Source organism: Pinus tabuliformis, chromosome 3_2, assembly GCF_031772625.1.
Source record: "Pinus tabuliformis cultivar Carrire ecotype Pingquan chromosome 3_2, CPIR1, whole genome shotgun sequence".
Lineage (NCBI taxonomy): Eukaryota > Viridiplantae > Streptophyta > Pinopsida > Pinales > Pinaceae > Pinus > Pinus tabuliformis.
The window spans coordinates 1,178,652,550-1,178,940,907 of NC_142302.1; the positions used below are offsets into that span (position 1 = coordinate 1,178,652,550).

General features: G+C 40.7%; 1 protein-coding gene across 1 annotated transcript; it reads right to left on the reverse strand.

Moving 5' to 3' along the window:
* Nucleotides 1-54,316: 54,316 nt before the first annotated feature.
* CB5LP (cytochrome B5-like protein) lies at nt 54,317-162,250 on the reverse strand. Its single transcript, XM_089419016.1, has 5 exons — nt 162,067-162,250; nt 161,922-161,968; nt 55,224-55,301; nt 54,918-55,009; nt 54,317-54,808 (listed from the first exon to the last, which is right to left on the reverse strand). Exons 1-5 carry the CDS (start codon nt 162,143-162,145, stop codon nt 54,742-54,744), a joined length of 363 nt encoding a protein of 120 aa, XP_089275142.1. The 5' UTR covers nt 162,146-162,250; the 3' UTR covers nt 54,317-54,741.
* Nucleotides 162,251-288,358: the final 126,108 nt, after the last annotated feature.

Here is a 288,358-nt window from a genome sequence, read left to right on the forward strand (position 1 = left end):
ATGGTAGCAAGTCGCTCTTGAACATGACACTTTGTCCTCCGTATCACATCGGGTTGGGTTGTTTCATTCACTGGTCTCATCACCATGGTCCTCGCCACGCCATCCACATTTGGGGTAATGCTACCAATCCATCACATCAGTGTCGTTATATGTTCAAGAGATGTTGTTCTGCAAAGAGTCAACCGTGTCCCATCCACTGCCATACATTGTCCTTCATCCATTTCATGACCGCCACCCTGAATCATACATCATAGTTTGTTCTCACCTCATCACAATCACTAGCTCCGTTCCGTGTCACTGATGTGGGATTCATTAAGGCCCTCCTTTGACGGATCGCTCCTTGTCGACATCAGCTCATTATCCAAGGAGTTGATCTAGGAACAACCCCTTCAGTACTTTGAAGCTTGCATGCCTCAATGGCAAGTTTCTCACTTCCGGCGACAGGTATACATCAATGACCTTCGACCCGAAGATTTTGCATGGTGGTCGACGCCAAGTCCTTTATTCCCAACATGTGAATTGTACTGCCGTACCTTGAGGGTCATCATCCTTATCGGTGATTCCTCTCGCGCTTGTTAACGGTTTACATCATTGACCGGTAATCAAGCGATGTCTTTCCATGTTCGACTTCAAGAAATTCTCACATGGATCGACTTGTACATCGAGTGAAGATCGGAAGAGATTGAAGACCCCGGATCTAGTTTCATCCATCCGGGCTGCGATATATATTCAGGATATAAAGACATTTGATATGTACATCATTGCAGCAGATGATCATCCTTCTCAAAGGATGATAATTTCAGCAGAGAATTATCAGTCTATCATCAGACGATCGTCTGTGCTATGTACCAAAATGAATTTATAAAGCTGAGCATGGGAATGCCCGCCTCAGCTAGATCATGAAAAAGTATGAAAAATAATGTATTGTATTGTATCTTATTACAGGACACTTCTCAGCAGATTGAATGAACTTCGAATCCTCCTAATAAAGCATTTCACCCGATAAACGACCTCATACTTTAGGGGGCATCTGTTATAGACAATTTTGTGCCTTGCAGCATCAGGCATGAATTGTCAATAATCCAAGGGATCCAAAGTCCCTAAACATGATGTTCCTGCCCCTAGAGGAACAAGGTCAGCAAACCAACAGCTCTCAGATCAGTTCTCCACCTGAAAACACTCAAAAACAAGCAATCATGAAATCAAAGCAGGTGCTCCACTAGGCTTCTGCGCTGAAACTCAACTCCTCCATGGTGTACCTGCGTTGCAAAGCAGGTAGAACAAAGGCCACCTGCGTTGAGCGAGATGGGACAAGTGGCACACTGAGTCATTGCTCTGGAATCTTCCAAAAATGACACTTGGATCAGGGATTTCGCCTTGTGATGAGTCAGAGGCTCTGTTTCTCCAAGTGGAAGCAAGGTTCTCCAAGTGGACTCAAGAACTGAAGATCAACTGAAGAGAGAGAGGACACAAGGCAGCTACACACCAGTTGCAAGCTGACTCATCCTTTCTCAATTCATCTATATATTGAGCTCTCTCCTATGAGCTCAGGAGGCTGGAATTTTTGTGCAAAGTAATGATATGCTGTTGGTTTCACTATAGAACTATTGGGTGATTGCTTGAAGGAGGTGAAGAGGAGAAATTCTTTCTGCTGGGAGGTGTTGCTGGATTGGGGCCTTCAATGGTTGTAACACTCTCAGAACTTTATTTCTTCCATTAATAAAAGCTATTGAGGTTCTTCTATATGCACTTGTTTCAATGATGTATTGTGATAATTGTATATTTGATTTATGCTAATCCTTGAATCAGTTATGATTGCATGCTTTTTGTAGATTCCTTCTTTGTTATTTTGCAGGATCTCATTGTAGCTGGGCCAGCAAAAGAGTAAGGAGCTGGGAGCAAGCAGCAAAGAGAAGAGTTTGGATTCGACATTAAGCGCAAGGCAACGGTTAGTGCATTTCTTCATTCCCTCTTGATTTCATAAAGAAGTAAACCTTAAGTAGTTTTCTTTACAGTTGTTGCTGAGGTACTATCACCCTTAAGGTGGGATAGGGTCATCCGAATCGGATACTTTTCCCTACAACAGGAAGGCCTCTGTTATGTAATTCTGTGATCTTTGTAATAAATTCATTTATGTCTGTCTGCATCTCCTGACACCTTTTGTCCAATGTCTGTGCATAATTCCTCAGGGTAAGCACCCTTTTTATTAGTAAAATGGTATCAGTCCTATTTATGATACCCATTCCTGCTAGCTGAAGGCCAGTGCGATTGTTGAGCACTTGTATCATTCTGTTGGCTATTTCAGGCATACTCCCTAGGGATGCCCAGGCTCTTTGACTTTCTGCTTTTGCCCTGCCTAGGAGATCCATTTGCTCATGGATAGTTTCGATGGACTGCCATTGGTCTGTAATGGATTGCCCAATGTTGGCCCACAGAATCTTCTTGACTTCACTTATAACTTTGTCCAGAGTAAGCTCTTTTTCTAACTCCTTTATTCTTTTTTCAAGAGCCCTTACCTCTCTTGTTCTTTCAGCTATGCTCTGCTTTGATTTATCATATTTTTCTTCAATCGCAGCCAATTTTTCTTTAGTCTCATTCAGTTCAGCCATCTGTACTTCTAGTGCTTCAAGCTCCTTCATCATATTCTGCATGCTGAGGCTGGGCACCTGTTCTGATGTTGTTGTTGGTGCTGTCACTTCTGTAGCTGGTGCTGAGCCTGAAGGGCCTGCCTCTGATGTTTGTCCGGTGGGAGGACCTGCTGCAGTAGTTGCAAGTGGCACATCTTCAGTGGCTGTAGATGTCTGTGCTGGCTGAGTTGGTACTTCACCTTGTTTTGCTTTTAATGCTACCTCCAATGCACCCTCTGTTTCCATCAATCTCTTATATAAAGTCAAGAGTAAAGCAACCACATCCTGATCCTTCTTTTGTTCTGCAACCTCTCCAGTCTGAGGGTGAAGGGTAGCTGGTAGCTTGATATGCTTTCTCAGAGCCGCTATGTCTTCATCTCTTTTCTTCAATAGTGCCTACACACCCTTAGGGTCCTTTGGATCATGTCCCAGCACTATAATAATTTCTTCCAAGGACTTGATTCTGTTGTCCTTGGCTTGAGATGATGCCTTTTCTAATTCTAGCTGAGCAGTAGTATTGTGTAGAGAATTTTGCAATCGGTGTGCTAATAGAGTTTTATCAGCCAATGTGGAATAGAGCATCTCCCATGTTTGCCTGTGTAGCTCGATCTGGTCCATGGGGTGGATGTCTTTGGCAAAAATCTCCAAATTGGTTATGATATAGTCAGCAGCTGATTGAGGTTGCTGCATAGTAGGCCTAAAATGACTGAGAGTCATTTTTTGTTCTTGAATATCATAAGCCGACATTAGCCTCTACTGATTAGTTGGTGCCATCTTTAAGAGTTGATTGTAGATCTGGTATCTGAGAGGCTCATTTCTTTTCTTGATGTCTATGAACTGCTTCTTGATACTAGAGTCTGCCTTGGACCGCTGCCTTGAAGAACTTACCTCTGCCCCATGTTGCATCTCTTGTTCTTGCTGCAAGGAGCTGGCCGATGTTTCAATGCTAGGAGGGAGCATAGTATCGGTTGGTCTTTCAGGCATTTCCTCCTCAGAGAAGGGATTTAGCCTTTGCCTTTTCTCACCTTGCTGATCTGTTGAAGTGGTAGGAGGAGTCTCCTCTTGCCTATCTCTTTTCCTCATTCTTTCCTCATTAGCTGGTGTTTGTAAAACTGTAGACTCAACTGTTACCTCCTGCCTTGGAGGGATTTGCTCTTGTGTTTGCTGCTTTGTGGAGGCAGGTGCCTTAGCCATGCCTTCTTGCTGCTCTACTTGCTGCTCCAAATTAGGAGGTGACTCCTCTTGTTGTACTGCTTTGCCTTTAGCCATGTTTTCTGCTTGATCAGTTGCTTTGGCAGACTGCTGGGGAACAGTGGACGACGAGGCAGTTTTTCCAAGATGCCGAGGGGCTGGAGACCAAACCTGTTCAAAATATTCCAAGTCAACTACTTTTTCTAATTTCTTAATGGCTTTTTCTGCTAATTCTTCTTCAGAATAATCCTCCACTAATGTGCCTTCTTTCCACTCTAGTTGGTTAGCATATTTTTCAATTTGTGGAATGCTAAAGTGATCATAGGTAGCAAGCCTATACTTGATTCTTCTAAGGCTTATGAAATGATTAGGGTCATATGGTGCCCAATAGAAGCTTGTCTTGAGATGGAGGCTTTTTAGAATGTTGTATGCCTCTTCCCAAGCTTCTAATTCCCTCTTGTTAAAGATAAATGGACCCAGTTGGTGCTTAATTTTCAGCTGTGCTTTCTTATTTCTGCTGTGAAAGTGGATCATGTCTGCATTGCCAAACTGCCAGAAGTATTCTAATGCAAAAAGTCTCATGGGAACGTACTTTGGCAGTATGTATGGGGCTAGCTCACAGCCATATATTCTGATCACTGTGTGGTCTTGGTAGAAGTACCAATCTCCAATGCTATAGTTCTTTGAAAGCAGGAGGATCTTCTGCATGTCATCGGTGAGTCTAGGAGGAGGGGAACTCTGCAGCAGGGACAAGGCTGGATGAATGAACAGATCAATGAACTCACAGTAGTTGTATGGAGAGTAAAAGATATGGTGACAGACTGGTGTCCAGTACATCACTGACCTCCTGTTTCCCTTTGCATCTAACTTCCTGAGGAAAATAGGAAAGCTATCCGGCTGATTGTACAATAACAGATGATATATATAGGAGGCGTATTTGAATACCCTCTCTCTCTCCATATTCATGAACTGTTCGTGAATCTTGTCGGCTATAAATGTAGCATAGTCATACTGGACAGCAGGGGGTTGTCCTGGAGTGAACATGGATAGCATTACCAGGATTGTTTCATCCACAAACTCACTGGTTTTGAATCCTAAGATGGAGGATATCATGTTTACTAGCAGTCTCCCTATGTCATTGAACCAGACATGTAGATAAGGGGGAGGCTGCCGGGGCTGGAAATCTGGGAGCATGAACAATTGGCCAATTCTTGTAATTTGTGAGTTGGACAGCTTGGCACCTTGCTCCAGCAAAAGTTGCATAGAAAGAGGAGTCAGTGGCCTTGCAGATTGAAACTGTAGCATTTGGTTGATGGCTTCAGGAGTGATATGGAATAATACAGAGCCTGAAGGACTCAGAACAGCCCTTTGATTGGGGTCATAACTTGTGCAGCATTGGTGAATCAAATCAGGGAAATCATTCACCTGAGGGAGATAATAGATTGGTAAGTGGGACTTCCAGATTCCCAAGATGTCAGTACCATCTCTGTGTTTTTTCTTTAGCTCACAAACGGTTTCTATGTGATATTTGTTACATAGTTCAACCGTTTCCTTCATTTGATAATCTCTGTCAGCAAGGGCCAACCATTCTAGGTCTTTATGTGGGGCATTCAGAGGTGCAATATTCAATGCCACAGGGGTCTCCATTGTTTAGCTGTTACTTGGAGTTGAATTGTACTTGACTTTTGAACAAAGGTAACACAGAGCAGTGAATTTCGATGGATAAGGTAATTTGCAGAGAGAAAAGGGCTAATATGGGTGAAACAGAGGTAAAATGCTGCTTAGAGAGGTAAAATTGTGTAGCTGTGGTTCTTCCGCAAGGCGAGAAACGCTCGCTATGGGGTCTGAGTTTAGCAAGAAAGCAATGAGTGCGGGAATTGGATGGATTGAGGCCCAGGAATTGCCCTTTGAATGACCTTGGTTTACATTTACAGTCGCAGGGGAATTCGGTGGTTATTTGAGCTTTTAACAGTAGGTGATTGAAAATCAGGTGTGCAGAGGTAATGGTAAATACCTGATTTTTTTGCGGCTTGGGGGTTGCTGATAACTGCAAATCCTCGGCGACAGCAGCTCGGGGATGAATTTCTTGAGGTTGGCGAAGGACGACGTAAACGGCATGCAAGTTACACAGTGCGCGTTTAGTGAAAAATGGGAAAAAATATGATTTTTGCGCGATAATATGGAAAAATTGGTTTTTGGCGCCTTTTTGATGGATGACGTCAGCATGACGTCATTGGTCCGGTCGGGTACGGAGGAATGACGTGTCAACTGGTGATTGGGTCGACGTGGACGAGCGACGTGGCGGACAGGTCGGAACAATGGCGGAATGGAAGCTGACGTAATGCTGATGCGGCAATGACGTGGAGCGGAAAGGGAGAGCGGTAAGCGGTATTGTCGGACCGCTCTTGGTACGGGCCCGGTTTGTGTCGGAGGCCGCCCGATCCAACAAGAAATTGACACGCGCCTCAGGCCCTACGTCATCCTCTGACACTTTTCGGGCGGTAAAGGACGGCGATCGGGGGAGGTCCGAAATTGCTGAGGACCGTCGGATGGGAGGGCCCGGATCCGACGGATGACGGGACGCGAAGATGACAGAGAGATACGGTGGGGCCCGTCCAATAAACAATTATTATTTCTGGAAAATTGTGCCGGGATAAAACTTTGGATAAATGAAATTGTAGGTTTTCTGAGGTTTTCGGGGATAAATGGTAAACGATATATCCATTTATAAGGTGCGCTTAGGGTTATTAAATCAACCGGGTGTTGATTCAATTCCCAAAAATAAAGTATGAACAGATATTCCATGGGACTCCGACTTCATCACACTTCCAAACTTTGGGATATATGGCTAGATTGCCCAAGGGGGGGAAATATATATATTTCTGGGATTTTTTGCACAATAATGCTATAATAATAGGGAATGGGAGAACTTAGGGAGCTATATAGTAAGTTTAGAAGTTAATATGAATTTGAGATGTGGAAGAGAAACAGAGAGCTAAGTTTAAGGAGTAAACTTAGATTTAGAAGCAGATGAGGGTGAGGAATGATTTTACACAAGAAATGTGGCTTCTTTTCGGAGAAGAAGGTCACAATTTGTCATGAATTTTTCAAAGGAGAAATGCAAGGAGGACTATTTAGGGAGATCCTAAAGTCCTCAAGGGGATGTTAGAAAGAGAGTCTCTGGGGAAAACAGGGGAAGTTAGACATGCTTCCATATTTTATCATCAAACTGCTGCATGGATACCTCTGCAAGTGCTAATATGTGCCTTCTTGATCAAGGTCAAAACTGAATAGAATCAGGCTTCTGCAACTTCTGGCTACCTACCCAGCTTAGTACCTAGCATTTTTTGTTACTTCAGGGAGGGTGCACTTAGACTTGCAAACCCTCAATTGATCTTTCTTTTTCTTTTCAAATGATTTGCTATCTAAAACTACCCTTATCACTTCCAAGGGCCCAGATTAAGCAGTTGGGCGCCTTTATTCTCTACCTAACTACTAATCTGCCAAGCTTGAACTGTTTGGACAGATTTTCTTTCTCTAGTCTAGAACAGGCAATTTAAAACATGGCATGGCCCAGCTTGAACTGTTGGGCCATCCATTAAGATAGCAGTGGCATTTTGGTTGGCCACTTTCCTGGTCTTTCTTTGGGGTTCATTTCAATTATTTTTTCTGACCAATTCATTTTCTTGCCTTTTGATTATTCTTTTAAGGCATACCCTCTTTTCATTTTTTAACTGTCTGTTTCCTTCACAAAAAATGGAACCTTTGTGTCATCAAAGATGACATTTTTGGCATTTCCACTGTCAATCATGAAAAATGAAACCCTATTGGTATAGGAGGCTAACACCAAGCGTCAATTAAGAAAATATTGATTCATTATCACACTAACACTAAAACATATGAAGTATGTAACATCCTATTCTATATCTTATTCTATAGCATATCAACACAATGTAAAAACCCTAAATCTAATGCATTGGACAAGAAAGCAAATATGCAAAAAAATAAATAAATAACATTACAAATATAACTTAGACTAGCTACTAGGTATAGAAAGAAATAATGGAATAATGACTTACCTTGAGTAGGACCTACTCTAGGTTCAACCTATGCCTAAATCCACAAAGTTACCAGAGCAAAGATACAATTGAATTCTACGCATCAAACTTGGAGCACTACAATTATATTCGTAAGAGAGACCAGGCTTATAGCATAAGTTTACATTATGATGTCTTGCATGAACAAGGTAACTATCATTGCAAATTTTATTACATATTTATATCTTGTGAGGGAACCTACTTGTTCCATAAATAGAATGGCAAGTTCCTTGAAATACGAAATTATTTCTAACACAAAGAGCTAAAAAAAAACTAGTCATGTCTATGATTGGATTGAAACCAAATCAATCATACTCAGATGTCTCTTTGGATGGTTCTCAAGTTAACCTATGGCATTAAATCCTTCTAGTTCCTCCAACGTGATAGGGAGAAACTTGTGACGATAGCTTTATCCATGTGATTGAAGTTAAACCTAAATAGATCCTAATCACTTGTTTGCATACACTTTGTGGAGTATCAAGTGCGCCGCTGCTTAACTAGAGAACAAACCTCTAAGATGCTTATGCCCCTGTCTTCATGGAATCTTGGATCATGGAAAATCCCTTTCCATACTTCATGAGAAACATTTAATGGGAGTGAATCCCCTTCCATACTCCATAAACAACCTTTGATCAGAGCCTACTATTAAGTTTTTGCATTTCAATATTCACCACACAGGAAATGGGTGTAATGACCTCAAAGTAACAAGTGCCTTTGTGGAAATAAAGATTAGTAATGAGACCATGGAATCATAACTAGGCACATAAATATACACAATGATACAACTATCCATAAAACACATTTCAATTACAACCATAAAAAGAAAATGAGAGAAATCAATGGAAATTATATACATCAGCAAAATTATGACAAGTGGAAATGATCAAGGGAAACATGGTTTATATATTAGGAAAAAAAGGGAAATATTTATCTATAAAAACATAGTCAAAATGTAGACTCATCAATGGTGAACCATTCACATTTCATAGAATATTATTTTCCAAACTTCTTCAAATGAGATTCTCCATATTAAAAAATTTCATAAACAATGATGTAGGATCATCACCATGTCATTTTTTTCCAATGGGAAAAAAACCCATAATTTTATTAAACTTTATACAAGAAACAAAAATAAGCCTCTCAGCTTATGAAAAGAAAAAAAAAATTAAGAAATTAAGAAATTTACCTGAGAACTAAGAAATTTACATGAGAACTTTAAAAAAAAAAAAAAAAACTAAGAAATTTACTTGAGAACTTGCAAAGTTAAGTGTGAGAATAATCACTTAAATTCTCTTTCATGCCTTTTGTTTTCAGGAACTTCTACCAACCCCCTAGGTTGGGATCTAATGGAACCATTTCCAATTCACTTTTTGTTGTCTTCAGTGTGAGTTTTTTGTCTGAATATGAGCACTCAAAAACATCATCTCTCTTGGTACCCCCCATCCCATTTTCTTTGTGTGCCTCATTTTTCTTTTGTTCTGGTGCATGGATCTCTTCTAATTTGGTGACATTCTACATAAGGGTTGCATTGTAATTTTGGACCGAAGCATCCCCTTCTTCTTTGTTTGGCGGGTTCTCCATGGTTTTGTCTTCTTATTCTTCTAAGAGGTAGGGATCAGAAGGTTACCATCCTTTTGTTTTATGAGCCTGCCCCTTTTTCTTTTTTGGGATCTTTTTTGCCTTTGGGCATGTGTTCTATAATTGTACTATTTGGTAACAAATTGTGAATTTGAATGCTGTATTTTCATAGTCCAAAAATTGGGTCTACTAAACGTTTTTATTTTTTGGCTGAATGCAATCAAGAAGACCTTTATTGAGGTTTATTTCTGCACAAATTCTAGTGAAGGTAAATAGACATTTTTTCATTCTTTCGAGGTCCATCTTTTTTCATGTTCCTAGGGTGTTTTTGATTTCCTCCAGAACCTTGTGGTGCTAGAAAGGAAGGGGGATCTTTGTTACCCTCACCCATACAGGGATTGTTAAGACCACCATTTTTGTTGCATCAAAGTTCAAGAACCAAGGGGTGATGAAGAGCCCAACACTTCCCCAAAACTAGAGCCCATCATTCAAAAATTTCTCTAGATCTTCTTGTGTATTGAATTAAACAATGAAGAAACCCTTGGATCATAGGTAAATATCACAATTGGATCATAGGTAAAACCCACTAGTGTAAAGCATCAGATTTAGGCTAGAAGTCATTGAACCTGCAGACCATAACCCTAGATTGGAGAGCAGAAAAAAGGTGGTTTACCTCTAATACATTAACCTCCATGGCAAGTGATTTCATTTTTTTAACAATGTAAGGTCCAAATATGAACTAAGGTGAATTTTATGGATTGGATCCCTTCCCTTGTGTTGCTTCTTTATAGGAATCAGAGCCTCTGGAGTTCCTAGATCTCGAAGCACCTCCACATAGCCTAAGGTTTAGGATGATGGTAGAGTTTCTTGAGATGTGGTAATCCTTCAGTTGGGATGGATCCTGAAGAAATTTTCCTTCAAAAATAAGGCTTTGTGTAGTTGTAGGAATGCCCAACCTATTCTTTATGTGTTTCTTTATTTTTTTCACCAGGTCCAAAGCCATGACCCAGAAAACGAGAGGATTCACATTTAGATTCTTGATGAAGATCTGGAATTTCCCTTGTTCTAGGTCATCCTTTCTTCCTTCCTTCCCTAATAGAAGAGAATGGGGGGGTTCTCCTTGCAGATTTGTGCCATGCAAGACAATGGATGATATCTTCTTTGTAGCCTTGACGAGACTAAAAAAATAAACCACCACTTCCTTCTAGGCGTCATAGGTTACTCCCTCAAGAAAAACCTTGCAAGTGGGCTCACTGTTTGCATGGATTTGGTATTCAATGCAGTTCATGGTACACCAGTAGGAATTTCCATGATCTGTAAATTGTTGTGGATATTCCTATGGACAATTCTTCACAACATAACTAATAAAATTATATTTAAAATCTGAAATTCTACACTATTATATTTTTATTTCCTTTTATATTTCTAGATTTGTAGATTATTGTTAATAGTGTATGCATGTGAACTAAAATTATGCAGAAAATAGATAACAATGAAATAAAATATCTCACACACACACACATATTTGACAAAATAAATGACCTAGGAAACCCTTTCGGGAGAAAAACCTAGCTAGAAGGTGAGGTGGATATGCTCTCTTTCTCTACATAGAAAATGTCTACAAGTACAAAGAAGTATGGCTTTTGCATGTTGATACTATTGTGCACAAATCCTCTCGGTGTGCTCTATCTCCTATCCCTCTATGTTGTTTTTTCTCAACTATGGAACAAATGCACTCGAAAGAATGGAATCTATTTTCCTCCTAGTGGCCCGATTATAACACGGCCAGGTAGCCAACTAGTGGTTAGTTTTGATTGCCTCAACTCCTAACCAAAGTTACAATATAGACTCTTCTAGAGTCTTTTACATCATAATAATGTGGCTAGCCCCTTTTCCATGAATTATGGGGGCTAAAGTAGCATCCTCTCGAATTATGGTGGTGAAAACAGGAAGATCAACTTCTAAGTGACCTAAATTTCGCATACATACTTTGATTAACATTATTCTTGTGTCGTTGGAAAGGTCTTTGTGTGTGGAATAGGAAAGAAAGGTGTTGAGCGAAAGAGACAAAGTTTTACCCCCCCAAAAACATCGTTTGATGCCTAAAAATGCTCCTGGAAGGTTTCAGACCCTAATTTGCCAAAGTAGTTTTCACTGGTAAAAATGGTCCTAAGGGTTTATTCCTCCACTTTTTCCACTTTCAAAGCATCGATATGGATGACAAAAAATATAATGATCCAATCTAGATCATTCCATCCTTCAATATCGCAAGATTGTTCACGAATTTGAGAGATCCACACAATATTTTCATTCCTCATTGAAACATGACAAGCTTTGCTTCCCTTGAAAAAAAATCTCTATGCTTGTAGTTGTGGCCTCCTTCAGCTTGGAGCGTCATGCCTCTATAGTTTCCCTTGCAGATACCACAACTCCTCCATATGTCAGTGCATCCTCATTGCCCATCAGGTGGTGACCGGCTACACTCCTTAGCAACCCTAGATCCTCAAAAACCCTAACTCCTAGCTACATCCCTCTTCATTTTTAGCTCTTGGGGATCATCATCATGTCATTACATTAAATAATTGAGAAATTTCTATACTTTAAAATGAAACTAGTGAAAATTATTGAATCTCATGTATGTAGGAATACGTAATGGTATTCCAAAGACTTAAAAAGATAAGTATAGAGCATAAATGAAACACAAAGTTATAAAATATGAAGATAATAAGGCACACCACCTTGCATTACCATTTCACTTAATGAATTGTAAATTAATGTTGCACCCAGATTCAAGTCTTAGAATTGCTAGTATTTAGTTAAGGTTTCCCTCATTCATCAATATTGTTTGCATTTACACACAAGGATAAATTTCCATAGACAATCAAAATTAATATCAATAATTAAAATTGCTAAGCATTTTACATAACATAAAATGAAACCAATGCTATAATAATGACATATAAATGAAACATTCTATTTAAAATGTAAATGTCAATCAACACTTTAGAATTTAACTCCACACTCAGGAACATATATGAGCCAAAGTTGTGAAGACTCACGTGACATCATTTAATTTTGAAAAGAAACATATCCAATGCAAGCATGGTGTATTAATTAATACAGGGAATGTTACATGTTCAGAACATGTCGATTCATCTTAAATGCCAACCAAAAACATATAATTGACTTTAGATTTATTAAACACTCAAACTTCTCATTGTAAGTTAGATTTTCTTGGAAAGATTTAAAGTGCAATTGAAACCAAAAATTGACAAACCCAAACACTAATCTGAATCTAGATTGAACCCTTTGCAAAATCAAAATAGGAATAACTTCAGTCGAACAAAACGGAAATTTGGCGAAACAGAACAATCATATTAACCAATGTTTTAGTGAAATGTAATAGTGATTGCTATGTTTGTTCATGAAAATCGTTTCATACTTCAAGATTTAATCAAGTTAGAGGTAACATTCAAAAATTCGCATAAAGGATAATGCTTTGGCAAGAATGTGCGGATTAGGAATAGAAAGTGAAGAAAGTTAAGACCTTGCTGCATGTTTCATATTGCAATCCACCATTATATTTTCTAATCCTTTTCAAAGTGAGTTTATCAAATTTTTAGTGCTTTAAGGAGTGTTAAGCACTTTAAACTTGAAATTAATGTAAATATTCACAAAATTTATAAACCCTACATGGATCCATGTAGCCTAAAAATATATATTTGAAGATAAAGAATTTAAATCCAACATAGGAAGAGCAAGTTCACTTGAAATATTTAAACTTGGGAAATTTAATTTGCTAAAAGGAAAATAATAAGGTTGGTTGAAAAGAGAGTTGAAGTTTGGCCTACCATTGTGACATGGAGTCTTTTTATTTCCCTGTAAAATGCTTCCCTACAAATGTGTTGAGGTTTCCTCGAAAAAAAACTCAACAACTTCTAAAGAGGGTTAAATCTCATTTGGAATAAATAACCTAAATTAAGAAAAAGTTTATCTATACAATCATGAGGTACTGAGACAAAATCTAAAATGATATTTCTCTCAAATACAACCATAAATATATCAAAAAAGCTTAAAATGTCAAAATATGAAAAAACAAATCTTACCCTTTGGGCGTCTCCACCATTTTCCAATCATTTTACTACGTCAAAACACCAATTGAAGTAATTTCACAAAGGAAAGAGAAAAAGACTAGAGGAAAAGTGATAAGAAAGCTTCTTCTTTATTTTGTGGTAATAAAAATGAGCTAGAGCCACATTTTTTATAAGAGAAGAGGCATTCTAAAACCATCATACAAATACAATGTGCTTGATACAACCATGTGCTAAAAGCAATTGGTTTTGTAGCCAATTCCTAGCTTCCCCTTATTGATCCAAGTGGATATTGGTGGCCACCCACCAAGCCCACTTAGACCCCCACCATTGTTTCTTTCAGCGTTTCAGTTTCCTTAATTGTAGCATAGTTTACTATTTTAGCAGTTTTTTGGGTCCTAAACTTCCGGAGCCGTTTTGAGGCCCTAAACGACGTTTTTTTGGGAAAACTGGGAGCAACATGGCTCCATGCACTGATGATGCTCTTACCAAAGTTGTATTTCTCAGAAATATCTTTCTAACGAGATATTGTGCGCGTCAAACGAAGATCGTATGCCAAAGTTATGACCCTGGGAAGTTGATGTACCAATTTACCCAAACGGGGCCCACAATTTGGCGATTCATCTTCTAGGGTTAGGTTTTTGGATGTTTAGGGTTTTCCATTGTTTCTCAACAATAAATAGGCCTTCGAGCCTCATTATAACACAATTCAAACGCATGTAGCCGCCACATCTCTTCTAAGAGATAAGCTACCATCGCCCTAGCTAGTTTATTTCCATTTCTATTTGTAAGCATATTTTCGGTATTTTACAGTAATGAAATGAAGTATTATTTCTGATGCATCTTTATATGTATGGTTATATCTGTAATTTGTTGCATTCCCATTTAAACCCGAATTAGTGGTATCAGAGCGGTCTGCTCTTTCTTTGTCTTTCTTTGCATGTCCCCAACGAGGTCGGGATATAAGGAGTTAGGGCTTGAACTGGTCGAACCTTTGCAAGACCAGCCTCGCAAATCCCGATGGCCTCCCATGGTGAATGAAAAGAAAGATGAGGGGGCAGGAGATCCTATCAAAATCTTGCTCGAAGAGGCCCTCGAGCAACAAAGGAACGTGATGATGGAAAAATTTGCCCAGATCCTTCAGCGGCTACCCAGGGGCAACACATCTACTTCCAGCAACTACTCTGGAAGCGCCACACCCTTTAAGGTACAAGTTAACTTTGACATTCCCATATTTGAGGGTCAGATAAATGCAGACGCCGTAGATAAATGGTTAAATTTGCTAGAAGGGTATTTTTCTGTTCATGATTTTTCCGGCCAGGAAAAGATTACTTTCGCTCTTCTCAAAGCCACCCCCCACATCAAGGACTGGTGGGAAACCTATTGCCAGCAGCAGGATGAAAGTGCGGCCTCACTGTTTTCAGCCGCACCCACTTGGAATTCATTCCAGACTGCCATCAAGGAGCAGTACTACCATGTCGGAAGCTATGAGGATCAATACATAAAGTGGACCACGCTGCGGCAGGGAAGGGACCAAGACGTGCTGGAGTTTACCAATATTTTCCATACCCTTCGCACAAAGTTGGGTATCAAGGATTCGGAGCAGCATTTGGTACTCAAATACCACAACTACCTGCACAGGTACATCCAGGAAGAAATAGAATTCTTGAACATCTCCTTGCTCGGCACGACATACCGATATGCCGTCAAGATTGAGCAAAAGTTTAAACAGAAGAAGCAAGACTTTGGATCTGCGAATCCGAAGCAAGGGAAAGGTGCCCCCAAACCGCAAAACAAGGGACAAAGCCAAGGCGCGGCGGCCCAAGACAACCTGCTAGAGCTGTAACCAAAGAATGGCACCGCAAAGCCGAAAAAGGACACGGAAAGTGGTGTGAGTTCCATAAGAGCTCCACTCACAACACAAGTGAGTGTCAGGCCAAGCAGTCACTAGTGGCCAAGCTAAAGCTTTTAGAATCAAATGCATGTTCCGACTCTAAGTCAGAACCTGACAAGGGGAATGACAAAGGGAAGCAAATTATCGATGCGGAGCCCAATGCCACTGTTGCCAACACAAAGATCCAGAAGGAGGAACCTGAAGATCCAGAGGAGGAGGAGCGTCTCTTCCACTCCCAGATGTGGGTAAAGGGCTCCCCGCTACAGTTCATTGTCGACAGCGGGAGCCAAAAGAACCTCATTTCGGCAGAGGTCATGAAGCGACTGGGCTTACCAACCACAGCACATCCACAACCATACACCATTAGGTGGCTTCACCAAGGACGGGATCTTTGCATGAGCCAGTAGTGTCGCCTTCCATACAACATCAAGCCCTTCACGGATGAGGTATTGTGTGACATTGATCCCCTTGATGTTTGTGATGTATTATTAGGACAACCATACTTGTGGAAGTGACATGTTGTGTATGAATCAGGGCCCCATGCTGTTATTGTTACTTTGGGAAATAAGTTGTACAGGATACCGGAGGTAGCACCACCTACCGCCATCTCTTTGGTTACTACAAAAAAATGCAATAAGCTCATTTCCAAAACCAGGAAATTTGTTTTCCTGATGATACACCCTCAAGGAAAGAAGAAGACGGTGGCCATGACCTCCAAATAAGGCCCCTCCGTGCGACAACTACAGATGGACAAGGTCATGGAGGAGTACGAGGACATCTTTACCTCCCCTGCAGGGGTTCCTTTACACTACCAGGTCAAGCACAACATCGATCTGACCCCATGTGCGTCGCTGCCGAATGGACCAATCTTTTGGCACTCCATTCTAGAGAACGATGAAATCAAGAGGCAGATTCAAGAGTTGCTGCAAAAAGGTCACATCGCCCTGTGGGATCCCGATCATGTTGGTACAGAAGAAGGATGGGACATGGATACTCTGTATTGACTATCGGGCACTGAACAAGATCAATGTCCGTAATAGGTATCCGATCCCACGAATTGATGACCTCCTGGACCAACTAAAGGGGGCAAAATGTTTCAGCAAGATCGATTTGAAGTCAGGATATCACCAGGTACCAATCGAACCCTCTGATGTGTGGAAGACTGCCTTCAAAGCCAAGGAGGGCCTTTTCGAATGGTTGGTTATGCCTTTCGGATTGATGAATGCTCCTGCAACCTTCATGAAGCTAATGGATGACATCTTGCGGCCATTCACCAACTCATTGGTAGTGGTATACTTGTATGGAATCCTGATCTTCAGCCAGAGTTGGGAAGAGCACCTCCTCCACATCCCACAGGTTCTCCAAACACTGCGGCAACACAAGTTATGTGCCAATTTGGAAAAATGCACTTTTGGCATGACCCAGGTTCAGTCTCTAGGATACATTATTGATGAACGGGGGGTGCATGTGGATCTAGCCAAGATCCAAGTCATTCGGGATTGGCCATCTCCAACCACTCTGACAGAGCTCCACAGCTTTCTAGGTCTTGCCAACTTCTACCGCAGGTTCGTGTTGGGATTTTCTCATATCACTTGGCCCTTGAGTCAAGTCACCAAGGGAGGAGCGAAAGCAAAATTATTTTGGTCTGAATCTCAATAGAAGGCATTCATAGAGTTGAAAGATTACCTCTGCTCAGCACCAGTGCTCACATTACCAGACTTGCAACAACCATTTGAGGTCGAGACAGATGCCTCTAACTATGCTATTGGGGCAGTCCTTACTCAACACGGGCATCCAATGGCATATCATAGTGAGACACTTTCAGACACAGTCTGGAAGTATCCCACTTATGAAAAATAGATGTATTCCATTGTGCAGGCCTTCCAACAATGGAAGAATTACATTTTGGGGACAGAAACGGTCATCCACACAAACCACCGACCCCTGCAATTCATATAGACCTAAGGGAAATTCCATAATGATCGCCATTAGAAGTGGTCCACATACCTGCAACAGTTCCATTTGAATATCAATTATAAGAAGAGCAGCACCAATAATGTTGCAGATTCCCTTAGCCAACCACCTATCATGGCGTTAACCACCGTTCTCAACTCTTGTGGGCACGAGACTTCTGATTGGATACTTCTCTACAAAAGTGACCTAGAATTCAGCCACACATACCAGACACTCTTGGAGGGTCAACATGTTCCATATTTTCACCTCCAGGATGCCCTATTATGCCACCTGGGTCACCTTTGTGTTCCTTCAAGCGAGCGTGCCAAGATGATTTGGGAAGCACACTACAGTCGAGCTGTTGGGCATATCGGGGTCGAGAAAATGGTGGCAGTACTGCAGAAGTATTTCTATTGGATGAATCTTTGACGAGATGTCGGGAAGTACATTAGATCATGCACTGCCTGCGCCATTGCCAAACTGACCATCAAGAAGCAAGGCCTCTATACCCCGTTGCCTACCCCTAGTCAACCTTGGGAATCCATCTCCATGGATTACATGTCGGGCCTTCCTTCTACTAAGCATGGAAACGACTGTGTTTTTGTGGTCGTCGACAGGTTCTCAAAGATGGCCATTATGGCAACCTGCAAGAAGAATATCACAACAAAAGCCACTACTAAACTCTTCTTTGAACGAGTGTGGGTACACTTTGGGATCCCACAGTCTATCATCTCAGATTGGGACAACAGGTTCCTCAGTACATTTTGGTCCAGTCTCTGGTCGATGCTGGACACCAAACTCACTAAGTCCACATCCTTCCATCCTCAAACTGATGGCCAGACAAAGGTTTTCAACAGGATGATCGTACACATTCTGCACATGTACAACTCAAAGCATCCACGCACATGGGATGAGACCCTCCCCTATGTTCAGCACAACTACAACCGAGCTCTCCTTAGCTCGACTGGCCATAGCCCTTTTAAGGTGGGCTTGGGATTCCAACCACTTTGTCCCATTCATGTGGCCATGCCATTTGCAACTACTCACGCAGATTCGGCTCATGTCTAGTCCAAAACAGATAAGGAAAATAGCTTCAATAAGCACATCCAACATATTCGCCAGCAGGTCCACGACATTCTAGAGAAATCAAATGCCAAGTACAAGCAGCGACATGATCAATATCGGGTGCCACACAAGTTTCAGGTGGGCAACAAAGTCTGGTTGCATTTGCAAAAGGAATGCCTTACCGGAGCATATCGGAAACTCAGACCGCTCCGATATGGTCCTTACACCATTACCAAGGCTGTGGGAGACAATGCATTTGAGCTCAGCATTCCCCCATTCCTTGGCCTGCACCCAGTGTTCAATGTGGACCACCTTCGTCCATACTTTCCACCATTACTAGACACATCCGACATTACAGAACAGCTCACACCCACAGAGTTAAATCCAGATTGCATGGAACAAGCTGAAACTGATCAGATCATGGACACACAGATCAAGCACACCCGCCAGCGTAATAACCAACTGTATCGAGTTGTCAAAGCAGGCCAACTCCTTCACCAGGGCAAGTGGCTCACCAGGGACCAAGTTCAGCAGAAGTTTCCTCATCTCATGGAGGAACTCAACGCAATGGGGACCATTGCTTCCTAAGGGGGGAGGAATGATCCAGGTGGATATTGGTGGCCACCCTCCAAGTCCACTTGGACCCCCACCATTGTTTCTTTTAGCTTTTCAGTTTTCTTAATTCTAGCACAGTTTACTATTTTTAGCAGTTTTTTGGGTCCTCAACTTCCGGAGCCGTTTTGAGGCCCTAAACGACGTTTTTTGGGAAAATTGGGAGCAGCATCAGTCCATGACATGAGTCCATGGATTGATATTCCTCTTCCCAAAGTTGTAGTTCTCGGATAGATCTTTCTAACGAGATATTGTGTGCATCAAACGGAGATCGTATGCCAAAGTTATAACCTCGAGAAGTTGATGTACCAATTTACCCAAACGGGGCCCACAGTTTGGCGTTTCATCTTCTAGGGTTAGGTTTTTGGATGTTTAGGGTTTTCCATTGTTTCTCAACAATAAATAGGCCTTCGAGCCTCATTGTAACACAGTTCATAGGCATGTATCCGCCACATCTCTTCTCATAGATAAGCTACCATTGCCCTATCTAGTTTATTTCCATTTCTGTTTGTAAGCATATTTTCGGTATTTTACAGTAATGAAATGAAGTATTTTTATTTTTATTTTGGCTATGGTTCACAAACACCTTGGTCAACAGGTGGTCGCTACGTCCATGGAAAAATCTGGGTTGATCGACCCCGAAGGGAATCTAGCCCCGCGGCCCACTAGCAAGGCCCAACCCCAAGGGCTTCGGGCAAAATAGACCCTGTGACCAACTTAGCTAACCATTGGGGCTTAAATGAAATGAAGTATTATTTCTATTGCATCTTTATATGTATGGTTATATCTGTAATTTGTTGCGTTCCTATTTAAATTCGGATCACTTATCCACATGTGTGAGAAGTGCTTTACTAGAAGATCCACTAGAGGTAGTTTGATTTGGTCAAACATGTGGAGCACTCCACTTGGTGGTCAATAAAATCCAGTAGATGAGGGTCAAAGGGGGTCAAACCACCAAAACCCTCATCAATACATCAAGATTCATTCACACATAGGAAATGAGAGGAATAATTGCACCCCCTTTCTAAAAGGTTCTAGATCTAATGGTGTTGACTTGGTCAAACAAGTAATATAAAACCCTCTAGAAATCTCTAGAAACATTTGAAAAAATAGAAGGTGGTGTCTAATCGTGTTCATACATATGCATGTGACACGCTAGTTCAATAATACATCAAATAAAGGCCCGCAAGTGTAAAATGGGCTTAAAAAGAAGGGGTATACCCATCAAATATACTAGATAGTAATAGTACAATCTAGCAAATATCCATATAATGTTATAGGCTAATGTGGACAAGAAGATGACATGGCACCCTTGTTGCCATGGATCCTAAGGCAATGTGCATGGATCTTGAGGCACAATGCATGAACTCCAATGTATAGCACCCCAACCTATCATGATGAATCAAAACTCTAGGAAATTGTCAAGCACTAAAACATAGATAATCTAATTTAACATATATGACCTAAGCTAATCTTACCAAATTACCTAAGAAAACCATATTAGTAAAACTTTATCCCTTTTACATGTTCCTTTAAAGTAGGACATAATTTATTTCCGAAGTTTGACAGTTAGGAATAAGTAAGGGTGATGTAATTTTGGAAGGGAGCTAGGGAAAACTTATGAAATAACCTTAAAAGTTATGAAATGATGTGGTGGGTCTATCTCTGGTCCAACTAATCTTCTTTTACTATGAATCATCAATTTTATTTGCTGCGAACCTTTAGGAAGGAAACATTTAATTCAAATTTTCTATTTTGGCACTTTTTTACCCACTTTTTATTATTTTCCTTAATTTTTAGTCATGTTTTCTTTTATATGAGTTTAAATCTAGGACTTTAAAGGGTGTCCCTTTTATTGTAGTATGTCTTTCTTTTTCTTGGTTTTTCTTTACGTTTTACTTCTCAATGTTGATGTTTCTAGCTCAAGCAAGTACTTCAGCACATGCCCAAGTGTCTAGGCATAAAGAAGTCACCTAATGGACCCTTGAACCTTAGTAATTATTTTAGTAATTCAAGTAATTCTTTTATAAGATAAAAGTGAGCTAATCTAATTTAATGCAAAGGTTATTTGCATTAGTGAATTATATGAATCTTTGTTGGTGAAGTTGTCATTGATGGCAAAGGGTGTTGAAGGAACCTTCTTGTATTGGTCATTTGTGAAGCAATTGAATGAATCATAGGGGGTATGCTCAATTTAGTTTAAGTGTCCAATAACTAACTTTTGCCACTAATGTTGTTGAGTATGTTTCTAAGTATGATTGACAAGTTATGATGTAAATGCTTGAAGATGTTGATGTATTGCTACTAGTGTGTCTTGAGAGATATGCTTGTCAGAGTATTGGAGTGTTTGGTTGCTACTAAGATTGTTGGTGTATTTTTAGTAAGAGATGAACAAAGTATACTAGTGTGCCTGAAAGAAATAGCAAGAAAAAATCAGAATGAAACAGAATATATGCATTTTGACAATGAGAAGATCGTGTATATATGGGTATTGTCTTTAAGAAAAATGTGTATTCGCCTTGTAATTTGCAAAAGGAAATTAATGTCATTTTGGCTTATGCAATCATTACAGTTGGTTGATGTTACTCTTTTAAATAATATTTGTTGGACCATTAATTTTGTTTAGACATTCAAAATCTAAAAAATGTGAAACGAATAGGTGGAATATAAAGAGAAAGCCTTTCATTTCATATTATTGCATTGGAATACAAACAGTCAGCAAAGTTTTTATGTAAAATATGTGCCTTTGGATGGAAATTAGCTAGAGAGATGATTCATTTTCTGAGAGACCTAGCTCGTGAATTACCCAGAAAAGAGAGAGAGAGAAAGAAGAGAAAATGTGAAGCAGAATTGAGGAGATAAATATTTGTAAAGGAGGCAGAAACAGAGTACATAATAGAGATAAAGAGATGGATGTATTCATAATTAAAAACCAGGTAAGCGAGCATATTCAAACTTTTATGCATCAGGGGATTGGTGTCTCCTTTCAGGTAGTAGCCTAAAAAATAATCGGCTGGAGCCTATAGGTGGGAATGGGTGCTTTTGGTAAGTTGTAGCTTGTAGAAGAAAATTGAAGTTGAAGCCTCTTGTAGGTAGAATCCTAGAAAAACTGATGTAAGAAATGAGAGTGGGTGTTTCCAGCAAGTTGTAGCTTACAAAATAAAAGAGAGGTTGAAGCCTCCTCTAGGTGGGTGCCTAGAAAAGGATGATGTAAAAAGGGAGTGGGTGATTGCATTTACATCACAACAACAAAATTCATGGTTTTTCTTTTATGGGTTTCCACTTATATCTAGTGTCTATATGTGCTGCTCTTATGTGGTGTTTCTTATGTTGTAGTTTAATTTTATTCACATGTTAAATATGTTATTTATATGATGTATTGGGGTTTGTTTAATAGTTCAGATAACTATTGAAAAGAAAAGTAAATTTTGTAAATTGATGACCATGAATGCACTATATTGATTCACCCTCCTTCTCATTATAGTCAAGTTTCCAACAATCTAAACCATTGATCTCAAGTGAGGTGAGATCTTATCTCAACCATCAATCACTTCAGAGATTTGGGTTGTCGATTCAATCATAAATCAAGCTCATAAAAAAACTAGGCCAAGGGAGAAAGCACAACACAATTGTGCAAGGCATTGAGAGAGACATCTCAGTGGTGCGTGGAGAAGGATTTCTACTTAAGCGTGTTGAATCCAAGGAAGTGCTAGGGTGCGATGAGGAGATCCATATTATCCAAGGCTAGGGTTTGATCAATTAGATCGGATCTAGATTTGTTGTATTTAATTTCTTCAATTTGGGTCATTTTTCTAGTATGATAACCCAAGTAAGTCCTTATTAGTAAAATAAAGAATTGTGATTGGGTAGAAAATTGTGTGTATGTCTATGTGATATTGGTTAATTTAATGTTCTTCCACTAAATAATTTGAGTTTATGTTAAGAACTTAGCCATTATTTTTTCAAATAGGCATAGATATTCAATGGATTAATTTCCAGGTGTTGGGTTCAGAATTTAACATGGTATTAGAGAGAAAGCTTTGAGAAAACTAATATTTGAATCTTCAAGTCCCAAGTTTGTACAGACTTCAAGAGGCTTGGTTGAGCAAGTGAGCATATAAGGCGCAAATTTGAATTACAAGCTTAACAAAATCGGCCATAGGTTGGTCGAAGGTAAAATATTTTGTTCTTTGGCTTAAGAATAATAAAATAAAAGAAAAAAGGATTTTTTTGGGGCAGCCAATAGGTTAAAGCTTGTCAACAAGTCAAGCCACTAGGGCAGGGACACCAGTTGTTGCACACCCTCCCTGCCACAATCGGAAACCATGTGGTCCATGCCACATAAGATGTATGTGTTGATAGTGTTGGACCCGTCAACATTCAGGGGATCTCCTCAATATGAATTCCCAATTAGACCTCACATTGTTTGGTGTAGGAGTCCCAGCCGGTACTATAGCCTGGTTGTCGATGCAGTGGATGCTAATGATATGCCTTCGCTGCAATTACGCATAGCGTGATGTATAGTGACTTTGGAGAACAAGTGTGTGACCCTGCAGAGAGTAAAGTGTGATGCATGAAGGTTCTGACACACGGAAAGGAAAATAACTGAGCCCCTTAAAATTTTGTACTAGTACGCAACCTGAAAAGAACACGCGATCATAATGACATCACAAGATAATATGTGAAATAGTTCATAAGTCAATAGTGATGAATTAATACAACAACACGCATTCAACAAGATTCATACCAATTCAAATGAAATAGTTCATAAGCATAAGTGTAAGTTAAATAACATACATTGCAAACATAACAAGAATAGTCCTACTACATTTACAACATATGCATGAAAATGTGTTGGCTCTGAGCTTTTATTAAGTGAAATTTCCAATCATACATACACCATTGATGGACCACTAGCCCCAATAGTGGAACGTGAAGTCAACATCACCTGCTCCTCCAAAGAAACATACTTCCTCTATGCTACGGAGAAGCCAAGGCTCTCACAAAACTCCCAAGCTCCCGACTCTAAGCCTAAGCCTAGCCAAAATCTTGGCTCCCAAAAGCCCTTTACATGAGTTATGAGGTTCTATTTATAACAAGAGGGGGTGACTCTTCAACTCCCCTTTGTGACTTTTGGACTACCCTCATGACTCTTCAACTTATTTACAAAATAACTCATTACATTACATCATGACTCTTCACATTCCAATATTGACACTTGGAATTCCACTTACAAATTAATTACAAATAATATTACAATTTATACTCATACCCATATAAGACAAAATATGGTAGAGCCAACTAGACAGCCTAACAAGACAAAACACTATCATGCTTGATTTTGGGAGAACTCAAGCTCGATAACTTTCAATTGATGTTTTTCGGTCACATAGCGGTGCCAAGCTTGGTACTATACGATGACATCCCCAAGTTGTGTGATGGTGTCTGGCTGGAAGCGGACTTTAGCCTCCATGGAATACGAGTACAATGTTTTGGAACCAGTTTCTACTTCCTTCTTAAACATGATCAACATTTCCCACACTTGGACAGGGCCACCAATGTAGTTGTGCATGTTCTGTCTATTCACCTCTAAGTCCTCCTTGGTGGAAATTTGTCTCAGCTACTCCAATTATTCCTCTATCTCCTTTCATACCTGGTTCCTAGGTTTAGCTTCAGTGAGTGATCCAACTGATGGGATCTTGTGGGTCTTCACCAAGAAATCTAGACTGTTGTATATCCATGCATACGAGGCTTGAATGTTACCAATGAATGAGGTGAATTGTTTGTTGTTATGGATCAACATTCACACTCTTTCTTTCTCCAACTCTACTTATGGCTTCATTTTCTTAACCAAGTCAAGTGATTCCCCTTTGTATCACATTGTACATTCAGGCACGGCAATGATTGCAGCTTGCACATTTCTGAGACTTTTGACAAAGTCTTTACACTGTTGTTGCAAGCCATGCAAACGGACAATTGCCTTATGCACGGTAACAAGCTCCTCATAGAGATCTCGTATGGTTTCTCCAAGTGTCGATACTTCACTAAGTATCACTTCCCTCATTTTCTCCATGTGGACTTGTGCAGAAGTTGCATTCTAATTTGTTGTGCGGAACTGTTCAACCTCTTTCCTAGCAACCTGCAAGTTCTTTGGCAATTTCTTATTTCCGACCATCAAACACTAAGTATTCGACTTTTCTGCACCTATGAAGGCCAAGTTAGTTGAGGCAATGGCTTCAAGATCTCTCCTGGTGTCGGCCACAATTACCCTTTCTCTCATAAAAGTAGGAGAATCATGCAATATCATCATTAAAATGATTCTTACGCGCTTGTACAATCTTCTTCTGGAGTCCATCATATGATAAATTTTACGTGTCCATAATCAGATCATTTCCAAGAGGAACAACTTCCCCTTCCTCACCTAGAGCTGACTCTATTTTTGGAGGTGGTGGAGACTGAATAGTGACCTATTATGTGCTAGGAATCAGGTCAAAATCTTGACTCTGCAGCTCTGGTTTCCCATCTATGTCATCGATCTCTATCAATCGTTCAATCTACTGAGCAAGATCCTAATCCTACATCTGTCTTCCCTCCTCCTCTGTTGGTTGTCAGTTATGTTCTTTCTCTTCAACTTGTTTCTGCATTGTTTCTTCTACTATTGCACTCTGCATTTCTTCTTCTTCCTGCTTCTACTTCTCTTCTTATTCTTGCTTCTACTTTTCTTCCTCCAATCTTCTCTGCTTTTCCCTCTTCCTCCATTCTTCTCTTTGCATCTTCTATTTCCTCTTTTCCTATGCTACTTTCATAAGATTTGGATCCGCTTTCATCTTGCAGCTTCATTCTCACCCTCGACTATAAGAAACCTTTCTCTTCCCCTTATCTTGTGCGGGGTTTCTCTCTTCCGTTGACGTTGCTTCCAGAGTAGCTTCCTTCTATGGAGTCACCTATGAAGTTCCTGCAAAACTGACCAGCTTGCAGGTCTTGGAGGCATTATAGCAATTCTTCCATGGATCCTCCTCCTGCCAATGAAATTTCCTGTTGAACCACTGAAAGTGAATTATCGCACGGTGTTCCTTGCAAATACCACAAGGATCGTATGGATTAAAGTATCGATTACTGAATGCAAACTTCTATATCACCTTTCCTTCGATATCTGTGACTTTTAGGTTCTTTATCTTATATAATCCAATTTTCATAGGAAGAGTTGGCCAAGGTGCTTTCTTATTCATGTGCAAAGTTGTTGAAAACCCTGTAGTGAGAAGATATGACACTTCTTGCATGACAAGTTTGTCGGTGGCATACCTTGGCAAAAGATGTGGCAAATTCTCTCCACCAAACACTCTAAGGAAGGTGCCATCTGGTGAGGCAAACCAATATGTGATCTCTGATATGGCCTCCATTGTCATAGGTGACATGCGAGGTGGTTCTTCTGTTGGAAATTGCATAAAGAAACGATCCCCGTGCATTTTGCGACATGGATTAACTACCTCTCGTGGATCCTTATCTATGGAAATGCGATCATTGACTAACACCTGTGATTTTTGGTCTAATGGCAATCATTATTCCCAACAAGTGGTATCAGAGCATAGGTCACGAGTTCAATACACACCCAGCTCGCTTTGTGGGGGAGATTGTTGAACATTGGATAAACCAACGCCCCCCAGTGTGTTTCGCGACATGGAATAACCGCTTCTCATGGATCCTTATCTCTGGCGATGCGATCATTGACTAACACTCGTGGGTTTTGGTCTAATGATTCCCAACATCTTCCTCAAATATCATCTTGTATAACGGAATAAGGAAGTTATCAATTAGCCTCTCCATAACTCCTCGATGGCTGCAATCTGAGAGCATCTTGCAGTGGATGTACACTGCAAGGTTACGAGGTTTCCAAGCCCATTTCATGTCAGTGAATGTGCTATGTGCACAGATTGCATCCAGTAAATATGCAGACATATAGAATCTCACTTTCCCACCCTTGGGAGGATTCAGGGTGTTACCTACATGGATCTTTAATTGTCGAGCCAACAAGTCTGACCAGTTGAGCAGCTTCCCTTCGTTCATAACCTGGTTCAGAAATATTTCCCACCCTTCCAGAAAGGTCTTTGTGCTCTACTGACCGTAGATTCTGTAAGCTAAGATGATCAGTAGCTGATAGACCCTCCGAAGAGACCTTGTCTTATATGTGTTAGTGGGTGTATGTTGAAACTTTGATGGCTCCTTCACCTAGAACTTAACATCTTGCATGCCCAAATATTTGTTAGTGGCATAGAAGAGTGAATCCATGAGTGTTTCTGGCTCAGGAAAACGGTACATACGTCGGTAATTTGTTGCCAGTAAAGTAGCAAGCCTCTTGTTAGGTTCCTATACCAATAGGTTTCATTTTTCATGATTGACAGTGGAAGTGCCAAATATGTTCATCTTTTCATGCTGCAAAGGTTCCATATTTTGTAAAAAGGCATTAGTGGAAAGTTAAAAAATGTGAAGAGGGTATGCCCTAAAAGAATTATCAAAGGGAAAAAAGAGTAAATTGGTTAGAAAAAATGATAAAAATGAACCCCAAAGAATGACCAGGAAAGTGGCTAGCCAAGATGCCACTTCTAGCTTGATGGATGGCCCAACAGTTCAATCTGGACCATGCCATGTTTAAATTGATGTTGTAGAATAGAGAAACAATATCTGTCCAAACAGTTCAAGCTTGGCATATCACTAGCTAGGTAGAGAAATTAAGGAGCCCAACTGCTTAATCTGGGCCCTTGGAAGAGATAAGGGTAGATTTAGATAGGAGGGCAGTCAAAAGAAAAAAGGATAATCAGGGTCTGCAAGTCTAAGTGCACCCATTCAAAAGGAAGAAAAGATGTTAGGTGTATTAGGCTGGGTAGGTAGTTTGAGGTTGCAGAAGTAAGGTTTGGATCACCTGATGTGTTATCAATCAGATCTTATCTCATCAATGAAAGAAACGTCAAAGCAGTTGTCTAATGGCAGAACTATGGAAGCATGTCTAACTCCCCTCACTCCCCCTAAAAGTTTCTCACTAACACCCCCTTGAGGACTTTGGGATCTGCCCAACCAGTCCTACTTGCACTTCATTCTTGAGAAAATCAAGTCAAGTTTTGGCTTTCCTCAATGAAGAGAAGCCACATTTCTTGTGTAAAAGTCATTTCTCCATATTCCATTCATCCCTATGTCTAAGTTTCAGTTCATAAACATAGCCTCTGCCCTACTCCTTCACCTCACAAACCCATATTAACTTCTGATTCTATTGTATAGCTCCCTAACTACTTTCCCATCCCTATTGCTACAAAAAACTATATAAAATTCCAAAAAATATTAAATATCCCACCCTATGGCATTATAGCCATATAATACAGTCTTGGGAAATAATAGTCCATCTGGGACTACTATTAACCCTTCCACGTTCTAACCTGGAGTTAACTTAACATTTGGTTAAGTTAATAACCTCTTTCCCCACCCCTTTACCATAAACTTTGCCATTCTACCCTTTCGCGCTCATTGTTTAAAAGTCTTGGTTTAAATGTTTATTTAAACATTAAACACTACCGGCGCACATAACCCACAAAACCCACATTTCCAAAGTTTTTGACCCTCCCCGGCGCGTGATTATTTTAAATATATTGGGCGGGTCCCGTCCCTAACCCCCTATCACCTTGCCTTTACCGTCATCCGTCCGATCTGATAAGCGATGAATCAACGGTGGGCGGTCGTTTTGAGCCCCCGATCCGCCGGAGGTTAACGTCCGGGGGATGGGCGGTTTCCCTGCCGTACCCCCGCCACGTGTCGGCCTCCCGGCGTGTTCGGAGGCCCCTCCCCCAATACCGCCTATGTTCAAAGGTGGTGCGGGGAAAACCGGATACCACCCTCCATCCCCTGACGTCAGCAACCACGTCATCTGTGACGTCACCACCGCGTCCCCGCCGCTGCTCCATGTCATTGCCACTTCGTCCGCCCGCGTCCACACCTTGCCACCGTGTCACCGCCACGTCGGCGCCCGTGTCAGATGCCACGTCACCCTGCCGTACCCGGGACCCGCCGATGACGTCATGCTGACGTCATCGCAGAAAAGCGCCAAAAGCGCTAAAAGTCCAATTTTTTATAAAAAAACGTATGTTTCGACCGTTTTAACTCATTGTTATTGGTCGTGTTGGAGAGCTACGCACCCTATTTTGTGCCATTTTACCTCCAGAATTCGAATTCAAACAATTGAGCCGCCGCCACCTACAGATTCGACGCCATTGCTCGCCATTGAACCGGCTCAATTCCCCTCGGCAACTTTAACCAGGTATTTGCCAAATTTCACCCATCAGCCCTGTTTTTCACCGTTTTCTCCTTTTTAGCTGCTTGAATACCTGCAAGTACCCAAATTAAAGACACCTCATGCACCTAAATGCTGCTTAAAATCCATTTGATAAACCCCCAGCTAAAAAGAACCCGGTGAACCCGCGCCCACCTGCAATTTCACCATCAAAAAACGGTTTTTAAGTTTGTATTGCCGGCAAATTTTCGTGTTTACCGTGCATTCACCCCTTTTGCCAAATCCTCTGCAAAAAACTTCACTCCTTCGGCTAAAATAATCCCCTTTCCCCTCTGCATTTTTCCCACAGTCCCTTAATCCACAGAATTCATTCAAGAGAAGAGAAACCTATCTATACTCTGCAGAAATTTACCTCTTTCATCATAATTTCAGACAGTCAAGACTACTGCTTCACTTAACTCAGTTTCAAACTCATTTGCAAAATCTCAAAAGCAGTTATCCTCAGTCTGTTACTGTCCTACACCTCATTTCCAATATAAGCTCAGAAAGTCTCAAAATGGCCACTCCAACAGCTCTAAGTATCACTCCTATGAACCCACCAAACAGAGAGCTTGAAGCCATGCCTCTTGCTGATAAGGATTACCTCATTCAAGATTTAGTTGGGGACAGAAATCACTTGCAGACCTTCTGCCAGTTGAGAAACAGCTTTCTAAACAACTGTGACATGTATGGCATATGGGAATCTAATTTGCCTGTTTACTTTCTTCCCTCTGTTAATATTTTTCCTGAGATCATCCGCCTATGTGCTGAGAACTATGAGCCAACTCAGAGAGCTGTTAAGTCTCCATCTGGGAGCATACTTTTTTATATTACTCCTGACTCCATCAACCAGATGCTTAACTTCAAACAGACTCAGCTATTGTTCCCTTTCTCTATGAACTACTTGCTTGATGCAGGCTCCAAACTCTCCAGCTCTGAAATTGCAAAAATTACCAAGACATTCATGAGGGCAGACTGCTAGCCTACAAGGCCACCTCCTTTCCTATATGTCCATTTCAATGAGGTGGGCAAACTGCTAGTTGATATGATCTCTTATGTGTTGGGTTTTAAAACAAGTGAGCACATTGATGAAACAGTGTTGGTGTTATTATCTGCATACAGTCCAGGACAGCCCCCTGCTTACAAGTATAATTATGCCAAGTTCATAGCCAACAAAATACATGACCAGCTAGTAAAACTGGATAGGGAGGGAGTCTTTAAATATTCATCATATATCTATCATTTGTTCATGTATTACTAGTCTGAATGCTTCCAATGCCCCATCAAGAAGTTGGATTCTAAGGGTGAAAGGAGGTCTGTCATCTTTTGGTCATCAGTTTTCCATGAGGTTCAAAACTCTCCATTTTCCTACTGTGAGTTCATTGACCAATTTGTATATCCAGTCTCTTGTCTCCTAATGAGATCCCCTCCTCCTAGATTGTCATATGACATACAAAAGACCTTGCAGCTGTCCAAGAGTTACAAAATAGGTGATTGGTATCTCTATCAAAATCACACTGTCATTAGAATCTATGGCTGTGAGCTATGTCCTTACAGGCTCCCAAGATATGTGCCAATGATACTGTTTGCCTTGGAGTATTATAGGCAACTCATCAATTCTGATCTCACTCATTTTCATAGTGCCAAAAAGAAAGCTCACCTGAAATTCAAAGACCATCTAGGCCCCTTCATTATGAACAAGAAAGAGGGTTGGCAAGATGCTGATCAAATATTGAGGTACAAATATAAGTTAAAGAGGAGCTTCTGGTGGGTCCCTTATGACCCGGAGGGTTTTATCAGTGCCAGAAGAGTTAAATACAGGTTGCTGGCCTATGACCATTGTAAAGTTCCACAAATTGACAATATGCCAACCAAGATGAGTGGTTGCAAGGCACATTAGTTGAGGAATTGACCCAAGAGGAAATAATGGAGAAAATGTCAAGGATTTAGAAAAAACTCTTGACTTGGATTCTTTGCAGCAGGTAACATTCAAGTTGCCACATCAAATTGGAGAAGGCACATCTGCTGCTGTAGCCACACAAGCCGCCCAGGGACCATCTACATCAGCAACAGGTACAGCAAAAGGGAAAGAGGTAATGGATGCAGAGCAAGAAGTGATCGCAGAGCAGCCTGCTACTTCAATGGAACAATCTCAAGGACAGGCTCCTCCACAGCAAACAGAGGCACCACAAGTGCCTGCTTTACAGACTCCTGCCCATGAGGAAAGAGGCAGAAAACGAGACCGAGAAGACTCCACACCTGCTAGTGGGTCTACACAACAGCCTGAAGCTAAAAGGCAAAGAGTTGATCCTCCATTTGAGGAGGAAGTCAGTGAGGAAATCCTTGGAAGTCCAAGGAGAGACAGAGAAGGGAGTCAACAAACACCTACAAGCTCTTTCCAACAAGAGCAAGACAGACAGCATGGCATGGAGGTGTCTTCCTCTACACAGCAAAGTAAGAGGCCAGCTAGCATCAAAGCCACCTTTAAAGAAATTAAGGCTCAAAATGAACTATTAAGAGTACAATTGTATGACCAATTTCTTAAGGCAACACCTGCCAAGCAAGAAAGGTTGATGGCAGCATATGACATCAAAGAAGAAAAGATGATTCTCAGCCACTTCAAGCCCAAGGTTCAGCAGCCTCAGACAACTGCAGACTATGTCAAGACAAATTTAGAGGTCCTGGCCAAGGACATTCACCCCATGGATCAAATAGAGTTACATAAGAAAACAGGGGAAATGGTCTATGCCACACTGGCAGACAAGGCCACACTGGCCCATGAATTGAAGGAATCTTTGAAGAACACAAATACTCAACTTGATTTGGAAAGAATGTCCTCCACAGCCAAAGACAACAGAATTAAAACATTGGAGGACATTATTGTGGACCTGGGGCATGATCCTAAGAATCCCAAAGCTATCAAGGCCCTAATGAAGAAAAAGGAGGATGATATTGCTGCTCTGAAAAAGCAAATGAGGCTCTCCTCGACTATGCACCCACAAACAGCAGAACTTGTGCAAGAGAAAGAAGCTGAGGATACAATGGACCTACTGATGCAAATGAACCAGAGAATAATTCAAATGGAGGGAGAGTTGGAGAGAGCACTACAAGGCAAGCAGGGAGAGTCGACCTCCCAGCCACCTCAAACGGTTCCAACTGTTGCTGCTATTCCACCTACACAAGCAGCAGTAACCCCTCCTATTATTCCAGCAACTACAACAGCTACAGATGCTACAGCAATGACAACAACAGCTCCTGAATCAAGCATGAGCATGGATGAATTGACAAAAGCTGTCAAGGAGCTAGAGCTTCAAGCAACAAAGATAAAAGAGGCCAAAGAAAGGTTGGCCGATCTAGAAGGAAAATATGATAAATCCAAGGTGACAGTAGCTGAACAGACAAGGGAAATTAAGGCCCTGAAGGACAAAATAAAGGCCTTGGAGAAGGCGTTGAATTTAGAAAAGACTCTAGCTAAAATAAAAAAGATTTTGTGGACCAAAATTGACCACTCTATCACTAGACAATGGAAATCAATCCGAACTGTGCATGAACAGATTGAATTAATAGGCCTAGCCCAAATTGAGAGTCAAAAGGCTAGAGCAGCATTGGGAAATATGCCTGAGCAGGCTAGCAAAATGATTCATTTCCTAAACACTCACACCAAAGAGGAGTTGGCAGCCTTAGACATCAGTAACAGGACAGAAACTGTTCTAACAGCAAAAAAGGTGCTGACCCTTAGAAATTTTGTGCAAAGTTTGGAGAGAAAGTGTCAGGAAATGCAGGCAGAGGTAGATGATTACAAGCTGAGGATGGGAGCATTGCAAGGCAAAGGATTGCCCAGCCTATTGACCAGCGCTGGAAGACTGCTGACCCGTGAGCAGTATGCCACCAGGATGAGTAACTTTATTTCAAATCAGATCACAGCATCCACAAGTACCTCAGAAGAAACAGGACCTCCATCAGGACAGAGCCTTTATGATAAGCTGGAAAATTTATTTTACATTGAGCATGAAATCAATCACTTGTTTGAGGTCCCACCAAATTTTTACAGGTATACAAAGGCAGATGAGACATTAATAAAGATACGAAGACATCAACTGCCTAAAGAAGATTGGTGGCAAGCAATGCTGGAAATTTTGCCAAAGTGATCTCGGTCCTTTCTCCTTTTTTGGTCAACCTCAGGTCATCTACAGGTCAGTAGAGTTGAGTATGAAGACAACAGGCACAGCAGGCGGGAGCAGTGACTCAGTAAAATGTTGGGACAGCAAGCCCGAAAAGGAAAAAAAAACGCAGCCCTAGCCAACTCAGTTGGTCACAAAAGTCAAAATTCTCTGACAAAATGGACAGCTAATACATTAATATTTACTGCAGCATTTACTCTTTCAGCTACTATTCCTCAAGAGTTGGCAAACAAGTTATGAGCTATTAACTCATCAACTAGATACTTTGTATCTTATTTTTTGTATATATACCTCCCCACAGAACGTATTTGGGGTTGGTGATTTTCTCTCTAAGACACTACGCTGTAAATTTTCAGACTCTCTAATACAAATGGCTGGGAAAGTTCATGGTCTCTGCACTGTTTGGATGTGAAAGTGATGATCTGCGTTCTGCTACAGAATTCATGTGTTGTTTAATGGAACAATAAGTTATCCTAAACCACGTTTTGTCTTTCTATGTTTGTTAAATTCACATATATGTTTCATTATCCTAGCAATAGAGAAGAAGAATAGTTGAGGACTTGCTTGAATGCACCCTCTGCTCAATCTCTGTTGTTAACTGTGTTTTCTTCAGAATTAATCATAAATATGAATTCTTAATTGCTCATGTTTGTATTGATTCTTTCATAATGAATGATGTTTAGGAATTCTTAAGTGCTCCTAGATAATATTCCCACATTTTCCCTCTATCAGTATAGTGAAAGATCCTTAGCTGCCTTTCATTCCCTGATTTCATGCCATCATATTCCAGATTTGAAGAATTGTTCCATGGATGCCTGTCTGGCTCTGTAGCATTACCTTTTTCTCAAGAAATACTTTCAGCAGTACACCATCATTGACTCCATTGCCCAATGGTCTAGACTGTTCTGAGACTGCATACCAGTTCTGACTGAAATCATCACCCAACCAAATTCAAAACAAAACCTTGTACATCATAACTAGCCTAAAATACTTCAAAAAGAAAGCTAAAACATAAAGAGAGAGCCCTCTCTAGTTGCAGGTAGGCTAGGACCTGTAGCTAAAAGATTGGTTAGTGGTTACCTCGGCCATATTTCCTTGGGAGCCAGGGAACAACCTGAGTGATAACACCTCTGTCCACTAGCACTACCCAAATTCATGGTTTTCACATCAATATGTGAGACAATCCAGCTGATGACATCTGCACATAGGAAGGTTGGATATATGCATGAAACCCTATGTAGCCCTGGTCTCTGGACATAAATGTATACATGTCATTACTTTAGATATGTTGTGAAGTCCTTTGCTAAAAAAATTCGTTCACTTTCTTCCATGTAAGTTCTGAGTCCTTTTCTACATACATTTGAGTGTCTGAGTATACCAGCAAGTTTACTTGCATTTTCTCAACTGCTTCCCTACTTTCAGTGATATATTTTGAAGCAGCTCTCTTGGTGCCATGGTAACAGTGACTGTTGGAGAGAAGTGCTCAACAATTGTGGTACCTATGGGACAAAAAAGGCACTCATGGCAAGCAAACATTAGCTTTTGCAAATCTACCTTCACAGCAAGATTAGGCAGCAAACTGGTGAACTAGTGAGAAAGATTGTGCATTTTTCTGAGCAAGTGAGGGAGACTGGTTCTAGGAACTACACAGTCCCAGTAGCCAGGGTGCAGCCTAAGGCTTGAGACTGCGCAATGCGCAGTCCATCCCGGGCAATGACTGGGAGAGACTGTGCATTGCGCAGTCTCAGTGGCCAAGGTGGCAGATTGAGCCCTAGAACTGTGAATTCACATTTGGTCCAATCTGTACTATGCATTGCATAGTCTCAGAGGCCAAGCCTCAGCTTGAGCTTTTGAATTGTGCAATGCCTAGCTAGGCAAGGTGAAAACTAGCCAAGGGAAAGAGCAAATACATCTGGTGGAAGTGTGGGAAACAAGAAGATCTGAAACATAATGAAAGTTAAAACATAGATCTGACTAAGTGTGGATGGATCAATGTGAATAAAGTACATAAACTTAACAAATAGAAGAAAAAAAAAATGTGAGGAGAGTCGCCGAAATGACAATCGTTGGTGTACAAAAACAAGAAAAATGATGTGACACTTATGAAATGAAAACAACAAACTAAAAAAACACTTCTACAAGTTAATACAAGTTAAAATGCCATTAACCATGAAGAGAAACAAGCAAACCAACACTCATAGAAGCGAAATGACAAAAAGCAATAGAAAAAGCGGCAAAAGACAACAAAAGAAAAACTCACCTGGAAAAATGACGACAACTCCACCAAAGGTTCCTTGATCTCCTCGAGAATGCTAAATCTCCGGGATCGAATGTACAAATGAGCTCTAGAGGCATCTATTAAATAGATTTGGGTGTAATAAGATTTATGACGCACATGCCTAAAATCAAGGAAAAAGTGACACTTGGAAAGAATTTATAAAAATAAGAACTGCACCACCTTTGGGAAACTAATGATGAATCCCTATTTTCTAGGGATTTCCTTTTCGATTTTTTTATTTTTAGGGAAACTTTCCATGCACACTTCCAAGGAATATTGCGCAATTCTGGGGAACTAGGCAACTTCCTGGCTCAGTGAGTTTCGCATTTTCTGAGCTCAAGGAGTGGATTGCACAGTTTATGAGCTTCGTGTTGGCCTGCCATCCATCACTACACAGTTCTCAAGCTCAAGGCTGATTTCTCTGTCAGGATTGTGTAGTTTTTGCAGGAAAGCCCAGAATTGTTGCAAGATCAAGTCAGAAGGATACTTGTGACTCAAAAATGTTAGTTAAGTATGAAACAAGCAAACACAAGCATAGACAAAAGAATAAGTCTTAATCAAATCATGAATAATTGATGAAAGTCAAAGATAAGCTCATGTAAACAGAAAGGAAGGCTTTGAAATCAAAGCATAGACAAAATTTTGGAGGGTGGTTGTAGTCGCTACACCAATATGACACATGTCAAACTAGTGGAGCTAGCGTATGGGGAATAATTTGGTGCATTTTAGGGTTTTGCTTAGGGGTTTTGTTGGAAGTGATTGAAAACATCATGTTATGTTGTTCGGGCCTGATGTGTGAGCACTCAATTGCCCTAATAGTCACTCGACCAATCTCCTTCTTTGGTTGACCTACAATTACAATTCTTTTGGTTGTTTATGTGTTGTTATGTTGAGTGTTTCCCCATACCCGTGGCACACAGTGGAAATGTATATTTGACTGTATTGGATCCTACATGGGAAATTTCATTCGATTCGGTGGTGGACATGGAGGTTCTACACTCCAATCGGTTTTCATGAGGGTAAGTGGGATTTTTACAAGTTTTATCCATGAAAATTTTCTCAAGTTTTTTTCAGTTTACTCTAGAACTAACTTTAACATCTATCTTTGTTGCAGGTAAGCTTTGTCTTTGTTGTAGGTAAGCTATGGTGAGGTGTCTGGGTTTTGATGAATGTTGCAGTGATGTTTAGGCATTGCAGTGGCTTCATGGTTGGCTCTTTGGTAAGATATCTTATCCTACCAACTACCATTGTCTATGTTTATCAAAACATTCCATCCATCTGCTAGGAATTGTAGTATGTTATTTGGTTGTTTCAAAAACGTGTCTTTTGTTTGTAAAAAAAAATTGGGTATGCAAATTGTGAAGGATTAACATTTTTCACAGGATTCCATTGTGGTGTAATGGTTGCATTTTTATGGTGAATCTCCTTGTTGAGTGGCTTTGAATCTGTAATAATTTGGACTGATACTATGATTAGGAATGTGGCCTACCCACATATGTTATCTAAATCCTTCCTTACCAAGGGTGACTATATAACCCTACAACCCTTGTTGTAATCCCTATCAAAGGAAATTAAATAATTTCTCTTCCAAAGAAGTTGGTCATCCTCGGGAGCGATGATGTAATCTCTGAGAGCCTATGTTTGCTCAACCTATCTCAGAGCCTCTGGATCCCTCTGTCCCAGAGCTTCTGGAGACAAAATTAGCTTAGGGTTTTAAAAAGTATGCACAGTGTTTTTTTAAATTATGCACTGTAATTATGAACTAGTGGTATTTTGAAAAAATGTCTTTTGATAATTTAAATGAGAGTTTTTAGGCCTATGTTTTCTTAACCTATCTGAGAGCTTCCGGACCCTCTGTCTCAGAGACTCTAGAGTCAAAATTAGCTTAGGGTTTTTTAAATTATGCACAATTTTTTGTAAATTATGCACCGGTAATTATGCATTGGTGGGGTTTTCGTAAAATGTCTTTTGAAAATCTGAATGAGGGTTTTTTTAGGCCTATGCTTGCTCGACCTATCTCATAGCTTCTAGAGCCCTCTGTCTCAAAGTTTGGAGACAAAATTAGCTTAGGGATTTTTTAATTACGCATAGTTTTTTGTAAATTATGCATTGGTAGGGTTTTTGTAAAATGTCTTATGAAAATATTAATGAGGGCTTTTTAGGCCTATATTTACTTGACCCATCTCAGAGCTTCTAGATACAAAATTAGCTTATGTTTTTTTTTAAATTGAAAGGAAAATAATTAGCTTAGGTCTCTATCTTAAAGCTTCTAGAGACTTTTCTTTAGATATCAAGATCTTGGAATTGAAATACAAATAATTATTGCTAGTATTGGTGGAATTATTGGTGAAATTATTCGTAGATGATTCCAAAAAATTTAACATTTGTAAATGTCTTAGAGGTACTACTTAAGCCTGACTAGTTGCAAGGTGACATGCATTCGTATGGTCCAACAATTGATTCTTCTAAGAGATGAACCCCGATTTTTTATGGGACTATGCAATATTAAGGGTGTATCTGAGGGTATGTGTTGTCATTGTTTAGAAATGTCAATCTATAGACAAGATCCATTGGGAGGAGCCCTGAAGACCATCACGTAGTTATTCTCTAAAATTAAAATTTTTGGCATTATGATACAGGTGTTGTCCTTGATGGCAACTCACTTAGATCACAGATCATAGTACAACTAGTAAATAGCAAAGAATTAATGATCAGAGAGGTATACGTAGGTGTGATGTGACAAAGAAGCGTATACACGTGGGTTCACCATATACCAAGTCGCGTATACGTACACGCACGTTTACAGAAGGAAAGGTGCGTACATGTTGGGAATCTAAGTTTTGGTCTGTGGTATTTGGTCCATGGTATTTTGGTATTGGTCCATGGTATTTGGTCCGAAGTGTTGACCCCAGGTATTGGGTCCAAGGTATTGGTTCTACGTGGTTTTGGACCATGGTATTGAGAGAGGCCTAAACCTATATAAGGAGAAGATCATTAGGCCAAGAGGAGCAAGTGTGCAAGTGATGAATATCTGATGAAGTGTGAGATCTAGTATGCTGGTTATGGGTTTGTGATGCTTTGCTTGATCTGAACCTAGGAGGCACCTATGCGGTTGATAAAGGTTGATGGACCGGGATCATGAAGACTAAAATGCATTATCATTATATGGTATGATCATGAATAGATCTAAATACTGACGCATGTTTTATCCTTTATATCTTATGTTCTGGGTATATCTGAAGTTGAAAATTGCAGCAAAGGTATAAGTAATTATTTTCAGATCTGTACGCGGGTTCTCTCTAGTGAAAGGGCGTATACACGCTGGTTCGACACAGTCAAGTAGCGTATACATTATGAGATTTGATGTTTGAGGTTGTTGTTGGTTCTAGTGGTTGTTGCAGAGTTCTAGGCTCTACTCTGTGTTCTGGTGACTGTGTTTTGATGACAGGGTTTCAGTGATTCAGTTGTTGGGTGATTCAGAGTTAATGATTGTATTGCAGTGGTGATTGTTTTGTATTTATGGATCTAGTATGAAAATTTATGAAACGTGGTCCCTGGAAGAAAAGAGAAGGTTGTAGCCTTCTGTAGGTCAGCACCTACGTACTAGTACATCAGCTAGTACAAGAGCTAAGGGGGTTGTAGCTCCCTTCCAGGAGAAGCTGGAGAACGAGAGAAGGTTGTAGCCTTTTGTAGGTAGAAGCCTACGTATTGGTATAAGACTGCACCAGTACAGAAATATTGTAAAAAAGAAGTTTCTTATTAAAAGAAGATAGAGACAAATTGCAGCAGATGGTTTTCACCCACATTGGGTTTCCACCTTATATCATGGTGTTCATGTGTGCTTCTTATGTGTGATGATCTGTTCTGTTTTACTGCACCTGTTTACTATTCATATGGTTAATAATGTTCTGATGCACTCATTGAAGATCAACTAACTGAATCATAAGTTTATTGGATATACGCTAGTTGCATTAAACACAGTTGCGTATACACGCGGGTATCCTTAACTAAAGTAGTGTATATGAATCTGATAATGGAAATGAAAAGATTATTGATTTGCTAATACTGATTCACCCCCCCTCTCAATATTATTTCCAACAATTGGTATCAGAGCAGGTCCTTCAAAAGAAGCTTGATCGCTTGAAGGAAGATCCATCAGGATGAGTAATCAAGAAAGAGAGGGATCCATCAGACCACCAATCTTCGATGGGAGCAATTTTGTCTACTGGAAGATAAGAACCACAACATATCTACAATCGCTTGGAACGGATGTTTGGGGAATCGTGGAAGGAGGATATACATATCCATTAGCAATTCCTACAGATACAGTAGATAGAAAGCAATATGAACTCAATGCCAAAGCTATTACTATCTTATTGGGAAGTTTGTCACAATCAGAATTTGTCAAGGTCATGCAGTTCAAATCAGCCAAAGAAATATGGGACAAAATCATTCTAAGCTATGAAGGAGATGATCAGGTAAAATGTGCTAAGCTTCAAACTCTCAGAATACGGTATGAAACTCTTAAGATGCATAGTAATGAAAGCATAGCTAATTACTTCCTGTGTATAGATGAGATTGTCAATTGTATGAGGAATCTGGGTGAAGAAATTAAGGAAGTTGTCTTAGTTGAGAAAGTTTTGAGATCCTTGTCTGCTAAATTTGAATCCAAAGTGTCTGCCATAGAAGAAAAGGAGGATCTGCAGAAAATCACTATGACGCAGCTTCACGGAATCTTAACTGCTTTTGAGATGAGAAAAGGAGGACCATCAGATATGAGAGAAGCCACATTTAAAGTATCAGCAAATGGAAAAGAAAAACTCAGTGAATCAGGATACATTTCAGAAGAAGAATATGAGGTAAATTTTGTCAAGAATCTTGAACGGGGATCTGGAAGGTTCAAAGGTAAGCTACCTTTCAAATGCTTTTCTTGTGGTAGAGTTGGTCACTACGTTGCTAGATGCCCTCATAACAAAGGAAAGATGTCTGAAGAAGGTAATAGAAGTTATTATACTCATGATAAAAGTAATGACTCATCCAATAGTGATGAAGACATTAGAATTCTCATGGCATATGAAAATAAGGACATAGAAACAGAAGAAGTTACCAGATTAAAAGAACAGCTGGAGACAGTAACCAGAGTAAGGGAGCAGCTGCAGGATGTAGTAAAAGATCAGAGCATAACAATTCAGAGACTTGAATCTAAGATCCTCTCTCTAAAAGAAGATCTTAAAGAATCAAAGAAGCAAAATAAAGAAGCTCTTGAAGAACAAGAACATGAAGTGCTTGAATTAAGGCAACAAGTGGAAGAAGGAAGAAAAGTTGAAGAAAACATAAGGAAGCAATATCTGGAAAAGGAAGAACAACATCAGGTTGAGGTAAATATCTTAAAAGGTAAATTAGAAGAAAAGGATAAACTATTACGATTTCAAGACAGTACTAAGATTTTGGATGATATTCTTAGTAGTCAAAGATCCCCTGCTATCAAAACTGGTCTTGGTTTTTATGAAACTGTTGAAGGTGAATCTAGCTCACAAGGTGAGGGAAGGAATTCTAATGCAAAATCTGAAATGATCAACAAGGAGATAAGTGGTCAACCCCAACAGCAACCAAGGAAAGAAAATCTTCAAAGAAAAACTTTTGTTCCTAACTGTGGAAGTGATAAACGGTTATTTCCTCTGATGAGTAATGTTGAATGTTATGAATGTCATAATCTTGGACATGTTGCAGCCAGATGTAGAAGAAGAATGGTTCAAGACCATCACACAGAAAGATCATCATGTTCCAGGTACTTTAAGGGATATTGTTTTGCTTGCAATATGTTTGGTCACAAAGCAATTGATTGCAATAGAAGGAACATGAAACATGTAAGATGTTATGCATGTAACAAGTTTGGACATAAAGTAAGGGAATGCAGGAGCAAAATTCGAACTCCAAAGCAAGAGGATCATACATCATCGCAATTCCAGGTATTGAAGAAGACAGAATTAGAGACAGAAAGATGTGGCATAACTCAGTTAGCTGACATAACAGACACAGGGGAAACTGAAAGTGTAGACCTTCAGTATTCCAATTTGCATACGCAGATATTATGAAGATAAGTCGCGTATATACGCGAGTTAGAGGCTGCAGAGTCGCGTATATGGAGCTCTGAAGAAAAAGCAGCAGAACAGACTCAGGAAATGGTTCGGTCATGGTATATGATGGTTGGCACAGGCTCAGGGGGAGCATATGCTTCGAATAATGCATTGTTGGCATTATGGTTAGAAGTCTTTGGTGATGATGCTTATTGACACATCTTGCTACTGATTGTTGATTGGCCAAGAGAATGGATTGCAGGTTACAGGTTTGGATGCTAGTGATAGATGCTTATGGTGTAGATCATATATGGTGTACGATAGTTGCTGATGACTATCATGGTCTTGTTTAGATTGTTGGTCATTGTTATAAAAGTCATGTATATCATTTGATGTAAAGGTCATGAAAAGACCCAATTTTTTAACCCCACTTTGCATGGGAAGGATGATGTAATAATGTCTATTTCAGTCATGTATAAACATTTGGTATATCCCCACTTGGTTGGGTGGATGAGTTAAAATGGTGTATCCCCACTTGATTGGGAGATTGATGTATGTATGAGTCATTGGTGATAGGAAGGTCATACTCACTTAGTTGAGTTGTAGAGTCGTGTTATTCTCTTGAAAAATATTTTTGCAGACTCGGCATGTGCTCAAGGGGAGCATGGACGGATTGGTACATCTTGGCATGTACAAAGGGGGAGCTCAATCAGAGATTTCAGCATGTACTCAGGGGGAGTATGGACAGCAGAATGTATATCAAGGGAGAGAATATCTTGGTCCGCCCTTTGCCCTTGATGTCAAAGGGGGAGAGTGACTTGGTGTGGTTGTTGCCATCAAGTCCAAAGGGGGAGATTGTTGGCATTATGATACAGGTGTTGTCCTTGATGGAAACTCACTCAGATGACAAATCATAGTACAACTAGTAAATAGCAAAGAATTAATGATCAGAGAGGTATACGCAGGTGTGATGTGACAAAGAAGCGTATACACGCGGGTTCACCATATACCAAGTCGCGTATACGTACACACGCACGTTTACAGAAGGAAAGGCGTGTACATGTTGGGAATCTAAGTTTTGGTCCGTGGTATTTGGTCCATGGTATTTGGTCTGAAGTGTTGACCCCAGGTATTGGGTCCAAGGTATTGGTTCTACGTGGTTTTGGACCATGGTATTGAGAGAGGCCTAAACCTATATAAGGAGAAGATCATTAGGCCAAGAGGAGCAAGTGTGCAAGTGATGAATATCTAATGAAGTGTGAGATCTAGTATGCTGGTTATGGGTTTGTGATGCTTTGCTTGATCTGAACCTAGGAGGCACCTATGCAGTTGATAAAGGTTGATGGACCGGGATCATGAAGACTAAAATGCATTATCATTATATGGTATGATCATGAATAGATCTGAATATTGACGCATGTTTTATCCTTTATATCTTATGTTCTAGGTATATCTAAAGTTGAAAATTGCAGCAAAGGTATAAGTAATTATTTTCATATCTGTACGCGGGTTCTCTCTGGTGAAAGGGCGTATACACGCTGGTTCGACACAGTCAAGTAGTGTATACATTATGAGATTTGATGTTTGAGGTTGCTGTTGGTTCTAGTGGTTGTTGTAGAGTTCTGGGCTCTGCTCTGTGTTATGGTGACTATGTTTTGATGACAGGGTTTCAATGATTCAGTTGTTGGGTGATTCAAAGTTAATGATTGTATTGCAGTGGTGATTGTTTTGTATTTATGGATCCAGTATGAAAATTTATGAAACGTGGTCCCTGGAAGAAAAGAGAAGGTTGTAGCCTTCTGTAGGTCAGCACCTACGTACTAGTACATCAGTTAGTACAAGAGCTAAGGGGGTTGTAGCTCCCTTCTAGGAGAAGCTGGAGAACTAGAGAAGGTTGTAGCCTTTTGCAGGTAGAAGCCTACGTACTAGTATAAGACTGCACCAATACATAAATATTGTAAAAAGAAGTTTCTTATTAAAAGAAGATAAAGACGAATTGCAGCAGGTGGTTTTCACCCACATTGGGTTTCCACCTTATATCATGGTGTTCATGTGTGCTTCTTATGTGTGATGATCTGTTCTGTTTTACTGCACCTGTTTACTGTTCATATGGTTAATAATGTTCTGATGCACTCATTGAAGATCAACTAACTGAATCATAAGTTTACTGGATATACGCTAGTTGCATTAAACACAGTGGCATATACACGCGAGTATCCTTAACTAAAGTAGCGTATATGAATATGATAATGGAAATGAAAATATTATTGATTTGCTAATACTGATTCACCCCGTTCCCCCCCCCCCCCCCCCCCCCTCCTCAGTATTATTTCCAAAAAAAATGTGAATCAAAGTTGGTATCAAGATACAATTTGCATGGAATTCAAGATCAAAACAAGAAATCTAAGAGGCCCTCGCAAATCACTATTAATCTTTATAAATCTTCAAATTTTCCACTTGTTTATAGTTTGATGTGTAATCTTGCTTTGACGTAAATCCAGAATGACACTAGACTGTTGAGATTCTAGAGGAAAAAAATGATCACTTACAATATCCCATTTGTTATGTTCAACCAAGATATGATTCATATGCATTCACCATAGTTGATACAAATTTGGTATTGCAAGGAGACAAGCTTACTCTTTTTTGGGAGAACAGAACATTGCTTGCAAAAGGATTTTCATCATGTCTTCAAAGTGTTTCTAGAAAAAAAAAAAAAAAAAAATTGAACTCAGAGTTGTATTGAGTAAGGCCTTTAAAAGTTGTGAACCACAGGTAGTTGAAAATCCTTTGAGTACCTATCTAAGATCAAATCTACAAATATCAAGGGTGAACCAATGTGGTAGTGCATATTACCATTGTGTGATAGAGATAGCACAAATGTTCTATGCCAATCTTCTGCAACCAAAGTGAACCAATGTTCTCTGCAAATCTTCTCCAACTAAAACAATCACTTTGTAACTTATTATCCATCCTACTTTCTTTTTTTGCTAGTACCTTGTTCACTTACCTTTGTTAGATTTCTAGTCCATGGCCCTTTACAATTGTGTAAACGTCTTATTCTTCTTTCATTTGGTATTCTTAAATGCTTATTACTTCAACTTCAAACTTTTCTTTAGATAGCCAAAACAAAGAAATGGATATTAATATAATCCTAAAAATAATATCAACAATCTTGATATGGATGTGAAAGATAACTACAAAAATATCCCTAGCCCTTTGATGACAGCGTTCTATGGTTCTTTCCTTTTTCATGGAATTTGAATGATTTTTCCTCAACTTGGATTCATAATTTTCTAGCATGGAGTTCCTAACAACCTACCTTTCCTTTGACAATATGTACCATCTCTTTGTCATGTATCAGACACAAGTGTGATCTCATTAGATATTTGTAACTTCCAACTGCTTTATGAACACCAAGATCTCTCAAGATTCAACCATAATTCTTATGATTTTCTTAAGAACCAAATTGAGTATATCTTGAGTGCATGTATGTAGTTTTTAAAGTTATGAGTTGATTTCTCACAACACATTACTAGGTGCTAACATTAGCATTCAACCTGCTCTAACATACAATCAAGGAACTAGAATAGATTTCATATTGTATATTCATTGTGCAGAGTATACGTAGAAGGTTACACCACAGTTCAATTATACAAGAAACATAATTGATCACAGTGAAAGGTCTATAGATTAACTTGATAGAACCAATGCAAATAGACAACTATTGAAAATAATATATTACTTGATACAAAATGATAGTGTATATGTTATTCTTGCATTGTTGCTCTCTCAAAATGGGTGATACTTAAGTTATTCATGGTGATTTACCGAAAATATCTTCTCTTTAGATTATATGTATTATTATGAAGTATTTTATTCACTACATCTGCCTAACATCCATGTTTCTTGCACTGACTTTGATATTCATAATCCAAGGTGCCTTTCTAACATAAATACTTAGAATACAAGTAACACCTTTCTTATTGTAGTTTATATATCTTAAGTAGGAATTTCTCTTAAACAATTATAGCATATGCTTATACTATTATGTTTCAACTTCTAAATTTTTGTTAATGTGGCTTCGTAGATCCAATTTTGATTGGACTAATGTGGCTTTGGGCTAAAATTTAGGACTATTTTTTTGTTAATGTGGTTTTGACATTACAATTACTTTTGATTACAATGTCGCAAACAATATGGAATAACATGACCTAGGAATTAATCCAAAATGATCATGTAACAATCAACAACACTGAAGCAATCCTTAAAAAATCCACATCCTAAAGTAGTTACAGCAAAAAAAATATGACACCCCTATGCTTGATGGCCTCCAAAATCTTCATTGCCCAACCTTGTTGAGTTTCTTGTTGGAGCCAAGTAGGTTGGCCTACCTAATAATGGTTGATTAGGATGTGTTCAATTGTTGCCATATGATTGAGTCCAATTTTCCCCCTGTAACCATGGAGGAATCATAGTACCCATAGCTCACATTGTGATACTAACCCGTGCATTAAGTGGAGGTGTATGATAATCACACATAGGATTGACATATGCACTGGTAGGAATATAGCAAGAGCGAGGGACTTGGATATTTATGAGGTCTTATAATAATATTGTATTATCTGCAATATGGTCCAATGTGTTTGACATCATCCTGGTTTCATTGGCTATGTTTGCATCATTGTCAACCCTATATGTCATCCCTTGTTCTTTTTGAAGCAATTGTTGAGCCTTTCTTGATTCCTTTTCTTGCCTTGTCAATTGTTTTTTATGGTCCTTCTCTTGCCTTACTTTCTCTCTTTCAAGCCTTTCCTCTGCTCGACGTTGTGTTGCAACAATCCTTGTTGCCTTCTTTTCCTTGGTTAAATCCTTCTTTTTATGTTTTAATTCATAAATTTCAAGTTTCTTTTGTTCAGACTCAACTAATAGTTTTATATAGTCTTCTAAGGTAAGTAATTGTGAACTTCGGCCCAAAAGAAGACCATATGTTGCTCATTGTCTTATTTTCATTGGCACTCTCTCTATTGGTAGCTTTAGGAACTAACCAAGTAACTGCTCCTTCCCTGACACTTGTTTCTCCTTGATTGACATTTGCATTTCAATATCCAGGACAATTGATTGAACTATATAGTTTTCTTCATTTGGTTCCTCATTCTATATAGTATCTTCTTCTAGTGATTCATTGTCCACAAAAAAAATGAACAATTTCATTTTTCAATTCTAGTAGTTGTGAAGGCATGTTCATGTGTTCTTCATTGGTTCTTGAGACATTATCTGTGTTCATATTCATCGTGGCTTCTGCGAGCCATGATGGTGGGGTTATTTGGTTTGGCAATATCAATTTTTCATTGTTGTTTCCTAGTGCAATATTAGCATTGTCATTTTCAACCACATTCTCATTGTTAGTTGCATGATCAACAGAGTCATTAAGAATATCACATGTAAAAGTTGCATGTGCTTTAGTTGGTATAACAACCTCCATGTTATTGTCAATTGGTTCATGATTATATTGTGTTTCACTTACATGTTCATCATCATCACCATAGAAGTGTCCTTGAGAGAGGGAAATCATATTATCAGTTGCAATGACATCTTCCTGTTCATCCACTTCTTCTTGGGCATCAACATGTGCTTGGACATTCCCTTCTTCTTGACGATCCACATCAAATTCCTTGTTACAACCAGTTTCATACATAAGAGTCATAATTCAATGGCCAGATTCCAGTCCTCCTAAAGCCAACCTTGATATTTGACGGTGTGAGATCCCTTTTAAAGGCTTTACTTACAAGCTTAGCGAGCTCAAACCTGTTCACCTCAACCCCTAGATTCTTTGCCATCCATGAAACTTGCTCTGACGTGAAATAGTTCTTGAAATTCCCAAACACACTCACATCAAGGAGTTGCAATTTGTGAGTGGTATGAGCAGGCAATGTTAACATGTCAATACCCAAATTGTTAGCCTGCTCAATTTGTTTTCATAGCGATGTGTCTTCCATGGCCATCTAAAACCAATAGGTATTTGTTTTCAGGTGAGAAACCACTTAGTATAGATGTAGCAAAATGACAAAGTCAATTCAAAAAAAGTTATTTAGTCATCGACGCATGAGGATCTGTAGCCATGCATGCACCTAGTTCACAATTTTGTATATAGTTTTTTAATTGAGTTTTACCCTTGAACAGAGAAAATCATGGGATTGAAGCACCAATTGCATTGGCACAACATAGAATAGTTATCCACTCCCTTCTCTTAGGCAAAATATTTGGCACGTTTTGGCTCCCTCTCTTAGCAATTACCTACATGCCACAATTCCTTCCTACATGTAAACCTATATCGTCACAATTCCATATATGGTCTGGAGAATAAGAGTGTTTTTCGTATGCACTAGAAAGAGTGTCATAGAACTTAGACACAATTGCAAAGCGTAGATTTAAAGCTTTGTCTTTGTCAAGACCCTTGGTTGTACACAATACAAGGTCTAGATGCTTTTTGTTTAAACCAAACCACCATGATTTACCGCGAAACCCATTAAGACCCATCTCTTAATGGGTTTGGCCTCCCCTGACAAATCTGAGAAATTGTAGATTTTTGTTATATCAACTCTAGCCCATGTCTCAATTATTGGGCCATCTCCTTACACCATTGAACCACCTCGACCTCCTCCTCTTCAGTCATAACTGTAAGAGGCCCTCTACATTTTATATGAGTGAGCCCATTTATCCAATAATGTATTAATGAGGGAGCAATACCATGCTTTTTTGCACATGCCTGAACTGAATATCCATTAAATTTTGTATCATAAGTTGCAGCTAACATGTCTTCTTTTTTCCATCCTCTTATAGCATTGTTCTTAATTGAACTTGCACCTTGAACTGTGGTTGACGATGGCTATGTGGTTGATGGTGGGACAACATCATTTGTCGTTGCAAGGTCATCATGAACGACATTGTTGGGAGCATCGTTGAAATTCACATGATCTACCCTATCCTCATCTAATGAAGTGCATCGTAGTTGGGCACCCCTAGTCACTCGCTCACTTTTTTTCCTTGTATGAGCATCATAACTAACTTTTGCCATAGTTGCAACTACATGTAGATTTATGACATGCGTTTAGTTAACAATACTATATTATACAAACAAGTTTGCATCTTATATGATAAAGAAAGGTTGAATTTATATTGTCTATAGGGTTATAGTATTTTGGCTCAGATAGGTCCCAGTTCTCAACAATGTCTTCCCATATGCAATTTTTTTTCCAATAGCTGTAAAGGTTGAATTTTTGCTTTCTACATAGTACGTGCTTAGAATTTGTTGACTCAGGCAAGTTCTAGTTCTCACAAATGTCTTCCTATATGCAATTAACAACATGTTAGTTCATTCAGAATTTATAAGAATTAAGTCATTTTCCTCTTGTCATTGGTAGGTATCCTCACGTTTTTCTACAAAAACAAAAAACTCTATAAATGTATTTTTCTTCTGCTCACTCTGCAAATTTTAGATTGTCCTTATTCTGCACACTTGCATATTTTTTCACAAGTGTAGGGTTTACATATCAGTCACACATGAGCACTCACATGTCTGGACTCTGAATCACTTCTTTCAAGGATTCTCTTCATATTCAACCAAGTCTAAGCATGAGTGTAGGCAGGTTGGGGGTGCTTGCAGAGCAATTTTAGTATTTTAGTATTGAACTTCAATATTGTAGTATTATAGTTTCATTATTGCAGTATTAAAGTTCATTATTCTAGTATTAATACTCTAAAACATAAATGAAAAACATCTCTTGGGTGGTTCCCATGCAACTAAATGATTTCTTAAAACTACATGGAAAACGATGCATTCCCACAATCGTAAACCTTGACTCGGCTATAGATAATTTTGACAAAGACAGAGCTTGTAAATTTAATTTGAGTCAAAGCTTGTAAAATATATGTTTGTAAACGTCACATTGAAACTTCAGGGGCTCCATTACATGTTTAAAACACCTATGAGTGCTTCTAAGATAGATCTCCTTTGCTAATATAGAATTAGAGAACTAGAACATGATTATACTAGAAATACAAATAAAAACAATTCTATGCAAAAATAAGTGTTGAAACATGATTATACTATTGATGTGCAAAAATAATATTGTGTTGAAACTTGATGATGTTGTGCACTCTTTCTAATGGTATGTCTCCAAGGTTGATGAATAGTTTGAATGTTTAAAATGCAAATTCAGCAAGGGTTGAGATTCTTTTATAGTTATTTGTTGTTGAATTTGATTGGTAATAAGGATTGACATGGATTGCAATCTCTCAAATTTGAATGTGTGTTATAGATTGATTTAGATGTGATCCAATGGCTAGGAATTTGTTATGGTTGATCATTGTGCTTTGATCTGTTTAATGGGGAATTTACTGGGTTAGGTGTCATTTATTGAATTCACTAAGTTGAATTGTTGAATAATCCAACATTTATGGATAACATCCATCAATTTGGTATATGTGCAGGTATGAATGTGCATTGGGATACTTAGCTCTAATTCAATTTAATGGGGGTTGAAGTGATGGGTACTTTGTACTGGTGGATTAGACAATTTTGGGATAATTTATAGTTTTATTTGTTTTGTATGTCAAAACATACTTAGAGGTAGTTGGGACAAGATGTTTTGTACTCTTAATATTAAAAAGACTATTTATGGACAGTTGTGGGCCTAGTCAACATATGGGCAAGTTTTGGACATAATTTAAAATATATTTGCACTTAATATTATTTATTTTTGTTTAAATATTAGTAATTCTTGTGTCAAGTTTTGGTGGGTGAACCAGTTCTATGACAACTATTGGTCCCTACACAACAATAGACATCTCTCCCCTAGCCACTAGGCTAACATATCAATAGCAAACAGATCGACAACCAACAATAGGGGCCTATTGCAGGGGGTGGTCGTGTGAGTGGATAACTCGAGTAGTAGAAGGGCTAGTCACCAAAGGTCACGACAGCACTTGAATTATTGTAAAAGAGGATTGGAGTTCTTGTCATTCTTATTAATAAAGTTAGTTTTTCATTGTACATCTTGTCTTCTAGTTTTACTAAATGATCTTAACTGACATACTATAACAATTGAAAAGAAACATTGATTCACGCCCCCTCTCAGTATTTCCAACAAGTCAACCCCATACAAGAAAGGTATCTACCAACAGCATAAAGGAGGCAACAGGCCATATGCAAGGGGAATTGGCAGGGCAACCACAGAGATACAACCATGTGCAAGGATCATAGAGGTAGTGGAGTCGAATGGGCACAAGGGCCACCCATTAAGGATACGAGGGTGCATGTGATAGCAGCGTGTTTATGGCGAGTAAACCCACAGTTGACCGACAATCGAGTGATGTTGTATGGTAGTGCAACAGGAAAGTACAGCCAACCAACTTGCAGACAAACCATGAAGGTACAAGTCGATCGTATTCACAGGAGTGTTGGCAGAGAAAATAACCGCTCGACAACTATGGAGAGTAGTGTTAGGTGTGGACATGAGGGATGAGGCTAAAGCCACCACGTAGTACTACAGTTGCCAACAGCCATAGCTTGAGCCCCTGTAGGAGTTTACGGGGTTAGTCGCTTGCATGGTTAGAAGCCCGCAGTCGCATGAGATAAAGATCAATCGCAAGCTCGAATGGTAATTTGAAGCCGCACAATAGAAAAGTGTGGCCACAAAGAAACAAGACCCTTGCAAGGAGAAAGAGGCATGGGGGTATCAATCGAGCCAGGTTACATAGGATAGCGTCAGTTTGAGCCAAAGAACGTGGTTGCAAGGTCGTGAGCAAGTTTGCAATAGGCTAGACGGCAACCATGAGAGGGTGCAGAGTCATTGGATAAGGGATTTGTCACAATAGGCATGAGCCTATAGTGGCCAACGTAGCTAGTAGCTGCCACTAGAGGTCGTACAAAGTGTACGATTTTAACAGGGATGTCACCATGATTGGTGGAGTTCAACCCTCAAGGGGAGAGAGGGAGACCATACCAGTTGAGGGTTTGGCAACAGATTTCGGGGTATCTCAAAGGACTGAGACAGACCCGCAAGGAAGATCTTGGAAGATCTACAAACTAGCATTAGTGTTAGAAGGATTAAACACAGGGGCTACAATCTAGATATGGCAACACACCAAAGGGTTTGAAGAAAACCCATAATGAAGAGGGATGCTCAGAAGCATCTGAAGGCTCCTAGGAGTACCTTTAGGGAGAGCAGGCCTTCAAAGAATATTACAAACTAGGGCGTAAGGAAGGCTTCTAGTTCATAGGGAGCATCCCTGGTAGTGGATGAGGTGTGGGACATTGTTTCAAGATTGGAGGTAGACCTAGTTTCAAGTGGTTCTTCCAGGAGTACCTTCCTCGCCAAGAGGGAGTGTTGATGTTTGTAGTTCATGCAAATACATTTGCACAAGCCTAAGTGTTTGGGCGTGCAAAATTTGTCTAATGGACCCTTGAACCTTAGTAATTGCTTTAGTAATTAACGTAATTCTTTTATAAGAGAAAGTGAGTTAATCTAATCTAATGCAAAGGTTATTTGCATTAATGAATTCGATGAATCTCAACCATTGATCTCAAGTGAGGTGATATCTAATCTTAGTCGTCAGTGACTTTGGAGATTCGGGTTGTGAATTTGGTCATAACTCAAGTTTATAAAAGAAAGGCTAGGCCAATGGAGAAGACACAACATGCAAAGGCACAAAAGATTGAGAAAGGCATCTCAGTGGTGGGTGGAGAAGGACTTCTATTCAAGCGTGCCAGATCCGAGGAAAGTGTTAGGGTGTAGTAAGGAGATCTAGATCAACCAAAGTTAGGGCTTGATCAGCTAGATCAGATCCAGATTTATTGTATGTAGTTTCCTTGCTTTGGGCTATTTTCCTAGTAAGGGAGCCTAAATAGGTTATGATTAATGAAATGAAGAGTTGTGATTAGGCAGATATTTTTGTGTGTCTGTGTGAGATTGGTTAATTTAATGTCCATCTGCGAAATATTTTTTGTTTATGTTAAGAACTCAATTGTGTTTTTATGCAATAGACATAAATCAGCTAAGAATTAATTGTCAGGCGTTGGGTTTTGGCTTTATTTAGCTTAGGTTTGCTTGACTTTTGTCTTTGAATTCTTCATTCATATCTTTTTGGTGACATTTGATAGCCTATCTATCAACAGGGAATGTAATTTTGTCCCTGCTAAAGTGATTTCTGGTCTTCTTTTGACTTTGTTGATGTATTATTGTTTTTTTCTCCTTTAATACATTTTCATATGCTGGGCACATGATCTGCCAGAGAAGCCATAGGGGTGCTCTGTATGCCATGCAACATTTGTTATAGTTTATTATTTATACTATTTGATCTTGTATTTATTAGAGAAAACACTTGAGATAAGAGTTTGAGATTGAAAGCCGATAGGTTTGGTATTGTCTTGGATGTGACACAACTATCTCAGTGTTTCTTATTGTTTAACAAACAAGAAGAGAATGTCTGCAGAACTATCTCATTTGGTACTGGAATGCAGAGTTACACCCTTGCTCGATTATTAGCCACACAGTTCCTTGGTAGTACTCATGCAGTTTCAGCAGCTTGTTCTATTGCACCCATGGCTATCATAAGCACAAGTCTTGCATCCTTTTGGGCCAAAGGAATCAGTATCAAGAGACATACCTAGCAAGTTTGTGTCATGATTAGGCACACGACTCAATGCAAAAAAGAATAACGTGTTCTCTGAAAGAAGAACCGGTGAGGCATATTATACTTCTGCCAACACAGCTTATACCTACCAACACATCTTACTTATACTATAACAGTAATCCAATCAATCTTTGTGAATTAAGCATACTGTATTTGTAATTTTATACTGCATACCTGTTTTTGGTACTCGAAGCCAGACATGAAAAAAAAGAATGCAATTGTGGATTTAATCTTCACTAGTTGGATTTTAAGGGAGTGACTGGCAATTTTTTTTTTCAACCTACACATCTTCACAGCTTGCGTACCTTCAACCCAGAGGCAGATACTTTGATGCTCAAGGCTCTCGTTTTTTACTTAAAAAATACAAAAGTCAGATTTTAGTCATTTGCAATGTACTCCTCTTATATCACTCTTTGCTGTATATCATGAAGAAAATCTATTTTATGTTTTTTTTAGCTCATATATCTGGCAATCATTTTAGTTTCAGAAAACCCTTCAAGCTAAAGGCACAAAACATAAGTTTCATCTAGCAGAAAATGCTACACATTAATAATCTTTTGATAAAAAGGATTCACATTAATGCTCCCAATTGAAATAAAGTTAGCAGTATGTGAAGTGTAGATCTGGAATCATATGTATCGCACTAAAATGGAGAAGAGAGCCTTATAAATGATAAAATATAGCTATATTGAGCAAAATTAATTGCTCGCAAAGTCTTACATATAGCTGTGGTGTTCGAAACATGAATTTTAAGACAACTTGGGGAATTCCCTCAATAAAAATTCCTTCTAAATAAGCCAATTTTCACCTCTCCTAACTGCAGTGTCAATAGATATAAAAACTTTTGTTTGTTGTTTTATCCCAATCAGAAAGTTATGCTGCATATTTCACTTTTCATAAGTGGAAAAGGTTGCCAATCATCCTAGAACTGAATGCTTGTCACTCTTCACCTACAACACAAGCGTTCGAATTTTTACATCAAGCATACAATCTTACTGACTCCATCAGCTTGTTATTTGATTTGATATGACACAAAGGATTTTTCTGTTGATAAAAGCTAAAGATGATGGCAAAAGTTTTTATTTGTATTAGTGCTTCAACTCTCCCAAATAAAATTCATCCACCATATCAAACACCCTTGAAGCATGTTGTGGGCTGCAAAATAAAAGGAAAAAATGCCATCATAAAAGATTAATGAGATTCAGCATTGAACAATTACTTGAGGCTATTCAAATATATGAAGAGCTTTAGGAATTACACTGACCCATAAAAACCTTCAGTAGAGTCATCCCCGGCATGAGCTAGTATTGCATCACCACCTGGATGTTCATCTACATAGGACGTTACATCATATACCTGCATTTTATATATCTCAGCTAAAGAAAAAGCAATACAAGGTACAACAACAATATAGTGAAAAATAATCTACTGAGGACTGTCAAAATTGGGTGAATTTTGAGTGTCCGAAAGCACTTGACTTCAACATTGTTTGACACAGGCATTGTTTACAAAACAGAGCAAATACACACAAATTTTATGCACTATTTAACTTTTAAGGCACATGACGAACCTTGTTCTTTATTACGATCCAACAATCAGTCCTTTTGTTGTGTTGAGCAACTTCAGATTTACCATAAGCCTTCTGAGTCTGCCAATCAAAATATTTGAGATCACAGACAAAAATATGATACATTAAAGAAACCGGCCTCTGTTTATATACCTAATAATTACAGCCGTGCTGAAATGTACAAATTTTTGTTGAAACTTGAAACAAATCCCAAAAATGAGCATGATTATGGCTTTTAGAAATTATCAAGTCTAGATGTTCTTCTGATTAAGTCCCTAATCAAAAAATGTATTGCATAAAGTTCTTTGGTACAGATAAGAAATTAATACAATAAACTAAGTTTCATTGCCTGCAACATTAGTTTCACTGCTGAACTTTTCTTGCAGTTTTTGTTGAAGGAAATGTGACTAGGTTCGGTCTTCATAAATGTACTTTCGATATTTGTATTTATTCAAGAAAAAAAATATTACTTTTATAATATATGCCAATGAGTTTCTTGCTCATTGAAGTAGGTCTAGCACATGTTAAAGTGCTATAGGTAAATCAAAAGGTCAAAAGAATTATGTTAAAGACCTTAAGGGTATGTTACATTGTATAAGTGTCAAGGAAGTCACCTCCAAGCAAAGTCAAGTCCCCTCCTATGCAAAGGCACCATCAAAGAGTCTCCTCCAAGCATGTGACACCACCAAAGAAGCCATCCGAAGCAAGCATAACAAGTCAGCCTGCAGACTGTCCTCAAGTCGGCCTTCTAGTCGGCCTAAAAGGAGGGACAGTCCTCTATATATAGAGGCTGTCCACTCCACTATAACGCACTGAAATATCTCTGAAATCAGCGAAGGGAAGTAGCTGAAAAAGAGAAGGGAAAGCCTAGTCTAAAGGGTCTCCAAGACAAGCGAAGGAAGGAGGAAGAAGGCCGAAGTGAAGAGGACTGTTTCTAGGGCTAGAAACAGTCACACGTGCAAAGAAGAGGAGGGTAAGTCTGCGGGTATGACAGCAGGATCAAACAGTTCATGAATTAGTGTTGGTTGGGTTTGAAACTAGGCCTACAAGGCCTCCCAAGTCAAGCGAAGAAGCCTATCTCTCTAGCGAAGGAAAAGGACCCTAATTCTCTAGGGTACCTCTCACATGTGCGAGAATTAGGGCTGCAGTGCTGTCACACTAAGCCTACCACCATACATCAAGAAGGAACTTGGATGATCAAGAGAAGGAATGAGTATCCTTAGGTGAAGGATATCACTAAGTAAAAGTATCTCTTCTAGAAGATCTACTTACAGTGGAAGGAAGAACGAAGTGTCGGAAGAAGGACGAAGTGCTGGGGAACGAAGTGCCGGAAGGAGGTAGACAAAGTGCTGGGGAAACATAGTGCAAAGAAAAGGAAGGACTTGACTTGTGCTTGGAGGATCTTCTAGTCAAGAGTCTAGGGTTTGGCATTGATCAAGAAAGAAGTTTCAATAAGAGAAAACTTACCGAAGGGTTTTCCTCTCAAGAGAAGAGAGGTTTTGGCCCTGGCAGAGAGCCAACATCTTGTGTTCTTGTTTTATGTTTTGATAGCAGTTTGATGAAGCACGCACACATGCATTAATAAGAGAAGAAGAAGATTAAGCTAACAAAAGACAAATTGTAAAAAGACTTCACAAATTGTTATCTAGTCTCGAAGAATCACTCTACACCTAATTGCCCTAGATTCTTCAACATGGTTTCAGAGCTAATGTGACACATCAAGGAAAGGGCATCTCAAGAACACTCATCAAGGAAAGACATCTACAAAAGTTGAAGCATCAAGCCAAATCTACTCAAAGAGAAGAAGAGCCTTACACAAAGGCACCTACAAGAAGAGCATATCAAAAAGGGACCTACATCATCTACAAGTTACCAAGCAAATCTCTTCATCAAGCAAGTCCACTTGGAGAAGACAACTTGAAGAACATCAAGATCCTAGGAAGGCAAACCATCAAGCCTTCAAGGAGGAAGCAAATCCATTACATCTCAAAACCTATCAAGTATGTGTCCCCTTCTGAATATACATCAATGCCTTTTTGCAAGGAAAGCAACAAATTGGTAGGTACCAATAACTTTCTTGCATGGAAGAAGAGGACTAATTTACTTCTCAAGGAGAATGAACTTCTAGAACATGTCAAAGGGAATATCACTATCCCTGCTAAGGAACAAACTCAAGCCTTAGCCAAGTATAATAAGGATGAGACAAGAGCTCAAAGGATTCTAATAGAATCTATCAAGGACTCTCTCATTCCTTATGTCTCCAAATTTGAAACATCAAAAGAAATTTATGATAAGCAACTAGAGTTATTCTCGGTATCCATAGTCGGAGAAGTGATATCTCTAAGAAATGAATTGTACAAAATGAAGATATCAAAGGAAGGAATAGCTCCCTACTTCATGAACATCTTTGAGATGAGAGATCAACTTCAAGAGCTTGGGGAAGTCACGTCTGACAGAGAAATGACCACTGTAGTAATGTTAAAATTGGCAACTAGGGCCAAACTCCACATGGGTCATCTTATTTATGACAGTTGATATTTTTCTTGGATTCTTCTCTCCGGGAGGTGTAGGATTGATCTAAAGATCATTCGATTCCGACATGTACAAATGAAGATATGAATTTGTTTATATAATGGACAAATTGTCAAGGTCGGCCAGCGAGCAAAACAAGCATTCAAACCCCAAGCTCATCCTCAACATTGCATATAAAAGGAGGAGACCTCAAGTCATTTTATCATCATCTCATCTTCACACATCTCTCTCTCCTCACTTGATTGGGTACGCAAATATGGCAGTTGTCTCTCACACGTGTGAAGGAAGGAGGATCTGTTTGACTAGTTTGACCGAATTTCAGAGGCTGCTTCTTGGGCTACGTTGACCAGCGTTGACCTCCTCTTGACTGCGGATTTGGGTGAGGAACTTCTCCTTGGCAGGCCACAGTATGGGCACTGAAATCGAGGTGATTTGACCTCTCATTTGACCAGCGTTGGCTACCCTAGGGCTGGCTGTAGTTTGACTTTCGTTGACCAGCTTTTGACTGGACTTTTTCGAACTGTTTTGGGTTGTTTGGGCTTGTTGTTGGAGGCCGAAGTTGACTGGGTTTGACCGAGCTGCTTAGAGGAAGAATTATGCCCTGTTTGATTAGTGTTGACTTTTTTGGTTATGGATTTTTTGTTGCTGTCATAAATTATCAGATTCGTAAATTTGTACTATCTCTCTCTCTCTCTGTTGAACTATTGAAGAATATAAGAAGAATTGATCAAGGGTTTCCCCACATTGGGGTCTGTCCCTGACTAGTGCCACATCTTGTGTCCTCTTGTCTTGGCTTGTTGTTGGTACCATCCTATGACCTCCTTTTTCCTCCTAAAACATATCATTTGCCTACTTCTTTCCATCATATATCTCTTAGAACCCTTGGAAATTGATTAGTTAATAGTCCTATAGTTATTAAAATGCATTGAAATTGATTTAGGAGTTTTATGTTAAAGAATTAGGGATTTTTGGTAAAATGGCTACAGGAAGTTCCAACATCCTGTAATTGGTTCATTGTTTGACATGTGGCATGACAGCTGGGCTAGAACGAAGGGTAGGGATGAAAAGTAGAATGTCCAAGCATGGACGAATACCTATCCTACAGCAGAATCGACCCTCCTACATGCGCAGTCAACAGTGGTCAAAGTATAACATGTTGGCGACAAAGGCAGCAACAGCAAAGCATTCTAAATTGATTTAGTTTTGTTCCTTTTTGAAATCAGTTTAGGATAGAAACATTTTAAAAATCTCGACATGATAAAAGCGGCAACAGCCATATCATGAATGTACATTCGTTTTCGAAATGTAAGGGTTGTAAAAACATATGTAAATACAGTCCTGTGTAATCAATGTTTTGGTAATCGTTGTATCGTTTGAAACGGAGTTTGAACTTAATATCAAGAACACAGTTACAGCTACGATCTTTGTCTTGTTGCGTTGATTTGATAATCGGTTGAACACAGTCCAGTATACCTCTGGAATGCGGACGGGCCCTGCGTTAAACTGGTATACTGTTATTTCCTTTTCATTTGCAACTTAGGGTATTACATGACATGCACAGTAATTAGAATTGGTTGTTGATTTCAATCGAATGCGTATGGTTTATGTTTATGAGATCGCTTGAACAGTTCATCACTGGGATCATGAATCGTATCCTGTAAGGGATTCGATCCTCTGTTGTCCTCTAAAGCAATGTTATGAACTCTGCTTTCATTTCAAAGTATGTTTATAATTTCCAGATGTCTTTAGCTTGCATGAATATTAGTGAATGCTGAGTATTTGTTAAACAGGGGTTTCGTGTATGGTGTCTCTGTAAGGAGATTGAAATCTTGGTTTGAAGTGATACACAGTGTTTTAATTTGATAAATGAATTGAGTGACAGTGTGGTAATTAGGTAGATTAACTGAGTGACCTAAGTGTTTGGGTGATAGGTAACATACCTCAGTCTTCCGTAAAGAAGTCCTGTGACCTACCATCATAACCACTTAGCTAATAATCCTTTATGTCTATATACTTTAGACGCATGCCTCTAAGTCTACGCATCCTAGTCGATAATAAATATAGCCTAGTCTAGCACCCTAGATAGGACACTACACTTGTCTTCTACTGTTTATGTTGATGTTCTATCTGCATTTTACTATCATGCTGATGTGATTGCTAAACTGGATATTGATATTGGGCTAATAAAGAAATTGAAGTAAATTGCTCTTAAGCATAGAACATACCATTGTTACTTAAAATTGAGGATTGGGGCAACTTCACATCAAGCATATATGCCAAGAAGGAAGCAACCACACTCAATGAAATGTGGTCTCTATGCAAGACAGAGGAAACCAGACTTAAAGCAAAGGAAGATGTGGGATCAAAGGAGCAAGCATTTGCTACCATGGCCAAGAGAAAGGGAAAATTTGGCAAATTTGGTCCACAAAGAACAAACAACAAAGACATGTCCAAAATCCAATGCTATGGATGCCAAGAATATGGACACTACAAAAGGAATTGTCCTAAGCTTAAGAAGGACAACAACAACAAAAGAAAGAGGGAAGAAGCTCACATGACTCAAGAGGTGAAAGAAGAAGAAAAGAAGCAAAAGAAGGAAGATCCTCCGGATCTCTACTATGACTAAGTCAAACTCTTTACTTCAAGTCTTCTTTCAAGGTTTTGAGTAGGATAGGAGCATGTAGGAATAAAATAAAAATTGCATGGCTAGAAACATCTTCTAGAATCTAGAAGCATGAAGTACATAGAGTTCTAGATACTCATGAAGAAGTAGCATTTATAATGAGAACAAAATGCATGGTTAGAAATATCTTCTAGAATATAGGAGCATGGTAGATATAGCTCAAGATATTCATGTAGAAGGAGCATACCTAGTATAGGACCTCATCCATGATGAAAGAAAAATGATCACGATTAAGAATCTTAGAAGACCTCCATCATCAAAAGAAAAGAAATATTTGCAAGGCAAGGATCTTTAAGATCCTATGATGGAATCTTCAAAAGAAGGTTCATGAACCAAAGAAGATGTCTCATTGGGAATCCCATTCATGGGATTCAAGAAAAGGATGATATGCAGGAAAGCTAAGATGAAGCAAGAAGGGCCACACCAAGGACAACCAAATGAAGCTAAGATGATCAAAGAAGAATCAAGATGAGGTATGTATGCATCAAAGTTTAGTCATGTTATCATATGTATATTATTGAGTCATGGGAATAGTTCTATAACATGATCAAGTATGAAAGAATCTCTTTCACCAAGGACATGCTCGAAGGCATGTACTACAATGCAATGAAGGTCAACAAAAGAATATGCTCACATAAGGAGTATAAGGTTGCTAACTAAGAAGCAAGAAGGAATGTTGACTAGTCCATGAAGCAAGCAATGAAGAAGTGCTCTCAAGGAGAATAAGGTGGTTGACCAATTTATCCAAAGAGAAGCAAATAAAGAAAGAGATAAAGCATGTGAAGAACACCATGATCACCGAGAATCACTATCTAACAAAAATACTTTGAAGATATCTCCCGAAAGAAGGCAGGACAAATCTAACAAAAGAAGGAAGGACCCTTGACACCTATGAAGATCTTGGAGATATGAAAGATGCAGATAATTGATTCTACTGTACAGAGATGCTGTAATGAAGAAGCCATCCAATAAACGAAAAAGCAATGTTGAAGCAATATCAGGATGAAGTCATGATGGGCTACTAGGTCAAAGCATGTAAACAAGTAAGTACGATGAAGCATCCATGAGAAGTGTATTCCGAAGCATGGACAGATGACAAAGGAGTAGCTAGATGACAAGAAAACCTGATGTATGACAAGAAAGCCACTTTCCACGAAGGAAGCAATGACATGACAAACCAGGAAGGAAAGTGATCGATGGATGGTGCCCTACCTAGAAGAAGTTAGAACAAAGACTTCATGACATCACAAAAAGGAAAGAGATCAAGTAGCTGAAGGACCCACGAAGAAGAAGTTGTTGATGAATGAAAGAGTCCCTAGTTAAGAGGGAGCTCTGACAAGTCCCCAATCAAGAAGGAGTTTTGGATCACCCCTGATTACAAAGGAGTGACAATTGTGTTTTTCCATTTCATGGGTCATGCACTAGACCAGGACTAACAGTCGTAAGTCTAGATGAAGGCCATGAATGGAAATGTAGACACAAGATAAACACAACATTCTTGTCTTCACTTGGGAAGAAAGAATGGGAGGATTAGGTAATCATCTGGCATCTGATACTCTTTGAAGATGTGTAGGGCATCCAAGACGAGTAGGCAAGAGGACCGATATTCTTTGAGGGATGGGAACCCAAGATAAGAATAGTCCTAGAAGGTCATACTCAGAGAACACCCGGGTGGGTATGTACCTTGAGAGACAATGATGAAGGTGTATATAAATCATTAGTCTCGCCAACATTGTAGCTCATGATCTCATGAAGAGATGGAGCTGTTAGTCAAGGCCTTGCACTATGACAATGCTAATTGATATGATGCTATAACAGATGGATTACAAATCCGGTTTCTCTTATGTGAATTCTTCAAGATTGAAACATAGCCAAACACCTTGTAATATTGTATGAATACCTCCCTAGTTAATAGGGAGTGTTGAAGGAAATGTAACTAGGTTTGGTTTTCATAAATGTACTTTTGATATTTGTATTTATTCAAGAAAAAAGAAGATTATTTTTATAATATATGTTAATGAGTTTCTTGCTCATTGAAGTCGGTCTAGCACATGTTAAAGTGCTATAGGTAAATCAAAAGGTCAAAAGAATTATGTTAAAGACCTTAAGGGTATGTTACATTGTATAAGTGTCAAGGAAGTCACCTCCAAGCAAAGTCAAGTCCCCTCCTATGCAAAGGCACCATCAAAGAGTCTCCTTCAAGCATATGACACCACCAAAGAAGCCATCCAAAGCAAGACAGCAAGTCGGCCTTCTAGTCGGCCTAAAGGAAGGGACGGTCCTCTATATATAGAGGTTGTCCACTCTATTATAACGCACTGAAATATCTCTTAAATCAGCATAGAGAAGTAGCCGAAAAAGAGAAGGGAACCTAGTCTAAAGGGTCTCCAAGACATGCAAAGAAAGGAGGAATAAGGCCGAAGTGAAGAGGACTGTTTCTAGGGCTAGAAACAGTGACACGTGCGAAGAAGAGGAGGGTAAGTCTACAGATATGACAGCAAGATCAAACAGTTCATGAATTAGTGTTGGTTGGGTTTGAAACTAGGCCTACAAGGCCTCCCAAGTCAAGCGAAGAAGCCTATCTCTCTAGCGAAGGAAAAGGACCCTAATTCTCTAGGGTACCTCTCACACGTGCGAGAATTAGGGCTACATTGTTGTCACACTAAGCCTATCACCATACATCAAGAAAGAACTCAGATGATCAAAGAGAAGGAATGAGTATCCTTAGGTGAAGGATATCACGAAGTAAAAGTATCTCTTCTAGAAGATCTACTTACAGTAGAAGGAAGAACGAAGTGTCGGAAGAAGGACAAAGTGTCGGGTAACGAAGTGCCGAAAGGAGGTAGACAAAGTGTCGAGGAAACATAGTGCAAATAAAAAGGAAGGACTTGACTTGTGCTTGGAGGATATTCTAGTCAAGAGTCTAGGGTTTGGCATTGATCAAGAAAGAAGCTTCAATAAGAGAAAAATTACCGAAGGGTTTTCCTCTCAAGAGAAGAGAGGTTTTGGCCTTGGTAGATGTTGAAGAATCTAGGGAAGGGAGTTAATGAGATTCTTCTTACATGATAACTATTTGTGAGGCATTTTGTCTTTAGATTATTAGCACAATCTTTTGCTTATTATCATTAGTGTGTGTATTTCTTACTTCAACAAATAGCTATCAAAGTAAAGAGTCAAGAGCACAAGATATGGCATTCTACCAGGGCCAAAACCTCTCCCTCTTGGAGAGGAAAAACCACACAAAATTCTTCTTATAGAGATTCCTATTGACGAACACCAAGACCATGACCCTTGACCTATTCAGCTACTCCAAGACCAAGACACCAATCCTCTTCTTTGACACTGCTGAGGTCATCATCATTGCTGTAATACTGAAGCTATCTTTGCTATGCCACTGAGATCTTCATTATTGTTGTCACACTACTGTTCCTTCAATGAAATCTTCAACTAGTTCATGGTTGATGCTTCATTACTGAGATATTCACCTTATCTTCTTCAGAATCATGATTATCATCATTGTCACTATGTAGAGATAATCACTGACTGCATCTGCAAGTATGTTGAGAATATATCTCACAATGACTATGTTTGTATCACGAGAATATATCTGCGTTTGTATGTCGAGTATATATCACTGTGTTTGTATCCCGAGAATATATGACTGCATTTGTATGACTGCGTTTGTATGCCAAGAATATACCTCACAATATCTCTTCATCCACGAGTATGTCAAGAACATATCTCACAGTGACTGCGTTGAATACCATGAAGAGACCGAGACAGTGATGGCGTTAAGACAGGAATGCCAAGACAGTGTTGGCATGGAGACGGTAATGCCGAGACATTATTTGCATAAGGATGTCGAGACAAAGTATTTCCTCCTTCACCGAGACAGAGTGCTGAGATCGTAGTGAGATTATCTTCATGTCAAGAGTATATGTTACTATAATACCCATCGAATATCATCGAGTTCTTCTTCAATCGAAACCCTGTAACCTTGTCTTCATGCGAGATACTTGTACCCACAGTGTCCTCCTAAGTTTCAGAGATGTATCTGAATTTTTTCTTACTTTGATTCTGAGTTCACACGCCTATTCATAGTGGTTTGACCCACCTATTTAAGCCAACATGTCATGATGAATCATTGTGACTTATTCTCTGAGCCGACTTGTCATCTATAGGCCGACTTGGCTGACTTTCACATCGTTTTTGCAGGCAGACTTCTTCGTTGGAGGATGGAGCTTGTCTTGGAGGGCTAATTGATACTAGGTTGACCCATGTAAATTACATAAATGCTCAAGAAGAGCTCTTCAATATAATCTTGACCCTTTGACTTTCCTAGACCTATGGAATGAGCAAGAAACTCATTCATATTAATTATAAAAATAATAATTCTTTTTCTTGACAAGTACAAAGATCAAAATTACATTGACAAATACCGAACCTAGTTACCCTTTTCTTCAACACTCCCTCTTAACTAGGGAGGTATTTACAATGGTACTTGATTATTCTCAATCTGGGGAATTTCTCATAAAGAATCGGATTGGTAATCCCATCTGTATAGCATCATCATTGTCATAGTGCAAGGCCTTGACTAACAACTCCATCTCTCCATGAGACCATGAGCTACAATGCTAGCGAGACCAATGATTTATAGACACCTTCATCATTGTCACTCAAGGTACATACCCACCTGAGTGTTCACTGATTATGACCTTCTGTTACGAATAAAATATATAAATAATATAAATATAAGTAACAAGGATAATTGTAATAATAATTAGTTAATAATAATCAGTAGTTAGGTTGAAGAGGCATGTCTAAATGAGACATGACTCTTCATGAAGAGACACTTGCTTGATATATAAGCAAGCTTCTTGTTCTCATTGTAATAATTCATTCTTAATATTATTCACACATTTAATATAATGTTTGTATCCTCATGGATATCTTGATATTCCAAGTCTTTTGGAGTAATTAATTTATAGAAGGAACTTTGTTTGCTTCATTTGGTATCAGAGCAGTTCGATTCTTTGACTGCTTCACCGCTGCATAGAGCTCGCTCTCTGATCTAGGTCTTTGACCATCGAAAATCGTCAACATCGTTGCCATCAAAGCGTTTCGCTACCAGTGTCTGGAGATTCTCCATACTACTATCAGGCCTTTGACCATTTAAAAGATTCAAAAAAAAATTATATTATATAATTGAAAATAAAAAAGTGGCAACAACCACGAATCTTAACCTAGTGCCACCACCCGAATAATTGTTGTAGCCGCAGTCTGAACAAGTGTTGAGCCACCGGAATCCCACTGTTGCACGACTTAGCTGCAACCAGCGTTCGTTCCTTGACCTTCGACTTGGCCGCTCTTCTGCCATCAGATTATTGACTCCACACGCGATGTCTACCAGTCCCCACTGCGTTCAGCCCCTGTCTGCGGCCCGCATCCTTCACCGCACAGCCATCGGAGCCCCGACCCATTTGCAACCACTTCTCCACGCTAAACTACCACTTCATCCATCGTTCGTTGTTGTAGTAGTTTGCCAACATCGAGCCGCCAACGTTCTCTGTTACCGCCCTTGTCCCCCTCGAACCCATCACCACAGCTCGACAACAGCAGCGAAAAACTTTGTTCATGCCCCTGCTACTGCTCCAGCCTGCGTCCACGCTCACCACCCTCACAACCTGCGTCCACAAACTTGTGCGACATCCCCGTCTACGCTGCCTGGACAACACCTCCGCGTACCTCAAGCTCAGTGCGCCCAACCGCACTCAATTGTCTCTTAAATCGGTCCAAGCCGCAGCCACCACCAGCGTTGAACTCAGCTACAAACCATTGTCTGAAGTCTCTGCAATCGTCTTCATTGCCCGACTGTCTCCAGTTCCCGTAGTCAGTTATACCTGAATCAAACCGCCGCCACTATTCTAATTAAAAGTCGTGACCATCCAAAAAAATTGGTAAGTCGACTACAACATTAGTTTAAAGAAAAAGTCCATGAGAATCTCTTGGTAAGTGGACAGCAACATTATAATTGAAGTGGGAGTAATCAAAATTTGATTTGAGAATAACTAATATTAAAATAGTAAAAAGTGAGCCGTATAAAAATAGTAAAAAGTAAATTTATTAAAAAAAAAAGTTATATAAAAAAAATATATATATAATAAAAAAAAAAATATTATTATTATTAAAAAATAATAATAATAATATATATATATATAGAAAAAAAAATTATTAAAAAGGTGAAAAAAAAAAGAGAAGTAAATTAAAAAAAAAAAAGTGATTTAAAAAAGTATTTAATATTTAAGAAGCAAAAATGGAGACTAGTAATGAAAGGTTTCCTGAAACCTTTGGTAAATGTGTTGATACATTATTTAAAATCAAAGGATCGCTCACAGGAAGAGATATCATAATCTCTATCAGTCTTGCTAAAACAAGTAATTATATTAGTCCTAAATGTGCTAACCAATTGGTGATTCTTGAATCAAATATAGTTGAAACAAATATTTTTGGCACATGTAACAAACAATACGACATAAGCAATCTACACCTAAATATTGGAGATTATACTTTTACCTCACAATTCACCGTGAAAACCTTATGTTTTAACGATAGTGACATTGTTTTGGGATCACCATGGATGGAAACTCTAGGTTCCTTTATTCTAAATACTAAGAAAAAGTTTTTAACATTTTCTTACAAGAAGAAGAAAATAACACTCCAAGATGTTACACTGAAACCTAATTCAGTAATGCCAGAAGATATATCGGATATTTCAAAAGTAATGTCTCAAGAAGGAAAAAAAGTATTACAAAATATGCAAAGTGAAATTGACAAAATCACTGTTGTCAAAAATGAAGAAATTTCTCGATTTAAAAACCATAACGAAAAATTATTGATGCAAATTAAGAAACTTAAGAAGGATAAGAAGTCATTAGGAAACAAGGTACAACAACTTATCGAGAAAGAAGCATCAAGTGTAGGAATTCAAGTTGATGACAAAACAACAAATACCGATCCAGTGAATATGACAACTCAAGAAGACAAATCAGTTGAAGAAACAACACTTAGATGTTGCAGTTCAAACGATGAACATCCCAAGTGAATGTTCCATAACCAACTCAACAACATCTTCGCCAGAAAAAAATATATATATAAAAATTGCCACATGCCCAATAAGGAAAAATCAAACCAAAAAGGTTCCCTATCGGCATACGAATCACGAGGATAGACAAATCAGCCACGCTACGTATATGTACCATTCAGAGCAGAAACAACAAACTGATGTTCCAGAGAATAATCATGTAATATCAATCCAGTCTTATGCTAACAAGTCGTTACAAAATTCCAGTGATCAGAATACTATACAGAAGATTAATCTGGGATGGTCTAATCCCTTCTCAGTTCGACAATTTTGTTTGTCACTAAGAAGATCATATCGACTTGTATCGACGAGGATGACTATTCCGAGAGAGAAAGACGTTCGAAGCCGAAAAAGAGATCAAGCCTTTTTCATTGACAAGCTTTGAGGACAAAGATTTTTGAAGAAAGAGGCAATGTTACGAATAAAATATATAAATAATATAAATATAAGTAACAAGGATAATTGTAATAATAATTAGTTAATAATAATCAGTAGTTAAGTTGAAGAGGCATGTCTAAATGAGACATGACTCTTCATGAAGAGACACTTGCTTAATATATAAGCAAGCCTCTCGTTCTCATTGTGATAATTCATTCTTATTATTATTCACACATTTAATATAATGTTTGTATCCTCATGGATATCTTGATATTCCAAGTCTTTTGGAGTAATTAATTTATAGAAGGAACTTTGTTCGCTTCACCTTCTAGGTCTATCCTTATCTTGGGTTCCCAATGCTCAAAGAATATCGGTCCTCTTGCCTACTCTTACCTTGGATGCCCTACACATCCTCAAAGAGTATCGGATGCTAGATGATTACCCAACCCTCCATTCTTTCTTCCCAAGTGAAGACAAGAACAATGTGTCTATCATGTGTCTACATTTCCATTCATGGCCTTCATCTAGACTTACAGTTGTTAGTCTTGGTCTAGTGCATGACACATGACATGGAAAAACACAATTGTCACTCCTTTGTAATCAGGGGTGATCTAATTCAAAGTCCCTCTTGATCAGGGACCTATCAGAGCTCCCTCTTAGCTAGGGACTCTTTTATATATAAGCAGCTTCTTCTTCGTGGGTTCTTCAACTGCTTGATTAACTTCTTCTCCTTGATGTCATGAAATTTAGTTGAGCTTCTTCCTTGTAGGATAACGACCATCGATCACTTTCCTTCTTATTTCATCATGTCATTCCTTTCTTCAAGGAAAGTGGCCTTCTTGGCATACATCTGGAACTTTATTCATATGGCTACTTCTTTTCTCTCCATGCTTCTTTCAGGAGTTTCCATCCATCGCATGAATGTTGGTTGTACTTGTACTTACAAGTCTTGTTCTAGTAGCCCTACATGAACTCATCCAGATATTATTCAAGAAATCAAAACATCATATTAAATCAAATCATACCTTACGAGATGGCTCTTCATCATGACATCTTCCTGTAGGTATCAACGTCCTGCATACATGTTGACACACCTCCCAAAGATATCCATTGTCAAGGGTCTTCATTATCAGAGTCTTCATATCTCTCCGGGAGATTTCCTAGTCAAGTCTTCTTGATCTTTTGGATGTTGATTGCCTTCATCAGGGTTGCATATCGATCTCTTCCTTCCTCACACATTCCATTCCCAGGATCTTTCAATCAGAGTTTCTTAATTATAGTCAACCACCTCATACTTCATATGAGGACATATTATGTTGATTTCATCTAGTGTGACTTATGCCTTTCTGCATCTTTTCAGAGGAGGAGATCCTTTTATCTTGATCATGCTTCTTAAGATAGAAATGATGATCTATATTACCTGCAACCAAACGACATGACATTATAAAATTAATACACGCATACATACCTCATTTTACCTTTAGGTCATATAGGCTTCTTCCAGCAACTTCCTTGATTGAAGAGATCTTCAATCCTTTGATCTGCTTCATGTCATCACACCATTATCTCATGGATTCCATAAGTTGGAGTTCTTGTTGAAACACTTGCTTCCTCTCTAGATTAGTGAACCCTATGATGAGGATCCTATCAGAGAATTTTTGAGGATCTTGTATATCCCCAACTAGCAGATGTTTCCTTTTTTACTTGATGTATGATGAGCCTTAGATGACTCCTTTATTTTTTTCAATGTCCACTGAGGTTCCCAAGAGCTATATATCCTACATGTTTGTCTGCCATGGATTTTGTCCTTCATGATTCCTATGGTGATGTCACAATCTCTTGTTTCTAATGCTTTCATGATGCCATGATGCATCTTATTATCATTGTCATATCTTATAACACAAGATTTAGGAGCTTATGATAGGACCCTTTTGTGAGGGATACTATCTTACTCATAGGAGAGATTTGATGCTCCCTCTTTCCTTGGCCCTTTTCTTTAGCTTCCTCCGTCTTTCAGTGGTATGAGCTTCCAAAATCTTTCTATAGCATTGAATATTTCACTATACTAATTTTTGCCTTACTTGAGGACCAACCTTGCTTTTCCTTTCTGCACATGGTTGAAATCCTTTATCCTATAGATTGCAACTTGTCTTTCTCTATCTAGCATAGAGACCACAAATTGCCGAATGAGGTAACCTTCTTGTTTGTTGACATTTGTTACCTTGCTTATCAATGATGACTACCTTCTTCTCATCTTTCCCAAATCTCTCAATTGAGATCTCATGAAGATATTCCTTCATTCTTTGATACCTTTATTTTTGTGTAGGTCTAAGTGATGTGACCTTCTTTACTACAATTTTAGAGAGTATATCTTCTAACATTTCATATATCTCTCTTTATGTCTCCTCTTCTGCTACATAGGCATGAGAGGACCTTTAAGTGATTTCATACAAGTCCTATGAGTCTCTTGTTGCATTCAAACAACACTTGACCTTCAGAGACACTTCCATATCAATGACTTTTCTTTTCTATGAGGATTATGACAATCCTCCTTATTCTATGCAAGGACTTTTGATGACTCATCAACCTGTAGGTCTCCTTGCAATCATGAAGTCATTTACTAAATTGATTGATGAAAAGTACTTACTTGATTTGTGAAGACAAAATCTTCACCTTGATCATGTTGATGAAGATGTATGAGGGATTTTTCTTGGATGATCTTCTTTCAAATGAGAAAGCCTTTCCTCAATAGAGAGGTTGCTCCTTCTCATGGGGATGATTCGTTGCTCCATCAGATGATCTTCTTTCGTAGTGTGGATTAGGATTGTTGCTAGGGTTTCAACTTTCTCCAAGCTGATGTGATCTTCAATTTGAAATCCTTTGAGCTATCTTGATTTGTAGACATTCTGATGAGAGTCTTGGTGGCCTTTCGATGATGATTGTGGAGACACAAGTTCTTGATGTTGTAGATTGTTAGGGTTTGATCTTCATATCCTTTCAACTTACTTTGATGCTCTGCTAGAAACTTGGTCCTTGAAATGTCTCTTTTTTTCCCTTCCTTTGACTGTAACCATACCTTTGATACCATGTTGAAGAATCTAGGGCAAGGAGTTAATGAGATTCTTCTTACATGATAACTATTTGTGAGGCATTTTGTCTTTAGATTATTAGCACAATCTTTTGCTTATTATCATTAGTGTGTGTATTTCTTGCTTCAACAAATAGCTATTAAAGCAAAGAGACAAGAGCACAAGATATGGCATTCTGCCAGGGCCAAAACCTCTCCCTCCTGGAGAGGAAAACCCGCACAAAATTATTCTTATAGAGATTCCTATTGACGAACACCAAGACCATGACCCTTGACCTATTCAGCTACTCCAAGACCAAGACACCAATCCTCTTCTTTGACACTGCTGAGGTCATCATCATTGCTATAATATTGAAGCTATCTTTACTATGCCACTGAGATCTTCATTACTGTTGTGACACTATTGTTCCTTCAATGAAATCTTCAACTAGTTCATGGTCGTTGCTTCATTACTGAGATATTCACCTTATCTTCTTCAAAATCATGATTATCATCATTGTATGTAGAGATAATGGCTGACTACATCTGCAAGTATGTTGAGAATATATCTCACAATGAATGTGTTTGTATCACGAGAATATACTACGTTTGTATGCCGAGTATATATGACTGTATTTGTATCCCGAGAATATATGACTACATTTGTATGCCGAGAATATATGACTGTGTTTTGTATGCCGAGAATATACCTCATAGTATCTCTTCATCCACGAGTATGTCAAGAACATATCTCACAGTGACTGCGTTGAATACCATGAAGAGACCAAGACAGTGATGGCGTTAAGACAAGAATGCCAAGACAGTGTTGGGATGGAGACGGTAATGCCAAGACATTATTTGCATAAGGATGTCAAGATAAAGTATTTCCTCCTTCACCGAGACAGAGTGCTAAGATCGTAGTGAGATCATCTTCATGTCAAGAGTATATGTTACTATAATACCCATCGAATATCATCAAGTTCTTCTTCAATCGAAACCCTGTAACCTTGTCTTCATGCGAGATACCTGTACCCACAATGCCCTCCAAAGTTTCAGAGATGTATCCGAATTTTTTCTTACTTTGACTATGAGTTCACACGCCTATTCATAGTGGTTTGACCCACATATTTAAGCCGACATGTCATGATGAATCGTTGTGACTTATTCTCTAAGTCGACTTGTCATCTATAGGCCGATTTGGCTGACTTTCACATCATTTTTGCAGGCAGACTTCTTCTTTGGAGGACCCATGTACATTACATAAATGCTCAAGAACAGCTCTTCAATATAATCTTGACTCTTTGACTTTCCTAGACCTATGGAATGAGCAAGAAACTCATTCATATTAATTATAAAAATAATTATTCTTTTTATTGACGAGTACAAAGATCAAAATTACATTGACAAATACCGAACCTAGTTACCCTTTTCTTCAACAGCAGAGAGCCAACATCTTGTGTTCTTATTTTATGTTTTGATAGCAGTTTGATGAAGCACACACACATGCATTAATAAGAGAAGAAGAAGATTAAGCTAACAAAAGACAAATTGTAAAAAGACATCACAAATTGTTATCTAGTCTAGAAGAATCACTTTACACCTGATTGCCCTACATTCTTCAACAACATCTTCTAGAATCTAGAAGCATGTAGTACATAGAGTTCTAGATACTCATGTAGAAGTAGCACCTATAAATGAGAACAAAATGCATGGCTAGAAATATCTTCTAGAATATAGGAGCATAATGAACATAGCTCAAGATATTCATATAGAAGAAGCATACCTAGAATAGGATCTCATCCACTATGAAAGAAAATTGATCATGAATAAGAATCTTAGAAAACCTCCATCATCAAAAGGAAAGAAACATTTGCAAGGTAAGGGTCTTCAAGATCCTATGATGGAATCTTCAAAAGAATATTCATGAATAAGAAGCAAAGTCTCATTGGGAAGTCCCATTCATGGGACTCAAGAAAAGGATGATGTGCAGGCAAGCTAAGATGAAGCAAGATGGGCCACATCAAGGACAACCAAATGAAGCTAAGATGATCAAAGAAAAATCAAGATGAGGTATGTATGCATCAAAGTTTAGTCATGTTATCATATGTATATTATTGAGTCATGGGAATAGTTCCATAACATGATCAAGTATGAAAGAATCTCTTTCACCAAGGACATGCTCGAAGGCATGTGCTACAATGCAATGAAGGTCAACAAAAGAATATGCTCACATAAGGAGTATAAGATTGCTGACTAAGAAGCAAGAAGAAATGTTGACTAGTCCAGGAAGCGAGCAATGAACAAGTGCTCTCACAAGAAGCATAAGATGGTTGACCTATCTATCTAAGAAGAAGCAAATGAAGAAAGAGATCAAGCATGTGAAGAACACCATGATCACCGAGAATCACTATCTGACAAGATACTTTGAAGATATCTCGCACTGTTGCACACCTCTCTGTGTCGTCCTGCATTGGTGCAACACTCCTGTGCCTCTCGCACTGCTACAACCTGCTAGCCTTGCGCTGTCTTGGGACTTCTGCACTGTAGCTCTCTTTGCCGCCCCATCCACATCTGTCTCTACCCACCCAGCCAGTCCTACTACTCCTCGTCGGGGCTCCCGTAACAAGGTATAATCCAAGAGGCTGGGTACCTCAAGGATCCTGCCCCTCATTGCCTGTAATCTGCCTGACTACAACTCGATGTCTCCCCACTTCCGCTCAAGTGGCGTGTGTGCACTCATGGCACAGTCATCATCTATCAAAACTTCCTTCTCTGCCTGTGTTGGCGCTGCCTTAGTCTCGGAAGACTCTCCCTTACTCTTCTTCCTTGGACACTGGGTCGCATAATGACCCAGCTCCCCACAGTGGAAGCACTTGATCTTGGAGAGATCTTTCTTCTTCCGCTTCTCCTGCTTTCCCTCAGATGCTAGGGCCACATCTTCCTCCTCCTGCTTGACTTTGATCCCCTTGTTGCTACTACCTATCTTCGACTATCGTCTGATCTCTTCCTGGCGAAGAGCTGCCCACATCTCGTCCCACGGTGGAAGTGTCCCTCTGCCCAGTATACTCTAGACAAACACTTCCCAGTCTTCTGAGACAGCATTCAGGGTTGTCCTCACCATCAGCTCCTGATCCGGTGTCGCTCCTATAGCAATCAACTGGTCTCGGATCTCATTCAGTCCTCCAAGGAAGGTGTCAATCGATTGCCCCTTCTTCATCTGATACGACCTCATCTAATTCTCAAGCAGCATTCTTCTCTGCACAGAAGTATGTTGATACAGCTTCTTGAGAGCCTCCCACATCTCAAATGACGTTTCCTTCTCGGCGATATGTGGTACCACATGATCCTTGACCCCGTCAAGGATAATGCACTTGGCCCACGTCATCACCTCCTCTTACCTGTCATTATCACTGGAGTCGACTAGGACAGCTATTACCTTCAAGGCAAAGTTCTTGATACGATTCCTGTCAAGCACTAATAAGATTCTGGCTTTCCAGACTGCGAAATTCGATGCTCCGTCTAGTCTATCCTAGTCTCTTACCCCGTGTAGTGCCATGATGCTCCTCTACTTCCCCCTGGAAGTTCTCTGTTCGACTCCTCTAAGTCTCTACTTCCCATTTGGAAGTTCGCTTCTGGACTCCCTCTGAGTCCTGATTTCCCTCCTGGAAATCCCTCTGTCGCTTGTCAAGATGCCCCCTACTCTGATCGTCTTGTGCAACTGCACTGCTGATCTAGGTTCCTCGACTAGAAACCCTCGGTAACAACACCTCTGGCCCTGCTCTGTCAGGTACTATTCTCACTACAGTACCTCACCAGCTCCACTCTGCAATATTCCTGCAGCCTTCTAGACCCCAGCAACTGCCTCTCTGTGAACTGTGTCAGGCCCTCTCTACTTCATGCTAGCCCTGCGTCACCCCGGATGGGTCTGCGTCAGCCCTGGGATGCCCTGCGTCAACCCTCTGGCCCTCTGCGTCAGCAACGCTGGCCTCTCTGAGGCTCTGCGCAGCTCCCGGCTTCCTCTGCATGGCTCTGGCTGGCTTTGTGTCACACTTCTTGGCTTCTGCGCTACTAGAAACAACTTTTGTCACCTCGGGACAGTTGTTTTCTGTTGTTATTGCTCCGCTCGGCTGATGTCTCTTAGTCCTCTTGTGATCTGCAATCACACTCTGACACCATGTTGAAGTTTCTAAGTTTACTTAGTTAGAAACCCTCCATGCACTTTATCTGATTTATTCCTACCTACTTGTTATTTTCCTTAACAAGTTATTTACAATGTAAATACTGAAAATAAACACTAGTGCATGCTCAACATATTACAGATTAGCAACTAAAAGAAACAGAAAAAAACACACCATATGACACCATTATTTTTGGACTAATGTCCCCAGAAAAACCCAATGCGGGAAAACCGGTGCAGCTATCTGAGGATTTTCTTATTAAGCAATATCAGAGTACAATCTAGGTGCCGAAACTGGCCTACCCAACAGAGAATTTCCTTAGCAGTAATACCTCTCGGTTTCTGACAAATCTACTGGCTGAAACCCCGGATAATCCTTCCGGCAGCTACTCAGCACCAATCTGCCCCTAAAACCCCAACGTCTGCCCAATCTGGACTGCGTCAGCCTCTCCTAGCCCAGCGTTGGCCCTGCGTCAACCTATCTTGGCCTACGTCAGCCCCAAGAGGCCCTGCGTCAGCTCTCTGAGCCTCTGCGTCAACTACGCCAGCCCCTCTGGTGCTCTGCGCAGCACTTAGCTGCTCCTGCGTCTCTCTCTCTGGCTGCTCTGCTGCTATCCCGACACTATCTCTGTCTCTCTGTCTCTCTGTACTCAACGCCCCTTAGCTGCTCTCCCGATCACTGATTCTATCTCTCTTAGCAAACCCTGCTCTAGAGAATAGAATAATTGATCACTCTAGTGTTTTCTCCAAGTGACCCTCAAGCCTCCTCTTATACTTTTCCTGTTGACATATCAACAGCTGAGATTAAGTCCCTAATCAACGGCTAAGATTAGATCTGGCTTGATCCATGTCTTTTGGACCACTCTAACACAGATTCATATTAATACACATTAATATTTTATTTTCCCTAAGTTTAGACTTAGGGACTCCATTAAAAATAATAATTATTTTAATATCTCCTGATCTGTTTAGAATCTACCCAAACCCTTTCTAGGTATTGGAGATCTCATGTGCCCCAACCTCTCCACCAAATTTCGTGGCTAGAGCACATCCAATGCTACTACCCCAAATCAACAGTTTGATGATAAACCTTCAAACATAATTATGGATTCTTGACTGTGGTAAAAACTCTGTGGGTCAGATTAAGAGACAGAACTTCGGACTGTGGACCATCAGCTTACTTATGTGATAAAAGGACTTGGTTTCTAACTCGGATTTCTATATCTCGGGTTCCTTTCTAGACAGTGGAACAGTGCCTTAGCTGGACAGTGGACATAAATAGTGAACAGTGGACATAGACAGTGGAATAATGCCATTGTTGGATAGCACATTAATGGAGTAAGTGAAATGAAGATTCCTCCACCTCAGTAAGCAGCCAACAGTGGCATAAGCAGTGATGGATTAAGTGAAGTAAAGTAAGAGGACAAGTGAAGCTGATCTTGAAGATTGAAATCAACAAACAGAGTAAGGTGATCTCATTTATGTCAGTCAAGTAAGTACATTTTGAATTTTCAATTAAAAGAAGAAAAGACAAACAGGATTGGTGTCCTTGGGGTAGGTGCCCCTAAACTCAAGGTTGGAGCCTTGGTGAAGATAGGGTCGAAGCCCTAGAGGTCGGAGCCTCATCAAAACCAAGTTGGTGCTTGGGAATAATTATCATACATTGTATTTATTCTTTTATACTCAATAAAATTATTCTTATATGTTTCTCTGATTAAATTGTGAAGAATCTAACTGGTAATAATAACAATTGAAAGAAAATATTGATTCACCCCCCTCTCAGTATTTCCAACAATTGGTATCAGAGCCAGCTTCTTCATAATCAACCTAACAGCTGGAAGAAGGATTCTTAGTCACAATGAAAAATCAAGAAGTGTCAGGAAGGCTTCCTTTGTTCGATGGCACAAATTTTGGTTTTTGGAAAAAAAGAATGTCCTACTACTTAATGTCCCTTGGACTTGAAGTTTGGCATTCAGTTTTAAATGGGTACACTGCTCCTTCCACTCTTCCAACTGATCAAGATGAAAGGAAAGCTTATATTGCAAATGCAAAAGCCTTAAATTATATCACTAGTCGAATCACTGATTCTGAATTTACAAAAGTCATGAATTGTGACTCGGCCAAAGAAGTATGGGATAAGCTGGTTAGCTTATACGATGGGGACTCCAAAGTTAAGAAGGCAAAGCTTCAAACTCATAGAAGGCAATTCGAAAGTCTAAAAATGGATGATGAAGAAGATATTGCATCATACTTTCTCCGAGTAGTTGAAGTTTTCAACTCTCTTAAAGGATTGGGAGAAAAGATTGAAGAAAGCATTCTTGTTCAAAAGATCTTAAGATCTCTCCCTGATAGATTTGACTCCAAAGTAAGTGTTATAGAAGAAATGAAGGACCTAGATACTCTCAAGATGGATGAACTTCATGGAATCCTCATTGCCTATGAGATGAGAAAAGGAATCCCAAGTTCCAAAGATGCAGCATTCAAGGCCTCAAAGTCAAAAAAGGGGAAAGGATGGAATACCAGCAATGATGACTCCGATGTTGAATCCGAATTGGCGCAATTTGTACGAAGACTAAAGAAAGCATCCAAGCCAAGAGGTAAGTACCCTCTTATTTGTTTCAAATGTGGAAGAATAGGTCATTATGCTGCAAAATGTCCTCTTAAGCATGATAGTGATGATGAGGAGGATTCTAAAAGGATGGTATACAAAAAGAAAGGGTTCAATAAGAAGAATTTCTTCTCTAAGCAAGAAGAGTCTGATGAAGATGAATTTGTAGTCATCAAAAGAAAATCAACTAATCATTTCCCTCATCGCAAAGGAGGTAATGATGAATCAGATGAAGAAAGTGACTATGCTGGAAGCCAAGAAGTATTATTCATGGCATTCACAGATGATGATGATTCAGGACTAGAAGGAAATGTAGATGAATTGTTAATGAGTGCCATTGAAGAAAATGAGAAATTACGAAATAAAATCATTTCTCTCAAGGTAGAAAAGGAGGAAGCAAAAAGAAGGGAAGATCTCTTGAAAAATAAGCTAAAAGAAAAAGAAGAAATATGTGAAAATCATGAAGCTGAAATAGTATCTCTGAGGAAGGAATTGGAGCAAGTCAAAAAGAGTTGGGAAAGCTCTCAAACACTTGACATTATCCTAAATGCCCAAAAACCTCAATATGACAAATTTGGGATAGGCTTTAAAGGAGAATCATCCAGTACCAAGGATAATGCGAAAAGTTATGCCGACATACTTTCCAGCAACCCAAAAGAAGAAAAATCATTTCATCAAAGGCCCGTCTCAAATCCAAAGAATGAAGAGAAAGTAACTCCAAGGAAGAATGTTGATTCAAATCATGGCTATTACAACACGTACAAAACTATCTTTTTTGGGCATAGTTATTATTGTAAAAAATTTGGTCATCATGCTAAACATTGCATGGCTCGTAAGAATGAAACACCAAAATTGAAGAATCAAATAGACAAACCATATGGTCTCAAAGGACAAGGACAAATCAAGACCTACAACTCTTTCGATCCAATTTACCCATTATGTAATGATAATGGACATAATGAACAAAATTGCTCCCTCAAAAGAAGAGAAGCAAAAAATAAGAATCCCAACACGGATAAATGTGGCCTAGCCCTATGTGCTCACAGTGATGAAAATCATTGGTTTGTGGATAGTGGGTGCTCCAAACATATGACAGGTGACAAAAGGTAGTGTCTCATTGAACAAAAAAGAAGGAAATGTATCCTTTGGAAGTGGATCTGCCAAAATCGCTGGAAAAGGAATTGTTACCCTTATTAATGGAAAAGGAAAGGCTCAAAATGCTTTGTTGGTAGACGGGCTCAAACACAATCTCTTGAGTGTTAGCCAAATCTGTGATCAAGGACATAATCTTGTCTTTAGCACTAAAGATTGTGAAATAAGGAATTCTTCCTCAAGAGAACTTGTGGCAAAAGGAGTTAGAACATCAAATAACGTATACATTCAAAATTCAAGAAGATAAATGTTATCTAAGTCAAACATATGAAAGTTGGATGTGGCACAAGCGACTGGGACATACAAATTTCGATAACTTGACCAATATTAGCAAGATCAATGCAGTGCGAGACATCCAAAAATTATTCAAGCCAAATCAAGGTGTATGTGGTCCATGTCAACATGGAAAGCAAACTAGAACCAGCCACAAGACCAAGGAGTTCTTTACATCAAAACCTTTGGAGATCATTCATGCTGATTTATGTGGACCAACTAGAACTCGGCGCTCCAAGGAGAAAGGTACTTTGCTTTATTTGTTGATGACTATACTAGAATGATGTGGGTATATTTCATAAAATATAAATCCGAAGCATTTGAATGCTTTAAGAATGTTAAAGCTCTTGTAGAAAATGAAAAGGATTCTAAGATTAAATGTATTAGAACGGATAGAGGGGGAGAATTCACATCAAAAGAATTTGATGAATTCTGTAAAGTACATGGAATCGAAAGAGAACTCTCTGCTGCTAGAACACCCAAGCAGAATGGGGTAGTTGAAAGAAGAAACCAAACTGTTCAAGAAATGGCAAGAACAATGTTACTAGCAGCGGACTTGCAGTGAAAATTTTGGAGAGAAGCAGTGGGGACAGTTGTTTATACCTTGAATCGAACTCAACTAAGACCAAATAATGAGAAGACTCCTTATGAATTATGGAAAGGAAGACCTGCTTCAGTAAAATACTTCAAGATTTTTGGAAGCAAGTGCTTCATAAAAATCAATGATGACTCACAAGGAAAATTTGATTCTCGGGTTGACGAAGGAATATTCCTTGGATATTCTACAAGGAGCAAAGCCTACAAGTGCTACAATAATCGACTACGGAAAATAGTGGAAAGCATTGATGTGAATATTGATGAAGACCTTCCAGAAAAAGAAATTGAAGATCATGAAGTTGACCCTCTCATTGAAGAAAACGAAGAAGAACCTGAAAAAGAGGAAAAAGATCAAGAAAAACAAAAGGAAAAAGAACCATCTCAAACCCCTTCAAAGGTGAAGTTCCTCCAAAAACATCACCCGGAAGAGCAGATTATTGGCAATGTAGATGAGGGGATGCAAACCCGAAGAAGGATGACAAGTACACCAAGGAAAAATGATGTTGCTCTCCTATCTATGATAGAACCAGAAACATTTACTCAAGCAAGGATCCTCATTGGGTAAAAGCCATGGAAGAAGAAATGTCTCAAATCGAGAAGAATGAGACATGGGAGCTAGTACCTCGACCAAAGGATAAAAATATAATTGGAACCAAGTGGGTGTTCAAAAATAAAATGAATGAAGATGGACAAATCATCAGAAATAAGGCAAGGCTTGTCTATAAAGGTTATTCACAAATTGAAGGAATCAACTTTGAGGAAACCTTTGCACCAGTAGCTCGCATGGAAGCTATAAGGATGTTCTTGGCATTTTCTTGCTCAAAAGGATTCAAAATCTATCAAATGGACATAAAATCGGCATTTCTGAATGGGGAACTCAAGGAAGAAGTCTACATGGAGCAACCAGAAGGGTTTAATCTAGCAGAAGGAAAAGACTTTGTTTGTAAGTTGAAAAAGGCATTATATGGGTTGAAACAAGCTCCTAGAGCCTGGTACGCAAGATTGGATCACTATCTACAACAACAAGGCTTCAAGAAGGGGGTGGCAGGAAGTAATCTCTACATGAAGATGGATAAGGATAAGTTACTAGTCACTCTTGTCTATGTTGATGATCTGATTTTTGCTAGCAATAATGATGAGATGAGCCATAAGTTTGCTCAAAATATGTCAAAAGAGTTCGAAATGTCAATGATAGGAGAATTATCTTACTTCCTTGGACTACAAGTATCTCAAACCACAGCAGGGATGTTCATATCTCAAGCAAAATATCTTAAAGACATGCTTAAAAAATATGGAATGGAAGACTGTGCACCCATGAGCACACCTATGACCACAGATTGCAAATTAAGCAAAGATGATGACTCTCCGCCAGTAGATGCAACTCATTACAGGTCAATAATTGGAGCCCTCCTATACTTAACTGCTACGAGACCTGACATTATGCAAGCAGTAGGAATGGTGGGAAGATTTCAATCAGCTCCTAAACAATCCCATTTGTTAGTTGTAAAAAGAATTCTCAGATACTTGAAAGGAACTCCTGATTTTGGACTTTGGTACCCTAAGAGCTCAACTCTTACTGTGACTGCATGACTTTGGTACCCTAAGAGCTCAACTCTTACTGTGACTGCATACATAGATGCTGATTGGACCAGAGTGTCGATGATCGAAATGTTGGAGATCAGATGCACAGCAGAATTAAATCAAATACACAACAGCTGAATCAAGCACATAAAGACACAGAGAATTAACGTGGTTCACCCAACCAATCTGGGCTAAGTCCACACAACTAAGGCATCGGCAATATTTTATTATTCAAACAGGAGATTACATAAACTCTCACATACTACAACCAGCTATCCGTATGACTACCTATTTTATAGCAAGGAGAATCTAACTGCTTCTCACATCAAATTTAGGATGCATTAATTTTCTCCCAACAACCTGGAGATAATCCAGCAACAGATTTCCTATTGTTGTCACACACTGGGATTTTTGCCTATTTCGTCTAAAACAGAAAAATCTCAACAATCTCCACCTTGACAACAATTAGCCTGATGCCCTGTTTGTTTATTATTTTTATCTTTTCTGCAAGCCAAGAGAAGCCAAACACCAACGTAGCTTCTCTAACAAAACTGGTTTCGTGAACATGTCTGCACAGTTTTCCTTTGTATGCACCTTTTCAAGAGAAACGCCCCTTTCAGTGATAACCTGTCTTACAAAATGGTACTTAATTGGAATATGCTTTGATTTACTATGATAGGCCGGATTCTTAGCCAAATGTATTGCACTTTGACTGTCACAAAATAACCTGATGTTGTCCTGTAACCTACCAAACTCACCAAGCAATCCTTTCAACCAAACCGCCTCTTTGCAAGCATGTGAAGCAGCAATGTATTCTGCTTCAGTAGTGGATAAAGCAACAATGTTTTGTAGCTTTGACATCCAGCTAACAGCTCCACCTGCAAGAGTAAAGACATATCCTGAAGTTGACCTTCTCTTATCCAAATCACCTGCAAAATCAGAATCAACATATCCGCAAACAAACTCACTACTCTTATTGTAAGTAATACAATAACTACTTGTGCCTCTCAAATACCGAAGCACCCATTTCACTGCTGACCAGTGCTCTTTACCCGGATTTGCCATGTACCTGCTGACAAGCCCAACTGCATGTGAAATATCTGGTCGCGTACACACCATCGCATACATCAAACATCCTACTATATTGGCATATGGAATTCGAGACATATAATCCTTTTCTTCATCTATATTAGGACATAAACTGGAAGAAAGCTTGAAATGGGAAGCTAAAGGGATTGACACAGGCTTCACATTATTCATACCAAACCTCAAAAGTATTTTCTCAACATACTTCTGTTGTGATAGCCACAGCTTACCATTACTCCTGTCTCTGAAAATCTCCATGCCCAAAATCTGCCTTGCTGCTCCTAGATCTTTCATATCAAACGTCCTTGCCATCTGAGTCTTCAACCTGTTGATTTCTTCAATGCTTTTGCTTGCTAAAAGCATATCATCAACATACAACACTAAGATAATGAACATGCCATTATTTAACTGCTTAAAGTAAACACAATGATCATATTCACTTCTTACATATTTCTGACTCAACATGAAAGAACCAAACTTCTTATAACACTGCCGAGGCGACTGCTTCAGGCCATATAATGACTTCTTGAGCCTGCAGACAAATTTCTCATTGCGATGGTGAACAAACCCTTCCGGTTGTTCCATATATATTTCCTCATCTAAGTCACCATGTAGAAATGCAGTTTTAACATCTAACTGCTGCAACTCTAAATCAAGCAAAGCCACTAATGCTAACACAATTCTAATTGAAACAATTTTAACCACTGGTGAAAAAATCTCATGAAAATCAATACCAACTTTCTGAGAAAAACCTTTTGCAACCTGTCTCGCTTTGTACCTGTCTTCCGTATCATTCACACCCCGTTTCAGCTTGAAAACCCATTTACACCCCACAGTTTTCCTGCCTTTCGGAAGCTCAACCAGATCCCATGTACCATTCTTACTTTAGGCCATCATTTCTTCCTTCATAGCTGCTTTCCATTTGTCACTGTTTGAACCTTCTACAGCTTCCAAATAACACAAAGGTTCATCATCATTAGCAGTCAAAGCAACTGAAGTAACATAATCATCATACCTTCTCGGAGGGCGTTTGATCCTTGTAGACCTCCTTAAGAATGTTTCTGGTGCTTCCACAATTGGTTGTCTATCATCTGTAGGAACTTCTTCATGATCGCCATCTGAGACCTGTTCATGACCTCCATCTGAACCCTGTTCATGACCTCCATCTGAACCCTGTTCATAATCTGACTCTGAAACCTGTTCATGACTAGAATCTGAACTATGGTCATCACGACTATCATCAGAAGTGCTGTCAAACTGAATGTGTTGAAAATCAGATACATCATCCTGTTTCAATTTATTATCTACATCTAACTGTACAAGAGAGGATTCATCAAACTTTACATCTCTGTTGATGATGATTTTGCAGGTAGTAGGATCCCACAATCTAAATCCCTTTGTTCCATCACCATACCCAACAAAGACATACCTTTTCGATTTCGGATCTAATTTAGTTCGCTGATGTTTAGGCACTAGAGCATATGCATCACAACCAAACACTCTGAGTTTAGAATAGTCACAAGGGTGTCCTTTCCATACCTCTTGCGGAATCTTGCAACCTATCGTCGTCGATGGAGATCGGCTTATCACATAACAAGCTGTTGCCACTGCTTCCGTCCACAACTCCTTCTGCAACCCGGCGTTACTCAGCATACACCTTGCTCTCTCTAGAAGAGTCATGTTCATGCGCTCAGCAACTCCATTTTGTTGAGGAGTATAAACCGTGGTCTTATGTCTCTCGATCCCTGCATCCTTGCAATAGCTGTCAAACTCCTTGGAAGTAAACTCACCACCATTGTCAGTTCTTAAACATTTTATTGTTCTACCAGTGCTGTTTTCTACCAATGCTCTAAACTGCTTGAAAACTGTAAAAACATCAGACTTCTTTTTCAACATGTAGACCCATACTTTCCGAGAAAAGTCATCAATAAACGACACAAAATACGACGAGCCACCATACGACGCTGTAGGGGCTGGACCCCAAACATCTGAATGAATATAATCAAGTATCCCTTTACTAGTATGTTTGCCTATTTTAAACTTTTGTTTACTTTGTTTTCCAAACAAGCAATGTTTACAGAAATCTAACTTTCCTGATCTTAGATTAGGAAGTAACTTGCGGTCAGCCAAAATTTTCAACCCTCGTTCGCTCATATGGCCCAACCTTTGATGCCATAGGCGAATGGAACTACTGTCCTGTTCAGACACCGACACATGATCTGACCCAGTTCTACCTTCTAATTGAAAAAGATTTCCTACCTTCTTAGCCTTCATCACTAGTAAGATACCTTTATAGATTTTCATAACTCCACCTTGAATTACAGTTTTATATCCAATCGTATCCAGTGCTCCTAATGAAATTAGATTTTTTCTTAGATCTGGTACATGTCTCACATCAGTTAACATTTTGGTTGTGCCATCAAACATTTGTAGTTGTACACTTCCTATTCCAATAATACTGCAAGTGACATCATTACCCATGTACACGACTCCATCATCAACTGATCTATATGTTTTAAACCAATCTTTATGAATACACATGTGGTTAGATGCCCCGGAATCTAACAACCAATGTTGATCATGTTTTGAAACATTAACAGACAATACCTCATCACTCATACCTGAACCAGATACTGAACCTGTATCTGTGGTGTTGGCTTCCTTCTTTTCTGTCGAAGAGCCTTCTTTAGCAGCCTGCTTACGCTTCCAGCAATCCTTTTTCAGATGTCCAGCCTTGCCACAATGCCAACACTTCACCTTTGTCTTCTTTCCTTTGGACTTTGAACGAGAGTCGCTATGCTTGCCCCCAGAGTGTCTCTCTCTTGAGCGACCTCTGGCCATCATTACCTCTGAAGTAGAGGTGTCTGCATTCGACCTCTTCCTCGTCTCCTCAGCCAACAAGGCTCCAACAACATCGTCAAACTCAAGGATGTCTGTCGTACTAAAGCTTATGGAAGTAACAAAGTGATCCCAGGATTCGGGCAATGAACACAATAGAGTTATTGCCTTATCCTCTGAATCAAATTTCACATCTAGACTGTCTAATTGCACCAGTAAGGTATTAAAAACATTCAGGTGATCAGTAATTGAGGTACCTTCTTTCATCCGCAAACCATAAAGCTGCCGTTTCAGGAGAATCCGATTTGTCAAAGATTTCGTCATATAGAGCTTCTCAAGCTTCGACCACAGGCCTGCGGCGGTTTTCTCTGACACAATGTTGAACAGAACATCGTCCGCCAGACATAACCGAATTGCGCTCAGAGCTCTATCGTCCATCTCATCCCATTCATCCTCTGTCATGGAAGGAGGCCTTTTGTTTTTTACATGGAAATTTGAGTTTTATAGAGCAAAGCACAGAGGTTGTTTTTTTTAAGGCGAAAATAATCTGAGGCATAGGCATTTATTCAGATTCAATTTTGTTTTTTTTTTTTATTAAATTGAAGTTGGAGATTTTTTGATGGCGAAAACTCAGAGTGCCCGTTTTGAAATAGAGAAATTTAATGGGAAAAATAATTTCGAGATCTGGAAGGTAAAGATGCACGATCTGTTGGTTCAACAAGGTGTGGCGAAAGCACTGTTGGGGAAAATACCAATTGTTGGAGATCAGATGCACAGCAGAATTAAATCAAATACACAACAGCTGAATCAAGCACATAAAGACACAGAGAATTAACGTGGTTCACCCAATTAATCTGAGCTACGTCCACACAACTAAGGCATCGGCAATATTTTATTATTCAAACAGGAGATTACATAAACTCTCACATACTACACCCAGCTATCCGTATGACTACCTATTTTATAGCAAGGAGAATCTAACTGCTTCTCACATCAAATTTAGGATGCATTAATTTTCTCCCAACAACCTGGAGATAATCCAGCAACAGATTTCCTATTGTTGTCACACACTGGGATTTTTGCCTAATTCGTCTAAAACAGAAAAATCTCAACACGAAAAATTACTAGTGGAAATGCATTCTTGTTGGGAGATTGTCTAGTATCTTGGCTCAGCAAAAAACAAACATCCATATCACTATCTACAGCTGAAGCCGAGTATATAGCTGCTGCAGATTGTTGTACTCAAATATTATGGATGAAGGAAGCTTTGAAGGATGTCAACTTAGATACCAATCAACCAATCACCATCTATTGTGATAACACAAGTGCTATCAGTCTCAGCAAAAATCCAGTGATGCACTCAAAGACCAAACATATACCAATCAAGTATCATTTTCTCCGTGAACAGGTGGCTGAACAAAACATCAAGTTAGAGTATATCAATACAAAGGAACAAATTGCAGATATTTTCACAAAGCCTCTTCCACGAGAAGCATTTGAACATCTTCGCCAAAAGATGGGGGTTATTGCTCTTGCATCACATTAAATAATCATCTTCACAAGAGTAAGAGTGGCATGTCAGGGGAGCAGCATGACAAAGGAAACAATTTGATAGGGGGAGTACTTGGGCACCCCATTTGCCATTGATGTCAAAGGGGGAGAGAATGGAGAAATATTTCCATCAATGACAAAGGGGGAGATTGTTGGTCAATAATTGTCATTGATGAAATATATATATTGTTGAGCTCTCCTAGTAAATGTCACCATGAAGCTTTACATTTTCAAATGGCCTTATTCTCCATGAAGCCATTCTGTCCTACCTCCAATTCTGCATTAATTGATGACCAGTCACATTAAAAATGTTTTTCACTATCTTAGAGGCAGCCTCTCAATATGAGACCTTCACCATCTTAAAGTGCATAATTTTTCCTTTCCAACGAGCTATTACTCAGCCCGAAACTCCAAACGGTTTGGGAGATATGAATTTTACAAGTTAAAGTTATAAATCTGTCCTAGAGCCGACCTTACCTTGTCCTTCATGTCGACCTGCCTATAGGGGACATGTCCCTTCATTTGGAAAACAAAAATCACTATAAATATAGGACGCTTGACCTCATTTTTGACGCAGAACTTGGACACACAATCACAGAACAGGTGAAGGAGGTTCACATCTCGTGAACACTAATTATTAAGGGTTAAAAAGAGCACAGAAATATAAATTTCGGACTGGGCTATTCTTCTGCACCTCGGACCTCAAAAGAACTGAAATAAACAAGGTCCTACACCTGAACAAAAGCTCGGATTGAGGAGGCATCGGACTGTAGTTTTTTAATTTACTAAACAGTGGTGCAGATCCCTTACTGTGTGGCTTTTAATTCACTAAACAGTGCTCAGACTCAGATACCTGAAGATTACGGTGATTGTGGCTCCTGTTTACCTCTGATCTCTGGCTCGGTGACTGTGGCTTAACCTGGACACTTCTATGCAGTAGTTTGATGATAAACCTTCAAACATAATTGTGGATTCTTGACTGTGGTAAAAACTCTGTGGGTCAGATTAAGAGACAGAACTTCGGACTGTGGACCATCAGCTTACTTCTGTGATAAAAGGACTTGGTTTCTAACTCGGATTGCTATATCTCGGGTTCCTTTCTAGACAGTGGACAGTGGAACAGTGCCTTAGCTGGACAGTGGACATAAACAGTGAACAGTGGACATAGACAGTGGAATAATGCCATTGCTAGATAGCACATTAATGGAGTAAGTGAAATGAAGATTCCTCCACTTCAGTAAGCAGCCAACAGTGGCATAACCAGTGATGGATTAAGTGAAGTAAAGTAAGAGGACAAGTGAAGCTAATCTTGAAGATTGAAATCAACAAAAAAGTAAGGTGATCTCATTTATCATTCAAGTAAGTACATTTTGAATTTTCAATTAAAAGAAGAAAAGACAAACAGGATTGGTGTCCTTGGGGTAGGTGCTCCTAAACTAAAGGTTGGAGCCCTGGTGAAGATAGGGTCGAAGCCCTAGAGGTCGAAGCCTCATCAAAACCAAGTTGGTGCTTGGGAATAATTATCATACATTGTATTTGTTCTTTTATACTCAATAAAATTATTCTTATATGTTTCTCTGATTAAATTATGAAGAATCTAACTGGTAATAGTAACAATTGAAAGAAAACACTGATTCACCCCCCTCTCAGTGTTTCCAGCAACTAGGTCCGGTCTTCATAATGGCATATGTAATTGTGATTTTATGTATTTAATGAAAAGAGAAAAATAAATTTATTATTTGTATTCTTGAGGCGTGGGTTCCATGCTCAAGGGAAATTTATTTTTTGGTCAAGCACCCATTAAGTGCTTCTAGGTTTGTCATAAAGTCAATTGAGTCATTGTCATGTATTGAAGACCCATTTGGGCATGTTACATATTGTAAAGAAAAATTTATTTACTCAAAATAGAGTCAAAAGACCCTCCAAGACCTCGCCATGGCACAAAGATTAAGTTGGCCTATATGAAGGGACAAGTCAGCCTCAAGATAGCAATTTGTACCCCTCACAAGGCTATAAATAAGAAGGAATTCAACCTCATTTGCACACTCACTCAAGCAAGTTTAATCTCCTCAAGATAGAAGTTGGAAATGGACGAAGAAGAAGAAAAAGATCAAGATCAGAGTTTTTGGGCCTCTCTCTCTCTCTCTTTCTTTAAGGTTTCTACAGTTTCTGGGCTAGACGAAATTCTGAAGCCGCATCGAAGTTGTGAAGCTGCAAGAAATTGCATCGAACTATGAAGCTGCAAGGTCGAAGCTATGAAGCTGCCTTTAGATCGAAGTTGTGACGATGTTAGGTCGAAGCTGCTGAAGTTGCATCAAGGTCGATGTTGTGAAGCTACTAGGTCGAAGTTGTTGAATCTGCTAGGTCGAAGTTGCAGAAATTGTTGTTGGGGTCGAAGTTGCTGGAGAAGTTGCTGGAAGGTCAAAGTTTGTTGTTGGAAGTTGTGTAAGGAAAGCTCATCAAGGTCTTGGAGGGTCTTGGAGTGTCTTGGTCAAGGGTCATAAGTCTTGGAATTTGTCAATTGAAGTTATATAAGAAGAGAAGGATTCTGGTGGGCTTTCCTCTCAGTTGGAGAGGTTTTGGCCCTAGTTGACCGCCTATATCTTGTGTTCTATTGTCTCATTTTTATTTATGATTTGGTAGTTGTTTGATGATAGAGAACACTAATAATAATAAGAAAAGAAGAAGTTAATCAAGTAAAGTAAAAATACATCACAAGCAGTTATCAAAGTAAAAGAAATCACCTACAGTTGTTGCCCCCTATATTTCTCAACAGTCTGAAATTTTGGAGTCGCTGGGCTGAAAATTCTGCTACTAGATCGAAGTTCTGGATTGAAGCTGCACTTTGAAGGGCTGACATTTGAAGACTAAGATAAGGATATTTACGAGGAAGGGTTGACTTGGTGGAGGAGGAAGGTTCATGAGTCTAGAGTGTTGGCCTATCTCATCTTGTTTTTGAATCTACTAAAGGAAGAGTTCGTTTATTGGGTTTTACCCTATATGGGGGTTTTAGCCCTGGTTGTCTGTCTACATCTGGTATCCCTGATCTTCATGTTTTGCTTTTGATAGTTGCTTGATGAAACAAAGATAAAAGAACATAAGAAAGCTAATAAGAACATAAGAATATCACAAGTAATTATCAACATAAGAAAATCTTTTTGCCTTTCCGATTTTCTAACATGGTATCAGACCTAAGGTGAAAAAGGAAGAAAAGGCAGGTTGAAGATCTATTGAAGAAAAGGATCAAGGAAAGGTCTTTAAAGAGGATCATATAAGGAGATAAGTCTACCATCTACAGGAACAATGACATACTCAATGAAGGGAGAAAAAAATTAGAAGGAGCCTCCAACTACAGGTCCTGGAAAAAAAGAATAGATCTCATTCTCGAAAAGAACAAAGTTTTAGATCTTGTTCAACAAAAAGTAAAGAAGCCTATTGATGAATCATGTAATGCAAATAAAGTGAAGTTTAGAGAACTTGAAATCGTGGCTATGAATCTAATTGTGGATGGAGTTAAGGATAACTTAATTCCAAATATATCCAACATAAATTCCGCTCAGGAAATGTATGAGGCTCTCTCCAAGTTATTCACAATCAAGAACATAGGTAAAATAGCAAGCCTCAAGAATGAACTAAGAACTGTTAAAATGACAAATGATGATATTGTTTCATCAAACTTTATAAGGATATCTAGAATCAGAGATGAACTCCAAGCAATAAATGAAGTTGTCCCATAAAAGGAACTCGTAATTACTGCTCTTCTAGGACTACCTAAATCTTGGAGTGCCTTTGCATTAGGACACAATAGTTGGAAGGATATGCCAACATTTGAACAGATGTGGAATACATGTAGTCAAGAAGAAGCCAGAATATCGATGGTAAACAACAAGAAGGAGAATTAAGAAGAAAACACCTCGAATGCTTACTCTGCTCATCAAAAAAAGAAGGGAACCTTCAAGAAGTTCAAAGGACCAAAGAAGAAAATGGACCTATCCAAGGTTGAATGTTACAATTGCCACAAGATGGGACATTACTAGAGTCATTGTCTTGAGAATCCATAAGAGAGAAAGAGAACATGCAAATGTTGTTGATGGAGGACCACCAAAGAAGAACAAAATGGAAGAATCCGAAGTCAAAGATTTATTTGCTAGGGACTCTATCCCTTACATATCCTTCTATTTCTAAGTTTTGAATTGTTATCCTTTATGTTTTGATTTCTAGAACTTGTAGGTCTAACATGTCTCGTTAGAACACCTTTTATTTTTAGTTGTAGGTTTCCCTCAAGATTGGATTAAGAGAGAGCCTCCACCGATTTACCATAAGATAAGTATTTTGTTCTTTGTTTCATCTTTTCATGTTTGGTTTCTCACATCAAGACTTGTTTGAATTATATGCTAATAACCTTTTATATTTTCTGTGTTAGGAAAGCTTGTTGAATAGTCAAGGGTTATGGAGGAGACTTCAAAGGATAGACTTGAAGCATGGAAGTAGTTCTGCCCTTCAAGAATTGATGCCATACAAGGTTTGTTGAGGAACAACTCAAGGTATGTCTTAAAGACTTAAACTATAAGCTTTATTATGAAATTCTCTTCATGCAAAAGGTACGGTCATTCTTTCTATTGATTTTTGCTCTACATTATTAACATCATTATGTCTAGGATTTTGAATAGTAAGAGATTCTTGTTTGGGTGATTAATCATTAGATTGAATCTGCCTTCATTATATTTTGATCATTTGTATGGAACCCTAAAAGGTTCTCTATAAAACCCTAACCTAAGGGTATGTCAATAGTTATGAAACCCTAGTCTGCTTAGGGTTAATAATGAAGTTTAGAAATCCTATTCTCTTGTTTAGAGTCTTGGTCTTAAACTATAAGCTTTGTTATGAAGTTCTCTTCATGCAAAAGGTACGGTCATTCTTTCTATTAATTTTTGCTCTACATTATTAACATCATTATGTCTAGGATTTTGAATCGTAAGAGATTCTTGTTTGGGTGATTAATCATTAGATTGAATCTACCCTCATTATATTTTGATCATTTGTATGGAACCCTAAAAAGTTCTCTATAAAACCCTAACCTAAGGGTATGTCAATAGTTATGAAACCCTAGTCTACTTAGGGTTAATAATGAAGTTTAGAAATCCTATTCTTTTGTTTAAAGTCTTGGTATTGTAAAAACCCTAATCCTTTAGGGTTTGTTGTTAATCTTTAAAATGAAGCCCTAAACCTTTAGGGTTTATGACCAAAACCCTTATAATATCTATAGTAAGATCCTAGGAATGGAGCCCTAGGTGTATGTTTGTCTATCTGATCGAAACCCTAGCCTAGTCAAAATTGTTGTATGTCTAACTTTAATGTATTGATATTTGTGTCTTGGGTTTGCCTAGTAGATATTGTTGTATGCTTGTGCATGACTATGAAATCCTAGATATCTATATTCAAGTATGCTAACCTAATTGTTGTTGCTCATGTAAATTCTAGGGTTTGTAACAAAGCCCTAGTAGAGTTTGATATTCTAGGATATGATGATATTGTTTCCAACATCATGATTAAATCTAAGGTTTGCAACAAACCCTAGTAGAGTCTAAAATGTATAGTAGAATTGTTATTTGATTAAATTGTTGATATCTAAGGATTTGTGTCTCTAAGTTGGAATCTAGGGTTTGCAGTAAATCATAGTAGAGTTTGTCATATCTCTAAAAATAATATTGAGGCCCTAGATAGAATGAGACTGATCTAAGTTACTATATGGTGTAGTCTAGGGTTTGTAACAAAACCCTAGCAAAGAAGTTGAAGTTTAGAAGTATATGTCTCTTATTGATTATGAACCCAACGAGGTTTAGGTATTTGATGTCTAAAGTATTTGATTGTTTTGATGGTTCCATTATATTAACATAACTTTAATATTGTTAACTTCATGCTTCTATTTATATATTTGGTTGTACTTGCTATTAAAGTTTTGCAGGTATACATGATGTTCGTATGAGCATGACCTTGATGAAGTTATGAAAGATTGAAGCTTCTCTGATGTTATAGAAGAAGAAAGTAGTTGATCTCCATAAGTTAAAAAGGAGCCTGGACAAAAGAAAGGGAACATCTCCCCAATTGAGAGGGAGGGCATTTTATGACAATGAATACCTTGAAGTAACCAAAAGTACTATCGATAAATATTCATGATTCATGGAGTTGCAAACAAAAGACTTGAGAAGTACTGAGGCTATATTTGGTCTTGCTGAAGAAGTGGTAGAAGAAAGCTTCCGACAAGATGTATTTGGATAACTTGATGATGATATAAGTAGCATACGAATGAATGAAGACCCTAAAGGTTTGTGTTTACTTGTATGTATACTTGAAAGTTTATTATTGATGTGGCTGTGTTTGTCCAGGTAAATCTCTCCATGAAAAGGTTGAACACTCTGGAAGCATGCTTGGAAAAATGGATATATTTAGTCTGATAGGAGAGTTGAAGCATCTAATGGTGGATGCTTAGGAGGACATCTGGTCAGCCTATGTGTTGATGTCTAGATCCCAAAGACGGAGGGTGGCTTTGTCATGGAAATATGACCTTGGATACACACCTAGATCCTTGGTTGATGGTTAGCAAGTAAGCCTAATGGTAACTAGAATGGCTAAAAGCTTTAGTCCAACTTAGTCCCACCCGGATAGATAACCCTGGTCAGGTATCTAATGTGTGCCATTAAGTCTGCCTGAACTCTTCGTAGCTCGTGTTTTTTTGAGATCTTCCATGTACTTATATATATATGAATACCTCCCTAGTTAAGAGGGAGTGTTGAAAAATGTAACTAGGTTCGGTCTTCATAAATGTATTTAAGTCTCAATATGATGTATTTGTCAAAAGAAAGAAAAATGCAATTAAAGCATGGGTTTCATGCTTGGGTCAACTGTTTTAGGTCAACTTTACATTAGGTCATAATGTAAAGAACCCTTCTTGGGAATTATTTTTCAAAGAAGAAATTTATTTTATTATACTTTAGGTCTTCTAGGCCTCCTCCACCAAGTCGGCCTCAAGGAAGGACAAGTCGGCCTCAAACAGGGTAATTCGACCTCACTAGAAGCCTATATATTGGAGCAACTCGACCTCATTTGGAGAGCAAGTCAAGCAAGTTCGATTTGCAGAAAATTGTAGCTAGAAAAGTGTAAAATTCCAAGGAAGAGGAGGACAAGTCTAAGGGCAAAGAAGAAGGTCTCTTTCAAGGTCAAGAATTCGATTTCTCTCTCTCATCTCACACATGCAAAGTTCTGGAGTTTTGTTGGAAGGTCGAAATTCTTCAGTTGCTGGGGAGGCCGAAATTCTAGAGTAGTTGAGCCAAACATTCTGCTGCTAGATCGAAGTTCTAGATTGAAGCTGCACTTTGAAGGGCTGACATTTGAAGACTAAAATAAGGATATTTACAAGGAGGAAAGGAAGGTCTGTGAGTCTAGAGTCTTGGTCTACACATCTTGTTTTTGAATCTATTGAAGGAAGAGTTCGTTGACTGGGTTTTCCCCTATATAGGGGATTTAGCCCTGGTTGTCCACCTACATTTGGTGCCCCTGATCTTCATGTTTTGCTTTTGATAGTTGCTTGATGAAACAAAGATAAAAGAAGAACATAAGAATATCACAAGTAATTATCAACATAAGAAAATCTTTTTGCCTTTTCGATTTTCTAACATGGGGTAACTTGTGTAATCACGATTGCTCCCTCCTCACATCTATATGCCCAACATGTGGATTTTCCCTCATCATTGTTATCCTTGTACCCATGGCATTTGGCCATGACACCCCTTTACCCCAATCCATTCATCATCATTCACATGCCACCTATTAATTAAAGGATTTACCAGGGACATGTCTTTCCCCTTAGGGGTTGGGAACACCTAATAGGGTCATCTATTAACCACTCCTACCTAGGGAGGTAACAGTACTTCGAGATTAAAGACCTAAATTTGGAAGAGAAGCCCCATATGAAGTCTCAATGTGCCCTTGATTAACAAGGTTGGTTCACTTGGATGCACTAATGAATTATTGTACTTGATGGTGAAGGTGTAGCACTGGACATTAAGTGTAATTGGCAGGTGGTTTCATCATGGGTTGGGCAACTTAATTGGGGCATAAGCCCACTGGAGGAGCATATGACACCCTACAGGTGAAACGTTGAGAGCCATGGGACTCTTGTTACTTGCAAAGCATCATCATTCCACTTTATGGGCACCTTCAGCACCACAATAGTCTGCACTTTGCCCCACATTATTCATGAGATAATGCACTTGGACCAGTTTGCCCCAATCGACTTAGCAGTGATCACATGGTTTGCCAGTTGATCCGAGGCCCAAATGAGGTTTTTCTCACCCTCCAAGGCATGGGAGTGTTAGCACCCTTCTCTAAGCCCTTAACGATGGAGTAGATCCAGGCTATTCTATCACTAGGAGACCCATGACACCCAATTTGTGCCCCACACACAAAACTGGGGTCCACGTGATGATTTGCATGAAGATCTAGGGGCCAACCCCTAGAGGATGAATTTTGGAGCCCTCTTCCTTCAGTTTGGCATCGAGAGAGCTCAAAGTGTGCCTCCAAGAGGCCCACGCAATGATGACATCAGCACTTCGGCCCTCTTGTGGGTTTATCTTTATGATTTTACATTGGCTATGTGGTTGACTTGTAACCACAATTAGTTTTTCCCTCCATTTTGACAACTAAGGGAGGCTTTAGGCTAATATTAGACTTGATTGGACATGTATAAATATAAGAGACCTCATTTGAGTCTCTCATCATCATCGTTTGCATTATTTGACCTCTTGGGAGAAACTCACACTTGTTCCTTCTTGGCTATTGGAGATTCTTGGAATGCATTTTGATATTTGGAAGTTATTTTGGATTGTCTTAGGAGCTATTTCTTTGGTGAATGGATGGATATACTACATGTTATCTTGTAAGTGCCTATTGTTGAAGATTACCATTTTGAATTTCTCTAGTGTATGGAATTGGCGCTTCTAGATTGCGCTTGATTCTGCCCTAATTTGTTGAAAATAAATTTTAAAGCCTATCTAATTGAGAATTGCACATGTTACTCATTGTATAACATGTAATGAATGTTCCTAGTGGAGGAATTTGCATAACTCTCCATCAAATTCCATTTATCATTGAGTGGGTAAATGTTGGAATTTTGATACCTAGGGCATCAAATTTCGGCCTCCTTAGCAACAAATTTGGCTTATCTATCACATCCTTGACTCCATATGCCTAAAGGACAAGGCACTAGTCCAAGTCTTTAGCGATCATCCCAAAATTTTCTCCATAAATTTCTCTCCTTAAATTCGGTCCTTTTAAGGCTAGGGCGAAAATTTAGGGCTTGGGGCGATATTTTATGGAGGACGTTTTTTGATGATTTGAGAGCCTAAACATCAAGAGATACGTTTAGGCTACCTAACCTATCAGTTTGGTGGGCATCCACTCAAATTTCATCCATAAAATCTCTTGCCTTAGGTGTTGCTCTAAGAGGCAAACTCTAGTCTCTTTTCCCCTCAACTTGAGAACCTTCTTGAGGGTTTCATGAGCCTTGCTTTAGTTAGATATCATTGTAAGAAACCCTTTCCCTTGGGCCTTGACCTTGTGAAGACCTATCACCATCAAAAAATCTCAAAACCCTAGGTCTTGAGCCTTTTTTTCTAGGGCTTTTCTTTGAGAGCGCTTTGCTTCTTTGAAGCCTTGAGCCATTATTGAATCTTTCTCTTGAATGAACTCTAGCTTGATCACTTTGTGCCTTATACCTAGCATATATAATTTAAGTGATCTCCAAAGTCCGTAAAGAGCAGGGGGTTTTGGCTGAGGTGACATTAGATCTCTTCCCCATCGTTAACACTTTGTCTAGCTCTTGTCTTGTAGGGTTTCCCTCTCCAAGGTTTGATAGATTTTGTGGTAACAGGACCATCTCCACCATCGCATATGTAGATTAAACAACCAAGTTAGGTGCATAGTTGTGCATATCAAGCATTGCTTGATACCTCTTAATATTCCTTTAGAACCACTCTCTAAGATTATTCACATGACTCCATTGCCCAAGCAATTGAAGGCACTAGTCTCATTTTTATCCACCACTCCCCAACTATTTAAATCCATTTTTCCATATTGTTTATGATGTTAAGCTTTCTCATGCTCCCACTACATACTACATACACATTAAGCATAGTAACCCATAGGGAAAACCCCCTTGGTTAGTATTCCATTTACCCTAGCCTAAAGTGCAAAGAAGAGTTGGTGAGGTGACAATGGCCAATCTCCTAGTTCCACAAGGCTAGTACCCTATCTTTGGGACTTTAAGTTAAAGGTGCTAGTTTGTGTGGTAACAGTGACTATGCCACATGTCATCTTCTCCTTTGGAGTGTCCTTCAAAGATAGTCACAAAACATGGAAAGCTTCCCTCTATGTGCAAGGCATCCTCCACCATGTGCATTCATTAATTTCACTCTTCCCAAACAGCCAAAATGCTCATGCAAAAAATGTGAGGTGTTTCTCAAAAGGTTGGTCAAAATGCGGTGGGGGTTTTAGCATGGTTAATTTGTAACCACCAAAACTCACTCAATATTTGTCGAAATTTGTATCATGACCACAATTTGGAAATCCTGCAACCATTCTACACCTGCCAACATTGATTCAGCAACAATCTAGGCACTCTATCTAAAGATAGTTTCTCCAAAGATAGGATGCCCCCCCAAATCTCCTCCAAAAGTGGATCTCATGGATAAATGTGCAAGCAATTGTCCATTAGTTATTATAACAACTCAAACATAGGCCATATCAATGCAAAACAAGCCTTCAACATCTAGGGCATTCCTAATTTAGCCAAGAATGACCACATATCATCATGTTAGGATATTTGGACACTTGGGAGTTAGTTCAGTTCAACTTGGTCTAATGTGTCTATTAGGTAATAGTGTGTTTCTTTAGTATGCATTAGTTGCATTGTAATCCAACAATCATGATATGTTCTAGACATATAGTGATCTGGTGGCTCATACTCTCCTCGACACTAATTGTTGAAGTTGGTCTACATAATTAACTTTTTAGCCCTTGATATATATGTAATGATGAATGCCATGTTAATCTAGGTTGTCATTGATGTCAATATGGCAGTGTTTGTGATGGCAAATTCTTGTGACATGTGTGGTTGCCCATTGATGCCCATTGATCATAATACTGCTCATGGAGGATCCAAGGATTGAATACAGACATAACAGAAACAATGGAACCGAGGAGGAAAGATATCGGAAGCCATCAGAAGAGGAGAAAGAGTAAAGAGGAGAAGCCATGAAGCGAAAGAGTAAGAGGAAGAGTTCATCAAAAGCCATCAAGGAAGCAGGTTATCGCATATGCCCAAGGGTAAGTGTTATCGGAAGAACAAAGAGCAACAGCGATATCAGAGGAGCAAAGAAGAAAACACCGGAGGAGCCATATCGGAGGAAGTAATAAACCATGGGAACCCTTTCGACAGTATATAATATCGGAAAAAATCTTATCGGCGGTTCTATTATATTAAGATATGTAAACATTGCTCAAACCCTCGATTGCGATATGAGTTATAGACCCGATGGTCCCATTACAACACGCCTAAAAAATATCGCACCCGCCGTATCGCTAACCTTAAAACCTTGTCACATACAAATCCGTTGATTGCGATATAATATGCGGACCTGCTAGACCATTACAATTCACCTTAATGAAATATTGCGTCCACCTATTGGAACGTTCATATCGCAAATCATAAGGGATGTATATCCAAATCCTCCAATTGCGATAACATTGCGGACCCGCTGCACCATTATAGCATGACTTAATGTAATATCGCATCCGCAGTAATCGCAAGTTTCAAAGGGATGTCAAAACGCCAATTGCGATATAATACGCAAACCCGATAGCTCCATAGAATATATCTTTATGTAATATCGAGTTCAGGTATTGGGAAGTTACACAAATCATAAGGGTTGTCACCGTCGGACCGTCAATTGCGATAAGACTTGTGAACCCGACCACCGATTGCGATAAGTCTTGTGAACCTGATTGCCGATTGCGATATTAGTTGTGGACCCGACGGATCTATTAACAATGGTTTAATATTATATCGCATTTGTTTCATCAGCAGTATGAATATCGGCCATCTTACATCGGTGATGTTAAGAGTTGTGATTGCGAGACCTCCAAAAGTTGTGATTGCAATTGATGACGTGGATGTGGGACCTCTTTGGGTACAGTCTCTCCTATGAAATCTTACGTAAGTAAAACAAGTTTATGAGTAATTGATGAATATCCATAAGTCAGCCTGTCCTTTCAATGAACGTGTCTTTTGAGTATTGGGGAAACCCGTATAAATACAAGCTATAAAACCTCACCTTAAGAATTGATCTCGGGCATCTAACACAGAGAAGAAGTAACAGTTCACAACTCGTGAACTTGAAGGAACAGAGAAAGTCGAAGGTCGAGCGGGAAGGAAGGAAGCCGAAGGTCCAGCAAGAAAGAAGGAAGCCAAAGGTTGAGCAATTTTGTTGATTGGGTTAATCTTTGAAAGGCTCGGACCTGTGATGAATTAATCTACGGAAGAAGTACAGAATGCAACCTGAAGAACAATTCTGTGAAGCGAAATAAGGTTTCATTTGTCATCATTTGAAGGGAGCAGTAGACAGCACCAGCATTGAAGTGTTTGTGAGTTTGTTTCTTGGAAGTAAGATATTGCGACAGTAAGAACAATAAGAAGCAGTCACTCCTGAAATAGTTACCGCAACAGTAAGAACAGTGTGTTGAAAAAAAGTGAATTGTTTTGTGCAGACATTGAGGCAACTTATCAAAGATATCTTGTTGAAAAGCATCAGCAAATCTTGGAGACATTATTGGAGATCATGATGGCTATTTGAAATCATCATGAGGTAAATTTGCAGACTCTGTTTGGGCAATATGAAGAGTTGTGAAGACTCCTTCATATGAACACAGGTTGTCATTGATGATGTAGCATGGAGACTACAGTGAAGCTGTAGATTGACAGCACACAGTGAAGAAGATTTTTGAGAGCAGTGTAATACAATCAAAACATTTCTTGACAAAGAAAAAGATAGGGTGGGAGCCCTTTGGGGTTGGTGCCTCAAAATTGAAAGGATTGGTGTTCTTGGAGCTGGTGCTCCTAAATCCAAGGTTGGTGCCTTGACAAGATAGGGTCGGAGCCCTTGGGGTTGGTGCCTCAGAATTGGAAGGATTGGTGTCCTTGGAGTTGGTGCTCCTAAATCCAAGGTTGGTGCCTTGACAAGATAGGGTCGGAGCCCTAGAGGTTGGAGCCTCACAAAAGACCAAGTTGGTGCTTGGCAACAGGTTGGAGCCTGGGGAATTGAAGATCGGTGTCTTCATCAAGGGTTGGAGCCCTATATATTGTACTTGATTCATTATAAAGATTATATTAATAAAAGCATTTATTCCTATTGCTTATTTTGTGTTCTAAATATAATTGATTTAACTAGTATAAGTAACAATTGAAAAGAAATATTGATTCAACCCCTCCCTCTCAGTATTTCCAACAATTGGTATCAAAGCCAGTACCTTCACTCAAAGCCTAACAGCTTGAAGGTTGATCAATTAGAACACAAATGGCAAAGCCAGGGAAGAAAGTCTCCAATCCTCCTAAAGATGTGTCTCCCTCAACCATCGAAGTTGAAATCAATCAATTTGTAAAGGATCCATGGTTCAATGGAAACTTTGATATATGGGAAGCAAGAATGAGGAATTTCTTAAAGACTCAAGGCATTGAAATCTGGAAATCAGTGATTGCTGATAGCATGATGGATGGAGAATCCAAGGAGTACAATGCAAAAGCAATGAAGGCAATCTTGAATGGGCTACCAAATTCTATAAAGAATAATTTAGGAAAATGTTCGTCAGCAAAGGGTATATGGGACAAACTTCATGACCTTCACTCAAAAGGAGCATTGACCATGACCACTAGTCAAGAAGATGATGGAAACCAAGAAGGAAACCCAGAACCCGTCATAGAAGCTGAAAATGAGAATGATGACATAAAGGCTAAAGAAGACCTAGAAGATGAAGAGAATAAAAAAGATTTTGAAGAAGATCTCCTCACTAAACTTATGGCTGCCACGGAAGAGATTATCAGTTCGACAAAGTAAAACGAGGAACTTAAGAAGAAAGCACTAGCTGGTGACCAAGGCCAAACAAGGAAGAAAGTTGACCTTGTCAAGCTTCAAGTACAAGAAAGGGATGAAGAGTTTGCCAAGCTTAAGAAGGAATTTCATCAAAGCAAAAGAAAGCATCATGAAGAAGTCATATCCATGACAAATCAATTGGATAAAGCAAAGAAACGGGAAGATAACTTGTCAAGCCACCTTGAACAAAGGCACAAGAGCTTGAACAAACTTGAACCAGAGATTGGTCAATAAAAGGAAGAGGTCTCCTCCCTTAGATCACAACTAGAAGAAGCAAGGAAACAAGCACAAGGAACTAATGAAGCAGAAAAGGAGAAAAACACCATGATATGCCAACTAAAAGCAAAGGATGAAGAAATATTCAAACTAAAATCCGACTGCGACCTTCTCAAGGCCGAAGCATGTAAAGCTACAAGGATCATGGAAGAAATGGAGAGCAGTCTAGCTAAGGAAAATGAAGAAATATTCAGAATGAAATGAGATATCATCTCCCTTAAAATAGAAGCAAATGAAGCAACTTGTATTAAGGAAGAGTTTGAGAAACAACTTGCTAAGAAGAATAATGATTGCAAAAGATTGGAAGAAGAGATTGCCTCCCTTAGCAAAAAGGTTGAACGGATGGACAAATTCTTGAAAAGCTCTCAAGCCTTGGATGACATGCTTAGCCATCAAAAATCCTCATTTGATAAATCAGGTCTTGGTTATGAAGGAGAATCCTCAAGCAAGAATGATAATGCTTCAAACAACAAGGATGTGAGAAAGCCAGAAAGAAATATTGATGCTCCCAGTTCCAGCAAAGGCAAAGATAAGAGTCAAGGCAACAATGAAGGAAGTCTCGTTCCAAGAAGAAATGTAGATGATGTCACGGATGCAAGAAGCAATGGTTATAATCAAAGGATCTCAAGGCAGAAAGACTTCAGAAGTACATCAAGGAAACCTTCTTCTCCCAGGTACAAAAGTATATTTTTTGGTTATTGTTATGCTTGTACAAACTTTGGACACATGGAAAAAGATTGTAGGGCATATCACAAAGATAGACATTATGGTCCCCAACAATCTCCGAGAAGCAATTTTTCAGGAAGAAATCATGAATTCTTATTCATGAACAACATAGAATGCTTCAAGTGTCATAACATTGGTCATATGGCATGTGATTGTAACTTGACTTGGGCTCCTACACAAGCTAGAACCATGCCAGAGAAGAAAGTTACATAAGTATGGAGAAGAAAGCAAATACAATCTGAAAATCTCTTGAACTCTCCAGCCAACAACACATGTTGTTGACTTGATGAAGATATCCTTGATATTCCGAGTATTTGATGATGGGATGCTGCCAAAAAGTGATCGTGCATAGAGTTAGGGGGAGAATGTTATGTTGTCGAATATAGCTCAGCGACTTAAGGAGAAACACAGAGATAAAAAGGAATCTTGATTTGAAGAAAGATAGCGAGAATGACAATTTCAATGGCATTTTCTCTTGGTTCGGACTGTGAAGGCCTCTTAATTCTGACTATGGAGACAACAGAATACAGTGTAGAAGCGTAAAAAATTGGACTTGCACATTTGGTTTATGACTAGTTGGAGTCTGTTTTGAAGCATTTGTGAAAATTCTATCACTGCAACGTCTGATTTACTTTTCCTACTTATTCTTCAATAAGTTATTTATGAAATTCCTTCAATAAACATTAAACTAAATTCTGCTACAAATATCACACCGTAATGCAGAAACAATCACATGTACAAGAATCAACACATTGATACAGATATTTTGGACAATAGTCCCCGGAAAAACCCAATGTGGGAAAACCGATGCAGCAAGGGAGGATTTTATTATTCAGCGATTCTTCAGTACAACTAGGTGCCAAACTGGCTTACCCACAGAGAGAAAAAATTCTCCAGCACTTCTCCTAGTCTTGGCTGACCTTTGCGTGGCTCCCAAACACTCGGCGTCAACCCTGGACCTCTCTGCGTCACCCACGCAGGCCCTCTAGTGACTGTGCAGTCTCCTGCTGCCTCTGCTTCTACCTAAAATGCCCTACGTCTGCCTCTCCTACCTCAGCACTGATCTCCAGTGACTGATCCCTTCTCTCTTTTCCGTACTTGGTGCCTCCTTACTGCTCACCAGACCACTAGTTCAAATTCCTCAGCTAACCCCACTCCAGAAATTGAACTGACTGGTCTCCCTCAGTGTGTCCTCCAAGTGACCCTCAAGCCTCCACTTATACTTTTCTCGTTGACAAATCAACTGCCAAGATTAAGTCCCTAATCAACGGCTAAGATTAACTCTGGCTTGATCCATGATTTTTGGACCCTTTTAACACAGTTTTATATTAATTCACATTAATATTTTATTTTCCCAAAGTTTAGACTTAGGGACTTCATTAAAAATATTAATTATTTTAATATCTCCCAAATTGTTTAGAATCTACCCAAACCATTTATGGGTATTGGAGATCTCATGTGCTTTAGCCTCTCCACCAATTTTCATGGCTAGAGCACATCCAATGCTACCCAAAATCAACACTCCCTCTTAGCGAAGACTGTGCTCTAGTAATACTCCTCACTGAGTATCACCCTGATCATCTGGCATCGGTCCTTGTGTTGATGTTAAGCCTCCCTGCCCAACATCCTCTGCACTGTTGCATCCTGTATTGCTGCCCATGGCTCTGCTACTGCCACTGCTGCATCTGTACGACAACTCCCTCTACATCCATGCTGCTATTGGTCCTTTCTCCCAACACTGCATCCGCACTGCAACTCCCTCTGCATCCATGTTGTTATCACTCCATTTCTGCTACTGAAACGGGTTCTTTACCATCCCCATCTTTTCCCTGAAGTAATCAAACTTTGTCCTTCCAAGGGCCTTGGTGAGGATGTCTGCCACCTATTCTCCTATAGGAGTGTAGCTCAATTGTACAGCTCCTCGTTGGACACAGTCCCTGACAAAGTGACACCGGATATCAATATGCTTCGACCTATCATGAAACACTAGATTCTCAGAGAGCTTGATGCAACTCTGATTATCGCACATGATCCTGGTCACCTCCATATTCCTTCTGAATAGGTTCATAAGCAGTTTTCTAAGCCATATGGCCTCACACGAAGTTGTGCTTGCCGCCATATATTCTGCCTCAAATGAGCTCAAAGCCACGGACTTCTGTTTCCTACTGCACCAGGAGGTCATTCCTGATCCAATGTTGAAACAGTACCCAGAGGTACTTTTCCGATCCACTGAACTTCCTGCCCAATCTGCATCAGTAAATCCACTCAATCTGATATCCTTACTCCTAGTGTACAAGAGTCCATAATCGATTGTTCCCTATAAATACCTGAGAACATGTTTGGCTGCTGCCCAGTGTACCCTCTTCAGTTCCACCATGAACTGACTGAGGGTGTTGACAGCGTAGCAAATGTCTGGCCTGGTATTGACCAGATACATCAGGGACCCTATGAGCTGCCTGTATAAGGTGGGATCAACATCCTTGTCTTTTGATGCATCAATCTTCTTCCAGTTGTTTTCATTGGAGTACCCATGGGTCTACAGTCCTCCATCCTAAATCTCTTCAGGATTTCTGTAGCATATCTCCCTTGCCCAAGGAATATCTCTCCCTTTTGCTACCAAACTTCCAACCCTAGGAAATAATGCATTGGTCCCAAATCCCTCATATCGAATTATGTGGCTAGATTCTTCTTGCAGTCCCCGATGAGCCTGGATGATCCTATCAAAAAGAGATCATCTACATACAAAACTAATATTAGCGGCTCATTCTCTACAACCAGATAGTAGAGATTTGGATCTGCGTCACTCTTGACAAATCCCATCTTCTGCAAGTAGCCATCGATTCAACCATACCATTCTCTAGGTGCCTATTTCAGCCCATACAAGGCTTTCTTCAACCTGCATACATGAGACTTCTTCTCATGTGTCTCAAAGCCCTCTGGTTGTTCAATGTATACCTCTTCTTCTATTACCCCATTCAGAAAAGCCGTTTTGACATCCATCTAATGAATCTCCCATCCCATTTGAGCTACAAGAGATATCACAGTCCTCATAGACATATACCTGGCTACCGGGGGGTGAAGGTCTCCTCATAGTCAATTCCTTCCTTTTGAGCATACCCCTTGGCCTTGTATTTCTCAACACTGCCGTCTATAGCGTATTTGATCTTGTAGATCCATCTCGAACCTACCACTAATCTGTCTTGAGGCCTTGGCACTACCTCCTAGACATTGTTCACCATTATGGAGTTGTACTCCTCTACCATCGCGTCTAGCCAAACCTGATGTTGAGTTGCCTCCTTGAAACTGGCAGGCTCCCCATCTTGAGCTACTAATGCCTGATATCTATCTGGTTGTTTTCGCTCCCTCTTATTGTTTCTTGGCGCACCGATGAAGTCCTCTGCATCTCGCAGAATTTGACGAAGTTCCCTGCTAGTTCTTCCTCTGCCAGCAGGTGCTTCTGTTAGCTCCTCCTCCTCATCTTGAGAATCTTCCTGACCCGAGGAAGAATTTTTTACTTCTGTTGGTTGAAGAGGCTTAACCAACAGCTCCTCTTTTGACTGCTCCTCGGAAGGCATCTCACAAGATTTTCTGAAAGCCCTGTCCTCCATGAACTTTACATCTCATCGAACTACTACCTTCCTGCTCCCTGGAAGGTAGATTCTGTATGCCTTAGTGTTCTCACTATATTCCACCAGATATCCCTTTTCCGTAGTTTGATCCAGCTTCTAGGAAATGTTGCCTTGGCATACTTTCCTAGAGCACATCCTCTGCATACATCATCTCGTTCCGTACTAAGATCCACTCCTGTTACAGTGCTCCTGAGAATTCTCAGAGCTCCATGGTGCAAATGACCCATTCTTTTGTGCCATAGTTCATTCAAGTCCTTGTCTCCATGACTGCCTATTAGTGTCATTGGTGATTCTAGTTGTAATCTATACAACCTGTTACTTTTGATCCTGATCTGCACTTTATTTTTCCAGCTCGGGTGTTTGACGTATACCTTCTCCTTGATGAAGTAGACATCATAGCCCTTGCCTTGAAGTTGTGACACGGAAAGTAAGTTCATCCCCAATCCTGGTACATGCAGCACATTTGTAGCACAGAACCGTTCTCTCAATTCTGTTTGAAAAACTATGGTACCCTTCCCTACTGGAGTACACTTTGCCTTGTTCCCCATGGTGATCTGAAAGTTCATCTTCTCTTCTCGATATTCTGAGAAACATTCCATGATTCCCAGCATATGCCACAAGGCTCCATTGTCTATATACTAGACTTCTGATGATGCAAAACTAGTCATACAAGCCACTTCTTCTTCCAGCCTGGAAGCCAACATAGAGAAATCAAAGTTTCTTTCTCTTGTGCAATCTTATGAAAATCTGTGTGAGTCCCTTGACGTGGATGCCTCTGCATCGTGGTCTCGACCCATAACTGATTTTCCCTTCCTGTCTCTGATTACTCGCTTTCATACCATGTGAAAATTCTATCACTGCAACGTCTGATTTACTTTTGATACTTATTCTTCAATAAGTTATTTATGAAATTCCTTCAATAAACATTAAAATAAATTTTGCTGCAGATATCACACCGTAATACAAAAACAATCACATGTACAAGAATCAACACATTGACACAGATATTTTGGACAATAGTCCCAAGAAAAACCCAATGTGGGAAAACCGGTGCAGCAAGGGAGGATTTTATTATTCAACAATTCTTCAGTACAACAGGGTGCCAAACTGGCTTACCCACAAAGAGAAAAATATCTCCAGCACTTCTCCTAATCTTGACTGACCTCTGCGTGGCTCCCAGACACTCTGCGTCAACCCCTGCTTGACTGCGTCAGCCCCTGCTTGACTGCATTAGCCCTGGGCCTCTCTGCATCACCCACGCAGGTCCTCTAGTGACTGTGCAGTCTCCTGCTGCCTCTACTTCTACCTGAAACACCCTGCGTCTGCCTCTCCTACCTCAGCACTGATCTCCAGTGGTTGATTCCTTCTCTCTGTTCCGTACTTGGTGCCTCCTGACTGCTCACCAAACCACTAGTTCGAATTTCTCAGCTAACGCCGCTCCAGAAATTGAACTGACTGGTCTCCTTCAATGTGTCCTCTAAGTGACCCTCAAGCCTCCTCTTATACTTTTCTCGTTGACAAATCAATGGTCGAGATTAAGTCCCTAATCAACGGCTAAGATTAACTCTGGCTTGATACATGACTTTTGGACCCTTCTAACACAGTTTTATATTAATTCACATTAATATTTTATTTTCACTAAGTTTAGACTTAGGGACTTCATTAAAAATATTAATTATTTTAATATCTCCCAAAATGTTTAGAATCTGCCCAAACCATTTCTAGGTATTGGAGATCTCATGTGCTTTAGCCTCTCCACCAATTTTCGTGGCTAGAGCACATTTGATGCTACCCCAAATCAACAGCATTGAAGTGGAGCATCTTTAAGCACTGTTGAAGCCATGATGAAGAAGTTTTGAGACATGAAGAGGGGATAATGTGCTAGCTTATGATGAGGTAGCAATCCTTCTATCTTGAGTAAAAAGAAGAGCACCACGACAGGGGGAGTAACATACCCATAAAAATCTAATGTTCATAAAGAACAAAAGCAGTTTGACAGGGGGAGAAGTTCGACAGGGGGAGTCCTTGTGCACTCCTTTGCCATTGATGTCAAAGGGGGAGAGAAGAAGAATATTGCCATCAATGACAAAGGGGGAGATTGTTGATCTAGGTTGTCATTGATGTCAATATGGCAGTGTTTGTGATGGCAAATTCTTGTGACATGTGGTTGCCAATTGATCATAATACTGCTCATGGAGGATCCAAGGATTGAATACAAACATAATAGAAACAGTGGAACCGAGGAGGAAAGATATCGGAAGCCATCAAAAGAGGAGAAAGAGTAAAGAGGAGAAGCCGTGAAGCCAAAGAGTACGAGGAAGAGTTCATCAGAAGCCATCAAGGAAGCAGGTTATCGCATATGCCCAAGGGTAAGTGCTTTCGGAAGAACAAAGAGCAACAGCGATATCGGAGGAGCAAAGAAGAAAACACCAGAGGAGCCATATCGGAGGAAGTAATAAACCATGGGAACCCTTTCGATAGTATATAATATCGACAAAAATCTTATCGGCGGTTCTATTATATTAAGATATGTAAACACTGCTCAAACCCCCGATTGCGATATGAGTTATGGACCCGATGGTCCCATTACAACACGCCCTAAAAAATATCGCATCCGCCATATCGCTAACCTTAAAACCTTGTCACATACAAATCCGTCGATTGTGATATAATATGTGGACCCGCTAGACCATTACAATTCACCTTAATGAAATATCGCGTCCGCCTATCGGAACATTCATATCGCAATCATAAGGGATGTATATCCAAATCCTCTAATTGCGATAACATTGCGGACCCGCTGCACCATTATAGGATGACTTAATGTAATATCACATTCGCAGTAATCGCAAGATTCAAAGGGATGTCAAAACGTCGATTGTGATATAATATGCGGACCTGATAGCTCCATAGAATATACCTTTATGTAATATCGCGTCCAGGTATCAGGGAAGTTACGCAAATCATAAGGGTTGTCACCGTCAGACCGTTGATTGCGATAAGACTTGTGAACCCGACCGCCGATTGCAATGCCTTGTGAACCCGACCGCCGATTGCGATATTCGTTGTGGACCCGACGGATCTATTGGCAATGGTTCAATATTATATCGTGTCTATTTCATCGGCAATATGAATATCGGCCATGTTACATCGGTGACATTAAGAGTTACGATTGTGGGACCTCCGAAAGTTGTGATTACAATTGATGACGTGGATGTGGGACCTCTTTGGGTATAGTCTCTCCTATGAAATCTTTCGTAAATAAAACAAGTTTATGAGTAATTGGACGAATATCCATAAGTCGGCCTCTCCTTTCAAACGAACGTGTCTTTTGAGTATTGGGGAAACCCATGTAAATACAAGCTATAAAACCTCACCTTAAGAATTGATCTCGAGCATTTAACACAGAGAAGAAGTAACATTTCACAACTCATGAACTTGAAGGAACAAAGGAAGCCGAAGGTCGAGCAGGAAGGAAGGAAGCCGAAGGTCCAGCAGGAAAGAAGGAAGCCAAAGGTCGAGCAATTCTATTGATTGGGTTAATCTTTGAAAGGCTCAGACCTGTGATGAATTAATCTATGGAAGAAGTATAGAACACAACCTGAAGAACAATTCTGTGAAGCGAAATAAGGTTTCATTTGTCATCGTTTGAAGGGAGCAGTAGACAACACCAGCATTGAAGTGTTTGTGAGTTTGTTTCTTGGAAGTAAGATATCGCGACAGTAAGAACAGTAAGAAGCAGTCACTCCTGAAATAGTTACCGCAACAGTAAGAACAGAGGGTTGAAAAACAGAGAATTGTTTTTGTGCAGACATTGAGGCTTAGTGCAGCTTATCAAAGATATCTTGTTGAAAAGCATGAGTAAATCTTGGAGACATTATTGGAGATCATGATGGCTATTTGAAATCATCATGAGGTAACTTTGCAGACTCTGTTTGGGCAATATGAAGAGTTGTGAAGACTCCTTCATATGAAGGCAGGTTGTCATTGATGATTTAGCATGGAGACTACAGTGAAGTTGTAGATTGATAGCACACAGTGAAGAAGATTTTTGAGAGCAGTGTAATACAATCAAAACATTTCTTGACAAAGCAAAAGATAGGGTTGGGGCCTCAGAATTTAAAGGATTGGTGTCCTTGGAATTGCTGCTCCTAAATCCAAGTTTGGTGCCTTGACAAGATAGGGTCGGAGCCCTTGGGGTTGGTGCCTCAAAATTGGAAGGATTGATGTCCTTGGAGTTGGTGCTCCTAAATCCAAGGTTGGTGCTTTGAAAATATAGGGTCGAAGCCCTTGGGGTTGGTGCCTCAGAATTGGAAGGATTGGTGTCCTTAGAGTTGGTGCTCCTAAATCCAAGGTTGGTGCCTTGACAAGATAGATTCGAAGCCCTAAAGGTTGGAGCCCCACAAAAGACCAAGTTGGTGCTTGGCAAAAGGTTGGAGCCTGGGGAATTGAAGATCAGTGTCTTCATCAAGGGTTGGAGCCCTATATACTGTACTTGATTCATTATAAAAATTATATTAATAAAAGCATTTATTCCTATTGCTTATTTTTTGTTCTAAATATAATTGATTTAACTGGTATAAATAACAATTGAAAAGAAATATTGATTCACCCCCCCCTCAGTATTTCCAACATGCCAATTATATTCTTCCTGTTGGCTCCAAAAAGAAAATTTTTGAATTTGTAAAAACTCTAAATTTTGGCTCCAATTGTAAATTCGGCCCTCCATAAGTTCAGGTCGGCTCTAGCTTCTAGAGGCGCCCATTCAACCTCTCAAGAGACTATAGAAAGGTCCCATTTCGCCCTCCCTATGGCAAGCCATTCGGTCATATCTGGGGTCTAAGGCCAGCAAAATCTCATCTTTGAGGTCAGAAAAGATGAGGTATGAGGCCAGCGAAATGTCATCTCGAAGGTCAGCGAAATGTCATCTTTGAGACCAATGAAGGGTCATCTCTAAGGCCAGCAAAATGTCATCTTTGAGGTCAGTGAAGTATTATCCCTAAGCCCAGCGAAATAAAATTTCCGAGGCCATTGAAGTAACAGTTCTAAAGCAGGAAAAATAATATATTTAGGCTAATCAAAGGCCGAATTTATGACAGTGTCTGAAGCATAATTGAGCTTTTGAAGAAGAAGATCATCTAATGGAGCAGATTTATTGATTTGCACTAAGGGCAGTGGACCAAGTTTGACCTAGCTTTAGTATTGGCCAGTTTGACCTTGTATATGACTTGATGTATCTCTGTTGAACTTAATGATTTATCTGAGAAGAAAGGTTGTTGGGATTTTCCCCGTGTGGGTTTTCCCAAGATAAACTATTGTGTTCTTTGTGTGGTTATCTCTTCATGATCCTTTTGTCATAGATGTTAAATGGTTGATGTTTTCTGCGTAATTTTTTAATAATGAAATGATAAATAAGCATGTGAAATGAAGTAAATTATTAGAAGCAATTATCAGTGTAGAAGACTTCATGAAAAAATTAACATGGCATCAAAGCATAGGTGAAAGAGCAGCCCCAATAGATGTTGAAGAAAGGGTAACTAGGTTCGGTCTTCATAAAGACATTGTAATTATGATTTTTGTAAACAAGAAAATGAATTTATTATTATGCTTGCTTCATGGGTTTCATGAGCAAGATTTTTTATGTATAGATGGCTCCCATTGAGAGCCTTAGGATTTATCTTTAAAGGTCAAAGAGTCAATGTCATGAAGAACCCTTCTTGGGCATGTATCAAATGTATTTGAGTCATAAACAATGTCAAGAAGCCCTCCAAATGATAAGCACAATCCTCTTCGTCATGTCGGCCTGCAAAATCGAATTAAAAGCAGTCATAAGGAGACACATCGGTTCACTCTGTCATGTCGGCTCAAATATGGAGGACAAACTACTATATATACCCAACTAGGGTCTGCGTAAAAGAGGAAGAGTAGAACTCGGATTCTTTGTGATTTTCGGATGGGTACAAGTCTGAGATCTTCGCATATACACCTCTGAAATTTCGGATGGCAAAAACAGTGAGACACTTTCGGATGGGTACCACAAAGAGGTAGTCTCGCCATAGTTGTGACCATAGTTTTAAAAACCGGCCTAGCTAACCGGTTATCGGTCTGACCGGACGGTTAGCAAGCCCACTGGTTGGAATCGGTGAAAAAACCCGGTTTAACAGGCTGTGTGGCGGAAAATTTGACCTAACCGGTCCTAATCAGTCCTAAACCGGTCGGTTACCTGCCATGCCCACCAAGGACCTACAATGCAACTTTTCCAAGGTAATTTAGGGGTTTTAGAGGAAAATTAAGGGTGCTTTCCCTCCAAAAACACCCTCTCCAAGCCTTTAAGGAAAAAAAAACGATTAAATGATCTTGTTTTCATGCAATACAACCTTCGACTGAGGAGGAACCAAATGATGAACAAAGCACCTGATCTAGATCCCATTATGTTGGACGATATTGATCCAACATCAGAATGGGTGGAGGAGACAGAAGATCATGTGTTTGAGGCTGATTTTGATATTGACATGGCTTTCGCGAGGGGTGAAGCAGATTTTGTGGCGGCATCAGAACCAGGATCAGTGGCGGCATCAAGGAAAGGCAAAGAACCAATGGAAGGCACTAATCGTGCAGGTCGACAAACTCGTGCTTCCATTAGGTCCACTTCTATTGTTATTGGTGTCATTGCTACTGAGGTTGCAAATCAGGCTGAGGCATCCTCAAACTCTGAACCAGATGATATCTATGTAGCTCCTAATGATGATCCTGTGGCTAGTAGTGGTGATGAACTTGATGATTGATCATGTGTACACTGTAGACTTGTAGTAGGCCAATGGCCTCATAGCTTGTAGCATTGTTTTTGGACTTTATAGGCCATTTAGAGCCTCATTGCTTATGTATTTTGCTATTTTGTCGATGATATGTATTGCACTCGGTGCCATTTCGATATATTCATCTTTACATGGTATATAAATGAGCAAACTTTTCATATTTTGTCTCTATTGGCTTGGAATCAAGGGTTTTAAATCTTAAAAATAGTTTTGTTTCATTAAAAATTAACTATTTAATGTATTTTTCTAAAACCGGTTCATTTAGACCAAACCAGTCCCGGTTAGACCGGTTCCGGTCGATAAACCGGTTCATTAGGTGGACCGGTCCAGTCGCCGGTTCTGGTTTTAAAAACATTGGTTGTGACAAGGAAGATCTCGGTGCAAGGAGAACACAGTCACAGTGTCGGTGAAGATCTCAGTGCAGGAAGAAATCACAGTCATAGTCTCGGTGATGAAGATGATCTTAGAGATCCAACAGTAGCACACACAGTCTCGGCATAATTATAAAAGATCTCATAGTGACACACTGTCTCAACATACTTCAAGGTGCAGTCATGATCCTAGCATAGTTATGGTCTCGATCAGTGTTGCGAAAATCGCGATTTTTTGAGTTTGGCAATATTATCGCCCAATTTTTACGCTAAATTTTTTTCACAAAAAATCGCGAAAAAAAATCGCGATAACTTGAAAAAATCACGATTTTTTCGTAAAAATCACGATTTTTTGGGAAAAAATCTTTTGGAGAAGAAAAAAATATATAAAAAATAAATAATAAATAATAAAATAAAATAAAATAAATAATAATAATAATTTTTCCGATTTTTTGATGAGGAGGAGGAGCAACAGGAAGAGGAGGTGACACAACCTACCTAGGCTACCCCTATCACCAGTAGAGGACGTGGTCTACCTCCATTAGCTCCTAGTTCTTCAGCTTCAACACAGCAGAGTCCATTGCCAACTCCACTGGCATCTAAATCTAGAGGGGCAGAGGAAATCAGTAGTATTAGACTTTAATTATTTGGTTCATTTCATTGTATATGACATTATGACTCATGATGTGAGATACATTATTATATTTTTGTTGATATTTTGAGGCTGAATTGGGACTCAGGAGTCAGGACTTACTATTCAGGACATGATTCACTGTTATGTGTGATGTAGCACTAGAAATGATATTGCACATCTTATATATTAGTTCTTTTATCATATTTATGTGTCGATGTATTTATTTTATGTTGTAGATGCTTTAGATATTAAAAAATTTGAAAAAAAAAATGAATGTTTTTGTATGTTATGATTTTTTCCCGATTTTTACCGATTTGTTTCCGATTTTTACAATTTTTTCAGATTTTCCCCCTCGTCGATAATATCCCGATAACGACTACTGCAACATTGGTCTCGATCTTGATGGAGACATAGTTACAAAGTTATGGTCTCGGTGAAGGTACAGCTATGGTGAAATAGTCATGATCTCAGTGGATCTAGGCGTAGCTCTCATTCATATATATACATATCTCAATATGGAGATCTCGTTGATGAAGACTTCGGTGAAGGTGCAGTAATGGTGTTGCAGAGGTAATGAAGATCTCGGTGGTGCAGTAGTGATGACCTCAGTGGTGAGCAAAGATGATGATCTCAACAGTGACAAAGAAGAGGATTAGTGTCTTGATCTTGGAGTGGCTAAATAGGTCAAGGGTCATGATCTTGGTATTCGTCAATTGGAATCTCTATAGGAAGAATTTTGTGCAGGTTTTCCTCTCAAAGAGTGAGAGGTTTTGGCCCTGGAAAAAAGCCAACATCTTGTGTTCTTGTCTTTTTGTTTTGGTAACTATTTGATGAACTAAGAAGACACACTCTAATAATATCAAGAGAAAATTTTACTATTAAGAAAAAATTAAAAATACCTCACAAATAATTATCATGGCGAGAAGAATCTTGTTAACTTAATTTGCCCTAGATTCTTCAACAATAGAAACCCTAGTTAGTGATCTGCCCTATTGTTGAAATCTCAAGTCTAGGCCAAAAAAGTTTCAGTCCTTCTCCAACAGGACTCATATTTTGCATCAGATGATCTGAGAATCCTCAAAATTTAGTGGTAGAGGGTTGAAAGTTACAAGATCACTTTGAGACAATTTATCAAGAATAGAGTGATCTCTAATAGATCGAAGTCTCATGTAACTCTTTAAGTTAAGATTCTTAGAGAAGGTAGAAGTCTGAAGCCTCGGTCTATTTCTAGATAAGGAGGACATAAAGTCTGTCAAATAAGCCGCAAAGCCTATTGCCAAGGTTAAAGATCACATCTCATAATGAAACTATCTTAGAAAATTGCAGAGGTCCTATTATCACTCCAGGAAACTCTCCTAGGTTGTAGCTCGGAGATGCCTGGTAACATATAATCTTCAATATTGTTCTCGGAACTATTGGAATGGATGAAGGTTTGGATCAAGCCAGATAACCGTTTCAACTCTGTTTTCACTCCAGACATGCATGAACACCCTCAGCTTGACAAGGCTTTAGACCACTAATGCTCAATAGTTTATAGATTCAATGGATAGATGGAGAATACTGACTGTACCGGCAGATGCATACATAAACATATATGAATGGCTAGCTACAGGAAGTAAATGAAGCTTGCAAATCTAATTTATCAACGCAGAGATAAGATGACAGTTATCTAGCATTAGACACAGAAGAAAACATGAATAACCTATTCAATTGCAAATCCAATTTATCAATGTAGAGATAAGATGACAGTTATCTGGCATTAGACACAGAAGAAATCATGAATAGACTATCCAAGTGCAAGCTTAGAATAGAAGAGAAATGGATATTGAACATGTAACAGCAAAAGAAGCTTGTATTACTAGAATGAAGATGAGACGCTGCAAGGAATAGAGTATCAACAGTCTCCAGAAGTTGAACCCTTGTTACTCTGATCTTACAAATATTTATAGGCCTGTTTACAATGCTCTCGAGCCTTCTGAGGCTTGAGAGGTCTTAATCTATCCCTCTATCTTGTTCACTGTTTGATGCCCTGACTAGGCAAGCGTGGGCTCGAAGGTTTCTTCTTCTGACAACAGAGTAACTGCATTCTATTAGTTTGTTGCGATGTCTGGGAGCTCTCTCGTGCCAGAGATGCCCCACAATCACTTCTGTTGTTTTGGATGCGCTGCGTTGTCTGCTCCATGATCGTTTGTTGGTTTGGATGAGCTGCACTATCTGCTCCATTATCGCTTCTGTTTGTTTGGATGAGCTGCATTGTCTACTCCATGATCGCTTCTGTTTGTTTGGATGAGCTGCATCGTGCTATGGCCCCCTTTTTCCCTTTCCGGCCCCTGTCTCCCAGCAATTATTTCCCGGCCTCTGTTTTGTGATAGAATGGGTCTTCGGGCCTCTGTTATCCTTTTAAATGTGAACAATGATTGTTTTCTATTTTAAACAGAAAACGCTGCAACAATGAGAAATCCCGCCCATCTCTGTTCTTCCAGACTTCAAAAGTCCTTAAACATGGCCTATTTCTCAATCGGGTCTGCCCTCTAGGTCGCTATCGCAAGTCGCTAGTGGCCTGTTCCCTGTGTATTTGCTTTGTATTCTAGAAATACAAAAATCGTGAAAATCACATGAAAATGGCTCCCTCCGGACTTCAAATATCATATATTTCCCTTCCCGAACCCTTTCGGGTCTGGGTCTTGTCGCATATCGCAAGTCCAAGGTTCCCTTTGTATTTCATAAAATATGCCAAACTGCGAAAAATGCATTGAAAATGGCTTTCCCGCGGACCTCAAATATTATGAAATAATATTTAGAATTACGTCGGGTCTGGTTCATCGGGTCGCACATATACCTGTGCTTAGGCCCCACCCCTTGTATTTCTCTGATAGCGATCCTGCGACGCGATGTAGGTCGTCGATCTGCGCGCTTGATCGACGGTCCACATTGCATCGCTGATTGCCATCGCTTTGCGCGCTTACTCCGCCAGCTTGCGACCCGCCGATCCGATCATCAGAGATTGTTGATCGGGGGTGTCTTCCGCCCAACCTTAAGTCTTCTGTGTTGACCGATTTGCGATTTGCCGCTTAGATCTAGGCCATTGATTGGCCAAATCTGACGGCTGTTGTGCATTTGGCTGTGTATGCCTTTGATACATGGTTTTTTCATTGTTTTCATGTGTTTTAGCCTCCCGATAGTGTTTTTCTGCCCTTTTAAGGGCTCTTCTCCTGCGCTGGTTTTCATCTTTGGAAGGATTTTGCTGTCTTTTAAAGGCTTAAAGGGCATATTTGGATCCATTTTTGGGCCATTTGCCCACAAGGCTAACAGGTCCAAAAGTCTCAGTTGACCTCATTTTGAACTTATATATGTTATAGTAGGTCGAAGGACCTCAGAGTTAGAGTAGACATGAATCATCATGTGAATTACGCATAAGTTTGTTTGATAAAAGCAAGAAAGAATGATTTCAAACATAAAAGTATTGAAGCAGAGATCAAAGCCTCAGTGGATAAGGCAGACGGATCTCAGGGAGGTCGGAAAAATCTTAAAATACTAATCTTTGTTGTGCGAGTATTTGAAGAAAATCGAATTAGATAAGTCATCTCTAGATTGAAGGAGACGAGTTCCTTAATCTCCTTAAGACAATCTTGTATTGTATTGAAGTTCAAAGTATCCATATCTAAGGATTGTTTCCATACAATCACATAAGATGTGCATGACCTGGAAAGTATAGAGAGATCAGAAAAGTCATTTATTGCATGATACAAGGACTGTACTCATCGGAAGAAATGACAAGTCCAATGCCTCAATGTCTAAAGTCTTGACATTTGAAATATGAGGTATGTATCATCATAATTTTGCTCTCAGATCTCTATGATTTCTTGTCATTATAAATGGTAGACTATGTATAGGTCTAGTAAGTCTTGTATCAAAAACTCGGATCTTTATACCTTGGAGTTTGGAAGATTCATAATGTATCAAAGAAACCTTTAAAAGTACAGTCTTCAACCATATTGCTAATATGTTATCGTGATGACATCTCTACAATTCAAGTTGACATAGCCACATAAGAGAAATGTGTGACGTTTGTTCAGGTCATAAAAGATTGAAGTGCTTCTCTTTGGAAATATTGCATTGTATGTCTCTACATGAAATTACTTAATGAATCACTTACAAGCAGGCCTTTTGAGGAGAGCACACAGTAATAAAGGAAATTTGATTACAGTAGAAAAGAGGCCTCGTTCGTCTTCAGTTTAAGAATCAAGACTCTTCCTTCATAAGGTCAAATTATTTGCAGCAGGCTTTTGACATAAAACAACATGCTTGGAATTAAATAGTGGATCTAGAATTTCCAAATAACAAAAAAAAGTAAATTATAGTGACATCATTGTAATAAAAAAATTCCAATTTTAATGAAATATGTTTTATTGATGATGTATGTGCTACTGCAAAAGACCTTACATTTGCTAATGGTTTGGATACTTGGTTTCATCCCTTGCATATTAAGACCAAGATATTGCTGCTAAAATGTTATTAAGAAAGTAATGTTACTTGGAACCAAGGGTAATCATTGATTGATGACAATATTGAATTTCAAGGGTTTTGATTTTTCAAGGGTCGTAAACCTTAGAGTAATGAAACCCTAGGATTGGACATTTCCGCTGAAAGTAGAACCCTAGCTTTTGCAAAGAAGGAATGGCATCAAGATGCAAGATGGATGCCAGGAGACTAAAGATCAAGTGGGAGCTGATATTTTCTCAAAAGATAAGTATTTTATATCTCTCTTATTTGATTATTACTATTGTTGTTAATTTTACTAGTAGTTAGTCTCTTGTCTTTGAATTCTTTGCTTGGTTGTGATTGTTGTTCCTTGGCCTCCTAGTGAGGATTGAAAGTACATAATGAAGGCTGCCAAAGGTTTGGTAGCAAGTGGAAGAACAAAGTAAAGTTGTGACTGGAGGACTCTCCTAAAAAAAGGGACTTGATGAGAGATATTTTATTAGACTTAGAGGAAGCAGACAAATCAGCAAGATTGAAGTATGCCTTGATCTATGCCAAAAAGAAGTCAGTGGTGACTTCCAAGATGAATGGCAACTTAAAGAGGACAAAGCAAAGGATTACCTCAGTAAGAGGGAGAAGACTATGAAGGGAGATCTTGTTAGGTACACTTCTGTTAAAAGTTTATTATCTTTATGATTTCTGTTGAAGACTACATCATATGGATGTAGAGATTGACTTCCTTGATGAAAGAAGAAGTGTACATAAGAGCTACCTCAAGCTTGTGAGGTACATGATGAAGTCTTATACTTGTAAGCAAAAAGAAGGTTTTGCACAGAATCCTCAGATTTGATACACTTGGATTGATGGATCAAGGTTGATCCAATATGACTAGTTTTCTGATGAAAGTAGAAAAGCTCATGTGTCAGAGGGAGCAGCAATGACCAAAAGGAGGCAGCAGTGAAGGCTTTCTCAGGAACTCCTTGCCCTAGCTTCAGAGGGAGTTGATCTCTAGATTCAAAGTGAAGATAGTTGATGCACTCTAATAGCATTAGTGGCAAAGGGAGCAATGAGGTTTGCCACGACAGGATCTGTTTCAGAAAGAACACCCAGTTAGGGTAACCTGAAAGAAGCCAAAATGATGGATTAAGTGAAGGAAGCAGATCATTTTATAATCAAGCCAAGAGATGTGGCTCAACATATGTTGAAGTACCAGCATGGTACAATTGGTCATGGCACAATCAATTATGATTTGATATATGACTCAAACAGTGATGTACAGCTGCAAAGATATACAGATTTTGATTAGGCAAGGAGTGATGAAGACAAAATGAGTTTGTTTATCGCTTCAGTTTGGGCTTTGATCTCATGGATGAGCAAGAAGCAAACATTTGTTGCACTCAAAAGCCGAGTATGTTGCAGCTTGAATGGCAAGTTATGAAGTAGCATGGCTACAGCTTACAGGATTTGTTGATTAGGTGTAGATGACAGCATGATGACAAGCCAAGGCACCTTGAGATCTAGTACCAAGACATGGTAGAGGAAGAGAGCAATATGGCTCTAGTATTATCAAGTGGATTGTTCCAAGACAAGCTTGAAGTGATTGAGAATGTCTCTCTCAGCAAGAGGGAGTGATGAGACAGCAGCATCAAAGGACAATTATTCTTATGAAGAATAGTCCTATACCTCTCAGTGAGAGAGAGTATTGATATGATAGCATCATGGACAGTCATTCTCCCTATGTCAAAGATGTTGACTAGTTGGGGCAAATGGTCCAGCAGAGGATAGTTATTCTTCCTGTGTCAAAGATGTTGACTAGGGAAGAATAATCCTAGAAGCCCAGGAACACTAAATTGAGTGTGTGGCTTTCAGCATTAGGCTCAGTCTCTCCAGATTGGATGAGGAGCTCATTTAGCATTGGGACTAGTTGCTCAGATAGAGTGTGGCCTTTGGAGTTTCACCACGAGTCAAAGGAATTGACCAAGATGGTGAACCAATACTAGTCTAGGTCAGGTGTACCGACTAATTGGGTCAATGGTACCGACCAGAGTTATGATGACTAGTTTATGCTAAATGGTGTGCCACATGTCAGGGGTATCGACCAGATGGGTCAGTTGTACAAACTAGTTGTGGCTACTAGTTGATGCTGACAATGTCAGAGATTCCAACTAGTTGATGTTGATATTGATGATGATGTTGATGACGTCAGAGATGTTGACTATATGATTTATGATGCTAAAGATGTCAGAGATGTTGACTAGATGATGTTGATAATTTACCTTATGTCAGAGATAATGACAAAGTTTATGATGATTTTGTTATAACCCTTTCTCAAAGAAATTTGTCAACATGAGAACATTTAGATAACCATTATGAATGCCTCCCTAGCTAAGAGGGAGTGTTGAAGTTTGCAGTTATGGTCGATCTTCATAATTAACTTTTTAGCCCTTGATATATATGTAATGATGAATGCCAATCATGTTCTTCATGTTGGCTCCAAAAAGAAATTTTTTGAATTCGTAAAAATTCTAAATTTTGGCTTCAATTGTAAAGTCGTCCCTCCATAAGTTCAGGTCGGCTCCAGCTTCTAGAGGCACCCATTCAGCCTCTCAAGAGACTATATAAAGGTCCCAATTTCGTCCTCCCGATGGCAAGCAATTCAGTCATCTCTAAGGTCAGAAAATATGAGGTCTGAGGCCAATAAAGGGTCATCTCTGAGGTCAGAAAAGATAAGGTCTGATGCCAGTAAAATGTCTTCTCTAAGGCCAGTGAAATGTCATCTTTGAGGCCAACGAAATGTCATCTTCGAGGCCACCGAATAGTCAACTTTGAGGCCAGTGAAGGGTCATCTTTGAGGCCAGCAAAATGTCATCTCTAAGGCCAGCGAAATGTCATCTCTGAGGTCAGTGAAATATTATCCTTGAGGCCAACGAAAAACATTTCTGAGGCCCTCGAAATAACAGTTCTGAAGCAGGCAAAATAGTATATCTGAGGCTAATCATAGGTGGAATTTATGACAGAGTCTCTAAAGCAGAATCGAGCTTTTGAAGAAGAAGATCATCTAGTGGAGCAAATTGTTGATTTGATCTAAGGGCAGTGGACTAAGTTTGACCTAGTTTGTTTGACCTTGTATATGACTTGATGTATCTTTGTTGAACTTAATGATTTCTCTAAGAAGAAGGGTTGCTGGGATTTTCCCCTTATGGGTTTTCCCAGGATAAACTATTGTGTTCTTTGTGTGGTTGTCTCTTCATGATCATTTTGTCATAGATGTTAAATGGTTGATGTCTTATGTGTAATTGTTTAATAATGAAATGATGAATAAGAATGTGAAATGAAGTAAATTAATTGAAGCAAATTATCAATATAGAAGACTTCATGAAAAATCAACACTAATGGCTATTGATCCATGGCTTAACACCTAATTGGTCCATGATCTCTATTTAGAGAGCATGGAGGGTCATGTTTGACGATCGATTGTGAAAACTCTCTTATGTAAAAATAAATTTTTTTGCATTAATGAAATTACCTCCAATGGCCACATTGGTTGGGGTCATGGACTGTTTTGCTCTTAGAGGGTGTTAACGATGTAAAAATATTGGTGTTATGAGCTGTCATCTAATTGTGTGAGTGATTATAAAAGGTGTTCGTCCTAAATGAAATGCCATGTTTTCCCAAACATGGTATTGTTCGAAAATCAAAAACGCAGGAAGATTTTCTTATTCTTGATAATTACTTGTGATGTTCTTGATTTGTTATTACGATTCTTTATATCTTCTTTCTTTTATTTCATCAAGCAATTACCAAAACGAAATCACATAAAACAATGGATACCAGATGTAGGCACTATGCCAAGACAAAACCCCCCTCGAGGGGAAAACCCAGTGAAAATTCTCTCCTTTCAATAGTATTCTTTGAGACTCTCCACCCTAGACAAAGACCAAACCTTCCCTCCACACCAAGTCAACCTCCCAGATCTTCGACCTCTCTTCCAGCAACTTCCAGCATCAGCAAAACTTGGAAGACTTTGATCTCCCAATCTAGGGCACGAAACAGAGAGAGAGAGGCACCAAAATTTAGTTTTTCTTCTTCTCCTTAGACTCCACCCAACTTGCACTTCCTTTGGCTTCCCGACTTCGTACTTCGTACTTCCCAGCTTCCTTAGAGATATCGAGGGAGGATGAATATGGTATCATTTTGTGATATATATATGATTGTTTATGTTCTAATATGATATTTGATTTGATGTCCTGCATGAACAGGAGACTGGTACTATTGCTACATGATGATCAATTTGATACCAAATATGATTATGATGAGAGCATCACTGATCAAGGACACTAAGCCAATTCTTCCCCCCTGTCTGAGCGCCCAGGGTGTGGAATTGAGATAGAGGGCTCTTGGGGTCGAGGGAACTCTGCACAATAGGGTATCACCCCTATCTATTACCCATAGGGTTGGAGATGTTACCAGTGTTTTAAAAACCGGTCGGTTCATTAGCCGACCGAGTCAAACCAGTAGAAAAACCGGGTTCAACCCCACTTTGCCCAGAAACCACAAAAATCGTTGCTAACCGGCTGGTTTATGGTCAAACCAGTCGATTAGTTGCCAAGGCCGTGGAGGACCCACGCAGCGCAATTTAGGAAGCTTCTAGGGTGTTTTGAAGGGAAAATAAGGGTTGTTTCCCTTCAAAAACACCCTCTCCAAGCCTTTAAAAGGAGTTCACCCCCCTCATTTGCCTCACACATCTCATTTGGAGTTTTTGTGAGTTTGATTGGGAGCTTGGAGAGTGTTGAGTTTTTGCTGGAGTAGTGGAACAGCAGAGAGTTTTAGCTAAGCAGTAGTCATTATGCCTCCAAAAGCCAAGGATACTGCATGGGCTCATTGTGATATGATTGATGGAAAAATGATCTGCAAATATTGCCAAAAATCTCTTGAAGGAGGGGGTATTAACAGGTTCAAGCAACACTTGGCTGGGATAGGAGGCCATGTAAAGCCATGTGGAGCACCAAATGAAGTAATAGGGCATATTAGGGCAGAATACCTTCAGAAGTTTAAGACTCAAGTCATTGAACCAATAGAGAAGTATGTGACTCAAGCAGTTGCAAAGTTTGGGAGTCGAGACTCAACCAACTGAGTTTGATCATGATGACTCATGACAAGTTTCAAGTGATAACGTTGATCACTATTATCATATATGTAGGCTTGTAGTAGGCAAGTGGCCCCATAGTTTGTAGGCTTTGTTTTTGCACTCTAGAGGCCATTTAGAGCCTCATTTATTATATATTTTGTTGACGATATGTATTGCACTTGGTGCCATTTTGATATATTCACCTTTACATGGTATATATATGAGCGAACTTTGCATATTTTGTGTCTATTGGTTTTAAATCATGGTTTTAAATCTTAAAAAAAGTTTTTTTCATTAAAAATAATTATTTAATGTATTTTTTTTAAACCGGTTCATTTAGATCTAACTAGTCCCGGTTTGACCGGTTCTGGTTTCAAACCCGGTTTATTAGGTGGACTGGTCCGGTCACTGGTTCCGGTTTTTAAAACTATGGATGTTACTCCCCTACCTTCATAGGGTCGGAGATGTTGCTCCCCTATCTGGTCTATGTAAAGTATACCCTAGTTGGCATCATACCCACAAGCAGGGCTTGTTGGGAATACCGCTCCCCGTTTGGCCAACGGGTTGAGAGTGTACTTGGGGTGTACAACCCAAGTCGATTATGATGCAAGTGTTCTACCACATGACTGCTTAGAGTCATCGATGGGAAGATCAGTAGGCAATAGGATTGGGTTGAGATAACCCTATGCGATTCCGAGTTGAGAATGAGCTCCCCGATGTGATACCAGGGTTGAGATGTGCTCCCCTGTGTGTTTAGATATCCTATTGCTCGATATGGGGTTGTAGATGTATAGCTCCCCCATGAGATTTTGGGTCGAGATGTGCTCCCCGATGTGGTTCCAGGTTGAGATGTGCTCCCTGATGATATGCTCTCTGATGATGATGCGGGTCGTAGATATGACTCCTCGCTGATGTTTCTGGGTAGTAGCCCATTGGCAGAGATTTCGGGTAGTAGCCCGATGAATAAAGGGTGGTAGCTTATGCTCCCCTCCAATGACAAATTCTTCTTCTTTTAGATTCGAGAATGTTCAGCATATGAGCAGGGACAATCAAGAGATAAGCAGGAATAAGCAAGAGATGAATTAAGATGAACATTGATGATTCGAGATGATGGGATACTTGAGATAGGACATATGATGTCAAGATGAGATATTGATCGATGGACAGATATTGACAAGTGGAATTCTCCCTAGTTGAGAGGGAGTGTTAAAAATATGCAACTGTGGTCAAATTCCACTTTGGACAACTCACTTGATGGAGATAATAATTGCATTAAATTCCTCTTTTTGAGAGGACCAAAATCGACCTAAAGATCACTCAAATCGGATAAGGAAAAGTATATTTATGAATAAAAACCCACGTGCATATTTGATAAGGTCAGCCCTAAAGCAAAGTGGACCCTCTTGGAAGGCTATAAATACAAGTGACCTCTGCCTCATTTGGACACAATCATGAGACACTCTTCTATCTTGTTTTTTGGCTCACACAGGTCTGAGGCTCGTCCGCAATGGAATAGGTTCGCTCTAAGGTGAAATTGCAGGGTCCGAAGCTCGCATTTCAAATCTATGGTTTTGGGCCACGGTCGCAGACATAGCAAAGGATGGATTTGACCATAGGCGCTCGCATAGAAACTCATCTGTGCGACTGGAGCCCTCCAGTCGCACAGACAACTCTCCATCCATGCGACTGGGAGTTAGGGTTTCAAATTTCTGGTTGCATACCCTAGTTGCTTGCAGACCAATCTTAAGAAAGCAACCAGGAAGTTATAATCGCTCGCTCACAGTGTTTCAGAGTGTGACTGGGAAGCCAAAGTCGCTCGCATAACAACTTGAAGGGTGCGACCGAAACTCTGAGATAGATCTGGGCAGATCTGACCACAGTCGCTCACTTACAGTGCTTCAGAGAGCGACCAAGCAGCTATAGTCGCTCAGATGACTCCTCCATGCGACCGAGACCTAAAATATGAAATCTCAGTTGTCCGAAGATTTCGCTCAGTGACCGCAAGGTTCGACAGTTGACTACAAACCGTGATAGTTTTGTACAGACTTCAGAATTAGAGTTTTCAGTATATACATTGTTGGATTCATTTCATGGATGTTGTAGTTGTTTTACTAATTAGTTGTATAGATGAAGATATGGATCATTATACTCTCTTTTGCTAAATCATTTGATGACGATCTAATAAGAAGAAGAATTTGAAAGGGTTTTCCCCATAGTGCGTTTTGTCCTGGTCTCTGACCAATCCTGGTGTCTCTATGTGTGAGTGTTTTTCTTCTATTGTTCATTTATGTTCTGTCGCATTGATGATGATGATATTGTTCTTTCTACATAGTTGCATATGATGATGAATAATGATGTAAATCTAAATAATGTTTTGATGTTATGGGGTGAACTTAATGTGCTAATGAAGAAATGAAATTATCAAAGCAAAGAACAATATAGCCCTATGAAAAATTAACACCATTGAAGGTCGAGCCATCTTGAAGGAAGACACACTTCTGGGCATGACCATAAAACTATACATTTGCAATTAGGTCGCAAACCTGGGCCAGTGAAGCGAAGAAGTTATAGGAGTCAGATAGCATCTTTTTGTTGAAATCCAAGAAGCTAAGCTACTAACCTAATCAAGACCAATACCCTTGAAGAAGAGCAAAATTCTATGCATGAGTTTAGGATCTAAAATCAAGTCTGAAATCTGAAATCAAAAGTTTTGTGCATATTTTTTTTGTGGGTGACCAAATTAAAATTTCCAGGTGTCTTCTGTGAACAAGAGTTAGTCCTTATAACCAGTGAAGATCTGAATAAATTTCAAGGATTGCACTACAGTCACTTTAATGGCAGCCAAGACCACTGTGGAATAGGACAAGAATTTGTGCAAGCCTAAATGATGACATTAAAGCCGACCTAGGAGGATGGCAATACTTGGCATATTAAGACCTGTTTTGAGGTCTAATTCAAGAAGACATAATCTCAATATTTAGAAGTAAACCAATCTTGCAATTGGTGGATCACTGAAATGAATCAAGGTCTACATTCCTTATGGAGAATCAATCTATGTCAAGAAGTCTAATTGAAGACCTATAGCAAATCATTCACTCAAGAGAAAGTATCTAGCATTTTGGATCAGCGTGAAACTCAAACAAGTAATGACATTATTCTTTATGATTTAAGTATCTAACAATATGTTTTCAGTTTGCAAGAAGAGCAACAAGTTCAATGGAACATTAATATTCCATTCATAAAAGTCTAAGGTATGTAACCTTGAGGTATGTATTGCTTGTTCATTTGTTAAAAATGTTTTATGGTTTAGTTGCTTGTATAACTCCAGGGTTTGTAAATTCTCATTGTGTTAAAATCTAGGATTGTAAACCCTAGAAAGTATATATATGAAAAACCTCATTTGTTTGTTCCCTATTAGAAACCCTATCTCATAATGCCTAAGGTTGGTAAGTAGTACAAGGTATATAATAATCCTTTGCAAAACAGAATTGAATGATGTTTAGTTTTTGACATATTGCTCTTTAGAGTTAGTAAGGGTTTATAGTGGAATCCATTCTCCAAAGAGGGGTAATAAGAACCCCAAAATAATCCTCACACTATTGTACTTGTATATTTTGGTTTTGCTTGTCAATATTGTAGATAGACATGTTGATCTTAGGAATGGAAACTTGGTAAATCGAGTTGGATCCTTGGACACTAATAAAAATGGACTCATATGGCAATGGACCGTGAAGATGCTAAGAGGGATCCCTTCGATAAGGAAACCCTACAAGGTTTGTAAAAGGAGTAGCTCAAGGTATGTTTAAATCTAGTCTTCCTCACATAAAAGGTATGATCATTTTTTAATTTGTTTTGGATTACTAACTCTCTCATGTCTAGGGTTTGCTATAGAATCATTAAGATTCTATATTGCTAGGGTGATTAACTTCTAGATTGAATCTACCCTTATCACACTATCTACTTTTTGTTAACTTTTGGTAAAACCCTAATCTTTAGGGTTCACTATGAAAACCCTAGCCTTTTGATGTTTAGGGTTTGGTGATGTTTTGATAAAACCCTAGCCTACTTACGGTTTGCTGATAAAGTTTAGAACATATAATGAAATCTTAATTTCTTGTTGTTTAAGGTTTGATATGATACCCTAGAATTTTTTAGGGTTTGATGAAATATGGTATATGACAAAACCCTTGCAATAGTCAATATAAAATCCTAAGAATGAATCGCTAGGTGTATATGCTTTCGTTTGATTGAACCCCGAGCTTGGTTGAGTTGTTATTTGTGTCTAGGGTTTACAACACCTAGTAGAGTTTGATATGTATGATATGTTAGTTTTTGTAGCATCGGATGTGTTCTAGCCACAAAACTTTGTGGAGAGGCTAGAATGAATGAGTTCTCCAAAACCCAGAAATTGTTTCTGGAAATTCCACCCAAAAGTGTCTCAATTAGATTATTAACCAATTTTTAATTATTTCCTAAGTCTAAACTTAGGGAATATGGTTAATTAATCAGTATTAATTGAGATGTGGTGAGAATCATCTAGAAACTCACACGGATCGACAAGGAATTAATATGGGCCATCGATTATGTTTTAATATTGGTTGTTGGTGCTCCAACAGAAGATTATAAGAAGAAGTCGATGGTAGATGGAGAATACACCAGGGCAGATACTCAGTTACTCAAGTAGATCGATTTTCTCAGTGGCTGAAGTTCGACAAGAGAAAATCGAGTCAGAGAGTGAGTTGCAGGTGGGAGAGACAGGGCATCAGCAATAGTCTATGAGTGCAGGACAGATTTGTTGATTTGGGGTAGCATCAGATGTGCTCTAGCCACGAAAATTTGTGGAGAGGCTAAAGCACATGAGATCTCCAAGACCCAAAAATGGTTTGGGCAGAATCTAACTAGTTTGGAAGATATTAAAATAATTAATATTTTTAATGTAGTCACTAAGTCTAAACTTAGGGAAAATAAAATATTAATGTGAATTAATATAAAACTGAGTTAGAACGGTCCAAAAGTCATGGATCAAGCCAGATCTAATCTTAGCCGTTGATTAGGGACTTAATCTCGGTCGTTGATGGACCAACGAGAAAAGTATAAGAAGAGGTTTGAGGGTCAGTTGGAGAACACACTGAGGGAGACTAGTGAATGCAATTTTGGAGCGGGGTTAGCTGAGAAATTCAAACTAGTGGTCTGGAGAGCAGCAGGAGGCAGCAAATACAGAGCAAAGAGTCAGGATCAGCAACAGAAGACCAGCGCAGAGGCAGGGGAGGCAAACGCAGGGCCTTTCAGGCACATGTTGAGGCAGCAAGAGACTACGCAGTCACTAGAGGGCCTGCGTGGATGATGCAGAGAGGCCCAGGACTAACGCAGACAAGCAGGGGTTGACACAAAGTGTCTGGGAGCTAGGCAGAGGTCAGCCAGGCTGACACTGGGAGAAGTGCTAGAGAATTTTTCTCTCTGTTGGGTAAGCCAATTTGGCACCCGGTTGTACTGAAGAATTGCTGAATAATAAAATCCTCCCTTGCTGCACCGTTTTCCCACATTGGGTTTTTCCAGGAACTGTTGTCCAAAATATCTGTGTCGATGTGTTGATTCTTGTGCATGTGTTTGTTTCTGTATTATGGTGTGATATCTGCAGCAGAATTTATTTTAATGTTTATTGAAGGAATTTCATAAATAACTTATTGAAAATAAGTAGGCAAAGTAAATCAGATGTTGCAGTGATAGAATTTTCACATGGTATTAGAGCGAGTAATCAGAGACAGGACGGGAAAATCAGTTATGGGTCGAGACCATGATGTAGAGGCATCCACGTCAGGGGACTCGCACAGATTTTCAAAAAATTGCACAAGAGATTTCGATTTCTCCATGTTGGCTTCCAGGATGGAAGAAGAAGTGGCTTGTATGACTAGTTCTGCATCATCAAAAGTATGGTATATAGACAGTGGAGCCTCTTGGCATATGACGGGAATCAAGGAATGTTTCTCAGAGTATCGAGAAGAGAAGATGAACTTTCAGATCACCATGGGGAACAAGGCAAAGTGTACTCCAGTAGGGAAGGGTACCATAGTTTTTCAAACAGAATCAGGAGAACGGTTCCGCGCTACAAATGTGCTGCATGTACCAGGATTGGGGATGAACTTACTTTTCGTGTCGCAACTTCAAGGCAAGGGCTATGACGTCTACTTCATCAAGGAGAAGGTATACGTCAAACACCCAAGCTGGAAAAAGAAAGTGCAGATCGGGATCAAAAGTAACAAGTTGTACAAATTACAACTAGAATCACCAATGGCACTAATAGGCAGTCATGGAGACAAGGACTTGAACGAACTATGGCACAGAAGAATGGGACATTTGCACCATGGGGCTCTGAGAATTCTCAGGAGCACTATAACAGGAGTGGATCTTAGTACGGAACGAGATGATGTATGCAGAGGATGTGCTCTAGGAAAGTATGCCAAGGCAGCATTTCCTAGGAGTAAACACAGGGCCAAGAGTGTACTAGGCTTGATACACTAAGATATCTGCGGACCTATGTCCACCAGAGCTCTTAGTGGTGTCGAGTATTTCCTTACCTTCATTGATGACCACTCAAGGAAAACTTGGATTTATTTTCTGAAAACCAAGGACGAGGTTTTCTGTCGATTCAAAGAGTTCAAGGCTCTGGTGGAGAATCTAATTGGAAAGAAAATAAAAGTTTTGCACTCAGACAATGGAGGAGAGTATGTCAATAAGGACTTCATTGATTTTTGCGCTAAGGAGGGCATTAGAAGAGAGTGGACAGCGCCGTACAATCCGGAGCAGAATGGAGTAGCAGAAAGGAAGAACATGACTATTGTAGAAGCAGTTAGGGCCATGATGTATGATCGGGATATGCCAAAATTCCTGTGGGCAGAAGCTTGCAACACAGCAGTGTATGTTCAAAACAGGACTCCTCATCGAGTGTTGGGCAAGATTACTCCAGAGAAAGTTTTCACAGGGAAGACGCCTGAAGTCAGTCATTTCAGGATATTTGGGAGTTTAGCATATTGCCGCATACCCGAGGAAAAGAGGAAAAAGCTGGATCAAACTGCGGAAAAGGGATATCTAGTGGGATATAGAAAGAACGCTAAGGCATACAAAATCTATCTTCCAGGGAGCAAGAAGGTAGTGGTTCGACGAGATGTAAAGTTCATGGAGGACAGGGCTTTCAGAAAATCTCATGAGATGCCTTCCAAGGAGTAATAAAAAGAAGAGTCGTTGGTTAAACCTCTTCAACCAACAGAAGTAAAGAATTCTTCCTCGGATCAAGAAGATTCACAAGATGAGGAGGAGCTAACAGAGGCACCTGCTAGCAGAGGAAGAACTAGCAGGGAACTTCGTCAGATTCTGCGAGATGCAGAGGACTTCATCGGTGTGCCAAGAAACAATAAGAGGGAGCGAAAACAGCCAAATAGATATCAGTCATTAGTAGCTCAAGATGGGGAGCCTGCCAGTTTCCAAGAGGCAACTCAACATCAGGTTTGGCTAGATGCGATGGTAGAGGAGTACAACTCCATAATGGTGAACAATGTCCGGGAGGTAGTGCCAAGGCCTCAAGTCAGATCATTAGTAGGTTCAAGATGGATCTACAAGATCAAATACGTTGCAGACAGCAGTGTTGAGAAATACAAGGCCAGGTTTGTGGCTAAGGGGTATGCTCAAAAGGAAGGAATTGACTACGAGGAGACCTTTGCCCCGGTAGCTAGGGATACATCTATTAGGATCATGATATCTTTTGCAACTCAGATGGGATGGGAGATTCATCAGATGGATGTCAAAACGGCTTTTCTGAACGGGTAATCGAAGAAGGGGTATACATTAAACAACCAAAGGGCTTTGAGACACATGAGAAGAAGTCTCATGTATGCAGATTGAAGAAAGCCTTGTATGGGCTCAAACAGGCACCTAGAGCATGGTATGGTAGAATCAATGGCTACTTGCAGAAGACGGGATTTGTCAAGAGTGACGCAAATCCGAATCTCTACTATCTGGTTATAGAGAATGAACCGCTAATCTTAGTATTGTATGTGGATGATCTCTTTCAGACATGATCATCCAGGCTCATCGGGGACTGCAAGAAGCATCTAGCCATAGAACTTGATATGAAGGATTTGGGACTAATGCATTACTTCCTAGGGTTGGAAGTAATGCAGATCTTCCTTGGACAAGGGAGGTATCCTACAGAAATCCTGAAAAGATGCAAGATGGAGGACTGTGGACCCATGGCTACTCCAATGATCACCAACTGGAAGAAGATTGATGCATCAGAAAACAAGGATGTTGATCCCACCCTATACAAGCAGCTCGTAGGGTCTCTGATGTATTTGGTCAATACCAGGCCAGACATTTGCTACGCTGTCAACACCCTCAGTCAGTTCATGGTGGAACTGAAGAGGGTACACTGGGCAGCAGCCAAACATTTTCTCTGGTATTTACATGGAACAATCGATTACGGACTCTTGTACACCAGGAGTAAGGATATCAGATTAAGTGGATTTACTGATGCAGATTGGGCAGGAAGTTCAGTGGATCGGAAAAGTACCTTTGGGCACTGTTTCAACATTGGATCAGGAATGACCTCCTGGTGCAGTAGGAAACAGAAGTCTGTGGCTTTGAGCTCATCTGAGGCAAAATATATGGCGGCAAGCACAGCTTCGTGTGAGGCCATATGGCTTAGAAAACTGCTTATGAACCTATTCAGAAGGAATATGGAGGCGACCAAGATCATGTATGATAATCAGAGTTGCATCAAGCTCTCTGAGAATCCAGTGTTTCATGATCGATCAAAGCATATTGATATCCGGTGTCACTTTGTCAGGGACTATGTCCAACGAGGAGTTGTATAGTTGAGCTAAACTCCTACAGGAGAACAGGTGGCGGACATCCTCACCAAGGCCCTTGGAAGGACAAAGTTTGATTACTTCAGGGAAAAGATGGGGATGATAAAGAACCCGTTTCAGTAGCAGAAATGGGGGTGATAGCAGCATGGATGCAGAGGGAGTTGCAGTGTGGATGCAGTGTTGGGAGAAAAGGACCAGCAGCAACACAAATGCAGAGGGAGTTGTCGTATAGATGCAGCAGTGGCAGTAGCAGAGCCATGGGCAGCAGTACAGGATGTAGCAGTGCAGAGGATGTTGGGCAGGGAGGCTTAGCATCAGCACAGGGACCAATGCCAGATGATCAGGGTGATACTCAATGAGGAGTATTACTAGAGCACAGTCCTCGCTAAGAGGGAGTGTTGATTTGGGGTAGCATCGGATGTGCTCTAGCCACGAAAATTGGTGGAGAGGCTAAAGCACATGAGATCTCCAAGACCCAGAAATGGTTTGGGCAGAATCTAACCAGTTTGGAAGATATTAAAATAATTAATATTTTTAATGAAGTCACAAAGTCTAAACTTAGGGAAAATAAAATATTAATGTGAATTAATACAAAACTGAGTTAGAACGGTCCAAAAGTCATGGATCAAGCCAGATCTAATCTTAGTTGTTGATTAGGGACTTAATCTCAGTCGTTGATGGACCAACGAGAAAAGTATAAGAAGAGGCTTGAGGGTCAGTTGGAGAACACATTGAGGGAGACCAGTCAGTTCGATTTCTGGAGCGGGGTTAGCTGAGAAATTCGAACTAGTGGTCTGGAGAGTAGCAGGAGGTAGCAAGTATGGAGCAGAGAGTCAGGATCAGCAACAGAAGACCAACGCAGAGGCAGGAGAGGCAGACGTTGAGGTAGCAGGAGACTGCGCAGTCACTAGAGGGCCTGTGTGGGTGACACAGAGAGGCCCAGGGCTGACGCAGACAAGCAGGGGCTGATGCAGAGTGTTTGGGAGCTACGCAGAGGTCAGCCAGGCTGATGCTGGGACTGGGAGAAGTGCTGGAGAATTTTTCTCTCTGTTGGGTAAGCCAGTTTGGCACTCGGTTGTACTGAAGAATTGCTGAATAATAAAATCCTCCCTTGTTGCACCAGTTTTCCCACATTGGGTTTTCCCGAGGACTGTTGTCCAAAATATCTGTGTCGATGTGTTGATTCTTGTGCATGTGTTTATTTCTATATTATGGTGTGATATCTACAGCAAAATTTATTTTAATGTTTATTGAAGAATTTCATAAATAACTTATTGAAAATAAGTAGGCAAAGTAAATCAGATGTTGCAGTGATAGAATTTTCACAAAATCTGGAAGGGGAAACACAAAGGAGGGATGCAGTTCATCAGCGTAGAGGAGTGATGCAGGCACTACGCAGTCACTGCACAGAGGGTGATGCAGTGAGGACAACGAAAGGGTAGAAGGTCCTCTTCGAGGTCAGAAAAACGCTGTGGAGTGTGAGAAATTCATCAGTAAATTTCTCTCAGTGATTCTTCCTCTATTTTGGCTATCCGTATCTTGTACAGAAATTATTGTTGAAGATTAATAAAAGAAACCCTCATCTGTTGCACTGGTTTTCCCACATTGGGTTTTTCCAGGGACGATTGTCCAAAAATAACTGTCATTGTGGTTATATATGTGCTTGCATTTATTTTCCGCAGAATTTTATTTGTGTAGGCTGCAGTGTATATGTTTCGATATTTGTCGTAGAAAACTGCAAATAATTTGTTTAATCAATTTAACAAATAGAAGAAATAATATCAGTTGTTGCAGTAAAATTCAAGACAACGAATTTTCACATGGTATCAAAGCAAAGGTAAAGCACGAAGAGCTCAGTTGCAGACGAAAGAAGGATTTCGAAAGCACTGCGTAGGCAGCATTTCGAAACCCTAAAGAGGTGTTGGAAATAATACTGAGAGGGGGGGTGAATCAGTATTATCACATTAATAAAACTTTTTCATTTCCATAATCAGATTCATATATGCTACTTCCACAACTTCTTATGATTAAGTTAATTGATCTTTAATGAGTGCATTAGAACATTATCAACCATATTATCAGTTAACAGATGCAGTAACATAGAATAGATCATCACACGTAAGGCACACACATGAACAACATGATATAAGGTGGAAACCCAATGCGGGAGAAAACCACCTGCTGCAAGTCATCTCAATCTTTTTCTTAATAAGAAAATCCTTTTACAATATTTGTACTGGTGCAGTCTTATACCAGTACGGGAGCTACAACCCCCTTTGCTCTTGTACTAGCCGATCCATTCACTAGTACGCAGGCTACTACCTGCTACAATGCTCCAAAGATTTCCTTTAGCTCTTGTACTAGCTTAGATACTAGTACGTAGGTGCTGACCTACAATCTTCTCTCCTCCAGGTACCACATTTCATCAATTTTCAGACTGGATACACTGAAGCACAACACATAATCTGAAAGGCCACATTTCATCCAATTTTCATACTGGGCCCAACAATATTGAAGCTCATAATCAATATAACCTTCTGAAATAACCAAGCACTAGATCAATACATATACAAGTGAGTCATCAATCAGATCTAGTCCATCAGATCACATAAAATGAGTCAATAAGAACCTGATCCATTCATCCATCAATGTATAAACATTTAATCAAACATTGTTGTTATCAGAACTTAATACCAGAAACCAGACATCACTTCAAAACCCAGAACATAGCAATGATAAACATGGACAGCTAAGTGGATTTCATGAGAAGTACGCAGCTTCACCCATATAACACCTGCGTATAAGTACGCACTGTTCCCAACTGCGTTCCTGCATACCCACGCACTGTGCCTCAAAGACTTCCTGCGTACCTGCGCTCTGTGTCCAATGAACTGCCTGCGCACCTCCGCATCTGCAGCGCTTCTGGGCCTGCGTATCTGCGCACCTGCAGCACTTCTGCGCCTGCGTATCTCCGCACTTTTCTTTCACTGTACTTGCATACCTGCGGGTATAGATAATTTCAAGACTTCAAGAATAACCCAGACTGTCAGATCTACAGATCTGAACATGCGCCGAGGAGATATCAACCCATTAGTAGATCCGACTTGTAATTCTCATGTTTCTCCTTGATATTGATTCAACTCTCTCTCACAAACCGATTACAAGAATTTCAGATCTAGCTTCTCTTAAGATCTTCTCATTTTCACTAGTGTCTAGCCAAATGATCTCCTTTGCTTTATATAGGCAAGCTCTTCCTAAAATCATGGATCAATAGGGGCTCAATAATAATAATATAAAACAATACCACGGGCCAAAACCATAGAATCAAGAACGGCGGGCTAAATACCACGGGCCAAACATAAGAAACCCCACGTGAGCGCGCTTCTCTGCCTTGAAGTGAGTGAACTGGGGGTACGCACCTCATGAATGGGATAACTGCGGGTATGTACGCACTTTATGTAAGACAAGCCTGCGTGTACGCACCTTCTGTACGGTGTACCTGCGTACCCCTTATTTTCTTCAATATTTGAGAGCTGATCATCAATCTCTGCTACTGACCTGAAGTACTGTGATCTATCACCTGTATGGGTTGCCATCAAGGACAATACTTTAGCCATAATGCCAACAATCTCCCCCTTTGGACTTGATGGCAAAGCTTACTAAGAACTTGCCATTTGATTCCTTTGAGCTGTCCTGCATCTATGTATTATGTCACATTTGATATCTCTTCTGTAGATTCATCTGAATGTATATAAGTGAGATGATCTTCTATGAGAGGGTTGCCATCAAGTACAACACATGCATCATAATGCCAACAATCTCCCCCTTTGGACTTGATGGCAACAACACCAAATCACTCTCCCCCTTTGACATCAAGGGCAAAGGGTTTTGCTCCCCCTAAGAACATGCTCCCCTTGACTATAAACCGGATCTGCTGAAGTCTCTGAATGAGCTCCCCCTTTGTATATGCCATGGTGCACCAATCTGATAATGCTCTTTCTGAGAACAAGCTGAAATATCTGCTCTGCTATAGTGTTGTTCATGCTCAAGCTCCCCCTGACTGTAAGCAAGGTTTGCAAAAAGATGTTCTACAAGAAGAACATGACTCTATATATCATAAATGACCTTCCTATCACCAAAAGACTCAATGCATACATCCATCACCCAACCAAGTGGGGATACATCAGGAACTAAATACATTACATCTTCATCCCAGGCATAGTGGGGAAACCAACATAGGTCGTTACATGACCTGAAGAGATGACTACAATAGATAGAGACATACTATTACATCATGAGTCGTGATATGACATTCATAACAGAGACCAATCACCTAAGATAAACATCAGCAACAACACTGTATGATCTGCTCCATAGTATCTGTCAACAGCAACTAGATCAGCAACTTGCATTAGTGCATGAATCATCAAGGTATGTCCGCATCAATAGAATTTCACATCCTATGTGAGAAACACCATAGCCATCATGATCATCATTTGGGAATATCTGCATCAATCAACATATGTACGAAACAACCTATCATCATATAGGTAAGAGCTCATCATCATCATGTCTTCAACAAAGCAACTTTGAATAATCATCCCTGTATCCAGCCAACAATTCTCATCCATTTGTGCCAAGAATGAAAGGAATCATGCATCATAATTGTAATATATGATCTTTATGCATATGTCAACAGCAGCATATGAGTGACTCATCATCAAGATGATGTGAATTTAAGCTAAGTGCTTCTCCTTATTCTCATGAAAGTTACCATGTTAGCACCATTAGAGAATCAAACACAAATCTGATCCAAGAACCATGTGAACAACTCATAGCAAGATGAATCATTTATCTATATAAGCATCATCACCAAGGATTATTACCCATAATGCCAACAATGCATTAAAAACATATGCTCCCCCTAAACTGGTGCCATCTGTCAGATCTTATCAACAAGAAAAGTCAGCCAATAAATGCCTTAAGACAGATACGCAGTTTCTCATTATACGACCTGCGTGGCTCCGCACTTCGTCTTTCGCTCCTCTGCGTATCCCCGCACCTGACCTTCTGTGTTTCTGCGTATTCACGCAGACAGCCTTCTACTACAGTGCGTACCCACGCACCTGTGCCATCAGTTGCGCCGCGTACCTCACGCATCCTTTGCTTCTATCGCGTCGCGTACTTCTATGTACCTCCGCAGGTTATCCTTCTATCGCGCCGCGTACCTTCGATCTTGCTACGCACCTCTTCTTCTGTCTCGCCGCGTCCGTCCGCATGTGCTCTTTTGTTACTCCGCGTACTTATACTGTACCTACGCAGCTCGACCTCCTATGTCACCGCATACCTACGCACCAGGACCATTGCTGTGTTGCGTACCCTCGCATTTTCACTGTGTATCACCTGCGTACCTCCAACAGTTCTCCTCTGTGCCACTGACAGTCAGATCTGATCTTGTGCTCGAGAGATCATACTTCATAGATTCACTTCCAACTTCACTTTCCTTACTGCCTTTCTTCAAACAATCATATACGCGATTGTGCAGTATCCAACTCGCGTATATACGCGACTTTCCTTTATGGAGTTTGCATATGAGATTCAGGACACTGAAGTTTTGTACTTTCAGCTCCCTCTGATTCTGGTATGTCTGTATGTTGTGTTGTGCTGCCTTTTTTTGACTGTACTTCCTTTTTCCTCCATATCTTCAAGCGTGATGATGTTTTCTCCTTTTGATATGGTGCCCACACTTTGTTCCTGCATTCCTTAGCTATATGTCCAAGCTTGTTACATGCATAACATCTTACATGTTTCATATTCCTCCTGTAACAGTCAGCAGCTTTATGACCATACATATTGCAAGCAAAGCAATATCCATTAAAGTACCTTGAATGTGATGATCTTTCTGCATAATGGTCTTGAACCCTTCTTCTTCTACATCTAGCTGCAACATGTCCAAGATTATGACATACATAACATTCAACATTATTCATAGGAGGAGTAAAGGATTTTCTTTGAGAAATTTCTTTCCTTGGTTGATGATGAGATTGACCTTTCATTTATTCTTTGATCACTTTAGATTTCTCTTTAGAGTTCCTTGCCTCACCTTGTGAACTCGATTCACCTTCAACAGATTCATGGAAACCAAGACCAGTCTTTATAGCAGGAGACCTTTGACTACTAAGAATATCATCCAAGACTTTAGAACTATCTTGAAATCGTAAAAGCTTATCCTTTTCTTCTAATTTACCTTTCAAGATATTTACCTCAACCTGAAGTTGTTCTTCCTTTTCTAGACATTGCTTCTTCATGTCTTCTTCAGCTTTTCTTCCTTCTTCCATTTGTTGCCTTAGTTTGAGTATCTCCTTTTCTTGTTCTTCATTCAGATCCTGCTGCATTTGACGAATTCTGAATGCACATTCCAGCTGAGATTTTAAGCTGATGACTTCGTTGTCTTGTTTTTCAATTGCTTGGTGTAGATCTTCATTCTGCTTCTTTGATTCTTCAAGATCTTCTTTTAGAGAGAGGATCGTGGCTTCAAGACTTTCATAATAACTGGATCGATCTCTGAGCTCCTTGATTGTTGTGTTCTTTTCAATGACTTCATTTCTTAGAGATGTTGCTTCAACCTGCAATTTTTGATACTTGTCCTTAAATAGCTTCCTTACCTTGCTTCCTCTCTCTTGATGAGCTTTTAGATCGGCAGTTACCCTTTCAAAAGCACAGTTCCTTTTGTCCAACAGATCTTGCTGAGTTCTAATTTTGTCTGTAATACTTTTAAATTCTGCCTCAATTTGATACCTTTCTTGCTCACCCATAAGAGCAAATTCAGTAGTCTCACAGTCACTTTCATCTTTTCCAAAAGGAAAGATAGCTGGAACATCAGAGGATAGCAAATTCATACCTGAAAGGTCATCTTCATTCTGAACTGATTCTGAATCTGATTCGGAAACTGAAGAGCTTCTTATACCTAATCCCCAATCGATTCTCCCACTGTCATAGTTCTTCTGATATGTCTTCTTCTTCTTATGAGCTTTCTTCTTAAGCTTCTTTCCCATTGTTCCACGGATCTCCTTCAAGCGATCAAGCTTCTACCAAAGGACCTGCTCTGATACCAATTGTTGGAAATAATACTGAGAAGGGGGGTGAATCAGTATTATCACATTAATAAAACTTTTTCATTTCCATAATCAGATTCATATATGCTACTTCCACAACTTCTTATGATTAAGTTAATTGATCTTCAATGAGTGCATTAGAACATTATCAACCATATTATCAGTTAACAGATGCAGTAACATAGAATAGATCATCACACATAAGGCACACACATGAACACCATGATATAAGGTGGAAACCCAATGCGGGAGAAAACCACCTACTGCAAGTCATCTCAATCTTTTTCTTAATAAGAAAATCCTTTTACAATATTTGTACTGGTGCAGTCTTATACCAGTACGGGAGCTACAACCCCCTTTGCTCTTGTACTAGCCGATCCATTCACTAGTACGCAGGCTACTACCTGCTACAATGCTCCAAAGATTTCCTTTAGCTCTTGTACTAGCTTAGATACTAGTACGTAGGTGCTGACCTACAATCTTCTCTCCTCCAGGTACCACGTTTCATCAATTTTCAGACTGGATACACTGAAGCACAACACATAATCTGAAAGGCCACATTTCATCCAAATTTCATACTGGGCCCAACAATATTGAAGCTCATAATCAATATAACCTTCTGAAATAACCAAGCACTAGATCAATACATATACAAGTGAGTCATCAATCAGATCTAGTCCATCAGATCACATAAAATGAGTCAATAAGAACCTGATCCATTCATCCATCAATGTATAAACATTTAATCAAACACTGTTGTTATCAGAACTTAATACCAGAAACCAGACATCACTTCAAAACCCAGAACATAGCAATGATAAACATGGACAGCTAAGTAGATTTCATGAGAAGTACGCAGCTTCACCCATATAACACCTGCGTATAAGTACGCACTATTCCCAACTGCGTTCCTGCATACCCACGCACTGTGCCTCACAGACTTCCTGCGTACCTGCGCTCTGTGTCCAATGAACTGCCTGCGCACCTCCGCATCTGCAGCGCTTCTGGGCCTGCGTATCTGCGCACCTGCAGCACTTCTGCGCCTGCGTATCTCCGCACTTTTCTTTCACTGTACTTGCGTACCTGCGGGTATAGATAATTTCAAGACTTCAAGAATAACCCAGACTATCAGATCTACAGATCTGAACATGCGCCGAGGAGATATCAACCCATTAGTAGATCCGACTTGTAATTCTCATGTTTCTCCTTGATATTGATTCAACTCTCTCTCACAAACCGATTACAAGAATTTCAGATCTAGCTTCTCTTAAGATCTTCTCATTTTCACTAGTGTTTAGCCAAATGATCTCCTTTGCTTTATATAGGCAAGCTCTTCCTAAAATCATGGATCAATAGGGGCTCAATAATAATAATATAAAACAATACCACGGGCCAAAACCATAGAATCAAGAACGGCGGGCTAGATACCACGGGCCAAACATAAGAAACCCCACGTGAGCGCGCTTCTCTGCCTTGAAGTGAGTGAACTGGGGGTACGCACCTCATGAACGGGATAACTGCGAGTATGTACGCACTTTATGTAAGACAGACCTGCGTGTACGCACCTTCTGTACGGTGTACCTGCGTACCCCTTATTTTCTTCAATATTTGAGAGCTGATCATCAATCTCTGCTACTGACCTGAAGTACTGTGATCTATCACCTGTATGGGTTGCCATCAAGGACAATACTTTAGCCATAATGCCAACAATCTCCCCCTTTGGACTTGATGGCAAAGCTTACTAAGAACTTGCCATTTGATTCCTTTGAGCTGTCCTGCATCTATGTATTATGTCACATCTGATATCTCTTTTGTAGATTCATCTGAATGTATATAAGTGAGATGATCTTCTATGAGAGGGTTGCCATCAAGTACAACACATGCATCATAATGCCAACAAGAGGTTGCGCGGTCCATTGGCTAGGTGGGCAAATTTTCGTGGAAAATTAATTCTCTGAGTGAGTCAACAAAGAATAAAATTTTCCGGATCGAGATTTGTTAGAGGCAGAGGGAGCAGCGCAGTAGTTTCCACGCAAAGCAGGATGTGTATTTTGCAGCTGCAAATTCAATGTTGGGAAGGAAAAATAGCACAGGAAATTATGGATAGTCAAGAAGCCTCAAAATTATCTTCCAGATTGGAAGATGAGTTTGTGTGTCTGTCAGGATCAGCATCAGCTGGTGTCTGGTATATTGATAGTAGAGCTTCAGCTCACATGACTGGAGTAAGGGAATATTTCTCGAGCTATCAAGAGGAGCAAATGGACTTCCAGATCACTATGGGCAACAGAACTAAGTGTACTCCAGTAGGGAGAGGCACCATAGATTTTCAGACGAAAGCAGGAACCAACACTAGCGCCACTAATGTACTGCATGTGCCAAGATTGGGTATGAACCTAATTTCAGTATCCCAGTTGCAGGACAAGGGGTACGATGTATACTTTGTGGGAAAGAAAGTATATGTCAAGCATCCCAGCTGGAAGAAGGTGAGACAGATTGGAGCTCGAAGCAACAGGCTATATAGATTGCAGATCGATTCTCCAATGGCACTGATAGGCAGTGATAACAACAATAGGAAGGAGTTGAATGAACTATGGCACAGGAGGATGGGACACTTGCACCATGGAGCACTTAGGATGCTCAGAGAGACTATAACAAGAGTTCTAGCTCTCAACACCGAGCACAATGATCTATGTTGAGGATGTGTACTTGGGAAGTACGCAAAAGCAGCGTTTCCCAGAAGTGATAGCAGAGCCAATGGCATGTTGGGATTGATACACTCAGATATTTGCGGCCCTATGTCCACCAGAGCTCTTAGCGATGGCAAGTATTTCATCACCTTTATTTATGACCATTCCAGACAAACTAAAAAAAAAAAAAATTGGATCTACTTCTTAAAGACCAAGGATGAGGTCCTTGATCGGTTTCGAGAGTTCAAGGCTCTCGTAGAAAACATGACAAGGAAAAAAATCAAGGTACTATGTTCAGATAATGGTAAAGAATACATGGATAAAGACCGTATCTTAAGGCAGAGATCCGTAGTAGATCCTAAACCTGGATAAGAGCTCCCTGTAAAAGAATAAATTTCTACACAAAGGAAGGTATCAAAAGAGAGTGGACATCTCCCTACAATCCACAACAGAATGGAGTAGCGGAACGGAACAGAACTATAGTCGGGGCAGCAAAGGCCATGTTGTATGATCACGATTTGCCTAGATTTCTATGGGAAGAAGCATGCAACACAACAGTGTAGATTCAAAACAGGACACCTCACAGAGCTTTGGGGAAGAAAACGCCAGAGAGAGTCTTCACCGGGAAGAAACCTGTTATTTAGATAACAATGGTATGTTCTATGCTTTAGAGCAATTTACTTCAATTTTTCTTATTAGCCCAATATCAATTTCCAAATTAGCAATCACATTAACATTGATAGTAAATGAGGATAGAACATAAACAATAAGCAGAAGACAAGCCAAGACAAGAGGACACAATATTTGGCGGATGCTAGGCAAAAAAACCCCAATTTGGGGAAAACCCTTTGATCAAATCTTCTTATTATTCTTCAAAAGTTCGGCAGAGAGAGAAAGAGTACATTATCCAAAATTTACTTGCCCAATCACTATAAAACAGTCCAATCAAACCATCGTCAACAGGATGCCCTAACCAGAAAGTCAACGTTGGTCAAACCAGCAGAAAGTCTCCTTCAAATTAGCTCAGTCAAACCCAGTCAACTCGGCCTCCAAAGACAGTCTGAATCAACCCAAAACAGTCCTGAAAAATTCAGTCAACGCACAGTCAACTCTACAATCAATGCAGGTCAAACAACAGCAAATTACTCGATTTCTGTGCCAAGAGATGTGGCCTAAGGAAATTGGATTTCCTGCCTGAAAAACGCAATCAAAGGAGTGCGTTTAACCCTCAGTCAACACTGGTCAACGCTGCTGCAGATGGCCCAAAAACAATCCTAAAATTCCACCCTGAAATTTTCGGTCAACCCAAGTCAACACATGAAGAAGAAGAGTTGCTCCTTTGTTGTACGAACCAATGAGGAGAGGAGAGAGAAAGATGTGTGTTGAGGTGTGTCCAAATGAGGAAAAGGCCTCTTCTATTTATACACAACGTTGAGGGTGAAGAGACACAATTGTTGGGCTTCATGAGCCTACATTAGACTTCTGGCCGACCTTGACAATTTGTGAATAGAAGAACTAAATTCATAATCCCATTTCTACTTGTCAGAATGAGATGATCTTTAGATCATTCTTGCACCTTTCAGAGAGAGGAATCCAATAAAAATATCATCTCCATCATATGAGTTGTTCATGGTGGATTTTGGCCCTAGTTGCCAATTTTAACACTCCCTCTCAACTAGGGAGAAATCCACCTGCCAAACCATCTGTCAATCTATACCATCTTTGTCATCCCTACTCTACTTTGCTCTGTTGAACCATGAAGAAATAATGAAGAAGAAATGATCGAGAGTGAGTCACAAGACCTTACCACTCTCCACTGACCCGAAGTCAGTCTCAATTGATCCCAGATCAATATCAAACATCCTAGCATAGGGAGTACAGTAGTACACGATGCGTCCATCGGTAGTACTATGGTCCCTATCCTCATTTCCCAACTCATTGGCCAGATGAGAGGTACTTCCCATGAGTCCCAGACTGCATGGGTAGGATGTATCGGCAGGAGAAGGTGAACCACTCATCCTGCTCATATGCCATAGGAGAAGGTGAACCACTCATCATATGCATATATCAACCATCATGGGGTATCACAGGGGAAGGTGAACCACTCACCCTGTACACAGCGCACCACTAGGGGAAGGTGAACCACTCACCCTATGGTCGCTCATAGCTCCAAGAAGTACCCCAAGCCCCCCAGAGCTCCCAGAGCTCAATATCCAACTCAAACGGGACCCTCATAAGAGGGTCTTTCCATGACTCCAAGTTGTTCACGAAAGGTTAAGAATTTGACCTTCTCGAGGGGCTTCGTAAGAATATCTGCGACCTGTTCATCAGTCCCAATGTGATGGAGCCTTATTGCTCCCCATTGTACCATATCCTAGATAAAGTGGTACTTGATATCAATATGCTTGGAGCGGTCATGAAACACAGGATTCTCATAAAGACGAATCCCACTTTGGTTGTCATAGTAGATCACGGTGGTATCTAGCAAATGCCCAAACAACTCACTAAAGAGCTTCCTCAACCAAATAGCTTCATAGTAACCCATACTAGCAGCAATATATTCAGCCTCGGCAGTGCTCAAAGCAACTTATTTTTGCTTCCTGCTCATCCAAGATATCAAAGCAGAACCTAGTGAGAAACAACATCCCAATGTGCTCTTATGATCCACCACACTGCCAGCCCAATCAACATTAGAATAACCATGGAGCCTCAAATTCCCGACAGTGTATCTCAGTCCATAGGTGATTGTGCCCTGGAGATATCTCAAGAGATTCTTGGCAGCAATCCAATGTATGTGATGAGGCTCGACCATAAATTGACTCAATGTATTCACTGCAAAGCATATGTCCGGACGGGAGTTCACCAAGAACATTAGGGCCCCTACGAGTTGACGATACTCTGAAGGATTTCCCAAATCGGGCCCAGCAGCACTTCTGCATAACTTCTTGAAGTTAAGTTCCATCGAAGTAGTCACAGACTTACAATCCACCATCCCAAATCTTTCAAGTAGCTTCACAATGTATTTTCCTTGGGAAAGGAAAATCTCACCTAGCTTTTGCCAAACCTCCAAGCCTAGGAAGTAGTGCATCAATCCTAGGTCCTTCATCTCGAATTCGGAAGCCAACTCCCTCTTGCATTGATAAATAAGAGGGTCTGCACCTGTCAGAAAGAGATTGTCCACATAAAGTACCAAGATGAGAGGTCTATCATTTTCAACCTTGAAATAAAGGTTCGAATCAGCTTCACTTCTTGTAAAACCCAGCTTCATCAGATAGTTGTCGATCCTCTCATACCAAGCCCGAGGAGCTTGCTTCAACCCATAGAGGGCTTTCTTCAACCTGCATACATGTGTCTTTCGATCTAGAACTTCGAACCCCTCGAGTTGTTCTACATAGACTTCCTCCTTAAGTGAACCATGCAAGAAGGCGGTCTTGACATCCATTTGATGTAAATTCCATCCTTGAGAGGCAGCAAGGGCAATGATCGAACGGATGGTGGTATATCGGGAAACTGGTGCAAATATCTCATCATAGTCCACACCTTCCTTTTGAGAGAAGCCTTAAGCAACAAACCTGGCCTTGAACTTTTCAACACTTCCATCAGCTCCATGCTTGATCTTGTAGAGCCATTTCGAGGTGACAACAGATTTGTCCTTGGGTCTAGGGACCACATCCCAGACATCATTCTTCATAATTGACTCATACTCTTCGTTCATAGCATCCTTCCAAACTTGGTGCTTCACAGCTTCTTCGAATGTGCAAGGCTCAGTTTGAACAATGGTGCTCATGGCAGCTAAGTACCCTTGGTACCTATTCGGCTTCTTACTTTCACGAAATGTCCCCCTTGGTGCAATATGTCTCTCGGCATCTTCGAGAGTGTCCCTAAGCCATGAGGGTCTCCTTTTTGAGGAGGAGGGCTCATGGGGAGGTGGATCAATGGGATCCATCGATCCTTCAACATCGGGCATCGGCTCATCCTACGGTTCTCCCTGCTTTCTTGTATCTTCTTCTTTGTCCTTCCTTGGAATAGGAAGGTTCCTAATCTTCCCAAGGGCAGCATCTTCATCGAAGGTGACATCATGACTTATTTCCACTTCTCTTTGACCAGGCACATAGATTCTATATGCCTTTGAAGTTTCATTGTAGCCCACAAATGTTCCTTTCTTCCCAGATGCATCCAATTTGCTTCTCTTTTCTTTCGGCACATGAAAATACACGGGGCTACCAAAAATTATAAAGTGAGAAACATCAGGTTTCTTACCGGTGAAAACTTCTTCGGGAGTTTTGGAGTCCAATGCTTGATGAGGGCATCTATTTTGTAGATACACAACAGTGTTGGCAGCTTATCCCCATAGGAACTTCGAAAGGCTTTGATCATGAAGCATGGCATGGGTGGCTTCTATAATGGAACGATTCTTTCTTTCAGCAACTCCATTTTGCTCAGGAGTATATGCAGTAGTAGTCTCCCTCTTAATTACAGCTTCTCTACAATAGTCAATGAATTCATTTGATTCATATTCGGTTCCATTATCGGTCTTCAATATTTTGATCTTCTTCCCTGTTTGATTATCGGTAGTCTTGCTATCACTTGAGGGGAATGGTCCCCTTGTATGTTTTCCTTCAACGCATCCCTAACAAACACCTTCATGTTCTAATTTAAATTCGGGCATACATGTCACCATCTTCCTTGCATCGAGTAGAGCCTTATAATGAAGATGAGCAAACCTTCGGTGCCATAATTCAGATTGAAGAGATGTGTCGCAAGACATAGCTCCCAATGGACTTCCTCCAACTTGATATAGGCTGTCAACCCTGAATCCAAGAGTAAATGCTTCTTTGAAATTTCTTTTCCAAACACGTACCTTTCCATCAATGAATGTTACGTTGAATCCTTTGTCCTCCATTGCCGAGATAGATACTAGGTTCTTCTTTAGATCGGGTACATATAGTACTTCTTGTAGATGAATGGTGTTACCTTGATTCAATTGAAGAGTAACATTCCCAACTCCTTTCACGGGATAGGTGGCATTGTCTCCAAGAATGATTTCCAAATTTGTATCATTTTCTATCAGACTTGAAAGAGCTTCCTTATACCCAATGAAGTGCCTCGAGGCACCACTATAAATCAACCAATTTCCCAAGGTATCCGAAGGAGAGGCAGTAGAGAGGGTAGATATAAGATAAAATTATTTTTGCTCGTTATCTTCAACATTAGATTCATCATACCTGGAGTTTCTTGATATTTTGGTAGGTCGACCATTTCCATGTTGAATAGCGGAAGCAATCTTTTTTCCTTTGTTGTTGAACCTGCCATTCCTTTGATTGTTGTTGCCCCTGAAATTGTTGCGGTTGTTGTTGTCATCATCCCGAGGTGTATTCCTTTTATTAGGATACTCCCTAGCATAGTGGCCAAACCTGTTACAAATGAAGCATCTACCCTTTCTTCCATCTTTGAATCCCAGTCTTGTTTGACATTGCTTCTTTGAACCTGCATTGTTCTTCTTTTTAGCATGAGCGGAGAATGCAGTAGGATCATTCCTATTTGAAGGCATGTCTCTCTCTATCATCCTTGTTTCTTCTTGAGTACACCTAGTCAACAATTCATCAAAACCTGGAATCTGGTCATTGTTGAGGATAGTAGTATTGAACACATCTCATTCACGAGGGAGACCTCCAAGGGCAATGAGAGTGAGCTCCCTATCAGCTATAACTTCTCCAATAGATAAAATATCATTTTTTATTTCGGTGATCCTCATGAAGTAGGATTGGATATCTTCTCCTCTTCCCTTCTTTATGTCCTTCAACTTGTTCTTGAGAAAGAGGACTTGGTTTGCATTGCTAGCTTTAAACATGCTAACCAACTTGTCATACATCTCCTTAGATGTGCCCAAATCAGAGATGTAAGCAACTAAATGCTTATGAATAGAATCCCTGATGATCTTCTTAGCTTTGACTTCACCTTTCTTGTACTTTGTCTTAGCGGCAGCCGATGCATTTGAAGGAGGTTCAGCAATCTTTCCCTGCACATAGTCCATAGCATCATGCTCTTCCAAAGTCAAGTCAAGAGACATCTTCCATGCATGATAATCAGACTTATCATTGAGCTTGTCATCAGATTTGAAGTAAGATGAGGAGGCCATTGAATCTTGTCCTTGTCCAACAAATCTCAGTGATTGCTTTTCTCACTCTTGCTTGGGCTTTGTCTTCACCTCAGCTCTAATACCATGTTAATTTTAGATAACAATGGTATGTTCTATGCTTTAGAGCAATTTACTTCAATTTTTCTTATTAGCCCAATATCAATTTCTAGATTAGCAATCACATTAACATTGATAGTAAATGCAGATAGAACATAAACAATAAGCAAAAGACAAGCCAAGACAAAAGGACACAATATTTGGCTGATGCTAGGGAAAAAACTCCAATGTGGGGAAAACTCTTTGATCAAATCTTCTTATTATTCTTCAAAAGTTCAGCAAAGAGAGAGAGTAGATCATACAAAATTTACTTGCCCAATCACTATAAAACAGTCCAGTCAACAGGATGCCCTAACCAGAAAGTCAACACTGGTCAAACCAACAGAAAGTCTCCTTCAAATTAGCTCGATCAAACCTAGTCAACTCAGCCTCCAAAGACAGTCTGAATCAACCCAAAACAGTCCTGAAAAATTCAGTCAAACTCTGTCAACGCACAGTCAACTCTGCGGTCAAAGGGCTTGCGGTCAACGCAGGTCAAACAACAACAAATTCCTCGATTTCTGTGCCAGGAGATGTGGCCTAAGGAAATCGGATTTCCTGCCTAAAAAATGCAGTCAAAGGAGTGAGTTTGACCCTTGGTCAATGCTGGTCAATACTGCTGCAGATGGCCCAAAAACAATCCTAAAATTCTAGCCTGAAATTTTCGGTCAACCCAAGTCAACACATGAAGAAGAAGAGTTGCTCCTTTGTTGTACGAACTGTCGGGCTTCATGAGCCTACATTATACATCTGGCCGACCTTGACAATTTGTCCATAGAAGAAATAAATTCATAATCCCATTTCTACTTGTCAGAATGAGATGATCTTTAGATCATTCTTGCACCTCTCATGGAGAGGAATCCAATAAAAATATCATCTCCATCATATGAGTTGTCCATGGTGGAGTTTGGCCCTAGTTTTCAATTTTAACAAAACCTGAGGTAAGTCATTTGAGGATATTCGGGAGTGTGGCCTATTGTCACATTCCAGATGAGAAGCGCAGTAAGTTGGATTAGACTGCAGAAAAGGGGTATCTCGTAGGATATAGCGAGACCTCAAAGGCATACAAAATCTACATTCCTAGCAACAAGAAGATTGTAGTGAGGCGAGATGTAAATTTCATGGAAGACAGAGCTTTCAAAAGATCTTGAGAGATGCTTGCAGGAGATCAGTCATCAGATGTTTCGTTAGTCCAGCAACAGCAGGGATCGCAGGTAGAACAAGCAAGGGGACAATCACAGGATTCAAGTACAGTGACTAGTACCAGCATCTCCTCAGTAGTAGGAGATCTAGGAAGTTCTCAGCAGACAGAGTAGCAGGAACAGGTGGAGGAACAGATTGAACCTCCCACCACTAGTGGTAGGACCAGTAGGGAAGTGTGTCAGACCTTGAAGGACGCAAAAGAGTTTGTCGGAGCTCCTAGAACCGACAAGAGGCAGCGCAGGCAACCCGACAGATACCAAGCCTTGGTGGCTCAGGTTGCAGAACCCTCCAGTTTTCAGGAAGCCGCACAACATCAGGTGTGGGTGGATGCCATGGTAGAAGAGTACAGTTCTATCATGACAAATGATGTTTGGGAGGTGGTGCCTAGACCAGAAGATAGATCAGTTGTGGGTTCCAGATGGATCTACAAGATCAAGTACGCTGCAGATGGCAGTGTAGAGAAGTATAAGGCTAGATTTGTGGCAAAGGGGTATGCACAAAAGGAAGGAATAGACTATGAGGAGACCTTCGCCCCAGTTGCCAAATATACCTCTATCAGATCCATCATATCCCTAGCAGCACAAATGGGATGGGAAATTCACCAAATGGACGTCAAGACAGCATTCTTAAACGGGGTGATAGAAGAAGAGGTGTACATAGAGCAGCCTGAAGGCTTCGAAACTCATGAGAAGCGCACTCATGTATGCAGATTGAAGAAAGCCCTATATGGGCTCAAGCAAGCACCCAGGGCATGGTACGGTTGGATTGACAGTTACTTGCAGCAGTTGGGATTCATCAAGAGTGATGCAGATCCCAATCTCTATTATCTAATGGTGGAGAATGAGCCTCTCATTCTGGTTTTATATGTAGATGATCTGTTTTTGACAGGATCATCGGGGCTCATAAAGGACTGCAAAAGGAACCTTGCAGCAGAATTCGACATGAAGGATATGGGGTTGATGCACTATTTTCTAGGGTTGGAAGTATGGCAAAAGAATGGGGAGATCTTCCTTGGGCAAGGGAGATATGCTACAGAAATTCTGAAGAGATTCAGAATGCAGGATTGCAAACCCATGGCAACACCCATGATTACCAACTGGAAAAAGATAGATGCATCAGGGGTCAAGGAAGTCGACCCCACCTTGTACAGACAGCTAATTGGGTCACTCATCTATCTGGATTCTGGTCAACACCAAGCCAGACATTTGTTTTGCTGTCAATACCCTTGGTCAGTTCATGGTGGAATCGAAAAGGGTACGTTGGGCAGCAGCTAGGCAGATTCTTAGATATGTGCATGGAACAATCGGACTCAGGTTGAAATATACTCGAGAAAACGACGTCAGGTTGAGCAGATTCACAGATGCAGATTGGGCAGGTAGTTCAATGGACAGGACAAGTACCTCTGGGTACTGCTTCAACATTGGATCAGGGATGATCTCTTGGTGCAGCAGGAAGCAGAAGTTAGTAGCATTGAGCTCAATAGAAGTAGAATATATGGCAGCCAACACGGCTACGTGCGAAGCCATATGACTTAGGAAATTGCTGGTGAGTTTGTTCAGGAAGAAAATGGGAGCAACCAGTGTTTACTGTGATAATCAGAGTTGCATAAAACTCTCTGAGAATCCAGTATTTCATGATAGGTCGAAGCACATTGATATTAGATGTCATTTCATCAGAGATTGTGTTCAACGTAGGGCAATCCAACTGTAGTATGTCCCCACAGGCGATCAGGTAGCAGACATACTCACAAAATCTCTAGGGAGAGCTAAGTTCATCCAGTTCAGAGAACAGATGGGTATGGTGGAGAATTTGTTTCAATAGATTCTCAGCAGCAGCAATTGAGAGGGAGTTGCAGTGCAGATGCAGTAGTTGACAACAGTTCAGCAAGGTCAGCAACAGCACAAATGCAAGTTTGCAACACATATCAGAGTTGTGCAATAGTTGGTGGGCAGCTACATCCAGACATCAGCAACGTGACAAGAGATGATGCAGAGACAGGGTGTTGCTACAAGGGGCAGCAACACTAGAACACTTTCCTCGCTAAGAGGGAGTGTTAGTTTTTGTAGCATCGGATGTGTTCTAGCCACGAAACTTTGTGGAGAGGCTAGAATGAATGAATTCTCCAAAACCCAAAAATCGTTTCTGGAAATTCCACCCAGAAGTGTCTCAATTAGATTATTAACCAATTTTTAATTATTTCCTAAGTCTAAACTTAGGGAATATGGTTAATTAATCAGTATTAATTGAGATGTGGTGAGAATCATCTAGAAACTCACACGGATCGACAGGGAATTAATCTGGGCCATCGATTATGTTTTAATCTTGGTCGTTGGTGCTCCAATAGAAGATTATAAGAAGAAGTTGATGGGTAGATGGAGAATACACCAGGGCAGATACTCAGTTGCTCAAGTAGATCGATTTTCTCAGTGGCTGAAGTTCGGCAAGAGAAAATCGAGTCAGAGAGTGAGTTGCAGGTGGGAGAGAGAGGGCATCAGCAATAGTCTGAGAGTGCAGGACAAATCTGGAAGGGGCAACACAGAGGAGGGACGCAGTTCATCAGCGTAGAGGAGTGATGTAGGCACTACGCAGTCACTGCGCAGAGGGTGACACAGTGAGGACAGTGAAAGGGCAGAAGGTCCTCTTCGAGGTCAAAAAAACATTGTGGAGTGTGAGAAATTCATCAGTAAATTTCTCTCAGTGATTCTTCCTATATTTTATCTATCTGTATCTTGTACAGAAATAAAAGAAACCTTCATCTGTTGCACCAGTTTTCCCACATTAGGTTTTTCGGGGACGATTGTCCAAAAATAACTGTGTCATTGTGGTTATATATGTGCTTGCATTTATTTTCCGCAAAATTTTATTTTTGTAGGCTACAGTGTATATGTTTCGATATTTGTCGTAGAAAACTACGAACAGTTTGTTTAATCAATTTAACAAACATAAGAAATAATATCAGTTGCTACAGTAAAATTCAAGACAATGAATTTTCACATGATAATGATATCCTAGATGTAAAATGTTTTCGCTATGATTGAATTTAGTTGTTAAAGTTTAGTTTTTGGAATTTAGGGTTTGTGATCAAAACCCTAGCATAAGATTGATGTGAAAGTCTAAGGCATGAAAAGTGTAACCCTTGTTGATTATAAACCTATCTAAATTAGGTTTTGATATCTTAAGTCTGATCTATTATGCTCCCATTGTGATGACATGCTAACCCTATATTAATAAAATTGACTTCATACTCTATATTTGTGCTTGGATTAACTTCTTGTTGAAAATTTGCAGGTACATAGTCTTCAAGATGATGAAGATGTTCACCTACCGCATAATTGAAGATGACTTGATAATAATGATGAGCATGATGGATAGATGGATGATGACAATAAAAATGGATAGATGACCTTGTTTGCATAGAAAGAATGATGTTCCTGAAGGTATGAAGCTTTGAAAGGTTGAAGTTTCTCTGATGATATGATGAAACAAATAAAAGAGCCTGTATAGCTCGAAGAAAGAGGTTTATGTTATAAAGAAGAAGCTTGGATAAAGAAAGGGTATATCTCCCTAGCTAAGAGGGAGGGCATATTGTGACAGTCAGAAGACTTTGAAGAAAGAATGAGATTAGAGAATAGCTAAAGCACTGCAGATGGTTGTTCCTGATTAATGAAGTTATAAACAAGATTTAGATGTTCCGGAAGAAGTGTTGAGGTTGAGTTTGGCGCTGCTGGAAAATTGAAGAAGGAAGTTTCCGATGAAATGTGTTTGGATAATATGATGATGACCTAAGCAGCATCAGAATATTTGAGGACCCCGTAGGTTTGTGCTAACTTGTATATATTTGAAAGTTTGTTACTAATTGGGGTTGTGATTGTACAGGCAGATCTCTCCATAAGAAGGTTGAACATTTTGGAAGCATGCTTGGACTAGTGGATATATCTGATTTAGTCTATAGGGAGAGATGAACATCTTGGGTTATGTGCCTGTACGATGCTTGGGAGGACATATGGCCAACCTATGATGATGTCTAGATCCCGAAGTAGGGAGGGTATCATTGGTCTTGTGGAGCTCCGACCTTGGATATGATACCTAGATCCCTATGGGTTGGTGTTAGAGTTGAAGCCTAATGGTACCTATAGTGGCAGAAGCTTGGATAACACCTTAGTCCCAACCAATTAGATACCTTGGTCAAGTATCTAATCTTTAGCATTGCATATGCTATGACTCTTCGTAGAACATATCATTTTGAGTTCATCCATGTACCTATATATATGTATAATTATGAATACCTCCCTAGTTAAGAGGGAGTGTTGAAGAATGTAACTAGTGTCAGTCTTCATAATTGTATTTGAGTCATGATGTAATGTATTTGTCAAAAGAAAGAAAAATAAAATTTTATTTAAAAAAAGAAAAATTATTATTAAGCATGGGTTTCATGCTTTGTTCATTTGTTTCTAGGTCAAAAGCCTCCATTGAAGGCTTCTAGGTTTTTGTCAAAAGTCAAAGTCATATTCATTATGTAAAGAACCCTTCTTGGGCTCCTTATGTTAAAGAAGAAAAATATGTTTTTGTGTCAAAATATTTAATAAGCCTCCATCCACCAAGTCGGCTCCATCTTCTACTAGTTGGCCTCATTGAAGGGACACGTCCTCACACAAGAAGAATATATATACAAGTACTATTCGACCTACTGAAGATGAGATACACACACATGAATTCGATCTACAACTTTCAAGTGAAGAAGAAAGTGTGAAGGTGTCTAATATAGAAGTCTTTTATCATCACAAGGAAGGAATTGTCATAGCAAAGGAAGAGATCTTTGGAAGTCGAGATTATGCCACACGTAAAGGAAACCAAGACATATTGCAGGGCCGAAGGTACAGACCAAGCCTCAAAAATGCAGAGCAGACCAAAATTCTTATTGAGGAGTAGACTTATGTTGACTTGTGAAGGAAGGGGCTAGAAAGTTGACTTGGTTACATGGAGGCTAACTTGGTGGATAGAGGGAAGGGAGTCTAAGTTCTTGGTCTTAGGTCCTGGTTGTCTCAATTTGATTTGATTCTACTAGTGGAAGATTTTGACTGGGTTTTCCCCTTCATAGGGGTTTAGCCATGACTGCATGCCTACATCTTGTGTTCTCCTGTTGTCTTTGTGATCTTCATAGTTTTGGCAATTTTCTTGATGATGAAAATATATTAACAAAGAAGAAGAAGTAATAACTAATCACAAGAAATTGTCAAGTAATAGAGAGATCAAATTAATAAGAAACCCTAATGTTTCCCTAATGGATTTCTCAACATTTTACTTCCTTGTACTTGTCATTTCAATGCTTATTGTGTTTTAAACATTATATTGTTGTTAAGCATCTTTACTTAACGTACAAACATGTCTTTCTTTGAAAGTTATATTTGAAATTTCATGGCTCATATTTACAGTTATTATAATCTTTTGTACTAACAACTTGTCTTGCAACATTACTTATCTTGTGACTTGAAGCATCTTTCTATTTTGCAAGTGTTATATCCTTTATTGAGCATTCTTATTAAGGCATTGGTCTGTTTATCTTGTTATTTCCATCTTGATCTAATTGGAATTTATCTAGTTAATATTTACATTGCACAATCTTACTTGCTAAATAATCCTAAATCAAGTTACTTTGAGAGGTAATTTCCTTGACCTTAGTCTCCTCGAACTTGTTGTTTCAACAAGTTTTTCCTTTACTAACCATCTTTAGGGACTACCCCCCATAGCTTGTCTAGGAGAGAGCTTAAACGGAGTGAGTAGGGAATAGGTGACAGCCCCTGCTCTAAGCATTGCGCCATAAAGATTATACCTTGTGGGGTTGGAAACTTTTCCCACACTTAGGTGTACATCTTAGTCGAAAACATTTTCTGGCACCGTTGTCAGGGATAAGTTTCTTGCTCTCAGTATTTGACTAACTTTTGGTTCTTAGCATATTGGACTTTTAGAGTTAGGTTCCTGTTCAAGTGGCAGCTCCACTTGGTTCATCTTTTGCAAGAATCTCTACTAGAAGGAACGCAAGTGTTCTCAATATCCACACCTACTCCTGCTTTGACATCAATGACAACATACTCAACAGTGATTAAGTTTAATGTTTTCAGACTTCAATCCAAGTGGAATCAACTCCAAAGAACTTTACTAACACGTGTTAAAATTCAGTTGAAATTTACTACTAAAACCAGAAATTTCAGAACAGTGAACTATCTAAGTAATCCAACAATGAAATGATTTGACTAAGCTATGTTAATGATGCATCACACTATTGATTATCTAATAACCTGAAAACAAACTCATTTCAATCATTTAATCAATCTAACCTACAGCAAATGAAGCATGAACATTAAGTGCAGAAATGAAAAATGCAGATAAACAAAAAAGTGTTGACAAGAAGATAAACGAAATGGTACAGCAAGGCTCTGAAGCTCCTGGGATGGCCAAGCCCAAGGATAATTAGAGTCCTATAAAGGAAACCAAGCCTTAGAAGCTGAAAATGAAACTATCTTTCAATATTGGAAACAAATCAAGTACATCACTGCTAGAAATGAAAGTAGAACTACTGAATAACAAGTTTTCTTCTCAAAAATACCAAAAATTCCTCTCCCCTAGAGGCTAATTCGAATTAGTACTTATACAAATTGATGGAGAAGCAACCTCCTTGAAAGGAGGGCTGCTTTCCCCTTCAAAATCTCTCAAAAAGTAGATTTGGTCCCCAGCAACAAGAATCTTCATTAAATGTTGAGTTCGAGCTTCTCTTGTAGCAGGGAACACATCCCTAGATTTTCTCAACTAGTGGATCTTCAGATTTGTTAAATATTTTCATAATATCCTATTTATTTATTATCCAATCCTGGTCCATCCTATAGCAAGGAGCAAGTCCCTAAATTCTCTCATTCTACAGATCTTCATAATCTTCTCAATATTCTCACAATATTTTACAAAATAAATGATATTAGGCACATAATAAGAAAGGATAAATCGAATTCCTAAGAACCCATTAAGACTGAATTAACTCTATAATATGCAAGTAAGGGGGTTAAACAAATGTTTTAGGTGCCTAGAATGATCAAATGGGCCTTATAAACTATCCAATTTTGGGGCCCATCACATGGTGAACAGTGCTTTCAAACAAGAAATAGTTTCCCTTCTAAGAATGTTATTAAACCTCCATATCAAGGTCATAAACCTCCTAATCCTTTGGAATCTAACAACACCCTTAACCAGTTTAGTCATATTTTATGCAGGGTGTGTGATAGCTTCCACTTTGAGTTCACTTGCCAAGCTTTTACCAAAGCATACAACGCAAGAGCAAGATTGGCTTATCATTGACATCCATGACTCCATACACCCAAGGGACAAGGCACTAGTCCAAGTCTTTGGTGATCATTCTAAAATTTTACCCATTTTTCTCTCTCCTTAAAATTTTAGTCCTTTCAAGGATATAGGAGAAACTAGGGCTTGGTGCGAATTTCTAGGAGAGAGGACTTTTGGAGGTTTGAGAGCCTAAACATCAAGTTGACTTGATTTGCCACAAAATCTCTCAATTTGATGGGCATCCACTCAAATTTTGTCCATAGATTCTCTTGCCCTAGGTGTTTTCCGAGTTCCCTAAGAGGGAAACCGTAGTCTTCATTCTCTCAACTTAAGGACTTCGTTGAGGGTTTCATGAGCTTTGGATCAGCTGATTATCATCATAAGAAACCATTTCCCTCGGGCATTGACCTTGTGAATACCTATTACCATTGAAAAATATCAAAACCCTAGGTCTTGAGCTTTCTTTTCTAGGGTTTTTCTTTGAGAGTGATTTGTTTTTTTAAGCCTTGTACTTTTATTGTGCCTCTCTTTGAATGAGCTTTAGTAGGATCACTAGGGAGTCGGTACCTTATCTATGGCATATATATTTCAAGTGATCTCATCCTTACCGGGACTCCTCCCATCAGTGAAAATCCGTAAAGAGCAGGGGGTTTTGGCTGAGGTGACATTGGACCTCTACCCCATTGTTGTCCCATTGTCTAGTTTATACCTTGTAGGGTTTCCCTCCCTAAGGCCTGCTAGGTTTTGTGGCAACAACGACATTGAGTGATCTCATCAAGGGTGATAAAGGACTTTCATCTAGTGATCAGTACAGAGAAGACAGCAAGGCAGAAATCTACAGCAAAGAGATCAGCCAGCAAAAAGATTAGTGGAGGCCGTACGCTTCAAAGAGAGAGTGGCCATACTAATCAGATCAACCAAGAGAGAGGGCGCAACAGGACAATACAGTGTGGCCATACAACAAGATGAGTAGCAGCCATATAGTGTAGTCATATAGCGGGTACAGCAGGGCTGCAGGGGTTTGTACAACAGGCCAAGAGGGAAGCAGGTTGAGAGTTGATCAAAGGCATTTCTGGTGGGCCATACAGGGCGTACAGGTGCCCAGTTCAGAAACTTTGTAGTAGCTTGTATTTGTTTTCTGGGTGGGCCATTTTCCCAATAAGAGAGCCCTTGGAAGCTTTGATATTATTTTTAATGAGAAGTTAATCTGAAGGGCAGAAATATTTCTGTGTGCATGTGTGAAAATTGGTTTCATTTGCTTCTGCTATAATTTTATTTTGCCAGATAAAAATCCCAGTGAGTACATTTTATTCAATAAGCTAAATTTAAAATGTATTTTTAGCAAGAAAATTACGAAGAAGTAATTTGCCAATTTACTAGGATTAGAAAATTTAACAAAGCCTCAATTTAACAAAGCCTATGAGGTTGACAAGGGTTATTTGTCCATGTCAAAACACTCATTTCAAATTCGAGGGTTATAGTGCCTAACAAAGAACTATCAACCATTTTGGGGATGTAAGTTTTTAATTTGCCTCCCTGCCAACCCCAAATTGGGTGCCTACAGAGAGCAAACTTTACCCAGTTTTTCTAAGAGACCAATGTTATGAAGAGAAAAAAATAGAGTCTAAAGGCAAGGCAATAATTTGTCATTTAATTAATCTTTGGCACTCCCAAAAATCCATTGATGCTTGGATCAAAATGATCTAGAGAACAGTGAGCGGAGTGGATGTTGTGTCACAAGGGCACTGTTATTTTTTCACAAAGTTTGATTTAATTATGGACTGGGAGAGAGTCATTAACAATGATCCTTGTTTCATGAATAGAGCAGGCTTACTCATAAAGAAGTAATATTGTAATTTCAATCCTACTATTGGTGTTTCTCCTACACCTATTTTACAATCGACTTCCTTTCATGTGCTTGTAACGGTGAATAAGGAGGTCCTTAAAGAACTAGTAAACAAAACTGGAAAGTATGTTAAGATGGTTGATTCAACAAACAAAGGAACCTTGGCAACTTATGCTAGATTTAATATCCAGATTGGCTTGGAGAAGCCTTTGCTCAAAATAAACAACTTTACAATTCGGGAATCAATCCAGCCTTCCTTTTAACTGCAAATTGTATCATGAGTACAGACATCTGCCTATAGGCCACACCATTTAGCAAAACAGACACAATTACCAAAGCAAAGTGAAGATTTTGAGGGATGCGAGTTATAAGACAACAGACTTGGAACAAGATCAAACGATGGAGAAAAGCTTGGAAGTAGCTCATCAGTTCTCAACTGTAGAATAAGAGAGTGAGCTTGATGCAGCAGCACATTCTCAAGAACCTCAAATTGCCTTCCTGCCTACCCCAAATTGGATGCCTACATAGAGCAAATTTTAGCCCAGTTTTTCTAGGAGACCAATGTTATGAAGAGAAAAAAATAGTGTATAAAGGCAAGGCAATAATTTGTCATTTCATTAATCTTTGGCACTCCCAAAGATCCATTGATGCTTGGATCAAAAGGATGTAGAGAACAGTGAGAGGAGTGGATGTTGTGTCACAAGGGCACTGTTATTTTTTCACAAAGTTTGCTTTAGTTATGGACTGGGAGAGAGACGTTAACAATGATCCTTGTTTAAAACTTTAATGAATAGAGCAGGCTTATTCATAAAGAAGTAATATTGTAATTTCAATCCTACTATTGGTGTTTCTCCTACACCTATTTTACAATCGACTTCCTTTCATGTGCTTGTAACGGTGAATAAGGAGGTCCTTAAAGAACTAGTAAACAAAACTGGAAAGTATGTTAAGATGGTCGATTCAACAAACAAAGGAACCTTGGCAACTTATGCTAGATTTAATATCCAGATTGGCTTGGAGAAGCCTTTGCTCAAAATCAACAACTTTAAAATTCGGGAATCAGTCCAGGCTTTAGATTTTGAAAATTTTCCTTTTAACTGCAAATTGTATCATGAGTACAGACATCTGCCTATAGGCCACACCATTCAGCAAAACAGAAACAATTACCAAAGCAAAGTGAGAAGATTTTGAGGGATGGGAGTTATAAGACAACAAACTTGTAACAAGATCAAACGATGGAGAAAAGCTTGGAAGTAGCTCATCAATTCTCAACTTTAGAATAAGAGAGTGAGCTTGATGCAGCAGCACATTCTCAAGAACCTCAACAAAATGTTAACCTAGCAAAGATAGTGAGACTTCCTCGCAATGAAAACTTGTAAGCAAAATCTTTTTTTTTTCTATGTGGTTCATGGTTCTTGGAGATCAGTGATAGCTATGTCCACGGAATATTTGTAACGCAGATCTAATGGAAAGGATCACTTCCTGTCGGCTCAACCACGAAGCCTGACCGCAAGAGTGTCGAGAGAATTGAACTTGTGACCTCTCTATAGCAGAGGTGCTTTAATGACAGGAACTCGACCAATTGAGCTAACCCTCGAGGCTACCTCGTAAGCAAAATCTTATAGAGGAAGGGATGCATTTGAAGGATTTAGGATAACAAACCCATAAAGGGAGGGATGGAATCTGATTGGAATACGGAATTCAAAGACAGGTGTTTTCCATGGAATGTAAGGGTCATGGCATCTGAACCTAGAAGAAAGACCCTATAAAGAAGAATACTTGCTGAGAGGATATTCGATTGTTTGAGTATACTGATCTTGTCTAACAGTTAACTAAAACCTCTGAAATTTTTTTGAATAACCTGTTTTCCCACAGTTATCCCCAATAAACTCCAGCCCTTGTCTCCATGACAATAATAAATGAGGAACATGTAAGGTTTCATTCCTAGTGATGGCATGCATGGAAATATCAGCAACGTAACAACTAGTCTTGATGCTGTAAAAAGCAAGCCAACGTTGTACACATTTGAGTTATTTACAAGAACATCACCGGTGTCAAGCCATAACCAAAGAGACAATCATATGTAATATGGAACAAATGCAGGAAATAACAGCAGAATAGCACAGAGAGAAGGCATCACGAGATTGCTTTGTCGGCACTTAGGCAATTAGAGCTACGTAATCAATAAAGCAAGGGTGACATGGTATTGAGTAGATACAAATGCTCCTAAACATCAGGAGACCATCTGAACATATATATAAAGCTAATCTAGTTAACATTAACTATTTATCTCTAGAATTAAAAGAAACTATAATCATGGTGTGAATAAATAACATTCAGTTCCTAGCATAGTATATAGTTTAGTCATGATATATTTTGCAATACTTTTCACTCTGAGTCAGCTGGATTGGTGACTACAAGCTGGAATGTGATTAGGATCTATAATATTAGATGCTGATAAGGATGTGCTCTTTTTCACCTTATAACATGTGATAGATCGATATTGATCTAACAGAAATATATGCAGTCTATCTCACCCACTAACGTCAGTGGCATCTCAGAACTCACAATATCCTGAAACCTCCCAACCTCAGTTCTCAACTATCCAGATTCCATACTCCCTTTACTTGTACATATCGGTAGGAAAAACAGCTATCCCTAACCATGCAGAATACATCCAAATCACATTCAGCCTTGCCTGTGATTTTGCCTTTACAGCCATTTGCACATTGTTATGATTGCCCCAATTTGATGTGCTAAATCTTAATCTACTACACTTGGAAAGGACTGGAGGCATTAATTTATTTTTGAAACACAGAAGCTTCCATGATCTTCAAAGGAAACATAATGCTGAGTAGTATGATTAATTTTCACTATTTGAGTATATTTTCTTTAAACTAAAAAGCACAAACATATAAACCATAGTAGCAATCCTTAAGCACCAAGCAGATTATTAATTATTGCTCCCTGGAGATGGGCAGGTTGAAGTTTTGAATCATCACTCATTCACAATTCCAACTTGCCCTGTGCATAGTTCTGCCCATTCCCAGGGACCAGGCAACAATCATTAGGATTCTGTGTGGTGCATGATGTTTGCCAGCAATGATGCCAACAATCAGAGCTGCTTTGCATTTTAATTTATGGCATCCATTGGCTCATCAAGGTTGTTGGGACTTTAACCAATCTTGGATGTGGACACAGTATTTCTACCATTGGCTGCTTGTCCAAATTTAAACCTCGGTCACTGACAACAACTACTCAACGTGTCCCCATACCACAACCCAGGGACTCAACTATGCAATGAATTTTACCAACATTGATTCAATTTTTGGAATGGGGTCTGATGGAATATGGTTTAGAAGCTATTATTTTTCATACTGCATATCAAAACTTGGTTAAAACTGCCATTGATCATACTAACAGATGCAAAAACATCAATATTTAAACCAGACAAGAAAAATGGCCGTTAAAATTATGATTCACTTCAAGAATAACGTACGCTGGGATGGTTGACAGGGGCCTTGGTTGCGGCAGATCTACGAGACCCTGCATTCATTTATCATGGACGGCAAACACATTTAATGGTTTGAACCCGGACGAGAAGAAAGCAAAGAGTGAAAAGGTGGTTGCACTCAAAAAAAAACCTTTGCCCATGAAAAGAAATGCTGCAAGTAGAGCCGCCACGAGTAACGAGACCAGGATCCCTATCTCCACGCTCGCCATTTTGGCTGATGACTGCGGACAGCTCAACTCTGCTGCTTATGAGTGATACTTCGCAAAGGATTCAAAAAGATTGACAAATGTTATGTTATTTTTGGATGCGAATGGAACAACTTGATTAGGAATTAAAAATTAAACTTCATTGTTATTCTCAAAATACCTTTGTATAGCTTTGTTATTGAGAGGTTATTCAATTTTTTTGCTAAGAGGTTATTGGTTCAATTGGGATGATCTATTTAGCAAGGCGTTTGTTCAGAAGCTAGGAGTATTTATTTTGAAGCTTCACAGAAAAAGGGCCAAATACATCAACCAGATTAAGAAGCAATCTGTCTCATAGGCTATTTTTAGCCTCGTGGATGTTAAAATAATTTCTTTATTTTTTTCTTTCTTTCACTTGTTTGTTTTATCATGGTTTTTAAAATATCTTCGTTAAGAGGTTATTGGTTCAATTTTCTTTATATTGTTTTATCGTGGTTTTTAAAATATCTTAGTTAAGAGGTTATTGGTTCAATTTTCTCTATATTCTCTCGTGGGTTAGGATTTACAATATTGTTGTTCTCAAAATACCTTTGTTATTGAAAAGTTATTGGTTCAATTTACTTCACTTGTTCCATTGTTGTTGTCAAATACCTTTGTTATGAAGAGGTTATTGGTTCAATTTTCTTGACATTTCGATTTACAATTAAGCTCTAGATAGTGATCCTTCTACTGAATCTAAATATTACAAATATTTCATAGATGTACCAATTAGCCATCTACGAATTTCATAAACAACATAGTAGAAAAAAACCAAAACAAACTTGATTCGAAGTCAAAATTACATGTTTATTATCAAGTTGAGATGGAATATATTCATATGGATATATTCTGTAATATGGGATAAAAAGGAACCTAAGCATTAAAATTTGTACCAAGTTGATTAGGATATTTTGAAAAAAAAAAAACAATACACATGGTACATGTAATGGTTTTTTTAGGACTTTTATATGGAATTTGTTTGAGAAAATTATAAAAATATTAAATTTGTTAAGTAATATAGGATCAAAACAAATTTAAGTATACAATATGGTTATAAATATATTTGGAGTTATTTTGAGAAAATTGTAATGATACTAAATCTTATGCATTGTTATGTTGAAATGTGGTAAAATAATATCTCCTTTAATAAGAAATCTTAATCATATGGGCATAATCAAATATGCTAGCATATGAATTTACTGTAATTGTTATCAAATAACATGTAACCACCCTCCTCACACATCTACCTAAGTAACCATCCAACAGTGGTAAACATGCGACGAGAGGCTACTATGATTGGATTCGACCTCCTATGTGACCTTAAGGAAGTGGAATCGACGGAACACATCAACCAACCTATCCACATCAGCAATAGAACCCTCAGGAGTCATGTCAGCGACTCAGACATCCTATCCCTCAATCCCACTAATGTTCTGGACATCTTAAGCCTCAGTTACTCTCATCCTATAGGCAAGAGAGCGTCCAAAAACCTAAAGTCTCTCTCACAGGCTTGCCTGCCAATGTTCAAAGACCCAATTTACCAGTGTTATGCCAGCGACCTCGGGATTTGAGCCACTTGTCCAAGCTCAAAGCCCAGGTCACTGCCCACAATGGAATGATAACTCAGGAACAGTAAAAGAACAGGGAAATAATGTTGCAAAAGTAATAAGTTGAACAAAACCTTAATCAAACCCCTACTAGCCATGACAAGCATTTTGTCAAACATATCATCAACATGTAACCTACAGGTGTAAACAACATAATTAAGTGTAGGGTTCTCATACTTATCTGAGAATCGTTGTGAATCATTGTTCCTTCATGTCATTTGTTGCATTATCATCTATTAGGCCATAGATACATTATCCATTCATTTACAAGTAAAAACATGTTGAGAGCCATACATAGTTGTTGTCATAAAACACACATATAACCAGCATAATAACAACATAAATACTCATGAAAGTACAACCATATAAACCACATATAATCCATCAAAATTCTCATATAAATACAAGGAGAAATAACCTTTCATTAATGATGCAAAAACCAAACCTGAGATGGGACTTCCACGTTCCACCCGACCATAGAATGGCTGAGCCAAATCTCTCTTCAGCCATTCACCCCCGTGCCATATTCCAAGCATGAATGTGGGACTCAAACCAAAAGAACCAACCAGGGCATACTGAGGCTAAACCACCTCACCCTCATCAACAGAAACTAGGCTTTATCGTAATCCATCCCGGATCACTAGGCCAACACAATGAACACATCATAACAGGCTTTACCATGATCTCCATCCGATCAATAGGCCAACAAGCATGGATGCCACCAGCTTTCTCCACCTACACCGTGAGGAATTTTCTTGTCTCCTAGCCTCTCAAGTTTTACCGCAATCCTAACCAGGATCACCAGGCCTGAAACCGAGACCCACTCTCCAGGATTTACTGCATATCCCAAACCTGGGATTACTAAGCCCAATGGAGAGAAAACCACCTCTTGGCTTTACTATATATCATGCCATTCACTGGCAAGGATTCCTAGGCCCACCGAGGCAACACAATCTTGCCTTTACCGCAACCCACAGTATGGCTCAAGGGTCACTAGGCTAGTGGCTTACCATGATCCACAGTCTAGTTTAGGGACCACTAAACCATGTGTGTAGGTTTTAACCCCGTACAGAAATTACCTGCATACGAATTCTAAAACACAGAAAATAAACAATGCGAGAGCATAACACATAAAACACATATACACAGAGATTTTCCCCTGGATCCCAAAACCGGGACTACTAGCTTGATTTTTCATTATGTTCCTTTCAATGTTATAATACATATTTATACATGTCGAAGCATCCAATACCATGGACTGAAAAACCATTGCATCCAATACCATGGACCGAAAACCATCGCGTCCAAAAAAATATGTGCAAAAATCATGCACAAAACCATAGGTGGGTCCCCCCAACCTAACATAGCGTCCAAAACCAAAATTTTTTGGGGCGTTGCCCTGGACCCCATAAAGTGGGGTTACAGGTACACCTTAAACCCCCAATGACCCCCCCTCGCTACACAATCAGCGCAACAAAGGGGGTACTCCGCCCCCCCCCCCCCCCCCCCCCCTCTAACCCCCCGGTTAACTACGTGGGCTAGTTGTGGAAAGAATATAACACAACCCAACATTCTCCCACTTGTTGTTTTCTTTCCACAGGGGGCCACAAGAGAGCTTAGTCATTTTTCCAGCCCTGAAACGCCCATTGTTTCTCTACACCAAGAGAACTTCTCAGAGCTCACAGATTTTGTCAATGCATCTGCAGTATTCTTCAAAGTGTCCACCTTTACCAACAACACCTTTTTGTCTTCTATCATATCCCTCACAAAGTGATACTGAACATCAATGTGCTTTGTCTTTGAATGATATGCGGGGTTCTTTGCCAAGAAAATTTCACTTTGGCTGTCACAGTCTATCCTTATAGCTTCCTGTATTAACCCCATACTTGAACATAATCTCTACAACCAAACTACTTCCTTGCTTGCATGAGTGGTTGCCATGTATTCTGTCTATATAGTTGATAGTGCCACTATAGATTGTTTCTTACTCATCCAACTGACTGCACCTCCAAATAGGTTAAACACATACCCACTTGTAGATCTTCTCTGATCTAGATCTCCAGCCCTGTCTGCATCAACAAAGCCATGAATATCCAATATTCTGTCCAATCCTGGTCTTCCTTGGTAGCACAAACCATAATCACTAGTGCCACGCAAATACCTGAAAACCCGCTTCACTGTTGTCCAGTGCTCCTTCCCTGGTTTTGACATAAACCTGCTCAATACTCCCATTGCATGTGCAATGTCTGGTCTAGTACAAACCATTGCATACATTAGGCTACCAACTGCACTTGCATATGGAACACGGGACATGTCCTCTTCCTCTTCTTGTGTCTTGGGACACTGTTCAACAGATAACCTCACACCTACAGGAATAGGAACCTTCACGGTTTACTATCCTGCATATTAAACCTCTGCAGTATTGTCTCGACATACTTCCTCTGGTTTAACCAAAGCTTCCTCTTTGTACGATCTCTTTTAATTTCCATGCCCAAAATATAGTTTGCAGCACCAAGATCTTTCATGTCGAATTTGGAGGACAATTGGGTCTTCAAATCCTGGATAATTTCTTTGTCATTTCCAACCAGCAACATATCATCCACATACAAGACCAGATAAATAACACGGTCACCAATTAATTTAAAATACACACAGTGATCTGATTTGCTTCTGGTGAAGCCAAGTCCCCGTATAAATGTATCAAATTTCTGATACCACATCCTTGGTGACTGTTTTAACCCATACAGAGACTTCTTTAACTTACACACCAGTTCTTTCTTACCCTTCACCGCAAAGCCTTCAGGTTGCTTCATGTAGATCTCCTCTTCCAGATCCCCGTGAAGAAATGTTGTCTTCACATCCATTTGTTCTACCTCAAAATCAAAAGCAACAGCAACAGATAAAAGTAATCTAATAGAAGTTACCTTGGCAACAGGAGAAAAAATATCACCAAAATCAATTCCCGGCACCTGGGAATAAACTTTTGCTACCAACCGAGCTTTGTATTTCTCCACTTTTCCTTCTACATTTGTCTTCTTTTTGAACACCCATTTGCTGCCAATGGAGTTTCTTCCAGCCGACAACTCCACTAGATCCCAAGCCTCATTTTGGTGCAAAGATGCCATTTCATCAACCATGGCCTCTGTGATGCAGGAAAGTGTTCCCTCTGCGGACAGAGGCAACCCCTCTAGCCCTAGAGTGGGTCTAGTCACAAACAAGGACAAATCAACAACAATTCTCCTTAAATAGTTCAAGTTGGAGGCCTACCTCAACCGGTGGTCGATGGAGTTCCGTTGCGCTGCTCTAGCTTCCGCTTCCTTCTCCTAATGAGTAATCAACCTGAAACAAAGCAAAGGAAATACAACAAAGCACATAACCGGATACAACAAAGAACTATTTACTCATAAAGTCAAGAAATCATGAGCTATCTAGTACATTGCATACAAGACATAGGAAAACATCATTGATTGCATTAAATATGAAATAGAGTAAGCTTACAACCCAGGTCTTGACGTCACAAGCCTTCTCAGGAGGGTCCAGCCAGCATGTTCCTCAAGCATTCACTCTTGAAGATGGATCTCCCAACACAAGTCTCTCTCACTCACAAGTTTTACACAAGATAAAAGGCACTTCACAACCTTCCTCAAGCTCTCAAACAATCCCACACTTGTCACACTCACACCAACTATCTAACAAGCTCACAATACTATCAGCAACACTCCAAAGACTAAGAATTCCAAAACTAGCAACCCATAGCAATGGTGAGAGCTTAAACAGGAGAAGGAGTCCCCATGAATGGTGGGAGGATGAGCTTATCTCCAAGGAAGGTAGCACAAATGACGGAACAACCACGCCAGAGAAAGGAGGGCGACATAAACAAGGCCAACAACCAGGTCTGGAGTCATCTGGAAGGCCGACTGTTGGAACAAACTCGCCCAAACTGGATCATCGCGGGAACATAACTGGTCTGCCGCGCTGACATCACTAATGCATAACGGAGATAGTCATGTCATCGCGGGAAACTACAATATACAGTTGCGCTGTCACATGAAATTCGACCATCGCGGGAATCACGTGTACTTCCGCGATGGCAGCGCTTCTGGTCTATTTTGGAGCACTCATCAGCGCGTTTATTTGGACAACAGACGCGATGAGGCAGAAACTTTGGCAAAGTGGGTCATTTGGCAACATCAGAGAGCATTTTTCTAACTTGAGCATGTATGACTTGGTCACATGACACAGTAGGAAGACTGGAGTGAAGACAGTGACAAATTACTGTGTAACAGATGCCCCCTAAAGCATGAAACCCGAGAGAGTGGGAGGGGTGAAATGCTTTACGAAACTGATTGAACTGGAACACCATCTGGAAGAACTTGCACGCAAGTACAACTGATATCTCTGATAATGAATTACATGTAGTCTAGGCATGGGCGTAGCCATCCAAAAGACATACGAAATAGGTCTGTGGTATGGACGCAGCCATCCAGCTAATGAGACCATGATGATGATAAAGGTATGGTCGCAGCCATCCATGAAGACTCAGGTATGGTCGCAACCATCCATCAATGAGTCATGTAATCATAAAACCAATCCACGCAGCCCGAACATGTGTAATCTGAGTTCGGGGTCTTGAACCCATCCGATCATAGTACAAATCCTAACATGCGAATAGATGTGTCGAGGTCGAGCATGATAGAATATTGCTTGATTACCAGCCAATGATGAAAACCGTTAACAAGCGCGAGAGAAACCACCAATAATGCCAATGGCTCTCAAGGTACTGTCTAGCACAATCCACGAAGTGTGAAAAAGGAGCTGAAGTCGAACACTCGTGGAATCACCCAATCGACGACCAATGATGAAATTCGACCGTCAGGTGCGAAGAACTTGCCATTGAGGCATGCAAGCTCTAAGGTACCAAAGGGGATCTCTAGATCAATCTCCTGGATAATGAGCTGATGTCAACAGGAGACGACCCGTCGCAGGAGGGCCATAATGTTTCCCCCATCAACAACACGAGATAACGAACAAGAGGTAGATGGCGAAACAGAGTACCAGAGGAAAAAGCGAGGGTGTAAACTGCAGAAGGATTATACTCTTGAACATATCGGCGACACGACTCTGGAAGGGGGTTGGCAGCATTCAGGCATCAATGGATCAGAGGCTCGAAGGAGACGGCATGAATCGAATGGAATGAGGTTGGAATGACAACCCAAACCCACAGAAGGCCAAATGACGATGTATGGATGTGCCAACCCGACAAGAAGCAAAAGTGTCGATGTTCAAGAGTGACCAGCTGCCATAGACAATCAATGATAAACCTGTCGTAGAGTCCAACATAGTAATATTTTAACGAGCCCTAGGAAGGAGAAGCTCGAGTCTCGTCATGGTGGCGAGTCCAATGTTGTCAGGGTTTAATGAGTCCGACATAGGTAAAACTTGGAGTCTTTTTCATGTTTAGAGAGTTTGAAAAAGACACGGAAAAGAAAACTCCAGGGGGGTCCTTTTTCGTAGAATTGTGTCTCTCGAGCCCGAAAAAGTATAAAACGATACTCGGTAGAACCGCCCGACCATTATGATCGAGGAGTACTTTTCGTAAGTAGTGACTTCGACCTGAAAAAGTAAAAAAGCAGTCGGAAGGCGACCGCCTCTTGTTTCTTTTATCGAGTCAAGAGGGAAACTCGACCATCTTTTCATTCTTCAAGTCGGAAAAGAGCTTAAAGACGACTTTCCAGGATCAAGTGTATATTAAACTGTCATAATTCCACCACCTGCACAAAAACACGTCACACTTAAACCCGATCGAGATAAAATGAACAATATTCATAAAAACATAGTTAAAACATCGTATTTTGACTATCCATATGGTAAAATAATGAGAAAAAACCCACATTGATAAAATGTAACTTTTAAATTTGCAAAAATCACTATAAAAAGGAATTAACCCATTCATTTTTACCATAACACTGTTCAGTTTACCGTGGAGCACTTTGGAACACTGAGGTTGGCGAGCGAAATTCGGCCCCATCCGTGCATCATTCGTCCCGAAACCAGTTCCAGGTAGACACACGTTGCCTTGCGCTTCATTTTGATGCTTTTTTCATGCATTTTGAACGTTCCAAGTGTTAGTTTAGGCGGGTTTTCAAACCGTGTTCCGCCGCTCGGTCATCGCAGGTTTACCCTATCGGGTCCGCGATGGCCAATAAAATTTTACACAAGGCGCGCCTCGATCATCACGGAAAAGTGATGTACTTCCACGATGACCGCGGAAAAAATGAACTAAAGACCTCGCGTCATCGCGTCTGTTTTTAAAACAGACGCGATGACGACGCAAACTCATATTTTTTGCAAATTACGCGTCAAAATTTTCAAACGAAGTACTAATTCAATTTTCCTCGTCCTGCAGGGTATAATGGCATTTGTCTGGCAAGAACGCACACATGATAACAACGATATAGAAGCTTTCGTCGATGCGGGGTGCCGAAACGCACTACGGGCATGCAGATTGCTCAAATTCTTCCTAACTCCACACCTGCGGTCACAACCTGACTTGCTGGAGCTATTGATCAGGGCCTGGAATCCCATAGATGGGAAATTTATCATCCAAGGCCGGGATATCGAGTTTGACTATACAGACATATATTTTTTGACCGGGCTGTCTCGTCGAGGTGAGAGGCCCATTCTGGAGGGGCAGCGACCCGGGGTTGATTCCTTAGATATGCTGATAGCTCAAGTGTGCCCACGGGCATGCAAGACAAGGAGTGGGAAGGTGGCAATCCCAACAATGGACGATGTAGTGCTTCGTGCTATGCTTTTCATGGTGACATGGGCAGCGGGTTCTCTAGCCCAACATGAGGCTTCGAAGACTCAGCTTCGGCTGGCTCTCGAGTGTCTCAATCCCACCATGTTCAACTGGGCAGAGATGGTGACGACAAACATGAAGAGGCAACTCACCAACTGTCATCGAGGAGAGGTGAAGCAGTTTGGTTATGGATCCATCCTAGTCCCGCTCATGTTGGAGCGGGTGCCGGCACTGCAGTTGCAAGACATGGATTTGGACTTATCGAGGCCACGTGAGACGAGGGCCACGCGATGGGCTCACGTCATGCCACGAGGAGGTGGCGGACGACCAGTGGCGTGGGGGAAATTTTTCCGAGAGTGGCTGGAGCGACAGACGATCTTCGTGGAGGATTGGCCATACGCCGGCATGGACTTCCGCGGAGATCCTAACATGCAGCTGCCCGCTGGAGAGCAGTGGGATGACGGTGGTAAGACACTTGATCACATTTTTTCATTTTTATTTTTATGATTTTTTTTGATGTTTTCATGTACATGTCTTAATGACGAATGCTATGGTATGCAGATGTAAGACCAGTGAGACCCCTTGGACTGGCTCCAGAGGCGCGGAGGGACGCACAGGGCATTACAGCACTAGCCCTGGCTCCTCCGGAAGATGATACAATGGAGATAGTGATCCAGAACCTTGAGGGCCTGCTAGCAGGGATTCCAGATTACACGGGGATCGAGGAGGTCCCCAGAGCGTCCCAGATCCACACAGTAGGAGTGGAACCCAGGATGCACCGCCTGTTGAGGCGGGTGGCACGAGCGGCGGTGCACTATAGGGAGCACAACCCACCGCAGTAGATACCTAGGTTTTTATTTCTTGCTGGTGATTTTTGAGAGACATGTGTCTTAGATGTACGGAGAACACAGACTCTATTTAGACATGTACACTTATTTTTGAGCGCCTCGGTGCGCCACAATATATATATATATATATATATACATATTCCTATGGTCTATTATTGTGCTTTATATGCTTTCTTGTATGATGTTTTGATTATATGTTATGCAAATGTCTGTCTAATACATGATTAGCCAATGCATCAGTTAACGTGTTTAATCGTCATGGGATATGCTGATATGTAATGAAATCAAAATTCCTCTCTAACAATTTAACATGTAAATACAACCTTAAAATGCGATGGTCTCTGACAGAATATCGCCCATTGAGCTGGTGGACGACAAGTTGAGAGTCCAGGTTCACAACCAATGCACGAATACCGAGATTAATCGCCTCGGCTAGTAACTCAATCACAACACTATATTCAACGACATTGTTTTTAATACGACCTAAACACACACCTTGAAGATCTATCAACTCACCGTGAGGATCGTAGATCACCCACGCCGCAGAGGACAAGTTGCAGGTACTGCGGCAGGCACCATCAGCGAAACCAACGTAAGGTGCACCAGACATCTGCACAAGAAGCAAAAGACACAATAAGCGGCAATCACGCCTTCACACCAAGCCAAAAACATGAAAACACACACACACAACACACCTGCTAAAACACATGTATGTACAAACCAAAGTGCATGGAATTCACGCATAGTACTTTTTCAAGTACAGCCCGTTTCGGGGCTTATCCCTTTGCGCCGTTGTATGATCGTCCTAGATAATGTAGGCGTCGTCTCAGCCCATTGTGTAAAATAATCAACGGCACCGATGATATGCCCATGCCCCCCGGCCGAGCGAGGGTTACAGGCTATATAATCAATGCCCCGTTTAACAAAAGGGCCGATCGTGTCAACAGGGTGCAAGGGGGAACCAGAAGCAAAGGGTTCAAAACAAGGAGCAAACTGCTTGAGACAGGTTAGGATTTCCCGGTGGGCAGAGAGAAACGAGGAACGATGGTGATGATTAGACCAAGGAGGTTCCTCGAGAGACATGGTTTCGATAATGGCTTCATCAGAAGGAAATATTTCCTTTAAAGGATCCGAAGAAGCATCATCTCCAAGCCAAGGGGAATGAGTGTACAAGTCGGGAGCCCTGCTCGAAGGAGCAGGGTCAGGAGGGGGAGCCGATGCGGAAACAATTTCGACGTAGTTGAGCTCAGTAGGATTCAATGGCATCTCATCACCCCAAGATTCTACTTGATCAGCGGGGGGAAGAACCCACGGATCAGAGCGAACGGAAATCATGTTGATAGGAGCGACGTTAGGAGGTGGGAGTGAAAACACACCCATCAGGGCAGGATCTTTAAAAATTCCAGCTCCCACACTCTCATATGGGGTAGAGGTATGCTCCACAAAAGGCACGTTGCCTTCGGAAGAGGAGGCGAAGAAGGATAGCTGGTCTACGGTGACAATCTTCCCCTGATGAGGGAAACGAATGACACGAAATAGAGATGAAGCCACGGCTCGCATGGCGTATGTCCAGCTACGTCCGAGAAGGAGGTTGTAGGTAAGATTAGCATCAACAACTTCAACTTCCACTTCGACTGTCTTCCCTTCCAAAGAAATGGGCAAACGTTGGAGTATACCATAAGGACGAGATTCTCTCCCATCAAAGGCTTCCAAGGTTGTAGGAGACTGGCTCAGCGTCGGAGAACCAATAGCCTTCCAACAGGCGACAGACATGATGCAAGTTGAAGCGCCTTCATCAATGACTGTACGATGAATCGTTTTGGAATTGATAATGACCTGTATGAGGAAGGCAATTTGGTGAGGCAGTCTCGGTGTATGGCTTTCCAGGTCAAAAGTAATCAGATCCGAGTCGGCCGGGTCTATGCCACCGATGGCCGATAGCAAGGACTTCCTCTGAGAGGGGCAGCTCTGGAGTACTTCTAAGGCGAACATAGCTGATGGAGCCTGGGCTAAGTCCTCAACGATGCTGTAGTGCTGGGCAACACGAGAATTAGGGTTGTAAGAGATTTCTGGAGTGTTACACAGTAATTTGTCACCATTTGTCACCGTCCCTGTTACCCCTTTCCCGCACTTTGGAGGACTCATTCCAGGACCTGTGAGAAGTGACATAACTTGAAAACACTTGCATTATGTTCCCCTAAGTATGGACTTCATATGCCCTGAAGACATCTCCTGCAGAATATCCTTTAAAAGTCCCCTTTTTCCATTAGCGCGGATCCACAGTGTATTACTCGCGCCAATGGGGGAAATCCTCCAAAGAGGTCGCGCCAGTTGGCGCTCTGTCTCAGATCTATACCCGTGCCAACTGAGTTTGGGAAAGATTTTTAACAAACGCACGCGTGAAAGTTTTTCCCTTTCGACTCATGAAGCTTTTTAAGGATAATGCCAATCCCATGGATGTCTTGATTCATCGTATCTCCCTTTCCTCTATCCATAATAGCTTTTTGAGGATAAACCCAATCCCATAGATGGTGTGATTGATCTTATCTCCTTCTCCTCCATCTATAAAAGGTTGTTCCGTTGCCTTTGACAAGCTAGTTCAAGCATAGGGAGAATTATACTGTCGGAAGTCTGAGAGATTGCTGTAAGAGTTTTCTTTGCATTCATAATCAAAGAGAGAGAGGCTTGTTCCCAATCCCGACAAGCTTTGCAAGACATATGTAGCTGATCATCCAGCCAAAGGAGGATTTGACGTCAGAACTATGGTTGTATTCTCCTTTGTTGATTATCAATAATAGATGACTATCATTATGGTTCCACTCGTGTTGTTCATTGTAATGATGTTTGAGTTATATCTTTTCAGACCGATATATAATTGCATCTACTGGATTTTATGCTTGTATTTGTGTTGTTCTTTGCATGTGCAGGTGTCCATTCACGGAGATCGTGGGGATCGTGACTGGCCGGAGCAAAGGAACGGGAGTGTCGACTCTTCTACAACACTAGCGTTGGAATCCAAGTAGGCTCTCATAATCCACCTTTAATTTGTAATTAGGAACTTGCGTGATAGCATTGTTTGATTGTTGCTAGACCCATTTTGGGCTAGTGGGGATCGCCTCTGTCCGCAGAGGGGATTTACCTCTTCAACAATTTGGCGACTCCACTGGGGAGTTAGCTTGTTGTTTGATTTGTAAACTTTAGACGGAGCCTGAAGTACAGCCAGATAGCCTTCGAAACGCAATTGCTTTGCATTAGCGAAGTAGATCAATGCCACTTCAGTCAATCTCCGGTTTGGTTTACGAACTAAACAACCTGGAGTTTGTCTTGTCTCTTTGGTTTTCTCTTGTTTTGATTGCTTAGATAGCTTTCTGGGTTGGATTCTTTGTTGTCTCTTGTTGCCTGGTCTGTCTGGATACTGCTGGCCTAGTCTTGGATTGCTTGTTTTTTATTTTAGCATAGAAAACTTGATTGGCGCTGTTACACTAAAATTTGTCACCATGACTATTTGCAGTTAGTATGGCTCCATCAACTGTCATACTATCCTCCTTGGCAAGCCTCATACCTCTGCTCTTCATGTAAAACTCCAAGAAAGAGAGAAAGTCTTTAAAATCCATATATCTCTGGGTACGCAGTTTCTCTTAGCCTTACCTGCGTGTACGCACCCCAAGTTCACAATACCTGCGTACTTGTACGCTCTGTCTGTAAAGGGGAGGGTGCGTACTCCTGTAAAGGTCAAAAGGCGCAAGTTTCACTCCAAAAAAGTTACTAGTGGTCATTTCTAGAGCATTCTAGAAGCTTGTTTGACGTGTATGGAGCGCCTCCAGATGGTTCATGTATCCCTATCAAAGAGGAACTTATCCCATCAAGAGGGGAGCTATCCCATCCAAAGAGGGGCTTATCCCATTGATGGTGGACCTGAATAACTTCCTCTAGAACACTATAAATACAGGCATTGGGCCAGAGGGAGGGGAGGTTGAAAGCTGAACATTCCTAAGGGTAGATGCTGCTGGAATTAGGACTCCCATTTAGAGCTTGAGAGGAGAGATTCCCATCCTTTCCTAGCCTTATTTGGAAGTGGGTGAGCTGATCAAAGTAAAGGAAAACTCTTGCTGGACCCTAGGAGGGACCTGCACAACACCAAGGCTCAGGTTGTAATGGTTTCTTTTGTTTCCACTTAATGCAAATGAACTCATTTTTCTCAACAGATTGTTATTCATGATTTGTTTCATATACTCCTTGGTCTGTATGATGGATATGTATTGTTTTATGAGTTTATCAGGTGCTATTTAATCTTTTGGCTTGTTAGTGAATGTAGGTTTCGAAGAGAAAGAGGAGCTCATTCGGATTGGCGAGGCTGGACTACTACAAAGCGTTGGACTAAAGGTATGTTATAATCACCTGATTACTTGTATTCTAAATGCATGTTTAGAGAAAGGTAGTGTTTATTTGTCACTAGAAAGCCTTTGCTTCTAGGGAGGTCGGTTTTGTCTGCATTATCGACTCTTTCCGCATGACAAAATGGCGACTCAACTGGGGACTCCATTGATGTGAATGTTTTTTCCTTTGTATGAAATTTTGATCTGAGAAAAGTCGTTTGTTTTCTGGTTTTTGGCTGTCTGACTGTGTTTTTGGGTGGGCTAGCTTAGGGTTAAATTAGATTTTAGTTTTTCTTAGTTTTGCTAGAAGTACGCAACCTCTGCGTTGAGCACAGTGCGTACCTGTACGCACTGCAGCTTTGTGCACAGAGCGTACACGCACCTGTGCAAACAGGTTGCCTGCGTACCCTGTCAAAATTGAGAAAATTCCAATTTTCTCCTTTTTTGCCTTTTAGATTTTGTTTTTCATTTGTTTTTTCTGCCCAGATCCACTGGTTATTTGCCATCAATCTTCACCTAAGCTTGTTTCATCAGTGTCAAGAGTTTTAGTGAAATTCATAGAGATTTTGCCCTAGGGTTTGATTTTTGCACTGGTCCTGTAGTGACTTTGGCTTTAGAGGTTGTCAAACTTTGGATCTCCCTGGTTTTGTTCAGTCCTCTTAGGAGTCGGGCCTTTCATAGAATCCACCCTTGTGAGAAACCTACCTTTGTGTCTTCTCTTTGCGAATCTCGAAAAAGTTTGTTGATTGAACTTTGAATTTTATTCTTGAGAAAAAGAACAAAAGATTTTGATTTTTGTTTTTGACTGGCTTTTGGTTTTGCATTAACTAGTCCTTAGTTACATTTTGACTAAGTAAAACATCTGGGAATCATACTTGATAGGCTTTTGCCTCATTAGATTTACTTTTAGGTTTATTTCTCTTAGATTTGCTTTTGAGTGAAATTGAGTTGATTTGATTGCCATAGCTTTTTTAACTTTGATTTCTGTTAAAGTAAGTTTTACATGCTTTGTTAATTAGGAAAAATACAAAAAAATATCTTTTGAAGGAAAGTTTGCTTTGGTAGCATTTGAGTCTTTCAAAGGAAAAGGAATTTTCGTGAAGTAATTAGTGGTCATGTGTTGTATGTTTTGAAAAGATAAAGAGTTTGTTTCTTTGATTTTCATTGCCAATAAAGTTGTCTTTATATCCATTTTGCATTCTCCAACTCTCTTATCTAGGGAATTCATTGAAAAGGAAAATTAGTATAAATCATCCTAAGTGCATCTTTTTAGTGGATTTGAGTCGAGTCTACACACCATCAGTTTCATCTCCACTACCTTTTGTCTTAAAGAAAAGCCATAAAAATTAACGCTTAAAGTAAAATCAACTTAGTAACTTTTTATTTACTAGGGCTCTAAAACACCAATATAGATCAGGCTAGTGTCTTGGAGTAGGAGAGTAATTAACTCTCCAAGACAGTAAAACCAAACAAGTAGCTCATCTTGTGGTAGGATAAATCCAACTGTTTCATTTGTACTCTGGGAAAGCTCCTCTTAAAGGAGAAGCACGAGACCGTGTCCGAACCAGTGAGGGGATCAATCCTCCTTCATTGGGAAAGACGCCAGATACGCACGTACTACAAACGGTAAACCTCGGATTATTGTCGAGGAGCCTGGGGTCACTTGTCGGTAAACCTTGGATTATTGTCAAGGAGCCGGCAAGGGGATTGAGCTTGTTACTCTGCCCTTGTGTGCTATCGGGTCGTAGACTGTTCCCCCAGGTATATTTGTTGCTGTTGGTAACCTTAGTGACCATTATCTTTAGGATTCTACCGAGGTGACGGTGGAGGGAAGATCCCACTGTACCTGGAGCAGATGTCAGCTAGACTCACTTGGATTTTCCTGGGGGTTCACTTCACTCGAGATGGTTAAAGTGGAGGAACTTGTGCCGGTCTATTCATTAAGCAGGTTGCCGGGGTAACTGTTCCACCCACCACTTCTGTACTGAATTCAGCGATGTTGGGTTTCATCTCCAACTAGTGTTTTCGGTCCGGAAGGCTACTGTTTGTGTATGGTTTGACGCCCTAGATTCTTTAGGTGTGTGCTTCAACATTGTTTGGTTCTTTAGAGACTTTAGGTGGTTTGCTTTGAGATTTTACTTTGTTTGCGTGTGCAGTAGTTAAAAGTCTTTAACTGTGGCTGAATTACCGAGACAGTCCCGTAGACTTCGGGGCAAGTCTCCTGAGATTGTTACTGTGGCCGATTTGTTGAGGAAGTCCCGTAGACTTCGGGGCGAACCTCCTGAAGAGGTTTCGGGTCATTACGAAGGTTTGAAAGTCCTTGTAACTCCTAGTGGCAGTAAAGTAGGTTCACCTGAAGAAGGAGAGTCGTCGTTGGTAGTCCATCCAGATTACCAAGGTCTAGAAACAGGTTATAATCCTGAAGCTGTTGCAGTTTCCGAGCTTGCTGGTAGTTTTTCATCTACTAGTGATATAGGCGAAGGACCTGAAATATCTGAACCTGTTACTCCAACTTCTAGTGCTCCTGATTCACCTAGGGTAGAAAGAGTTATCACTGAAAATCTTCCTGCTGGTTTGATAGCTATTGAAGAACTTGCTCCAGAGGAAGAATTTGGCGGCTCTATCCTTGTAGATCAACCTACTATTGATCTAAGAGAGCGTAAATCCATCTTTTACAGTCCTCCTAGAAGTACTACTTGGTAGCTTTCGTTAACCAATTATTTGGATAACTCAGGGTTAAGTTTTTCTCCACCTCGTACTCCTTATCCACCTGGAGGTATTTATACTCCTGTAAATATGTCTGGTCAGTCGTCCGTGTTTACTCAATCTCCTGAATCTTTCTTGTACGACGGTCCTTCTGTTCCCTCCGGGTATCAGTCACTTTCTAGTACTTTTGCGGGAGCATCTCCTCAACCCATTGAACATGGGTTATTAGCTGGAAACAATGGTAATAAACCGTTGGGTGTAGGGGACATTTACATGATGTCAGGTTCAGTTCCCGATTCTCAACCTCAAGGTGGCCAGTTACCGCCTGGGGGGCAGCCTCAATTAACGCTTGGGGGGCAACCTCAAGGTACACAAATTGCGTCTGGGGGGCAACCTCAAGGACAGTATGTACCCATAGTACAATACATTCCTCAAGGTCAACCCCAGCCTCAATATGTACCCCAAGGTCAACCTCAGTATCAATTCATAGCTCAAGGTCAACCCCAGTATCAGTACTTACCTCAAGGGTATCTACCTCAAGGTCAGTACTCGAGTCAAGGTTATCAACCACCTCAAGGTCAGTCTTATGTTCAAGGTACGGGAAATGTACCTTTCAATTATCAATCCTACCCTCAATCCGGTTATGGATCTCAATATCCTCAACCTGCCATGGGTCAATACCCCGGAATGAACATAGTGTGGGATTCATCGCAAGTTCAACAGGTATTGCAGCCAAGCGTACAGTTGTCATCTCAAGCTGGACAACCCTTAGTTGCTGGTTCACCCCAGCAACCAGTCCAGTCTAATGTTCAAACTTCTGTACCTTCGGTAGTTACTCAGTCGCCAATTGCACCTAGTACTCCATCTCAAACGACTGCTGCAACTACCGCAACATCTGTTCCTTCCACCACACTTGCTTCTGGAGTATCGACAGCTCCGGTTTCTACTGTCTCTGCAACTACTCCTCAGACATCTTTACCATTGTCTGGATCTACGATTCAAACTACGGTTCAGATGCCTGTAGGACAACCTGGTTTAAGTACGGTTGTCACTAGTCAACCACAATTCGCTTATCAACCGTACCAGGGACAGTACCAATACGGGCCTGCTGTCCAACAACCAGTTTACCAGTATCAACCGTATCCTGGGTACACTTATCAACAACCTCAGCAACCCTAGTACGGTCCGGTTAATCCTGGTTTTCCAGGAGGATATAATATCTCGAATGTGATTCCTATTCCAAGTTATCCTGGATATCCTCCTCCTGGTACTGGTCTTGTGACCCAGAGTTTTAGGGATCCTAATCGGCAATTACCGTTTATCGCAACTTTGGATTTACCAGACTTGTCGCGCCTAACGAACGATCCAATAAATTATCTTCCGTTATGGCCGCCAATGCCAAATAAGTTGCCCAGTGATATACCCAAGTTCGAAGGTAAGTCTGGAGAGGATCCGTCAAACCATGTGATGACTTACCACCTCTGGTGTGCTTCAAATTCCATCTCGGATGATTCGATCCACTTACATCTTTTCCAGCGTACGCTCATTGGTCTCGCGACCAAGTGGTACATTGAGTTACCACGGGCCTCTTTTTACAATTTTAGTCAGTTAGCTACCTCGTTCCTAACTCATTTTCAGTTGCCGGTCAGATATGATAATGGCACGGAGCTATTAACTTCATTAAAACAGTCGACGTCCACTTATATTTCCGATCATATACATGAATGGAGACGTCGAAGGCGATTAGTGAAAGTTTTTATCCCGGACCAAATCTTAGCTAAATGGTTTGTTAAATCATTATTACTGAAGATTACTGAAGACGTAGCTAAGGCCGGAGTAGTTACTAAGGAGCAAGTAATTGCTCAAGCGCAGTACCTGGACTTAGTTTACACTCAGTCAGGTACGTTACCCGAAAAGATCCCAGATCTTCCAAAGTCAAATCAAATCGCTGCTGCTCCTTTGGGATCTCATGCTGCTGATGGCATGATTGGTACGGTAAATACTAAAAGCAAGAAGAAGTCTTCAAAGAATTCTTCGCCTATTATAACCTTACCAGATTCCCCGACAGGAGAATCTTCTCCTAAAATTTCCGCCGATATTCACACTGTAGAGTCATCTATGGCTAAATCAAAAAACGGTGGGAAGAAGAAAGGTAAGAAGAAGAGTAAAGCAGACAAGAATCCAAAGGAGAAAACAGAAAAGTCGGAAACCAATGACGAAAAGCGCAAACCTCGATATCCTTGTCTTATTTGTGAAGAGGATCATTTTACAAGAGATTGCCCTCATCGGGCCGAGGTTGTGAAAATCGTCAAGGGTTCCCCAACTCCTGCTGTTTTGAAAGATCCATTTCCAAAGCAGGAGAGTAAGATGATAGGTTCTTCCTCGAGTGCCACTAAAGAACCCATATTGATGATGTCTCATGTAAGGATTACGACTCGATCGCAAGATTATGGTAGTAAAAGTCCTATTGATGGATCGAAAGAAGCAGAATCTTCTCATTCAAATCCATCAACCTCAGCTCCCGGTTCCGATCCACTACAGATCGAGAAACCTAACCCTGACTTAGTAATCAAACCGCCCGCCAAGGGTGTACTTCGAAGGTCTGCTTTCAATCCACATGCGAGAGCGGCCCAGAATTACAACATTGTTGAGGATTTAGCTGTTTCACCCTCAACAATGTCGGCTTTAGAAGTGCTGCAATCATGCCCAGCACAGCGAAAATTACTTTTGTCGGCTATAGGAGCTGTTGATATTCAGGACCCGAACCTAATAATCTTTGATCTAGAAAATAGTACACCGCGTTTGCCTCATCAGATGGCTTTCCAGATCCCAGTGATAGTAAAAAACAGGCCTATTCATCAGACTATAATTGATGAGGGAGCTTCCACGTGTATTATGTCGATACAGTGTTGGAGATCGCTTGGTTCTCCTTCACTAAATCAATCCCCGACAATTCTTAAGGCCTTTGATGGCCGTGGGTTCCATCCGTTTGGCATTCTACAGGATTTGCCTATAGGGGTTGAAGGAAAAACCGTTAGTCTAGATGTGGAGGTGGTTGATGCCCCTCTAGACTACAACCTTCTCTTGGGTCGAAGTTGGTCTTACGCTATGACAACGGTCGTTTCATTGGTCTTAAGAGTAATAAAGTTTCCACACAATGGCAAGATCGTAACCATAGACCAGCTGGCCTATTTTTCATCCGACCCAGCCTCTTCAGAGAGTATCCAGCATGTCGGTAAAACGACTATCCCTTACAAGGATGTTGGCGTAGGATTAGTTAAAGATGCCAGTTTACTGGGAACTTTTCCTTTTCCTCCAATCAACGTCGTGTCTTCATTTGCATCTATCCATATGATTACTTCAGATACCATTGTTTATGACGATCCTTGGATCGTTCCTTCTGAATCTGAGATAGACTCATTTGGTGATGCAATGCCTTTGAGTCCATATGAAATTGCCTATGAAGCCATGCAGTCTTTTTCCGACCCGAGTTCAACCAAAATCGACCAAATGAATGTGGTCCGTGAGGAATCCCTTTTCGCGTCAACCTCGGAGTTAATAACGTTTCCCGAAGTTGTGTCATCTGACGAACAGCTTTGTGAAGTCCTGTGTGTAGACGATTTACCATGGGAAGATCTCCATCATAGATCTTCGTTTTTACCTGAGGATGATCGTTTTGAAAACGATTTCTCATCAATCTTTACAGCTGAATATGTCAAAAACACTCAGAGTCCAATGAAACATCCTGATTCAGAGCTGAACTTGGGAAACATTTCTCGCATTATTCCCATTGACATTTCAGTCAAGCCCGGAATTGTTGAACACATTCATATAGGTGCCTCGTGTTCGGATGACGAAATTCAGACATACAAGGCCCTATTTCAAGAATTCCGCGACGTGTTTACCTGGTCTTACGAGGAAATGCCAGGAATTGATCCCGCCATTATTGTCCATGAAATCAAGACTTACCCGGACGCTAAACCCGTCCGGCAACGTCTGCGTCAGATTCACCCACGAAAAGCGGCTGCGATTAAAGCAGAAGTTGAGAAGCTGTTGAAAGCAGGTTTCATTTATCCGATTCCGTTAACGGATTGGGTATCGAATATTGTTCCGGTTAACAAAAAACAGGGAACAATAAGAATATGTATCGACTGTAGGGATATCAATCGTGCTTGTCCCAAGGACAACTATCCAACACCCTATATCGATCAAATAATTGATGATTGTGCCGACAGTGAAATATTTTCCTTTATGGACGGTTTTTCCGGTTACAACCAAATCAATATTCTACCTGCCGATCAGCCAAAAACGACTTTCATTTGTCCATGGGGGACATTTGCTTATTGCAAATTACCTTTTGGGCTTAAGAATGCCGAAGCCACTTTTCAAAGGGCAATGTCTTATGCATTTCATGACATCAAGCACATTGTGCAACCGTATCTCGATGATTTGCCCGCTCACTCCTTACATCGAGCTGATCACCTTGTCCATTTACGAGCAATTTTTATGAGGTGTAGGCATTATCGTATACGGTTGAACCCACACAAATGTGTCTTCTGCATAGAAGTGGGACGATTGTTGGGATTTGTAGTTTCAAAAGCCGGCATTCGCATCGATCCCTCGAAGGTAGAAGCTATCATCAAATTGCCTCCTCCTTCGAGTCTGCGCCAACTCCAAAGTTTGCAGGGGAAAGCAAACTTTTTACGCCGATTCATTCCTAACTACGCCGAGATTACCAAGGGTTTTACCCGGTTGTTGAAACAAAATGCTTAATTCTCTTGGGATGAGATAGCTTAGAAATCTTTTAATGCGCTCAAGCACGCGTTGACCCATGCACCGTTGCTGCATCCTCCCAACTACAACCAGGATTACTTTTTGTACCTCGCCGCCGCTCATTCCACCATTGGAATGGTCTTAGTCCAGGAAGATGAATTCGGAACGGAACATGTAATCTATTACCTTAGTCGGACGTTAAATCCCACTGAGCTCAAATATTCACATGTGGAGAAATTGGCCTTGGCAGCCGTTCAAGCTGTCCAACGTTTTCGTCACTACATTCTTCTCCGTAAAACTACGGTCATTTCGGATTGCAACCCTATGATCTACATTTTGACTAAACAATTGCTAGGGGGCAAGTACTCTAAATGGATCGTTATCCTGCAGGAGTTCGCTTGGAATTTGAAAAGTCTAAGTCTAAGAAATCTTTAGTTTTTGCGGAGTTGATGTGTGATTTCCCGCGTGTTGACACGAAAACTGTGGCAGAGGAACCCCTTGCGGACAAATCTTTGTTTCTCATCAGCACTTTAGATCCGTGGTATGGGGATATAATTGTCTATCTCCAAACCCAATCCTTGCGGCCCGAAGTTTCAAAGTCGGAACGTCGGAAAATTCGATTCCAGTCCCAACGGTACAAAATTATTGGAGATACTCTTTATCGCCGTGGGGCGGACTTGGTTTTTCGTCGTTGCTTAACTCATGAAGAAGCTGAAAGGGTTTTGAATGACTGTCACTCTGGAGCGTGTGGCAGTCATATGTCTGGGTATGCCACAGCCCAAAAGATATTGCGCGCTGGCTACTTCTGGCCATCCTTGTTTAAAGACTGTATTATTGCGGTCCGGAAATGCCACAACTGTCAAGTGTTTGATCGCAAGATGAGCGCACCACCTGCTCCTCTCCACCCTATAATTGCCGTTGGTCCTTTTGCTAAATGGGGTATCGATTTTATTACATGTAACCCTCACTCGGCCGGGGGGCATGCGTATATCATCCTTGCGGTTGATTATTTTACTAAGTGGGCCGAGGCGATGCCTACATTCGAGGCAGACGGCAAGACAGCTGCGATTTTCGTATTCAATCACATTATTGCTAGGTTTGGTGTCCCACAAGCGATAATCACTGACCATGGGCGCCATTTTCGAAACGTTATGATGACAGAACTTACAGGCCAGCTTGGTTTGCGTCACGATAGCTCAACTCCTTATTATCCACAAGCCAATGGCCTGGTTGAGTCCATCAACAAAGTTTTAGTTATCATGATCCGACGAATCATTGGTATTCATCAGTCGAATTGGCACAACATGTTATTTTCCGCGCTTTGGGCGTACCGAACCTCAGTGAAAACATCAACAGGGTTCACTCCTTTCCAACTAGTTTATGGTTTGGAAGCAGTGTTGCCCATTGAATGCAAAATCCCGTCACTTCAAATGGCTGTCGAATTACTTCCAGCTACTTCCGAAGAGGAGAAACGTCTATTATACTTAGCTCAATTAGATGAGACTCGACGTGACGCTGCATTGGCAATCGAGACTCACGCAAAACGGATGAAAGCTCAGTATGATCGTAACGTGACCCCTCGAAATTTTTCGGAAGGAGACCTAGTGCTATTATATGATTAAGCTAACGATAAATTAGGTGCTGGAAAATTCGTTCCTATGTGGCATGGGCCCTACATTGTCAAGCGAAAACTAGCAAAAGGGGCCTATGAGCTGGTAGATTTTGATGGGGACTCTTTGGGTAAACCCAGAAATGGACTTTACTTAAAGAGGTATTATGCTTAAACGATGGGTATGGAGATTTAGTTAGGTTAGATTTTTCTTTCTAGCTGGTGTGTTTATTAGTATAGACAGTGTGCTTAGCTTATAGAGTGTGTTTTTCGTCGTTATTCTGGCTTATCTTGGTTTTACTCTTGATATTGCAGATGTCGACGCCTCTCCAAACGTACATTGGATTTGTTGATGGTGCTTGTCGTAGTACACGGAATATCTCTTCCGCAGCTTGGGTTATCTATTCGCCCTCTGACGAGTTAGTTTCTATGCATAGGGTGAGCCTCGGTCAAACAACAAACAACATTGCAGAATACAGTGCAGTGATTGAGTTATTGTCTGAATCTATTTCGTTTGGGATTAGAAGTTTGATAGTGAGGTTAGATTCTGAACTCGTTGTATTACAGCTTAATAGAGTTTATGCCATTAGAAATCCAGTGTTATTAAGGTTATTTTTGAGAGTGCGCCTCTTGGAACGTGAATTTGATTACATTGAATATCAGCATATTCCAAGGTCATTAAATACATTAGCAGATGCAATTGCTTCTCGAATGTTAGACAGACATTTGCGATAATCATACATGTAAATTTAAAAACATTTCATCACACATGTTTAACAAGATAAGCCGGTAATAATGATATATATAGATAGGAGTGTGTCAAAAAATACATCATCTTCGATCATAGGTTGAAAAACACCTTATGATCGGCAAAAATGATAAGTACAAAAACCAAAATGTCACATGTGTCTACAAAAGTGACCAGCCAGTCACTGGTGGTGCTCTCTATATGAGACCACTGCACGTGCTACCCTACACAAGAACCTCCTAAAAGGTCCTGGGACTGCGACCACATAGCGCTGAAGTCTGATAGGAATATCGTCTATAGTCGTCTCTGGTATGTCTGCCGTAAGACGCTCTAGGTCCTGTTCCAACTCGGCTAAGGTCTCTGCGGCCGCATCCTGTGGGGCTGGTGCTGGTGCAACTGGTACTCTCCTCTCGAAAGGCCGGAGATTGGCCGGACGTTGTGGACCTACATCTGCATTTTGAAAATTGTCACTGTCAGTTTTGAGACGATATAAAATAAAATAAAATAAATAAATAAATAAATAATTTAAAAACTTGTGGAAAATGAAGTACCTGTGTCGTCCCACTGTTCTCCCGGTGGAAGAATCATGTCCGGATCTCCGCGAAAATCAACTCCGGCATACGGAAAATCCTGTATCGAGAAGACCTGGTTCTCTAACCAGTGGAAATACTCTGGTCTAAATCGGACAACCTCCGTGCCCTCGTCAGGATGACGGGCCATCACCGCAACCCATCGCATCAACTTAGGCTCTCGGGGAGGCCCAACCTCAACAGTGAGATGCTGTGGGATCAACATCGGAACCCTCTCTAGGGAAAAACTCACAACTAAAGGCCCATAACCAAAAGTCTTCAGCTGTCCGTTTTTGGTCCTAGTCAGTTGGCCCTTTAAGTTGGCCAACACAGCATCGCACCAGTTGAAAATGGTGCCCCAATAGCAATCAATCGCCATCCGCATCTGGGATCTAGTGGCAATGTGCAAAGCGGCAGCCCCGCAAAGTCTGGTAACTGTAAAGGCAATTACCATAAGTTCAGGTCGGGATATCTTTTTGATTTCTATCCCCTTATCCTAGTTTTGGTTATTACACCACTCTAGTCGGAGACTAGCAATGGACTGGCCACTCGGCCTAGTCCCGGACAGAGTCAATTGTTCGCCCCTCTTGGGCAAACCAGTGAGAAAGTAAATATCAGAGGGCTCAATCTCGAGTTGGTGCCCTCCAATGTAGAAACACTGATCCTGAACGTTCCACCTTTCGACCAGCCACTCTAGAAAGCGCACCTGGGCCCTCATGTCAGGTATGGCCCAGTATTTGTAAAGATCGCATGCCTTCAAAGCATCAATGGAAGGTTGATGATTAATCGCGGCCAAATCAACATCTTCGTGTTCCCTCTCGCGCCAATCAAGCATGGTGGGCAATCTACACACCATAAAACATCTGTTAGAGTCCATAAAAATGAAAGTTTTTGGTTCATTTTGGAGAAATTGGAGTTTAAAAATCCACTCCGTGGTGTACGCAGCCAGCCCTTTAGAGACAGGGCGTATGTACGCACCTTCTCTTAAGGCAAGCTGCGTACGCCCGGCATTTTCCCAATGGAGAAAATGTCGGGGTACGCAGGTCACCCATGGGGCACCTGCGTACCCCGAAAAGCAGACCTTGAAACCCCCAAGGTCTCCAAAAAATAAAACTAAAGCCTAAAAGCGAATTCTAAACAGATGGAAATGAAGAGGGGGATGTTGTAGAATACCTGATGAGACGACGTTCGGTTTCGACGGTCGGATTCTCCGCAATGTCCACGGGAAGTTTCTTGCCAAAAGCCCTTTTTCTCTCCTCAACAGTGAAATGGTAAAAGCCCTTTTTGAAGGTTTTTTGAGTAAATGAATGTCAAATTTGTTTATTTTCCACCATGAAAAGGTATTTTTCAAAGTATTTTTATCTATCTTTAAACAAGTATGAGTAATGTGTTGGTTTTTGTGTAGGATAAAAGGATTTTCAGGGAAAATTGTCATTTTTCACGAACAAAAATATCAGAGTCATCTTTTAAGCCCTTTTCTGACTCCTAAAACATGAAAAGATTGCCGAGCGTTTCTTTTACACTCGTTAAAACGGAACTAAAAGACGGTCCCCTTATAGCCCTTTTCTGACCGTAAAAACAGGAAAAGATTGCCGGATTTTTGTCGTTTCAAATTCGATACTGGAAATAAAACGACGTGTCCTTGATCGCTTTTTACTTTTCAGGTCAAAGACACTAATCATGAAAGTACTCCTTGGTCGCAAGACTAAGCGGTTCTCTCAAGTATTATTTTATACTTTTTCGGGCTTGGGAGACACAAATTTACGAAAAAGTTCAACCTGGAGTCTTCTTAAGTTTTTTCAGACTCTCTAAAATTGAAAAACGCCGAGTTTCTCCTATACTGGACTCGTTAAAATTTCACAGTAAAGGACCTGTTCGATTACAAACAGGAACGGACCACTCCTTCTTAGGGTTCGAATCAAAACTAAGTTGGACTCATCCGAAGGGTGAGCTTATAATCAAGCATATGTTATCCTCCTCAAGCTTGTAAAAAATAAAGAGGTACTTGCCAGAAATGGTGGGGGAAAAGAGAGGAAAATGAGCCTATTTGTTATCCTTTGCCTCAGAAGAAGCCTTATTACCACTCTTGAACACGACACTTTGCATTTACCTGGGTTGGGAAATCCTTTGCCTCACAGTCGATTAAACCACATTGAAAGTCTTCAGTCGGGTATTAACTTTGGGTCAAATGTCACCAAGCCATCTGTTGTGTCGTTATGTGTTCAAGAGGTCTCTGCAAATAAAACATTCATCGGCAAAATACCCGTCATCCATCTTGACCATCCCTGAGTCAGTCCTTACAGCTACATTTCTTCAACTTGATCTTGATTTCGTGTTGTGGGCTTGCCTACAACGGGTCACTTTCTATCGACATCAGCACATTATCTAGAAAGATGACCTAGAAATCGTCAGTACCTTGAAATCTGCATGCATCAATGGCAGGTTTCTCACCTTTGACGACGATTTACATCATTGACTTTCGATCGAAGGATTCCGTGAAATGTTCGACATCAACTCATTCATTCACATCTCATGGATTGTACTGGGTACTTTGAGAACCATTGACATCACTGGTGGTCTCTCTCACGCTTGTTAACAGTTTACATCATTGACTGGTAATCAAGTGGTTTCTACCATGCTTGACATCAACTCATTCATTCGCATGGATAAAATCGTACCTTTTCGGGAAGTAGGAATGAAGACCCTGGATCTAGTTTCCACCATCTAGGCTGCGAGGAGTTTTGTATTCATTATACAGTAGACTAATCATAAACAGATGGCTGCGTCCATAATGTGTCTACACAAGTCTATGATTATGATGTACTGCAAAATCATTCTTGTATCAGAGCAGTAGTTAGTTTGTTAGTTAAAGTTTTTGATCTGAGTATGGGAATGCCTACCTCAGCGATGCTATGATCTTATATATGTATTTTGTGTTAAATACTTGCAGGTTCCAACTGGGCTCTCCACAAGATAATCCTTGAAATGATAAAGTACTTCACCCTTCCTAGATGATATGAAACCCTTATCTACTACAGGCTTCGCACTTTAAGGGGCAATCTGTTACACTAAAATTTGTCACCATGACTATTTGCAGTTAGTATGGCTCCATCAACTGTCATACTATCCTCCTTGGCAAGCCTCATACCTCTGCTCTTCATGTCAAACTCCAAGAAAGAGAGAAAGCCTTTAAAATCCATATATCTCTGGGTACGCAGTTTCTCTTAGCCTTACCTGCGTGTACGCACCCCAAGTTCACAATACCTGCGTACTTGTACGCTCTGTCTGTAAAGGGGAGGGTGCGTACTCCTGTAAAGGTCAAAAGGCGCAAGTTTCACTCCAAAAAAGTTACTTGTGGTCATTTCTAGAGCATTCTAGAAGCTTGTTTGACGTGTATGGAGCGCCTCCAGATGGTTCATGTATCCCTATCAAAGAGGAACTTATCCCATCAAGAGGGGAGCTATCCCATCCAAAGAGGGGCTTATCCCATTGATGGTGGACCTGAATAACTTCCTCTAGAACACTATAAATACAGGCATTGGGCCAGAGGGAGGGGAGGTTGAAAGCTGAACATTCCTAAGGGTAGATGCTGCTGGAATTAGGACTCCCATTTAGAGCTTGAGAGGAGAGATTCCCATCCTTTCCTAGCCTTATTTGGAAGTGGGTGAGCTGATCAAAGTAAAGGAAAACTCTTGCTGGACCCTAGGAGGGACCTGCACAACACCAAGGCTCAGGTTGTAATGGTTTCTTTTGTTTCCACTTAATGCAAATGAACTCATTTTTCTCAACAGATTGTTATTCATGATTTGTTTCATATACTCCTTGGTCTGTATGATGGATATGTATTGTTTTATGAGTTTATCAGGTGCTATTTAATCTTTTGGCTTGTTAGTGAATGCAGGTTTCGAAGAGAAGGAGGAGCTCATCCGGATCGGCGAGGCTGGACTACTACAAAGCGTTGGACTAAAGGTATGTTATAATCACCTGATTACTTGTATTCTAAATGCATGTTTAGAGAAAGGTAGTGTTTATTTGTCTTGTTTGTCACTAGAAAGCCTTTGCTTCTAGGGAGGTCGGTTTTGTCCGCATTATCGACGCTTTCCGCATGACAGACACTCTTTTTTGCACGACAGTCGTGCCAATTGGCGCAACTTGTCAATGTACAGCCCGCGCCAATCCTCAATTGGCGCTACTTTTAGCCTGAAAGTCGCGCCAGCCCAGGGAAACTTTTAGAGTTTGCTTGTTTTGAGCCTTCCAAGCTTGGTTTTTGTGTCTGGATACTATCTTTCAATCACTTGAATGTGTTAGAGTCTTGTTTGATTGGTTTTTGGCCTTTACCCTTTGGGTGTTTGCTTTTTTCTACCGATTTCACATTTTAGCCCTAGGGCATCTAGTGGCTTTGTGCAATCGAGCCTTCCTTAGGAGTTTTGGTTTTCTGTTGGTCCAGTCAACTTTTTGGTTACTCTCTTGCACTTGTTCAGTGATTGTTAAGCTTTTTATTGCATTATTCGAGTGATTCACTTCTTTTTCACTTGGATTCCGCTTGGCTTCGTTTTGGGCTTAGATCACATAGCTCATTGAGGTCTTTGTGATTTTTCTTGGTTTGAAAGATTGCCTTGGTGTTTCAGGGACTTAATTGTGTTTTCATTGAGTGAAAGTTGTTTCTTTTACTCTTTGTTATTATCTCTCAAAATTTGTTTAGTGCATTTTGCCATCTAAAAGAAAACGAACAATCTCTTTTGCATTGTAGTAGTTAATGGAAATTAGAGCTTTTCATTGTTATTAGCGATTAGTGATTTTAAAAAAAAGAAAAAGAAAAGTTTCATTTATTGCCATTAGCTTCATTAGAGTCATTGTTGATTGTTTTATGATCATTTTGTTTGATTGAAAGATCTCAACTCTCCCGTAGTTAGCATTCATCGAATGAAATGATATATTTTGGCATATAGCTTGCATTTAGGAAATTGTGAGAGATTACATACGGTAGGACCTGGAAACTGAAACCTAATCAAAGATCAACTGTAAAATGAACTGAATGAATCTAAAAACGCATTGGAACTTAACGCATACATCTAGAGGTCTAGGCTAGAGATGTGTTCCGGCTTCGTTAAACCTAGTCACTGTTGTTTCACATTATGGTTGGGTGATTCCTCCTTTTGTGACTCAATAGTGTTCTAGCACGGATTTGTGCTCCCACGTACCGTCGAGTATATGGGGAGACCCCACTAGGTTATCATCCTTTATCCACAGGAAGCCGTGTCTACCGCCTTACAAGCCGTAACGCACTGAACACAACATTCGGGAAGATTGACTGCCGTACGGGAAGTCCTTGGTTTTCATATGATTGCCAAGGTGTATATGCAGTTTTACGGATTGTCTGGTAAACCCTTTGCCTAGTTCTCCAGAGTAGTCACTTTTGATCCTTTTCGGACTCCCTAAAAGAAAAGGCTCACCTGAGCATTTGTCACTTTGGGCTCACTAAACATTCGAAGGAGACTAGAGTCATCTTTTTGTCCTTTTCTCAACTCTTAAAACATGAAAAGGTCAAGTTAAGTTCCTTTGTCTTAAAATTTATTCGGCCGCGATTCACATTTACCTGGTTAGATCTTGTTTGCGTTAGCTTGAGTAGGCTTCTTTTTCGATGGCAACCTTTCCGGGGTTCACCAACCCAGGGATCCCCTCTGACGGAAACCCTGGTCATTTCGCTCCTTTTGGGAATGTTGGTGCTCCTTACATGGCAACGTTGTCCCTCCCAGGGTTAACTGTTGGGTTGCCTGTTTGGTTGTTCCCAACCTCTTTGGTCCCTGTTGTCTCAACTTCTGGTCAATTAGTCCCTCCACCTGAACAACATCATGTTGATTCTAAGGTGGACCTCTCCCCTTCTTCGCCTGTTTCTACGTCCTCATCTTCTACTTCGCCTGGTGAAAGTCTAGATTCGAGTAACCAGGTGACTAAGAAGAAGAAGAAGAAGATGAAGAAGAAGAAGTCTCCTAAGGGAGAGGCTAAAACTGCAGCTAGTCCCTCGAGTACACCTCCCATCGGGCCACCTTCTGCTCCTCCGTGGAAAGTCAAATTTCCTTGTAGATTATGCAAGGATGACCATCTTCTGCGCGATTGTCCTGGCATTCCCAGGGTCTTAGAAGTATGGTCTCACGATCCGGCCCGCCCCTCATCGTCCTCTGAAGCTCACGGCGATGCTACTCTATTAGCTGGAAATGGTAAGGGAAAAGGGAAGATTCGAATCCCTTGTAGACTTTGTGAAGGCAATCATCCCCTTCACCTTTGTCTGCTCATGGATAAAGCCTCTGTTGTCTTGGAAAGTCTTACAACTCCTTCACCCCAACTACCTGTTGGATATCAACATCTTTCTGCAGCCGTAGATCGTCCCCCTATTGACAAAGAGATTTATTCAAATTCTTCTTGTGTCCAGGCCCCTCTTCCTGAACCTGGCTGTGCCAAGCCTGTTCCAGACCAACCATTGGTCGGAAAGAGTGTCGACTCGAGTTCACCACCTGTTGACCACTCTGTTTCGGAAGAGCATCATTCCCATGTTCTTCTCGTCTCCTCAGATTCTCCTGAGTCCGGAAATGACTCTCCTATCCCAGCTGCTCCCGAGAGTCCTGCTTCGGTTCTTTTAGAGCAGGGGGGCAATCATACGATTCTCCCACCAAGTAGTTCAGTCGTTTCCTTCGACTGGAGTCGTTTGACTACCTCCCGCCTTCCATCCCATGTGCCTTTCTGGGTCACGGTACACGCCTATAATAAGGCGATACCTGGCACTGTTTTGGATGAGGGTGCATCTGTTAGTCTTATGCCTGCCACTACTTGGCAATCTTTGGGTTCCCCACAGCTTGTGCCAATCGCACCGAATCTGACGGCTTTTGACGGAGGAAATAGTCAACCATTAGGGATCCTTCCAAAGTTCCCTATTACTTTGGGAGGCAAAACCGTCTATATAGACGTATCGGTTACCCAAGGTGCTTTAGATTTCAGTATTCTCCTTGGCCGTGACTATGTTTATGCCATGGGGGCCTTGGTCTCTTCACTTTTCCGTGTGGTTTGCTTTCCACACGATGGAAGGATAGTGACTATAGATCAATTATCATTCGTTCGTCCCCGAGTGCCTCCTGCGCAGTCGTCATCCCCTCCTGGTTTACATCCACCAGTTGCATCTACCCCACCACAGATCAACTACGTGGCCACTTATCCCGTGCCTGGATCCAGTGATGCCACCATCGTGCATAGTGTCCTGGGGGCATTGGGTCCTAACTTCCGAGATATTACCCTTCCACCCGGAGTGGCACTCTTGGAAGCCCCGAATTCCTGTTCATTCTAATGAAGTTCGGGCGGAGCATAGTTTGTTTTCCTATGTCAAGCTCCTTAAAAAATGAAACATCTCCTCCTTTCCAAATCGAGTCTTTGATTAAGATCTCGTAAAATACAAGTCGAGTCTTTCATAGATCTTGAGAGTGAACCTTCATTCCATCCACTTTGTTGAATGCAATGAAGCTTGGGGGGCATGTACCTCATTTTGCGTTATTATGCTGGGGGCATGCGAACTTATAACAAGCATAGTTTTTCATTTCAAGCTTGTGTAAACATGAAACCGAATCCAAGCAGAGTTCTCCATGGTTCAAGCTTGTGTAAAAATGAACCCATACCCATTTTACATCTCGTGATTGCCGTTATTTCGCTAAATTCTGTTAGATGAGCCTTGGTTGTTTCATTCCATTGCTACCATCTCTTTGGCTGATCATATGCTTTCACTTGGTTGTTTATCCTTTCCTGAGGAACCGCAGCGATGAGTGGTTTTATTAGCCAGAGTCTTGACCATTATATGTTTTGAGCAGTTCCACAATTACCGGAACCAGTTGCTACCCTTTATACCACTCGTTCCTCCAGGACGAGTCTCCTTTTAAGCTCTTTTCTGACTCGTAAAAAATGAAAAGATTGCCGAGTATTTTTCCCTTTTTGACTCGTTAAAGAGAATAAAAATGGAGGTCTGCTTTCAGCTCTTTTCCGACCGTTTAAAGACGAAAAGATTGCCGAGTTATTCCTCTTGACTCGCTAAACGTAAATAAGGGGTGGTCGTCTTTAAACTCTTTTCCGACCGTGTAAAAACGAAAAGATTGTCGGGTCCTTGTCGTTTCAGGCTCGTTAATGGTTATGAAACGACGTGATTTCAGTCGCTTTTCTACTTTTTCAGGTCGAAGTCACTAAACATGAAAAGTACTCCTCGATCGTAATGGTTGGGCGGTTCTTTCGAGCATTGTTTTATACTTTTTCAGGCTCGAGAGACACAACTTTACGAAAAAGGACACCCTTGGAGTTTTCTTTTCTGCTGTCTTTTCAAACTCTCTAAACATGAAAAGCCGACGAGTTCTCCCTCTGTCAGACTCGTTAAAACTTGATGACATTGGAGTCCGTCGAGATGACGCTTTACAAGCATATGCTATCCCCATCAAGCTTGTTAATAAAAATAATTGGGGTACTCGCCAGAAATGGTGGGGGACAATGGAACCATAATTATTGTCGTGTCGGCAGTATGTCTCTCTTGAACATGGCACTTGTCTGCTTTCGTGTCTGGGTGGGGACATCTCATCTCGTTTTTCACTTGCCTCCGTGGATTTGGGTGATCCTGTTTGACCTCTCATTTGCTCATTTCCTCGTCACCATGACCTTTGATCCATTGATGTCAAATACTGCCAAGTCCACTATCGTGTCGTTGATATGTTCAAGAGAAGTTGACCCCTGCAGAATAACAACCTCCCTCTGATAGCTCGCATAATTCTGATTCACCACAACATTCTTCCTCTGTCTCGTGTCGATGATGTGGGAAACACTATGGCCCACCTTCGATCAAGGTCACTTCCTGTCGACTTCAGCTCATTATCCAGGAAGCTGATCTAGAGACTCCCTTCCGGTGCCTTGGAGCCTGCATGCCTCAATGGCAGTTTCTTCGTGTTTGACGTGAGGTTTTCATCATTGGCCTCCGATCGAATGGTTTTACGGGTGTTCGACGGCAGCTCACTGATTCGCACGCCGTAGATTGTACTTATAGTACCTTGAGGGCCATTGTCATTATTGGTGGTACCTCTCGCGTCTGTTAACAGTTTTCATTATTGACTGGTAATCAGACGATGTTCATGCATGTTCGACTTCAACTCATGTATTCGCATGCTTGAACTTGTACTTTTGTTCGGGTCGAGATGGAGCGCAAGACCCTGGATTTTGTCTGTTGGAATCCAGGCTGCGATTTTGTGGATTATTGTTACATGACTCATTCACTGGATGGCTGCGACCATGCCTGAGTCTATTCATCGATCCTCATCGGATGGCTGCGCCCATACCTTGGATCTAGATTATTATGTACTCTGTTATGGATGGCTGTGCCCATACCACATATATCATGTACTTGAGCTATCAGTTGTACCTCTCTATGCAGATTCTCCGGTGGCAGCTGCATGTGTTCTTGTAAAGCATTTCACCCCTCTCTCTCTCTCTCGGGCCTCATGCTTTAGGGGGCATCTGTTACACAGTAATTTTTCACCATTTGTCACCGTCCCTGTTACCCCTTTCCCGCACTTTGGAGGACTCATTCCGGTACCTGTGAGAAGTGACATAACTTGAAAACACTTGCATTATGTTCCCCTAAGTATGGACTTCATATGCCCTGAAGACATCTTCTGCAGAATATCCTTAAAAAGTCCCCTTTTTCCATTAGCGCGGATCCACAGTGTATTACTCGCGCCAATGGGGGAAATCCTCCAAAGAGGTCACGCGTCTCAGATCTATACCCGTGCCAACCGAGTTTGGGAAAGCTTTTTAACAAACGCACGCGCGAAAGTTTTTTCCTTTCGACTCATGAATCTTTTAAAGGATAATGCCAATCCCATGGATGTCTTGATTCATCGTATCTCCCTTTCCTCTATCCATAATAGCTTTTTGAGGATAAACCCAATCCCATAGATGGTGTTATTGATCTTATCTCCTTCTCCTCCATCTATAAAAGCTTGTTTCGTTGCCTTTGACAAGCTAGTTCAAGCATAGGGAGAATTATACTGTCGGAAGTCTGAGAGATTGCCGTAAGAGTTTTCTTTGCATTCATAATCAAGGAGAGAGAGGCTTGTTCCCAATCCCGACAAGCTTTGCAAGACATATGTAGCTGATCACCCAGCCAAAGGAGGATTTGACGTCAGAACTATGGTTGTATTCTCCTTTGTTGATTATCAATAATAGATGACTATCATTATGGTTCCACTCGTGTTGTTCATTGTAATGATGTTTGAGTTATATCTTTTCTGACCGATATATAATTGCATCTACTGGATTTTATGCTTGTATTTGTGTTGTTCTTTGCATGTGCAGGTGTCCATTCACGGAGATCGTGGGGATCGTGACCGGCCGGAGCAAAGGAACGGGAGTGTCGACTCTTCTACAACACTAGCGTTGGAATCCAAGTAGGCTCTCATAATCCACCTTTAAATTGTAATTAGGAACTTGTGTGATAGCATTGTTTGATTGTTGCTAGACCCATTTTGGGCTAGTGGGGATCACCTCTGTCCGCAGAGGGGATTTACCTCTCCAACATGGAGTACACCTTTCGGAGGGGGTGTTGGCATTTTGGCACAGGTATGGCGCCATGGTACAGGTGTTGTCCTTGATGGCAACTCACTTTGGTGATAGATTTCAGTTCAGGTGCTTAGAATGAAGGAAATCTTGTATACGCAGGTACAGCTTGCAGAAGGCGCGTATACACGCGGTTTATACGTTCCAAAGTCGCGTATGCGTATACACGCACTTTTATGCACATAAAAGCACGTACATGGTGGGAAACTTATGTTTGGTCCGTGGTTGTTAGTCCTTGGAATTTGAACCTATGGTTGTGGACCATGGTATCTCGTCAGAAGAGTTGACCCCAGGTTTTGGGTCCTTGGTATTGGTTTATTATGGTTTTGGATCGTGGTATTGTGGAAGGCCTAAAAATATAAAAGAGGAAGGAGATCATGTGGAAAATCATCATCTGAATCATTGAATATCTGATATTGTGTTAGATATGGAATACGTGTGATCGGGTTATGGTGCAGATCTAGATCTGAAAAAGGAGGAACCTAAGCGCAAGAAGGATAAGGGCTATTGACGGATCAAAATCTCAAGGCTTGAACATTGGTATCTCTGTATAATTTTGATCTATTATATGTGGCGCTCTCTTGATTTATAAATCTGGGTTAACCAATGTCTGAATGCTTAAAAGAATAAATTATCCCTTATAGATCTGTACGCAGGTTTAGTGAATTGGAGGTGCGTATACACGCTTTTTCTGTGAATGAAAGATGCGTATACGCAGGTTGGTTGTGATACAGAAGCGTATACACGCAGGTTGCTGAACAGTGAAGTAGCGTATATATCTTGATTTATGTTCTAGCTGCTTCTGTTTTATTGCTGCAGTGTTCTGGGTTCAGAATTGGTGTTTGATTACAGTTACTGTGTTCTGGGTACAGTGGTCAGAAAAGTGCTTATTTGTTTCAGCTTTTGATTGGTGAAAAGGAGTTTGGGTTATGCAGAAATTTTTGATGTTTGATTGATGTTACTTGTGGATCCAGTCTGAAAATTAATGAAACGAGGTCCCTGAAAGCAAAGAGAAGGTTGCAGCCTTCTGCAGGTAGGAGCCTAAGTACTAGTATCTCAAGCTAGTACAAGAACTTAGGGGGTTGGAGCTCCCTTCCAGGAAAGCTGGAGAACGAGAGAGAGTTGTAGCTCTCTACAGGTTGCAGCCTGCGTACTGGTAAAGACTGCATCAGTACAAAACATTGTAAAGAGAAGTTTCTAATTAAAAAGAAGATAGAGACGAATTGCAGCAGGGGGTTTTCACCCACATTGGGTTTCCTCCTTATATCTTGTGTTCTTGTGTGTGACTATCTTCTGCTCTGATTTTGGTTGCTTCTGATACACAGATTAATAACTGACATCTGAAAGATAAATCAAATTATAAGTCTGCTTTGTATACGCAGGTTTCTTTATCTGTAGTTGCGTATATACGCGGTTTTTATTAACAGAAGTAGCGTATATCATCTGAAATTGAAAAAGGAAATATTTGACTTGATAATACTGATTAACCCCCCCTCTCAGTATTATTTCCAACAACTGGTATCAGAGCAGGTCCTTCTGAAGAAGCTTGATCGCTTGAAGGAAGATCTTTCATCATGAGCAACTACGAGAGGGAAGCATCAATCAGGCCACCGGTTTATGATGGGACAAACTTCGTATATTGGAAGGTAAGAGTTACTGCCTATCTTCAATCTTTGGGTACAGAAGTCTGGGATATCATAGATACAGGATATACTTTTCCAGTGGCAACTCCTACAAATCTGGCTGAGAAGAAGAAATATGAAACAAATGCAAAGGCGGTCAATACTCTATTGGGATGTCTATCTCAATCAGAATTCGTGAAAGTTATGCAGTTAAAATCAGCAAAAGAAATATGGGACAAGATTGTCCTAAGCTATGAAGGAGATGATCAGGTAAAACGAGCAAAACTTCAAACCCTCAGGATTCAGTATGAAAATCTCAAGATGTATAATGATGAAAGTGTGGCTAACTATTTTCTTCGTGTAGATGAGATTGTTAATTGTATGAAAAATTTGGGTGAAGAAATAAAAGAGGCTGTTGTGGTTGAAAAAGTTCTAAGATCTTTGTCCCCTAGGTTTGAATCTAAAGTTTCTGCAATAGAAGAAAAGGAGAATCTTCAAAACCTTAAAATGTCACAGTTGCATGGAATTCTAACTGCTTATGAAATGAGGAAAGGAGGACCTTCAGACAGGAGAGAAGCTGCCTTCAAGGCTTCCGGCAAAGGAGACTACTATGAGTCAGGACACATATCAGAAGAAGAAGAAGAAGAATCAAATTTTGTCAAAAATCTTCAAAGGGGTGCTGGACGATTCCGAGGTAAGCTACCTTTCAAGTGCTTTGCTTGTGGAAGAGTAGGCCACTATGCTGCCAAATGTCCTCATAAGGATAAGATTGACAAGGGAAAGGAACCTGTTAGATGGAACAAGAAATAGAATGCAAATAAGAAAAGCTATTACACTCATGAAGATAGTGATGGTCTTTCAAATAGTGACGAAGATGAACGAGGTAATGAATATAAACTTTTAATGGCTTTTGAAGATGAGGACTACATGGATGCTATAGATGTAGAAGGTTTTTGTGAAGAGATGACTAATCTCAAAATTTGCTTAGAAGAGAAAAGTGCAATTATTGATTCTCTACAATGTCAACTGGCTGAAAGGGAAAAACATCTTGAAAAATTGGAATGTGAAATTGTTTGTCTTAGAAAGGAGATTGAGAAAACAAAAGCTATTAATCTTAAATTTGTTAAAGGATCTGAAACTCTGGATGAGATTATCAATGTGCAACATTCTCCACTAATCCAGACAGGTCTGGGATATAATGGAGAAACATCTCAAGCATCCACATCCAAAAGTTATCTTGATGCAGCAAGGAGGAGCGAGCAAAGGCCTGATAGAAATCATCAGGTAAATCAGGGACAACTTACCTCAAGAACAAATAAAGACTATCAAGAAAATCGGGGGCAAGCTACCTTAAGGACAAATAGAAGCTACAATCAGCCACAGGTAAAATCTTCTCAATTTGCCTCAAGAATGGATGTCAGTAGAAACTACAATTGGTTGGATGATAGATTTGATAATCGCAGGAGTTTCTTCAATGGTCAATGTTTCTCTTGCCATAATTTTGGTCACAAAGCAGCTCAATGTGTTGCCTATAAGACAATCATGACTAGAGAAGCCCAAAAACAAAGGAATATGACTGGGATCACGAAAAGGACCTATAACAACTTTTCGGCCCTTGAAAATGAAGTTGAATGTTCTATTTGTAATAACTCTGGTCATGAAGATTCTGAATGCAGGAGCAGGTTTTGGAAGACAACTCAGAAGGAACAAACCTCAAGTGCCAGAATATGGAGAATGAAGGAACCACAACCAGAAAGATGTGGGATAGCTTTTTATGCAGAAGGACAGGAAAATCTATGGTATATCGACAACAGATGTTCGAAGCATATGACAGGGGATAAAGAAAAACTTGAATCATATACTGCATTAGAAAAAGGGAAGAAGGTTTCTTTTGGAAATAATTCCCCCGTAGCCATAAAAGGAAAAGGTACTGCTCAGTTGAAAGAAAAGGTCAAAGCTGGAAATGTTTTGTATGTTGATGGATTGAAGCATAATCTTCTGAGTGTCAGTCAGATGTGTGATCAAGGAATCGAGGTAATATTTAGATCAAATGGATGTCGTGTTCGTGATCTTGATACAGGTGAAACAGTGATCAAAGGTAGAAGAACTCCAAATAATCTATACATATTTGAAGAAGGAAAACAACAATGCTATTTGAGCAAGGATGATGAACACTGGTTATGGCACCGGAGGTTGGGACATCTAAGCTTTTCACAAATAAGGAAAGCATGCAAATACCAGGCAGTTTGTGGTCTTCCAGATATCAAAGTTCCAGACAACACCATATGCAAATCATGTCAGTTTGGTAAGCAAACCAGAACTAACTTTCCTGAGAAGGAAGGATCATCTAGCAGGCCTCTTGAGCTAGTTCATACAGATGTATGTGGTCCATCTAGGAAAAGGTCACCTCGAGGAGATGAATACTTTATATTATTCATTGATGACTTTTCCAAGATGGTTTGGATAGGACTGATGAAGCACAAAGATGAAGCGTTCGAAAAATTCAAATCTTTCAAAGCATTGGTTGAAAACGAATCAGATCGCAAAATTAAATGCCTCAGGTCGGATAGAGGTGGGGAGTTTACCTCAAATGAGTTTTTCAATTTCTGTGAAGAACATGGAATAAGAAGGGAATTCTCTATAGCTAGGACTCCTCAACAAAATGGAGTAGTGGAAAGAATGAACAGAACGATTCAACAAATGGCTCGTGCTATGCTTGATGAGTCTGGAACTCCCGCAACCTTCTGCGGTGAAGCGGCTTATGCTGTGGTGGTTATTCTCAACAAAACAAATGTCCAGGTAAAGAGCACTCAAACTCCTCATGAGCTTTGGTATGGTGAGACTTCCTCGGTAAAACATTTCAAAATTTTTGGAAGCAAATGCTACATTAAGAATAATGATGAACATCTTGGCAAGTTTGAACCTAGAGCTGATGAAGGCATTCTTCTTGGTTATTCTCCCCACATCAAAGCATATATATGTTACAATAAAAGACTTGGAAGAATTGTTGATAGCATTGATGTTGTGGTTGATGAAAAAGGAAACGTTCCTAGGCAAGTAAATTATGAAAATATAGAAGAAGATGAAGACTACCCTCCAAATCAAACTGATGATGAAGAAGAACCTCAAGAGGCACCAGTGGAACAGATAAGGATAGAAGAGAAGACTCCATCCAGGTATGTGCAGAAGAATCATCCAGAATCTCAGATTTTGGGGCAGAAAGAAGCAGGTGTACAAACTAGAAGAACAATTGCAGAAGCGTCAAGCTATTTGGCATTGCTCTCCTCCACTGAACCACAAAATGTAAAAGAGGCGTGCAAAGATGAATGCTGGGTCAAGGCAATGGATGAAGAACTTGAGCAGATCGAAAAGAACAACACTTGGGAGTTGGTTCCTAGACCAAAAGATAAGAATGTCATAGGAACAAAATGGATCTTCAAGAACAAGTTGAATGAAAATGGGGAAGTTATTAGAAAAAAGGCCAGGCTTGTTTGCAAAGGGTATGCTCAACAGGAAGGAATAGACTTTGAAGGAACTTTTGCTCCCGTAGCTAGACTTGAGGCCATCAGAATGTTCCTTGCCCTCTCTAGCTTTCAAAAATTCAAAGTATTTCAAATGGACGTGAAGTCAGCCTTTTTGAATGGGGACTTAGAAGAAGAAGTGTACATTGAGCAACCAGATGGCTTTATCCTTGGAAATGATCCAAATCTTGTATGCAGACTTAAAAAGGCTCTCTATGGGCTTAAACAAGCTCCAAGGGCTTGGTACTATCGGTTGGACAAATACCTTCATCAACAAGGTTTTTCAAAAGGATCAGCAGATAGCAATCTCTATATAAAAATTGAAAATAACAAATTGCTAATACTTGTTGTGTATGTAGATGATATTATCTTTGGAAGCAATGAAGAAGCTATGAGTCAAAGCTTTGCCTTGGTGATGCAGAAAGAATTCGAAATGTCCTTGCTTGGAGAACTGACATACTTTCTTGGATTGCAAATCCAACAAAATGAAGGCGGTATCTTCTTGTCTCAAACCAAGTACCTCAAGCAGATTCTGAAGAAGTATGGCATGGAAGATTCGAAACCTGTATGTACCCCCATGATTACAGGATGCAGCCTCAGTACAAATGATGAATCAACAACAGTGCATCAACCAACCTATAGATCCATGATTGGGAGTTTGCTTTATTTGACAGGTACCCGACCAGATATTATGCATGCAGTGGGAATAGTTGGAAGGTTTCAAGCCAACCCAAAGGAAACTCATCTTCAGGCAGTCAAGAGAATCTTCAAGTACCTTCAAGGAACTCAAAACTATGGCTTATGGTATCCTAGAGATACAGATCTCACTCTTCATGCTTACACAGATGCAGATTGGGCCGGAAGCGTGGATGACAGGAAGAGCACAAGTGGCGGTGCATTCTTTATGGGTTCCAGATTAGTATCTTGGTTCAGCAAGAAACAAAGTTCGATTGCTTTATCTACAGCTGAAGCGGAATATGTGGCTGCTGCATCTTGTTGCACACAACTCCTTTGGATGATGCAAACCTTGCAGGATTTTCAAATCACTTGTACTCCACCTGTCTCTATCTTATGTGATAATACAAGTGCAATAAGCATTTCAAAGAACCCAGTCATGCATTCAAAGACCAAGCACATACCGATCAAGTATCACTTTCTCCGGGAACAAGTGTTGGAACAAAAGGTCAAATTGGAGTATGTTCCTTCTAAGGAACAAGTTGCTGATATACTCACCAAACCACTGCCCAGGGAAACTTTTGAATATCTCAGACAGAAGCTGGGAGTCGTTGATGCTTCATCCTGCTGTTGAAGCTTGTCTATTCCAAAGAAAAGTTGGTGTACGCGAGTTGGATGAGGGGTATCCGCGTACATACGCCGATTTATGCAGGTGCAGTCGCATATATGGAGTTCTGAAGAAAATCAGCAAGGGCAGACTCTGGTTGGAGAGAGTCTGAGATGGGTCTGTCAGAGACCATCAGGCACAGGTTCAGGGGGAGCAGATAATCTTCTAATAATGCATTGTTGGCATTACCTTAGAAGCTCTTGGTTCTAGTACTCAAGCTGTTTTTGATTCAGGTGGATCAGCTGCAGAAAGAAGATCAGAAGGAGAACATGATTGCTGATAAGTACAGTGATTGACAGGTGCTGCTGATAGTAGTTATTGATGATTTGCATAGTCTTGATATTTCATCTCTATGTCATATATCTCTTTTGTGGTATCTCTTTCATGGTGTCAAGGTCATGTAATGGCCTATATTGGTTTCCCCACTATGCCTGGGATGAAGATGAAATGTTTGGTTGTCATGTGTAAATTTCTGATGTATCCCCACTTGGTTGGGTGGATGATCCCCACTTGGTTGGGCAATGGTTGTATGTATTGAGTCTTTTGGTGCTAGGAAGGTCTTTTATGATGTATAAGTCATTGTTCTTCTTGAAGAACATCTTTTGCAGATCTTGCCTACTGTCAGGGGGAGCATGTTCAGCACAACAGAGCAGAGATATCAGCATGTACTCAGGGGGAGCACAACCCTTTGCCCTTGATGACAAAGGGGGAGAAGGACTTTGAGGATCTTGGGGTCGCCATCAAGTCCAAAGGGGGAGATTGTTGTCATTTTGGCACAGGTATGGCGCCATGGTATAGGTGTTGTCCTTGATGGCAACTCACTTTGGTGACAGATCTTAGTTCAGGTGCTTAGAATGAAGGAAATCCTGTATACGCAGGTACGGCTTGCAGAAGGCGCATATACACGCGGTTTATACGTTCCGAAGTCGCGTATGCGTATACACGCACTTTTATGCACATAAAAGCGTGTACATGGCGGGAAACTTATTTTTGGTCCGTGGTTGTTAGTCCTTGGAATTTGAACCTATGGTTGTGGACCATGGTATCTCGTCAGAAGAGTTGACCCCAGGTTTTGGGTCCTTGGTATTGGTTTATTATGGTTTTGGACTGTGGTATTGTGGAAGGCCTAAAACTATAAAAGAGGAAGGAGATCATGTGGCAAATCATCATCTGAATCATTGAATATCTGATATTGTGCTAGATCTGGAATACGTGTGATCGGGTTATGGTGCAGATCTAGATCTAAAAAAGGAGGAACCTAAGCACAAGAAGGATAAGGGTTATTGATGGATCAAAATCTCAAGGCTTGAACATTGGTATCTTTGTATAATTTTGATCTATTATATGTGGCGCTCTCTTGATCTATAAATCTGGGTTAACCAATGTCTGAATGCTTAAAAGAATAAATTATCCCTTATAGATCTGTATGCAGGTTCAGTGAATTGCAGGTGCGTATACACGCTTTTTCTGTGAATGAAAGATGCGTATACGCAGGTTGGTTGTGATACAGAAGCGTATACACGTAGGTTGCTGAACAGTGAAGTAGCGTATATATCTTGATTTATGTTCTAGCTGCTTCTGTTTTATTGCTGCAGTGTTCTGGGTTCAGAATTGGTGTTTGATTACAGTTACTGTGTTCTGGGTACAGTGGTCAGAAAAGTGCTTATTTGTTTCAGCTTTTGATTGGTGAAAAGGAGTTTGGGTTATGCAGAAATTCTTGATGTTTGATTGATGTTACTTGTGGATCCAGTCTGAAAATTAATGAAACGAGGTCCCTGAAAGCAAAGAGAAGGTTGCAGCCTTCTGCAGGTAGGAGCTTGCGTACTAGTATCTCAAGCTAGTACAAGAACTTAGGGGGTTGGAGCTCCCTTCCAGGAAAGCTGGAGAACGAGAGAGAGTTGTAGCTCTCTACAGGTTGCAGCCTGCGTACTGGTAAAGACTGCATCAGTACAAAACATTGTAAAGAGAAGTTTCTAATTAAAAAGAAGATAGAGACGAATTGCAGCAGGGGGTTTTCACCCACATTGGGTTTCCTCCTTATATCTTGTGTTCTTGTGTGTGACTGTCTTCTGCTCTGATTTTGGTTGCTTCTGATACACAGATTAATAATTGACATCTGAAAGATAAATCAAATTATAAGTCTGCTTTGTATACGCAGGTTTCTTTATCTGTAGTTGCGTATATACGCGGTTTTTTTTAACAAAAGTAGCATATATCATCTGAAATTGAAAAAGGAAATATTTGACTTGATAATACTGATTCACCCCCCACCCCCCCTCTTAGTATTATTTCCAACAAGACAGGTGTCTTAGTGCTAGGTCTCTCGATATGGAGCAGACCAGAACTGGATGGAGGAGCGCTAGAGGGGACCTCAGGCTCTTTCTCGGCAGGCGACGGATATTCTTTTGCCCGAGTACTGATGTGGACGGGAATCGTCCCAGCCATAAATACTTGAGAACCAAAGGAAGAAGAGGGTTGAGATGGATCAGCCACCATTTGCGTTTGCTGTGAGGGAAAAGGTTCTTTGAGCACAACATGACTCCCGGGAGCACCTTTCAACAAACAACTAACTTCAAACCACCTTGGGTAGTCTTTGGTATAGTGATCCTCGTTGTTGGAGAGGAAAATCCCCTCTACGGATAGAGGCGATCCCTACTAGCCCAGAACGGGTCTAGCAACAATCAATCAATGCTACTGTGCAAGTTCCTAATTGCAATTAAAAGAGAGGCAATGAACACCTACTTGGATTCCAACGCTATTGTTTGATGAAGAGATGCCGCTCTTGCTCCTTCGCTTCGGCCAGTCACGATCCTCCACGATCTCCGTGAATAGATACCTGCACACACGAAGAGAAAGACAAACACAAGCGTGAAATCTAATAAAAGCAATTATACATCAGTTAGAAAGGATGTAATTCACATTAACCATTGCAAGACAAATGAGAATGGAACCATAACAGTAGTCATCTATTATTAAATCAATAACAGAGAAAGGTACAACCAATGTTCTGACGCTGAGTCCTTCTCTTGAGGGTCCAGCCAGCAAGTCTCTTAAGCATTCACCCTTGGAGGTAAGTTCTCCCAATACAAAAAGCTCTCTCTCACACAAGCAATACTCACAACCTTCCTTAAGCTTCCTCTAGCAAAACCACACTTGTCACACCAACTACCTACTAGCAGCAGCAATCCAAGCACTATGAATTCCACACTATCCAAAACTATCCAAAAACTAGCTGCTCATGGCAATGGTAGAGGCTTAAATAGGAGAAGGAGTCTCCACAAATGGTGGGAGGATAAGCTTACTTCCAAGGAAGGTGGCTCAAATGACGAACAGACATGCCATAGAAGGGAGGGCGACACTCACAAGGCCAACAACCAGGTCTAGAGTCATCTGGAAGGCCGGCTGTTAGAACAAACTCGCCCAAACTGGATCAGCGCGGGTCTATAACTGCACTGGAGCGCTGACATCGCAGCTGAATAACAGGGAAGGTCATGTCAGCGCGACCAGATATGAATAACAAACGCGCCGGCTCATGAAATTCGATCAGCGCGGGAAACACGTGTTCTTCCGCGCTGACAGCGCATTTGGTCTGTTATGGAGCGCCCATCAGCGCGGTTATTTTGCCAAAAGTCGCGCTGATAGCAAAAACTTTGGCAAAGTGGGTCATTTGGCCAGTTTAGAGAGCATGAGCATGATTATTTTGAATTCATGACACAGTAGGGAGACTGACAGGGAGACAGTGACAAATTACTGTGTAACACTCGTCACAGATAAGACAAGGGTACTTGGGCTTGCGTTTGGCGCCTTCCTTGGGTGGAGGTTTAGGGGAATCCTGCTTAGGTTGATCCGCTTTATTCTTTCATTTTCCCTTCTTCTTTCCTTTCGAGGCTTTGTCCGCCATGGTGGACTGGACGACGTTAACCTCGGAAGTATTACCAGAATTGGATACAACCTGAGAAGTATTTTCGTTCGGAGCATTCGAATTTTGCTTCCCAGGGTTCGCGAAAGTTTTCTTTGAAGGCAGATTAAGGGAACCAATGATACCATCGACAGAGGGTGTGGGCGAGGCTTTGGAAGTTCCTGGTCTCGGGGCATCAGGCAAATAATCATATAGCGTATCGGATTGGGAGTAAACCAAGTCAAGGTACTGAGTGCGCGCAATAGCTTTCTCTTCAGTTACACATGCCCCCATAGCAATATCCTGTGCTATCGGACCAACGAATGAAGTCGTGAACCAGTCGGTAAGAAGCTGATCGGGAATCCAAAACTTAATCAAGCGATGACGCCGTCTCCATTCATGGATATGATCAGAGATATGCGTGGCCGTTGCCTGTCTTAAGGATGTCAGGAGGTGTGTGCCCATTTCATATCGAATCGACAACTGAAAATGAGTTAAAAATGCCATAGCCAACGAGTTAAAATCCTGAAAACATCCATGAGATAACTCAATATACCATTTAGCTGCAGAGCCAGTGAGAGGCCTTTGAAAAAGGTGAAGCCGGATTGAATCATCAAGCCACGAATTCGATGAACACCATAAATGATAAGTCATGACGTGAGCTTGAGGATCATCTCTAGCTTTACCATCGAATTTGGGACAATCACCGGGAATCTTAATTGGAACCGGTGGCCAATACGGATTATGAAGAATGGGATCATTTGTCAGTTTGGACACATCGCTAAAAAGGGTAACTGAGGGTTAAAGGACATCCGGGGCTGCGGGTAGGAAGGAGTACCAGAGTTCCAGCCAGCTGGCGGTTGCCCCCACTGATTTTGTCCAGACAGATTTGGCCCCGGAGGGTTTTGTCTGTAGGGATTTTGTCCATAGGGGTTATAGGATGGCTGACCCTGGATTTGCCCCCCAGCATTCCATTGATTACCAACTTGGCCTGCAAGAGCAACATAAGGTTGTTGGTAATTCTGATAAGGACTTACCTACAGTTGTTGATAATTTTGATACGGGGCAAATTGAATTTGCCCTTGGGATTGCTGGAAACCATAAGGCGGTTGGGCTCCAAACTGAGCCTGAGAGGCAGGCTGTGTTTGATAGGCTGGTTGGGTTTGAGATCCAACCTGCATTTGAAGACCGGATTGGGTTTGGGGCCCAGCCTGGGGCTGAAAACTGGGTTGAGCTTGAGAAGCAACAATCATTTGAGTGCCCGGTTGAGCAGGCCCAGAAGGATGTCCTTGAGAAAATTGAGGTTGAGCCATCTGGCCAGAAGGTTGACCTAGTTGAGATTGAGATTGGCCCATCTGCCCAAAAGGTTGAACTTGCTGGGTGTTGGGCTGTCCTTGGACAACTGAGGGTTGTCCTGATAGACCGGATGGTTGGGCGGACTGGACAGTTGCTTGTCCTGATTGGATTTGAGGCTGACCGACTTGCCCAAATGCTTGACCATACTGGACAGTGGGTTGGCCTTGCTGAACGTAAGGTTGACCAATTTGCCTAGAAGGATAACCTTGCTGGCCACCAGGTTGACCTTGTTGCATGTAAGGTTGTCCCGGATTACCAAAAGGTTACGCAAAATAGGTAAAATATGGACCACCAGAGGCTGAAGGTTATCCTTGAAATGGTTGTCCTTGTGGGCCCCCAGGTTGCCCTGGGTAAGACTGCCCGTAATACTGCTGCCCTTGAGAGGTTTGCACGTAAGACGGTTGGCCTTGATTGGGTGGTCCTTGAAGATGTGCACGCGATACTTGGCCACCACAATAACGAGTGGGGATCCAAGCAACGGATAACGGGACCGTGACCTCAACCGCAGGCTGAGGTGGCAGAGGTCCGCGGTAATAGATATGAGCTCCTTTAGAATCATAATAATGAAAAGGATTTTGAGGATCCGCATTCTGAAGAGCATGCAAATATTCATCGTATGCCCCCCCTGCCTGGTTAGAACCAGAAGAAGGTGGGGCACCAAGTGTAGGGTCAACAACTTCGGGTACGGATGCTGATGGGCCACTATAAGCCGGCCCTGAAGAAGGTCCAGCAACAGCAGTCACAACTGAGGATGCAGTAACGGCACCGACAACAGGGGTTGAAGAAGCCACACAAACAGTTGGAATAGTCGGGACGGAAGTGACAGGCATATTGTGAATCTGAGGAATAAAGGACTCCGAGGTCGGAGTGATGGTGTGTGACCACATAGAACTCGTGGAGGGAGTCCTAGAAGACATAACATCCCTTAACGCCTTATAGCATAAAGGAAACGTAACACCAAGAGGGGTGATACGAAAAGGTGGAGTTTCCGTTGAGGTGGGAATTTCACCGCTCGTCACAATGGACTCTTCACTTGTGACAGGGGATGTGTCCTCCATATCAGAAGAAGACATTGGGACCGAAACACCAGGAGGAGTAGGAGGGATATCTTCTTCAGAAGGCTCCCAAACGGGGTTCCAGTGAATTTTGTAAGTCTCATCCTCTGGAGCGCGAGAGTTAATCGGTTGGATACTCGGAATAACAGGGAGAGTATCACTCACAACCGGTACCTCAGGAGCAACAGAGGAAGGAGACCCTTGGTCACTTGGAACGGGAGACGGGATCAGTGATTCCGCCAAGATGACAACTTCAAAAGATCCTAGGCAAACTAACGAGAAAGGACCCTACTCAAGCTAACGCAAACAAGATCTAACCAGGTAAATGTGAATCGTGGCCGAATAAATTTTAAGACACAGGAACAAAACTTGACCTTTTCATTTTTAAAGAGTCGAGAAGAGGACAAAAGATGACTCTGGTCGCCTTTGAATATTTAATGAGCCAGAAGTGACAAGTGCTCAGATGGACCTTTTCTTTTAGGGAGTCCGAAAAGGAACAAAAGTGACTACTCTTGAGAACTAGGCAAAAGGTTTACCAGACAAATTCATAAAACTGCATATACACCTTGGCAGTCATATGAAAACCAAGGACTTTCCGTACGGCAGTCAATCTTCTCGAATGCTGTGTTTGGTGCGTTACGGCTTGTAAGGCGGCAGACACGGCTTCCTATGGATAAAGGATGATAACCTAGTGGGGTCTCCCCATATACTCGACGGTACATGGGAGCACAAATCCGTACTAGACCACTATTGAGTCACAGAAGGAGGAATCACCCAACCTTGAGTGGAAACAAAAGTGACTAGGTTTAACGACGCCAGAGCACGTCTCTAGCCTAGACCTCTAAATGTGTGCGTTATGTTCCAATGCGTTGTTAGATTTATTCAGTTCATTTTAAAGTTGATCTTGGATTATGTTTCAGTTTTCAGGCCTTACCGTATGTATATATCAAAGCCTAGGATGCAGCTAAAATGAATGAAATATCCTTTTCTTCGATGAACACCTACCTATGGGAGGGTAGAGAGATCATTCCCAAACCAAGAAAACCAAGGCAACAAACAGTCACTCAATGCAAGCAGACATCAATTCTTAAAATGCACGGATACTACTAATGAGAGATCTAATCATTCGCTTTTCAATATGCAACTTGAAATGCAAATTTACTTTCACTTTCGCATGCCAAATGAAATGCAATCTTTTTTATTTTGATGCCTTTAATCTAAAGAAACCAATAAGCAACAAACAAATGTGGAAAAACGGTTGATCCAAACAATTGTAATCTATGTTCGGGTAGTGAAGAGAAATCGAAACAATGCCAAGATTGGTTCAACAACGATCACTAAATAATCAACCAAAAGTAAGCAAAGGGGAAGGCTCAATCAAACCAACAGCAAGCAGCAAATGAAACCTTGCAAACAAGCAACCAAGCGAAACTGATCCAAAGGACTTGAAACAATAAAACTAGGTCACGAAGCAAGAAAAACAAGATTCATTTAACAAAGCTTACAATAGAGTGCCTCAACCTTTAAACAGTGAAAAACAAGTCATCAAACAAGTGAGAACAACAAGGGGCTAGCAAGATTGACGGATTCAGGAGGCAGAATTGAAAAAATTCAATTCTACAGAAATCAGCGTGAGCAATATACTAGCAACAAAGTGCTGACAGCGCGGAAGTACACGCCTTTTCCGCGATGGTCCGATTTACAGAACCGTCGTGACTGTTAGGTGTAATAACGCGATGGACAGGAAATTACAAAAAGGGTGACGCGATGACAACGCGACTGTTAAATTAAAAAGTGCGATGATGTTCAAAAACAGCCACAGGCGAGCCAAAAACTCCCAAACCAAAACAGTCAATCTTTAAACAAAAAAGGAAATTTCCCAGCTCAGGCCAGGAAACCCAGAAAATAGATAACCAGTCCCCAAAAACTCAAAAGAGACCAAAACAAAACTCAAGGCAAGAGTAAATAAGAAAAGAACAAAGGCCATCTCCCCAGCGGAGTCGCCAATTTGTGATGCAGGAAAGTGTTCCCTCTGCGGACAGAGGCAACCCCTCTAGCCCTAGAGTGGGTCTAGTCACAAACAAGGACAAATCAACAACAATTCTCCTTAAATAGTTCAAGTTGGAGGCCTACCTCAACTGGTGGTCGATGGAGTTCCGTTGTGCTGCTCCAGCTTCCGCTTCCTTCTCCTAATGAGTAATCAACTTGAAACAAAGCACGTAACCGGATACAACAAAGAACTATTTACTCATAAAGTCAAGAAATCATGAGCTATCTAGTACATTGCATACAAGACATAAGAAAACATCATTGATTGCATTAAATATGAAATAGAGTAAGCTTACAACCCAGGTCTTGACGTCACAAGCCTTCTCAGGAGGGTCCAGCCAGCATGTTCCTCAAGCATTCACTCTTGAAGATGGATCTCCCAACACAAGTCTCTCTCACTCACAAGTTTTACACAAGATAAAAGGTACTTCACAACCTTCCTCAAGCTCTCAAACAATCCCACACTTGTCACACTCACACCAGCTATCTAACAAGCTCACAATACTATCAACAACACTCCAAAGGCTAAGAATTCCAAAACTAGCAACCCATAGCAATGGTGAGAGCTTAAATAGGAGAAGGAGTCCCCATGAATGGTGGGAGGATGAGCTTATCTCCAAGGAAGGTAGCACAAATGATGGAACAACCATGCCAGAGAAAGGAGGGCGACATAAACAAGGCCAACAACCAGGTTTGGAGTCATCTGGAAGGCCGACTGTTGGAACAAACTCGCCCAAACTGGATCATTGCGGGAACATAACTGGTCTGCCGCACTGACATCGCTAATGCATAACGGAGATAGTCATGTCATCGCGGGAAACTACAATATACAGTTGCACTGTCACATGAAATTCGACCATCACGGGAATCACGTGTACTTCCGCGATGGCAGCGCTTCTCGTCTATTTTGGAGCGCTCATTAGTGCGTTTATTTGGACAAAAAACATGATGAGGCAGAAACTTTGGCAAAGTGGGTCATTTGGCAACATCAGAGAGCATTTGTCTAACTCGAGCATGTATGACTTGGTCACATGACACAGTAGGAAGACTGGAGTGAAGACAATGACAAATTACTGTGTAACAACCTCTTTCCAGAGTTTTCCATCCTCTGAATCCACTGCTTCCTTCACAGTTCTGGGATCATCATCAGTAACAAACAAAGCAAAATTTGAATAGAAAGCATATGGACTATACCTTTCTAGTTGCCTTCTTTCTCGAACTGATCTTCTCACAACTGGAGTTTGTGGCTCTTCATCTTCTGGTTCCTCCTCTGCTGTAGAGTCTGATTCTTCCTCCTTTAGCTCAACTCTATCTTCTCAGCTTCCTTTGGTTGGACTTCATGTTTAATAACATCTTTTACCTATTTGAACAACACATCTCGGCTGTACACAACCTTTTGTGTGACTGGGTTCCAAAGCTTATAACCCTTTAAACCATCCTTATACCCAATAAAGATGCATTTTTCAGATTTACTATCCAACTTGGTTCATTTCTCCTTTGGAACATGTACATATGCATCACATCCAAATATCCTCATATGTGAAAGAGAGGGTTTCTTACCAGTCCATACCTCTTGTGGAGTCTTATCCTCCAATGTTGATGAAGGTGACCTGTTGACCAGGTAACATGCAGTATCCACCGCCTTTGCCCAGAATTCCTGTCCTAACCTGGCACCACTAAGCATGCTTCTTGCCCTTTCCATCAACGTCTTGTTCATTCTTTCTGCAACTCCATTTTGCTGAGGTGTATATGGAGTAGTCTTCTACCATGATATACCACACTTCTTGCAGAATTCTTCACATTCCTTACCGCAAAACTCTCCACCATTATCTGTCCTCAACACCTTTATCTTTTCCTCTGTTTGATTTTCCACTAGAGCCTTAAATTCTTTAAACCTGTCAAAGACTTCAGATTTCTTCTTAAGGAAATATATCCATGTATTCCTTGAGAAGTCATCTATAAATGATACATAGTACACAGACTTACCCAGTGATGGAACCTTCACAGGTCCAAACACATCACTGTGCACAAGCTCTAATATATGTTTCGCCCTCTTACCACCAGAGGGGAAACACACCTGATTCTACTTCCCATATGCACAATTTTCACAGAAATCAAAATCCAGAGAGCTATTACTCATACCTTCTACCATACCTTTACCATGAAGTATTCGAAGGCCCTTCTCTCTAATATGTCCAAGCCTTTGATGCCACAACATGGTCTTCTCTCAAGAGATCACCAGATTTTCTGCTCCACTTTCAGGAACCATAGAACTATTGCACCCATCAATAACAATGCTACCTTGCAGCTTGTGCAAAGTTCCAATCCAAACTCCCCGCATCAATACCAGTGCTCCCCGAACCATTTTGCAGGTATCCTTCTCGAACACTGTTTTTACACCTGCATCATCCAGCTTGCTTACAGAAATCAGATTTCTGGCTAATGCAGGAATATGTAAAACACCTGGAAGCGTTCAAACCCTTCCACCTTGCAACTTCAACTTTACTTTTCCGTGACCAATGATTCTAGCCTTCCTGTCATCCCCCAAGAAGACATCACCACCATCATATTTCTCATATTCGCAGAACCACTCTCTATGGGGAGTGAAGTGAAAGGATGCACTTGAGTCAATCAACCATGCCTCATGATCTACATGTGTACTTGAATAAGCCAAGTACACATCCCCACCTTCATCTGAGGTGGTTTTCGCCTCTGCAGAAGGAGCCTCATCAGATCCCTTTCCTTTGTTAGGAGCTTTAGATTTACAGTCCCTTTTGAAGTGGCCTTCCTTTCCGCATTTCCAGCACACCACCTTTACAAGTTTTCTTGGAGATTTAGATCTCCCTCTAGATTTAGATCTCCCACTCGATGACTTATTTATGTTTTTGTTATGGGACTGTCCTCGTACAGACAAGGCATCACCATTTTGGCTCTCCATATTTTTCCATCTCATTTCCTCCGTCAGCAAGGCTGAGACTATTTCATCAAACTGCAAGGCAGTTGCATTGCTACCTATTGTAATAACCAGACTATCCCACGAATCTGGTAGAGAACATAACAAATTGATGCACTTATCTTCATCTGAAATTTTAATATCAATAGATGCTAACTGACTTACCACAATATTAAAAGCATTCAGATGCTTTGTCACCAAGTCTCCATCTTTCATCCTCAGGTTATACAACTTTTTCTGCATGAATAGTTTATTCACCAGAGACTTAGATTAGTACAAAGTCCCTAACTTGTCCCATAAAGCCTTCGCCGTAGCTTCCCTTGACACATTCAACAATACTGAATCTGAGACACACAATCGTATTGTACTCTTTGCCTTCCAATCCAACTTCTTCCATTCTTCATTGGACACTACCGTTGGTTTAGTACCCAGATCTACCGCGATCCACTGATCTTTATCCACCAACAGATCCTCCATCTTGAGTTTCCACAACTCAAAACGCCGACCATTAAATTTCTCGATCTCTATCTTTCCACTGCTCGCCATCTTCTTTCACCACCAGAATCGATCTCGCAGATCTCCCACTGAACAGGGTCTACCATAGGCCCGAGCAAAACCCCTCAGCAACAAAGGCGTCCCCTTGAAACCAAATCCGCTCTGATACCAAATGTAGGTTTTAACCCCGTACAGAAATTACCTGCATACGAATTCTAAAACATAGAAAATAAACAATGCGAGAGCATAACACATAAAACACATATACACAGATATTTTTCCCTAGATCCCAAAAACCGGGACTACCAGCTTGATTTTTCATTATGTTCCTTTCAACGTTATAATACATATTTATACATGCCGAAGCATCCAATACCATGGACCAAAAAACCATCGCGTCCAATACCATGGACCGAAAACCATCACATCCAAAAAAACATGTGCGAAAATCATGCACAAAAACATAGGTGGTTCTGCCCAACCTAACATACGGTCCAAAACCAAAAATTTTCAGGGCGCTGCCCTGGACTCCATAAAGTGGGGTTACGGGTACACCTCAAATCCCCAATGACTCCCCCTCGCTACACAATTGGCGCAACAAAGGGGGTACTCCGCCCCCCCTCTAACCCCCTGGTTAACTACGTGGGCTAGTCGTGGAAAGACTATAACACAACCCAACAATGTGCTCTATCATTCGGAGATCCACCCCACTCAGCTTCGAATCTATTCGGCAATCCAGCTCAACCAAAACATGAGAACCCCATCACACCATGGCTATCTAGAAATGGCAAGGCTAGGCTGAAAACACTATTACACCTGGAAAAAACCATGCCACAACAACAAAAGAACCACATGCAATACCATGCATGCAAAATCTAGCAAGGAAAATACATATGCAAATCAATACCTGTAATGAATCATGTTGTAGCTGCTTGATCCTGCCTTTCCCTACTTGATCTTTGCTTCCTCTTGCCTTCTTTTCCTTTCTTGCTCCAATGCTAAAATGCTCCAAGAAAACTCTAAGTGTCCAAGAGTGAGAGAGATAGAGAGAATAATGAGAGAGCTCCAAAACTCAACTAACAAAAGGTTACCAACTGATCCTCAGAAGCCTTTTTATTAATGAGGCCTCTATTTTCTTCATTTTCCATTATTTTCCTTCAATTTCCTCCTCACATGCAAACTGTGACCATTCACCTCCTTTTCCTCCTAATTTCCATTATTTTCATAAATAAATGTGCCAAAAATGTCATTTTGCCTTTCCAAAACCTTAGTCATTGCCTTTGTCAATTTCCTTAGCCATAAACAACCAAATGAACACCCCCTAGGATGTCTTGCCCAACATTCAGCTTGGAATAAGTGTCCCATCAACCATGGTTATTGTTTTTGCCTTTATTAATTTTCATTACATGGAATCTTTACCAGGGTTGTTACAGAACCCCCCCCCTTGGGGAACATCGTCCTCGATGTTAGACCACACCAAGACCTCAGCAAAACCGCTGAAAAGAAAACATACTACCCATGGAGCTTTATAACATAGCTCGATGTAGTATTTACAATGATCACCCTGTTGAAAGCAAACCAACATAACAACATAATAACATGACATCATAATGACATGACACCCATACCGCTTATTGGAGCTTTATGACTTATTTCATGGTGGTATTTACGTCCATATACATACGTACACAGAACAAAATCATCAAAACATATACCGAAACATATACCAAAGCATAGACCAAAATCACACCAAAACATCAACTCAAAATTGTTTTGCCTCAACCAGCAAACAAGGAAGGATACATAGCCCGCATCTAATGCGCCATCTGTTATGAAACCAGCTCAAGAAAAGATAGAAAAGATAGATCAACGCCTTAGAATTCAGCCTCTTCGAGGGGGCAACCTCCTTTACACTACATAAATGAACAATTCTTGGATGCTACAAATGAAAAGACCTCCTTTCTATATATAGGAGTCTAAGGGGTCATAACATAATCAGAGCTGACATAACAATAATAATGTAAGGGCACAATAATAACCATAGTGGGCTTCTATGGGGCACAATAGTAACAATATGGGCACTACATGGGTACATCAATATAATAAGTGGGTTGTACTAATAACAATAAGGGGTTACACTAGTAGTATAGGGGCCTAACATGCCCCTCTCCTTCAAAAAGTGTTGTCCTCAATGCTTGAGTAGTTCTTGATGCTTTTGTATAAAATTATTGTCCTCCCATGTGGAATCTTCAGCGGGTAAGTTCTTCCATTTTATGAGATACTCTGAAATTGATTGATTTCGTAGCTGTCGAGTTCTTGTTTATGTGACTGCTCCAGGTTCCAATATGATTTTTCCTTCCTCTTCAATTTCTGGCAATATTGTTTGAATTGGGATATTTTGCAACTTTTGAATAAGTGGCCATACTTCTTCGTCCTTCTTCCATTCATCCCTTGCTTCATTTATCCAATCTGGTTGGATAATAGAAATAGTACAAAACAATGCTTCCACATCCTCATCCTTGAAGAGTCTTCCCATTCGGTAAGGTCACCATTTTTTAAGTGCATGTAGTATTGCCAACATTTCCTTCTCATAAATAACTTGCTTGAGATGTAGCAGTAAAAATACCCAATCACCTACATGAAAACATTTTTCACCACGATGTTGATCTACCTGTTGTTTTGTTTGATTTTGCACCAAAGTGGCATCATCCTTTAAAAGTTGGAGAACTTGTTGATGCTCGATGTGATCTTTCACTGCTTGAACCTTTTTCTTCTTGATATGTCCTTCTATCTCTAGAGTTTGAGGAGTGGCAATTTCTTCCAATCCTTTACAAGATATGGTCAGATTCATTTCTTGATGCTCGATGTGATCTTTTACTTCTTGAACATTTTTCTTTTTGATATGTCCTTCTATCTTGATAGTTTGAGGAGTGGTAGTTTCGACCAATGAATTACAAGATATGGTTGGATTTATTTCTTCTTTCTCGATGTGATCTTTCACTTCTTGCACCTTTTCCTTCTTGATATGTCCTTCTATCTTGAGAGTTTGAGGAGTGGTAATTCATGCCAATGCTTTACAAGATTTGGTCTGATTCATTTCTTCTTTCTCTGGGGTGGGGTCCTGGCGTATATCCTCTTCTTTTGATGTTTCTTGATCCTTTTCTTCCTCCTCTTCATATTCTATGTAAAATAATTTCTTCTCAGCACACTTATGACCTTTAGCGCATTTTCTATCACAATTGTAACAAAGCCCTTTTTCTCTTTTTTCTTCCAATTGTTGTGGTGTAACCCTTGTAGGTTGTGGAAGGCTAGGAGAAACAACACTTCCATCTTTATAGTTGTGAGAGGTATGCTTCCTGGTTTCCATAATTTTGCTTTCCACTATGTCACAAAGCCCTTTTACCATTTCCAATTGTTGTGGTGTTGCTCTAAAGAAGTTGTTGCTCTTTGTATCCTCATAATGTGCTACCATTTCCTCACTGAAAATTGACCACGTAACAAGTTGTTTACGAGAACAAAGCACTTCATACCATAAAAATTGATCTGGTTCTAAATATGAAGATGCAATACATACCTTTTGTAACAGTGGCACACCATGTAGATCAAATTATTGCTCCATCTGAAGTATCCAATTTACTGGATCCTTGCCATCAAACTTCCTCATCTTGCTTTTTCTTGATTTTAGGAGCTCGATCTTGAAACGACTGTAACTCTGTACTTTTCAATCTTTAAGTTCTGAAATTGCAACCTGTAGTAGCCCTCTGTGTCCTCTTTCCAATTCCACCAGTCTGATCCAAATTGGATTCTCCAAGAAGGAGTTATGCACAATCTCCCAAGATGACCTGATTATAGACCTTTCCAGAAGAGCAACCTTGTATGAAGTGCCACGTGTCACTGTTTCGACCTTTGACACTGAAAAATATATATAAGAAACTACAGTCCATCCTCTTTCTGTAACTTCTTACAAAATTTCAATCCGATGCTCAGAGAGAAATTTATGACGATTTTCCCCAGGTCACCTGTTTGTAATGTAATTCAGGAGTCTGCACAAATACCAACTTCCTTAGATCATATCTCCACAAATATAGCGCGAAAAACTTTGAAATTTAGATACGAGGTTCGGCATGATGTCTTCTCAAATGGGTTTTTTTTAGCGTCTGAAACATCGCAGAAAAAAAGTTATAGCGAAAATTCCACGATGACCTATTTGGAGCAGCGAAACCCTAGAATCCAAAGCTCTGACACCAAATGTTATGAAACGAGCTCAAGAAAAGATAGAAAAGATAGATCAACGCCTTAGAATTCAGCCTCTTCGAGGGGGCAACCTCCTTTGCATTACATAAATGAACAATTCTTGGATGCTACAAATGGAAATACCTCCTTTCTATATATAGGAGTCTAAGGGGTCATAACATAATCAGAGCCGATATAACAATAATAATGTAAGGGCACAATAATAACAATAGTGGGCGTCTATGGGGCACAATAGTAACAATATGGGCACTACATGGGTACATCAATATAATAAGTGGGTTGTACTAATAACAATAAGGGGTTACACTAGTAGTATAGGGGTCTAACACCATCTCCCATGTAGCTTCATCGGGCCCAAAGTGCTTCCACTACACTTTAATTTGCTCGATTGTTCGGTTCTGGAGCATGAGCACCTTTTTTCTGCAATATATACTAAGGCTTCGGCTGGAATTCTCCATCTAGTTCCACTTGCAATACAGACCAATCAATCACATGTTCAACATCCTTAACATACTTCTTAAGAAATGATACATGGAAACCATCATGGAATTTCACTGCCGGAGGCAGTGCAAGTTGATAGGCTACTGGCCCAATCCTCTCAATGATACTGAAGGGTCCATAAAACTGTGGTGCCAGCTTGGCACATGATCCAATCCGCAAGGAGATCTTCTTCCGTATGATGCACAAGTACACATGTTCCCCAACATGGAACTCCTTGAACAACCTATTTTGGTCTGCATAGCTCTTCTGCCTATCCTGTGTTGCTTTTAGGTTTTTCTTGATCATCTGTATTTCCTATTCCATGTCTGGTCCAATCAATACCTTGTTAACTGGATCACTCCAGTTGATGGGAGTGTTGCAACTCCGCCTATACAATGCCTCGAAAGGACTCATCCTTAATGACTCCTGATAATCGTTGTTGTATGTGAACTCTACTAGTGGAAAATACTCTTCCTACTTCCATTGTTGATGCATCACATACATCCTCAACATTTCCTCCAATATCCTTTTGATCCTCTATGTTTGTCCATCTATTTGCAGACGATAAGTTGTACTTAAGGCCAACTCTGTGCCCAAGCCTGCAAACAACTCCTTCCAAAACTTGGAAGTGAAATTTGCATCCCTGTCTGACACAATCTTCTTTGGAACACCATACAGTCTAACCACATCTCTGATGAATACTAGTGCCACATTAATAGCTGAGAATGTAGACTTAACTGGAATGAAGTGTGCAACCTTCGTCAACTTGTCCAAAAAAACCATGATGGAATCATGTTGTCTCACTATCTTCGAAAACCCTATAATGAATTCCATGGAAATGACCTCCCATTTCCACTCTGGAATCACAGTCGACTATAACAGTCCACCTGGATGTTTGCACTCTACCTTAATTTGCTGACAATCAAAACACCTAGCCACAAACTTTGCTACATCTTTCTTCAAATTCGGCCAATAATAAAATCTCTTCACTGCAGTCAATGTCTTCTGGTAACTTGGGTGACCTGAATAAGGTTTCGCATGAAACTCTCTCAAGATCACCTTCTTGAGCTTGCTGATATCTGGCACATATATCCTGTCTCTGAATCTGACTAATCCATCCGCGGTAAGACAATAATCCATACCATGTGCACCTAGACCTATACCTTTTCATGTACTTGTACTGCCACCTATACTTGTACCACTACTTGTACCTATACCTGCACCTATACATGTACCTATACTAACACCTGTACCTGTACCAGTAACCTGCTGCAACCTATGCACAATCTCCATATACTTGACATCCTGCTGACCTGCCTGCAAGATCCTATCCTGTAAATCTGTCCCATAGGAGCTCATAGCTGCCAAGTGATTTACTTGTACCCACCTGCTGAGAGCATCTACCACCCTATTCTTTTTACCTTTGATGTACCTAATCTCAAAATCAAACTCATTGATCGTGGCCAACCATCTATCCTGTCAGGCATTCAAATTCGACTGGTCAAACAAATACCTCAATCCAATGTGATCACTCATTAGTACAAACCTCCTGCTAAGAAGATAGTGCCTCCACATCTTAAATGCATGTATGATCACTGCTAACTCAAGATCATGTGTCGAGTAGTTATGCTTATGCTCATTTAGTTTCTGTGACTCATAGCATACCACCTGTCCATACTGTATAAGGACTCCACCAAGCCCTCTCTTGCAAGCATCTGTACATACTACAAACTCCTTGTCAAGATCTGCAATCTGTAGCACTGGTGCATGTGCCAACAATTTCTTAAGCTACTCAAAACTTGCCTCACACTCCTTTGTCCATTCGAACTTTTTACCTTTCCTCTGCAATGATGTAATAGGATAAGCAATCTGTGAGAAGTTCTTGATGAACCTCCGATAATAGCCTGCCAGAGCCATGAAATATCTCACCTCATCCACACTCTTAGGAGCTACCCACTCCATGATGGCTCTTATATTCCCTGTATCTACTGCAATGCCCTCCTTGGAGGCCACATGTCCCAAGTAATGTACCTCAGTCTGAAAGAAACTACATTTGTTGAGCTTTGCATACAACTGATGCTCTCTCAACAAACTCAACACTGTTGCTAAATGCTCAGCATGCTCTTCCTCATTTTTAGAATATACCAGTATATCATCAATGAACACAATAACAAACTTATCCAAATATGGACACACCACACTATTCATCAAGCACATAAATGTAGCTGGAGCATTAGTTAAGCCAAATGGAACTACAACAAACTCATAATGCCCATTCCTGGTCCAAAATTTCGTCTTATAAATTTCCTCCTCTTTGATGCATACTTGGTGGTATTTGGAACTCAAGTCGATCTTCGAGAACACTGTTGCTCCCTTCATTTGATCGAACAAGTCATAAATCCTCGGTAAAGGGTACCTGTTCTTAATGGTCATTTTGTTCAACTGCCTGTAGTCAATGCATAATCTGAGAGTTTCATCTTTCTTCTTCACAAACAAGACCGGTACACCCCAAGGTGATACACTTGGCCTAATGTATCACTTGTCCAACATTTCCTTCAATTACAACTTCAACTCAACCAACTTATGTGTGCTCATCCTGTAAGGTGCTTTTGATGTTGGAGTTTCCCCTGGCACTAACTCAATAGAAAATTCTACCTCCCTGTGAGGTGGAAACTCTATAATGTCCTCAGGAAATACATCCTAAAACTGCTACAAAATTGGGTACTTGCTCAACACATCTACATCCTCAACCTCCTTGCCCTTATCACTAGAAATATGCACTGCAAATAACATACACCCTTTCCTATGGCTACGCTTTGCTTGCATAGCTGTCACCATCCTAACTGATGTGGTTTTCTTCTTACCCTGCAAGACTCTTGGTTCTCCATGGTCATCAACACACTCAATGACTTTGCCATAACAGTCTACCTTGGTTCTATGAAGATACAACCAATCCATGTATAACAACACACTGTATGGTCCCAATAGTAATACATTCAAATGTGTTGCGGTAGGCATACCATTTAAATCAAATGCACAAGCTCTTACCTAATGATGAACTTGCTTCTTTGTACTTGTAGCCAGTTGCACTAACCAAGACTCTGCATACAATTCCTTACTCAAACCACATTTATCCACCAAGTCAGGAATAACATAGTTATAATTAGATCCAAGGTCAATCAAAATAGAAATAACTTGATCACAAATCTTATTGTCCATCTCAAAGATAGATGCCTGATGGTCTACCTGCATGTTGTCCACTGCTACATAGATACGTGGAATACTCTGATCAACATCCCCAACAGTCTACGCCTCTTGTGCACTGTATATCTGAGGCCTACCACCCTGATTCTATGGACAATCTCTCTTAAGGTGTTCCTTTCCACATGTCCAACACTCCAACTGACCAGTACCAACACCTCTATGTTGTTGTTGCAACTCATGTCCCTATCTAGTTGCATTAAACCTCTTTTGCGGTGCCACATTTTCTTTCTCATTTGCATGTTGAGGCCTTGTCCTCTTAGGTTGCCATTTACCTTTACCTTTGTCTTTTCCCTTCCATCCTTGCTGAGATTCATTCTTACGCTTTGATTGTTCATAGAAATGCTTCAATTTCCTAATAACTTCCTTAAGTGATCGAGGCTCATCATACTTAATCTGATCTCTAAATGCTAATGGAAAACCACTGACAAATCGTTGAACTTTAGCCTTCTCATAAGTAAGATATGGTACATACCTCAATAGCTCTAGAAACTTGGTCGTGTACTCTTCATCTATCATTGATCCCATCTTTAGCTCATAGAATTCCTTGGCCTTACTGTTGTAGTACCTCTCTGACAAGTACTTCTTCCTAAAAATCCTCTTGAACTCCCACCAACTCAAGTCATTTGTCCTAATGTCTCTGACCCACTTAACATCTTCCCACCAAATGTCTACTTTACCTTTCAAGTTGAAGATCGCTACTCTGGCCTTCATGTTATATGTGTAATCATGCAACTCAAATAATTTGTTCATCCCAAGTATCCAAGCCTCTGCATCTTTTGGCTTCTTCACATATCCATCAAAAGTAGGTGGATTCGATTTCTTAAACTCATCTAGCAAGTATCCCTTAGCATTCCTCCTGTGAGGATGATAGCGATGACGATCATGGTGTCTATCAGAACTAGAACTATAATAATACTTGTGCCCATCACCCCTTTTATCCGGAGTGTCCAACAACCTACCATCTCTCACCGTATCAGATCTATCTGAATTGTGTATACTAGGAGACCTATTTTCATATGCCCCATTAGTTCTACCCTCATGTCCATGGTTGATCCGAAGTGGCCCTTATCATTGCGAGTCTGACAAACTCCGAAGAAGTATAGCATTGACCTCTGCTTGTTTCTCTTGTGCCTGTATGACCCGATCATTATTTGCCTTACAACTCTTTATTTCTTCCTTTAAGCTTCTCAATGTGTCTACCAAATCAGAAGAGTGCCCCACACCATGCTGCCCATTTGATTCATAGCGAGATTCTATGTAGTCTACCACCTTGCTAGCCATTTGATCTCTTTCATGTAATGCATAATATGTCAGATAAACCAAATCACAATAAATCAACATCCTTAGCATAATTCGGGGAGGATACCTTATCTGCAAGAACAACAATCAGCGTGATACATGTATAACATAAACATAATAACATATGGAAATGTAACAAGTAAGTGCATCAACGCATAAACACCATTCTAGCTAGGGTCCAGTCATCAATGCAATGCCATATCAACAATGCATGCTATGACCTCATGCCTGACAATGTCCATTACTCCATTGTACACATTGCCACATGCAACCATCAACATGCATAAGCAATTCCAAATCAACAACACATACGCATAGATGCATGTAGTCGAGCATAAGCGATCAATTCTTGTAATCAACCTACAAGACTGATACATGTAATAAAAACTACACCAATGTAGCCTAACATATTGTTGGCTTAGTGGGTCCTGACCCAGGTTCAGAGTTAGTTGTGACAAACAAAACCCTACACTACTGGCACTTTCGGTAACAACCCGCGTAGCGCAGGTAGCAGTCTCACCCGAAGTAGTATGGAGGGATGCTGGAACCAAGTTTCCGCATCCAGAGATCAGTGTGATGTCTTCTATTGCCCTAGATTTGCCTTCGCGCAGATCTATAAGCCCCTAGGGCTTAGTATTGCAACTCCCTTTAAACGACCTCTAGACCTTCGCAAAGGTCTACGATAGGTCTTTGCAGACCCTTAACAGTTGAATCATCCACTTATGTGTATCAGAAAATAACCCTAGATCTGAGCTTGCATGGATCTACTTAAGTATTTAATAAACATAACATAATGTATTATAATCTTTGCGAAAGTACTTAACATGCATTGCGTACAATTATTAAGACTTATCCCATAGATTCGCGCATCAATAGATCAATATTTCATAAAGACATTATTCAATCACAACATATATCGCAAACATAAATAACAGAAGTAAATAGATAAACACATGGATTCTTCAATAGTCTTCTTTATTGATCTTCAATATGGTATTACAAACTCAAAACTGCCCTGCGCACTCAGCTGCAGGGGTCTGCGCACTCAGCTGCGAACACTAGTCTAGGCCTCTGCGCACTCAGTGGCGAACACTACTCTAGGCCTTTGCGCACTCAGCTGCAGAGCCTTTCCCTCCTCTATGACTCACTTCTCTGCACTATCTTCTATCGACCCATTACATCCATCATCATCAGATTATCATCATGCCTTAGACTCTCTAAGACACACCTACTTATATAATCCCATGGTCTGCGGACCATGGGTGGATCTTCAAAACCGACTCAACTTTACATAGAAAAGGGGCTAAAACCCCTTTTACTCCTAATTAACTACGCGCTCCGCATCCACAAATCGCGGAGACTTTACATCTTTCCACAAAAATTGCATCAAAACTTAGGTTTTTAACCCCAAAACTGACCCAGGGGACCCCACCCCAACAGGCCCCCAACACAAAGGTCGTGACTCGCCCTCGAGTCACTCGACTGGCACTGCGATCTTACTGCGAAGATCCCCCAGCTCCACCTGGACTACTGCAACCTTGGCAACGCTCTGTGTAGTTTCCTGCTTGACCTCTTCCACTAACTGCTTTGTAGTTGGTCCTTTCGCGGCTAGCTTCATCATTTGCTAGGTCTGATGCAAGCCCGTTAGCTTCTCCTGAATGTTGGTTGTGACTTGGTAATATTCTTCTAACCAAGGTCCCAACTTGGCCTTAAGCACGACCTCCTACTTTTGGGCTGCTTCTACCTATGTGAGGAGCTACTTCCCCTCTTGCAATTTGGTGAGGCGTTGCGCTGGAACAATTTAGCGCGTCGTCGCCCTGACCTCATCATACTGCTTCTGCAGCTCGCGAACCTCTGTATTCAATATCTGCAGGTTTGGGTCTTCCTGCAGAGTCGTCACCAATTCCATTGCCTACTCAAATAAGGTCGAGCAGTCAACGACTGTGGCATCCAAAGTGGCCATCCCTTCTTTTATGGCGGCTTCGCACTGCTCCCTGACCTCGGGCGGAGTTGTAGGCTATAATTTGAGTTGCAACTCCATTATTTTCATGTTGAGTTCGAATTGAACTCGTCCAACTTCTTCCTTTGCCTCGCCTACGCCAGCAGCTAACTTCCTAATTTTAGCTTCCGGTTGTGCGTCCTCTGGAATGTGAAGCTCCGACATTGTTCTACATGCCTCTGTAACTGTGGACTTGAGCCTAGAATTATGTGCCTGTAGCGTTTCCTTTTCCTTTAAGGCCTGTGTTTTCTCGGCAAACATCTGCTCGTTGTTCACCCTATATTCATTGATCAAATTGAGAGCGCGCTACTCCCGAGCTCTCAATTCCTCCGTCACCCCTACTTGCAGTGCATGAAGAAGCTCATTTGGGAGCACTGCGATGTTCAACCCAATGTTCTTGAGGGTGCTCAAGATGATGTGGACATCGGTCGACTCTGAGCATAAGGACTTTTCTGGTAAAGCAACAATGTGAAGGTCCAAGGTTCTTACCAATTCCATAGCTTGACTCGTCCCCAATGCCAAGCTCACTAGTGTTGCGCTCGCTTGACCCACGCCCACCTGTATCCTATTAGCCTGCATCTGCAGCTCGCGTAGATCCTTTTGGATGCTCCTCAGCATCTGCATATACTGTTTCTTGAAATGTTGCAGCACTTCAGTTGTAGTGTCCCATACTTTGTCGCCAATCTCATCAAAATCACCCTCCATCAATACCATGGGATCACCCTGTGACTTATCCGATTTCTTCTTTTTTCAGGGACCTTCACGCTGCTCCTATCCATGCTTCTTGAGCCGAAATGGGGTGCTCTACCCCTCATCTCCTTCGCCACCCTGTTCGGACTGTTCATCTTCCTCGGTCTCGGGCAAAGGGGATTTGCCACTTCGCTCTGATTTGCGCTGCTCTTGCTTAGCCTACTCCTTAGCAGCGCACTCCTTCTCCATACGAGCCTTCTCTGCAACTTCCTTCTTCCGTTGTGTGGCCAAATTTTGTGCAGCCTATTGGGTTGCATCCTTTCTTTTCTTTGCTGTCGAGCTTCCCGCACCCTTATTGGTTCTGACATCCAAGTCTGAGGGGGCGCGCCTCTCTGCTAGCCATCTCTTAACTACATCCTGTATGTCTGTATTGGTGACCAAATATGGGAATTCATGCCATTTCTGTTGCGGATCCTTCTATGCCTAAATGTAAACTCAGTGGAAGTCAGCCTTGAACACGGCATAAGCTGACAACTGCTCGTATAAGGTCGATGACAAACTTGGGTGCTAGTTGATGGCCATGCGGAGGCTTGATTCCATCAGAACCCATAATATTTTTGTTTTTGTGACTCGCGCAGGGTCCTTTGTGGCCCATAGGGAGGCGAACTGCACGGCCTCTGGAAATCCTTCTTTCAACGAAGGAAACTAGCTGTCCTTCGACAGCTCCCATGAAACCAACACGATGGAGATCATCGGCCAAGCATAATGGAATGGCTTGGTCTCATCTTGGACCTCGTGGCAATTCGCAAGGAATTCACTGCACAGGTACCTTGACCAGTTGAATTGCACACCCTTCGCGCATTGTGCAGCTAGAGAGACCACAGGCGTCGAAACTTCATCCACGCGACACTTCCTCATTACCTTCCCTGCTAAGATTTGTGTGGCAATTTGCACCGCGGGGTCGTTTATGGAAGTGATTGAGTATCCATGCAGCTTTTTCATGAGGGAAAATTCCTTCTTCATCTTTTCTGCCAAATCCTTTTCTCCTGTCTTTCCGCCAAACTCCTTGGCCAGATTCAAACCCTCGTATGGCAGGTGCGTGATCCTGTGGATGAGCATGTTAGTGATGGGTATAGGCCCTCCTAGCCATAAGCACCCATCATGCACCAGAGTAAGTAATTGACGCACACAGGCTATGTTGATAGTGGTGCGGTGATAATGGGGCACCCACAATAGGTTCAACAATCCCGAATTCTCCACTCCGCGGATCCATTCCACCGTCTCTAGCTCGGTGACACCTGAGTCCGCGTAGTAGACGCGATTCATATAGTTGGTTGTCGCTAGGTGAGGGAACCGATCATGATCTGCAAGGTCCCAATCTTCCATCTTCAGTAGGGGGATCTACGTAAGGTGCGAACCTTCGAAGGGAACCTACTCCGGCAGCAGGGGCGTAGAAATGACAAATTTATCTGAGTCTAGGTCCTTGGTGACCTTCGCCTTCCCCTTGCGCGGAGGGATATAGTCAAGCAACTTTGTAATGGGCTCCATTCCCTCAGCATCTATGTCCTCAGTGCCCTGTCCTTCCTCGGCCTCCAAATCGACAACCTTCTTGGGTTGCTTGTCTTTCTTTTGTTTTTGAGTTGCAGAGTGTTTTCCGAGCGATTCATCTACTAGCACTGGCTTCTTCTGTTTATCCTTCTTTGGTTTCTGGGTTTCTCTAACAGGGGTAGGCTTCAGCCTAGGCGACCTCGGCGCCATAGGCACAGGAGCCAGAGATTCCATACTCACTACCTCTGGAGCAGCTCCTTTAGATGCAATATCTCCCCTAGTGCTCACCGTCTCCGCAAGGGTTGGTCTTAACATGGTTTCAAGGATGAATTTTTGATTCAACTCTGATAACTTGGCAAATGCAAGGCTCGCGACCAAATCCTCAAAATACGAGCGGTTCATAGGCAACAGACAGCACAACTCAACAAAAACTCTAAGGGTGCAAAGTGTTCTCTATTGGATCGACACACGTAATTTATAGGGGTTTTTTAATTCAAATCTGACCGTTCCCCCCAAAATTTGACCATTAATGTTGTTTTGGTGGTAGATCTTCAAAGATTTTGGCCTTAAATGCCGCCAACCCACTCCTCTTAACCGTCTTCTGGTTGTCAAATCATGAACAGTGACTCCAATGGTCACATTCCCGTTGAGTTGCACGATAACTCTCTTCATAGCGCAGTGTCCTTCACGCAGCTGCATGGTTTGTATCCGCATCATCTTTCACGCAGCGCGCCTGCTGCGTAGTCCTCCAACCCTGGCAGTGTATTTTATAGCCCCGCGCTCTCTTTCAACTACCTGGAGCACTAAGACTATCCTGCCACCATATAGTCATTGTGCCCGATCCCCCGTATATGGCTTCAATTGGCTTCCATTCACCCTTCTCGGAAAAAGTTCTCCATTCAGCTTCACGAGTTGAATTGTGCCTTCATCTGTAATTTCTTTGATAATATATGGTCCCAACCAATGCATCTGCAATTTCCTTGGAAACTTAGTGAACTTACTATCATATAATAAAACCAGATCATTTACTTTGAACATGCATAGCTTGATGTGTCAATCGTGCCATGCTTTTTCACATTCCTTCTGTACTTGCTGATGGAATCCAGCCAAGAATCGGTCCTCTTCAAGCTCCATCAACTGCGCGAGCCATTCTTCCAAGGCTCTACGATCGACCATTCCTATGAAAGTTGTTATGCGTAGACTAGGCACGATATATTCCATAGGCATCACAACTTCTACACCATAGACCAATCTGAAATGTGTCTGCCCTATCAGCTTTTTACAAGTAGTCCTGTATGCCCATAGCACTGTAGGTACACACACATCCCAGTCATTCCGCTGTGCGTTACAAATCTTTGTCAGCGCGTTTTCTAAAATCTTATTAAAGGCCTCCATGGTTCCATTAGCCTGAGGATGATACAGTGTGCTCTTCTCATGATAGACCTGGAACTCCTCAGTCAACGCACTGATTATCTCGTTCAGAAAGTGTGTACCTCGATCGCTCATCAACACTTTTGGGCAGCCAAATCTGGTTAAGACATATTCAAACAAGAAATTCACTATTTAGCCCCTGTGCAATCCTTTACCGGCTGTGCCTCTACCCATCTAGTTAGATACTCCGTCACGGTGATGATATAGTGCACACCTGTCTTCTTCCCTTGGGGGTTGAATTGGCCCAACAAAATCAATTGCCCATTTTTCAAATGGCTACAACAATACTTGAGGATCAACAGTAACTCGTCCCTCTGTGATGGTCTGCCTGTTCATTGACATGCATCGCATGCCCTACAATATTCTTTAGAGTCTTTATGCAGCGTAGGCCACCATAAACCTGCACACAAAATCTTCTGTGTTGTCACCTTTCCTGCATAATGTCCTCCCGCAACCCCTCCATGAGCTTCGGCGCGGATGTTATTCCACTCAAAGTCTGGCACATATCGTCGCAATATATCGTCTGCACCTATTTTATACAAATGTCCTGCAATCACGGAGAAATCTGTCGCGCACACTACTAGTTCCTTCTTTTGTTGACTTGTATACCCTTCTGGTGTCGTCCCTATAATCAAAAAGTGAATAATATTTGTGGTGGGCTCCAGTATTGCAGCAATGATGCTGCAACTCCTGGGACTCCCTTCTTTACTTTTATCAATCTGGTTGTTCGTAACAAATTTGGAAGCGACGATGCTATATGCACAAGTACTAGCTCTTACTACAGGTTGTCACTTGATCAGCTGGCACAAGTTCGCTAGGAGCTTAAGCCAACTTCTATGAGTTCTTAGAAGAAGATTTTAACTATGATGGACGAAAGCTAACTCAAAAGAGGCCAATCTACTTGCAGAAAGAAGTTGAAAGCTGAAAGGAAATACAAACCCTAGTTTTACCGACTAACCCTACTAGTGCAAGAAAAGAGATGAAAGCTACGGAAATGGATGCCATTGACTCTTGGAAAGGTAAAATGCATGTGACTAAGCTACTTCTGAAGGAAAATATGGAAAAAAACATCTTTTTGTATTTTTGAGTAATTTTGCAGAATTATTATGCATGTGCTTTAACTGTTTTTGACTGTGCAGAGGTTGATTGGCGAAAGGAAACAGAGTGGGAACTTGCAGGAGGTTGGGAAGGTGAGAAGAGGGCCTAAGGGGTCCCTAACACCCTTCCAGAGAGTTTCACAGTGATCGGATCTCGAAAAACTGCTCACGTGAACTTCTACAGGAAGTCTGCAGGGGTTCTACAGGATGTTCTACAAGAAGATCCGAAAGAGGATTTTGGAGGGTTGATGGTGGAAAAACGGTGGGAAAGTGGAAATGGAGGTTGGATAAGGATGTTAAGGGGTCTAGGACCTGGTGAATGAGGCTAAGGAGTGATTAAGGTGATTGGATTTGTTCAAGGATGGAGGGAGCAATGATGCACAAGAATGTAGAAATTAGGGCAAAGTGGGAAAATGTGCAAATGAAGGGAAGGAATCTTGGATTAGGGGTTGGAGTAGGTTGTATGATGGAGGAAGGGTAAGCAGTGAGGTATCACAGGTGTTCTGCACACTATTTTCCAAAATTGATAAACAAAGACTGGGAAAACCAAAGATCTAGCTATTTTGACATAATTTGCCCTAAAAACCAGAAACATGATGAACAGAAGTTTATTGGCAGAAAATCATGCAAGATAACTATGGAAGCTAAGCAAGAACAGATTCTAAACATGTAAGTACAACTGGTATCAACTTCCCTAACTAAAAATCTAACACTAGCAATTGCATGAAGAGGCAAAAACAGTGTTTTTGTGGCAGCAAGTATGCCTTGGTCTTAGCTCATGGTCCCAAGGAGGGAGAGATGAGATCAAGGATTGCTTGATGGCCTTTTTGCATATCTTTTCTGTTACCAAACTATCAAATCAACCTGAAGCATGAAAAACTATCTCAATCATCAAAACAACCTAAGTAACAAAGCAAGATTTTAACCTAAATAATAGAAATTATTCTATGAATGCAGCAAAGACACATAAAAGTACACAAAGGAGGTATTGGCACTTGAGTTGGGCCCAACCCCAAGAGCTACAACCTCCTAAGAAAGATTAGAGTTGGGTGCAACGCTAGATTCATCTTTATTGATCAACAAATAATAGTTACATCCCAAAAACTGTCTACAAGAAAAAGCTCGAAAATGTGCTGATATGCAGAGCTAACCTACTGACTAAAATCTAACTAACATCTTAATAACTCCTGCCTAACCAAACTGAGGCCCTAAGCCTTCTCATTTATACAAATTGAGGACCCCAATAGTCCTCCTAAACTTTAGGAACTTGGCTGCCAAAACTTGCAGTTAACAACAACTTTACTAGCCCTGCTCGGCTGCCCTTGCGATCATTGATGTGGTGGCCCTTGAACTCCGAGCTGCTGGTGGAGAATTCGAGGTAAGGGCTCATAAATGAAGGGGAAACCTTCTTACAAATCCTCTCCGTTGTTCTTCCACGAATTTGGCTGCCAAGTGCTCATTAAAACCTTTGATTTTGTCTCAAAATTGACCAAAAATCTGCATACAGCACACATTAGACTTTTTGGCATAATGACTAACCCAATTCACTCTATTAGCATAAATATAATAAAAACCACATAATAAACTAATGAGAATGGTGGATTAAGCCGAATTAGGAGGCTAAATGAGCCCATATAATTACCCATTTCTGGGGCTCATCGTCACCCCACTACTGAAGGTGTTGCTCATCCTCTGAGAAACTAATCCATCTCCTCATCCTTGATGACCCTGGTGGCCTCCCTATCATCCCAAGCTTCTGAAGTGGTCTGCTCATGTGTGCCATAAAATTCTGCCTTCTTGTCCATGTCCTTCCACTGCTCCTCCTATTCTGCTTGTTTGAATTCTTGTGCTTTTCCTGGCCTTAAAATACATGGAGGCCTGCCTTTTTCTCTTTCTTTTGGCTTAATTGGTGTGCTCAGGGCAGTGAGACCAGCTGCTACCTCTCTTGCCAACATTTCAGGGGATTTCTCTTTCTGCTGTTCTTTTTCTTCACTTCCTGTAGAAATCTCTATGCCCCCTGTTTCTGCTTGTGTCCCTGATATCTCAGGGTGTGTCTCTTCTTCCTTTTTTTCCTCTTCTTTTGTCTTCTCTGCCTCTGTTAGCTTTGCTTCCTCAAGCTCTGTTTTGGTTTTCTTCTCATCTTGTTTAGTTTCTGCCTTCTCTGCTTTAGTCTTTTTCTTTTCTGTTCTGGGTCTTCCTTCTCATCTTCTGTTTTGATTTCCTCCTCTGTTTCAAGTTCTTCTTTCTCCATTTTGGTATTTTCCTCTTTTTCTATTTCCTCCTCATCTTCCCCTGCCATATTTCTAAAAATCTCCCTATCATGATGTGTAGTGACTGCTGGAAATGTTCAGGTGAGGAGGGAGGAAACAAACTTTCAAAACCGGAAATAGAGAAATGGCTGAGGTTTGTCTTTCTAGAATCAGGAATTTCTCATGTTCTTCTTTTTCACAACATCAATTTGCAATTTTTTCTTCAAACTATTTCCAACTTGAATTTGCTTCTTGGTTTTTGAGAAAAATCAATACTTTTGACAGAACAGAGAATATTTATAACACAGTGTTTTTTCTTCAGAGAGTGGACAGTCTTGCAAATTTGGTTTTTCACAGGTTGGCTTCTATGGTTGCATCCCTTTTTTCAAAAGAATGTGAGAAAGAAAAAGGCAGATTTTGGATGCAGAGCAGAAAAACAGAGAGACTGTGTAGAACTCAGAGAAGGAAAAAAAAAACACACAGGCAGACTTTTAAGCTTCACTTTCCTTTCTTTCAACCCAATACTGTGTTTTTAATCCTCCACCTTATATAAATATATCATATGCAGAGCAGTTTCCTGAGCCTACCTCTTTTCAAGCTCGAATTTTGACAAAAATCTCAAATTTTCTGGCTGCAGAACTGCTCTCTGCCCTTCCTGTAGACAGTGTTCCTGTAGAATGAAACTGTGCTTCCTGTAGAGCTCGATAGGCGGGAGATTTAAAAAAAAAAAGGCAGAAATCTGGCGGAGGACGACTGGTTAGCTGCTCTGGAAGTGGTAGATGCGTACTCTAGTCGAGAACGTCATGAAGGCACAGTGAACAAAGAGTGGTGAATGCGTTAACTGAGCTGTCTTTTAACTGCTGGCGTGATTCGTGGTGAGGAGATGAGGTGGCCGGATGTACGTTGGCCCCATGTAGACTGCAGTGCTGTTATGAAACTGTATGCTGCTTGCCCGTAATCACTTCCATCAATTACGTTGGAGTTTAAATAGCCACCACTACCTGTTTTCAGTTTTCTTCTCGAGATGGCTGAGCACACGTGCCAATTGCACCCACTGAGCGCTGTTTGAACTGGATGAGGCCACCACTACCTGTTTTCAGTTTTCTTTTCGAGATGGCTGAGCACACGTGCCAATTGCACCCACTGAGCGCTGTTTGAACTGGATGAGGGTGGCCAGTTAGCTAGCCACCGATCTTGTTTAATCACAACCATCTCACTGTCCATGCAGTTCTTAAATTACATTCATGCAACAGAGGAACGGGTTTAGTCACGTACCTGGAAGTCAAATGCGTTTGTTGTGAGGTGCTGTGGCCTTTCCTTCTGCTGCATGCCTTTGTTTCTGTGGATGCATGCTGGTCTGGTTGCTAATACATGGCTATTTTTCTTGTGCAGGTATCCTCTGGCTGGATCTAAGCTGCAGGAGTCTGTTTCAACGTTCAGATTTGCACCCTCATGTTGCTGATGTTGGATTTTTGCAGGACAACGACTTGTTTTGTCCATAGCTCCCAAACGATAGACCAGATTGACCTGAAACTTTCTGAGCATGTTTCTATCATCATTATGCACCTCCCATAGCAAAATTGTGGTCAATGGATGCACAGATTTCGAGAAAAACTGAAAATGGCTGAAGGTGACAAAGGTCAATTTCTCAAAAACCGTGCACTGGAATTGGCTGAAATTGCTTGGGTAGGTTACTATCACCCACATGCATCTCCCCATGAAACAAGTTTTGAAATGGATGCACGGATATGGAGAAAATTCAAAAATGGCTGAAGGTGATGGAGGTTGATTTCTTGGAAATCGTGCACTGGAATTGGCTAAAATTGCTTGGGCATGTTGCCATCATCCCTATACAACTCCTCATAAAACAGTTTTTTAAATGGATGCATGGTTTTCAAGTTAGGGAAAAAACAAATTTCTGCTCTATGTATTTTTGTATCAAAGCATTCTGCAATTTTTGCACAGTAAGGAAAAAATGAGCTTGGGCTGTAATGCAGACTTGGGTCTCGGCTGATGAGGAATCTAGATGGAGGGTAACAGGTATGGTGAGTGAAAAACTGCTGCTTGATTTGTCATTAAGGAGTTTTTGCTAGCAGTATGAAGAAAACAGGATTTCTGTGTGTGACTGGGCAGGAACATAAAAAAATGAGTGCAATGGAGGTGTACGGAGATGGAAAAAGGTGACATATGGTGATGGATGGAAGCAGGGATGTTTACAGGCCTCATGGACAAATTCCCAACCTTCGGGTCCTCCTCGGAGATCGATCTTGGCTTGTTTGTAGGCTCTATAGGATCTTCCTGTAGAAGACACAGAACTTCCTGTAGAAGGTGAAATCTCAGTCCGAATGAGACCAAATCTTGGGAAAGGGTAGTGGTCATGGAGGAATGGATTGTGAGGGATGCTTGCAGCCTGGTGCTGACCTCTATCTTTGTTTTGTGTGATCCTCCTAACCTGCAATGTCCTTCCTACAACCTGCAATTATTCAACAGAAATTAGGTTTATTTTTCTTTTTCTCTTTTTTTTTGAAAACAACTAGGGCGCCTCATGGAGGTTTTCACCCTAATTGCCTGCCCTGGGCGCCTCCAAGGGAGGTTTTCACCCAGGGATCTTATTCTCTTTTTCTTTTCTCTTCTTTCCAACCCATTGACCGCCTCATGGAGGTTTTCAATCAATGAGCCAATCTAAGGCGCCTCCGAGGAGGTTTTCACCTTAGATTTTTATTTTCCTCTTATTTTCATTTTTTTTCTTTTTTCTTTTTTCCTACCCTACCCTACTTGAAAAACAAAATCATTTTCAAGTATAAGAATACTTCCAATGGAGCCATGTGCACATCGAGATGATAGACAAAATGATGTGGAGGCTTGAAATGCATGCTTTGACAGGTATCCAGATTTCAGAGACCAAATGATTTGACTTTGAAGGGATCAAACATAGCTGAGGAAGAGAGTACTGCTGCAACTTAGTGACTGTTTGGAACCATATCTCAATATAGCTCTGATATCCTTGGTCCTTTTGTTGATCTGGATCATTCTTCATGTCACCTTCTACCATGACCTTCTCATCTTCCTCTTTTTTCTGATTTTTCTCTTGAATACATGGAGGATTTGATGGTAACCATGAGGGAGCTCTCTCGATCTCTAATTCTGATGTCTTCTCTTCATCAAGTGCAGCCCATGGTTCTTTGCTCTTCTCTTTTGCATCTTCTTCTGCTGGATGTGGTCCTTCAATGATATCAATATAATCTCTTCCTTGCAATACTCTTCCTGAGCTATGGTGAATATCATTGAGCTCAAAAGGAGTTGTTTGGAAATGTTGTGCCTCAGCATTGCAATTGGGTTGAGCTACTTCAATGTGCGGGTTTAGAAATGATGGTACGGGTAGTTGAGTTGGGGTGTATATTTGAGATGGATGTGGATGGGGTTGTGGTTGGGCAGGTGGTTTCCCACTATATACTTGCTGAGCCTGCCTGTTATTTGGGTTTGGGTTTGGTTGAGCAGGCATTTGGGGCTGCCTTGGTGGAGCAGGAGGCGATGGTTGCGGTTGAGCAGGTGGTGGAGGCAAAGGAGCGGGAGGAGAGTTGTACTGGGGCCTCCACCCCTGATGAGGTGTATTCCACTGAGGCTGTGGCTGAGCATAGGGGTGAAATGGATGAGCAGCTGGTTGGGCATAATATGGAGATGTGAAGGACCAAGGAGGAGGTGTGGACCAGGAAGAATGAGCAGGGGGACCCCAAGAAGGCATGGAAGTGGCTTGATAGGGGTTGTAATAGGTCTGGGATGTCCCTTGCATTCCCTACTGGTAAGGTATGGGTCCATGTGGCCTCCTTTGGTTCATATAATAGAGTGGTTCAGTGGCTCCTTTGGCCCTCTGATATGCAGCTTTAATTCTGGGCAAGGAGGGGCACTGATTCGTAGGATGGTCTTTTTCACAGACAAAACACACTTCTATAGAGTGCAATGGACATTTGTTCCTAGGATGCTTTCTAGTGCACCTAGGACAAAATATGGCCAAAGCCCTCTCGGCTTCCTCTTGCTTCCTTTGGATCCGCAAGGTATCCATTTGCATGGCAACCATCTGCCTTATCTCGCTCTTGCAATCTTCCCACATGTTTCCAATTTCACCTTCAATGGATGAGTTGGAAGAAAAGGTACTGCTCCCAACATTTCTGTTTTTAGCCATTTGCTCTAGAGGAATGTTTTCTTCTTCTTCTCCCCTAGAGGTTCTTCAAATATGTCTTGTTGTCCACCTAGGGGTTCTTCTTAATCACAACCATCGAAGAAGAGAGAAGGTTGGTTGTGTGAAGCAGTGGGGGTGTTGTGCAAACATTTTTCTGACTTATCTCTACTCCTACAAGGCATAAAAGGAAATCTTTTTGGTTGATTTTTGTTTTGTTTTTATTTTTTTTGTTTTTGTTTTTTTGTTTTTGTTTTTGTTTTTTTTGTTTTGTTTTTGTTTTTTTGTTTTTTTGTTTTGTTTGTTTGTTTGTTTGCTTGTTTGTTTTGTTTGTTTGTTTGTTTGCTTGTTTGTTTTTTTTGTTTTTTTTTGTTTTGCTTGTACCTGCAAAACTGAAATAGATTGAACTGCAACTAACTAAAATCTATCTTGCTGAAATGAAAATGCAGAATTGAAATGAAAGTAGGAAAGGACTAATCTATGTTGCTGAAATGAAATTGCAGAATTAGAATGAAAGCAGGAAATGCTAATCTACGCTTGCTGAAATGAGATTGAAGAATTGAAATGCTAGGCTATGCTTGCAGAATCGAAATTGCAGAAATGAAATGCTAAGCTACGCTTACAGAATTGAAATTGCGGAATTGAAATGCTAATCTACACTTGCAGAATTGAAATTGTGGAAGGGAAATGCTAATCTATGAAAGCAGAAAATGTCTAATCTACTTTTGCGGAAATGAAATTGCAGAATGGAAATGAAACAAACTACTTAGTAGAAGGTTGTAGTAGAAAATAGAAGAAAAGCAGCAATCACCAATACTCTGACGCATCCTCGACAACAGCGCCAAAAAGATGGTGGGCTCCAGTATTGCAGCAATGATACTGCAACTCCTAGGACTCCCTTCTTCACTTTTATCAACTCGGTTGTTCGTACCAAACTTGGAAGCGACGGTCCTTTATGCACAAGTACTAGCTCTTACTGCAGGCTGTCACTTGATCAGCTGGCACAAGTTCGCTAGGAGCTTAAGCCAACTTCTATGAGTTCTTAGAAGAAGCTTTTAACTGTGATGGACGAAATCTAACTCAAAAGAGGCCAATCTACTTGCAGAAAGAAGCTGAAAGTTGAAAGGAAATGCAAACCCTAGTAAACCCTAGTTTTACCGACTAACCCTACTAGTGCAAGAAAAGAGATGAAAGCTACGGAAATGGATGCCATTGACTCTTGGAAAGGCAAAATGCATGTGACTAAGCTACTTCTGAAGGAAAATATGGAAAAAAAACATCTTTTTGTATTTTTGAGTAATTTTACAGAATTATTATGCATGTTCTTTAACTGTTTTTGACTGTGCAGAGGTTGATTGGCGAAAGGAAATAGAGTGGGCACTTGCAGGAGGTTGGGGAGGTGAGAATAGGGCCTAAGGGGTCCCTAACACCCTTCCAGAGAGTTTCACAGTGATCGGATCTCAAAAAACTGCTCACATGAACTTCTACAGGAAGTCTGCAGGGGTTCTACAGGAAGATCCGAAAGAGGATTTTGGAGGGTTGATGGTGGAAAAACGATGGGAAAGTGGAAATGGAAGTTGGATAATGATGTTAAGGGGTCTAGGACCTGGTGAATGAGGCTAAGGAGTGATTAAGGTGATTGGATTTGTTCAAGGATGGAGGGAGCAATGATGCACAAGAATGTAGAAATTAGGGCAGAGTGGGAAAATGTGCAAATGAAGGGAAAGAATCTTGGATTAGGGGTTGAAGTAGGTTGTATGATGGAGGAAGGGTAGGCAGGGAGGTATCGTAGGTGTTCTGCACACTATTTTCCAAAACTGATCAACAAAGACTAGGAAAACCAAAGATCTAGCTATTTTGACCTAATTTGACCTAAAAACCAGAAACATGATGAATAGAAGTTTATTGGCAGAAAATCATGCAAGATAACTATGGAAGCTAAGCAAGAACAAATTCTAAACATGCAAGTAAAACTGGTATCAACTTCCCTAACTAAAAATCTAACACTAGCAATTGCATGAAGAGGCAAAAACAATGTTTTTGTGGCAGCAAGTATGCCTTGGTCTCAGCTCATGGTCCCAAGGAGGGAGAGATGAGATCAAGGATTGCTTGATGGCCTTTTTGTAGATCTTTTCTGTTACCAAACTATCAAATCAACCTGAAGCATGAAAAACTATCTCAATCATCAAAACAACCTAAGTAATAAAGCAAGATCTTAACCTAAATAACATAAATTATTCTATGAATGCAGCAAAGACACATAAAAGTACACAAAGGAGGTATTGGCACTTGATTTGGGCCCAACCCCAGGAGCTACAGCCTCCTAAGAAAGATTAGAGCTGGTGCAATGCTGGATTCATCTTTATTGATCAAGAAATAATAGTTACATCCCAAAAACTGTCTACAAGAAAAAGCTCGAAAATGTGCTGAAATGCAGAGCTAACCTACTGACTAAAATCTAACTAACATCTGACTAACTCCTGCCTAACCAAATTGAGGCCCTAAGCCTTCTTATTTATACAAATTGAGGACCCCAACATTCCTCCTAAACTTTAGGAACTCGGCTGCCAAAACTTGCAGTTAACAACAACTTTACTAGCCCTGCTCGGCTGCCCTTGTGATCATCGATGTGGTGGCCCTTGAACTCCAAGCTGCTGGTGGAGAATTCGAGGTAAGGGCTCATAAATGAAGGGGACACCTTCCTACAAATCCTCTCCCTTGTTCTTCCACGAATTTGGCTGCCAAGTGCTCATTAAAACCTTTGATTTTGTCTCAAAATTGACCAAAAATCTGCATACAGCACACATTAGACTTTTTGGCATAATGACTAGCCCAATTCACTCTATTATCATAAATATAATAAAAAACACGCAATAAACTAATGATAATGGTGGATTAAGTCGAATTATGAGGCTAAATGAGGCCATATAATTACCCATTTCTGGGACTCATCAATTTGCAAAGTGGTTATCTACTATGCGCACCGCGAAGAGCTGCGCATTGGGCAATCCTTCCTCCAAATTATTAGGCTTCTCTCCTATTTTGATCCGTGACAAATGGTCAGGTCCTGCATTCAACCTACTTGGCTTCACAATAACCTCAATGTCATACTCCTGGAATAGCAGCAACCATCGACAGATCTTCCCCCCTAACACAGGATTATTGACCAGATATTTTAAGGCGAAATGATCTGTGTACATTTTAAAATGCCCGCCCAACAGAGAGTGCTTGAATGATCATAAAGCAATTGCTTCTCTTCCCTCATGGAATTCAATTGCTCTTGAAGTCTAGAGCTCTACCTTTCATCCTCATACATTTCTCTCACAATATTCATCATGATGAAAAATTCTTGCTTCAAGCCTTCATCAAAAAATCTTGTGAAGGAGGACGATTTTGAGAACTCACTTATGGAAGTTGTCATTATAAAAATGAACAAAAGAGCTTCAGCAACTCAAACAACAAGTACTTTGCAGAATAGTAAAGCAGTCAATCTTCAACACTATTCTTAAACTTTCGTGGAAGTATTGTTGGATTCAGAGTCCAACACCTTTCAGCAGTATGTCCCTGCTTATGGCAATAAGTGCAACACATGTTCATCTTCTTGACAGCATGATTTGCATTGTTCAATGGAACTTTGGCTTCTTGCCTCCTTTCCTTCAAAAGTTTCCTGTATGTTGCCATTCTTTTCCAACATCTAGAAACACTATGGTTAAACAAACCACAAAAAGAACATGCAATTCTTTTCCAATGCTTGTGTGGAAATTTTCCATGCTTTACATGATCAAAGCAAATATGATTGAAATCAGATTCATACCTTTCTCTTTCACCTTCATTACCTTCATGAGGAGGTGAATCAAATGAAGAAGAAGCTCCTTTTGGAACACCATCAATCAGATCAGATGGTATCAGAGCACTAGGTTTGCTTGACTTCACTAGCTTGATTGTGTAGCTTGAAAGGTGTCTTAAGCAGTGTTGAAGATTGACTGCTTTACTATTCTGCAAAGTACTTGTTGTTTGAGTTGCTGAAGCTCTTTTGTTCATTTTTATAATGACAACTTCCATAAGTGAGTTCTCAAAATCGTCCTCCTTCACAAGATTTTTTGATGAAGGCTTGAAGCAAGAATTTTTCATCATGATGAATATGGTGAGAGAAATGTATGAGGATGAAAGGCAGAGCTCTAGACTTCAAGAGCAATTGAATTCCATGAGGGAAGAGAAGCAGTTGCTTTCTGATCAATTGCAGGAAATGGAAGGCCAACTTCATATTGCAAACATGAATCTGGAAAGGATGCATGAGTTGGAGACACAACTCCTTGTTGCCAAAGAAGCCTTAGCCAAGTATCAGCTTGAAAAAGAGGTAAACAATTCTAGTTTATCTTCAAATTCTGATAAGAATGTTTATGTTGGTTCTTTTGAGAAACATACAAGAGGCATAGGGTCCAAGTTGATGTCCAAAATGGGATATGAAGGAAAAGGATTGGGAAAACATGCACAGGGTATAGTTGAGCCAATAATGGTTGAGGTAAGGCCTAAGAATTTGGGTCTTGGCTATGGACAATCTTATGGAGAAAGTTCCAAAGCAGCCATGAAGGCAATTGAAACAGTTCCTAGAAGGAGTTTCATTTCAAGTTCCCTACCTCAAGTTGGTAAAGGTTGTATCTTTGATGAATGCAATAGTTTGAAACATACCTTGCAAGAAGAAGGTGTGCATCAGCATGCACTTGAACAAGAGAATTGTGAAAGCTCTAAAACCATTTAAGGGATTGATGGTGTTCCAAAATGAGCTTCTTCTTCATTTGATTCACCTCCTCATGAAGGTAATGAAGGTGAAAGAGAAAGGTATAAATCTGATTTCAATCATATTTCCTTTGATCATGTAAAGCATGGAAAATTTCCACACAAGCATTGGAAAAAAATTGCATGTTCTTTTTGTGGTTTGTTTAACCATAGTGTTTCTAGATGTTGGAAAAGAATGGCAACATACAGGAAACTTTTGAAGGAAAGGAGGCAAGCAGCCAAAGTTCCATTGAACAATGCAAATCATGCTGTCAAGAAGATGAACATGTGTTGCACTTATAGCCATAAGCAGGGACATACTGCTGAAAGGTGTTGGACTCTGAATCCAACAATACTTCCATGAAAGTTAAAGAAATTGGAGAAAGAGTATGGCAAGAATGGGAAGGAAGTTTCCATCATTGATATGTGTCAGGATGATACACATGTTGATATTGATGTGCAGTTAAAGGAAGCGCCATTGAAATGGATTGGTAAGAAATGGTTAGAATTCTTATCCAATTAAAGTTGCGTGACTTTTGATTGAATGCATTTCTTTGTTAAGGGAATGCAAGTTGCAGGATGGAAAAGCTAAGTATGAGACTCACTCTATTGCAGTGGAAGTTATATTCATTTCAGCTTTGAAAGTACATGTACATGTGATCGAGGATATTGTACTTATGATTGTACTTAATAGAAAATTGAAGGGTAAACTGCATGCATGAGAATGATATGCATGAGCATAGGGATCATGATGATTTCCTTGTATTTTAAACATGTATGAGTGATTAACTTGAAGGGTTGATTACTTTGTTTTAACCATGCATGTAATGAATTATTGACTTGGAAAAAAGTTAATTTGATCTCCAAGATTGTACAGAGGAGAAATGATGAAGTGTTTCATCTTTGTAAAAGCCTTCTCATTTGGGAGGCAGCTCTTCTTCTGGAGCGGAGGTGCCATGGATGGGCATCGTGACAGTTGGCAAGCCCACATGTTCAGAGGAAGATTTCAGCTCATATATCAGCAAGTTTCATTGCTGGTTTCTGCAAACTTTCAGTTTGTCTGGCGAACAAGCTTGGTCGGGATTCGACGAGTACTTGGTTTATGCAGCAACATTCGCCATGACGACAGTTGATAAGGCAGGACATTTTGGCATCAGTATGCTCTTTTGGCTGAATGGAAGAGGATATTTCTGTTCCTCAAGTGCTGTACAGTTCAGTTCAGAGATTCAGTGAGCTTTTGGGGACCAAAAGCCTTCTCATTTGGGAGGTGTGATCAGGAGCTCAGGACCAAGTGTCGTAAAATGGTCAAAAATGAAAGTGCTCAGAACTAATTGGAACCTAAACAACCGGATAGAGCTCGTCTTCTTGATTCTGGCACTGCAAACGGTTCAAAAAACGGTCGCCGTATGAGAAAGTTATGCCAAAAACAAAATCGCCCAATAACCCTTAATTTTTGAATTTAAAAAAAAATAGAAATAAAAAAGAATATTCCACAGAATATTCCTTGGAATATTCTGGAGAATATTCCTTTTGGGTAGCGAATCAGAAGCTACCACGTGGCAAGCCCGGAGGCCACCACGTGGCCTGGGTGACGTCAGCGAATCTCTGTGGAGCGCATGTTAAAATTTTGGGAGTGCAAAGTTTTGAACCCGCGACCTATACTCTGCAACAAACACGCCTTACCAACGCACCACCGGGGTTTCATTTGTTATATGGGCGGAGAAAATTGTTAATGAAGTTTAAAATTCATTTGGGCGGGGCCCAAATGGGGCCAGCCCCTAAGGGCCAGCCCCCCATGCCATACGACCCAGCGCCCAAAACCATGGGCCTAAACCCCCACCGCCCGGCGCGAAATCCAATGCTAATCGCCAACCAGATTTTTCGGTCACATGCAATTTTAACAACCAGTTAATGCCTGGTTCGTTTGGCGGAGATTCTGGCAGGAGCGTCAAAATTGGCGGGCCCACCATATTTGGCGGGCCTATCTGGACTTAACTAAAGTTAGCTGGAGTTTTTGTAGGGGCAGCTGGCAATTGGGAGTAAATGGCCATAACTTTAGCTAGGAAAGGCGGTTTTGGACGATTTTTTTTTTTGATTTCAGGTATTTTGGACCTTCTAAAGCCATTGGCATAGGTTTCACAGCAATATGATGTCATTTGCAGGTGTTTTTTCTTCGTGGAAGTTCCAGGAGCCACTAGGGCCAAATCAGTTTGGGAGCTGCATTGGGAATTGTACAGCCAGTGAATGTGGAACGAAGGTCATTCCTGAAGGTTTTCAGCAATTTGAATCCATTTCTACAGCTCGTTTTTATTTCTGAGGCATTCTTCTCACTGTTTAGCTTCAGGGAAGCTTTCAGGGCCACCAGGGCCATTTCAGTGATTGAGCTGTTTGGGGGCTCTGTTCATCCATTTTTGGTGATTCAAAAGCCTATGTCTGCTATTTTCGACCTTCTGAGTCTAATGGCAGAGGTTTCAGAACCAATTGAGGTCATCTTCACCTCGAAATTCTCCATCCAAGTTTAAAGGGCCACTAGGGCCAATTGGGGAAAGTACTGTATGAAGGTACAATTTCACTGTTTAGTGTTTGGGAAAGAGCATGTTTAGCTAATTCCTATCTTCTAATTTTGTATTTATAGTCAGCTCTGTCTTTCGAGACACTCATATTCTTGTATTAGCCTTTGTAGCATTTTTAATACAAGAGGAAAAGCCTAGTTTGAGAGGTTTGGTCCAGCAAATGTAGCCCAGGAGGGGGTGAACTGCTTTATCATTTTGATGTCTTTATTTGCTGAAGATGATATGCTAAACAAAACTCATATAAAGTGTTAAACAACAAATATACATAACTTGCATACACACATAATCACCTATTCAGCTGCAGAAAGTTATTTGTCTGATTCCGCAAGACATCAAACTTCAAGTATGTGCATGTCAAAGACTTCTAAGTGTTTACTTCATTATTTCTTTAGGCAGAGCCTGTAGAGGGCCAGGTAGCCTCTGGAACTCATCCTCTCTTTAGAGGTGACATGTCCAGTGAATGCCCCTACAGTCTATCTCTGTATAAGAAATAAGAAGTTTTCACTTTTTTAGAGGTCACTTGGAGTGTATAGCTCACATTTTAAATTATGGGAAATGGATACCTTGCACCCTTAAACAAGTACATTCCATTTTCAGATCATTGAATTTTTGAAGCGCGTACACCATAGCCAATCCTTCGTGCTCGGTTGTTGAGTAATTCTTCTCGGCCTTTGATAATTTCGTGCTCCCGAAGGCTATAGCGTGGTCCATCTCTCCTTCATCGGCCTGTGTTAGCACTACTCCCAACGCAATGCAAGAGGTATCGACATGTACATGGAATTCCTTCTTCTAATCGGGGAATACCAGGATCGACACGGTGACCATCTTTTCGTTCAAAACATCTAAATTGCGTTGACATTCTTCATCCCAACTGAATGTAGTGTCCTTCTTCAACAGTTTCTCCATGGGCACAATAATCTGAGCATAAGCCTTGATGAACTTCCTATAATATCCTGTATGTCCTAGCATCGCACGCAACTATTTGACACTTCTTGGGGCCTCCAAATTTACTATCATCACGATCTTAGCAAGGTCCACCATCAACCCTTGCTTGCACACCACATGACCTAGCAAGATCCCAACGAGGACATAGAATAAACACTTCTTCATATTCAGCGCGATCTAGTATCTGCAGCACGTATCCAGCATCAAGCCCAGACTTGCTACATGGCGCTTCACTAAATCAAACACCATCTATTCATCAAAATACACCTCGAAGAACTTATGAATGAATTCTTTAAATGTTGCTATAACTATGCGGGAGAATATCGCAGGCGCATTCTTCTGTCCAAACGACATTACAATATACTGGAAACAACCCCATTCCGTCATGAAGGTTGTGTTGTTCCTATCCTTTGCCGTCTAATGGTACCCAGAAAATCCATTAGTGAACGAGTAGGCCTCCTTCCCTCCAACGTTTTCTAATACTTCATCAATAAACAGTGTCGGGAATGGGTCATGGACGTAGGCATCATTAAGCTTCCTCAGATCTATGCAAATCCTTATTTCTCCCTTCTGTTTCTTCTCCTAAACCACCATCGGGCTCACCCAATTAGATTCTTCCACAGGTTTGATGATGCCTGCTTCTAACATCTTATCGAACTCCAAGCAAACCTTTTCCTTGTATTTGGGATTAAGGTGATACGACCTCTGCTTAACAGGCTTCGTGTCCGGTTTCAAAGTGATTTTCATCACGCCGAAGTCGCCTATTATGCCCTTCATGTCCGAAATCTTGGTAGGAAAAAGATCCTGGTACTCGCGGAGTAACTCAACAACTTTATCCACTGTGGCATTGTCCCAGTAATCCCCAATCTTTGCAAATTTTGGCTCTGCTTCAGTACCAATGTTCACTTGCTTGGTTTTCAACGACATGATGATGTCTGGGGTTCCTATTTGCGGACCTTCGACCTCACAATGCCCTTCTGCCTTTGGAATATTAATATTTCTTAGATTTCATCCTCCCCCTCAGCGGTTACATTATAGCATTCCATCACATGGCGCAGTTAAGTGATCCAATCTAGTTGAACCCACTCGAAAGGTTCTCGCGGGATCCTGAAGATCACTGCCTTAATCTCCTGCAGAGCTTCATCAATGCTCTTGAACCCATCTTCAAAACTGAAGGTCATTAAGAATCCTTCCCTTAATATATCCCACTCCGCGGTGCCATGGCGGAGCTCCGTTCTAGATACCAATTCATAGGAATTGTATCCAAAGTATGACAGAATAAGTGCACCCACTCCGGCTACAACTTCGTTCCATAAGCTTTAGTCCACTTCGCTAAATGATCACGTGGATCATTTCTCCCATCGTATTTCTCAGTTAGTCAAACTTTAGGATGACCAAATCACAACCTCATCATCCTTCTGTAATCTCGCCATCCATCAAAGCTATCCTTGTGCGTACCCCACCATTGTGCGGGCGTAGTGCGCAACGCCAAATCCAGTGCTTGGAAGCGATGATCCTCAGGGAATTCTCATTCAAAAGCATCCAAAAACTTATCTACGTTAGTTAAACCATCATAATAGGGTAAATTTCTTACCTCCGATGACACACAGTGCAATGATTTAGTCATCATGTTGCAGCGCAACGTAGATACTTCATGCAACCTATTCTGCCAGTGCTCCAACTCTTCATCTGAATCCGAGGTACATGAACTTTCCCAGTCCCATGCAATCCTTCCATCAACTGTTGGATTAATCCAATCTTGATCCCATGCTATTATTTTGTAGATCTGATCCAAGTCATCATCACTTTCTTCATAGTCGCAGACCAGTTCAGTATAGCGTGGTCCTTCTGCAGGGTCCAACGGTACTACAACCCGAAGCGATTTCCTCTCAAACAACATTGTCCTCTTCTTCAAGTTGATGACTCCATTCATATCTATGGCCCAATCAATTCCAAGGAGCACGAGATATGGATTGTTTTCGTCAATGATCTCTATTACTTCAAAATTAGCCAGTGCGCTCGTGCCTTCTATATCCATTGTTACTCCATGTAGTCGTCCCATAGGGATGATCTTTTGTTGGTTTACCATTCTAAGTTGGATCATAGACCATTGCAGCGTGGGTCTCCCCATTCTTTCCCATGTCTGTTTAGGCAAAACGTTAGCATCTGACCCCAGATCTAGAATGACCTGGTCCATCTCATATTCTCCTATCTGCACGGTGACCCTGATCTCGCGACCTGTTCTTGCCTTATGTTTGCCAATTTTTCTAACCACGCGGTGTCCATTGAGGTTGTTCTCTTTACCATCACACTTGTTTATTAATTCCTACAGGCCTTTCACAACCTTGCTATCACGCAGAAGTTTCATGCAAGTCTCTAAGAATGTGGTAAGTACAGAGGGATCAACCTTTGTAGGCACACTGGTTTCTGGCATTTTGTTATGACTTCCTGAGGTAGATGCCTCAGCGAAGCTTTTCTTGGACTCCATAAACGTTTCCTTTGCGTGCTCCAGATCGAACCCAACTTCCTTCTCTGGGGCCTTGCAGACCCATCCATCCTCTTTAGGTTGTTTTCCCTTATCATCCCCAATTGTAATCCCGCTTCTCAGCACGATATTCACATTCGAATCTTCCTCGCAGGGCTCGGATCTCATCATTTGTAAGTTCTATGTAGGTTGTTGAGGCTGCACCTTTTTCTCTTGCATCTTAGCTATCAACATAGGGCATTCTTCTATAGTGTGGTCAAATTGGTTGCAGTATTGACATGACAGGCGTGTTTGATTTTGACACTCCCACGTGTAGTGCCCTGGCGTTCCACAATTGTAACAAATAACCTGACTCGGGCCTCTACTAGGCCCTCCTCCTCCTTGGCCTCGTCCTCGTCTCTGATATATTCTGTGTGCTCCTCCAACACTCTGCTTTGGAGGGCAAGTTTCTACTTGCATTCGGTATGTATGCGTTATTTCCATCATTACTTCATAACTGCGACAGTGGCACTCATCATGGCCCACTGATTTGCAGAAGTTGCAAAACAACTGTTGTGGTGTCTAAACGAACTTTTGAAGCAAGTGACAATTATCCGTGGTGTGTTTTCCAGCCACCTGAAAAATAGCACACCATAGCGTGGCCCCCATGCTCGGCCCTGCTGGAGCTTCTGGCCTCAGGGGAATTGGTCCCCCTCCTGTGATATAGTTCACAAATACAGGACAATGGTCTTTATCATGCCCCTGGCTCTTACATTTTAGGCACCAGACTTCCTCGCGCACCTCTGGTTTAGTCTCCTTCTCTTTCTTCAAGCTCTGTAATTCCAAGCAAAGGTTCTGCAACTGGGAGTGAATTTGTTGTACCCCCAAGGTTGCATCCTGCATGGGCATCGCATGCAACCTCATTGTGATTTCCAGGGCTTCTACCTGAGTTCCTATCTTCTGTTGCGACAGAGCAATCCTCAGGTGGGGCAAAAGCGAGGCTATAAACCACTCGTGGTGCTGACCATCTGTGAGCTGCATATTAGCTTCGTGGATCACACATTTCAACCTTTGATCTAGCTCCCAAGGCATTTCATCGACCCTCATCATGATCTCCTTAAATCTGACTACTGACTGCGAGTCAGACTTAGGTTTACTAAATTCTTTGTTTAAAGCAACCTTAGTCTCTGCTAGCGTTGCCATAGGATGATTAGAACAATACTTAATATACCACGCAGTGCGCGATCGTGCAAAGCAGTAACTAAATGCGCCTTCTTTATGTTGTCATCAGTGATCTGCTGCATGGTCCACACAACATTCGCAACAAACCAGAACTGATCTGTATCTTCGCTCCCTATACCTTTGAAAAGTGGTAGCTTCATTGTGTTCAACATGTTGAATAGTGGTGGTGGTGGTGGTGGAGGTGTGGGCGAAAGTGTATGTTGTGGAGGTGGGGGTAGAGGTGAAGTGGATGGATGATGTATCTGCAGAAAACCCTGTCTTATCAACTAGACAACGCTTCATGGTGAGGCCTGTACCGTTCCCTTGTTGTCGCTCAAAGGAGGCCCAATCAGCGGGCTATACTCAGGATCTGATCTCTCTCGTTCTCTGAAGAGTTTTCCACTTCGCATAGCTCCAAACATCAAGGCAATGGCATAACCCGTTTTTCACACAAGAGCATATTAATCAAGATATTAAGATATCTTAGACACTTACCTCGCGGCCCCTTGAAGAAGCCTCGTTTTGCTTCACTGTAACTGACTGAGGTATTAACTGCGAACTCTCTAACAAATCCTCTTATAATCCGATCGAGCCAGTGGTCAACATCACGCACGATCTTGTCTTCAGAGGCTTTTAATCATTGTATCAATTCTGGAGTCCACACTTTTGGACCGTCAAGCTTCAACCTCCCTTAGTCGTCTACCAACTTATCTATCCACTGGTATAATTCGATCGGGAAGGTGTAGAAGAAAATTTCATGTATTTCTGAATACAAGTACTTGTCCAACCACTGCTCCTTTGACAGGCGCGGATTCTTGTTTTCCTGCGTCGCGAATTCGTGAATCTTTCTATCCAACCACTTCTCAATTTCCTTCTTGGTGGGATTCCAGTGATGCAACATCACACATCTCCTTAAGCAGATCTTGGTCCCCGACAACGAAACCATTTGTTGGCTTAGTGGGTCCTGACCCAGGTTCAGAGTTAATTGTGCTAAACAAAACCCTACACTACTGGCCCTTTCGGTAACAACCCACGTAGCGCAGGTTGCAGTGTCACCCGAAGCAGTATGGGGGGACGCTGGAACCAAGTTTTCACATCCAAAGATCAATGTGATGTCTTTTATTGCCTTAGATCTGCCTTCGCACAGATATATAAGCCCCTAGGGCTCAGTACTACAACTCCCTTTAAACGGCCTCGAGACCTTCGCGAAGGTCTACGATAGGTCTTTGCGGACCCTTAATAGTTGAATCATCCACTTACGCATATCAGAAAATAACCCTAGATCTGAGCTCACGTGGATCTACTTAAGTATTTAATAAACATAACAAAATGTATTATAATCTTCACGAAAGTACTTAACATGCATTGTGTACAATTATTAAGACTTATCCCATAGAGTCGTGCATCAATAGATCAATATTTCATAAAGACATTATTCAATCACAACATATATCGCAAACATAAATAATAAAAGTAAATAGATAAACACAGGGATTCTTCAACAACCTTCTTTATTGATCTTCAATATGGTATTACAGACTCAAAACTGCCCTACGCACTCAGCTGCAGGGGTCCACGCACTCAGCTGCGGACACTACTCTAGGCCTATGCACACTCAGCTACGGACACTACTCTAGGCCTATGCGCACTCAGCTACAAATCCTTTCCCTCCTCTATGACTCACTTCTCTGCACTATCTTCTATCGACCCATTACATCCATCATCATATGATTATCATCATGCCTTAGACTCTCTAAGACACACCTACTTATACAATCCCATGGTTCGCAAACCATGGGTGGATCTCAAAACTGACTCAACTTTACATAGACAAGGGGCTAAAACCCCTTTTACTCCTAATTACCTACACGCTCTGCATCCACAAATTGCGGAGACTTTACATCTTTCCACAAAAATTACATCAAAACTTGGGTTTTTAACCCCAAAACTGACCCAGGGGACCCTATCCCAACACATACAAGGATGTAAGTAGGTGACATAAAATCAACATGTAAGTGGAATGTAACAATATGTAACCAATTATATACTCATGACGATGCATTCCACAAACTCAACATCAAATTCTCCATGGAAACATTACTTCAACCATAATCAACCATCAAGTAAATGTAACAAGCACATGGAATACAAGTGTAAGAGACACACATGCAACTGACATGCATGCATGACCAACACACACCGCCCATCCAGTCTGAGGGGTGAACCATGCTCTGATACCACTCTGTAACACCCTCCTCACACATCTACCCAAGTAACCAGCCAACTGGGGTAAACATGCAACGAGAGGCTACTATGATTGGATTCGACCTCCTATGTGACCTTAAGGAAGTGGAATCGACGGAACACATCAACCAACCTATCCACATTAGCAACAAAACCCTCAGGAGACATGTCAGCCACTCAAACATCCTGTCCCTGGGTCCCACTGATGTTTTGGACATCTTAAGCCTCAGTTGCTCTCATGCTATAGGCATGAGAGCATCTAAAAACCCAAAGTCGCTCTCACAGGCTTGCCTGCCAATGTCTAGAGACCCAATTTACCAGTGTTATGCCAACGACCCTGGGATTTGAGCCAGTTTTTTCAAGCCCAGAGCATAGGTCACTGCCCCGAATGGAATGATAACATAGGAACAGTAAAAGAACATAGAAACAATGATGCAAAATTAATAAGTTTAACAATACCTTAATCAAACCCCTACTAGCCATGACAAGCATTTCGTCAAACATATCATCAACATGTAACCTACAGGTGTAAACAACATAATTAAGTGTAGGGATCTCATACTTATTTGAGAATCGTTATGAACCATTGTTCCCTCATGTCATTTGCTGCATTATCATCTATTAGGTTATAGATACATTATCCATTCATTTACAAGTAAAAACATGCTGAGAGCCATACATAGTTGTTCTCATAAAACGCAGATATAACCAACATAATAACAACATAAATACTCATGAAAGTACAAACATATTGATTTGAAATGGAGCAGATTAGTAATGATGTGCTAATTCCCCATTCATAATAAAACCCACTATTCTTGTCATTTTCTTATCAAGTGATTAAGGATTCAATACTTTTTCTTAATAACCGATTCCCATGAGAGTTTCATATGTAAATGTTATAAATAATTTAACATAAAAAATATGTTGAACAACAGCAAAATAACAACAAAGAACATCAAAATACAACACACAACAAGCACATGATAAAGGAGTTCACCCCTCCTGGGCTACGTCTCCTCAGTCCAACTTCCAATGGCTTGGGCCTCTCTATTATGTTCAAATTACAAAAAAAGGTGTGTTTACAATGCTCAAATGCCTCTGAAACCTACTCAATGAGTTCAGAATACTCAAAAATGGCTATCTAGCCTCTTTTTGCATCCAATTTGGATAAGAACTGAAGAAGTTATGACTTCTTCCAGTTCTTCCACTATTTGTTCCACAAAATGCTCTAAAACCGACCAAAAACCCCATTTCCGCTCCAAAATCCACTAATAGAGTGAGGAATTCGCCGTTTGGTGGGCTATATTCTGTTGGCCTTATTGCAATCGCAATCGGCAAGTGTTGCGGGCTCTTAACAAAGCAAAACGTTGCGATGCGGTATTGTGGACGCAATAGGATAATTAACTGCAACATATAAAATTCCCACATTCGGAACCTCCCGCTCATCGCAATCGGTGAAGTTCAACACGACGACACACTATGATAATATCAGCGGTATTACGAACTCGCTGGGGTATTAAACTGTGTCATATAAAATTCCCACGTCCAAATTGCTCATTGCAATCAGCAATTGGCTACGGGGATATAACCAGTGCGATATGACGGGCCCAGTGGGACATTAAACTGCAACACATAAAATCTCGCGTCCAACAGTATATCGTGATCGACACTTTATTAGTGGTAACAAATAATAACAATGGGGTTTCAGTGCGATTTGCGGGGGTCAATTCTTAACCTGTGCCTCTTTTTTTTCTCAATATGTGATATGTAGGACCCAGTGGCAACTTGCCACTTGGCGCTTCCCCATTTGCTGGGACCCTTGCCATGTCATCCAATCTTGCCACATAGAAAAGTCAAACTTGAACTTTGACTTGCTCTATCTTCTGCATACGAACTCGGATTTGAGTGTCATTCACACCGTTGGATTCAGAATGACGAGCTCTTCAATCTAAATGTGAGTCAGACAAGATTCTGAGACTTTGATTTTTGAGCATAATTCTGAGCACCTGATCACTCCTCCCCCTAGAAGCCTTTTGGACCCCAAAAGATTTATATTCAGTTATTGAACAGATGAGGGTACTGTTCCCTCACGTTCCCCACTTCAATCCATTTGGCCTTTGATGGATGTGTACCTTTGAGACCCACCCGAAGATAATCAATACTTCCCCTTTTAGTTGTCCTTGTCCTTCTGTCAAGTATAGTGTCTTGTTGAAGCACATCAAGGAATTATGGAGAAAAGTCTTCAATAGATGGAATTTGAACATTCTCTCCTTGATCTTAAATCAAAGGAGGTTCATACAATCTCAAATTTTCAACATTAACAACATAATAGATTTGCATATATGAAGGCAAATCAAGCTTGAAAGCATTATTACCAATATTTTCTAGAATTTTAAATGGACCATAACGAATTGGTTTTAGCTTTTTACCTTCACCTTGAAGCCTTTCCTTGCTAATGTATAGCCAAACTTCATCACCTACTTGAAATTGATGATCCACATGATGCTTATCATGCCTTGCCTTATACTTGCCTTGACTCTTTTCTAGTTTTTCTTGAACTGTTTGGTGAATCAACTAAATTTTCTCAATGAATTTCTTTGCTTTGTCTATGTCACTATGTCCATCTACAACTACATATTTCTCAAAGATGAAATCCAAAGGTGATTTAGGCAAATAACCAAGACATGCCTCAAAAGGTGAAGTTAGAGTAGAAGAGTGTTTTGCTCGGTTGTAAGCATGTTGAATATAATGCAACTGTTCATCCCACAACTTAGGATGTTTGCTGCAATATCCTCTTAGCAAATGAATAACTGTCCTATTAACCACTTCAGTTTGACCATCTATTTGTGGATGAAAGGCTATACTTTTCTTCAACTTGGTGTCCATCAAGTTCCATAAACTTGACCAAAAATTCCCAACAAATCGAGAATCACGATCACTTACAATAGAAGTAGGCAATCCAAAATGAACCCATACATTTTGAAAGAAAAGTTGAGTTGTTTGTTCAACTGTAATTTTCTTTTTACAAGGCATTAATATGAACATCTTGTTGAACCTATCCACAACTACATACAAATAATCATGACTTTTCCTTGATAAAGGAAGACCTCCTACAAAATCCATAGAAACACTTTCCCATGGTTGTGAAGGCACTGGAAGTGGTGTGTACAATCCTAGTTTCCTATTACTAGGCTTACTGACTGCACACAATGAACAACCTCTGATAAAACGTGACACACTTTCAAGCATACGAGGCCAATAAAAATACCTTTAAAGATTTGCCACTGTTTTACTTACACTGAAATGTCCAACAATAAGAGAAGTGTGTGCTTCCCTTGTGACATTTACTCTCTCTCCCTGTGGAACACAAAGTTTTCCCAAATGATACAACAGATTATCATGTACATGGTAGTCTAATTCCTCAACTTGGTGGCCTTGACTCAAGTTTAAATATACCTCTTGAAAGTCAACATCCTGTGCGTATTGTTCAACATAAATTTTAGGCATAACAAAATTATTCTTGAGTAAAATGGCTACATTAATAGCTGGTCTAGAAAGCATATCAGCAACTCTGTTATAAATACCTTTCTTGTACCCGATTACCAAGTGGAATTGTTGTAAAAATCCCATCCAATGAAAGTGCCTTGACTGCTACAATTTAGTTTTAGATTGCAGATATTGCAGTGGCTGATGATCTGTGTGAATAATGGTTTCTTTTCCCATCAAGTAATGTTTCCATTTATTCACACTTTGTACCAATGCATAAATCTTTTTATCATATGTAGGATAGTTAATAACAACACCATTAAAAATCTCATAATGAAATGAAATGGGCTTATCATGTTGTAAAAGAACTGCGCCCATGGCGTAGTCACTTGCATCTATTTGTATTTCAAATGGTTGTTTCAAATTCGACAATGCTAAAACTGGGGCTGAACTGATCTTTTGTTTTAAAGCATCAAATGTTTTTTGTTGTTTGCCTCCCCACTGAAAGACAACCTTCACGCTGGTCAAAGCATGTAGTGGAGCTGCTATGGAAGAGAAGTTAGCAATAAACTTCCTCCAGTAATGAGTTGCTCCAAAAAAACTCCTTACTTCTATGATGATTTAAGTATTGGCCAATTCACAATGACCAAAACTTTAGAGGGTTCAATCTTCAGCTCACCTCCTCCAACTATGTGGCCCAAATACACTAAGTAAGCTTTCCCGATTTCACATTTCGACATTTCTCATGATATCCAAAACTTTCCTCACATGCTTGACATGCTCTTCTCGTGATTTGATGAATATCAAAATATCATCTAAATAGACAATTACAAACTCATCAAGAAATGATCTTAAAACATCATTCATAACTCTCATGAATGTAGCTAAAGCATTGCAAAGACCGAAAGGCATAAACAACCACTCAAACAACCCCTATTTGGTTTTAAAAGCAGTCTTCCAAATATCCTCCTCGGCTATTCTTACTTGATGATATCCACTTCTCAAGTCTAATTTAGTGAAGTATTTTTCATTTTTCAACTGATCTAACAAATCATCTATTATGGGAAGTGGGTATCGATTCTTTATTGTAATCTTATTCAAAGCTCGATAATCTACACACATGCGCCAGGCTTCAACTTTTTTTCGTACCAATATTATTGGTGAACCACATGGCGAAGTTGAGGGATGAATTACACCTTTACCCAACAATTCCTGGACTTGTTTCTTAATTTCTAAACTTTATAGAATTGACATTCAATGCATATCGATGTTTGGGAGTGTACAGTCTCGCTGTAGCTGAATTCCTCTTTTTGGTGGCAATCCTTTTGGTTTTTGAAACATGTCTCCATATTGATTGACCACATCAACTAATTCAGCTTTCAGCTTAACGTCATAGCCTGCATAGGATTCCTTCTCTGAGTCATTCTTTTGCTTGATCATAAGTAGCACGAGACTCTTGTTGGAATTATCCAATCACTTCATTTCCCCCGCGCTTGTTAAAGATAGAATAAGCTTTCTGCTATGGGCTCTCACAATATACTCCACGCCATCCTTGAACAAATGATATTTGTTCTCAAATATATGGAAAATGACTTTCCTGTCATACAGATATGGGCTTCCCAACACAATCCCAAAAATATCCAATGGCATAATGTCTAATTTGACTTCATCAATGAAATTGGCAGTGATTGCAAACCTGAAAACACATTTCTGTGTTACTTGTAAATTGGCATCCTTGGTTATCCAACCCAACGGATACGGTTTATGATGAGGCACAATTTCCAGATTTAACTTCTTAACCAAGTCCGTAGAAATTAAATTTTCCCGTGATCCGCTGTTAAAGAGCGTATCAATCTTGGCGTGTTTGGAAATAACTCTGATATGGAACAACTCAATTCTATTTTCCTCATTCGAAGCATTATTAGAGTTATTTGTTGCGCTAGTGCTTGCCACGGCTTCCTCGTTGCTTTCTTTTTCCACGATTTTTCCCTTAGTGACTGTGGCTGCAATCTTGGTTTCATCTCCTGAGTCAGAACCCAAGTATTGTTGTGCAACAACGTTTGTCCTATGTTTCCCTTTATTGTTAAATTTATTCAATCTTAATTCTGGATGAAGCTTCCAGTAATGCGCTTCATCATGGCCCTCTTTGGAACAATTCTTGCACAAGGGTTTCTCCCCTTCTTTCTTAACAGGAGCATTTTTCTTCTGCTTTTCTTTAAATTTCTTCCCATTTTCACCACTCTGAAATGGCTTCTTCTTACCTTCTTGTTGTACATTTTTCCTTCTTGCTTTGAGGTGTGTAGCTTGAACACAAACCTCATCAAGGTTCATGGGACTAAACATAAGAATGGTATGTCAAAGATAGCTATGCAATCCTCCTATGTATTTCAACAAAGTATCTTGTGATTGTAAGTCTACTCCTAGCATAAGAGCTCTTTTCCTAAACTATTGAGTATACTCTTGCACATTTTGACCTTTTAATTGTCTAAAATTTTGAGAATTCACGATAGATTTTTTCATATGAGCTAAAGGGTAGAATTGTCTTTTTATAGCAGCAATGAAATCATTCCAAGAAATAGAGATCTTACCATGTTTTTTGATCTCGTCTTGAGTCCTTGATTCCCACCATACAAGTGCTGCACCCTCCATTCTCAATGAAGCCAATTGAATTTTGATATCATCCTCTTGAAGGTTCTGAATTCTACAATACACCTCCAACTGACGAATCCAGTTATCCAGCTTCTCTGCATTCACTTCACCATTGTACATAGGCAACTCGAATTTAACATCAAGCTTTAGAAAAGGTGATTTACCAGTTCCTTTCGAAGAATGATGATGAGTATGAGTAGTGGTGGTATTAGTGGAAGAGGGTGAAGATGCTTTCGAAGAAGAAGATTAAGAATATGGTGAAGATGGTGGAGGTTTGCCTCCATTCCCATTACCTCCTTTTACTTTCTCTTCTTTTCCATTACCTCCTCCTGAAGAGCCTTCTCCTTTGGGAGGCTTGAAACTTTCTCCTTGCAACTTGCTATTCCTCTCTTCATATAGGACCTTAACCATCTCTGTCATATCAAATAAAGCCTTTCTGAAGTTCTTCTCATCTTCTGTTATGATAGGTTCTCCTTCATGAGACATGATCTCTGGAGACTCAACTGTAACTTTTGCAAATTGAGGATGTACTAGTGTAGAAGAATTTGGCAACCTTGCTCTTCCCCTTGAGCCAACTATAGGGCTTTCAACCAGCTTTCCTTCTCCTCTTTTGAGTTTTAACCTTGTAAGCATGACATAAACTTGCAAACAATTAAATCCTTCTTTCACAAAGCAAATCTAGTAAGCAAAAACTAGTGCTCTGATACCAACTTGATCTGAAATGGAGCAAATTAGTAATGCTGTGCTAATTCCCCATTTAGAATAAAACCCAATATGCTTATCATTTTCTTATCAAGTGCTTAAGGATTCAATACTTTTCTTAATTAACTGATTCCCATGAGAGTTTCTTATGTAAATGTTATAAACAATTTAACATAAAAATATATGTTGAATAACAGCAAAATAACAACAAAGAACATCAAAATACAACACACAACAAGCACATGATAAAGGAGTTCACCCCTCCTGGGCTACGTCTCCTTGGTCCAGCTTCCAATGGCTTGGGCCTCTCTATTATGCTCAAATTACAACAAAAGTGTGTTTACAATGCTCAAATGCCTATGAAACCTGTCTCAATGAGTTCAGAATACTCAAAAATGACTATCTAGCCTCTTTTTGCATCCAATTTGGATAAGGACTGAAGAATTTATGACTTCTCCCATTTCTTCCACTATTTGTTCCACAAAATGCTCTAAAACCGACCAAAAACCTCATTTCCACTCCAAAATTTGCTAATAGAGCGAGGAATTCGCCATTCGGCGGGCTATATTATGTTGGCCTTATTGTAATCGCAATCGGCAAGTGTTGTGGGCTCTTAACACAACAAAACATTGGAATGCGGTATTGCGGATCCTACGGGATAATTAATTGCAACATATAAAATTCCCGCGTCCGGAACCTCCCGCTCATCGCAATTGGCGAAGTTCAACACGACGACACACTAAGATAATATCAGTGGTATTGCAGACTCGTTGGGGTATTAAACTGTGTGATATAAAATTCCCGCGTTCGGGGTGCTCATCGCAATCAGCTGTGGGGAAATAACCCGTGTGATATGACGGACCTGCCGAGACACTAAACTGCAACACATAAAATTTTATGTTTGACAGTCTTTTGCAATCGACACTTTATCAGTGGTAACAAATAATAATAGCAGGGTTTCGGTGCGATTTGCGGGGGCTCATTCTTAACCTGCACCTCTTTTTTTTTCCTGATATACAATATGCAGGACCTAGTGGCAACCTGTCACTTGGCGCTTCCCCATTTGCTGGGACCCTTGCGATGTCATCCAATCCTATCATATAGACAAGTCAAACTTGAACTTTGACTTGCTCTATCTTCTGCATACGAACTCAAATTTGAGTGTCGTTTGCATCGTTGGATTCAGAATAACGAGCTCTTCAATTTGAAGCTAAGTTTGGAAAGATTCTTCCACTTTGATTTTTGAGCTTAATTTTGAGCACTTTATCACATATAAACCACATATAATCCATCAAAATTCTCAAAGAAATACGAGGAGAAATAACCTTTCATTAATGATGCAAAAACCTAACCTAGGATGGGACTTCCATGTTCCACTCGACAATAGAATGGCTGAGCCAAATCTCTCTTCAGCCATTCACCCCCATGCCATATTCCAAGGATGAATGTGGGACTCAAACCAAAAGAACCAAGCAGGGCATACTAAGGCTAAACCACCTCACCCTCATCAATAGAAACTAGAAACTAGGCTTTACTGTAATCCATCCTGGATCACTAGGCCAACACAACGAACACATCATAACAGGCTTTACCATGATCTCCATCCGATCACTAGGCTAACAAGCATGGATGCCACCAGATTTCTCCACCTACACCGTGAGGAATTTTCTTGTCTCCTAGTTGCTCTGGCTTTACCGCAATCCTAACCCGGATCACTAGGCCCTAAACCGAGACCCGCTCTCCAAGATTTAGCACATATCCCAAACCTATGATTACTAGGCCCAATTAAGAGAAAACCACCTCTCGGCTTTACCATATATCCTACCATTCACCGACAAGGATTCCTAAGCTCACTAAGGCAACACAATCCTAGCTTTACCGCAACCCATAATCTGGCTCAGGGGTCACTAGGCTAGTGGCTTTACCATGATCTATAATTCGATTCAGGGACCACTAGGCTATGTGCTCTATCATTCAGAGATCTAGCCCACTCAATTTCGAATCCATCCGGCAATCCAACTCAACCAAAACATGAGAACCCCATCACACCATGGCTATCCGGAAATGACAAGGCTAGGTTGAAAACATTGTTACACCTGGAAAAACCCATGCAACAACAACAAAAGAACCACATGAAATACCATGCATTCAAAATCTAGTAAGGAAAATACACGTGCAAATTGATACCTGCAATGAATCCTGTTGTAGTTGCTTGATCCTACCTTTCCCTACTTGATCTTTGCTTCCTCTTGCCTTATTTGCCTTTCTTGCTCTGATGCCAAAATGCTCCAAGAAAACTCTAAGTGTCCAAGAGTGAGAGAGAGAGAGGGAGAATATTGAGAGAGCTCCAAAACTCAATTGACAAAAGGTTACCAACTGATCCTCAAAATCCTTTTATGATGAGGCCTCTATTTTCTTCATTTTCCATTATTTTCCTTCAATTTCCTCCTCACATGCAACCTGTGACCTTTCCTTTTTCTCCTAATTTCCATTATTTTCATAAATAAATGTGCCAAAAATGCCAGTTTGCCTTTCAAAGCCTTAGTCATTGCCTTTTCCAATTTCCTTAGCCATAAACAACCAAATGAACGCCCCCTAGGATGTCTTGCCCAACATTCAGCTTAGAATAAGTGTCCCATCAACCATGGTTATTGTTTTTGCCTTTATTAACTTTTACTACGTGGAATTTTCACGAGGGCTGTTACATAACAAATGGCATCATATTTTATGAAATGGATTATGGGTGTCTAGGCTTAATTTGTGGAGAGAAATGAATGTGTGCATGCTAAAAAATGAAATAGGTGCATACATAAGCTGTCTTTTATTGGTGTTCATCATCTAGTTATTAAGTGGTTTGCTAGTAAGTAATATGGGATAAAAATAAATTTAAGTGTAAATTTTAATAGGATTTGTATTGATAAATAAATTGAGATGTGACTTAACTAATTTAGTTAAAGTACATCTCTTACATAAAATAAGATTAGAAGTTTTAGCTTGACTACCATGAACATTTTAAATACATATTCAAAATATACTCAATTCTCCTCCTCGTGATGTGGTAGGGACATAACTTAATAAGGAAAAAAAAATATAACATTTCATAATTTCAAATAAGAAATTAACTTGAGCAATGTCCATATCTTTCATTTTGGTTGCCACTGGTTCATCTCAAGTGTCTTCCATGGGTTAACAATTGATAGCACTAGAAAAAAGTCCACTAAAGGAGCAAGAAGGTCTTGAACGAAAGAAAGCCTTGTATTAACTTCATTAATCTTGCTTCTAATAATGATTAGGGTTCTCTTGGCCTCCTTTCTTGGTATCTGGGAGCCAAAATATTCTTGGTTGTGTCCACATAGAGTCATTCTTTCTTCTTACAGTTTTTACGAGCTTGGTGTTCCCTTGCTTCCTCCACTTATTTACGACATTCTAAACAACATTTTCCTTGTTTATATTCAACAAACTTCAACACTCCTCTTGACCTCATACATGTTCCCTAATGGCACTAGGCATTAATCATGCCTTTCCCTAGTTGCCCAAAGTGTAGAGAAATTGGACCAAATCCTTATATAAAATTTGCAAGGGGTTTCTCATCTTCTCATAGAGAGATCTCTAAAATGAAGAACGAAGCAAAGAGGATGAAATTCATTCCATGCAAAACTCAAGTTAAGAAGAAAGTGGGTTACTCAATGCAAATCTCGTAGTGAGACCATTGTATAATAAAACAAGGTATTTCCACACAAGACTAACACCTTAAGCAACCACTCACATAACCAAATCAACTATCAATATACTAGTGTTTTTATGTGTTCAAAACCCTCTAAGAGAGAAATAGTCCATGACCCCAAATAATGTGGCCAATGTAAAAGAATAAAATGTACACAAAAGTTTCTCATAGTGGATCTTCAAGAAATGACTCTCCATGCTATTTAAATAGAGATCATGGACCAATTGGGTGTTAGGTCACGTATCAATATTGCCATTAATATCAAGGAGAATATGAGTCATTGGGCCACTTTATGTCTAGAACATAATGTGATTTTTAGATTACATAGTTATGAATACATAATAAATAAAACATATTTTTACCTAGAAACACATTAGACCAAGTTGACCTTAACTAACACCTAAGTATCTAAATTTCCTAACACCCCCCCTTAAGAACAATTTGGAATACAATTGAAGGATTTAAAAAGGTGAAACAATAGGAGAATAAATAAGGAATTAAACTAGGTTTCCCCTTAATGATGACTTCCTGAACTCCTAACATAAATCAAAGTTTGGAAAACGATGCTTCTATAAGAGACTTTATGAAAATGTCTGCAAGTTGATCATCTCTAGGGCAACATACACTTCAAGAATGTAATTATGAATGAGATTTTTGATGAAGTGCATTTGCAAGTCAATCTGTTTGTTTCACTAATGTTGAATTGGATCTTTGGCTAGCTTGTTGGCATTAGGTTGTGGCTATATGCTATTATTGGAATCCAAACTCTAAAAGGATTTGTTGAAGCCACAAATCTTATTAACTTGCATTAATTGCTACTTAGTGCTTTGCTTATGTTGAAGCAATATCAAGAGCCTATTATTCCTTACAAGCTCAAGTGATAAGTTCAAAACAAGCCTAAAAACATAACCTATAGTAGACTTTCCATCATCAAGATCATAAAGCCAATAAAAAACCTTGAAACCAACCAAAAAAGGAGTCCCCTCTAAACTATAATGTATCCCAAACTAAATTGTACCCTAGTGATAAGGTGATCATGTCCTAAGTGTCGTAAAATGCTCAAAATTTAAAGTGCTTAGAACTGGTTGAAAGTTTAACGACTAGAAAGTGCTCGTCTTCCCGATTCCGGTGCCGCAAACGGTTCAAAAAACGGTCGCCGTATGAGGAAGTTATGGCAAAAAGAAGAATTTTCCCATAACATTAGAAATTTTAATTTTTCAAAAAAAAAATTGAAAAAGGAATATTCCGCAGAATATTCCTTGGAATATTCCAGGGAATATTCCTTTTTCGGCAGCCAATCACAGGCCACCACGTGGCAGGCCCAGATGACGTCAGCAAGCTTCATGGCGCATTTCAATTTTTTTTTGGAAGTTCCAAGTTTTGAACTCATGACCTATGGTTCAAAAGCCCAACGCCTTACCGTTAGGCCACGGGCTCATACGCTGTCAGAAGGGCGGAAAAAAATTAATATAAGGTTTAAAATTACATGGGGCGGAAACCAAAGGGGGCCAGCCCCCCTCTCATATGACCACGACCCAGGAACCAGGGGCTTAAGCCCTAACCGCCAGCAAACTGCCAGCACGAAATCCGAGGCAACCACCCAAACATTAAATGTAACTGCAGTTAAGTTGGCGGAATTTTGGCAGGAGATCCAAATTTGGCGGACCCGCCATAATTGGCGGAGCTAACTGGAGTTAACTAAAGTTAGCTGGAGTTTTTGTAGGGGCAGCTGGCAGTTGGGAGTAAATGGCCATAACTTTGGCTAGGAAAGTCCGTTTTGGACGATTTTTTTTTTTTGATTTTGGGTATTTTCGACCTTTTGAAGCCATTGGTGTAGGTCTTACAGCCATCTGAGGTCATTTGCAGAGGTTTTGGAGCCGTGAAAGTTCTAGGAGCCACCAGGGCCCAGTTTTGTGAAGATTGTATAGGGTTGAAGGTATCCATTGGAGGTGATCCAATAGTCAATCCCGAAGGATTCAAGTGTTTTGAATCCATTTTTTCCATATATTTCACCTGTATATTCTTCTATTCAGCTGTATTTTCAATTTGAGCATTTAATAAAAACAAGGACAAGCCCGGTTGGGAGCTTTGGACCCAGCAGACGTAGCCTTGGAGGGGGTGAACTGCTTTATCAACTTCTTTTGCATTTGTGGTTGATTTATTTTGCAGAAAAAATTCGTTTTAATGTGTTAAACAGTAAAAGGAAATAACTCTGCTATGCTTAAATGGGTCATGAACAGCTGAAAATTTCATGTGTTTTCTTTCTGCAAGACATGGAAATCTTTTAAACATGTTTAATTATGAATTGAATACCTTGCAAACAAATTTCAAGTAGTTTCAAATTCAGATCAAGTTGGTATCAGAGCTCAGGGTTTTGTGCAAAGATCTTCTAACTGTCTTGCAAGTATTGATGCTTACCAGGTTGAAACTTAAAAGAGGGGAAGGACAGTTGACTAGAGAACGAGAGAATCCTCAGTCAAGGAAGGCCAGAGAGCCATCACCTCCACCTTCAATTTCACCCTCAAGAGTCTCAGCAGAAGCTTCAAGGATGTCTGAACATGAAGGAGAAATTCCTACAGAGACAGATCCAAGAGAAGAAGAAAGAGTCTTCAGAAAGGCTTTCTTGGACCTCATTGAAATGGTGAGGATATTGTACCAAGAAAGAAATGAGAAATTGGCTGGAGAAGGGTCCAAACATCCACATGAAGGAGAGGGCTCTTCAGGAGGTAAGAAGGATGATGATCATTCCAAGAAAGGACATGGAGGAAATGGTGATCCACCACCCCCATCTTCACCTTCTTCCTCTTCATCCTTGTCTTCTTCCGTTCATAAGCATAGATCCTCTGGAAAAAGTCCTTTTTTGAAGCTTGATGTAAAATTCGAATTACCTATGTTTAATGGTGAAGTGAATGCAGAAAAGCTTGACAACTGGATTAGGCAGTTGGAAGTTTACTTGAGGATCCAGAATATGCATGATGATGCCACAAAGATTCAGTTGGCTTCTTTGAGAATGGATGGAGCAGCACTGGTCTGGTGGGAGGCTAAGACTAAAGAGGAGATCAAAAAATTTGGTAAGGTTACCTTAACATGGCCTGAATTTCTGTTAGCCATTAAAAAACAGTTTTATCCTCTTGCTCACATGCAGAAAGCCATTATGAATTGGCAAAATTTCAGACAACTTAAGGGTCAGAGTGTCCAAGACTACACCCAAGAATTCAGGAGAAGAGCTCTCTTGTTAGGGGTAGATTTATAGACCCAAGAAACCTTGCTGAAATACATCAGTGGCTTGCATAGCTACCTTAGACACACCATCTTGATGTTTAACCCTACTAGCCTGGACGAGGTTTGTGTCCAAGCTACCCATTTAGAGGCAAGGGGGAAAAACACATTTGAAGAGGGTAGAAACAAGCCCCCAAGGGGAAAAACAAAGAGAAAACCTCCAAGGGAAAGGGCAAAAAGAATGCATCTGTCAAATAGGAGAGTGAGAAAGTGATATGTAAACACTGTTCTAAACCAGGCCATGAGGAGAAAAACTGTTGGAAATTACATCCTGAAAAAAGACCTCAATCTAACAAATCCAAAGGGAAACAGAAAACTGCTGCTACTACATCTACACCACAAGATTTAGGGGAAGATTCAGGTGATGAAACAAAAATTGCAGCCATGGGTTTGAAAAACTTGAAGGGAAAAGAAATTGAAACTCAAGCCAGCACTAGTACCTCAAACTGCCATGTACAAGCTCCTAATGAGGAAGACTTTCATGTGAGGGTGATTTCAAAACATACTAAAATTGACACACTTTTTGACAGTGGGTCACAAGCAAACCTTATATCAGAGGACTTGGTCAAGCAGCTTAAACTTGAGACCGTTCCACATCCGAAGCCATATCCACTTGGATGGATTTGCAAGGATGCAAATTTACAAGTTTCAAGAAAGTGCACATTGCGCTTTGCAATTACTACACATTTTATTGACACAGTTGAACTTGATGTGGTACCTTTTGATATAGCAGGAATTGTTTGGGAAGTCCTTACTTGTTTGATAGGAAAGCTATCTTTCATCGCCATGAAAACAAATATAATATTTTCAAAGATGGCAAGGAGTTCATTGTTAGAGCTCATCGCAAGAAGACAAATATAGCGATGGTGAATGTAGGACAGGTAAAAAGGCTGGTCAAATTCAAGCAAGAATTTTGTTCTTCTTATGATTAAGCCCAAGGTTGATGTGAATCATGAATCATTTGACAATTGTGATCCAAAACTTAAATCAGATCTGTATGATGTAGTTGATGCATATCATGAGATGTTTTAGGACCCAACAGGTTTGCCTCCTAAGAGGGAGATTCAACATGAAATCCATTTGCATCCAGATTGTCCTCTTCCAAACATAGGCATGTACCACATGTCTATTATGGAGAATGCTGAAATAAAGAAGCAAATCAAGGAATTGTTGGACAAGTGTTTCATAAGGCCAAGTACTTCGCCATGTGGGTCACCGATTGTATTGATTCCAAAGAAAGATGGCACTTGGCGTATGTGTGTTGATTTCAGGGCCTTGAACAAGATAACGGTAAAGAATCGTTACCCACTCCCAAGGATAGATGATTTGCTAGACCAGCTGAAAGATGCTCGATATTTCACTAAGCTAGACTTGCGTAGTGGATATCATCAAGTAAGAATTGAAGAAAGTGACATTTGGAAGACAACCTTTAAAACCAAACAAGGACTCTTTGAGTGGCTTGTGATGCCGTTTGGTTTGTGCAATGCACCTGCAACTTTCATGCGGGTAATGGATGATGTCTTGTGTCCTTTTCTTGATGATTTCGTTATTGTCTACTTAGATGACATCTTAATTTTCAGCAAGTCTAGAGAAGATCATGTCATGCATGTTAGGAAAGTACTTGATGTTTTGAAGAAGAATCAGTTATTTCTTAAAATGTCAAAGTGTGAATTTGGAAAGACTTCTTTGGTTTATTTGGGACACATAGTAGGAGGAGGTGCTTTGAGAATTGATCCTGCTAAGATTGAGGCTATTGTGAAGTGGCCTACTCCCAAATCCATAACAGAGGTAAGAAGTTTTTTGGGTGCAGCTCAATATTGGAGGAAGTTTATCTCTAACTTCTCTTCTATAGCAGCTCATATGCATGCAGTGACAAGTGTGAAGCATGATTTCCAATGGGGAGGCAAGCAGCAAAAAGCTTTCGAATCTTTGAAAGAGAAGATTAGTTCAGCTCCAGTCCTTGCATTATCAGATTTGAGACAGCCATTTGAGATACAAACTGATGCTAGTGATTATGCTATGGGTGCAGTTCTTCTACAGCATGGTAAGACTATTGCTTTTCATTCTGAAACTTTTAATGGTGCTGTTGTAAATTATCCTACATATGATAAGGAGTTGTATGCGTTGGTACAAAGCGTCAAAAAGTGGAAACACTACTTGATGGGCAAAGAAACTGTTATACATACCGACCATCAGCCCTTACAGTACTTGCAATCACAAAGCAAGTTACAACAGTCACGACATTTCAGATGGATGGGCTTCTTGCAACAGTTCCATTTGGTAATAAGGTATAAGAAAGGTACTTTGAATAAGGTTGCTGATATGCTTTCAAGGCCTATTATTGGTGCTGTTACTTTACTTAAGAATGATTCCATTGTACATGATAGTTACATAGAACAATATGCATCTGATGATGACTTTAAAGATGTGTATGCTAACTTGAGTAAAGGGAATCATGTAGAGGAAAATGACTATCACATGCATAACAATTTGTTGTTTCATTTGGGCAAGTTGTGTATACCACAGGGGGAGAGGATAAATGTCATAAGAGAAGCTCATTCTTCTCTTATTGCTGGCCATTTTGGTGTGAGCAAAACAGTTGCACATCTACAGAGGTATTGCTATTGGCCTCGCATGGTAGATTTTGTTTCAAGGTTCATAAGAGGTTGTTCATTATGTGCTACAAGCAAGCCTAGCAACATGAAGCTTGGTTTGTATACTCCTTTGCCGGTACCTTCTAGACCATGGGAGATCATCTCTATGGATTTTGTAGGAGGTTTGCCAAAATCTCGAAAGCAACATGATTATTTATATGTAGTAGTTGATCGTTTCAGCAAAATGTGTATACTTATGCCTTGTAAGAAAACTATAACTGCTGAATTATCTTTTCATCATGTATGGATTCACTTTGGTTTGCTTACTTCCATTATTAGCGACAGGGATTCCAGATTTGTGGGGAATTTTTGGTCCAACCTATGGGAGATGATGGACACAAAGTTGAAGAAAAGTACTGCTTTCCATCCGCAAACAGATGGACAAACCGAAGTTGTGAACAGAACCATTGTGCACCTCTTGAGAGGTTATTGCAGCAATCATCCCAAGCTTTGGGATGAACATTTGCACTACATACAACATGCTTACAATCGTGCCAAGAACTCTTCCACAAACACCTCACCGTTTGAAGCTTGTTTTGGTTACTTGCCAAAATCACCTCTTGATTTCATTCTTGAGAAAGATGTTGCCATTGAGGGACATAGTGACATTGACAAAGCTCGTTCATTCATTGAAAGAATTCAGCAAATACATCAGCAAATTCAAGAACAGCTTGAGAAGAGTCAAGGCAAGTACAAGGAAAGACACGACAAGCATAGAGTTGATCACAAGTTTCAAGAAGGGGATGAGGTATGGCTGTACATTAGTAAGGAAAGGATGCAAGGAGAAGGTAAACAGCTGAAGCCTATTCGTTATGGTCCATTCAAAATCCTGAAGAAGGTTGGAAATAATGCTTTTCAATTAGATTTGCCTTCCTACATGCAAATTTATTCTGTTGTCAATGTGGAGAACTTACATTTGTATGAACCTCCTTTGATTGCTGATCATGAAAATGCTGTTCAACTGCCATCTATAGAAGATTTCTCGCCAGAATTCTTAGATGAGCTGAAAGAAGATACAATCCTTGACAGAAGGACATGCACTTCAAGAAGGGGCAGTGTAGATTATGTTCGGGTTGGTTTCAAAGGCAACAAACCAAACAAGGCAAAGTGGATGGAGGTGGACAGAGTGAGGGAGCTGTACCCTCACCTCTTTAACAGGTAGTCGAAGGCTTTTGGGGTCCAAAAGCTTCCCAATGGGGAGGCGTGATTAGGTGCTCATGTCCTAAGTGTCGTAAAATGCTCAAAATTTAAAGTGCTCAAAACTGGTTCAAAGTTGAATCACTGGAAAGTGCTCATCTTCCTGATTCCGGCGCCACAAACAGTTCGAAAAACGGTCGCCGTATGAGGAAGTTATGGCAAAAAGAAGAATTTGCCCATAACATTAGAAATTTTAATTTTTCAAAAAAAAAATTAAAAAAGGAATATTCTGCAAAATATTCCTTGGAATATTCCAGGGAATATTCCCTTTTCGGCAGCCAATCACAGGCCGCCACGTGGCAGGCCCAGATGACGTCAGCAAGCTTCATGGCGCATTTCAATTTTTTTTTGGAAGTTCCAAGTTTTGAACTCATGACCTATGGTTCAAAAGCCCAACACCTTACCGTTAGGCCACGGGCTCATACGCTGTCAGAAGGGCGGAAAAAAATTAATATAAGGTTTAAAATTACATGGGGCGGAAACCAAAGGGGGCCAGCCCCTAAGGGCCAGCCCCCCTCTCATATGACCACGACCCAGGAACCAGGGGCTTAAGCCCTAACCGCCAGCAAACTGCCAGCACGAAATCCGAGGCAACCACCCAAACATTAAATGTAACTGCAGTTAAGTTGGCGGAATTTTGGCAGGAGCGCCAAATTTGGCGGACCCGCCATAATTGGCGGAGCTAACTGGAGTTAACTAAAGTTAGCTGGAGTTTTTGTAGGGGCAGCTGGCAGTTGGGAGTAAATGGCCATAACTTTGGCTAGGAAAGTCCGTTTTGGATGAATTTTTTTTTGATTTTGGGTATTTTCGACCTTCTGAAGCCATTGGTGTAGGTCTTACAGCCATCTGAGGTCATTTTCAGAGGTTTTGGAGCCGTGAAAGTTCTAGGAGCCACTAGGGCCCAGTTTTGTGAAGACTGTATAGGGTTGCAGGTATCCATTGGAGGTGATCCAATAGTCAATCCTGAAGGATTCAAGCGTTCTGAATCCATTTTTGCCATCTATTTAACATGTAGATGCTTCTATTCAGCTGTATTTTCAATTTGAGCATTTAATAAAAACAAGGACAAACCCGGTTGGGAGCTTTGGACCCAGCAGACGTAGCCCTGGAGGGGGTGAACTGCTTTATCAACTTCTTTTGCATTTGTGGTTGATTTATTTTGCAGAACAAATTCGTTTTAATGTGTTAAACAGTAAAAGGAAATAACTCTGCTATGCTTAAATGGGTCATGAACAACTGAAAATTTCATGTGTTTTCTTTCTGCAAGACATGGAAATCTTTTAAACATGTTTAATTCTGAATTGAATACCTTGCAAACAAATTTCAAGTAGTTTCAAATTCAAATCACCTAGATATACCAAGTATCATTTTTTTTGCTTTCCAATGGCTTTCATGGGGTGTTTGCATATACCAAGGAACAAGACCAACAAAAAAGGAAATATAAAGATAATTATGAGTCAAATATAAGAGGCTACTAACTAATTGACAATATAATGTGACATCTACTTTAGGTGTAGTACAGGTGATAGCAACTTTGACTCCAAAATAAAAGGGATATGGGGTCGGTTTACAATCTTCCATATCAAAGCAGTGAAGAACGTTACATGCATATTTTGTTTAGGAAAGGGAAATTCCTTCTTTGGTTTGAAATCTTGGAGGTCGAGGAAATAATGTGAATAACCTAAGACCGTGATCTAGGTGGATGTTGATGGCCACCTGCCTATTCCACTTAGACCCCCACCACTGTCTCTTTCAGTTTTTTAGTTTCCTTATTTGTAGCACAATTTACTATTTTTGGCAGTTTTCCGAGTTTTGAACTTCCGGAGCCGTTTTGAGGCCCTAAACGACGTTTTTGGGGAAAACTACAGCCAACAATGGTTATTGACCCATGCTGGCTGCTCGAAAGTTGTATTCCTCAAATAAATCTTTCTAACGAGGTATTGTGTGCATCAAACGAAGATCGTATGCCAAAGTTACGACCCTGGGAAGTTGATGTACTAATTTACCCAAACGGGGCCCATAGTTTGGCGCTTCATCTCCTAGGGTTAGGTTTTTGGATGTTTAGGGTTTTCCATTGTTTCTCAACAATAAATAGGCCTTTGAGCCTCATTGTAAAATAGTTCAAAGGCATGTAGCCGCCACATCTCTTCTCAGAGATAAGCTACCATCGCTCGAGTTAGTCTTATTTCCATTCTGTTTGTAAGCATATTTCAGTATTTGAGATTAATGAAATGAAGTGTTATTTCTGCTGCATCTTTGTATTTATAGTTATATATGTAATTTGTTGTGTTCCTATTTAAATTCGGATCAACGATATCAGAGCGGCCTACTTTTTCTCTATTTTTCTTTGCATGTCCCCAACAAGGTCGGGATATAAGTAGTTAGGGCTTGAACTGGTCGAACCTTTTGCAAGACTAGCCTCGCAAATCCCAACGACCTCCCATGGTGAAAGAAAAGAAAGACAAGGGAGCATGAGATCCTATCAAAATCTTGCTTGAAGAAGCCCTTGAGCAACAAACGAACGCGATGATGGACAACTTTTCCCAGATCGTTCAGCGACTACCTAGGGGTGACGCATCTACTTCTCACAGCTACTCTGGAAGCGTCACACCCTTTAAGGTACAAGTTAACTTCGACATTCCCATATTTGAGGGTTAGATAGATGCAGACGCCATAGATAAATGGTTAAATCTACTAGAATGATATTTTTCTATTTATGAATTTTCCAACTGGGAAAATATTACTTTTTTCTCTTCTCAAAGCCACCCCCCACGTCAAGGACTGGTGGGAAACCTACTGTGAGTAGAAGGAAGAAAGTACGCCCTCACTATTTTCAGCCACACCCACTTGGGATTCATTCCGAGATGCCATCAAGGAGTAGTACTACCCTGTTGGGAGTTATGAGGATAAATACATAAAGTTGACCACATTGCGACAGGGAAGGGATCAAGACGTGCCAGATTTTACCAATGTTTTTCATACCCTTCGCACGAAGTTGGGTGTCAAGGATTCTGAGAAACATTTGGTACCCAAGTACAACGACTGCCTACACAGGTACATCTAGGATGAGATGGAGTTCCTAGACATCTCCTCGCTCGGCACGACATACCGATAAGCTATTAAGATTGAGCGGAAGCTTAAACAAAAAAAGTGAGAGTTTGGATATGCGAATCCGAAGCAAGGGAAAGGCGCCCCCAAACCGCAGAGCAAAGGGAAAATCCAAGGTAGGGCAACCCAGCATAACCCGCCGAAGCCGCAAGCAAAGAAAAACACCACGCAAACAAATAAGGACACGAGAAAGTGGTGTGAGTTCCATAAGAGATCCACTCACGACACAAGTGAGTGTTGGGCCAAGCGGTCACTGGTGCCCGAGCTGAAGGCTTCTGAGTCTTACACATGTTCTGACTTTGAGTCAGAAACTGACAAGGGGAATGAAAAAGGGAAGCAAATCATTGACGTGGAGCCCAGTGCCACGGTGGCCACCACCAAGATCCAGAAGAGGGGGAGCGCCTATTCCACTCAGAGATGTGGGTGAAGGGTTCTTCGTTGCAGTTCATTGTCGACACTGAAAGCCAATAGAACCTCATTTCAGTAGAGGTCACGATGTGGTTGGGCCTACCGAATACAACACATCCCCAGCCATACACCATCGGGTTACTTCACCAAGGACGAGATTTCCGCATCAGCCAGCAGTGTCGCCTTCCCTATAGCATCAAACCCTTCATGGATGAGGTATTGTGTGATGTTGCTCCTCTTGAAGTTTGTGATGTATTATTAGGACAACCATACTTATGGAAGCGACATGTTGTATATGAGTCTAGACCTCGCTCTGTTATTATTTCTTTGGGTGCTAAGTTATACAGGATACTGGAGGTGGCCCCACTTACGCCATCTCTTTGATCTCTGCTAAGCAATGTAGTAAGGTCATCTCCCAGACTGGGAAATTTGTTTTCTTTCTGATTCACTCTCAAAGTAAGGGGAAGGTCATACCCATGTCCATGGCCCTCAGGAAGGGCTCCTCCATGCAGCAGAAGCAGGTGGATGCGGTCGTGGAAGAATACAAGGACATCTTCTCCTCACCCATAGGGATACCCTTGCATTGTCATGTCAATCATTCAATCGATCTGACTTCAGGAGCACCTCTGCCCAATGGGTCAATATACGGCCACTCCATTATGGAGAATGAATAGATCAAGCGGAAAATCCAGAAGTTGCTGCAAAAAGGGCACATATGACCAAGTTCTTCGCCTTATGGGAGCCTGATTGTACTGGTGTAGAAGAAGGACAAAACCTAGAGGCTTTGCATTGATTATCGGCAATTAAAAAAAATCATTGTTAGGAACATGTATCCAATCCCATAGATTGATGACCTGATGGAACAAATCAAGGGGGCCAAGTATTTCAGCAAGATCGATTTGAAGTCTGGTTATCACCAGGTTCCAATATAACCCACAAATGTATGGAAGATTGCCTTTAAATCCAAGGAAGGCCTTTTTGAATGGTTGGTTATGCCCTTCAGGTTGAAAAATGCCCCCACTACTTTTATGAGGCTAATGGATGACATCTTGCGACCCTTCACCAACTCGTTCGTGGTGGTTTATCTGGACGACATCCTCATCTTAAACAAGAGTTGGGAAGAACACTTGCAACACATTCGGCAGGTCCTTCAAACCCTTCGACAACACAAACTGTGTGCCAACTTGGAGAAATGAACCTTTGGCATGAGCTAGGTCCAATACTTGGGGTACATCATAGATGAGCGTGGCGTGCATGTGGATCCGACCAAGATCCAAGTCATTCAGGATTGGCTAGCCCCGACCACTCTAACAGAGCTTCACAACTTTTTGGGCCTTGCAAATTTCTATCGGAGGTTTGTGTTGGGATTCTCCCATATCACTTGGCCTTTGAGTCAGATTACTAAGGGTGGGGTGAAAGAAAATTTTTCCTGGTCTGAGTCCCAATAGAAGGTGTTCGTTGAGTTGAAGCGTCACCTCTACTCTGCATCGGTACTCACACTGCCAGACCTACAACATCCATTTGAAATTGAGACAGACACCTCAGACTATGCTATTGGTGTAGTCCTCACAAAACATGGGAATCCAGTGGCCTATCATAGTGAGACACTTTCTGATACAATTCAAAAGTAACCCACCTATGATAAAGAAATGCATTCCATCGTGCAGGCTTGCCGATAGTGGAAGGCTTACATTCTGGGGAAGGAGATAATCATCCACATTGATCACCGACCTCTTCAATTTATACAGAGACAGGGGAAGTTGCAGAACGATCGCCATCATAAGTGGTCTACATATCTGCAACAATTCCACTTGAACATTAAATACAAAAATGGTTTCACCAATCATGTCAGACTGCCTTAGCAAGCCCCTAGTTGCAGCACTAACTACTATTCTCAACTCTTGTGGTTACGAGACCTTTGGATGGCCGCAACTATACAAAAATGATTCAGAGTTCACCTTGACATACCAGATGCTAGTAGATGGGAAGCAAGTTCCTGATTTCCACCTCCAAGATGCATTATTATGCTACCTGGGCCACATTTGTTTTCCGTCAAGCGAACGTACCAAATTGATTTGGGAGGCGCACTACGTCGGATTGCAAGGCACTTTGGGGTGGAGAAAACTGTGGTTGTAATACAAAAGTACTTCTATTGGCCCAAACTTCGACTGGATGTTGGGAAATATATCAGATCCTGCACTGCCTGTGCCATTGCCAAGCCATCCATCAAGAAGCAAGGCCTATACATTCCTCTGCCTACTCCTAGCTAGCCGTGGGAATCCATCTCCATGGACTATATGTCTAGCCTCCCTTCTACCAAACATGGTAATGATTGTGTATTTTTGGTCGTAGACAGATTTTCTAAGATGGATATATTGGTGGCCTGCAAAAAGAGTATCACCATAGAGGAAATTGCCAAACTCTTCTTTGAATGAGTATGGTTATCCCACAGACCATTATATCAGATTAAGATAGAAGGTCCCTAAGCACGTTCTGGTCCAGCCTCAAGACTCTATTGGATACCATGTTATACAGGAAAATGACCTCCTCATCAGCTTAGAGGATAAAGACATGATGACTGAAGGACTGACCAAGTTCACAGGCCCAGTTGTCAAGCTAACGTTGTCTAGACACTATCAACCTGCTTTATAAAGCTTCTCAACAAGCCTAAGGGTGCGTTAGTGCCTAGGGTAACTCTACTTGTTACCTCAGGAACAATGTTAGTGACCCTACATCAGTTTCTATGGGTCAAAGGAGTGAATTGACTGAGAAAATATCCCTAGATTCTCTCCTATGTTAGCTCATAAAAGCAGGGAAACATCAGAACTTGACCTGTTTGGGGGAATTACTAATTCCTAATGGAGTATGCAAACGGGAAAGAGCACTAAGGCATGGAAACATCACTGCTTTTGCCTAATGGAACTCATGAAGGACTTGGCAACCCTAACCCTACATGCTATATATGCAAGGCTTGGGCCATTGTGAAAGAGGTTGAACCATTTGAAAGGATTGCCTATTTGATTATCGAGCAGAGTCTCAGACTAAGGCATCATAAGAGGTTAAGAAGGGAGAGAGAGAGAGGAGCTGGAGGGGTAAGGGAAGGCTGATACAACTGATGGTTGTAATCACTCTTTCTACATCAATATAGAACTGCAGTTGTGTTGTCCACTCTGTGATGTTGGTAGTATAACTTGTTTATATGTTTATTCAATATCTTTTAGCATGAGTGGCTTAGTTATATGAAACTAGATATATTTTATATGTTCATGCATTTGTTTATCAAGGTTTTATGCTGTGATATTACGCTTGTCTTTGCTATGTGTAGGTTTTGATCTGGAGTCGGCTCAGGGGTCTTCCGCCTAGCTGCATTGTGCTCTCCAACAACACCACACTAAGACTCGAGGTAATAATTCCTTCTTGCTTTGATATTCATTTGTTAAACATAGATATGCATGTATCTTTGTGACAACTGCAGCTAATCTGACTGTCTGTCGAGGATCCCAGGAAGATCCTTGAGGGTTTTCTACATCACCAAACACCTATGCATTAATACCTATAGTAGAATTGGCGACTCCACTGGGGACTACACTTAGTTCCCGGTTTTTCCCAGAAAGTTCCTAGATCTCTCTTTCTTCCAGGCCTTCCTGTACTTCTTCATTCCCTTTTTGACCACTTAGGACCATACAACACCCTTCTCTCAGTGCTCAGCCCTAGATCTGATCCCCACAACCTATTTTTTGAGTATTTTTCCTCACTAACGCAAGTTACTAGTGAAAATAGTGCTTTATAAAGCACTGTGCCCTCACAAACAGAGTGTTAGTGCTGAAACTAACTCTCTGTAGCCTCTAGTACAGAGCGTTAGTCAGCCATTTCTTGATAAACAACTTACCCTGTGACCTCATGGGTTGGGAAATATGCTTGTAGACTGATCAGGGATCTGCAGCTGCACTTGTTTGACTAATCTGTGTCCTGAACAATTTTTTTTTAAGAAAATAGCTTTACTTCTTAAAGTTTTTATTTTCATTAAAAGAAAAATACAATTTTTTTTTACTGTTTTTTGCTTAGCTGGTTAAGTTCTGCATTATTTGGTTTCAATAGTTGTTAGTGAGCATTGAAGTTCTATCAGTTATGCTAGTGTTTTACTGAATATGATGCATGGTATAAATATTGATGTATGAATGACTCTCCATTTGTAGAAGCAACTTATTCATCGAAAGTGAAAATTTACAAGCATTGTTTTTACATGATTTGAGTCAGAGTCCCATATAATTTCATACGTCAACACCCCTACCGAAGACTCTAACGAAGTACATTTAAAATATACCTAATAAAATCAATCAACAACTCTTTTTAGAGTAAACACACTTTAGTTTAGGCTAAGATCTTGGGATAGGTAGTGTGAGTTAACTTCCCAAGATCATACACCGAAACTAGTGTCATTAAAGAGAGAAATCCTTCTGCACTCATACGATCGGGACCACTCCAATAAAGGCAGAGCTAAATACGAGACAACATCGGACTGTAAGTGAAGGTAGCCCGCCTTTACTTACATATCCTTTGGGTGTTCTGTGTATCGAGGATTCCTTCGAGGATATCGGAGTTGAGTCAGGGACTCAGGTATCCTGCCCACATAGTGTACTGTTTGTGACTATGTCCCCCCTAGTAGTGTCTGTGATTTGAGGTATCCTTAGTGGCCATACTTTTAGGGACAAACACAAGGTGACTGGGGCGGGCTGCCCTGGTACCTAACACAGACGAACCTACTCTGTCTTCGGTTTTTGGGAGGGTGCTTGTCTTCACGAGAGTACTTGGCCCCTTAATCTGAGGTTCGGGCGAAGCTCAAGAGTAATCGTAACTATACATTTGGCCAACTCTCTCTGTTATTCATTGTGATACTGGGTTTCATCTCTAGTGATCGATGCTTATTAGATAGGGTCATTTCCCTCTGCTTTTTGATTGATTTCCTTAGTGTATTTTTTATTTTTTAAGTGCTAGAGTGTTATCACCGAGACTTTAATAAACATCACTGTAAAATTTACTGATAAAAATTATTGGCCACTGTGGCTACATCTGGCCCTCGTCGTCAATCTAGATGGTTGTTAGGACTTCCCCCACTCACTATGGAGGATCCGCTGAGCTCTAATGAACCGAATTCCCCGTCTTCGGGAAATCAATCTCCGAGATCTAACACAGAATCAGTTTGGACATCCCACGATTCAAGCTTACTAGAGGATTTCTTTACTGAAGGATTTCTTCCTCCATACAATCCTCCGATCACGAATCCGTTGGGCCCACTCTTGGTTCCTGTTGCATTTGTACCTCCTTTGTCTTCAGTTGGAACATTTCCACCCATCCCATCGACGACTAACGGGTCGTGGGCTTTTGTGGACACTTTTGGTCCACCACCACCTCCCCAGTCGACAGTCAATACCACACCTCTGATGGCGAACCCTGCTATCCCATCTATCCCAGGTTCAAACCCTATTGTGACACCCACCACGAGTGGAACCCAGTAAATTCTGGGTTCCGCCCCTTTTGTGTCAGCCCCTGGACCTTCGACAAGTGCTACATATAGTGCTCCTTATAGCGCTCAATATAGCATGGTTAGCACGGGTCCCTTCAACCAACAATATGGTTGGCATCCATTGTATAGTTCTAACCCCCAGATTCAGGTATCTGGGGGCACTATTCCCAATATGCATATACCAATCGGGAGTGTAACAGTTCCCCCTCCGTTTTCAGGTATGCATGGTCAGTCATTGATTGACATGAACCCTCCTTATGTCAGTCAAGGACCTATGGTTAGTTATGTGGCAAGCGGGAACCCTCAACAAGGTCCCAATCAATCCATAGGGGCACCCTACTCACAACCTCAAATGAGTCAAGGTGGCACTCCATATCCTAGGGGCACTTCTATCCCCCTACCTAACAAACCCTATGGAAACGCACAGTACAATACCATATCCCAAGGCACTTACTATACCATGCAACTTGTGTATAATATTGGAAACAACACGATGGGAGGACTGCAAGGATCCTCAAGTCATATTTCATCGCCTTGGTCTGATTCAGGGGCATCAAACACTTTGCCTTTCTTAGCAATGCTTGATATCCTTGACTTGTACAAACTTACAAATGACCCCATCTATCACAACTTACTTTAGCCGTCAATCCCGCATAAAATACCGATAGACATCCTGAAGTTCGAAGGGAAACAAGGGGAGGATGTGGGTACACACATCACCACCTATCATCTATGGTGTGTCTGTAGGTTTTAACCTCGTACAGAAATTACCTACATACGAATTCCAAAACACATAAAATAAACAATGCGAGAGCATAACACATAAAACACATATACACAGAGATTTTCCCCTAGATCCCAAAACCGGGACTATCAGCTTGATTTTTCATTATGTTCCTTTCAATTTTATAATACATATTTATACATGTCGAAGCATCCAATACCATGGACCAAAAAACCATCGCGTCCAAAACCATGGACCAAAAACCATTGTGTCCAAAAAAACATGCGAAAATCATGCAGAAAACCATAGGTGGGTCCGTCCAACCTAACATAGGTTCCAAAACCAAATTTTTCGGGGTGCTGCCCCGGACCCCATAGAGTGGGGTTACCAGCACCCCTCAAACCCCCTGTGATCCCCTCGCTACGCAATTGATGTAACGAAGGGGGGGCTCCGCCCCCCCTCTAACCCCCCGGTTAACTACGTGGGCTAGTCGTGGAAAGAATATAACACAACCCAACAGTTTCTAACTCCATGGTGGATGATATTATCAGGCTACGTCTCTTTCCTCACACCCTTACTAGCAATGCATCCAAGTGGTACATCGAGTTACCACGCGCGTCAGTCAATACCTTTGGCGCTTTAGCGATGGAATTCTTAAAGCACTTCCAGCTACCCATCCACTATGAAACTGGGACGAAATTCCTCACTTCATTACGTTAGGATTCCGCCACCCACATCTCTGATCATATACATGAATGGAGACGTAGGCGGAGGTTAGTCAAAGCTTCCCTCAGAGACTATCTATTAGCGGATTTGTTTTGCAAGTGTCCGCTCCCCCAAATCTCTAAATATGTCGCCTTAGGTAGTGCGTCATGGAAGACCAATCCATTCGTCGTTCACAACACTTAGATCTGATATATTCACAGTCTAACACTTTATACGATGTCATTCTCAATGCCCCTTGTAACTCCAATGCTCCTGCTACTCAGCAACCCAGAGCGCACGCCGATGGGATTATTGGCGCAACCTCCGGGGCTGCTGTAAAACAACTCAGCGGTCACATTGCCCAGATGTCAGTTGACCCCTCTACCAAATCGACTGCTCTTCCTACCACCGCGATAAACTCTGTGTAGTATACACAAAACCTGGTGGTAAGAACAAGAAGAATAAGAAAAAGACCACTCCTTCTGAAGAGCAGTCAACAAAGTAGTACAACCCAAAGTAGAAGGCTGCTGCACCCTCTGACTATGGAAAGGATAAACCCGCCAGATTCCCTTGCAAAATCTGTGTTGAAGACCACATGACCTATCGCTGTCCGCGTCTTCAGGAATGCACAAATTTCATTGCTAAAAAGGACACTGGAAAGACCCCTGCTGTCCTGAATAATCCTTTCCCTACTCAGTAGCAGCAGCACCTTATTGCAAACCAACCCCAACCCCCGCAAGGGGGCAATGGTGGTTCGCAACATCCTTCAGCTGGTGAAGGACCATCTACCATTTACACCTTTGAAATAGTAGATCTACAAACCAGAGCCAAATCTTATGGAGCTCCAGTCGCTCATGCAGAGGAACCCTCCTCAAGTCAAAACCCACCACCACCTAACGATCTTCATATCGAAAGGCCAGTTGCTAATCTTGTGATTCGCCCCCCTAAAGGGGCACTTCGATGCACAACGCACAATACATTTGCACGTGTCGCCTAAAACTACAGTATTGTAGAAGATTTGGTGCAAGCACCGTCGGCTATGTCGGCGCTCGAAGTATTACAAACCTGTCCAACACAAAGGAAAGCTCTGCTTTCGGCTATTGGTGGTATCGACCCTCAGGATTCCATGCTTGCAATTTTTGACATGGAAAAATGTAAACCTCCCCTTTCACACCAGCTTTCATTTTAGGTGCAAATATTTTCGAAAGGAAAAGGAATACATAGAACTGTCATTGACGAAGGTGCTTCAACCTACGTAATGTCGGCTTCATGTTGGCTCACTTTGGGTTCTCCAACCCTATCCCTGTCGTCGAATTCCCTTAAAGCTTTCGACGGCCACACTTTCATCCCAAAAGGTTACCTAGCTAGCTACCCCATCACCTTGAATGGGAAAATAGTAATGGTGGACATCAAAGTCGTAGATAGAAAGCTTGACTATAATCTATTGTTGGGTCGCAGTTGGACTTATGCCATGACTTCCATTGTGTCTACTGTCTTTCACATCATCCTATTTCCATTGGATGGAAAGATAGTCACAGTGGACCAGCTGTCCTTTTGCACCCCTGATTATTCCCCGTTACCAGCGGCTCTGTACCCTTAGTGGGTGGTGTACCTGACTCTTATGTCAGTATCGGTACCAGTCTATTGAAGGGCTCTTCCCTGATGGGTTGTTTCCCTCTTCTGCCACCAACGGTTCCACAAACGGTCAATATGGTTTCATCCATTCCTCACGAACCGACCAATCCTTGGATCCTACCGGCCCCTTCAGACATTGACACTTACGGAGAACAAATGCCGCTGTCACCAGCTGAATTGGCCTACCAGGCCATTCAATCTACATCCGAGTCTCCGGTCACTTTGGTCACGACCAACAGTACCACCGCCCCTCTTATAACTGCTCCTTCTTTCGATCTTCTCAATCAAGTCCTACCTACGGACGAATCTATTAGAGAGATCATGAGTTTAGAAGAGTGACCTTGGGAGGACTCGCACCATCGTGTTTCAATATCTGATTCGGACATGATGCCTCTTCAAATCCTATCATCTGACGCACCTGAAATCGTTTCCTCACCTTATACGACTATCCAAACTTTGGACTCAGAAGGAAACATGGGCAATATTTCAAAGACATTGCTCATCGATATTTCTGTCACGACAGGCATCGTAGAAAACATCCAGGTTGGAGCAAATTTCAATCCTAAGGAAATTGCAAGCTTCACCTGCCTTTTTAAGGAATTCTGCGATGTATTCGCTTGGTCTTATGAGGAAATGCTGGCATAGATCCTTTTATCATCAAGCATGAGATCAAGATATATGACAATGCTAAACCTGTCTGCCAAAGGCTTCGACCAGTCCACCCCCGCAAAACGACAACCATCAAGACTGAGGTGGAAAAGTTGTTACGTGCTGGTTTCGTCTATCCCGTTCCCTTAACGAAATGGGTTTCCAATTTGGTTCCTGTCGATAAGAAACAAGGAACCATCCGCGTATGTGTCGAATATCGAGACTTGAATGCCGGTTGTGAATCATTCTCATTCATGGATGGTTTCTCAGGTTACAACCAGATTGCTATAAAACCAAAAGACCAACACAAAACCGCCTTCGTTTGCCCATGGGGAATCTTTGCCTATCGAAAACTCCCATTCGGTTTAAAGAATGCTGGAGCAACATTTCAAAGGGCCATGGACTACGCATTTCATGATATCAGACATATCATTCAAGCTTACTTGGATGACCTTCCAGCCCATTCCAAGAAGCAAGTGCAACACCTAGATCATTTAAGAGCTATCTTTCTTAGGTGCCGGTTTTATAACATATGTTTGAATTTGCATAAATGTGTTTTCTTTGTCGAGTCTGGACGCTTACTTGGATTCATTGTCTCTAAGTACGAGATTAGGGTTGATCCCAATAAGGTAAAGGCAATTACTCAATTTCCCGAACCACAATCCATTCTGCAGCTCCAACGTTTGCAAGGGAAAGCAAAATTCTTATGACGGTTCATCGTAAACTATGCTGAGTTGAAAAAAGGCTTTATGCACCTACTTAAGAAGGGAGTGCCATATCTATGGGATGATCAAGCTCAACGATCGTTTGATGCCTTGAAAAAGGCGCTTATATCATCTCCACTCACGCTCCCAACTATGGGCGCGAATTTCTTCTATTCCTGGGAACCTCACCATCCTCTCTAGGAATGGTCTTGGTTCAAACTTACGATGACCGGAGTGAGCATGTGATATATTATCTGTCAAAAGGCCTGACTGGGCTCAAACTTAGATATTCACATGTGGAAAAGTTGTCCTTGGTAGTTGTCTTTGCTGTCAACCGCTTCCGACATTACATACTGCTGCGACAGACTACTATCATCACCTTGGAGAATCCCATGAGACACATTTTGTCTCATCAAGTCATTGGAGGGAAATATTCCAAATGGATCGTGATCCTCCAACAATTTGATTTGGTTTTCACTGCTGCCAAGGCAAAAAATTCCTTAGTCTTCGCCGAACTTTTGTCGGATCTTCCCATTGTCGATCCTAACGAGATAGCCCATGATCCTCTTTCGGATGAAGTTGTCTATCTTATCAACACTACTGACCCTTGGTATGGTGACATTCTTGTCTACCTCCAAGCACAATGTTTCCACCCTAAGCTATCGTCAGGTGACCGTCGTCGCATCCGCCACCAAGCGCGACACTATTTAGTGCTTAACGATACGTTATATCGCCATGGTGCTGATACAGTTCTTCGACATTGCCTCACTCATGAGGAGGTGAAACATGTTTTAAATGACTGCCATGCTGGGGCATGTGGCGGTCATCTTTCTGGCATATCTACTGCTCAAATTTTTTTACCGCAGGCTACTACTGGCTGACCTTGTTCAAAGATTGTATCAAGGCTATCCAGCAGTGCCATCCTTGTCAAGTGTTTACAAAGAAAATGTGCGCTCCTCCGGCCCTACTGCACCCGGTTATCTCCATCGGCCCCTTTGCCAAATGGGGGATAGACTTCGTAACTTGCAACCTTGTTTCCTCTGCTGGACACAACTATATTATCATAGTTGTGGACTATTTCACGAAATGGGTTGAAGCCCTTCCCACCTTCCAGGATGATGGAGAAATCGTGGCGCTATTCCTATTTAATCAGGTCATTTGTCGCTTCAGTGTGCCCCGCACAATCGTTACAGACCATGGGTCTCATTTTCAGAATCACATGATGTCTGACTTAACATCGTTGCTCGGTTTTCGCTAGGATCAATCATCCTCCTACTACCCCCAAGCTAATGGTCAAGTAGAGGCTGTCAATGGCGTCTTAAAAACCATGATCCATAGGTTAGTAGGGAATCATAAAACCCATTGGCATCGAATGTTATATCCTGCGCTATGGGCATACCGAACTTTAGTTAAAACTGCTACAGGCTTCACACCTTTTCAACTAGCTTATGGCCTGGAAGTAGTTTTACCAATCGAGTGTCAAATTCCTTCCTTACAAATTGCTATTGAAATCTTGCCTGACACTACTACTGAAGAAGAGTGCCTGCTATACCTAAATCAACTGGATGAAACCTATTGAGATGCCGAATTAGCACTCGAATCCCACAAGCGCTGGGTCAAATCCCAGTACGACAAAAAGGTCAAGCCTCGTTCTTACCAAGAGGGAGATCTTGTTTTACTCTATGATAAAAAACATGACCTCTTGGGGGCAGGAACACTTCAACCCTTATGGCTCGGTCCATATGTCATCAAGAAAGCCCTCTCAAAAGGGGCATATGAACTTCAGGACTGGGAAGGAGTCCCGCTCACTGAGCCCCGAAATGGGCTCTATCTGAAAAAGTATTATGCCTAGTACTACACTAGGCATGTGCTTTGTAATTTTATGTATTTATAAGTTTTGCTTCTTTTTTGATGTGACTGGATTTTTTGGTATTTATTGAAGTATTTGTCTCATACATATTTCTCATAATGCAGATGCCTTCATTACCCTTAGCATACATAGGATACGCGGATGGTGCCAGTTGTCACACACGGCACATTGCATCAGCTGCTTGGGTCATTTACACACCTGAGTCAGAACTATTTTGTTCCGAGGGAGTCTTTCTTGGTACTGCCACCAACAATATTGCTGAGTACATGTCCGTAATTTCACTTCTCACTGAAGCGTCATCAAGGGACATCTCCAATCTGGTGGTCAGGTTAGACTCTCAGCTTGTTGTTATGCAATTGACAAATCATTATCACATTTGTAATCCAATCTTGTTACATCATTATTTAAGGGTACGACTCTTGGAACGTCAATTTGAGGTTATCACATATGAACACATTCCTAGAGAATTTAATATAGTTGCTGATTCATTGGCAAACTATGTGTTAGATTGGCATCTGTCTCATTCACTATAGATACATGTATGAAAGTAAATATTTACACAGTTAAAAATTTACAAAAACACTTTAAAAAAATTTACATCATAAAATACCAAAATATCTGTAGATATATATATATATATATATATATATATATATATCGAATCCAGTCTTTTACATCAAAATATTCCCAAAACTTGGGTGTTTTAAGTACAAAATGGCTACTAAGCCTAGCTATAAACACTCGCTGGCTATACCAAAGCACCTGCTAATAGAGCCTACTGCTCATGAAATGATAACACTGCTCTAGCTATCCTCCGAAGAGGAACCAGAAACCGCTCAGGCACACTGACTGTGTGCTGCTGCATATGAGTGGGGATCTCCCTCATCGGAAGGTGGGGCACACCCATGCTCAATCCCTTTAGGTTCCTCAAAACCTCGTGAAGACTGTCAGCATCACCACCCCCCCCATCAGGTAGTTAGCCTCCTCACCTCACTTGGCCAGGTTCGCCTGCAGGTCATACCTTTGCCACATTTGTGTCAAGCAAAAAGATTCATGTCAGTACTTGTTTACCCATAAATTAAACAAAAACATAACATAAATATTCAAAAGCTTAAAAATACTTTAAGTACTCTCATTCTTACCTTGAAGCCCCCAGTTTGTTCCAGGTGACAGAATCAAGTCAGGGTCGCAAGTGAAGTCCATACCCTCATAGGCATAGTCATCAATCATCACAATTTGGCAACTAAGCCATTTGAAGAAATCTTCTTCGAAAAAATTTCAGATAGGTGCTCCTCTTATGCGAGGATCAAATGATGCCCATCGCCCCTGTCTAGGCTCCCTCGAATCAAGGGGACCTAAGCTCATCCACGGGTGCATAACAGGTACCCTCTCAAGTATGAATGAGACAATGAGAGTGCCATACCCAAAACTTTGTTGGGTTTGAGTCTTGCATGTGGTCAATTCTGGCTTCAATTGACAAAGCACTGCCTCGCACCAGTTGAAAATCTGCAGCTGGACACAACCAACTGCAAGCAACATTTGGGCCTTTGTTGCAACGTGGGGACTCTTCGACCCCGCCAAACGCACAATCAACCATAAAATGACACTCATAGACCTGGACGTAATCCTCTATATAGGGACTTTGTTGCTGACGAGTCCGCTCTTAGGGAAACAATAAGCTTAAACCAACTCTAGGGTGGATTGAGGATCAGGCCTACCCCCGATCAGGTTTGCCCATGCTCCTCAACACGAAAAACCGGTCAAGAAATATATATTATCTTGGTGAATGGCCAACTCATGATCCCCAATCTTGAACACTTGCTCGTGTTCATCCCAGCGCTGAATAATCCAGCTCAAAAGGTCCTCTTGACCTTTCATCAAGTCCAACTTAGCATACTTCATCAACCCACAACGGCGCAATGCAAGTATGCAAGCAAGATCATTTCGCATCAGCAATTCTTGTTGGTCATGGGCCCGTTCTCTCCATAGACTAGTCATAATGGCTCAAAACCTGCACAAATCAACCCAAAAATCAGTGCAAATGGGGAAAAATTGCTTATTAAATCACTGCCTGGGGTTTTTGGGTGTGCCCTCATGCACTAACCCCCCCCACCTAGTGACATACAGGGAGGATTAATGCCCTCCACTAGGTCGTAAAGGGCGTTTAACGCTCCCTACAGGCCTGGTAGGGGGCGTTAGGCGTAATTAATGAACTAGGGCTCCCTAGTTATCCAAAAAATCACCCCAAAAGCTGATAAAAAAGGTTGAATAATGCAAGATCAAGGTTTTGGCATCTACCTGGGACTAACGGCACGTCGAATGGTCGCCCGGATCTCCCGCAATCGTCCGTGGAAAATCTGCTCCTCTTTAGCTCCAAAACACTCTCACAGCTCTCAAATGATGAAAATGGTGAAAGTCGAGGCTCAAGAACTCCCTTATAGTCACTTTGGAGACATGAATTATCTTAATTGAAGTAATTAAAGTAGAAGTAGTCCATTTCCAATGATAATTATTATGTGCCATGATCCCATATTAGCAGAAATTGCTCGTGTTTTGATGAAATAATTTTCAGGATTGAATGACAGAAATGATCATGTGCGATTCTCTATGAGAGCTTTATTTTATGGGATGTTTTCTTGCTCTAAAACTGAAAAATCCCTGAGTTTTTCATTGTCGGGCTCATTAAACACTTATGACGATGGTCCAAGCAACTCTTTTTCCCTCTTTTTCTAGCTCACTAAACTGAAAAAGATCGATTGAGCATTCTTTTTTGGGACTTTTTTCTCGCTCATAAAATTGAAAAAACCCCGAGTTCCTTCTTTAGGCTCGTTAAAAACTTATGAAGAAGCTCCGAGCATTCTTTTTAGGAACTTTTCTTGCTCGTTAAATCGAAAAAACCCCGAGTTTTCGTCATTGGGCTCGTTAAACACTTACGACGACGATATGAGCGCTTTCTTTTTTGGGACTATTTCTTGCTCTTAAATCGAAAAATCCCCGAGTTTTTCCCTTCTTCGGGCTCGTTAAATCTACGAAGAAGGAATGAGTAGTTCTTTTACCTCTTTTTCCTTTCTCACTAAACTGAAAAAGATACCTTGAGTTTTCTTCATTTGACTCGTTAAAATTCGATGAAGGTATTGAGTTTGTCATCGCGTGACTCATTAAAATTTCATGACGAATATTGAGTTTACTCCGTCTCCTCGTACTCGTAAAAAAATGAGGCAAACATCTATTGAGCATAGGTTTCTCTTTATCCGGACTCAGTAGATTAACTCACAGAAAAGGAACTGTTCTGGGTATACTATTAAACTTTTGTCACACCTGGTTAACAACTATGACAAAGGGACCACCTTGGAGTCATTCTTTACGATCTTTTTAGACTCTTGAAATATGAAAAGACCACCGAGTTTTCTTGTATGGACTCATTAAATTACACAGATGAGGAATAAAGTCGCTTCTTTTACGATCCTTTTCAGACTCTTAAAACATGAAAAGATCGACGAGTTTTCCTATCT

Coding starts and splice junctions, on each gene's coding strand:
- CB5LP (XM_089419016.1), bottom strand. CDS start 162,145: ATGGCGAGCGTGGAGATAGGGATCCTGGTCTCGTTACTCGTGGCGGCT. Junction 161,969..162,066: donor ATTTCTTTTCATGGGCAAAG/GTTTTTTTTTGA, acceptor AAATGAATGCAG/GGTCTCGTAGATCTGCCGCA. Junction 54,809..54,917: donor TCTACTGAAGGTTTTTATGG/GTCAGTGTAATT, acceptor TTTATTTTGCAG/CCCACAACATGCTTCAAGGG.